A 288,358-nucleotide genomic window follows, 5' to 3' on the forward strand; every position below is an offset into this window, starting at 1 on the left:
TTTTGGAAGAATTTTGTCTGTCTCTAAAGCAGTGTGATCCTCAGTGTACGGTAGTTTTGGAAGTGTTAGCTAGTCCACGTTGTGCTGAGCACACTGATGCTTTGAAGTGTCAAAAGCTGCTTGAGATATTTTAGCAATATATAAGCCCATTTCCTTTGACAGAAGATTCAAGACAAGGCTGTGGGAGAGTGAAATTCTTCTGGAAGATTACACCCATTGCTATATTAAGTAGCGGAATATCTTCCAGTCACTCTAGCCTTTGAAAATTATGATCTAAAGTCTGAGTCAATGCGCTTGTATTCTTCCCCTGACTGGGTGGCTGAGCCTCAGGAAGTCTATCCATTGAAACAAACTGACTGTAGCTTTAGGAAAGGAAAGCTCTGGGCTTGAAAGATCCAAGAAGTGTGTCTATCCAAAATGGGAAAGGCAGGGGAACCTGGTACAGCATGGAGAACTCCATCCATTTTGATCATTTTCCTGCACACATTTGTTCTGTTCCCTGTAATAGCTTATTGTAATCTAAAATTAGTTTATTATGAATGTATTTTTTTCTATTCTGTTAATTTGAGACTTTTACAATTAGAATTCTTAAACCAACGTCATTTAATGTTCAAAAAGACAGAATTGCTGCTAATTAAAGATAACAGTAAATCAAACACATAAAACAATCACATGCTGTACTGAATATGATTACAACAGCCAACATATTGAATACTTGAGATATATCCTCTATTGCTGATGGGAAAATATGCTGTCTTCTCTGATATTGAAGTTCCCCCCCCTCCCCCCATTCAGGTAGCATTTATCCATTTTTTAAAATACTGTCATCCTGCAGATTAGTTGCAGGCAACAAGGCTATTCATAATTTGGCTCTAATTTCCCATTATGATACAGCACTTTGTCTTAGGCATTGCATTGCAAGCAATAGCAAAGATTTACTTTCTACCAGTAAATGATGCACAGGCACCAGACCCAAGTCCTTCTATTGACACTGTCTATTTAAACAGCTATGGATGGTCCATCAACCCCCTGTGCTAACAGAGAACAGCATACAGCTCTCATCATTATTTTTCTTCCCAGTTTTCTTCATCCTCCAATTTCAATTCCCTTACTGAAGGTTATAGCAGGCCACAATGGAGCAGAGCTGGTTAATAAGCAAGGCATAAAACAAATTAATTATTTAAGTTTGGAAACATGCTAACTCAATCAATTTGAGAGGAAGTTTTAGGTACTGAATTAACTGATTAGCATCCAAACTTGTGCATGTCTCTAAAGAGTCAGTTCACTAGTATTCAGCTCCCTGTCTCGATGATAGGCAGAGACACATATTATCTTGGCATCAAATTAAATGCCAATTTAAATCTGCTAGCTGAATTGAAGCTCCCTTTCAAGAAAATCTCAGGATATATGAATAGATGCTCAATAAGACAGAGCCTCAAAGTCTGTTGTTATAACAGTGATGACACTGATAGTGACTGGATTGAACTTGCTCCAGGGAATACACCATTAAGCTCGAAGCTCAAACTTAAGCTCACTTTACTCCATGTAAATTAAATAAGAATTTGTAGAGTCATGTAAGAAGTAGTCAAGAGGGTCTAATTTTGTCTCAAGGGTGACCCTCATTTGTGAGGTTGTGGATATACACTTGAACCAGCATAACATGAATAGTCACACTGAAGAGTGAAATTTTGGAGAGGCAGTGACATTCATATTTCAGACCATTGCTACTAGCACTGAAATAAAATAATAGAACAAGGATACAGCTCCTCTCTTGGAGGACTTAGGAATGTTTTAGGATACTTTGGGTGCCAGCACATGCTAATTAAGCTAGAATGACAAACATAGTCTTCAAGTGGTTCTCTTTGTAGATAGTGTTTACTTGTCCAGCTTGCTGTAGCAAAACTAATGCAGAAGCCAAAGCTGTGCTAAAGACATACAAGTGCTCCTGTGTAAGGAATATGTTTGTTCCCTTTTAGAAAGCAAAGCCACCTTTAGTCTCACTTATAATGGACTCTGGTCTTGTTCTGAAAGTATAGGAGCATGCAAAAGGAGTGTAACTTTCTCTTGCCAGTTTTGCTCACCTTCAGGGCTCCTTGAGCTGTCAGAAGAGGACAGAAACCTATTGTTTGTGAGAATCAGGCCCACTGTATTTAATAGCACAAAGGAATATTAGAAATCTCTTCAAGAATTAATAAATCAGGCAAAAAAATGCTAAGCATTAATTAGATTTGAAGTATATCACACATCTCCCAGTTCAGCGACCTTATAATTAAAAATGAATTTACAGATTTCAGTTTTCCCTGTATGAAAGAGTCATCCACTCTATTTTTATCTCCAATTGTTCTTGGCAATCTGCGCCAATCTGGGAATGCTCTGGATTTTGGTCCAAAACCCTCCAGTAAATGACCTCATTAAAAATATAGCAGTATAGCATAAATTGACAGAAAATGGTTGCAGCTTCCAAAAGGCTAAATCTCCCAATATACCCAAATACTTTGGCAACTGGGGCCAAATGTAGGTATAGGTGGAGGGTCTCTGCTACTTAAGGACATAGAAGTGTTATGATTTAAGCCCTATGGTTTTTTTCTTGATTTATTCTGGTTTATGCTGTCACTCGATTGCAGTGAAGGTTCTGCTAGGGCTGCTTTTCCAAAATGAATGTTTAAAATCCATAAGAATAACCTGGGACAGCTCTTTATTTTGTAGACATAGCCTTATTTTTGTAGCTACTTTTAATTATCATGATATTTGTTTCATGGATTCAGAAACATGTGCAGCACCATTTGTACGAGAGGTCCCAGGTCACTCTTGTTTGCAGAAAGCAACAAAAAAACCAGTGATGATTTCATTCACATTTCTCAGCATGTGTGACTCAGAACTACAAACATGGCTATAAATAACATGGAAAAATGTAGATTGTTACTAAAAGCTAAAGGCTAATTCTTCCTTAGGAAAAGATCACTAGTGTACCAGCATCCCTGTTCTGTAGCTCAGAGCATCAACATATTACATCTTCAGTGTAAACTGCTCAGAAATAGTGATCTTGGGACAGCATTTAGGAGTTAAGATTTCCTTTTGCATTTTGTATAAAGTCAAGCAAGAGCAGGAAAGATTCTTTTATTTTACTTCTATGACCTAATACACCTTCCTATATTTTTATATGTTTAAAGGAAATTATTTTATTTTAAAGGAACATAATAAAAGCTTATTTTGGAAAACGTGTGTTTACATCTTCAAACAGAAATGCCTACAATTCTGATTATGTGAAGTCATTAACTGAGTATTTTCCATTTTTTTCTGGAGTATTTATTCTGTGCTCTTGATAGTCCTTTTGGCACCATTTCCTTCAGCATTTCCCATTACAGCCAATTATTTTATTATGTCAGAGTAATACCCTGGAGTCCCTTTAAAACAGAGGTTTCCCTGGGCTTGGGAACTGTTCTTGCTGCAAGGAGCTGATGATTTCATTAAGCAAGATGGAATAAGGGCTCAGTCCTGAAATCCCAGTGCAGGCTTGCTGTCATGTGCCACGGCAATCCCGAGGAAAGCACCGGGGAGCCCAGCGGCTCAAGCAAGGGTGCCTTGCTGCCTGCCAGGGAGCGCACGGCTTCCTCCGTACTCCGTCTGGGTGCTCCAAGCTGCAGGCTGAAGGGGACAAGGATGCCAGCCCGTGTGCACATGGCTGCCTGCTTGCTCCAGCACCTCACATTGAAGGGACAGCCCAGAGGCTTCCATGCTTATTATCCAAGACCCAGTGCATGCTTTTGGGCAGTGCTGGGCTTGGCATGCAGAAGTGCTGATCCTCAGGTTGCGAGGTGAGGTGGGTTGACCTTGGCTGGCTGCCGGCCACCCATGAAGCCATTCTCTCCCTCCCCCTCCTCAGCAGGGCAGGGAGGGATGGATTAGTGCAAGGTGGGATGAATCCAGTGCAGCAGCAGGTTATCTTCTCTGTTGCATTTCTTTCATTTTCCCCTCAGACCTACCAGTCTACCTACTTCCCTTACTTGATTAAAATTAAATCAGTTAAAAAGTGATCTTAATGTTAGTTCAGCTGAAATCTGAGCTGGGGCCTCAGAGTGCTTCAGTGAAGTTCATTCACAATCATTTCTCTTTCTTTGTTTTGTTTTTTTTTAATGAGACTGTCCTGTAATGCACCCACCTTTCCTCCACACAGAGCAGTAATCCTTCTTCACTCAAGGCAAGAACTATCCCCAGGGGTCTTCTTTCTCCACGTGAGATCCCACACAGCATGGACATGCTTTGAAATGGGGAATTTAAGCATCAGCCCTCTTTCACAGTGCCTGTTGCTGATCAGGTATGGCAAGATGTGATCCTTGTAGGTGCCAGACAGAAAGAGACAGCATATACATTTGGTGTTCCTGAAACGAGAGAATATGAGTGCACCACTTAGGCTATCTGTCCTCTGATCATCTGTATGCCTTCTTAACCCCCCTCCCTTATCTCCCCCATTTTCCTATTCCACAAGTCAGCTGAATGAGCAGGGAGCTTTTGAGGCAGTAAAGGAAGGGAAGAAAGAGAAGACTTGGTGGCATTGGTGTTACCCCTTCAGCATCTGACTGCCAAAAATAATGGCCCACAGAGCCCACCCCACTCCCTTAAGATTTTTGGGGGAAAAAAACAGTCTCTCCACCTTGCTGAAGAGGAGTGTATCTTCATCTTCAGCATTGATGTGCAGACTTCCAATCCTGAGTAGGGAACCTTGGCTTACAGACTCATGGTAGTGTGTGAACATGCCAGGTGAAGGAGAAGAAAGGTTTGGATCAGGGCAAGGGAGGTGTATGCTATCCCTATCCAAGCACACTGACAGTTTTTAGGAAAAACCATGCCTTGGAAGTGTATTGACTTTTTCATGGAGCAATTCCCAGGGGAGGTAGAACCACAGCTGCTGTGCCGGGTGAGTGCCTGTCTGGATTGCATTTGCTCCGCCACCTGTTGCAAATGGGAAATTATATTGTCTATTGTAGAACCAATGGCAGATTTTAATAGCCAGTAAATAAGCAAGGGCATGGCTGCAGCTATGCTGGCTCTATTTTGACCAACTGTAGCTCCATGAAGAGAATGCCAGGGGAGAAGAAAGGACCTAAGCCCTGGTAAGAGACTTTTCAGAAAAATGGAAGAGAAAATTTGCTGTTTACCCATACAGATAAAGAATAAGGAAGTAAATAAATAAATAAACAAACACTCCACTTTCATTCTTTTCTGCCTGCAAAGAGAGATATCTGAACTCCAGTTTTCGTACAGAGGATTGCAGTTTATTTCTAGACACTGAAATTTATACAGAAACCAACAGGTTTTCCTGTCTAAATAAAGTATGGGAGAAAAAGCTGTAAGGCATACAGTAGCCTTAGAAATCTTATATGCATGTTACAGTGAAGATGTGAAAAAACCAGCTACTAATGCCTAACACGTTGCTGAATAATCCACTCTGTTACCATGATAGCTGCACTGGTACCTTGAAAGAAATCATGCTTGTGTGAATGTGGCATGATGAATGACAAAAATAACCTTGGATCCTCAAAGAGCTGGAGAAAGAACTAATCAATCATGTTCTGTTTCATGCTTTTAAAACAACTACTGTTGCTGATAACAGGTAAGTAAATAGAATTTATTCTCCCAGTGGAGGAAAGCTGAATTAGTTGCCTGATGATAAGCTTCCATACTGTGGCAAATTGACTGTTTGCAGATACTTCAAGCTCGAGGGTATGTGTATGGTCAGAGGGATTCTTTCTGATGAAGCAGTGCATTTGGTTTTAAAGGCTGTCCAGCTGATGATGCTCACCCAGCAGTGATTCACAGGCTGCATTTTGGTGCCTCCCTCCCTCCCAGACCTGGCTTGGCAGCACCAGTGCTTTCCATTCAGCCAGGCATTCCCTGCCTGGGAACCCATGATAAGGCTTCACAAACGTGGGAGTCAAACCCTCCCTGAGTAAGTCGAATGCTGTAGACACTGGAACAAACCTTCTGTAAGCTCCCATATGTGGAGTGAATCTGTTTGGCCCAGGGAAACAGGGCTTGGGTGCTCACACCCAGGTGACTGACTGAGTAACTGTGAGCGAGTGTGAGTGCGAGTGCGGACAGGGGGACTCTGCCTCTCGGCTCACGTACTTGCCACAGGCCAGACTTGACAGCAGGTCTAAAGTTATGCATTATTCAGGTCCTGAAAGTTTCATGAAAATAAACAGTAATACAGGTCAAAAGACCATCTTAGTGCTTCCTCTAAGGGGAAGGCTGCTGTGTAAGTTCACCCCTTACAATATCTATGGGCCAGATAAAATAAGTGATGCCTGATTTGCAGAGTAAAAAAATAAAGCAGAGATGAGGCAACTTGCAAATTCAGAAATCCCTGTAGGAACTGTCACTATGAGAATTTTATGAATGATTAGTTACTTGTCACTTCATTCCTCCCTTCTGCATCTCCTCGGATAGTTCCCCTGTTAACCTACTACAACTCAATAAATACATTTAATTACTGTGGAGCAAAATACAATGTCTGCTACAGAAACATGCTTTACCAGAGTGGCAAAAATTGTGAAGACTCACTGCCCTGTGTGTGGAATCAGGCAAAGGTCTTGTGCATGAAATATTACATGATCACTTAATTAAAGACTGCCTCACAGTGAGCACACGCATAGGGAGTGTACTGAGTCCCTGTTAATTCTGGATGCTTTTCTTAAATTCTGAGTGCTTTGTTCTGCAGCCTTTTCTTTTCTTTTCTTGTTTGTTTTTTTTTTTTTTTAATAGAAAGGCTCATTTGGAGTTGTTCTGGAGGGCTTAATGATTTCTTCAAAAAACAGGCATACATCATTTGAACTTTAGCAGCAGTATTGTTTATCCCCACAAGTACAGCATAAATCTTTGCTTCCTGATCATTTTTGCTACTGGAGCAGTGGGGGGTTGTGCTGGACTGTAAGCCAGCTGTTTGGAAATGAGGAAAGGTGAGATTCACACATTGTTATTGGATTTCTTATTGACTGACAGCAGAAGGGTGGAGAAGCTCCTCAGATCAGCCTGGCTTCTTGGAGGGCAGAACACCCAAGTGGCTACAGTCCACCTGTCTCCATGCTCTCTCTTTTCACTTCCCTTTGCTCTTACCCATATTATTTGGTCTTTTATCTCCATCCATCTCCACCACGCATCCCTGCATCCCACCATTTATCCCATATGCACTTATTCTGCCTCTCCAGTCCTACTCTAGCCCTCTTTTCCCATGAACAGGTCCTCCCTCAGCAACACCACCTTCTCAGATGCACCCCCTTTCAGGCTCCTTCCCACCTTCAATCTCAGGCGGGGGGGGTCCTGCCCCTTCAGCTGGTGGGAGCCCCCACACAAGTGTGATGGGCTCCCTCCTTCCAGGGCTTGCACTTGCACATAGCCACACCTGGCTGCGGAGTAAGCTGGCTGCAGGCAGCACTTCAGAAGAGAAGCTGCCTTCCCCAAAGCTCTAACAATGATGTCCAAACTGAAATAATTCATTTGCCATGTGGGCCAAAGGAACAGTTAATGGTGAGGCCAGTCCCCTGCCCAAAGGAAGAAAAGAAGAGAACGATTGTAATATTTCCTAAAATGTGCAGGACAGAAGATTCTTTCCTCATCCCATCCACCAAAGCTGTTCTGTTGCAAAAACACTGTAGGGAAGAGAAGTCAGCTGGCAGAAGATATTTTTTCACATGGGTCACTTCCCTGCCATTACTGTAAAAGGCAGCAAAACTGGCCATCAGATGGAGACTGTCAGTCTGTGTCATGGTGGGTGCTGCTCTCCATTCTGCCTGGTGTAGCAAACCTCTTATGGCAGGGGGACAAATGTCTTGGAGAGGTAATAACAGGAAGCATTTACTTTGGTCCTCCTGCAAGCTTTTTGCAAAGAAAATGTTTTCTACTCAAACATCCAGTGTACCTTCTAAGACTTTTAGATAACCTCCCTTCCCTCAAAACCTGTGGTAGGTGTTATGGCCATATTTGCAGACCAGTATTTGCAAAGGTAATGAGTTGTGGGGCTGTCTCACTAGAGGAGCTCTGAGCTTGGCTGAAAGCAAGCCTTTTGTGATTCCCATCTTCACAGAGCCGCATAATGGTAGAGAACTGTGATCCAGAAGCTAAGCTTTCATTAAAGCCAATATAAAACTCATATATAAATAGAATATGAACCAGGTCATTCTTGCCAATCAGAGTTTGCAGACAGTCTGAAATAATAGCTCTGAGCAATATATAAACTGTTCCCATTCTTCTCAATGTGGTGCTAACTAGGAAATCTAATTATCACAATTTAAATGTCAGCATCATTAAATATTTTGCTACTGAATACTCTAACAGAAACATCCAGCTAATGTGCTCTTATTATGTTCCCAAACCACCTCCCACATTTTTCACCGTGTGCCAGATGCACCACCTGTCCTCTGCCCAAAACCTCCAGATTCCTCCCTAAAATTCCTAGGCTACAAGGTAATTCAGCATTGTCAGTCCAACAGCCTAGGATACATCTTGAAAAAGAACAGTTTGGGAGAAGATAAATAAAATTTAGTGCTGAAATGAAGAGCACAAGGAATATTTTGCAGGCAGTAACACTCATTTAATTCAACGTAATACTGATTTTCATATTCATTTTTATATTCAGTTTGATACAGTAAGATGTTCATGATTTCATTTATCTGGATCTGCCATGGCATTTCAGACAGTTTCATTCCAGTTTGTTGAGGAGCTGGTAACAAAGATGTTAGCTAGAGAGGTAATGCAACACACAAGGGTAAATATTTGTCAGAAAAATAGTCACTGCTGGTTCCTCAGTACAAGCACTTTTCACTGTTTGTCACATATGCTGTGCCAGTGGCCATATTCCACCTTGAGCAAATGGCTGTTAAAAACTGGCAAATAAACTCTTGATTTATTTCACTAACCACCCAAAGGTTTTTTTTCAGTTGAAGCTAAGAAACTTTGCTTGAAATACTTGAATCAATTGGTTGTTTCAAATAAAAATTGAACTTTCAGACTTACTCATGATCAGCAGCAATAAACAACTACATCCTTTCAGTTACTGATATACAAATTGAAAATTGCATTGGATAATATCCCAGAAGGCAATCTGACATGGAGGACTGTAGTAAGCAAAGACTCGCAACATCTTTTTGTCCTTGATGACAGTTGTTGTCCATAGGCTAAAGCAAAGCAATGAAGAAAGCCTGTATAAGAAGTTGCATTTACTATGATTATGCAACTGAATGAGAGCATGAGAGATGGGCAGTTAGAGCGTAGACTAACAAGCAGAAGGCCTGAGGTCCATCAAAAGACTAGCAGAAGTTAACAGATAACTGGAAATGCCACCAGAAATGTTGTGGGTAGGGGGATAGGAAGAGTAGGAATATATGGTAAAGATATATGGCATGAACAGAGCTCATGGGGCTGGTAATGACCTAGACTGTGTGTGCTTGATGTGTGAACAAAACTAATGATTGCAAAATACACACTCTATGCATAGAAAAATTGAGAGATTAAGTATAAGAGACAGGTTTATGAAAAAGTGGCATTGTAAGGCTCTGAGCTGCTGAATAGTTGGATTCCCCTGCAAACCCTGTGGTTTGCAGTGCACAACACTGGGCTTTCTCTTGCTGCACTGCCTGAAGGGTCGTCCATGCATAGCAGCTCGTGTGCCAAAGCAAGTCTTGCGGCTGGGGCAGGCTGAGATGCCAAACAGCTCCTGAACATGCCTGTGGCCAGTGGGTGAATGATTCTGGCCATGCCACTAGTGAATCTCAGCCCCAAGCACCTCTGATGCTAAATAAATTGGTCAACAGGAGAGGCAGACCTAGAAGGAGTAGCCAAGGTTATTTGAGGAAGGGCACAGACATCTAACTTCAGATGCTGGCAGAGGAAGGTGCCCAAATTAAGAACTGCAACCTGAAGAATCTGTAAACAGGGCTTCCACCCCCATGGGGCCACCAGCAGCCACCATGGGGAGCATGCATTGCAAGCCATCACTTCTCTGAGTGCTTGTAGAGTCCATAAAATAACAAAATATTTTATAGAACTTATCTTTAAAAATCATGGGTTTAAGGTAAGACTAGGAGCTACAGTTACAGTCCTGAAGAGAAAGACTATATCTGAATTCTTGATGGCAAAACACATTTAATATGAATGTCACCAGCCATGTTGCAGAGATGGGGACAGTTGACGACACTTTCAGACTGATTCTCCAGTGTCTTTTGCATCAGTAGATGCATAAACATCTGCCCCAGGAACTACACAGATGGTGTAAACTGAACAACCAGGTGTCCCAACTATAGCTTTCTTTCCAGATGTTCAGGTGAGACCCATGTTACGAAAGATGTCTCCCTGATGATGGCATCTTGGACAGGAAGATAAAAGGGATTTTTTTATGTCAAGGCAGGACTACTTACCACAATCTGTTTCTCCTTTAGGCAATATCACTGCTGTCAAAATCAAGCTGAATGCTTTGTAGTTTCAAATCAGGAAACACCAGTTTCTTCTCAGAATCATCTCTAGGTGAGTTTAAAATTCAAACTCCAGTTCCCTTTAAAATGGATGCCACTACAGTCTGTGTAGTTTTGCCAAACTTTTCCAGCTTGCCAATTTGCTTGAAATAGGGAAAGCATAGTTTGGACAAGTACCCATTGTGTGCTCAAAATAGATCCTAGTTGTCCTTTTGGAACTAACCAATCAATGAGCATTTTAATACAGAGACTTTATTTCCCATCAGTGTCATCCCTCCATATAACTGGCGTACTGCACTTCAAAAATTCTCTCGTTAGGTGCTCCACAGAGGCCCTTAATTCACTCAGGCTTATCAGCTCAATACATCCTTTTCTGATCTTAGTGCCTCTTAACCAAAAAGTATAGAGTGGGCTACTGGTTGTTTTGGACTATGTCCAAGGGCTAATTGATAGCTCTTTGGATGCAGCTTTGCCATCACTTTTGGAATGATAAACCGGTCGAAAAAAAAAGGATTGATAGCCAGGCCACGGAGACCAAAGATCCTGAAGTTTGCAGGCTTAGTGAGGAACCATATGAGAACAATTCAGATGGAAGCAGCATTGGGTTTCTAATGGTATTTTTTTCTTGTTCTGTCTTCTCATCTCTTTCCAGTCAGCTAGTGCTCAGAGCAGAGAACGTGTGTGGTCTTACCACAGCCATCCAGGAGGAGAGGATTAGTGGTCTGCTCCATGACATGATTAAAGAAAACAGGCTTGTAAAATAAATACAAATTTACTGGGATATGAACATTGTCACTGGGAATCAAAACGAGCCTCAAATTTTAAAGTACTGTCTAAAAATCTACCCATCCATAAAGGAAAAAATTAGAAATATAACCAGATATTCTGTAAAGGGTCAAGTCTGTTTTGCATCAGTCTCTTAGGGCTCTCCAGGGAAGAAAAGTCTCTGGAGGTGAGGGGAGTCTTAGCTCTCGAAGCAAGTTTGACAGGGTCTGGAGCTGATCTGAGAGTCTCACAGGATGATGCTGGCTGGGAGTACAGTATTGCCAAGTAAGCAGTGCTTTATTGTGTGCCATGCTGCAAATACTTTTGCTGTTCTGATCTTACCAGACTGTGAACTATTCTCTTTTTTACTTCTGCGGGATCTCACAAAGGAGAATTATAAACAAACAAACAAAACCTTTCTCTTTGTTCCTGTGTCCTCTGACTCTTCACTGAAGTTCCCCTGTGAAGAGGGGGTCTGAACTGGAGCTGAATGGGTAAGCTGAGCTGAATAAATACATTTTGATGAGCTGGGATCTCAGAACTCCTCAGCAGTAGAAAGTGCACTGCTATAGATCCACTGAGGCATTTAAAAACTATGTCCAAGACTCTCAGTGCTGGTGATATTTGACCTATAATAAAAGTAATTTATTTGGCATCATCCCTTCCAGAAAGAAAACAAGCTAATGGCTTATTATTTGATAAGTGATTTCAATGGAAACATTTCTCATTCTTGAATAATGTTTTCATCCATAAAAAGAGTATCAAACCAATGGTAGAGGTCTTTGCTAAAGTGAAAAAAGGATTTGGAGACTCTTTGAAAAGTCCTTCACTTAGCTCGAATAGTTTGCATAAGCAATATGACGTTGTTTGCACTTTGAAAACCATTTTCATTAAAAATATGAGAAATTTTTAACAAAGAAAGTTTCTGTTACCTGGTATAGCATTTGTTCTAATACAGTATTTCTTCCTGCAAATGGTCTATTAATCAAAAAACAGAATGAATGTGCTTTTTCTTCCACCTGTGTACTCTGTTCAGCAACTTAAAAGGCGCTTTTTTTTTTTGCCCAATTTTCTTTCTTTCCATGTGAATAAACATATATATAAAATACATAATACAAATAACATACTTTAAAAAAATTTGCTTAGTTGTACAAATTAGAGGAATTATGATAGTTACTGCATTATTTATTTTGCAAGGAGCAAAAAATGCTGGCCGAAAAGTAGATGAGTCATATTTACCTCTCTTAGGTGCCAGCCTGGAAGCTGAAGCCACTCAGAGATAATTGTAGGCAGCTCTAGAGTTATCCCCAGGCCAAGAAGGCTCTGCAGTGCACTGCAAAGGGGCCATTTGCAAGAGTTCAATTGATTGAGGTAGGCTTTTGGAAAAAGAAAGGCAAATAATGGCTGGAAAGATGAGGGATTTCAATGGCTGTTTCTTAGACTTTGCAGCAAGTTTGATTCTCAAAAACCTTGTATTTGTGTTTACCAGCAGTACAAAAGTTCACTGGTGGAAATTTTTATGGAAACATCATTCTTAAATAAATATTGCAAAATATTCATAGAAAGCTATCTTGAAAAAAATAAACAGTAGCATTTGTAACAGCTAAGGAACAGAAATCTATCAAGTACCTCACAGTATTTGCCTAAACTGCTAGTAAAGAGAATTCAGATTAATTTCTTCATTTTATTAATTCATTTCAATTTCATAACAAATGCTATTTTGTTATCATTTTTACAAGGTGGAATTAATCTAGACTAGTGAGAATGGCCCTATTTCTATTTCTATTCAGAAAAAAAATATTAAGATAAGAACCAAACACAGGAGTCATCACCATACTGGTAAGTGTTACTTGGATGTGCTGTTTGCTTATTAACCAGAGAAGATAGAGTTTTCCATTTTGCTAGAAGCACGTGCAGTGTTTGGAAACATTCCTTACCTCTCTATATCCAAAATGCTGATGTGGGAACCTAGAAATGTTCCTTCCTATTACACCCATGTGGGAGATGGTCCTAAGTATGAAGTCTGCAGGATGCATTTGGTTGTGCCAAGCAGTTCCCGCAACTCTTCAATCCTAAAGGGTTACTGTCCAAAGAGAACTGGAGATGTCCAAACCCATGTCTCACAGCCTGGAGGTTTTAGAGTTTTCCACAGGATTAATTTTTGACTGGGACCTTGCTTGGGCCTGGGGTACAGTGAGTGAAATTGCATTTGAGTCTGACAGCATGATATCCACCTCTCTCAACTCTGAGCTTGGCCATCAGTATCCATATCAGCCACATCGGCCAGTCACAGACTAGAAAAAAATTTGAAATATACTTTAGGAGCAATTGCTAATGGTTTCCTGCCCATAAGCAAGATAAACCAGATTATATCTACACTCCCAAGGCACTATTTTCGTTCTGGAATGGTAATATTTTCTAGACCAAAATACAGTTAAACTGAGGAGTAGATAAAAATCCTAGTTTATCGTATTGGGTTTTGATAGCTTTTGCTATAGATATGTTTGTAGGACTGAGATTATAAATCTAGGATTTTAATTATAGAATTCTGAAGTTAAGAATATTGAGTTTATGCTGTCAAATCTCTAATTCTGAGTCGTTCCTCCCCTGTTAATACATGGAATGGTTTTGCCAATGAATGCTATTGATTTTTTTTTTCCATTTTGGAGTTCAGTCAAAAGTATTTTCATTTTTCAGAAGAAGCATTTCTGCAACAACAAAATTTGTTTGAGTTGAACTTTTACTGTTACTTCTACTGCAACACCTTTGTTACTTCATGGTAAAGTTATTCCATAGGATTTATTCTTTGTATAGTGATTTACTTTACAAAGGATAATGAACAAAGAATTATGCAATTCCTACAAACATCTGGTATCAATGTAGAATGTTTCAATGCAAAATAAATTAAAAGTTTCCACCTAAGATTTGGGAAAAGTTATCCTGCTTAGGATGGAACAATCCATAGTATCACAAATCCATCTTCGGTGTGAGGAAAAGTTCCTCAGCACCGCTGTGCTGATTGAACTGTCTCTCAGCCTTTATCTTTCATCACAGTAACCTTTGGTAGTCAATATCCATTAGCCCTTTTCCTTCTGTCTTATTATAAATCTGAATTAAAATCTCAAATCCTGCTCCAGTAACCTACTTTATTAGCTTTATTATAGGCATGAAATTTAGTCAATAATGTTCTAATTCAGGGGAGCACTTAATGGTTATGTTTAAAAGTAATTTTATTTTAGTTGTTTTACCAAGCAAGGTGCACGAGGACTAAAACCACATACCATGTTACCAAAAGAATGTAAAACATATTAAAAACAGTTTTGTAAATAACATAAAAATGTGAAAGTTTCTCTTATCAAGCTGAAAGGTCATGGCATAAATGCTAAATGATGAGTCTGACTGTAATATTAATTTTGAAGGCACAGTACGTCCTCTGAACTGGCACAGCCACAGGCTTATCAGAGAAATGGTGACACATAAAACACACAGTTGACCTTCTTCTCAAACTGCTGATCATACTTTTAACGCTTTATATTTTCCTGCACATGTGTCAGGTTCTGCTCTCTGCTGGGGCGGATCACGGGGGCGCCACTGAAATCAGTGCCGTACACCCCTTTACACTACTCACGACTCCGGCACATGGCATGTATGGCACAGTATGGGCAGGTGTGGTCGAAAGCAGCTGGGAAAGATTTTTAGCCCATAGATTTGTTTGTGAAAAACAGACTGATGAAATGAATTTTAACCACTGCAAGCAAGACAGCCTGCTAGAATACCTGTGTAAGTGTAGTGGGACAAAATGCCATAAATAACTCATAGAAAAAATTACAGCTTTCACTAAAATAATACATACATGGAAATGTAGATTCATTTTTATTCTTTAAGGACTTTACATATTCTTTAGTCTTTATACAAGTAACACTCTGAAGTCAGAAGACATATGACCCTTCCTGCACTGTTAATATCCCAGGATACAATCCTGCTGCTCTTCACATGCTCTTTTCAGTTGCCTTACTGAAGTGATGACCATAAGTGATGAGCATTCAGTTTCACTCATAAAAAGCACACTAATTACAGGGTAGGGGGTTGCTGTGTGGTTAGATTGTTTTTACACCTAGTCTCCACATTAATATTCATGCTGGAAATCATAAGTAAAGCTAATAGCTGTCTTCTGTTGGGCCAAGTTTCAAATGTGGACAAGCTGTATCCTTTACTTACAGATTCACTGTCTTTCCAGCAACATTTGAAAAATTATGGCCTCAGTTATGAAAAGCTTTTTTCCTCCACTCATATGATTAAGAAAGGTGCTACTTGTGTCAGAGGAACTGAACTTAGATATATCCATTTTGCTGCTTCTGCAGTTGTGTGTGTTTGATTTTAGTGTGTGGAGTTAATAAATTGTGTAGCGTTCGCTACATATCAAGGTGCCACGCTTAGATCACTGGTCGGCCCGGACCAGGGAAAGAGACAGATAACACACGCAGTGTGAGCACCAACTTCCACCTTTTATTGCGCAGTTAATTCCTTTTATACTAACAAGGGGAGGCGGGATTACAGGTACATTACAAGGCTGCGACTAACCCTCTGACTTTCCGTGACATCGCGAGATCTTCTGAACGCCGAACCCTATAAATTGTATAGAAGTAGCCAAATATATCAACATATTTGTAGTTATTGAGCTAATTGATGCTATTCTATTTCTTAATGTGTTACCTATTGTTTGCAGGATCTACTTCATCCTTCAGCTCATTTAAAGTCTTTTGTGTTTTAAGTAGGGCCCTCATGAATGTTAATAATCTCTTTCTATAATAAGAAAGAAGCCTATTTGAGGTCCTTTTTAATCATTAGTTTTGATCCCTTTATTTAAAATTGAAAATTAAATTAAAAAAAAGATTCCACATTGATACTCACCCGAGACAAACATTATCTCACTAAGGAATTATCATCTCCTCCTTTCAGACATTACTGTGAAGGGGCTGGACTAATTTTCTGGATTTTTTTAATGATACATGTACCACTTGCTTTTGTGAAAACTTTTGCAGCTGTCAGGAGGTTTAACCTTCCCTCTCTGGAATTTGAAATCTGTGGGCCAATCAGGGCGAACAGTATGGTCTGAAAACATGTGTAAGTCCGTTAGACAGCACTGCTTCAAGCATTTTTTATTTTTTATTTTTTAATATAGCATGCTCTACAGATTATTGATCTTACATATGTGCAATGGTCCTTTTGTAATCAATACATGATCCATGCTGTAAAATCACATACAGTAACCTAAAGGGTTGTAATAGTAACTGTCACAGTAACTGTAAATGTCATAGAGGAATGACATAGTCAAAATATAAAGGCTGTCAGGAAGCACCTTTACAAATTTTCTGATCCTCAGAATGTTTTCAGCTCACTTGTCATCTTTACTTTCTCTGCTATAAAAGCCTAAGCTTTAGAAAAAAATAGTAAAACGGCAGCTACATGAGCATGCTCTGCTAAATGTCTTCTTAGGTTTGTGGTAGCTCACAGGGGAATAAAACCAGCCTTACCTACAGCTGGACCTGGCTCTCCGTGTCCATCCTAGCCCACCTATGTCAGCAGACCAGCGCCTGTCTGGCCGGAGGCAGGAGTGGGCTGTCCTCTGAGGACCACCCACCTGGAGACGTGGCCAGGGACTGCGAGAGGGAGAGCACAGGGTGGGCAGAGTGGGGCAAGGCCCGTAAATCACGGCGCTTGCCTTGGCACCAGCTCTAATTCCCAGCCCATCTACCCAAACCGGGACAAAGGAGTCCCCAGGCAGCCTTGGCAGGGGGCATTTCCAGCAGCAGTGTGCACAAGCCCTCGCAACAGGGAGTTCGCCCTGCATGATGCAAGGCTAAAAGCAGGCCCTGTCCCCGCAGCCCAGCTCTTCCATGGGAAATCCACCCCGGGACAAGGAGCCAGAGGTCCCGCACTGTGGTTCTAGCTCCCAGTGCTGCACCAGGGCTAAAACACAGGTACGGTTGCTATAGCAAAGTGCAATTGTAAGCCCCCACTACTGCACATTGTCAAAAAAAAAAGAAAAAGAAAAAGAAAAAGAAAAAAAAAGAAAAAAAAGAAAAAGAAAAAGAAAAAGGAAAAAAAAGAAAAAGAAAAAGAAAAAGAAAAAGAAGCGAGGAGTCAAAAGCAAGGGGATCTGCAACTTCCAAATGCTGGTAAGATTGCAATCTGTAAGCTCATCCCAAGGTCAGGGGGATCTGAATCTGTCTCTCCTCCCCTCTTCCTATGTATCAAGGCTTACCTCCCACCTCCAAGGGCTACACACAATTCCCACCTCAGCTCTTGCCACGAGCTTCCCTCCACTTCCACCAATCGAGTGCATGAGAAGACGAAAATGGGGAAGCTGTCATGCTGTGCTTTGGGTATCTGAGTCCTTAGCCTTGGAACAAGGTAGTGAGAGGCAGGGACCGATAGGGGATATGCCACATAAATATTCCAAATAAATATTCATCTGTCTTTAACTATGAGGCACCTGTTCATTCAGAGGATTAAGGCATACATTTCTGTCCCCCTGTGTTGCCAGACTTCTTCTGTGAGCGTTGGCACAGAAATGCAGGCTAGAATTTTCACCTTCAAATTGGAGCTATTTCTGTTGTATCAGTGAAAAAGTCCAGATTACAAACAAACAGCTCAGACTACAGAACCACAATTTCCACTGTCAAATTAAAAAGGGTTCAGTCAGACATGACAAAAAGCATTTTCTGTGGGCTTCACGATCTTGTTCATAAGAGAGGATGGCTTTTCGACAAACTGAAAAGGGACACATTTAAAGCAAATGTAATAAAGCTTTGCTGCTCCGCTACTATGTAGCATCCTGAAGGGATTTATCATGTCACTGGAGTAGAGAGCACTGCTTCTCTTGAAGCGTTTCCACAGACAGCCCCAGGAAATCAAGCTGCGACACACATCTGGATAGCTCTGTACACAAATGGCATCGCATTTAGAGACGAGGAGTTGGCAACAACAAGCAGTAGTCCATGCACTATTACTCATTTCTGCAAATTCTCAATTTGACAAGAACCACAAGTAGACTGAACAGCTGAAGTCAGATAAGAGGGGTTTTTTGTCAGCACGTGTTTGGGGTTTTTTTCATGCCACAGACCATCCAGCATTAAAACCTTACCTGGAGAACCATCTAAAGGACAGTTGACTAATATTTTACCATTTTGAAAAAGCTGTCAAATCACGAACCTTCAAAAAGCACAGAAGGAAATGTGAAACACTAGTAGCATGGCATGATCCACTGTTTACACTAAAATAACAGGTGTGGAAGATTAATACATTCAGAGAAATCCGAACAGCTTAAAAAATTCATCAGGCTGGAAGTATTTAAGCAGCTGAAAGAGATATTCATACAAATTAGATGTTGCATTACTGTTTATCCCTAAAGGAAGAAAGGTTTCATAACTTTGTGGGAGAAGCTGTATAGCTCCAAGGCTGTAATACACATCTTTTTCAGACTGTTTTGCAAGAAGAGTTCTAATTGATAGCGGGATGGGACGCTAGCTGGCTTTCTGGGAGACTGATTTAAGCGCTGTAGGTTATATGATGTTGCAGTTAGATAAGGCTGCTCCTTGCAGGAAGCCAAAGTTCGCAGAGTTCTAGGGTCGCCTCAAGCCAAAATTGTTTTTATGAGTCAGGTAAAACCTGTTTGTTAAAATATAAATATTTTTTTCCACCAAAACACAGGAGGACTGTACAATTAGAAGCTGCCTTCTTGTTTGTGAGGTCTTTCTCCAGGCTTTTCAGGGCTGGAAAGAAAAAAAAAGTCATTTATTCTTGGCTACCTTTCTGGGGCCACACACACACTCTGTCTGTCCAGCTGCCTGCTTGCTTTGTGCTTCTTTCCACCCAGAAGCTAACACAGAGCTTGAACCAAATCAATGCCCTGTTTCCTGGTTTTGCAACCAATTTCCAGTGAAACCCCTGTAGCCACAGGGCCGAGCTTCCAAACCAGCCTTCCTATACTGTGTTGCATCTTGGGCGGTGGCTCGTCTTGTTTCAATTACCACTAAACAAATGAGGCTTTAATTTCTCTTTCATTTTGTTTGAAAGAAAGACGGTCAGCATGCCCTTCCAGTTCAGTGTGGTCTGTGATTGTCCAGACTTCACACTTGCAGGCAGCCACCAGTCCTGTCCAACAACACAATATGCCTCTTGCTTATGTAGGTCAACCGGACCAACGACAGATGTTTCTCTGGTTTTACTGCACTTTTGGCCTGGACTGATGAGCCATTATAGGGCAGAATGTCCAATCTGTGATACTGCCATCTCCTTCATCTGGACATAGGTTTCTGATTGGAAATTGTCTAATTTGTTTTAATTTGCAACATGGGAGTGTACCTGTTCCCTCCCAAACTTTGAACAGAAATATTTTGATTTCAAACTAAAGAATATACCTGCTTTGCATCACTAATTGGGAGATCCATGTGGATTTATTTATTTTTTCAGATTAATGCAGACATCAGTTTGATGGCAATGGATGAAAAAATGTTCTTTATTTTACAAGCATAATGCGGTTTTAATATGCTGGTATGCTGTTAATGATGCGTAACATATTTTCTTTCATCAAAGTCAGAAAATGGAATTTCACTGGACTATTTTGCTGTTTTCTCATTGAGAAGCAGGAAGAGTGCTGCTCTGTGGGGTATCTGAATTAGTCACAGAATCACAGAATGGCTGAGGTTGGAAGAGACCTACGGAGGTCATCTGGTCCAACCCCCCTGCTCAAGCAGGGCCACCTACAGGAGGTTGCCCAAGGCCATGTCCAGATGGCTTTTAAATATCTCCAAGGAGGGAGACTCCACAACCTCACTGGGCAACCTGTGCCAGTGTTTGATTGCCATCACTGTAAAAAGCAGGGGGGGTTGTGTTCAGATGGAATTTCTTGTGGTTTAATTTGTGCCCATTGCCTCTTGTCCTGGCACTGGGCACCACTGAAAAGAGGCTGGCTCCCTTGTCTTTGTTCCTTCCCATCAGGTATTGATACACATTGAGAAGATCCCCCTGAGCCTGCTCTTCTCCAGGCTGAACAGTCCTAGCTCTCCCAGCCTCTCCTCTTACCTCAGAACCTCAGGTCCCTTAATGATCTTCAGGGCTGGACTCTCTCCAGTAAGTCCGTATCTCTCCTGTACTGGGGAGCCCAGAACCGGAACCAGCGCTCCAACTGTGGCCTCTCCAGTGCTGAGCAGAGAGGAAGGGTCGCCACCCTTGACCTGCTGGCAACACTCTTCCTAATGCAGCCCAGGATACTATTGGCCACCTTTGCAAGGGTGGCCACAAGGGCACACTGCCGGCTGAGAGTCAGCTGCTTGTACAGCAGGACCTCCAGGTCTTTCTCTGAAGAGCTGATTTCCAGCTGATCAGTCCCCAGCCTGTACTGGTGCCTGGGGTTGTTCCTCTCCAGTTGCAGGACCTTGCGTTTCTCTGTATTGAACTACATAAGATTCTCATCTGCCCTTTTCTCCAGCCTGTTGAGGTCCCTCTGGATGGCAGCACAACCTTCTGGTGTATTCGCCACTCGTCCCGGTTTTGTCTCATCTGCAAACTTGCAGAGGGCGCGCTCTGCCCCATCAGCCAGATCATTAACGAAGATGTTACGCAGTGTTCGCCCCAACATTGAGCCCTTGGGTACATCTCTAGTGGCTTGCCCCCAACTGGACCTTGTGCCATTGATCACAACCCTCTGGACCTGATCATTCAGACAGTTTTCAGTCCACCTCACTGTCCACTTATCTGACCCATGTATCATCAGCTTATCTATGAGGGTCTTCTAGGAAACAATGTCAAATGCCTTACTGAAGTCAAGGTAAACAACATCCACTGCTCTCCTCATCCACCAAGCTAGTCACCTCATTGTTGAAGGCTGTCAGTCCACTTAAGAAGTCAGATAATGTATTTCTTGCTATTCTTTTTAGGGGTCAAGCTATGGAGCCTGCAAAACCAGCATTTCATATGATGAGATCCTAATTCACAGTAATTTATTTAAAGTCTTTTCTGTACAATTTGATAGATATGCCCTACAGATTGTTATTATCCTGAAATTCATTGAAATTATTCACTAAATAAGGAGACAATCAATAAATAAGTAAAGCTCAGGTGACATAGCAATGGCTCTGTCATTTGCAATTTTTTAACAAAAAATGACATTGTCTTATCAACAGGGAAAAATTGGTGTTGTGACATGGGGAAAGAATGATGCTAAAGTAAATTCCTTTCACTGAATGAAAATATGGTGTAGGATGAATTTAACATATTAGACAGCATGATATAGACATGTAATTACAGTCATAGCTAGCTATAAATGACCAGTTAGATCATCTGGTCAAGTTCCCTGCCAATGCTAAATTGAATTTTGCATGCATTTTGTATTGTTTTAGGCAGCCTGGGCACTTTCAGTAAATGTGATAAATGTATTTTTAAATAAAAGTAATTCTGCAGTGTCTCAGAAGTTGAGAGAGAGAAGTACCATATCAAACTACTCGGGTTTGATACTTCAGGTTAGTCTCATTTCAGCTTTACAAGAAAAAGCTGTCAAGCTTTAGAGGAGGCCTCAGTGCACAAAGAAATCAATGATAAAGTGCACATTGATTTCAATAAATCTGTTTCACTCCCCAAACCGTATATTTTCTGGGGCAGAGATGCTGCCTCTTTCTGTCTTTTTGTCTTTTAAACATCATGTGCACTGATGATAGTATAAAAATAAAGCTGTGGATAGCTCTAATCTCAGATAATAATGGCCTCCAATTCAAAAGCAGTCCTCAGGGACTGGCAAATTATAACAAACACTGCCCTGGCCCCTCTAACAAACCCCACTGATTTAAAATGACCAGGCATGGGTAAAGCTGCTTCTGTGGTGTATAGTTTCATTTACTGGAAATGGAGCATTTGAACAAGTGCTCTTGGATTTTGCTGTAAGCAGGTAAGTTGTTGGACCAGAAAACTTTTCAGAAACTGATTTGCACTGCGCAGGAGCGAGGATCCGCACCATGGTGGAAAGTCTGCAGGGTGTGCCTGAGGGCCAGAGGATGCCAGGAGCCAGCGTTGCCAGCTGGTGTGCCAGAGATGGCGGGGCCACAGAGAGCATTCAAAAAGGTCTTTCCACAGAGAAAATGCCGTCTGCATAGTATATTACTATGGTATTTATTACTCCTTTATGTGAACCCAAAATTAATGGTAAATCTGTGCCTCTGGCCTCATCCTCTGAGCATGGAGCTGGAGAGGGGCTGGACTCCTCCTTCAGAGTTTGAAGACCAGTGACCGCCAGACACTCCTCTCCCACCACTTGCTCTCCCGGCAGCGTGTTAATAAGCAGTGGCAGATGAAGCATTATTAATTAGGTTCATTAAAGTAAAAAAACCACCACTGCCACACAAATAATACGGAGGGCCCATAAAAGTTTGGATATATGAGGCCAGCCCACACTAGGAAGTACTGATATGTGTGGAAATAATGATGCTCTCTGGTGTAAATGGCTCTTTAGAGTGATGCTGTAAATACTTCCCCTCGTTCATCACCCCGTGCTCACAGGCTCTGCACTCTCCTGAGCCAGCCCCCTGGGGCTTCCACATTCACATCACGGTCAGAGACGAATGTCCTCTCTGTCGCAAGGTTTCAACTTTATATCACCTATTACCACAAGTTGTCATGCCGGGTTACCGTAAATCAGATTAACATTCTTCTAATGCAGCCTCTGCAAGGGATCCTTAGCAGGGGAATTTCAGAGAGGGGTGCTTAGGACGGTGATTTTAGTAATGAGAGACTCCTATACAACGTGCTAAAAGCATTAACCACAATATAAGCAAAAAAATGCCTCAGAGCTGTTACAGCCTATTAAGCAAATACGTAACGAATGTACGTAAGCCACCTCCTGAAACACGGCTTTGGAAATACGAGCAGAAAGTACCAGAGGAGGGTCAGTGTGATTTATTTCTGTTTTACCTGCCCTAGAACACTCTCATTTCCTGATGAACACAATGACTTGGCACAACTTGAAGCCCAGCAAGTCAGATTTCTCTCAGCAGACATCCTGATCACTCCGATGGATATTTTAGGAACTCGCCATTAGTTCCTTTAATTAATGCATCCCCGACAGGGACTGGCGCAGCCTTTTCCCACATCAGCGGAACAAAATATGCTTCAGCCATTTTGTCCAATGAAACGAGGCTGGGCGATTGCTTCCGAATTGCCTGAAGCCAGTTCCCTAAAGCCCCAGGTACCTGCTGCCATCCATTGCAGAGCACCAGCTTCCCCTGGGAGCCTTCCCGCCCCTAGCACTCATTTTATAGCACTTCTTCTACACACTTGGGTTCTTCCCAGAGCCCCCCTCGACCTTAGCAAAGGTAAGAAACCCCTTATACCATGGGGTGCACCATCAGTCCTTTCCGTGATAGCCAGTGGAAATCTGCGCGGCACAACTGAGGCCACTTTCCTGCTCACAGCTTCACTCCTCACCTTGCAGCGCTGCTCCAGCTGGGAAGCCTGGCCTCGTCGTCCCCAGCCGGAGCCGTGTCCCCGCTGTGATGCTGCTGGCTCTCGGCTGGTGGACCTCTGCCGATGCATTGGCCAGGGCTGAGTTCCAGCTCCCTCACCCCATCCTGTGCATCCTGCCATAGACCTGGGACTTTAGTTTCTGTGAACGCTTTGCCATATAGCAGAAAAACCAAGTCAGGCTATTTAACTAAATTTTTGCCTCTGGCTCCTTTGAGCCCATCACGTCTTGCATATCAATTTGAAAAGCAGTAAAAGTCAATAACTGTACATAGCTCCCCAGTTAAAAAAAAATAAAAAATGCAGGCAGCCAGGAAATCTGCTTGCCACACAACTCCCTTTGATAGCAGTATGTTCTTGCTGAGCCGACCTAAGCATAACTTATCGCAGAAAATTATCTTGCATGCTGAGCAAAAATTTCCTCGTTGGAACTGCAACCTTTGGCACTGGTGGCTGGCAGCCTGTGCCCCCCTCACAAGGAGATCTCCCCCCATGGGTATCCTTTGAACTCTTAAGACTACGCGTGGTAGATTTCAGCAATAATTTGTACCACGGGCAAACTTCAGGCAGAGGTGCCAGCGGGCGCTCCTGGCTGAGCGCCAAGGGACGCCGCAGCTCTTTCTACCGCAGCCTTGCGCCGTGGCATTTGGGAGGGATCCCGCCTGCCCCTGCCGCTCGGCTCGGGGAAGGGAGACAGCCTTCCCTGCCGCTGGACGGCAGGATTTGCTGGGCATTAAGCGCCGGCCCTGGGTAGCCGACAGGCTTTCTAAATGCGGCGATTCTGGCTGCCTCCCACAGGGGATAAGTCAGCCTCGTCGTGACCTACAGACCTCGGCAGGGTCAGGTATAATCTTGGCGTTAATGACTTAGGCATGACACCCAAAGCGGCTGGCCTAGGAACACTCTTCCCGCCGCCTGGCAGGATACCTCACAACCGCTTTGCCAGAGACAAGTCAGCCCTGAGCGGTTCTGGTTCTTCCTCCGTATGCTTCTCTCCAGGAAGTTTCTCACTTCCGCGGGAGTTTCCCCACCACCTCCGAATGTGGCTGAGGATTTCCCATCCTGGGATAGTTGTGTTCGCAGACCTGTGACCTCACTTCTCCAGAGGTTCAGGGTGGTTGCTCCCAAACCCGAAGGGGGATTCCCACCACCTGGAAACTGCCTTTTCACACTGCCACCAGCGCAGCTGTACTCTCCTTTCTGTCCCACACCTGCTATACGCTGTCCTTCTCTGTCTCTAGAGTGCACTGGTGCAAGGGCTGCTCGTAATTTAAAGAAGAAAAACAGGTAACTGCTCTGGGCTGTTGAGGGAAGGAGAGCGAAAGGATGGGGTGCTTGGGTTTTCTGGCGGGCAGCGTGTCTCAGGAAGCCCTGAGGCCGCTCACCTGGCCCCGTCCTTCAGCTGTTGCAAAGAAGTTTGTGGCTTCCCCGGGTCTCTCGCGGAGGGAGAGCTCACCCTGTGACACCCTGCCCGGCCACCGCCGCCTCCTCCGGGACTTAACGACCGTGTTCAACTCGTCCGGACCCGGCGGCAGCGCCTGCCTCGCAGCCGCTCAGCGCCGGCCGCGGCAGCGGGCTCCTCACGTGCCTAATGGCACGAAACGATGGCACAAAGTAACGTCACGGAACCGCTTTTATTATTTCCCCCCCTTCCCCGCCCCAGAAAGGGCAAAAAATGGGGTGGGGGGCAGGAGGAGCTGATGCCCCGCTCCGCTCCTCACCTGCTCCCGCCCCCCAGCTCGGCGGGCGGAGGGGGCTCGGCCCCCGCTGCCCACCCCGCGCCCCGGCCGCCCCCGCGGGCGCTCCGGGAGGGCGGAGGCGGGGCGGCGGCAGCGGCGCCGCCAATCGGGAGCCGGGGGGGGCGGGCCGAGCCGCGCGGTGCCGAGCCGAGCCGAGCCGAGCCGAGCCGTACCGGCTGCCGGAGTCTGCCGGGCGCTGCAGGTGGGAGCCCGGCTCCGCGGCAGCGCGTAACTTCGGCGGGCCGCGGCTGTCCGCGCCAGACTTCTCGGCGGAGAGCGGGAGGAGGCGCCTCCCGCAGCGGCGGCGGCGGCGGAGAACACCTCCCGGGGCAGGCTCAGGCTCAGGTGAGGAGCCGCCGGCCCCCGCTCCCCTCGCTTCCCCGCGCCGCCCTTACCACCGCCCGGCCCGGCCCGGCCCGGCCCGGCGCGGCGCAGCGCAGCACGCCCCGCCGGGTTCGCGATGCGCAGCGGGACCGCCGAGCTGTCCTTGGCTTGAGGTCAACGGGGAGGGCCGAGGGGCGTGCGCTGCCCCGGCCGCCCCCGCGGGGCGCCGTGCCGCTGCGCACCGCTCCGCGCCGCTGCGCGGGGGGGGGCCGCGGGTCTGCGGCGCCGGGTCGCCTCTTCGCCGTTTTCCCCCTCCCCCCGCCTTTTTGCTTTTGGCTGTTTGGGGTGTCCCGTCGTCCGTCCCGTCGTCGTGTACCCGCCCTCCCCTCCGACGTGGGTCGTTTCGGGGTGCCCTGGGGCACGGCTCGCCCCCTCCCCGGCGGCGGAGCGGACTCGCGGCCCGCGGGGCGGCGCGGGATGTGCGTGGCCGGGCGGTGCGGGGCGGGAGCGCCGCAGGCGGCAGCCTGTCCCTCAGCCACCCTTTCCGCCTCTCTCCCCTCCGCGGAGCGCGGCATCTCCCGCGGAGGATCCGCCCGGGGGGCTGGGGCGCAGCGGCGGCCGCAAAGTTAGGGGCTTTGCGCGGTGCGCGGCGGGGGCGGCTGCGGAAGGCGGGGGGGGACGGACGGACGGACGGGGCGAGCTGCGCCGCGCTGCGCCGCGCAGGCTGGAGCGCGGCCGGGGGAACATCTGCTGGTAAGCTCAGCCGGTGCTGAAGCCCGTTTTTGGGGTGGTTTAGTGTAGGCTTGGGGCCAGTCCTGATGAAGCCGCAAGGTTTTGCGGGCGGCCGGCGGGGTCGGTGCGTCTTTAGCGTTAACAGTGTTTAATAGCTGGTATTTATGAGGTGGCCTCATAAGAAAGGTACCCCCTTTTCTGTACATTTTCGGATGTTTAAAAAATACCAGAACTACTCAGCCGGCGGCATTTACATTTCTGTTGTAACAGCAGCTCATTAGAAATGTGATACCAGCAGGAAAATTAAAAGTAGTAGTAATAGAGCCCCGGGAGTGGTCGCAGATGGGGCTTTGGGATCCGTGGTCCCACGCTCCCCGCCAGCGGGAAGCGGTGTGGAGGGGGTGCCGGGGCTGCTTGGGAGCGTGTGGGAATATGGGAATGCTAGGGCTGGGAGTGCAGGGTGCAATGCAGAACTGGAAGCACCGAAATTCTGCATTTTGTGCACAGTTCAGTGCTGGGTGGCCATTTTTCTAATTTTTCATGACAGGCTGTTGGACCCCCAAAATGCTCATTCGGGACTTGAAAAAACACCATCCCCCCACCCCCCAACACCCCTTTCCTAGAGGCGTTTCAATGCCAAGTGCTTGCATTTTTGAATCCCAAATTGGTGATCCTTCATCAAGCTTTAAACCTCGTTAAGATGTAGCTAACCATTTGTGAGAAGGATTTTTTTTTTCCTCTGTCTAGAGTTCATATGCTTGTTCCCCTGTTCTTTCCAGGGAAGGATTTAGTCCCTGGTATGATGGCTGAAATGGTGGCACGCAATTCAGTGTGCTGCCAGATGCTTACCTTCTTTCAGAGTTTGGGATAGGCTCAGGCAGTATTAAAAGCTTGCTAAGAGGATGCTGTTATATGGTTTCCTCCATTTTCGGGCTATATTAGAAGCAGTCGGAAAACACTGGGTCATTATCCCTCACACTGTAACTACAAGACTTTCAAAGAAACATTCTTAGATGTGCTTTGTGTTGTTTTGTTTTGGTTTGTTTTTTTTTTTCCTTTTTAACCTCGGAAATTGTTAGCCCTGGTACCTAATAGGGAGCTACTTTGGCTTCCTTTTTTCTCATAACTTGGAGGCATCACTATTGATTCTGAATTGATCAGTTTTTAACGTCAAATTCTCATTATTACAAAAGCTCGTGTATTTCAACAAAACTTCCTGAAGAGATACCCGCTAATGTTTCTAGAACTACCCCCGACCTTTGCCAAGTGCCATAAACATTTGCAGTTAATGTAAATTTGTCAAGAAAATGGCCTTTTCTGTGGCTTTTTTTTTTTAATTGCGAGATAGCAGGAAAACAGATTATCGGTATCTCAGTACTACTCCTGTCCTGCCTGCAGCAGCATTTATCTCAGCATATGAAGTTTCTTTCAGAGGTAAATGCTATAGAAGTCCCTTGCTCAAATATTAGTTGCACATTACTGCCCAGAATGAGCTTAGGAAGGCACTTTACTATCTCGCGCAACCTTATCTGCCGTTCCGCAACTTCATAACAAACCCATTGGAACATGAAATGACCTTGGAAAGGCATCTTTCAATCTGACACGAGGCATGCTCTTACGGGAAACAGCACTGCTCCATGCAGAGCTGATGTTTTCAAATTGATGCTTCTAAACTGTTTGGGTTTTTTTTTGTTTGTTTGTTTTTAAAAAAGAGGGAAGGGAGATGGGTGGAATATTGAATTTGAAGGGAAAATATTTTTTTAAAAACAAACCCACTCAGCTGAAGTTGAAGCACCACTCAAATGAAGAAGAGGTGTATTAAGAATGTATATATGATAGTGATGCTTAAGTCATGGGTGAAAACAAGTCTTCAATTTTAATCAAAGGAAAACAGCATTTCCTCTGCCAGTTCTGATTTGCTCATTCATGAGATCTTCAAAAGCCCAAATTATTAGTGGGACTAATTGAAAGCTACTTGGGTGTGGTAAATGGAGAAAAGAAGTGATGAAGTCTGAAGGAAGCTTTACATTTAATTGTATTGTTCTTGACATCATAATGTGATGCATCTACGTCGAAAATATTCCACAACCCTGTCAGTCCCCAAAATGCTACTTTTCTGGAAAGGCTGCAAGAGCACTTGAAAATTAGCAGCAGTGGAGTCTTGCAGCTGTTGAGGGAATTAATGGAGGTGGTGCCTGGCCAGTAAGCTTAATGGGATTTTGACCCAGGTGCTGGACTTGACACTTCAAGTCTTGCAAAAGGGTGGTGGACACACTTTCATGCCCGTGGTGGTTTTACCTTTCAGGAAGATGGTGCCTGCTGTAGAGGCTCACAGCCTCCCACAGTGCTCCAGCCTCAGGAGCTTGTGGTACGAGTGCCACCTGCTGGGTGATGAGCACACTTTATATAAATTATATATAATTTTTATATATATGTATGTATTTGTGTGTGTATACGTACATATACTATGTTTATGTATATGTTTGTTTACATATGGGTCTATGGCTTTTTCATAGAGATGTTCTTGGGTGAAGCTACGAAACCTTGCTATGACCTGAAGTTTCTCACTTTCTGAGGACTTGCCACAGCTTGTGTTTTGTGAAACTCAAATAGCACTTGGGTTTTATATTGCAAGGACAGAGGCGAGATTTTGATACTGCTGATGTTTAATGCTGCCTTCACTTTACTGAAAGCAACTGGGAATTTTCAGTTGTATGGCTCATTGCTCGTGATGTGGTAAGCTTTCACAGTTGTCCCGATGGTCAGATAGCAAGCTGGGGAGGTACAGCTGTAGACCTGAAATGGAGACCTGACAAACCAAACTCAACTTTGTGTTATGTATCTCTTAAATGTTAAATCTCCATAGCACTGCTGATTTCATTGTTTCTCAGTTCAATTACCTTATTTCCATGAAGTTTTATGAGCATCCCATTTTGGTACAAAATAGCACTTCTTCATTTATATTAGCTGAAGATGCATAGAATTTGCAGGCTATTGCTGGATGGTCTTTTCCATTTTAAAGAACACTTTTTCATATTCACATTTTAATAATGTCGGTATAGAAGAGTAATATATAAAAGTTTGATTCTGTCATAGAACTTCCACTGGCAGGTGACATTGTAAATCCAAATCTGACATCATCCCCAGCAATGGCTTTCCAATTTCCATTAGTTTCCATCTCTCCTAGCGTGCTGGAGCATTGGCTGGGATGTTGTTTAAATACCAGTTTGATTCAGCTGGATCCAGAGTGAAATCAGTTGCAGCATCAAGGCTTGTAGTTGTTCTGTATTGTACTGACAGTATTAGGGAAAGATGCATAGCCCTGGTTTTTAGGTTTTTATTGGACAGCTAACCTCATTAAGGCTTTATTGTTTATTTATTTCGTGGTGCACTTGTGCCAGATGAGTCTTTTACCCTGCCTGTGGATTAGGAACGCATCCAAGCTGAACCATAAAAGTTTTGAGGAAACTTTCAAAAGCTTTCAGCTGGAAAACCTATATTGATGTACTTTTGTGATAAATGGATAAAATGCTTCACATGGTTTTGAAAGTGTATTCCACCACTTGAGATCTGTATGCTGGAGAGCGTGTAACAGTTGGGAATGAGTTGATGGGGAAAAATCAGGTAGTGTAATTGCAGAGTTCATCTTAAAGTGCGATTCTAGCAAAAAAAAAAAAAAAAAAAAGCACCTGGCATATCAAAAGGGATTACAATATAGGCTTTTGAGGAGGGAGACCCACAGTAATAATGCATAACTGAAGTCCACTGTCCCCTAAAACATTCATAGTTAATTTGATGCTTGAAAAATTGTGATTTCAGTGTCTGGTGAAGAAGCAATTGACCCTAAAATTGCTGCCTGAGGCTGAACCAACGTTTTCAGTTTCATAACCAGTGTCATGCAAAAATATCATATGAAGAGGAGCAAGGGGAATGCAAAACGTCTCTGTGGTCTTGCTCTAATGTATCTCTCCTCACCCTGACCCAAGCAACTGACATGTAGTGTAGGCAGTGGATGCTGCTGCAGAGCACAAGGCAATTTACATCCCATCCATTCATCCATCCCATCATGGCATATCGTGACTTCCCCCTCTCCCCCCCCCAACCCTTCTGAGCTGTTAATGGAAAGCTGCCCCTTTATAATGTGCCAAACTTCAACAACCACCTCTTGTTTTCACTCAGAAATGCATACGCAGTATTGTCAAGGGGGGTGCTGCACTACTATCCCTCTCTCCTGTCCCCTCCCCATCCTAAATAAACTAGTTAGGCAGCTCTCCTGCTCGAATTCTGCCAGTTTTGATTCATCCATACATCCTTCCTCCTCTTTTTGCACAGCACATTTCCTGGTGTTCCCACCTACTCAACATCTGCTTTCCTGTGACCTCTTGACCTCTCATCTCCTGATAAGTTCATTAATGTTCATCTTGTTCCATGCCACCATCAAAATCTCACTTTCCTTAATTTGAAGTCCTGCATTTAGTCAGGTCACTCAATGGCCATTACAGTCCTTGGGACTACCTTGGAGTCATGTCTGCTCCAGGAAAAATGTCCTTCCAGTAATCTCATCTTCCCTTGTAGAGGGAAAAGGCAGGTAGTATCTTGAGGGCAATCTGTCGCTGCAGTCACGCTGACAGTAATGGTGCATGGTCACATCTCTGGGGAAGGACTGTGGTTCGCAAGACTGACAAGAGAAATCAGAAATTAAGGCAAATCCTTTGCAATCTCTTTTCCCTTTCCTCTCCAATATTCTTCACGTGAAGGCGTTGGAAGAACTCCTTCTGTCAAAGCACTCCTACAAAAACAGCAACAGAAAAAGTTGCTTGCTAGCAAAGTGATAAATACATGAGCACTCATCATCCTTCTGCAGACTTTCGTGCTGTCTTATTAATGGGCCGTGGAGGCAGAGGAGGAGGTAACTCATCAGCCGTTATCCATAGGGGGGCTGCAAATTAGTCGTCTGTGCCAGTTATGTTTTCCTTTTTGACACCAACAGATAAATTTGCCTTCATATGGCATGGTTTCTACAAGGATCAAGAAGAAACCCTACCAGGGTCTGTGCAGGTGGTTCACTGCCTTCCTACCCTGCCTTGGGATTTCTGGAGGCCAAAATGCTGCCCTGGCCCCAGGCCCCTTCTCAGGGACCAGGCAGAAGATCATTGCGTTGTGAGGATATCTGTATTCCTGAGAACAGCTGGTTTGAAGAATTTGGATGGTCAAAACGTATGAAACGGGAAGATATCCCAATCTGTTGTGAGAGACTTTGCAATGACCGTTGGCTTCTTGGCATCTCGTCAGCCTTGGTGCTGTTTGCACCATGGTCAATCTGATGGATCATACAGCTGCCGGGAGAAGGTGGCCGCCGCCTCCTCTCCACTTCAGGCTTCAGCGCTCTCCTCCTTTGGTGTCTCTGCACTCGGGACCTTGCGCTCCTCCTGAGCTTGCAAACGCAATTGGCTTCTCTAGTCGAAAGAAAAGCATGCCTTTCACTGCCATAACATACACACCGTGCAGTTTGTTTAGGTTAACCCATAGCAATTGGCATTTTGTACAGATGCCTTTGAAGCATTCCTTCTCCAAAGGAATAATAGTAAAAGGCCCCAACCAAACAAAAAAGTAAAAAACCAAATGCTAAATCGGTCAAATGTTTTGGAGCCGTTGCCAGAAGAAAATAACATTGAGCCTGGGAAAGATGTAAAATTTATTCTTTGGCTTTTTATTAATAGGGGACAAGTGACACTTACTGGGTTTGGTCACCTGGGTGCTGTTTGAGGTCCAAATCCAAAAAAAACCTTTTATTTCAGCTTGGGTGTTCTTGACAATTTGCAGATGTGTGGCTGTTCATAGATACTTAGCTGTGGGGTAGGCTGCAAGCCCCCTTAATTGCAAAGAATAAATTATCAGTCCCCCATCCTTGACTGAGGATTCTGAAAATGAGCAGTTGCTGTGGCCTGTGGCAGTTTTGACTTCCTTCCTTGCCAAATGTTACATCTCCTCCTCAAGGATTTAGAAATGTCAGCAGTATGAGAAAATCATATACCTTTTCTGTATGTGATGTTGCCCACCTGTTACTGCCTGATGGGGGGAGGTACAGTGAAAGATTTGATTTTTTTTAAAATACATTTTTCCCCCTCACAAAATCTTCCTTATGAGGCCAGCCTTGACAGATAGTTATTAGACTGTAATTATTATTCTTTTATCAATACAATGTTGCTATTTTGTTTATTTTCTTTCTTCTTAAAGTAAGTTGAGGGTGTGGGTGTATGTTGAGTTACCTGAAACTATTCTGTAATGCAGACTTTACAGAAAAAAGTAGTGTCGTGTTGTTCATTGAATCTCAAGATTTTTTTTTTTCTTCTTTTTCCCTTCATTTTCCTGCTGATTGCCGTGACCATGCTGCAACCATGGACTTCACAAACTGGACAAACTGCTGCCTTCTGGAATACGGATGATTTTGGTGAGTCTGCAATATTAGTTTCACTTACTTATGCTTGCTTGGGAGAAATAGGAGGAGTGTTATTTGTTGGAAGTTGAGCTTGATGAAAGCTAAGTCTGCTTTTGGGATGTTGGTTTTGTGGAAGCAACAGGCAAAGCTTACTGAATTTCAACTCTTTTTTTGATGGAGTGGGTTTTTTTTTCCTTGTTCTGTATTATTGTTGGCGAAGGTGAATTAACATGCAGTGGATTAATTTGAAATAGTGTCATTTTATGAGATTGAGTGTTACTGCTTTTGTAATAATTTTTAAATTACTTTTCTGTAAGACACACTGTGAAGCAACAGCTTAGAACATTTTAATTTTTCTTTTCTGGCTTATTCAGTTGTTTCTGCAAATAGTTCAGACAGAAGATGATTAATTCATTGGATAGCTTTTCCGAAAAGCACTGTGCAGTTCTCCTTACTGTTCTTAATACCAGTGTTGCCTGTGATGTTGATGATGCGTTGATCGTGTGTTTGCATTAAACATTGTACCAGAATTTTCCATGAAAAGGATTTCCACCCCAAGTAGTCTCTGGTGAGATGATTATTATTATTATTATTTTTTAATTTAAAAAAGAGAGGCACAAAGCTCTCTCAGGGTCATACTCTTTACTCACATGCAGATGGCTGACCTGTAGAATGCCAGTCTGGGGGTACCCACTGTTGCTGCCTGAGGATGAGGCTCTGGCACTTTGGACTTTCAATTCAAGGTGACTGGACAGCTGTAGGGAAAACATATCAGCCTGTAGATCTGCTCCAGAAGCATGGCTGGAGGTGGCTGTATTCTCACAGTGTTGTCCGTAGGAATAAAGCTGCCTCTGAGCACTAACTGGAGGTGGTTGGCAGCTTAGCAGCCTTGGGATTTATCTCTGAGCTATTTAGACCTATCAGGAGTGACTCGTTACTACTAATAGGCTCAATTAAGGAAAACAACTTGCTTCACCTCTCACCTGTGTAGTGACAACCTCACTTAAGTACAGCCTTAAGTTTTGAGGGAGAAGGCAAATATGATTTGGGCACGGCATTGGCTACCTGTCCCGTCCCAGGGAGATGCGAGTGTCCCCGCTGTGGTGTAAGAGTAGTGTCGTGTAAGAGTGTCCCGGGTAAGGTGTAGGAGTGAGTGTGAGGCTGTGTGCTGGCTGCTCTCCGACAGATTGCAGCCGGGTTTAGCTGGTGCACACCCCTTCGGGGGGGGGGGGGGTGGCATCACCTCTCTCCCTCTCCTTCTTTTTCGGTCTCTTGAATGTGCACAGTCTGCAGCAGCTGCGTCTTGCACTGATGCAAAGAGCCTGAGACTGAAAGATAGGTCTTAAGAGTTTCTTCTCAGGCACAGCTTTGGAGAAATCTGAGCTAAAACCTGATATTTTGCTTTTGAGCATTTCCGAAGTATTGCTGCTTAATCCTTTTTATTGATCCACAGCTTATGCCGGAAAGCCCTTGTCTCAAGGCAATATTCAGAGTCCTGGAGGATAATGTCACTAATCACATTTCATATGACCTTTCAGGCGGGATGAACATATGTTGCACTGCTGCATTTTTCTCGTCTCTTAGTTCCAGTTATATATCGTTTATTCCTCAACAGCATGGCTTAGGAGTGCAGTTAAGAAGCCTTGTGCATGACTGGTACATGGTAGTTTGGTAACTGAGTGGCAGTATGGTCTGTAAGTGGGCTGCTGCTTCAGATTGCTGTGCTTTGATGTGCTAAGAAGCCTTGATCAGCCTGAGAGAGTAATAGGTCCTGTGCCCAGGAACAGAAGTAATGCATATTTACTGTGATGGACGCACTACTCAAAACTCTTTGAGTCTGAAAACTGGCAGAGTGCATTTTTCATGGCTTTGCTTCAGCATGTGTCTTGCTTTTTAAGCTTATTTTGTAATGTACACAAATAACTGGCTCTTGTGTTGCACCTATATAAAGAGATGCTGCTTTGATATCTGGAAATGCAGTAATATGAGCGCTGAAGAGCTGCCATCACCACGGCACATCAGGGGAAGTTTCATGTGATCACATGGATGAGCATTTCCACCCAAGTTTTATTCTTAGGTTTATTTTTCACTTTTGCTCTGATTTGGTTATATTTGAATTTTTGGCAAATGCAGTTAGCAAAGTTAAAATCTGAAACGGTAATCTAAACCAAAGAGCAAAGCATACTTTGCATAAACAGATAAATATCAGAGCTAAAGTGTAAGGAAAGATTTCCTTTCCTGTCACAAAAAGAGTAGAACTGATGTTGCCCTAGGCTCTTCCCAGCAGTGCATGGTGGAAGGCGAAGAGACAGTGGGCACCAGTTGAAACGGGAGGTTCACACTGGTTACAGGGAGAAGCTTTTTCACCCCGAGGCCAGCTGGCCAGGCAGGGGCACAGGTTGCCCAGGGAGTCTGTGCAGTCTCCATCCTTGGGGGTTTTCAACACCTGACTGGACAAAGCCCTGAGCAACCCGGTTGGATCTCACAGCTGACCCTGCTTGGAGCTGGAGCCTGAACCAGAGACCTCCCAAGGTCCCTTCTAGCCTGAATTAGCCTGTCATCCATTAAAAAACACTTGAATAGGGTCTTTATGCTTGGAAGAAGAGTAAAGCGGCAGGGTCATGGAGGGCGTTGTGATAACGGCAAGGCTGGCGGTGGCTGTTGTAACAGGAGGAGGAGGAATGCAGCATCTGGCCAGGCTCATTCTGGAGTGCCGTCTGGGGCCGCCTCTGAATGTTTGTTGCTTTTGGTTTTTAATTGCGCAAAGCAATTAAAACCTGCCACTTGCTGCTTCTGAAGAAACTGTATGCTATTTGTTTTACACCAACAGTAGCTGTATCGTTCGCTTCCAAAACTTTGGAAATAATCAGTTGACTTTTGTTTATATCAGTTGACAAACCTCACTTACTTTGTGGGAGCAGGCTTCAGGAGAACTAGATTCTTCATGTTTAAGGCTTCCAGTCTTTAGGGGATTTTTTGTTTAGTTGTTGTTTTTTTTTAAAAGATTGGGCTATGGCTATTCCCAGGCCTTCAAAAATTATGTGGGAGTGCAAATAGGAGGCAGATTAAAACCTATGGTTGATTGGACTGAACGGGAGTCAGCTCCCCAATGTGAGGTAGGTGCTTACGGGTGGTGATGTGAAGCCAAACAGAGCTCCTGTAAAGGTGGGGGAAGACAGAAGTGGTCAAGATACCGAGGCAACCTTGCAGGATGAAATAGGCGAGCCTATGAAGAGGAGTGTGGATGGGTCAGCGATGACCACAGTGGCTTTGGAGGAGCAAAGGACTGCTAATGGTTTAAACAACCCCCCGAATAATGCTTTGCATTTTCAGGAAGATGGCCTGCAACATAGGAGTTAGTCCAGCAAACACTTGAAAACAAACATAAAATGTACAAAAGGCGCTAATAGTAGGGTATGGCTTATGAACGCATGAGTGAATGAATGTGTTTAACCCGATCTCAGTTTTTCTATTGTATTTCTGGTTTTGTTGGCTTTTTGTTCCTCCCAGAAGGGAATTCATTTACAGATTGACTTTCCTTCTTTGTGTTTGGAGGCAATGCAGGTGAATATGGAAAGCAACAGTTAGTAACTCCAAGTGGGATTTCAAAGGCTTTCACTTATTTTTTTTCACTTTTTTTTTGTACCACTATCCCATCTGCTTCCACTCATGCAGCAAGTGAACTGTCATTTTTTCCTGTCGTGCGCCAGCTGTGATGGGGTGTGGTCAGTGGGTAAAGTCCCAGCGAGGTCACAATGTCTTGTCCCTTCCATGTTCAGAGGCTGAAAGCTATCACAATTATTGCTGTGAGAAACTAAAAGCTTTAGATTTTAGCCTTAACTTTACCTTGACTGTAACCACGCCGCTCCATGTACCTGCACAGTGACTGTCTTCAGAGTTACGTTCATGTAACTATTGTGACTTTATGTCCACTTTTCCTCCAGCCTCGAGTACTACGCTGAGTAATTTGCCTTCTATTTTAATTTTTTACACATATGCAAAGCTTTTGTATTTCTTCTTTTCCATTTTTTTTCCCCCATAGCTGTTCATTTTCAGTTGTTGCATGGATAATAGTGCTGATGAACAAGTATTTAGTCTGACACATAAAAGCATAGCTGTAAAGAAAATGAAGCAGAGAAAATTACAGTGGCAAAGGTTCCTAAATTATAGTTGTACAGGAAGATTGTGATAAGGAAGTAGTTAAACATTACTATTAAGTCAAACCTGCAACTGTGGCTGGTACTTCGATTGTCTCCTCCTTTTGCTGACACTTAATTTGTGTGGTTGTTGAGATACTCTTCCTGCTAATAAAGTCCCTGTTGTATTGAACCAAAAGCTTGTGGAAGTAGATGGGCGTGTTCTCCCAGACGGTTTTAGGTCAAGTGCCAAACAAATGCTAATTATTTTCAGATTTGCTTTTAAAAGAAATGTTAGGTGCTTGCTATACCCACTTTTTAAACAAAACAAAACAACCAAAAAACCAAAGCTAAGGCATAAAGCAATCTGCCCGTCTGAGAGCAGACGCATGTTCCATTCAAGTGTTTTGGAAAACATACATAATGTAATGTGACTAAACTAGGATATTCATAAACAGATGTATTAACGTTTGAGCTGACTGTATGCTTGCTACAGCTGGAAAGCCCGTTGCTTTTATGGCAGCAGCAAGTTTGTTTGCAAGCCCTGGGTCTGACAGACAGCCCAGGCAGATGTGAACATCAGCCCGTGCGTGTTCTTTGGTGGAGTCAAGTGGTCACTTGTCAGCATGATGATGATTACAAGCCACGATCTCCTAGCAGCAGATCTTGTGTTTGAAGACCTTTGTTTGGTTTCAAAACATCACAGCAGTAATCCACAAGATCCTGAAGACCAGCTTTCATCCACAGGGATGTGGGACCAAGAAAATGTGCTATGTAGATCTTCCACGGAAATAGGGAGCAAGTAGGATCTGTTAGGGAGAAGTTGCACCTTTCTTCATAGACACTGTATTTTTCCTTCTGGCAATTGCAGTTAGGATCCAAGTTGGTGGTTAGTAATAACTTCCTTCATCTCTCCTCCCAGGTGATTCAGAAAATGTCCTAAGGCAAGCTGGGTTACTGTGGTTAATTTTGTTTGAGCAGGATGGATCGCTGTTTGTAACTGCCTTTGCGCTTATCTTAACCTTGATGAAGCTATTACCATAGGTTTGTTAGGAAAAGAGTTAGGTGAAGGCAGTGGCCCGGACTGAGCAAAGGTTAAAGCAATCAGCTATAGCTCGGCTGTCAGCAGAATTGCATTGCTGGGAATCGCATCTGAGGCTTTGCACAACTTTATTGTCTGCTTGGCTTTTAGCTGTTCCTGCGAGCATGTCCTTCGGCAAGCTAAGGAAAGGCCAAGGGTTGTCTGCCTGCAATTTCTGCCTGCCCTTTGCATTGTGAAGGCAGTCCAGAGCGCAGTCAAAATACTGCAGAAGTGGCAGTTGTTTGTGGTGAAACCTGAGATAAATGGATTTATCTAGTAACTGTGAGGCTGCTCAAGTTGGATCTTGGAAATTGGCTCTCTTTTTCTTTCTCGCCAGAATAGTTGTACTGAGGTTTGGTGGTGTTGCATCCTATTTTTAACACCAACGTTCACTTATCTCTAGTTAAACATGTGGTATGTTTCATTTGAGAGATGGTGTTTTATCAAATGTCACAAATGAGCTCTCTTGTTAGAACTGATTCAAACTGATTGGAAAAGGATTCTTCCTCTTTAATATAAATTTATGTGTGCAAAATTCTCGTACAGTCAGAATCAGTAGTGTCAAAGAGATCAGACTCAGTCATAGTTCTCTCAACCCAGCATTACGTTTGTCATATAGTACTTTAAAAATCCATATGTGCCTAGTTTATTCAAGTATTGCGGGTCTTCTACACCAAGTTAATGTATCTGTAGAGGAATACAAGTTCTTTTGCGGTTGCCCAGTATTAAAGCCTGTCTCTTTACGCAGAGATATAATTGCTGGCCAGTATATGTTTTTGCAGTAATGACAGTCACCGCAGCTGTTTGAGTTCTGTCATGTTTATGCATGACCAGATATTGCAATAGGCTGGTTAAGAATTTGCTGTAAGGAGAGCTTTCATTTTTCAGTCTTGGGAAGTGGGCTCCATCTAGTGTTTAAGTTAAAGATTAGACTCCAGTTCCTTTTCTTGAATGCCCTTGCAGTGTGGGTAAAGGACATAGAGGAAAGATTCCGATAGGCATTGCTTTTGTTGATTATTATCTAGAATGAGATGTTTCTCGATACAGTCAGTATGCGAATGGCAACCTGAAACACTGTGTCTGTCTTGCATATGCACTTGAAGCTGGAATATTCCTTTTATGAAGTGGCACGTGGCTAAAAAGAAATTAAACCAGCATGGCAATAATGTGATCCTGGAATATTTTGTGGTTGGTTCCTATATATACTTTCACACTACTTAATGTGGCATGTTAGAAACCAGCATATTAGTCTTTAAAATCAGAATTGGAAAACTAATTGCAGAGCTCTTTTAAGAAGTAATGAATTTTGAAATGTGTACTGGATATTAATATCCAGTCAACAGATTAGTTTCCCAATATGTAATGCTTCTCTAAAGAAGCATGTGGGGTTCTGTCTTTTATTTTTACTGTTTTTTTTTTAATGTTTCAGTTTTTGTAATAATTAATCCTCTGGTAAAGACTAGTTAATTTTTTTTTTTTATTAAAAGTGCTATCATGTTTTGACCTAATTTAAACTGGAATAGAAAAGTATTTGATGGTTATTGCCTCATGTCTCAAGCGCCCTGATGATAAATGATGCTGTGAAACAGAGACAAGAAGCTTGAAGAAGGAAAAAAAAAATTTTTTTCACATGTTCAAGCTGGTGTTAATGCACCCAAGCAACTTCTATTTTTTGTTGAAACTAGATCAGACTGAGACAGTTGAAGTACTTAAGACTGAACACAGATTTGCCTTCTCCGCTGACCTTTTACACTCCAAACTGAAGCGGCAGGGACTTGGAAATGTTTAGTCAGGAGGACACAGCAGCAAATCTGCAGTGAGGAAAGCCTGGGCTATGTGAGGACTATATTTAATTATCAGTGCAGCGGGGTTTTGTCCAGTTGCGTTTCTTCCTCCCATTAAAGGGAGATTTGAGGCCACTTTAGCAAGCTTTTAGCCTGAGCTCTCTGGCACCTTGCAACCATGCTTGGAGACCAATGAGGAAAGAGGCAGGCGGGCGCTGTGCCCGGGCTGAGCGTGGCTGCGTGCTGGAGCCACCAACCCCTCCCTGCCTGCGCGGGGATGTCGCAGACCCTTGCTGCAACCCAGAGGCACGGCAGGGTTGTGTGACTTGCCCCCGCAGTCGCTTACCTTGAGGGCTGGGGGTCGGAGAGCCGCAGAGCCATCTGCCCCTTGCAAAGGTGTGGAGGAGATCCCCAACCCAAATCCCAAGACAGCTCTTGGTTTGTTTTCCACCAGTCGCCGGAGTGGTGTGGAGCAGGGGCTGGGTTCCAGTCCCATGTTGTTGGCAATGAGCCTGTTGTTGTTTCATCTGTAAAATATTTAGGGTCTGGGTTTTCCAGTTGACACTTGCGAGCTGAGCGCGGACAAAGTTAATGGGAACCATCTGGTGCTGGGAGGGCACAGGGAGACGGTTGCCTCGGCCGCGTGAAAAGAGGGGGCCGTTGCAGTAGGGTGCAGGGGCGCCCGCGTGTCTGCAGCGTGGGGTGAAAGGGTTGGGACCAGTGGCTGAAGAGGGCACCTGTGGAAGTGGGATGTTGGTGCTGAAACCCCCCTGGGCACGGGGCAGTGCTCCGAGCCCCAGGCACAGCATGGGAGCCTCCCGGCGTTGGGCTGTACTTTCACTTGGCTAAAGAAGGCAGCCAGCAGTTGTGTAGGGGTGCTTAAGTATGTATATGCACATAGGCTTTCTTGACAACTCATAATTTTTTTTTTTCTTTTGTAGTGTGGTTGGCAGCCTCTAATCTTCCAGTCCCATATAGGTGTAAACTTGGTCTTTTAACCCCACAGAGATAGTAGTTTTGAGGTGGACCTGCTGGGCCACCTGGACTTTTTTTGCTGTTAAGTACTGTATTCTGTAGGAAAAAAATCCCATTTCTTTACCTGTTGAATTTTTTTTTAAAATTAAAATAACACATTGTTAAATCCAGTTTACTTTTCCATGTTACTTAATTTTCCATTTCTCCTAGAGTGGACAATGAAAGCAAATGTAGGTTTGTGTCACTTGAGGCTTCTGGATCTTACAGTGATCCAGCAAATCACTAGATATCTTGTGTTGGTTTTTTTTTTTTTTTGTTACCTATTTAGAAGCAGTGGTTATGCTGCAATTTCTAAACAAAACTTGGAAATATTTCTGTTTCACTTAAATCCTGTAAAAAGCCTTTTTTCTCTTTAAACAAAATTAGATTTGGCCCAAATCTAAACTGCTGCTGTGCCTTTAAAACCTATTTGTATAATTATAGATCGAAAAGGCAGGGCAGTATATTTCTTTTTGGAGTGCCTGATAATACGGTGTCATCAACTCAAACACGGTACCCCACACAAACCGGTTTGCATAGTAACCAACACCGTACTTCTGGCTGAGGCTAAAATTGACCTCAAAGGCCTCAGAGGTGGCTTTTGTTGTCACCCACCAGGTAACGGGATGGGACGCTTCACTCACGTTCTGGCTTTGTATCTGTGAGAGGTGGGCTTCAAACGCGTGCTTGCCATGTCCAGCACCACTGGTGATCATGGTGGTGGTGTCTCACGGCCAAGGGAGAGGGTTTGGTTTGGCACTGGCAGGGGAGGGTCCCCGAAGAGTTCTCCCCGTCCCCCAGCGTGGCCCTGTGGCGGAGCTGCACCAGCACCTCCCTGTCGGGCTCGAGGTCGCTTGTGGCGAAGCTCGATGGAGGAGGGAGAAACCTCAGGAAGGCTCGACTTGGTCATGGTGCTGGACTGGAGGTGAGGGGGCGGCAGCACCAGGGCAGCTATTAAAACAGCAGGTGCTGCTGTGTCCACCGAGTCCCTTTGCTGAGCCTAGAAGAGCCTAAGCTGACAAGGCAAATGCCAAAAAGTCCTCCTGCACTGCAAAATGGCAAAGTTGGGGATAATCTAGAGATGCTTTGCTGTACTTGAGAGAGCTGTTGCAGAGTTTATGGCAGTAATTAAAAAGGAAAGCAAAGTCTTGAGAACATGAGGTTGGAAAGGTGGTTCTGACACATGAAAATCGGGTCTGGAGCTTTTTGATCACTTCTGTCACCCTGTGAGGGGAGGAAAGTGCTAAAATAGAGACAAGGAGTGGAAAAGAGCAGAAATGATTCATAGTTTCAAGTAGCGCAGGTCATGAAGATGTAATTAGTCCTGGCCTATTTAACCTGAAAGAAAAAGAAAGCTATAAATAAAGGGGGGGGGGGGGGGAAGAGGTAGGTAGACTATTAAGAAGACTTGACTATTTTGGACTCAGTATCTCCAAGTAAAATTAAGGTATAAAATCATTTTAGCCATCTGTGTGTTTTCTATGGTAGAGGTAGCAGATACACAATGCACTGTGGAAGTAAATAATAAGGGTAGGCAGTTGGCATCAGTTGATTGAAGGGCTAGGTAGTATATTTTGAGAGAAAGAGAATATGCTAATACATCAACTAACTAGATTAAGGGTGTTAAACTGACAAGATCCTTAATTTAGAACTGTATTTCTTGCCTGAGGAGGGCAGACCGTAGTATGGTGTGCTCCTGGCTGTTAATGTTCCTCTGTGTAGTGGACACAGCACCTGTGTCACAGTGGATGTATGTTCACCTCTCTCTAACTTTCTTCTCTTTTCCCCACACAAACATGAGCCAGGTGGTTTGGGAGCTAGACCTATTGGTTTTGGTTACCTGACTTGAAGTCCTTTCTCCTGCTGCCAGAGACTGATGTCTTTGGTAGTTAGGCATCTTTGAGCATAGTCGCACGACCTGTTGGGTCTGTGCCATGGTAGCATGTGACATCAGAAGTTTATGAACTGGAAACTTGCTGCTAAAAGGACATCCATTTAAACTAGAGGAAGCAAAATCAGGAAGGCAACATTACTGTCCTGAGATTGGGAGGGTTGCTTTCATGGCCTGGACTACTGCTTTTATCATTAAATTATCTTTTTAGTCAGGGAAGAGATGAATCTCCTAACATCCTTCCTTCATAATGTGCCCATAAGAAATAATAACATGGTCATATTTTAGCTCTTCTCGCAAGTTCAGAGTTGTGAAGTGATTTGCTTTTGGTTTCTTCTATGCTTATAGAGACATTAATGATTTCTGAAGGAAAGCTTGCTCTAATTTGTAGACATTAAATTAGTAATAATTTGGCTGCTGTTGCTGATGTAACTTCTTCGTCTGACCTTATTCACCTGGCATTAAAATCATATTACTGAATCTCAATTTAAAAATTGCAACAGCTAATAGGGAGAACCTTTGCTTTAAGTGTTTTGTTGGCTTGATCTAATCGGTATCCTTAATGTCCACTGTGGGACTGGATCCAGCTCTTCAGTGCTGACAAGTGCCTTTTAGCTTCATTTATTTATTATGGGGGAAACAATTTAAAAGCTTAGTTATTAAAGCCACTTTTAAAAAGAGAAATTAATGAAAATGCCCAGTCTGAAAACGCAAGTTATACAACTTAATATCTAATCTTAAATAGCATTATTAAAGCCAAATATCTACCACTAAAATCACTTGAGGTTCATTCTTGTTACAAAACCCAAGAAGAATGCCTTCTGACATAACACTTTAATGCAATGGCCAAAAAATACTGCTCTACCTATGGTGCACTTTGCAGGTTACATGTAATCCAGGTTTTATTAGCTTGCTTTGCCAGACTGGCTGCCCTTGCAGTAAGTGTCCCTCGTGCCTGGAGCCCGAGCATGTTTGCAGCTATTCTCCTTCCAAGAGTAGGTATAAGGTTAGTCTGAGTTATTTGTGATCTGATTGCTGTGTAAATAGCAATATAAAACTAGATTGGACTGGAGTATGCAATAGCATTTGTACTGTTTCGCTCTTAAATTTCTGCTTTGCTCTGAAGTTACAAAGGGGCAACACTTACCTGAAAGTTTTTGATTCTAGAAAAACTGGGGTATGATCTTAATTTGTCAATTAAAGCATACATGTTCTTACATAGCAAAAAAAGTTTTATAACTTTTTTTTTTAAATGCACAATACAATGTTGAATTCCTGAAGATTTGTTTTTCTTGATAATTGTGGTTAAGGGAAGAATTGGCAGCTGGTCAATGGTGAGGAAAAGAAAGTGGTGAATTAATGTTGTAAGAGGGGAAGGATTTCATTAATTCCAAAGATGATTTTACTTTCTGTTTGATTTGATTGCTTTCATGCTTTGATTTGCATTAGCATGCAAATATTTCTTCCTTGCTGTGCTCAGTGTTGAAAGAGATAAAATAAAGCAAATTACAAACAGAAGCGATGAAGACAAATCTTTTTCTTCCAAAGGAAAATGTAAATGTTACCAGTACTAGGAAAAAAAAAAGTATGCTTCTCAGAAAAGTGCAATGATCACAGAGTTTTGAATATTTAAAGATTAATTTTGTCATTACATCAAACTAGCTCAATCAGAGCAGGAAAAACGCAGTATTGATAAATGGTGATGCCTCTGAGTGAGATATTTGAGATGGTATTGCAACCAAAGTGTATTTATAGAGCTCCCAGGAACTGTTCAATACTAGCATTGTGCAGGAGTGGTATCTTTCTGCCTCCTGGTCTGGCTTATTTTACCTGCCTTATTTCAACGTGTTGTTTATTTTTGAATAGGAAATAAACCACCACTTCTGGGATTTTTGGAAATGAGGACTTTGACATCCGTTCTGAAATACACTGGTATTTCATTTTCTGGAAGGTCGGGGGAAGCATAGAGAAACTAAAACATCTGACAGTGATCTAAAAAAAAGACTTCTTGTGTGGGGGAATCGCTTCATTTTTTCCTGACCTGTATTAAGTCCCAATATCTACTATTTTATTGTTGAGAGAAGATAAATCTTTTTATTATTTTACAAAGGAAATGTTCCTTGTAAAATCTCTGAATGCACTACATCTCAGATCAGCCTGATCGATAACTTTTTACATACGTAGTAGTAGGAATTTGATGGCTTTACGTTTAAAATTTAGTGTTGCTGATGTTATAGTGGTACTACTCTGTGTATTTTTTTTAAAGTGGCTTGCTGCAACGTTTCCAGTTTAACAAAAAAAAAGGGGGGGGGGGAACGGACCTTTTGCTTGAAGCCTGATGGGAAGAAGGTGGATGAGAGAAGGGTGTGTGCATAAAGAGGGGTCACAGTCTGGAGGTAAAGCAGAAGGTGCAGAGGCCATCATGCAATTAAAAGTTAAATCGGGCAATATTCATGCACACAGTCCACATTTGCTTAAGACAGGGTATGTGAGTAGTCTCGTTAATGTGAAAAGGCCCCCTTAATGTGCTTGAAATAAAAAGGATTTATAATTGTTTGTTGGATTATGTGCCAAGCCCATCTTGCAAAAATATTGCTTCTAATAAATTCCTACTCCTTGGTGCAAAAAAGAGGAAAGAAAATCTTTGAGCTGCCTATTGTACCACCAGAAAAGGAAATAACAAGACAGAAATTGGGACCCCTTCTGTTGACAAATGCAGTCTCTTCCCTGAAGCACACCTGCGACTTCTCAGCGGGGTATTCTCCCCTTGAAGTCCTGCCGTGGCTTTGCCTCCCCTCGCCACGTTACGGATGCCCTTTTCCCACCCTGCCATGTACGGATGTCTCCTTTGGATCCCCCCCCCCAGCTTCCTTCTCTAAATGATGAGCTGCTCTTGACCTCCGCTTGCCGTACTGCTTGGCACCTCACGGCTGCGTCCAGCACTTGCTGTCCGCCCTCCGGTCGTGCTGCGGGGAGCCTGGGTGCCTCTCACGGTGCTCTTCTTGCCCTAGCAGGGCGCTCTCTGCCTGTCGCCTCATCCCCGTGCCCCTTGGCTCCCGTTTCGCCGCCGGCTTCGCCCCTCCGTGTCAGCTGCTCCCCCTGGGCAGCCGCGTGGGGTGCAGGACTGACGAGGCTGGCGGCTCTCTTTGCGAAGACACGCACGCGGCTGGATGGTTTCCCGTGTTTCCTATTCTTTCCTTGAATCCCTCTTTTTCGAATTTAATGCTACATTTGCATTTACCAGCTCTTTTTCGTTTTCCTCCTACTCTGATTTTTGTGGCTCTCCTGAAGCTGAAGCAGAGGACTGCAGACTCATTTACACTTTCTCACTGAGATCAAAATGGAAACACAAGGCCAAGGACCCCAGGAGCAGCACTAGAAAGCTTGTTTCTGTTCGGATACCTTACTAGAATGGCTCTTTTGAACTGATTTGAAATTTAAAACAAGGGTTTGAGAAACTTCCCTTGGAAAGCCTTGCAACTATTTATGGTTACAGGCTGAGAATTGACTTTATTCTAGAAGTGGAGCCATCTGGCTTGTTATTGCTATCTAGAGTGGTCACCAAAGACAGCTTTTGCTGTTTAACCTCTACAAAATGTTCCCTGCCCTTAATGAATGTCAGATGCCAACCTTAGATATGTAGACGGTGTCTCATGGGGAGAAGGAAATCATTGCAATGAGGTTAACATTTTAGCTACTGATTTGTACTTTCCAAATCTTCATATTTACTAGAAGAGATTTAAATTATTTAATTTTAACACAGTTAGATTTGTTCTTACGTCTAGGCATGAAAGAATCCTTAGGTTTCTGGCTCATCACATTTATTATGTAAATATCTCTTTCATTATATCAAATTTCTCTGAACTTTTGAATATGAATACACTGAAGTACAGTGGCTTAACTTTTTTCTTTTTTTTGCCTATGTAACATGTTAGATAAATGCATCTCTCATCCATGATGGGGATACTATGCTTTGCAGTAAGAGTTGTACTTTGGCCAGCAACATAAAGATATTGTCATGTATTGAATAAATGTATCACGACTACTGATGAAAACCTCCTCCCCTTCCACCTCCCCATGAAGTGCTGTTGCTTTATCCTGTACCAGTTGGCTTCTGGAAATGTTCTTTCTAAGCATGGTCAAACAGCAGCCCAGCGATAGCCTGGGTTTTATTTTCATCACCGAGAGTAATGATGCTAGCTTGCTGCAGAATGTGTCTGGCAGAAAGTGCAGTGACTTTTCAGGATAAATTAATCCTCTCCTTCTCCTATGGTATCATGTTTTTAGCTTAGAGCTCTGCTGGTCCAGCATAAGTGCATCCTTCCCTCGACTCTTCTTCTTGCCATCGCTGTCTCAGATTCATGGCCCAGCACCTTCCCTCCTTCTTGTTGTTCTGTCTCCACTTTCACTTGGAGGTTTCTTCCAGAAGGACAGCTCATAAAATACTGGGTAGCCCTCTTCCCTTCTATGTTTTATTATTTTTTTTCTCTATTAAAAAACCCAAGAAAATTCTTGCCTGCTGCCCTTCACTAGGTTTTCCTTTCCTCTGGCTCCTGTACAAAATATAGCCAGGAAGGGACTTTTAATAGCTGTCAGGTTTTCAGACCAGTACCTCAAATTCAGGGAATGGCTCTTGTGAGCTTTTTACTTTCCTTAAAGCTCTCTTTTGGGGTGACATCCAGAGAAAAGCAGTGGCTGCTGGTTACGGGCTTGCTGGGTATCCGTGGGCTTCTCTCGCCTTCCCTGCTGCGTCCCGGGAACTACCTCTGCCTCTGGTCCTACACCTCACTTGCAAGCCCTGCCTTGAAGCAGTGCTTGGGAGGGATGCAACTGCTGCTTCTTCATGCAGTGACATAGCCTCCTCCTGATAAAGAAAGTAATAAAACATTAACAGGCTCTTGCATAGGAGAGAATAGCATTTTGCAATTATTAATCAAATCCAAACATCCTTACTTCCAACAGCAGGAGGTTGGGCTTTCGGACCCAGGGCAGAGAGATCTTTCCTGCACAGCTTTTCTGCACAGTCTTTGCAGCTTCTTCCATATGCTTTCCCCGTCTGGGATGGTGTGCTTTGAGTCCAGTGATATTATTATTACTATTGTCATCATCATCATCATCATCTAGAGATTTGAGAGAAGGCTGTTCCTCTCCCTTTAGGGGTAGGTTGTACTTGGCACTGAGCTGAGGAACATCCTGTCTCTTTTTGTGGGTCTCCCAGAAGGTAAGAGCTCAGCAGAGCCTGGTGGTCAGAGCAGCAGCAGTTGATGGGAGAACACTGTAGGAGCACAAGACATTTAAGAAAACAATCCCAGTTTGCTGTTGATTTTCCCAGGATCCTGTCCCCAGAGATCCACAGGATCCTGGGTGATGTCTGGCCTCCTGCCCAGCAAAGCAAGCTCATCTCTCTTAATAACAACCATCTGGGAGGACCACTGGGAGGGATTCCTGCTAGCTAATTATCAGCCTTCAGCATCTTCTCAGCCTTTTTCTGAGCTGACTATAGGAGTCAAAAGCAGCTGTAGAAGCAATTTTTGAAAATATTATATGTGAGAAGTTACTTCTGCCAAGTAAGCTGCATTTTGTCTATTGAAGCCATTTTGTGTAATTTTTTTTGCTTTAACTTCATGCTGTGTGCTAGAATTAAGTAACTTGTACTGAGCTGGGTTGGAAGTTTCTGTGATAAGACTACATCTGTGTATACTGAATAACAAATCAAATTCAGTAGGAATAGTTCTTTATTAATTAACAAAAGATGCCTTTAGATTCATATGCTTGAAAGTGATTAATACACAATCCAAAAATAAGTCATTTTCTGGTTTGTCCATTTGTTCACTTACAAGCAGTTTCTGTAACTCCATGTTGAAATGAGTTTTCCTGCCTAGCCTATATTGTAGCAAAACATATTGTAACATATCAAGAGGAAATGTAAACAAATCATCAGTTCATAGAGTAAGATCCACTGTTGTTTAGTTTTTAAAGTGTTCCTCCCCCCCTCCCTTTTTTTAAAAAAAGTTTATATAAGGCAATGCATGGCAGAGAGATTAGACTCCCTTATTCCCTTCTGAATCCTACCCCCTGCCCCAAATTTATAAAAAACCTGCTGAGTCCACCAGACGCTTTGGCAATTACATTAGCAGAGGTATTGCTCAGGTTTCTGCATTGCATTTGGTGGACGTCACCTATGGTGGCTGCCAAGGAGAGGGTGAATGGGGTGGTTGGTAGTCAGTGGCCCTGGCTATCATTGCTAAGGGATGGAGGGAGGGAGGAATGCTTTAGAAATGCGAAGCGAGTCCCAGGCGCTGGTGGCTTTGCAGAGGAAGGAAGCTGCCTTTATTAAACTCTGCAAACACTGCAGCAAGTCGTCAAAGTCTCCGAAGCTCAGTAATTTGTTCTAAAATCTGTTTAACTCCTTACTGTGAATATTTGGTATAAATGGAGCTGTTTGGATGAAAACAAGGCAGCAATCTGTATGCATTTTGTTCTTGCTTTAGGCTCCCCAGGATTAGGGTTTTTGCTCTCTTTCCTCTCTTAGAAATAGTCACCCACCCCCTTTGCAAGTGTAAATTGCTCTCCTGTAATGAGATCAATGGACCATCACTGATTTACAGTAGTAGAGAATAATTTGGCTCATTACACATTTGATGAGATATGATCTGGGAGGCTATCTTTGCATGGACGGATAGTAAAATAAACATTAAGGACTAATAAAAAAAAAGTCATATCCTCCACCACTGTGCTCTGGCTGTGTATATAGGGATATGTCATTACATATGAGTGGAGCAAAAGTATCTGTGGGTCAGCTCCACGGGTCGCCCAGACGAAGGCTTTTCTCTTCTTCCTGTTTCTGTTGTGCTAAAGTCTGTTTTGTCAGTCAAGGTGGCGAGAGGCTCAGGTTTAATCTTGGGTTTAGCACATGTCCTGGCGAAGTGCAGCTGCTCTTTACACAGGCATAACTGGTTGGGTTTTTTTGTCTAATGGAAACACAAATCCTAATGAAGTCTCTTACAGCGGTACCAGGCTGGTGTTAAGGGAGGGGGTTTAGAACCATAATTGGCATTTAAAATAAAACCAATCACCTCAAAATTAGTTGTTCCTGCATTTTGGTTGAGTAAGTAATCAATCACCCTTTGACAGCCAGCTGGCTACAGGCAAGGCTTTTGCATTCCTGCAGTTTCAGTGCAGATCCTCAAAACCTCTACCACTGTGACAGCTCTGGTGACTGGCTTGTGCTGCCTGGCACTGTTGACCCTTTGAGAAAAAGTTAAATGTGCTTTCTTATTTTCTTTGGGGGAAAAAAAAAAATTATGTTGCAATGGTATTTTCTGCGATATTGATAAACTATACACATACCATCCCTGGTGGTGTGAATTCTGGAAAGGGAAGTGGGAGACTAAGGTAAAAAGTTGATTGCAAGATGTAAGGAGTGTACTTTAAAAGTAGTAACATAAATTATGTGGAGGTTGTCTGTTTTAAGAGTCAAATTATTTTTGTTTCTCAAGATTATATGTATCTCAAATTAGTAATGAATTAATATAGGAAAGTGAATTGTGCCAAAAGGCTGCTATTAAGACTTCTGTAGAAAAGTAAATATGAAAGAGCTCTGCTGATGGCTGTCCTTACTGCATGTTTTTTTCCAACTGCTTTTTAAAAATACTTTGTTTTCTTTTATACAAATATTTCCCCCCTTTTATGTAACACTATAATGAATTAGATGATGTTTTATATCTGGTTCATTCACGTCTTGCATGTAGACTTTTCTGGACTGACATATTGCTCTGTACAATACATGTGATGTTTTTTACCAGACACATTAAGAGGAATGGGCAGAAAATGTCTAAAGGATTACCTTGAGCTTATAAATTTCATCCTTATAGTGTGAAAATATGGAGTGCTTTGAGTTTTTCACTCCGTAGGTGCCTCTAGTGAGTAGGGTTGGGTTATCTCTGTTCTTAGTAATGGCAGAGCTTTTTTTTTTTTTTTTTTTTTTTTTTTTTTTAATAGAGAAGATCTAAATCATGCTTATAATGCTAGAAGGCAATGTATTTTACACACTTTGTGGGTTAGGAAGCACTCAGGAAAACAAAGATGGCTCTGGTGAAGTGGAATAATCCTCCAGCTTCCTACTCAAGGGGCTTGGGTTTAATTTCTAGGCTACAGTACTTCAAAATAACCCTTTTCCTACCCTCAATTAGTGCTGATAACCAGACTGGAGTGTTTCAGTGAGGCCTCCCTGCCATGAATCGGAGACGTATTCTCTGGTGGCAGTAACCGCCGATGAAATATCTGCAATGGCACGGCAGCCCTTCAGCGCCCGGGGCTGCACGCTACGGATGCTTCATTTTATTTATCCACCAGCTGCTTTGAAATGGGTCGTAACAGTGCTGGAGTCTGTGCCACGGAGCGGGCCGCTGGGCTGCAGGAGGGATAATGTATGAACCTGCATTGTTTCAAATCCAACAGCGATGTCTCCGTAAATCAGAAACATTAAGTTGTTCAAAATGTACTGTATTTTGCGTGATTACATGGCTTCATCTGATGTGTGTTGCAGAAGATGCCTCTTGTCCACTGACACCAAAGCCCCCTTCTGGTGTGTGGCCATGATGCTTGTGAGAAACACGTGTTTGCAAAAATGGAAGAGGTCCTTCTTGTGTGACTACCAACGTGGGTCAACTCCAGCCATGGGTTTCCCTAGGACTTCCTGAAGTAGATGGGAGCCTCATGGGCTGTCTGGCACTTGCAGAGGTTTTTCACTTACACCTTAAATTTCAGTCACTGGGCAGGACCTTGTTTTGCTGCACATTGTAGCAGTTTCAAACTAGAGTGGGAAATTAAGGGTTAAGGTTTTTTTTTTGGTTTGGTCGTGTCCCCCCCCAAGGGAGAGGCCATATTCCACTGGGAAGTGACAGCAAAGGTTTTCAGAACTTTTTTTGGTTTTCATGGCAGTTACAGCTGGACTACAATGCACAATCTTTTTTCTCGTTATTATTTTTTATTCTACCTAAATGCCGCCTCCTACTGCTGATAGTGATGGGGGGAGTAAATGCAGATCAGCCAGGACAAATAAGCCCTTGGGTGTTTTTTTGCTTTATTTTTTTTAATTTTTTTTTTTAGTATGCTTTACCTCAACTCAAATCTCATTCATTTGCTCTGCAAGTACACAAATAGAAAAGCTTGTTCCAAGTTCTACAGGAGGTTTGTAACTAGTGTGAGTCAGCATCCCAGTACAGCTCCTGTGTCCTTGACAGTGTGCTCAGATAGCACCCAAGCACAGCAGGGATAGCAGTCTGAAGGAGGAAGGATTTGGGACACTGAAGGGATTTTGTGTGGTACGTTCTCTGAGCAGCTCTCATGGGGCTGGAGCTTCAGTACCTTCTCTGCTGTCATGTATGACTGGGGGGGGAAAGAGCTCTTGGATAAGGTGCTCCCTAAGCATGGTGCTTTTGGAGGTTAAACCTATTAACTTGAATTATTCTCAGAAGTTACCCAACAGCTAATGCAAATCCCTTATCTTTGGTGTTAAGTGGTGTGATCTGAAATTTCACATGATAATTGTGTGGCTGTGTTTCTTCTTGTTCCCGAAAGCTTCCCAAGCCAATGCTGCACTCAGAGCACACTGTAATCCTCCAGTCTTGAAGTTCATCAGCCAATCTGGGCACCTACAGCTTAAAACTATCATGGGGCTGCTCTTTTCAAGTACAGCCGAAAACATAAAATTATCGTATATGAGAACATGCAGAATAATTTTGTGAAGTGAATAAGCAAGGTGTTAAACATTTTTAATAAGTTTCCTAGGTCCACGGTCTTTATGTTGCTTAAAGATGTTATTTTCAAAATCTTTTATGAGAATGTGTTTTTTTTATTTTACATGTCTTTAATTTCATGCTGTTTAAGATTTCACAAGTGAATATGCTCTGCTTCTGTGGAAGAAGGTTGTATCAGCTCCAGATGTGATTTCATTCTCTGCAGAGGTAAATTTAAACCTAGTGATTCCTTACAGGCTTTGAATCAGCCATTCTTCATTTCTTTTTTTTCCCCTTAATACCTAGCGGATGAATTACAAAAGTAATTCAAACTTTGCTTTCCAGTTCTTTTCCTCTTCTACTGGCAGCTGGCAATTCTTTGGCTGTGATGCATATCAAATTGCAACACACTGAGGCTCTTCAAAAACAGGCGTGCAAAGCTCTCGTGTTGTGATGTTCCTCAGGTTTTACACCTTTGGGTTGAGAATATGCTGGTTGAATATGAAGTCATTGAGGACTGTTGATCTGAGAAGCCTTAGAAAACTTCGATTTCATTATTTTAAAAAAATAAATTACCCCCCACCACCACCCCTAACTGATTGCTCAGAAAGTCATTACTCTCTTGCTGCTTTTTATGCCCTTTGCACAACCTTTCAGAATCATTTGCTTTAGAAAATTGAACGATGAAACAGTCTTGACAAAATCACATTCAAGGCTCAAATAACAAAGGGTGCGATTGTAATGTTCCTGCTGCTAATGAAATGTAATTTAACAAGTCAGTTCAATAATTTGCTTCTAAACCCCAGAGTAAAGTTTCATTCAGTGGCTGTCAAATTTAAGATACCCCAAGCCTTGCAGATGAAGCAAAGACCATGTTTATAGCCCATTTACACTGGGAGCCAGACTGTCAATGTGGAGCCCTGCCAGCTTGGGCCAGATGAGAATCTGGCTCCATACAGAGAGCATGAGATCTGTGTTTTTTGCAACTAATTTTTGACCCTGACATCCAATCCAGTAACCACAACTGTAGCTGAAGTGCTAACAAATAGCGATTTTGATTTTTTTTTTTGCACAGTAGAAACATGTGTCACGCACGGATAATGAGGTTCATGTGCTTGTTAAGGGAGGCTGGGCAGCCTTCCTCACATTGCTCTGGCAGATGGCTAGATATCATGTGTAATCACACCAAAAAACCCCTAGGACAGTAGCACATGGAGCTTTAATGCTTTGGGAAGGGCCAGAGGATGAGGAGGAAGCAAAGCTGGCCAAAGCAGGTACACAGGGACACGGGTCAAGTATTTTGTCTGACGACCAACAAAACTGCAATGCCCTTGGTGCGGGCAGGTGATTACATCCAGGCAGAGATCACCAGCAACTATTTTTGTGTGGGGCCACACACTAACCTTTCTGAGGGAGAAGTCAACCATGTCACTTACTGGTTCAATTAAATATTGTAGGAACTTGGATGGCAATTAGCATCCTAGCATCAATACTTTGCTGTAGTGGTGATGGATGAAGTGATTTACCTTCCATGAATTTTTTACTTGAGAAACAATTCTCTCTCCATTGTGGGCAGTGTCATTAAACAAGAATCTCTGAGGGATGAGTCAGCTAAATCTGTTCCTTTCTCCAGCTTCCTGCTTTTTCTTCATCTTTCATGTCCAATATTAATTTGATTCTTTCGGACACAGCCTTTTTAATTGATTAAGTAGACCCAAAAGGTTGGTGATCTGTTGCCACCATTTTTAACAATACGCTCCTTCAAAAAATCATCCATCAGCTTCATCCTCTTTTCAGAGGAGGGGGGAAAAGAAACCTATCAATTCCCCATCCTTCATCTCATTCCCGAAAGATCAATCATTCCTCCTTGTTGTACGTCTGGTTTAGTACTCCCTAGCTTGCATTCATTTTTGCGTGCCTTCACATGAGGGTAGTTAATGCTCCCAGGAGCAGCACTGGAAGAAATGTATCCTATTCCTTCTGTAGGAAGGTGGTTTGGGAAGCTTTTCTAATGAAGGCTTTGGGAGCAGAGTTTGCACTGCATTACTTGGGCCGCCTTTGAAAGCAGTGAATGCTTATCAGCCCCCTGACTGAGCAGCAGACGGCTCAATCCTAGGTTTGGACATGAGCTGTTAAGACCTGTGCCAGGATTCAGGTCTGGATGGGTGGACCTGCCAGGTGACTTTATGCTCCAAAGACTTTTTCCCTCTGTTATGTGTGAGTGATTCCTATGCACTGTTACAATGCCATGTGAAGAATTGAAATTTTGAGGAGTTAGGAAGGGAGAACCACAAAAAGCTGCATTAGTGGACTAGGAGGGAACCCTGTGAAGTTTAGCAAAGAAAAATGTGGAGTACTGCACCTAGGAGGGAATAAGCCTAAGCAACAGCACAGGCTGGGGGATGGCTACCTTAGTAACAGCTCTGCAGGAAAGGACCTACAAGTCCTTTTGGTGGGCAAGCTGAACGTAAGTCAGCAGTGTGCCTTTGCAGCAGTGAAGGTGAACCACAGGCAGAGATCACAGAATCATTTAGGTTAGAAAAGACCCTTAAGATCGAGTCCAACCGTAAACTTAACACTGCCAAGTCTACCACTAAACCATGTCTGTGGTGATTAAAAAGAGTGTGGATGGCATGTCAAGAGAAGTCCCCTCTACTTAGCAATGGACAGGCTGCACCTGGAGTCCTGTGCCCAGTATTGGGTCCCACTTCCATGGAAGAAAGACTTTTAATTTTGGAGTGAGAATTATCAAGATAGCAAGGGAGGCTGAAGGACAGAATGATGGACCAAGAGAGGAAGGAAGTGTGGCTTTATTTATCCTGGAGAAGAAAAAATTAAAGGGGGATCTTACAAATGACTTATAGGTGGATCAGACTCATCTTGAAAGTGCATGGCCGCAAGGGGAATTCCTGCTAGGTGTAAATAAACAAATTTCACAGTAAGAATGATCAAATATCAACACAGGTTGCCCAGAGAGTATGCAGGCTTTTCATCCTTGAAGGTACTTAAAAGTTGACAGAAAAAACGCTCAAGCAACCTGATCTAACTTTGAAGTTAGCCCTGCTTTCAGCAAGGAGATAGGACTTGGTGGCTTTCAGAGGCCACTTCCAGCCTGAATCATTCAACAATACAAATAAAATCCTATGCTTTGTAAACTTTTTTGATTTTTAGTAGGAATGACTGCTAGTCTGGTTTTTCTCATGGGAAGTGTTTTTCCACCCATAATTATTTCCAATTTGAAACACTTAGGCTAACCATTTCATCCAAAAGGAGTGTGTGCCTCACCTGGAGTGGAAGAGAAGGGATTTTTTTTTTCCCCAAGTCAAAATTATCTTAACCTTGTTTTCAGGAATGAAAGGATAATATGTTGTTTTATCTGTATGCAAATATTTTGACAGTCTTTTCTCAAAAACTCTATTATTCTCATGCTTTCAGGCAAAGCCTGTTAGCCTGCAGGGTGCATGGCTTCTTAGCAAGGCCATGCTGAGTGAAATACTGCATGAAAGCTTCATGTTCAATGAGGATTTGAACAAGTTGAAAAGATTAGGGCTGGATGGAAGGAAAGCCTTAGAGTGGAGAATATGACAAGGATCAGAACATGGGGGAAAAGAAGGGAGCAGAACAGTCAGAGGAAGGGACCGGAGAGTGGTATCTTTGCTTTGTCCTGGGTAGGACTCATTCAGTGGTGTGCTTGGAAGACAGCCAGCCTCCCATTTACTTGTTGCAGATGGGCTGTGATAAATGGGGCAAGGTAATGCAGGTGATAAAGTAGCAGACTGGATTTCACTGATCATTCAGTCCTATCTATTGCCACAGAGCTCTCTAGTGATGCTATGTCACTTTATCTGAATTTTCCCTCTTCTGAGGTTGAGCCGAGATTTGAGAATCACAGTGCAAAAATGATGAGCTGTAGCTGAAAAGTATTGGGATTGTGTTAGAAGATACCAAGTGCTGTAAGCATGCTTTCCTGGGTGGCACACATTGGGCATCCCAAATTGATGGATGCTTTTGACTTTAATGTATGTGGCTTGGTCTCCTGTGTAAAATGGTGGCAAGGGAGATGGTGATTATCAGTATTAATGGCTATTCTTGCAGTGCTCATTTATCAGTGTTAAGCACTACAGGAAAGCATGTGAGGAAATTGATAATTCTGTCTTCATAGCTCAATTCCTTAAATACTATTCACCCTTTACACTGGATAAGGCAGCAGTTCCTTCCTGGCAAAAAAAAAAAAAAAGGGGGGGGGGCGGCGGGGAGGGGTGGTTGTTGGAAATAGTGCATCAGTAGAAGGCAACTTCTGGTATTTTTTAAGTACTGACTTCTGTAATACTAATGTTAGTTTAATATATTCTGGTGGGTAATTTTACCTATAAAATTGTAGTCCTATTTCAGTTTTGTCAATTTTCTGTTGTAAAAATTGGCCCTGGTGACATGTTCCTCTGAAGTTTATCAATCTGTTTACATCCTCAATATTATCTGTGTAAAAGGAGAAGGCCACAGATATCTTTGCCCTGTCCAGTTCGCTCAAAGAAAAGGAAAAATGATCTTTCAGAGGCCTAGCGGGCCTTTCTGCTGCATGGGCTTCCACCATCCCTTTCACCCCACTGATGGCAAATATGTATTTCTTCTCCATTTTGGCTCCTGCTTATGATACTGTTAGAGCCTTTATTTTTAGAGTTGCTATCTTTTCTCCTGCTGCCATATCTGTCTGCAGAGTATTGCACTCCTGCCAAGTTATACTTGCTCTAGACACAACATAAACAAATTACATGTAAGAAATGTGAAGTTGCTTGGATTTACTGTGAAAAGTGGTTTTAGTCTCAAAATAATTTCACTTTAGCCCTATTGCTAATCTTAACCTGGCTGTCTAAAGCAGGGGTTATCTGTTGTTGATATGTACAGGTTATAGTGTGCGTTAGCTCTTATCACTGCCTGGAGTTCTGAGATGCTACAGGAGAAGAATTAATAATGTTACTTATGTGTATCAATAGACAAAGCTTTCTTGTTTTCGTACTGACAACTGAAAATGATCACTTAACTGTTAAATAAATTGGGGATGGGGAAAAAAAAAGATAGAAGAAAAATATTTATCTTTCTTTAAAAAAGATGGCCCCAATAGTAGATGGTACTAAGGACAGGAAAGATTTTATTCAGTGTCCTCTGAGGTCTGTCTTCATCCCAAGTCCATTAGTTCTCTGATTATTAAGACTATTGTGCAAACCACAAGGAAAATTTAGGCATATTTTGAGAAAGTAAAATACTTATGCTTAAGGACACATTACTTTGATGCTAAGAAAAGAAAAAAGAAAAAAAATGGCTAGTGTTAGTTCAGAAAAATGCCTGTTTTCAGTTAGCTCTGACAAGTAAGTACTTGGAGGCTGAACTTCAGTAACATGTGTTACTCGAACATTGCTTTGATGACTTTTTTTAACTTGCGGACAAGTCACAGAAACAGAACTGAATCGGTAATTTGGATGGGTCCTGGTATCTGATCCAGTGCTGGTGCAGAAGGTTGTAGCTGTACTTCACAGCTATTATGGTAACAGAGACCCATTGAAAGCCAATTTTTGTTAAGGCTGTTTTTGGAAGAGACGTATAGATGTTATGAAAACACATATACAGTTGAGTTTGAAAAAAACCTTTCATTGAGAGACACAAAAGTAGTTGAATATAATGCAAATGTTAATTTTATTCCTGCTTCTTTTCTGTGTCATGTTGGACTGCCCAGTATGGGGTGGGACTAAAATGGGTTTGACTCTCACCGAGATAGTGTTCTGCAGTTGGGAGATAAACGTGGTGCCACAGTCAATGATGAAGGGAAGGAATTTCATTAATTAATTGCAAAGCAAGGCACAGATGAGCCCTAGTCTAGAGGACCCTGGCTCTTGAAGAGGCATGGAGCTGCACAGTTCATGGGTGACATTCTTCTCTAGGACTCATTAGAATAAAACAAGCTCTAGAGAAGAGGTCCCAAACTGCTCTGATGCTGAGTGAGTGAGCCCAAGAAAATGTTATGTTACCCTTGACAATATGTGAAGCAGTGTCTTGCAGTGATTTAAAACAAAACAAAACAAAGGATTATGTGGCCTTTTGTGTGAATCTGTGAATAATGGCAGTGTTTTTGCTGGCCTGAATAACTTGCAGACTCATTTCTGAAGCTCCTGGCAGAGCAGCCCTGGGGCTGTAGGGGCTGTGCCCCGCTTTCCCATCCCCTTCGCTTAGGGGCTGGTGGCAGGTCTTACCCTGCCTGCACCCAGCCCACATCCCTGTGGGCAAGCCCGATGCCACCACCCTGCAGAAAGGACGCTCTGTGTGCCTTCCCTCTATGGCAGGGGACAAAAATTAAGCTTGGGAAAGAGGAATACTCCAGACTGTGCATTTTGCAAGTTCTCCTCTGCAAGAAAGTATTGGTGTGGTAGGATCGGTGAAAACTCAGGCTATTCTGCATCTTGCTGTATGCCTAGTTAGGATATAGTTGTGGAGCAGCCTATTTAAAAATATTCTTCATAGTTAGAGAAAAACGTGGGTATAAAAGAGGGACACCAGGGTTGTGTTATGGCCTGGTTGTGCTCTTGTAGCACCCATTTAAATTCCCATTTATATTTTCCTAATACACTCGTCGTCTTTTTGCCTCAGAGCTATTTTAATTGAATTTGCTTGTTCTGCTTGCCATTTAGCTGCGAGCTGCCCTGACTAAAGCCTGTTTCAATGCAATAACAAACCAAGCTGTTTCACTAAATTTCCGGCATTAAAAGCAGCTGACCTTCATGTGCTGCTGGGGAAAGGAGAGATCTAGTGGGTCTAATGCAGAGCGCCACACGCAAAATCAACTTGCGCACGTAACTTGGATGAGAAATTATTGTAATTGCTCTAACTATGCATATTAAACACAGTTGCTGTCTTTCCCACGTAAGTGTGTGTGTGTAATTTTCAAATATTGACTGCATTTGGAATTGAATTATCAAATGGGCTGTAATCATATGTTAGAATATGTTTGGGATGAGTATGTATTTTGTAATAGTTAGTTCATTACTAGGCATAACAGCCGTTTCTATTGAATGTGCTTCTTTCATTCATTAAAAAAAATAAATTTATTTTTTTCTTAAAATTTTTCAATGAATACAGCATTACTGCTATTGGGTAAAACACAAATAAAGGGTTGGAGTCAGAATTTAGTTTCCCATAATACACACATATACAACTGTACAGCTATTAAAATTATCTTTTTCTAGTTTGTAAAACGGAGCAGTCAGTCAATGCAGTGTTTCTTTTTGACACTGTTGGATTTCTATTTCTGTTGGATTTGTTGGGCCAACTGCTTGACTACCAGGAATATCAGACTGCACAGGGCAGGGACACCCTTGCATCATTAAACTGATGAGTTTTCCCATCCTTTTCAATGGTCCAGGACTTCACCCACTGAGCTGTTGAGATTAGACCTGTCTGTTGCAGGGAGGAGTATCATGTTAGCTTACGCAAAACTACTGTGGCAGATATTATAGATATAACTGATTTTTTTTCTTTTCTTTTTTTTTTTTTTCCCTATCTCTGCTGTACTCTCTGGGGCTCCCGATAGTCTGTTTCAGGCTCTTGTTGAGTGAGCGATAAGATTTTCAAACAGAGGTTTAGAAAGTCTCTGTTGCTTCTCAGTGGTTTGATTGGAAAAGAACGTGTCAAGATAAGGCCTTTCAGTAGCACCGATGAATAACCTATGTGCAAAAAGGCAGAGAAACTGCTTATTTTTGTGTTTTATAATGCTGCTTTAATTCTTAGTTTCATAAACAGCACAACTGTTCAGGCAGAGAAACGGTCTTGTGAAATCTGATATAATTGTTGGATGCTGCCTGAGAGCAGAATATGCATTAGGAAATGGGAATGGAGGAGGGAGGGCTGCTTCTGCGTGCCCCCTCCTTTCCTCTTGCCAATGCGCTCAGGTTCAATGCAGCTTTCAAGTCAGATTTTAAACCTGTTCACGTTTAACCAAACTGCTTGGTCTGGCTCTGGTCATGAAATACCTTCTATTGCTTGTAATAACTTGAGGATAGCACCTCCTAAAATCATTTAGTAGAAAACATAATAGACGTTAAAATAGGTTGGTGCATTCTCAGTGTAATGATGAACTCTTGGACAAAATGTCTTGATTATTTTTTTTCTCGTTCTCATGCACGTGATTAGTTTGAGTTTCTTTTACGCTAGAAAGTAAACGTTATCACAGTACAATGAAGACTACAAAAAGTAAAGAAAACTACAATTTATAGAGATATAAGAAGCCTGGACGAGAGCAGGTCCAAATAGTTCATACTGGTTGTCCACTGGGGAGTCCGAGTTGTGCAATGCTGGGTTGCTCTTATTAACTGAAAAATGTTTAAAAGTTTTTTTGTGAGTTGAGAAATGTTACACAACTTAGCATGATTCATACCACCTCTCCTTTCCATGTTTAATTTTCTTATTCTAGTAGCAGACTGTTACAACAGTCTGCTTCCCTTCCACAAGTTACCTTACTGCTCTTTGGAGCCATGAGGCTTAAGCAAAACCGGGAGATGTAAAGATGTGGGTGGGAGGAAGAAGGGGGAATTGAAAGTCTCAGAAAGACCTGGTAGTTTTTATTTCCCAAAATATATGTATATAAAGAGAACCTGGCATAGAAACAGGTATAGGAACATCAGAAATTTGGGAAAGAGAATAAACAATACAGTTCAAAATTGTATTACTGCTGTTTTGCAATGCTTTCAAAATGCTTTCTCTGATAAGAATTTCAGGCTGGTTTTAGTCTGCTCTGCTAGTAGGTATTTGCAGCTCATCTATTCTACAGAACCTAGGTTTCTTGGGTCATATTCATTATTGGTCCTTCATAATGAGCCAGGTTGACCACATCCCAAGGTTTAAAATACAGGCTTCCTGCAATGTCATCCTGGTATCATCAGGAGTCATGTTCAGGCATGTGTTTGCTCAGGTACCCAAGACGCGGGCTGTGTTCTTCATCTCTCCAGCCCTCTTGCTGTTGAGCATGGCAGTTGCAGAGATGAGTTCCCACCACAGGTCTCCAAGCTTGGTGGCCCAGAACACGGAGATGCTCCGTGGGCTTGTCCAAGCTCGACGTTGGTTGCGCAGTTGCGAGCAACTCTTGTTTCTCTCTCACCTTCCACTTCAAATGTGTCATCTCTGTGCATACAGTGTACTGTTGTTCCCCATATGTAAAACTCTCAAATATTTGGGATTGCCTAAGTATAGCTGTAACTACTTTCTGTGGGCTAAGGAAATTGTACCTGAAACATTCCTTATCCTTAACGTAGTAAGTTCACACTTGGTAAACAACTGCTCTAGATGTTTCAAATATTTCCTTATTTTTCATCACTTTCTTTTTCTTTTGTAAATAAGGAAAAACAAACTTTTTTTTTCTTTTTTTCTTTTTCTTTTCTTTCTGGAAATCTTAATTTTGTTTTCAGATAGTTTATGCAGCTAAACTTTTCATGATCTGGAGTATGGAGTCTCAAGACAAATTTTGAACAGAGTATCTTTCTTTGGTAGTGGTTTTCTTCCTTCAGCTAATGCCGTGCAGGCCAATGTATTTTGAAGTTTTCCTTTAACCAAGCAAAGTGATATAAACACATATTTCTTTTAGAGAGAGAGTTACTTCATCCATATTTTATATCAGAAATGTTTACACTGCAAATTAGTGAAATTTGAACAGGGTACCATGATTTCTTGCCCTATCACTTTGCATCCTAGCTTCTCCAAGTAGCCATCACTCTGCTTTTGATTTCAAGTCAGCCGTCAGCTTAACCTGACTTTTTCTACACCACCCTTACACAATGAAAGTGTTTTATAGGTTTCAGACACTAAAAAAGGTAACAAGAAGTGATTAAGAGCAGTTGCCATACTCCCAGTACAGAAGCTGAGGGTATTAAGGATCTAAAAGATAAGAAAATAAGATGTAACATGCTACATAATCTTACCATAATAGCTCAGTTTGCATGTATATAATGCATGATAACTGCTGTTTTATGGCAAGTTTTCTAGACCTTGTAATTGCCTGGTAAACGTTGCTCTGCTCTGCTAAGTTCATTGACTGATGAATTCTGTACAAACTTTAGACATGCCACATAATGTGATGTCTGGGAAGTTGCAAAGTGAAAATTTTTATTTGATTAGTCTAAATAAAATTGATAAATAACAGGGAACATAATTTTAGCTTTAAAGAGGCTTTGAAGAAGGTAAGTGAATAAAATAGCCACATTGTTGATGCAGCCTTTGCAAGAGGCCTTAAGATTCACATGCATTTCAAGAACCCAGTCAATTGCAGAAAACCAAAATTTTGCTTTGCTTTACTTTAAGTTAATCATTGGGGAGTTTAATTTCATAAGTCCTTACTTTAATCGTAATAGAGGACACATGTCAGAGTATTTGATTTCATGGGAGTTGCGGAGTATAGAAAATTTATGTCTCTCAAAGGGTAGACTTTTTGTCATGTTATTCTAAGAAATGTTCATTATAAAGTGGGTTTTAAAAAATTATTATAAATTGCTGCGTATTAAAAATGGGGGAAAAAAACACCCTGAAACCAAAGCCTGCTGATGAGGAATTTACTGATGACATGAAAACACTTTTTCTTTGAAGCTCATTTCAGAGTTCTACACAGAATTGATCTTGCTGTCTGAAGGGTTTTAGCACTCTTGCACCCTAAGAAATACGTTGCCACAGTTGTGGTAGAAATTTGAGGCTGAGTTCTCCAAGAATAAGCTACTGTATCTCCTGCCTTTTTGCTTGGGTGGAACATGAGAACAAGAGCTCAGGTTTCATCGTTCATCTGTATAATCACTTTCAGGTTCCTTCAAAGAGTGGCAGAATCCCCCCAAAAGTTAAATAAAGTAGGACTTTGTATGCTTAATGCAAAGCAGAGAGTGGGTGGCGCGGGGAAAGACATGGAGGCTCTAAACCACGAGACACCGTTACAGCAGCTTTGCTACGCATTCAGATCCACCCTGTGTAGTGGTAAGAGAAATAAAGAGTAGCGGTGGTGGTGTAGCCATGGTGGTCTAGAATAGTCTAGAGGCAAGCCTTGCCTGTCTAAGGGAAATGTTTTGCTTTGGTTTAAGCTCAGCCATTAAAAGTCCTGCTTGGCCATAGCGGGCAGGTACCCTGTTTGACTAATCAAAGCATATGTTGTGATAGACGATCAGCATGTGCAGTGCTGCCTGTCAGCATGCATATAGCTACTGCATATGCTCTCTCTTGCCTGACAAAAATATCTAAAGGGTTATTTGGAGTTCTGGGCTTGGTGGTTGTAAGGATGGAGTGTAGAGGACAAGGAGCAGTAATAAAACCTTAGGAACACAACCTTTCCCATACTTAATTTTCCTCTTTCCAACTTTTCTCCCCAAAATGTGAAAGGAACATAGGAAAGCAACTCACTGAAGTCATCTGAACCCTCTGAAGGCTGTTTTATGAGTTCATTTATCTGGCTTGCTTACGTTTCTCTTTGATTTCTTTCTTTCACTTAAAATAACTCTTAGACTATAGATTAGCTGCTGTACGAAAAGCAGTGAAATGGACCAAACCTCTAGAAAAGGATTCAATACTGAAGTCAGAATTGGAGGGTTTGGGGACATTTTATTCCAAACTAGTTGATTAAGAGAATTTTCTTGCAATTGCAAAGGAAACAACTGTGTGCTGCATATTGTGTAAATCCAATGCTTCATATCAATGCCATCATGATTTTCCTTTGAGAAGATGTCCGTGGCTTACATTATTTCTGCAGTTATGTGTCTTGTCAGGAGAAAACAATGTCTTAAAGTGAAAATACTCCTTTTACAGCCTTATTGAACTTGTCTGGCACCTCAAGCATCAATGAAATTCCAAATAGCATGAACTCTGGTTACCTTCATTAAGAACACTAATAGTTCATGGTATGTGTTAGTTGCAGTGGCAATTGCAAGTTTTTCTTAAGCAGCTTCATGGGTCAAGACACCAAAGCAACCAATGTGGTCAGTCACCATGGTCTTGTCAGAATCCTGCAGGCAAGTTGGGAAACTGAGGACCAGCTCTGTTTGTAAGCCCTCATGCTGTTAACCTGATTTTTTACCTTGCAACAGAGATTCCAGTCCTGCTTTTTCTGTCTGTTACTTTGTTTGGGGAGAAGAGCTAGCATTAAAATGTTGAAAAGTGTGAGTGTTTGGCTGGTCTGACTGATACATTAAAGAGGACCTTGGAAATAATTTGACTGATGCTTAAGCAAAATGAGTTTGAATGTGGGGGGAGAACGCGGCCTGGATCTCTTTGGTTCACAGGCTTTTTGTAAATACATTATTTTTATGTTTCGTTTGTAACCACTGAGATGTGCTTACCTTTAACTGTCACCAGTGGCACTGTGTTGGCCCCCAGATACACTGAATCAGCATTTGCTTGTTCCTTGATTTGGGTAAGGGATGGAAGGCAGTATGGATTTTTCAGCCTGAATCTTTGTTTAGATTTCCGTTTCAGCCTTAGGAACTCCAGCATGGAAATTGTTCCTTTTTTTTTTTTTTGGAGGTGATGACAGGAATCGCTGCATTTATTTTACTACAAAGAACAAATTGTACACCCAGGAATTTTCTGGGAAAGAGGCAGAGCACCTCTTCTAAATGCAGGGTCCTTACGTAAGCTTGTGCTTTCCTATCAGCTTTTTTTCTGAGTAACTTCTTTAAAGCAGGCGAGCTGGCCTGATGCTTAAGGCATCGGGGATGTTGCTTGGCAACTTTGGGCTGTGCGTGTGTCTCTCCAGGAGCAGCCGGACAGATGTTTGCATGCAGGTTTACTGGGAGCAACCCGGTGGCAACTGAGCAAACCCAGTCCTAAAATTACTGGTTTGGGGCATGTGTGCTAAATTAAACATTTGCACTGTGAGAGGCTGTTCATGATACTTGTTATTTGCGAAGTGTAAAAAGCTTTTCAAAAGCGTGAGAGGCTGAGATGCCTTTCTTGGATATTTTTCAGCGCCTAGGGGACAAATTATATCATTTGTCATTTGGTTGAGTGAAATTTGTTTAGTTTAAAGTAGTGAGTTGAAGATGAGGTTGGTTTGTTTTGGTTTGTTTGGGTCGCTCTTTTAAGTTAACAGTAACATTTTCATGCTATTAAGAGAATTGCTCTTCAGAGATACACACACAGATGCCTGCGTTGTTTTGGAGGTCTGTGTCCAGTTAGCAATTAGCTGCATTTCAGTTAGAAAGAAACCAGTGGAGTGTCACTCTCTGCTACTTTTCTATCCCAGGATACAATATGGTGCACACAGGGCACCTGCCTTTAAGGTGTGCTAGTATATTTGCCAAGGGAAAGACGCCAAGAGCCTGGATCGGTACCCCCTTATTTTTCTCTGTGAGTACTGACAGTGAGAGCAAGTTGCAGGGGGAGTAAGCTGTCGAAGCAGAGGGAAGGGACGGGTTTCTCCTCTTCTCACTACCTTCAACTCAGTTTTACTGGCAGTGTCCCATTAACTGAATGTGAGACTTAAACTGTAAACTGAATTAGAGTATCTTTTTAAAAGGTGATGCATTCTGAAAGTGTCTGAGCAGCTATAAACATAAGGTGGAAGAGCTCCTGGTTGTGTGCAGAGGCCGTCTGCTAGCCAGAGGTGGACTGATCCCTGTGAGCCCGTTCAGGCAGGGTCTGAAGGTTAGGGATATAATTTTGAGCAGTTGCTCACATAAATAAAGGCTGGTGGCCAACAGCACAGTCTGATGCCAGCACAGGCTGGCGCGGCTGCCAGAAGAGGCGGCGGTGTGACTCTGCCGTCATCCCCACTTCTCATGTCACACCACACCCCACGCTTTTGAGTCTCATATTGATGAGATCTCATGGGGAATCATGGTGAGGAATTGATCAGATTTATTGTCTCTCCTCCCTTTTTAGTTTTAACTCAGGTGGGTTTGCCTACTTCTTCCCATGACTTTAACAAATGCTTGTAGTGTCTTGATGAAGGGGGCAGGACAGAACTGTGAAGGAGCAGCCAGGAAAAGGGGAAAAAGATGGAGACTTTTCTCCTGTTGGTAATGCAGATATTTAACTGGCTGGGAGAGCGTGGCAGACTGCGGGACAGGGACCGGCTGCAGGAGCAAGGGCTGTGTCTGGCTGGCTGGGCTTGGAGCAGCCAGGCACAGTGTGGACACAGACCTGTCTGTGTCCTTGGTTTGTGAAGAGCAGCCACTTCTGCTGGCTGTTAAAACGTTGTGGAAAGAAGGAAGTAAGAGCAAGAGGAGGCAGCGTACTGGGAACAAGTGTGTGCGTTTCTGACTAGAGACAAGAGTATATTTGGGGGTTTTGCTTACTTACCGTTTTCTTCAGTAAGCATATTTGGTAGATCAAAACCACCAGCCTTTTCCCTTCCGTGAGTAAAGTTTACTTGTTGTCAAACATCGGAGCTTGGTTTTCTACTCTTCTGGCACTCTGAGAGAATAAAAATGGAGAGGGATAGTTTGACAGGAAAGGTAGCCTAAAAGGAACCTAAAATTCTTCTTTAGACATGCCAGGTCAGAAATGTTTTCATTCTAATGAGTCCTTGGAACTAAAGTAATCTTTCAACCATTAAAGAAAACAACCTGTGACATCTTAGCATGCATAACTGTAAGACAGTACGGATATAAGATAGATATGTTCACTCTTGAGCAGGAGTTCTTACCTTTTCTTAATAACACTTTAGTATTATGATAAGCATAAGCAGAGTTATTCATTAAGAACCTACTAGTGCTTCCCTTAATTGCTATTAACCTTCATTAAGATGAGAGGTGAACTGTGTTGGGTGCTATGCAAACACTCATTAAAGTGCCTTCCCTCCCTGGTAAATCTTGCAGTTTACCAAGGCAAATGATATAAAAGCAGTTGGGGGCTGTGCCTATTAACCTGGCCACTGAGAGTTGTTTTATTATAGGTGCCGTAAGGAAGAGGTATCTTAAAAAGAAATTTGTGGAAAGCAGTTGTGATTCAGGATGGCATTTCTATTTCTGATAGTACTTACTAAATATGAGTGTTGATTCTCCTTTGAGTCAGTGAGCCTTTAGCTTATGCTCAAGTTAAACTCCTGCTTAAATCCTTCTCTGAATTCGATGCTTCATGAAAAGAAGACATAGAAGAGCTAAAGATAGTTTTTTAACTAAAATGCAAGACTGGGTTTAATGGCATGCAAAAAAGGGGAAGGAAAGTATCTGCTTTCCTGGTTAACAACCCACAAGTAGGGCAAAACAGTGCGAATGAGGACAAAAAGCCAGAATTTCATGGATTGAAATAAATGGACTCAGCAGAAAGCAGCCCAGTAAAGGAGAATGGTCTATGTTGACCTCAGTAGAGGTGGTCGCCATCTAGAAAGCTCTCAGTCCTAGAATTGCCAATAGAAGATGAGAGTTGTCCTTGCCTCCCTCATTGTTAGGCTCTTTAGGAACCCTACTTAAAATAAATTTGTGTTAACTGCATATTGCATATTGTCTGTATTTCCCGTTTCTTTTAGTCAGTGTATATTAAATCAGAGTACAGTTAAACCATATTAATGATTATGCATACACAAAATAAATTAAAAATGAAAACCTTAACTGAGATAAAAAGCTTCAGTTTATTACTCTATCTGAAAACTAATTCTCGTCTGTTTTGGGCACAGCCTCAGGTACCTCCCAAAGCATCTTAGATAAAATTTGGTTACCTTTGATTTATAATAGGTGCTGGAGAACTGCAGCAGGAGGTAATCACTTGATAATCCAGTTAATGCTCTCAGTCAGAAAGTAGCCACAGATATGTAAGTGGCAAAGAGCAGTGCTGAATTAATAGCAGTAAATCTTCTATAGGCAGGATTTCAGTTGCAGAAGCACTGGGGCCAAATTTACTTATTGTTCCTTCAGTAGTCTTAAAATGGGGTGCATTTGGCACTGACTGGCAGAGTGAAACTTACTTCAAATGACAGACCAAATAAATCCCTGCACTGAGGTCAATAAACCAGTGTCAAGAATAAATCTGACCTGCTGTGTCACTGAGTTGCACTAAGGGATACATCACCTGAAGGTTTACTACTTATATATATTTGAAGGCAATGGTAATATTGGCCAATTAGAGGTCTGTGGGCATTATGTTTGCAGTGAGGGAAGACAGAAATAGAAGATTTGGTCTGATTTCTAAATCTTACCTTCATCTGCTGTCTCACAGTGATCACTCTTAATTATGAGAATTTTGTTTCATTGCCATGCAGAAAGCTAAGCTGCATGAGTCATGGGCAGAACAGTTTGCTTTTAATAAATGGAAGTGGATACGGTAATAATAATAATAAAAAAAAAAAAATCAGTTCGACTCCAAACCCATCTACCCGTCTAGACAGATAGTGCCAAGCTCCTGTCTGCTAAGAAATATCTTCTTAATAATGCTGTAATAATGCTACTGCTTTATAGTACTTGCCATTTTTCAAAGTGCTGTACCCAGCTAATTCATCGTTGGCTGAGCTTGAGATGGTCTTTTGCTGAGTTTGATAGCATTTTTGTGTCTTGCTTTTCTGTAACGCGCTATTTTGAATGCCATGTCCAATCAATTAGGGAATCACAAGAATGTTTTAGGCAGCAGTTCCCAGGACTGGGCAATAATCCTTGTCCCTGCTCTTCCAGGGTTGCCTATTCATTCTTTCCTGGCAGAGACCACATGCCTCCCAATTCCCCTCTCCTATAAAAAAAAACCACCTTGTCGTGGCCAAATATTCTGTGCAGGCCCATTTTCCTTATGGCTCCCCTCCTCTGACTGGTACCCCATGGGGAAGGGGGGTGCATGTGTTGGCACCCTTCCGTTCCCCACCTCTAATTTACCTGCTTCATGTCAGAGGTTGTCGTTCCCTTTATTACTCCCTGGCTTTTCGTGCCAGGAACAACTTCTTTCCTTCCTCCTTCCCTTTGCAGGACTTTCCCAAGCAAGTTGCATGTGGGAGAAACTGGAAAACCAGAAGTGATGGATGGCTAGAAAAGGGAATGGAGGGCAGAGCTTGCCGCCTATTTTATCCATTTCCCCAGCTTAGTGTTCATCTCCTGGGTGACTATTGCTCATAGAGTGGAGTCCTGACACCTCGATAGCTATGTGCCTTCCTCCCCAAAGGATGAGGTGCTGGCAGCAGCCTGGCTTCCTGATGCACATCTAGCTCCTTGCATGGGTAGGAAATGGAGGATCCTGGCTTGGAGAAAATGCAGGGAAGGTATATGGCACAAGGGGAAGGAAGCTGCTTTGGAGGAGAGGAAGATGAAGAGATACCTCTTGCAAGGGCAAAGGAGGAATAGAGGGTTGGGAGGCCCTTGGCTGAGAGGTATGGTGGTAGTGGAGGGAGGGGGAGAAGGGGCTGAGTGCGGATGGAGAATGGGGCACTCTGGATATGGGAGGAGGAGAGGGGATGACCTGGCACAGTGGGCTGGGGGAGGTTTTCTGCAGCCATCGAAATGGAGAGGCGGTGGTGGGTGGAGCAGCATGCAGGGAGCTTGTGTCTAGAGCAGCAGGATCTGAAGGGTTCAGGGCAACCATGAGTGTGTGGCATCCCGCTTCCCACGCAAGCTGGTGTTGTTTTGAAATGAGCAGAATGTAGGAGTTAAAAACTTCTCTGTGGCAGGCAGCAGGGGCTGTGCGTCTGGCTGCTGGTGGGGTTGTTTCAGATGCGTTGGGAGTTGAGATGAACAGAAACTCAAATGGGAGCCTTTAACTCATTTGCTCCTGACATCCAGGTCTGAATCATCACCTCCAGAAGGGTGAGAAAATAGCAAAAATAAAACCATTGTCCCATAGCAAGGCAGGAGATCAGTCTCTTCTAGTGCTGCCTGGACTTGTCATCCGAGCTTCCTTTTGTGTAATGGACATTGGGATGACTGTAGTGAAGTGCAGGGGGGTTATTTATGTTTCCCACCTGTGTGAGAAGGGTATGGATTTGGGCTTGCTAGAAATTACTGGAAGAACAGTTGTTTTTTAAATAATTAAAAACTGCTGATTCACGGAAATCTAAACTTCCATGGAGCTCCCATCTGACAGAAGTCAGGGCAAGCTGGCCAACTAACCCACTTTGAAATTAGAAAGGAACATTTGAAAATGGAAAAAAAAATACTCTGAGTGTTAAGAACTCTGAAACTTAGGCCCATATTGGTAGCCCAGGGGTACCAGCTACCTCATGTCTGTTGCAAAGATTTCCTGCTTGTAGGAACAGCCTGTTAATACCACTTGATGTTTTGAGGTTAAATCAGTGTGCTGAAAGCTGCCTAGATCCTCAGATGAAAGATGCTATTATATATGCAGTACATCCACAAAAGGGATCATGGAGTATATTGTAACTTTGGGGCAAATCTGCCTGCAGTACTGCTCAAGGACAACATGTGTTGCTGTGAATGTGTATCTCTGCTTAAAAGCAGCGTCAACACCTTGCTTTTTAACGGGCAGTACAAGAGCTGCAAAAGGTTGAGCTGGTACATCTTGCATTGTTTTTCAAATAATACTTCTTAAGTCTCCTAGCTTGCTTTTGAGACTCGATTTGGTTCAAACCAACTCAGTCCTTTTCTTTCTGTGCTCTTTTTCTTTTTTTTTCTTTTCTTTTTTTTTTTTTAAATCAAACCTTGTTGACTCTAATGTGTGCATTAGCTGTCAAATCCATTCCCTTGTGATTCATGATGGCTTCCAGAGCTCCTGGTGGAGAAGAGTATACAAGCCTTTTTATTTCAGCTGCATGACTAGAGGTATTCCCTCTCTTAGTTGATGGCATGCGTTTTCCTTTTGAAGTCCCTCTCCTTCTTATGCATGTTACGGTGTGACAGATCTGCTAAATGGCACTCCTGCATAGCAGGTAAAGGGGTTGTGTGTGTGTGTCTTGCTACAATTCTGTGTTAAATACAAAGCAGCACAGTTTTGCAGATTTGAGAAATGGTACGTCCACTGACTACTGTCAAAACCTCTTTCTTTCTTTTAAATCTCACAGAGATGCTGCTAATTAGAGGAGATTTTTATTTTCTCTCTTCTGACTCATATCAGAGGCCTGAATATAATTTGGATCACTTTGGGGAGCTCAAAATACACCATCTAAAGAGAGAATAAGCCTCATTTATCCACTGTGCTGCAACAGGATGGAAGGTGCAGCATGAGAGTGTGTTGGTCTGTGTCTCTCCCACAGCCAGCCAGCCATTGCTACCCTTCCCACGGCCAATTCCTCCCCTGGAAAAGAGCAAGTTCAGCTGCTTCTGGTCCCCCAGAGAAGCGAAGGAGCAGTGCCTCTGAGAGCCGTGGTGCGGCAGAGTCTCAAATCCAGTAGCTGCTCGTATGCGTGTAGTTAGTGGAAAGCTCAGTTGTGTGCTCTGAGAGGAGCTATGTATTTACCAAAATGGAATGGTGCAAGTAGGATTATCCCGTTCCAAATGGCTTCTGTATGTGCTGGGAACTTTTGATGCTTTCTGACATGTGGCATGCAGTGGTCTGTATTGTAGTGAAAACTCAAAAGTCATTTTCAGTTCTGTTTTACCCTTTCTGGACCAGGAGCTGATGTGTGGCAGGACTTATATTTTTTTCTGTTTTGGTGATGCTGTTGAGTGAAACAAGAGTCCAAATTTTAAGACCATGTGGTTTGTCACTGGAGATTAAAATTGAAAAGGCTGGTATCCCTCCAGCAAAACCCCCAAGTATAAATCAAAGCCAGACTTTGCCAGCACCCAGCTTGCTGCTTTTAAGTTCACAGGGAGTCTCTCCATCGCCGGGGTTTGGTTGCAACTGCAGCAGCTAAACTCATCTGTCTAAATAGAAGAATTCATTTAGCTGAGCCAAAACCCGGCTGGATCCCTCCGGACGCAGGTGGGGATCCCGGTGCCTGGGGGGGGGGGGGGGCCTCCCTGCTGTGTGCCTGGGGAGCAGGCGGCGGGGGGGGGAACTGGCTCCAGAAACCTGCCAGCATCCAGCTTTTGCCGTTCTCCGCGGCGTGGGCTTTTTTTTATTTCCCCTTCTTTTTTTCCCCCTCTTTTTTTTTTTTTTCCTTCCCTTTTTCCCTCCCTCTCTCCGGAGGAGCCTCCGCAGCCCTGATTTGCTGGGAAGCGGCGGAGGCTCGCTCTGGGCAGAGCCGGGCTGCGCTGCCGCTGCTGACGCGTGGCCGTGGCCGCCGCCGCCGCCGCCGCCGGGAGCAGTCCCGCGCCCCGGTACCGCCGCCGCCGCCGCTCCCCGCCGCAGGGCGCCCCCGCCGCCGCCAAGGTACCTTCCCGCCGCCGCTGGTGCGTGCAGCCTCTTCCCCGCCGGGGGAAGCGGAGGATATGCCCGGGGGGGGCGCGGGCAGATTGCACCCCCCCTCCCCCCCGTTTTTGGTGTTTTTTTTTTTTTAATATATACGTATTTATTTATATATATATATATATAAAAAAAATATATATATAAACATCATTCCTAGGAGCCATTTTTAAGTTAGCAGCCGCGGAGGGGGCCGGCGTGTGCGTGAGACCGGGATGCCTGGGGGCGCCGGGGGAGGCAGCGAGCGGTGCCCCCCGCAGAGCGGGGAGGGCTGGGGGGGGCTCCGCGGGGGGGCACTCGCTGCGGCCCGGCGGGGGGGACGGGGACGACACGGCTGCTCCCGCCGCAGCTGTGCCAGGGGGAGGCGGAGGGGGGTGTGGAATTTAATTTTTTTTTTTTTTTTTTTTTTTTTTAGGGCGATACGCATTTTCTGTGGGAAACTTATGTAGGCGGCAGAGGCACGGCGGGGGGGGGGGTGCCTGGCTTGGTAGGGCGCACCCCGAGCCCCCCCCCCCCCTCCCCCCGGGGGGCTGTCCCCACCGAGCGCCCGCTGCCCCGCTCACCTGGGGGGCACAGCGCCTGGGCGGTGCAGGGGGAGCCGGACAGCCTCCCCCCCCTCTCCCTCACCGCCCGGCCGGGGCTGCGCGCCTTGCGGTGGCGGGGGGGCTGTTCCCCCCCCCCCGGCCGTGGCTTCTGCAATGCGGTGGGTGTGGTTATGTACGGAGCAGATCGCAGCCCCGGCCCGCTGCAGTGGCAGCGCCTCGCCGGCCCCCGCCCCACGGCCCCGGCCGGCAGCGAGGGGCCCCGCGCCTGTCGGAGCCGTCGGGCCGGGGCTGCTCCGCCCCGCGCTGCCGGGGCCGCCCGGGGGAGGAATCGCGCGTGGGGCGCGCCCGCCTGCCCGCCCGCCTGCCTTGGCGCGGGCTCCCAGGTGCGCTGGAGCGGCGGCCCGGGCGCTGAGCACCCCTCCCCCCCCCCCCTTCCCCTCATCCCCCCCTGCGTGTCCCCGCGGAGCGCGGCGTGGAAGTTGCAGTACTTGGCCAGGTCTGTGGGGAGATGGGGAAGGCGAGGGCGCGGCCGGCAGGAAGGCTGTGCGGGTCCTGTCCTCCTGCATCCCGGCTGCGAGCCCTCTCACCCTTGGGTGACCACAGAGGGGCTGGGGGCGGGCGAGGGGAAATAGCGTTTTGTCTTTTTTAGGTTTTCTAGTTTTTCGTTGGGAGTTGAAACTTTTATCGTATATACAGAGAAGCTCGAAAACTCGCACTCCTCTGATCGTGGCAAGTAGCAAAGTATGGCCAACCTGGCCTTGCGGTTTCTTGATTTTTGTTGTTGTTTCTTACGGGGCTGCGCTTGAGGAGGAAGGCGTTCAGTAGAGGTGGTTATCACTCTGAATGCTGTTCTCTAGTGTGTGCTTGTGCTTGAGGCAGAGATGGAAAGTTATTTTCTCAACTCAAAGTGCATGTTGCTTGTAAGTCAAAAGGAAAATACTGACGACGTTTGAAGTCTTCTGTCAAAATGATTGCAAGTCAGAGGCCTGCCAAAAAAAAAGCTCTGGGTTAGGTGTGTCCCACGTGCATCTGTCTTTTTACAGTGTGGTGAGCTGAATGATGCCTTTTCATTTTGCTTTTAATATTGTCAGCATTTGTCTGTGCCTATAGAAAGCTGAAAGATTTGTGTAAAGAAAACAAGTATAACTAAATCTCGTACAAAATGAGAATATAAACAAAATACGTAAGTTTTTGGCCAGTAAATTTTGGTGAGATGCAATCGAGTGTGTACTTTTTCCTCTAAATCTATGGAGAACAGTCCTTTCATAGAGTATTAAAAGGTCAAGATCATTGTGCTGCATCACTGATGTTAAATTCGCAGGTCTTGCTGCACTTGTGTGTGTACATGCATAATATAGTATAGGCGAGTACTGCTGCGCTGGTCTCCTTGGGTTGGAAAGTTTCAGCTCTAACGTGAGGATGAGACCTGCATGGCAATAAGGGGAGGAGAGCCCAAGAGCACCGCATTAGAGTAAGAGCTGCTGGAAGTTTATTCCTTACGGCACCACTTGAGCTGGAAGGCTCCTTGAGCTGTTGGTGTGCTGCAGACCTGCTTGCTGCAGCAGAGAATGTAAAACACATCGGGAAGTGTTAAAAATACATTGATTTTTATTTAATCAGACCCGTACAGCCCTGGCCTCTCCCAGAACTAATTGCACACAGTCGCATCCCTCCATTAAGGGTGCAGCTGGTGGCCTTTTCTCACCAGTGGCTGCCCTGTATGACTGAGGAGCTGGTCGGATGCGTGTCAGGAGCTCATCGGATGAGAGCCTGCTTCTGCGGTGGGCAGGTTTTGCCTTTGGGAGGGCGAGGAGGAGGAGGAGGAGGGTGGGAGGGCAGCAGGGTGTGGCACCATCCCCAGCTTCCCCCCCCCCACGCCTCCACCTTGGTGGCTCCTCACAGGGCAGGGCTGTGTCTGCTGGTGAGCTGCATGCAGCAAAACTGGAGAGGTCTAATTTTAGTTGGGGTTTTATTCTCTTCTGAGAAGGAGCAAGTGAAGGTGAAGCTACAACTTACGTAATTTTTGCATTAAAGAGGGTGAGGTTGGTTTTGGGTTTTTTTAATTGTCTGTAGTGGAAACCTGCTGAATATTTACTCTTTAATGGAAAAGAATTACTGTTCACGGTTTTGGTTTTGGTTTTTTTTGAAGGCTGGGGGTTTTTTTATAGATAATATGGGCACTGGTGGTAGGTTTGACCCACGGTAGCGTGCTCACACCTATATTTGTTAGATTTGTTGTTTGGTGCAGTGGTTGTGAATTCCTTGGGGGCTATGCATGGTTATTTTTAAAAATATGTAAAATGTCACTTCTTTGTATTTCAGGCATGATCTTGAGTTAACAGAAAGTTCTTGAAATGTGTTATTCATGATGGGTGACATTCAGACTTGTTTCATGGAAATCTCATGTACCAGTAAATGACTGCTTGTTGTCTCAGAGAAAACATCAAACCATTTATAAGTGGTTATAAAAGAATACTTGTTTCTCATGAGATGAAGCATCAGCTTTATCTCTCCAGCTACAGTATTTTCAACATGAAAGTATTAATAACTGTGTGACTTTATCACATAGAAATACGTCCTGGGGTGAGAATCTGTGTAGATTCAGTACGCATTCAATGTGTGTTGGGCTTTGAAAACAAAGGGTCGATCTGTGCAGGGAGGGCTATTTCATGAGTCTGCAGGACTGCTTTTTCAGTGTGTATAGCATGACCCTGGGATATTGTGTTTTAGCATCTTCTTCATCACATTTTTAACTGGAAGTATGTTATCACTGCAGAGATTGAATTTTCAAAGTGTTTTGTTCAGACATAATATTTCTCTAATCAAGTGAAAATAAATGCATGCGTATAACTGAAAAATATGGTTGCTGTCAACTAAGCTGAAAATTAAGCTGAAAATGTGTTTATTCCAAAGGATCATGATGGATTGTTTTTATTTGGTACAGAAGTTATAGAGTATGTAAAAGAGTGTTACCCAGAACTAGACTTAAATAAGCATCGCTAAGCAGTTTGAATCAGTACCATAAAGGGAGCCTTTAAAAGAGATGAACTACTGAAAAGATGATGGATTAGCTAGGTTTTATGACGTTTCTCTTAATTTTTAATCTCCAGTATTAGTCATTTCTAATGGTTGGGGAATGGTCCAAGTCTAAATGTGTATATGGACACATAGCACTTCCTCTCACATTAGCTGGCTAGAAAAACCCAAAGAGAAATGCTTGTTTTCTTTGGAAGGATCTCTATCTCTTAAAATGAATGGCACAAGTAGTGGAGAAGAGGAGCATAACCGCTTATCTTGGCTTTGGTAAGAGAAATCCTATGGGCCCTTTGCTCCTGCCCCTGCCATTCTCAATCATTGTCACCATAAGCATCAGTGCAGAGGAAACTCAGGAGGATTGCCGAGGACTAAATATCTGTGGAAAAGCAGAAATGGGTCAGTATTTGGGACAACTGAGTTAATCTGAGACAATGTGCTGTATAGACAGCAAACTCAGTATCTCCTGCACCCTTCCTGAGTAATTGATATAATGCAATTTGAGTAATTGTCAGCTTTTTGTCTCTGGAGGAAAATGAAATCTTTGCATTTTACTTTGACTTTGACTATATCATCAGAGCAGGTTGTTCTTCAATAAAGTGGATAAAAGCAAAAAGGAAATTATAATAATCTTCTAAATCATTAATCTATTTGCATCCTATGGGATGTGGTATATGAAAGGGTAATACATAAATAAAAGTTTAGAAAGCACATAGAAGTAAAAAAAGGGGGGGGAAACCTCTTTTTACATAGACCCCTTCAATTTTTACCCTTTCCTTTATAGATCTTGGAAATACTTTGTATGCCACAGACAGAGAATCCCTTTCAGTGGCTTCACTACCTATCAAAACTGATCTGTTGGCAAGCTGAGAAACAAAAGAAGTACTGAAATCTGCATGAGGATCACCCACCAGATGTTTGATCCCACTGAGAAAAGTCTTTAGAGGGTTAAAGAAGAATGTGGAAACCGTGGGCTTGGAGCACGTGTGGGGGGTAAAGGGCTAGAATAAATGGAAAGCATATGTGAATATAAAGAAGTATTTTGGGAAGGGGGGGAGTGTAAGGAGAAGAAAGCAGGATACAGTTTTGGATACATGCTTACATGCATTTATTTGTATGAAATGTATGTTTACTGACAAATGTGACAGAAGGGAAAAGTCATGGCACTGCTCTAATAAGTTCGAAGTGGGAAAAGAAAGCTCCCACGCGGAATGGAGAATGGTTGATGTTTCTGATTTTGGGCTATGTTAAAATCTGAACTACCAAGGTGTACTGTGCATCTATTGCTTGGCTTTTGCTGCAGCCTTTTTCCTAGAACAGGGGCTGGGTTTTGATCCCAGATGGGCTGCAGGTAGCAAGCGGGGTGGGAGTAGCCGTCTGTGGCAGGCTCTTGGCTGAAGCCCTGTTGATGCACGATGGGATGTTCACGGGAGAGAGGAAGGGAAAGAGCCTGTCTCTGGCCTGTGTCAGACCACAGAAAGCTGCACGCTTGGGCCTGTGGTTTTGCTCTTCTCTTTGGCTGTGTCCTGGTCCCCCAGCCAGGCTCCTGCCTATCGCTCCCGCCGCACGCCCCCTTCCCCTGGCTGCAGTCACCGGCTGGGTGCGCCTTCCTTTGGGCTCCTTGGCAGGGTCCCTGCTGGGGCTGGAGCCTCTGGCACCGTCCATCCTTCCCATCGCCGGGGAAGGTGGCCAGGCACCTGCCCTGCTTCCCCTCCCTCCTCCCGATTTGGGATCATCCCTCCACATTCCTCATCCTCAGAGCTTCATCCCTTGCAGTGGCTCAGCCGCAGCACTCTCCACCTCCCCAGAGGAGTGGAGGAGGCGACTAAATCCTGGGAGGCAGCCGCACACCAGCGTGCACCAGCAGCCTTTCCCCGGTGGCAGGAGGTGATACTGCTCCTGGCAGCTGGGGAGCGTGACATTGCTGGTAACGATGGAGCAGGAGTTGTCCCTGGTGGTGGAGGTTACCTTGTTTACTCCTTATGAATTTGAGGGCAATTATGTGTAACACCTCCTGGTTTCCTAGGACATATTGGCTGAAAAAGAAATCTTGTTTAATAAACCAGAAAATGCAAACAGGCTGTGAAGAAAAAAAAAAAAGCTCTTCCAGACCTAGGAAACATATGTTTATGCTAACTGAGAGACCTGTTCTTGCACCCTGACTCATGTCGGGGAGTATCTTTATCTGCCAGTCTTCCCACGGAAATCAGTAAGCCTGTCTGTGAAGCAAGGCTCAATTCGGTTTAGATAGAGGTATCAAAATCTGACCCTACCAAATCATAGCTTAGATCAGGAAGCTGTCATCTCTCTAAGGACCCTGGAGATGATTACTTCACCAGGTCCACTGAACTCATCACCTTTTTTTTTTTTTTTTTTTTTTTTTTTTTCCAATTAAGTTACTGCTGTTGCAGAGCAGGGGTTGGGGTAGGCAGCACTCAGCCCCTCTGCTCTTCAGCACAGTGTGATTGCTGTGGGTGCCCCACAGCTGCGCTGGAGACAGTGTATGGATATATACATCCATACAGAGAGAAACATTGCCACTTCCCTATGGGAATTATTTGCAGCAAGAAACCTAGTACCTCTGGTTTGCTCCTAGTAGTGGTTCTTAACTTTGCATGTCAGTAAATACGAGGTCTGATAAAGGTAACAATGGTGGGTGAGGTACAAAAACATGCTGTCAGGAAAGCAGGGTCTTTTTGGTTTAGCCAGGTGGTCTTGGTAGCCCAGGCACTAGTTGCCCTTTGCATGGGGCATCTGGCACTGTCTGGGGAGGTAGTGGAGGGAGATGGGCAGCTGCCCTGTGGGAGGTCAGCATGTCGTCTTGTCTCGAAGCAGGAGTAAAACACAGGTCTCGCTCCCGCTTGCAGGGCTGGCACAAGGCAAAGTTGCCTCATGTAAGCAGGTTTCTTAATTGATCACTTAATTATGGCAGTATGTTGTTAGTTTAACTGTGTGGCTTGCTAGGCAAATGCCAGTGTAAAATCTTGAGAAAAACCCTGGAAGGAGAGGCCTAGCTGCAGGGTTGAAAGGTAAAGTGAGATGGCAGGTTTTTTACCTTGGAATTTGTCTTTTTCATCTCTTCTGTCTTTCTCTTTTAGATCATTCCAGAAGAGTGAAAGTTTTGCTTAATTGTATGTGCTTAAAGGGAAACAGTGTAATGTAGTTTCCACGTACTGGAGCATTATTCTTGTACAGCTGGAGCTGGCAGCCTTTCATTCCCTTACCACCTCCTTTTTCTCCTAAAAATAGCAGCACACTACAGTGGGATTACAGGAGAGGCAGAAGAATGTTTCCTGAGCAACAGTTTTTGCTGGATGGTGGTTGTGGTAGCATGAAGAGCAGATTTTGGGGGAGTCAGAGAGAGATATAAATAGGAACAGAACAAAATGGGACAGAGGCAAAACTGGGGTGGAGAGGACAAGGCTGGTAAGTGGGACGGACGGCGAGGTTTGCTGGGCTGTGTAATAGCCTGCCTGGGGAATTGGGAGAAACCTCAGCACTTGAATCATTTAGGAGTTGCCGAGACACAGCACTCAGCAGCACTGTATGGGTAGCAAACTCACAGTGTGGATAGGAGGCGTGGGCAAGATGACCTAATTTCTATCTCTGATTTCTATGATTTATTAAAGAGTTTTGCAGGCTTTCTCTTAGCAGGCTTAAAGCTGGAATTTAAGGCATGACAATTAGGAGGGTCCTTTAATACTGTGCCAGCACACTGTTGCGGTTTGATCACTTACTTGCAGGGGTAGCATGCTAAGTGCAGCAAATGGAAGTTGTGGACAGTTTAGATCTGGTATTGACACTGTTTTGCATTCTGTGTTCAGTCCTGCCCTCAATGCACTAGTTCTATGTGTAGATTATAGTAATATATTAATGGGCTATAGTGGATATCTTGGAAAAAGTAGAAATAAGAAAGATAACCACCACCCACAACTACTTCTCATGCCTCCCTATTTAATGACATGCTCAAGAACTAGAGGATAGTTGGTTTGTCTTAGTTTATTCCAATCTTGGGAATCCCTTTGTGCCTCTAATGGGTTAGAGAAGAAGAGCCAGCAGACAATGCTTCCGCCCCCACTGGTTGTCCAAGACAGGGCGAAAAGACAGCGCCCACTGCGTTCATCAATATATTTAAATATATTTATCTAGGCTTTCTGTCTGCATAAACCACGTACCTACTCGCATTTGCACATAACTAAATACGCCACACAATTAATTATTGTGATGGTGAAATTCTGATATAACTGAAGTTACTTGAAAAGCCTGCCTTTCTCTTCCAAGTGTTGGCTTTGAGGTTGTTATTTCTGATCTGTACCCATTGACCACAGCTCTTGCAAAGCCAAACCAAACCATCCAGAATTTCACATTTAAAGTTTGAATGTGTTTTATCCTCATTTGCTAGTGGTGTGACACAGATTCCTTGACTTGTTCTTTATTGTGCGAACCCAAAACTATTGTTCTTACATCATGTATAAACCATGAACATTGTACTTTGCAGCTTCTCTACTAACACGGTAATGCAGAGCAGTAAAGCCAGACCTTTTTTGCAGCCCGAGGGGACAGTGATAGAATTAAGAATGCAGAGCTGAAGAATAAAAAGAAGTTCCTTCTTTTTAAATTTTTACCAACTTCCCACTGCTGTCCTATAGGAACAGACATAAAATGTCTCTTGCCAGTATAGGGCAAGTAGCGTGGTTTTGGGGTTACTACAGAGTCAAGGTGGTTGTAGTTTCATCATTACACTGGCCGGAAGGATATCAGCAGCTTCTGTAACTGGCATGTCTGTATTAAAGTAAACTCTCTGCCTGGTTTTGGACTCCCTCCCTCTTCAGCTCCAATTTTGTTTTTACCTATCTGCCGTGCAGATGTGATCATTGTGTTTTCCCCATCCCTTGTTGTTCTGAATCACCTCAGCCCAGTAGCAGTTTGGTTATTGCACTTTATTTTGCTGTTTACCTGTGTCCTGCATTTTCCATCACCTGAACCACTGCTTTCTATCTCTTATCTGTGTTTCTTCTATCTAAAAGCAGAGTAGCTGGTATGAAAGAAAATGTCTCCTATGACCTTCTGATCCTGTGATGTTGCTTTGAAGAATGCAATCAGTGTAGTTATGCTTTCTTCTTCTAATCAATACAAGTGTTTAATATCTCCATAGATTAGTAAGAAATCTTGCTGTGCTTTTTTTTTAGTAAAAAAAATGCTGGCGTGCAATAGATGATGCAGCAACAAAGTAAAGATACAAATTGCCGTAAGAAGATACCTGTCATTCTCTATCTTCCAAGCAGTTATAAAGGGGCAAAATAGTTATATTTACTACATATTACATTACATAGTTTACTAAAAACACTTTGCTACTTTCTTTTAAGGCATGCCAGGGCTATCATTGTTCCTAACCCGCAGAACTGTGAGTCTCCTTCCTTGATAGTATCCTCTGTGCCTGGGATGTTGTTTTAAGAAGAAAAATCTCTGCGGGGTGGGACTTGGCAAACAAATCAAGGTCTTGGCCAAGGAAATGCATAGCCTGTTCATTTTCTAAACAGAACTAGTTAAGCTGAAGGCGAGTGTTTTGTATCTGGTTTCCACTGGCTGTATTTTGATTTTTGTAAAGTAGATGTGATAAGCAATTATTTCTGCTTACATGCTGTTGTTTAAAAAAATACTAGTTGTTAAATATTCCTTGGCTGCTGAGAATGAAAGAAACTGTCCAGAAATTCAGAAGGGATAGCACAAACATTAACAAGATTCTGAATAAGTGTTTACGTGATGAGCGGGATTATTTCCTGCTTAAAAGCATACTAGTTTGAGAAGTGGGGTGAGCAGAAGTCACTCTTTGAGTAGTGGCACATTTAAGCCCAACAGCTTGAGATTCTCAAGCAAGGAAACTTGCTTTCTGGTGGCATTTGGCTTTTGTTTTAAGACCTTACATAACCTACTGTACTTTAACCTAGTATTCTGAAATTGTAGTGTATGGAAACCCCATTTTAAGTTACTCTGTGGAAATTTTTAGAACTTTATTTCTTTCTGATCTCTGGTTAGACACATAATAAGGAAATTATTGATCAGTAATATTAGAGAGATACAAAACTGGTACCTAAGAGTAATATTTAACATCACTTAAGATGACAGCTCTGCAAAATGCATGATACCTTCCAGAATTGAGGTGGCAAGGCATCACAAGTGTACTCGGTTAGAAAAAGGCAGCAGCTTGAAAACTTGGCGGGAGCTTGGAGTATTTATTGCCTTCTGTAGGGAGATGAAGTAGTGACTGGCAATAGGTAAGGCTTGCATTCAGGCGTGAGTGAAAAGCTCCTCAAGCTCCTTGGTCCTCCCTGCCAGAGCTGCCAGTAACAGGGCGAACTGCTCTTTCCAGGCATAGATAAAGCCCTCAGTTTTGTTCCTCTGTCACCTTCTTTGCAAACCACAGCATTTCTTGTCCGTGGGGCTGCCCAAGGTCCTCCCCTGCTTTGGAAAACCAAAGCTGGGAGGTGGCAGTGGGGGCAAGGACGGAGGTCCCGGGCCCTCCTGGCTGCAGCGCCTGCAAGAAGTGCTTCACCCCGGGGTGCTGCAGGACTCTGCTTCCCCATCTCAGGGATGTTCTGTAGTAGCTCCTGGGGCTGGTAACTTGCTGGCTGCTCCGCTTGATCCTTTGTTGTAGGTGCCGTGAAGATTAATAATTCAATTTGTCAGGTGAAAATTTAAATTGCATCAGTCACACCTCTTGTAGAGCTATCCTGTGATTAAAAATGACAAACAGTTTTCAATGAAACACTGTTTTCGCATTCTCCTAACCTCTCAAAGCATATGTATTTGAAGCTTAAGTGTGTCATGTGCACTCTTCAAAAAATCACCTTTAAAATTATATGTTTATATAAGGAGGGAGGAATGTTTCACCTATGGTTTAGGTAGAACTGAAAGTGTATTAATATCCACTTAAAATGTTGACCTTTCTTGCCTTGCCGCTAGGAACAAGCCATAGCTGTCCAAGCTTTGAATTTTTGCACCTGTCTGGTACGATCTCTTTGCTGAGCAGCGATGCTTTTAGAGTTGACAAAACCCAAACGATTAATCTTCTGGTGGCTTACCAAATAGCCTTGCAGTAGCTGATAAATCCTGCACAGTTATTGAAGTACTTTGCAAAATTAAAACCTGAATGTTAAATTGTTAACCTCAACCAGTGGGATAAAATTGAAAACAAATGCGTTCCTTTCCTGAAGGTGCCCCCACTTTGTTCAAATAGCAGATAACTTTCAGCAAGGCCGCAGCCTTCATCCCCTGTGAAACCAGCCTGTGATTTCAGAAATGTGAAGGCTGGATCTAAGCCCTCAATTTATCTCTGCCACGTGAGGCAAAAGGCAAAGCCAAAGTATGCTGCAACTCCTAAACATGTTAAGAGGAGACACGGGGGTGGCTGACCCCGAAAATCCCCGCATCTTCATCAGCAGGTGACGCGATTGCTGTGGCCTGGTGGGCTGTCGGGATTGCCGGTGGACGCTCGCCAGTTGTGTTATGAATGGAGCCCGCTCGCTGTTTGTAACGACAGCGCTTTGGCAGTCGAGCAGAGGTTGCCCTAGTCCATAATAGATAATATTTGGAGATGCTGGCTCTGGGTTTGTGGTGCCCAGAGTTGCAGAGCTCTGGGATTGATGATGCCATGCGTGGTTACCCAGCCTTCAGGCTTGGGGTGGGGGAGCTTTGTGGACTCGGAGGCTCAGCAGATGTGCCAGGTATTTCAGGCTCACAAAAGAGTTTGTGGCTGTCTGGTGGGGTTTTCTTGTCCTGGATCTGAAGGGCTTGTGGATCATCGTTCTCCTGAAGCCCGCGGTGTGTGTGCACTGGGTGTTAATGCTGCCCCAGGGTCACATTATGTCACGTTACCAAAAAATACAGTGTTTGCTTCAGACATCTTCTCCCTTCCTTTTTCAACTGTGAAGCCAGTCATTTACTCATAAAATAGCAAGTCCCATTGAACACTGTAACAATAGCATCAGACAAAAATGTTGCCAACCATCTCTACTGTGCAAATAATAATTTACATGAATGTGAAAAACAGATTTTCAAGATTGAAGTGCTAACCCCTATTTACTGTTGCAATCTAAGATGTTTGGTTTTCCATTACGTTTATTCAGAAGGTCTTTCCAAATCTTAATTCTTTCATCTCAGAGCTGCTGTTTAAACTTCGGGCTTGGATTGAACAGCTTTGTAAGCGATGGTGGTTATACAGCTCTTTCCAGTGTTATTTTCCGCGTAGAATGTGGAAGCACTTGCAGCGTTTATCCATCAGTTTTCAAGCTCTTTGTACTTCACCCATTGGCACTATAAAACATGTTAGTTTAATTATTAAGATAATACTACTCACCCATTTAATTTCCCTAGTAAAAGATGAGACAATTTGTAAGTGAATAGAAGGTTTTTAGCCTAAAACCTGTAAGTGTAAGAGGCTTTGGTCCTAGCCTATGATCTTGGAAATTGGAAAAAGAGCTTTTTAGGGACTGCTTAGAAACAAATGATGGATATTGGTGCCATCCCCGAGTGTAGCAGCTGGAAAGTTTAATTATAGGCTGGAAAGTCAGTAAGGGATTAAGGAAAGTGTTAGCAGAAGGGGTGAATGTTAATGACAGCTGTTTGCTGTAGGCTTCAGGGAGGCAAAGTACATACAGAACATAAATAAAGTGAAGGGCCAAACATATGCTGGCTTTGAACATTCAAAAACTCCAGGTCACTTGTTCCTTGACATGTGAACGTGGTTTGTATGAAATCATTTTAACGGCTAGCGCACATGGAGAGGTGTGCGTAGAGGGGGGGAAAATTCCTGCCTTTGTTTCAGAGCCCTCAGCACAGGCGAGCTTGTGTTCGCTGTTGGAAAACGGCACCTGGGCCAGGGATAAATATAAAACCCAAGAGAAGCATGCGCCCACGTCTGCATTAGACGAGGGGCATTGGCCTGAGAGAAGGAGGTCTGTGCAATGAAACATTCTGGGCTGAGGACCTGACATCTACGTGCTTTGCACTGGCTTTACTCTGGTCCCAAACAGCATGCTGCCTGTGCCTGCTGAGACCTGCAGATTAAAACCAGTTAGAAAACCCATGCCATCGAGTGCAGGATTTGTAAGCACACTGTAGCTCGTGTTGCAAACCCGCACTGGCAGTCTTAGGGAAAATTCCAGATCATTTTGCCTTTTAGAAGTGTATAGGTTGGGAAATAGTTCTGCATCTGCTTAGGGTACCTATATATCTTGTTGTACAGATCAGGCACTGCTGCTGAGATCAGTAATGGTGCAAATTGCTAGGACGATTATAGCCAAAACAGTGTTAAGGCTGAATCAGTCTTTCATTTTTCTCAGGACTGAGTTTAGTTTTTTTCATTCAAGTACATTCGGTCTGGTCTGAAAATAGCTTCCCCCCCCCCCCCCCCCTCCTCCTATGGCACAGGTTTTTCACTGTATAAATATTTTTTGAATGAGGAGGAGTTGGAAGGGATGTGTGCCACACTTAAGCTTGCTAGGTGCATACATGACTTAATGAATCTCTTTCTAACACTACAGTAACCAGTGGTCATCCTCTGAGAAGTCAAAGAATGATAACATGAGCCATCTTTTGGAAAAAAGAAACAACCAAACAAACCAAACCAAAAAGCCCCAAACACCTGAAAGCAACCAAAGAAAAGACCAAACAGCAAAATCCAAACCAAAAATCCAGCCTTTTTGTTTTAAAGTGTTTAAAACAGACGTGCAGTAGTGAGTGGGTGGAGTTTCTGTTCTTATGTTGAAGGGTAGTAGCATATACGGAGAAGTTTGGATTGTCCCTGTTGGATGTGAGTTTTAAGATTGCCTTTTATTCAGCTGCAGTAATAGATGTGCTGTACCTTAGAGGCTGCTGTGGCCTGAGCATTAAGGGAATTGTCTTCCGCATAAAATCAAACTAATTTGAACATGTGGCATTATTTATAATAAATTTAATAGATTTATAGCTGTACGTGATCTTCCTTGACAGTTAAAAGCTTGTAGAGCACAAAAATGTGTCTAGTTTAATAAGCTACAAAACTGTCCCGTATGAGAATTCTGGGTGTTACAACATTGAGGTAGTTGCAAAAAGGTAATAATTCAGCCTTTCTACACATAATTCAGTATGACTGGCCAGAACGAATGTATGGCTGCAGCATATAGGGTAGTACAGCTGGCTGCTTGAAAAATAACTGTGTGATCTTCATATCAAAAATTGGTAGCTTTTGAGTGCTTGCCAATTTTGGTTACAACTGGAGCTGGTTGGCGGTCAAGTGGCTGGTTATCCCAGTGGTGGTATTTTCTGTCCTCGCTCGTGTGAGAGGGGGCTGCACCCAGAGGCTGTGGCACGCAGGGGCTGCGGGCTCCCTCTTTAGCCCAACTGCTTCCCGCTCACTGGGGAAGGACAACGGTATTTACACCTCTCTTTCTTGGAGGGCTTATGGTCCTTGGGAATCTCTCTGGCAATGGAAAGAAGGCGCTTCATGTGGTATTTAGAATGCTGGACAAGAATTCACAGCAGGCATTTCCTCTCCTCTGAAGTGTGAGCAGAGGGAGAGAAAAAGAAAAAACCCTAATAAAATACAGCTTGCTTTAGGGATGGTGAAACTGCATACTTGAACCTGTTTTACTTAAGGTTATGTCAGCGTAGGTCAAGCAATGCACTGAACTGCAGATGAAATAATAAGAAATAGAAAGAACCCTCATCTTCCTGAAGGCAGCACGCTTTTACGAGGCTGTGAAAGATTACAAATGGTGTGAAGCAGGGAAGAACCTCGAGTACGTGTGTTTTGGGAGTTGTGCCCTTTATTGTATGCTTCCATGTAAGTGTGCATGTGTGAGCAAGAGAAGAAATCCTTAACTTGCTCAGTCTGCAGGCTGCTGGGGCTTTTTGGGTTGTTTTGGTTTAGTTTTTTTCCCCAGTCGATTCTTTTTCCCCCCAGCTTGGAAAACCCGTTAGCTACAGCTGTAATTCTGAGGCTTAGATGCAGTTCTGGGCACAAAGAACCTTGCCATGTTTCTGGTCTTAGTTAGTACTAATGGCTTAGACAAAAAAAAAGTTTCAGAACCCCACCCTGAAATATTGCAAGCTGCTTTTCTTCTTAAGAACTCTTAAATATCCAAGTCCACACTTGCATCTACTTAAGCCAGCTTGAACTAGCTTCTCTGCAAGTTTTCAGTCATCTGAATGCCAGCCATTGTGTAGCAACTGCTTTGAATGAAATGGTATCTTATATCGGCCTGTCAGCCATTTCCTTGGCATCGTGTCCCCCTGGCACGTTTACTGTCGGTACCAGCGATAGGAAGAGTGGATGGTTCTCCTTAGTGGTGTAATGTAGGTTGAGTTTTGTTCCCTCCTAAGAAACCAATATCAAAACTGCTCTTAAAATACAGGTTAAAGGAATCAGCCTCAATCAGTCTGATTTTCCATTTTTCGTTGGTGAGGCATAGCATGTAGTTCATTTCATGAGTGTATTAAGATGCCCAGATTAACCTGAAATTGCAGTCTTTCCTCACCATTTAACTTTTGTTTCAGTAAGGGTTGAGGCAAACATTTGCCAGCATACTGAAAGGGACCTGACACTTCTGTGGCAAATAACTTTTCCCCAAAAGCACAGCTTGTGTTGAAACAATTTGGGTTCTGGCTTGCAGCCATGGGTGCACCTAAGCATATTACAAGAAGTGACAGGTAGACAGAAGTAATACATATTTTAATGTGCTTGACTCGGCTAGAGACCATAAAATGGGGTAGACTAGGCTTTCCTTTCCTAGCAGATGTGAGCTTGCTCCCAATTTATTAATAAGTTACGACACTGCCAGCAGTGCCACTCGGGTCACCTTAATGGTCCTGAGGCTCTTGAAAGCTGACAAATAGGTCAAGTTCTTGCATTTTTTTGGAACATGTTCTCAGCTCCTGTGAAACTGCTACAAAAAACGTGCTGAGGGGTCAGCCCAGCCAAATTGCTAATGCCCCTACACCGGCTGGCGTCTGAGGTGACTGTTTCTGGAGTGGGTATTTCAGCAGTGGATAGAAGCTGTAAGTGAAGCTAAAAATGTTTCCAGTTGGTAGTCCCTATTATTTTAATAAATAAGAGAGTATCATGGCTTGAATGTACTTTGGATACAGGGAGCCACAGTTGTTGTAATATAAATCATGTGCACTCTGTCACTGAAACTAGATCTCGTATGTTAATAAATACTTTACTTGTTTGAATGATACTCAGCACAAGAGAAGGAACTTTTTCAATATAAAATGAAAAAAAAATCAAATAATATTTACTTAGTAAATGTTTTTTTTCCCCTTACTTTTTATTGAATATAATGTAGTTAAGATAGTTTTCTTCCACATCGGAGATCTTTAGGCAGGAGTTTGGAGAAAAGAGTGTGGGATTATGAATGGTTCAAAGGTTAAAACTAAGTTGATAAGTGTCATAATATGGTGAAAATATTGAACTCTTTACTACCAGGAGGTATAAAGGGGAGTATTGTTTTCAGACATAAAGCCATCCTTGCAATCTATTCGGCACCAGTAAGTACAGTTGATCTTCAGCTGAAAGTAGGGTTTGGATGCTGTTGCTCAGGAAGAAGGTGGACTGATGGGAAAGAGAACAGAAGAGAGAGAAAAGAGCCCGAGAGGGGACTAAAAATAGGACTTGACAGAAGAGGCAGAGGAGAGAGTGGTCTGAGGGGTGAACGGCAGTCATCTACAAGCTACAGAGCCATGTTACGCATCTGCTGTCGTCAGGGTGAGGAGGAGTGTGCCTACATTTCAAGTAGGAAGAATTAGGTCAGACATTTGGGAAAATTTTCCTAAACAGTAAGGCTAGGGAATCAACGGAATAAATGGCCTGTGGAGAACATGGATACTTAAGCATTGTGCGATTTTAGTAGCAGGTGACATAAGTGTATACCAGGTAGAGTTTAGAGGAGGAGGGCTGGGCAGGGGACCATGAAGCACTGATGTGAGTATGCAAGACGCTTTGGAAACCATGAGCCCCCTAATTAAGATCCGGCACATATCCAACGTGTTTGTTTTGTTGGTGGTGCTTTTGGCATACTTGCATGGCTGTATCTCTCAAAAAAAGTTTGGTGGCTGCTGCTGTAGGGATAATTAATGCTGTTCTGGAGCTGGAGGAAGGATTAGTTGGTTTTTTGCTTCTTTGCAAACCTTTTAAAAAATGATTTCTTAAGGGTAAGGTTTCTGTGGCCCCAGCTGTGGTGGAACACATGCATAAAGCGAAGGCAATGGAGAGCAGAGTGGGTTGGACCCCAGCTGTAGGGTACCGCTTCCCCAGGGCATTCATGACATCCAGGGAGGGGGTGGATTACTTCATTCATTTTTTAGTTCAGATGTAATGGCCATGTGAATATTGGCATGGAGATTTCTGTCCCCGCAGAAAACAGACTGCAGAGTGAACAGAAGAGAGGAAATGCAACTCTGTCATTTACCTAGCATCAGCCATAGCTACTAGAAGAAGTTTTGGGGTGTGGAACCACAACTTATGATGAAGTAGGGAGTAATTTTCTGCATATTTATTAGCTCCTAAGAAGGCTGAATTGTGCACGAAGATACCGAAATTGTTTGGTAAGTTAAACTTTGAAATTATAAATGCCTTCTTGGGCAAATCTTTCTGGTAAGGAGTGAGACAGTTACCTTTTTTTCCCCCCACACTACCATATAGCATAGAATATAAATAAGTTGAATTTTACATGCTGTGATCTGAAGGGTACTGAAAGAAAAGGAGTGGCATAAAATAATCAGTAGATGAAACGCACAGCGGTCCTTTGTCACATGTACAATGTCAGGAGGAAGAATGGGAGAAGCCGCTGTTTATGGACCTGTTCCACTTATTTGGGCACTTTCCTGGTTAGCACATGAGACTAGTTTGAAACTCGGTGCACTGAACAGGGTCTGGTATCGAAGCATTTAACTTTATTTCTTAATTGTAGGATACTCCCCTAAATTAAGGTAGAACATTTGGATTATTTAGGAGCTACCAAATTAGTGGTTTGTAGCCTTAAAAACACACCATCAAACATCTACCAGAGCTATATATAAGAAAAAGTACATGGGGAAGGAAATAATTTCAGTTGTAAATTCATTCATTCATTCCCGAGTTAGCAGCATCTAGCTTAATTACTGTCACTTCTGCTTTCAAATGATCAACTCGATACAGAATAGATTTTTATTTTTTTAAAATGCTCAACTCCTGTTGAGTAACCTAGAATGATTTACGTGACTTACTTTCTTTTTTGAATCGCCAATGATTTAAAAGCTGCAAAGAGCTTTTCTTACTTTTTCTGCTGCAAGGGTGTGTCCATTCCCCCTCACTCTCATTTTTGTGATTAAGCTGTATCACTCCCACTTTCTACTTTTTTTAGCTTCCTCCCTTCCTCCCCCATTTTTTTCTGACCACTGTCTTGCAGGGGCACTTTAAGCGACCTGGCTGTCCCCATTGCCCCAACCCCTTCTGCCCTCTCTGAGCTGCTGTCACTTCTATGTGTCTTAAGTCAAAGATAGTCATACATGTTGAGGAGGAGTTGCCAAATACAGTGACATCCATCTGCAGAGACAGCATAATCCGATATAATACTGGGTCAGGAGTATATAATATAATTACTATATAGCCGTATGTATAGCATTTCAGGATTTGATAGGTGAAAACAGTTAAACCCTCATTAAAGTTAGCTCTTTTCTTTGTCAGGGTGTATTGTGTGCTGGTCTTCAAATCCTCATAGTTTGAGTAGTTGCACAGGTGGTGAAAGGTTTTGGCTTTATTGGGATGTTACATGAAGGTACGGAAAGTTTGCTCTTCATTCCTTGTAGGGTTCACCATACAAAGGACCCTCCAGACTTAATTACTGTGCATTGGGACAACAAGTGCACAAGCTTCCTGTGCTTTGAAAACACACAGCAAAAAATGGTCCTAAAATATGTAACCAAAGTGTAACTGAAGCTGGGAGAGAGTCCTGCTTACTCGGTGATTTTAAGTGAAATCGCTCTACTCTTGCAGACGCCTGAATGTAAGTGTTCTTGTTGTCCACGCGTTTCCACTGCAACCAGTTCGTTCCTAGAAGTCCCTGCTCCAACACCATCTGTAGGTCTTGGTTTGCATCCAGCACATTATTTAACAGCTGGTGGCTCTGAGGCGTCAGGGCCGACTGCTAGTGTGTGCACTTGAGTTTTGGAGGGGATGTGTTGAACTGCATTTTCAGCGCTGGCAGTTTCTCCCGGTTGATGGTCTGGCACGCTGTTGTCTGCGTAGGGCCGGGAGGATGGTTTTGGAGTGACAGTATAACCTGGAGCAGGGGTGTCTCGGGCTAGCTGCTGGTGCCAAATGAACGGTATTTTTGTAATATGTAGCAGGTAATTAAAGCGCTGGGGAGTGTGGGGATCCCAGAAGAGGTTAAGTATAAAAAGCTCGCTGTCTGATGCCACGGGTTTGGTTGTTTAGACTCGCAAGATTTTAATTTGTTTGAGGAACCGGTGGTTTCCTGATGCAGTGCTCTAAACTGGAAAGTCTATTACTTGATATTGCAGGGTGTGTTTTACGTTCAAAACTGACGTGAATGCCCAGGAGATTAAAATCTAAATACCAAGTGAATAATCCATTTCAGAAAAACAAAAGCTATTGCAACTAAACACGCTGTGATGCCTCATCATGTAGCCTTACTGCATCAGACCTATTTAATGCCTTCAAAAGTTGAAAAACGGGATGTGAAATTAGTCTGATATTTGGGGGGGGGGGGGGGGGGGGGGGAGAGGAAGATGAAGTAGGAGCACTTTTAGCCCCAGGCCTCAGCACGATCACTGTCCTCACACAGAGCCGCCTTTACTTAACTAGGACCCAGTATTGATTCAGGAGTGGTTCCTCTGTTTTTTTTGCTGCCTGTGACTTCTTCTTTCCTTTCGTGTCTGCCTGAGTTTGAAGTTTTCCCAATTATTTTAATCCAGTGTTCAAGAAAACCTGCAGCTCCCCAGTGATGGAGAGTGGGCACAGGTCTGGCATGCCGTGGTGGGAAGCCATTGCTCAAATGCCCCGTCTTGTATGACCGGTGTCGGATGGCTGCCTTCCAAGAACTGATGGATGACCCCCTTAAAAAATTTTTTTAAAAGGCTCAGTTCTGGGCAGGTTTATGGAAAACACTGTGGCCTGCTGAAGCTGAGCATGCTTCAGGGCAGCAGTACGTGTGGGCCCATGCCAGAGCTGGGAGCTGAGAGCAGAGTTCTCAGCCATAGTGCTAATGTATGTCTTGCTGGGACAGAGCAGCAGTGGAGGATGGAAACAGCAGTGGTTGGCTGGAAGAGGCGTTAGCCATCTGACTGCAAAACGTCTGTCTTCTCTGCCCCAAATGCTTCCCTTTTTCCCCTCTCTGAACCACACTGGATTGGAGAAAAGGCTACAAAAATGTAAAAAAGAATTGCCCCAAAACCGTAAAAATGGGGGGGAAGTATCTGTTCACAGTAAAAGTGGAAAAAAAAATTTGTAATATTACATTTCTTTTGCAAGTAATAGGCTGGGGCGGGTTTATTTCATCAGTGAGCAGTCCTTTGTGACTTTGTCAAGTACCACTGAGTAAAATAAAGCAAAGCCCAACTGGTTTATGTGCTAATTTGTAGTTTGTAAGATGTCTAGGAAATCAGAAAAGCCATGTTGATATTCATAGTTTATCTTTTTCTGTTTTACTTTGTAGGCTTTTACATCACCTGAGCTGGAAAGATAAACGTCTGGTGGGAGGGAGCAGGAAGCCCTTGGAGGAGACGGGCTTGATGCTATGATCTATACCTTGCCTGTCTGATTCCCTTGTTTCTGTGAGGTTAGGCAGGTCACCAGCTTGGGAGCACTGGAGCACAGTCTGTTTAGGTAGTGTATGAAACAGAAAATATTGTTCACAGGTGTTACAGTATTTTGGCCTGAGGGTAGTGTGATAATGTAGCACACCTGCCATGTGTCAGCAACTCATGCAACTTTTTTTTAAATTTTGAATTGATTCTATTTTCTGCTCAATAGAAGAGAATATGAACTTTAACGATCTGATGCCTGAAGCACACTCAGTTTCTGTAGCATTAAATACAACTTTTAAATAGTGCATGATGCACAGGGGGCCCCAGGTGAACATTTGGCTCCAGGGCGATTCAGAAAGGTCAAAACGTCATGTAAATGTAACCCAAGTAATCAAAGTCGTTTGTCTGCAGAAAATCAGGGTGTGCCATTGAGGGCTCTTTCTTGCCTTTTTAGTTGCTGAATGAAGTATTTATCAATCAGTTGTAATCACAGCACTACAAGTAGTTTTGCTGTGTTTTCTTTTGCCTAGATTTTTTTTCTTTAACTGAAATGAGGAAAGGGTGAAGTTGGGGATGTTTCTGTGCAATTCTTTCACGACAGCAATCTGTGGGATGCTGCTGTTGTCCCTATTACTGGTTCCTTCCTTTCCTTCTCCTCCTCCTCCTCACATCTGCCTCCCCCCTGTAATTCCCTGTTTATCAGCATACTTATTTATTGAGTTATTTGTGTATTATGCTCCCCCTTACCTTCCTGCAATCACAGTTTGTGCAGAGTAAAGCTTTTCGGTGAGTGGATGCTTTGCAGAAGTCTGTTAAAAGCAGCAGTTTCTTGTGTTTCTTGCAAGTCCTCCTTTTACCTTTTCAGACAGTTTTTTTTGTGGTGTTGGTGGTGAGTTTGGTGTTGGTGGTGAGTTTTGGTTTGGGGTTTTTTTTTGATGTTGTTTTTTAATGAATGAAATAGCCATCAGGCTTGTATTTAATTGCTGTGCACTTCTATAGTTAATACCTAGCACTCCCAGGAAGGTGTGTGTTTGCCAGCTTGTGTGTGTGGTCTCTTCCAAACGGGAGCTGTTGGCAGGAGCCTCAGCGTGAGCGGTGGGCAGTGGCCACGATCCTGCTTTTGGAGCTGGTGGATGAATCCTGGCATTGGGGGATGAGGGGGGCAGAGCCAGTCCCCCTCTGGGTGCAGGGAAGGGTGCAGCGGGAACTGCACCCTGTGCCTGGAGACCTGTACAGAGAGTTTGGTGGGAGAATGCAGTTCCCTTCTTCCTCCAGTAAATCCGTTGTCTGCCCATGGGGAAAACTGCTTGGATCAGCAGTGCAGGCAAAACCCAGCCAAAACAGGTTATGGTGGCCTGATTTTTCTTGTCCTGTTCAGAAATTAGGGTAGCCTTGGGGTGATCTAGGTGATATGACCTCCAAAAGGTGATCTGGCGTCTTCAGGGAACCTGGTCAGTCATACTCTTCATAAACCTTGTGTGCAGGAGGGGCAACAGAAAATGCAGTGATTCTGGGTTTTATTGCTGTGGGAAGCCACCCATCGAGAGAGCAAAACAGACCCAGGTAATTTCACTGAATCATAGAAATGAAAGGTAAACAGGAAGTAAAAATGTTATCCTATGCATCCAGATGCTCTGAAGCAGAAGCAAATATATGCATTTTATGAATTCAGAGTTGCCAACCCAAGTGGAAGGAGTAGCATCATCAAACTCAAAAATACAATTGTTTATGCTTTATAAAGTTGCAAACAGAGGATTTTGCTACTGCTGTTTATCTGTACAGAAGTCTCCAGTTACGACTCCACACAGCTATAGATAACCTCTTCTTGACTGTCATTATAGTTGATATACTGTCTACTCTAAATCCCACTTGATGCCAATCAAGTTCTCCACTGTTAGCAAATGCTTGATTACTTTCTGTCTCCGAGAAGCTTGTATGTATTGCGAGGCTCTTATCAGCTCCACTTTCTCTGTTCCCTTTTCCCAGGGTTAAAAAAGTCACCTCCTTAAACCTTTTTCCACTGGTCATGTTTTCTAAACCTATTCTTGTTCTTCCTACTCTCTTCTTGATGCCTCTTAATGCATATTTTTCAAAAAATATGAATCCCATACTGAAATACAATATGATGTATACTTATCCCTGGTGCTGCAGAAGGCAGAACAGCTCCAGCATCATGTCTCAGACTGGAATTCATCTTGCTTAACGCATGACTTCAGACCCTCATGCTGTTTCATTCCTGCTGCCTAACCCATAACTTCCCCATTACTTTTCACTTCTGAGGTCCCCACATTTGTTGCTGTTACACTTACAGGAACGTAGTCAGATTCAGTGTGTATATAGTTTTCTGTCAAACTGCTTTTCTTTAAGTCTGGTGAGGATGCCAGCAGTGTGCCCCAGTCTCCCAGGTGTGATGCTGAGCACGGTCAGACACTCTCCCTTCCTTCACTGATGCTCAAAGGGCTGTGATTCCTCGAATCGATAAATTCTCACAGCTTGTCATTGTGCTACTGATAACTGTTCGTAGGCTAGGGTTTGGGTATTTTAATCACTTGTACACCTTCCCCCCCCCCCCCCTTTTAATCATTTAAACTATTTCTGTGGTTCACTCATGAAAAAGTCATGTGGGGCTGTTTTAAAAGCCTTTCTAAAGATAGGCTCTGTTGTCTATACCACTTTCTTTTTATCAGCTGGGACAGATGTCCTGTCAGAGAGAGTGAGAGAGACATTACACTAGTTTGACATGACTTTTTGATACATTCATGTTGACTGTTTGGGTTTTTTTGTTTGAGTGTTTGTTGGGTTTTTTCCCTAATCTCATTATTTTTACAGGATTAGAATTCCTTCAGCAGTGTGCTCCAGTAACTTCTCTGGTATTAAAAGTACACTGGAATTTCTGGCTTTTCCATCCCCACTTTCCTTTGTAAGATTGGGTCCTGTGTTGGGTCTTTTAATTTCTTTTAGACCTCACCTGGCTTCTCTGGCATCTGCAACGCGGTGGCTAATGGTTTAGAGATGATTGCTGGTAGTTCCCCAAGTACTGTGGAGACATTTCCAGTGGTTCCTGCTGACTTGAAACCACCTGGCTTACTGATGTGTTTGCTCTGTTCTTCCCTTACTCCATGCAGCCTGCGCTTGCACATCCTGCGCGTCAGGTGAAAGATGCCCTGAGTATCTGGAACCAGCTAGCTGCTGTGAAATGAGGCACTGAATAATTCAGCCTTTCCTCTGTTCAGTAACAGGCCAGGTTTTCCTTCTAATGTATTTATAGACTCTCTTCCTATTGTTTGCCGCATCTCTTGCTGCTTGTAAGTCACTTTGCATCCTAGTCTTCATTTCTGCTTTTATGTTGATGTTGGTCTTTTATGTTCATCCCGGAGTCATGCGTCCCTGGTTCTGCTTTGGTGTACAATCCCACCCTTGCTAGGCGGAGGATAATCTCTCCAGAAACACTTGGCTGCGTTTTCTTTCAGTGGTGGTGCATGAGAGGTGCAGGTGTGCCTGGGGCGGGGGAGTTTTGGGTCCTAATTCAGGTCTGCCATTGCCTTTTTGTCCCCTCTGAAGGGTGTGTCTCTTGGTTTTAAGGTGTCTCCTCTGGATTACATGACTCCTTCCTCAGATGTTGCCTCTGTTTTTCCTCCTTTTATCTTAATCAAGAAACTTTAAAGAAATTTGTATCATACACCTTCCTAGAAGGCCAAACAAGTATTTTAACTCATGCTCTGTGTTGCAACACCTCCAACCAGCCTTTTTTTTATTATTGCTTATGAACACCTCCCTGAAGTCTCTCTCCTGCACCCGTGCCTGGGCCCATGGCTTGTGCCACCAGACCTGTTAAGGCTGCTAACCCAGAGCACGACTGTAGCCCATCCTGATCCTTAGCACCTTTCTCCATTGGTTTTCCTCTTGTCTCTCTTGTTACTATTGTTTTTTACTCTCTTCTTGTGTTTTTTCCATGTGCTGACTCTAAGGTGTTTTTGTTTGTTTCATGTATATGTTTAAGGTGCAATGCGAAACTCGCAGTACAGCCAGTGTGTTTGTGAGTTACAGTACAAAGGCTGCACTTGCTGGGCTGGCGCCTCACAGCCGTGTTAGACAGACGGGGTGCCCACCGATGCCCGAAGGAGGGGTGCTGCTTCCCCCTCCCCGTGATGGGGAGGTTCAGCCCTCCCAGCTGAGCCTCCCGGCCCCCCAAAACTACACTGGTGCTGGCACGAGAGAGGTGACAGCAGCCTGCGGTTGGGAGGGGGCATCCAGTTGCCCTTTTGGGGGTTGTTTCCCACCCATGTCCATTCAGGCCACGTTGCTGCAGTCACTTTGGCTTGTCGGTGTTCACCGGGGAAGCTGTAGCACCAGGGAGATGCCTCCTCTCTAATGCCTCTGGCTCCTGCCGGCACCGGAGGGTGGCGATGGGTGAAGAAAGAGCTGGTCTGAACTGCTGGCGAAGTGCAGCAGAAGTCCTGCCTCTGCCGGGGACCCTGCGCCAGGCTTTTGTGGCTTAGGTGCCTCCTGCGCGTGAGGGCAGAACTCACCCAGGCTAAAGGGGATCGACAAAAAATAGTTGTTTTCCTAATAAGGAACCCAACTGGAATGAAGTAAGCTGAGACTTGAAACAGTTTGATGAAAACAGTTTATATTTCAAGCTTAGAAGTCGGCATTCTGGCGTGTTTTCTTTTCTTGAAACATACTTTGACATTTCTGTTACTGCTCATAGCGGCAATATTGTTCTCCATATGCTCTTCTCATCAGCATCTCATCATTATTGGATAAATATGTCTCTCGTTAGGCGGAACATTATTTTTGAAGTATGGAATCATTATTTTGTTACATAACTTCCAAATGTGGACCTTTGCAATGATTTGTGACAATCTTAAGAAATTATTGTAATTAAAGGAGAACTCTCCACAAAGAGAATTAATTAGATCAAAGAAGCAGTTAAATGTAAACCATTAATCTCTGTGTTACAGGAAATAGTGGCTATGTATAGTTCATTTAATTACTTGGTTCAATTTTGTTGTGTCATTACATCACAACTTATTCGGACTTAATTTGCAATTTCTTCTGTAATGTGACTTCCATTTGCTTAATATAGCAGGTATTTTTACTAGCATGTATTTATATATAAATAAAGGTTTATCGATGACTGCTATGTTAATTAAACTGTGGACTCTGCTGTCAATTAGCTGTGAATTTTGTTGCTCAGAAGATGCAACCCAGAAGGTCTGTGCTCTGAGAATGGGAGGGGGGGAGTCAAATAACTTGTTGAATATATGAATATTTACAGTAGATTGTGACTGTCACTTGCTGGAGGGGACCAGGTGACATAGCCTGGGCTTTGCCTGCTCAGAGAATTATTAATAGAGGACAACATAATTTTGGTTCTCATATGGAGAAAAGGAAATTACATGCTTTAAGTCCATAGCAGGTAGTTGGCAATAGAAATGGTAATCTCCCAAGCTGCAATACGCCAGTAGCTGTAGGTAACAAGGACTAGGTGTGTTGGAAGGTTTTACAATGTAGGCTCTTTGCGCAAGTGGTTTGCAGGTTTTGCAGTCCATATGTAATGACGTCACTTTGTATAGTGTAAGAGTATGGAAAGATTTATTTTCTGTCATTTGATCTAATAATCATTTTAAAACATCATGTAGTTTTTTTGAAGTTGTGTTTTAAAACCTTGATAGTATATTAATTTTTATCTTCCCTTAATTGTTCTTCTCAGCTCTCTCAAACACATTTTAAACCTTTACAATGCTGAAAGTACATACATTTTTAATTTAATTTTTAAGTAGTGGCTTAAAATAAGCTAGTTGGTTTTTTTTCACCCCTGTAATCAGAAGACTCGATTTTTCTTCTGATTGAATTCTGTAGCCAAATTTACTTTAGCCTTAGAAATATCCATTATTAGCAGCATCTGTCTTAAGTTTGGACTCAGCTAATCTTTTGGAATCTTTGAATATTGGGTTGAAAGCCAAAACTTAGCTATCCAAGAGCACATCTGGCTTGCATAGTATTACCTCATTTGTATAAGGTAGTGCTCTTAGTTTCTTTTCATTAGTTTGTTTTTTGTTTGCTGGAAAGGGGAATTTGATATGAGGGTTGTGCTGGCAACAGAAAAAGTTTAAGGAACTTCAGCGATTTCTTTCTTCCTGTACTGAAATTCACATTAGAAGTCATGATTTTGGTACATAGCCAGGTATAGTAAATAAACTAATAAAATAAGAATAAGAAATTCTCAGCCAATTACATGTGTTTGACAAATGTGTAGACACTACTAGCTATTCTGTCAGGTTTGCTGCGTACAAACAAAGGTAGAGTAATATTTATGTTGTTAAATTTCTTAAGACTTATTTCTTCCAATAAGTGAAACTAACCTCTTTCTAGGAGGATTGTTGTGCCATTTATAAAAAATGAAATGCTTTCCAAGTTCATTTGGATACGTAGCTGTTTGCTGAGGAAGGCAGAACAACCTGGTGGTTTGCACTGAGAGAAATGTTGTTTTCTGTCTTGTGATTTAGGTATTTTCAACCTGTACTAGATGTAATGAGGTAAATCTTTAACAGTACAATCATCTGAGAAGTTTATAAGAAATTGGATTCAAAAAGTGTTTGCTTTGCTTCTATTTACATCTGCAAGATAACAGTGTGAAATCAATAGTATTTTGTTCTCAGTATTTGTTATTAAACGTATTAGTGTGTGTAGGGAAATAAAGAAGACATTTGGAAATGGGTAACCTTGGGTTAATTAAATCCATCTGCTGTCTGACTAATGACAGGAATATTGTATCCAGGGAATCACTTATGCTAAAAGATTTGATAACGCACAAAAAGTTTTCTAACAAAGCACTCTTAGAGCAAGCGAGGAGTCGTGTAACTGGAGAGAAGAACAGTCCCAGAGAGTAACTCACAGTATTGTAAGGCTCTGCTTCATGTGGGAATGTCCCAGGAGAAGCTAAGAACCATGTTTATTGTTCCTTGACATGCAAAATTATAACTGGCAAGAAAAGTAAAACTTGTTTTCATCTCATGCTGCATGAAGTTGTGTTTATGGGGCTAATTTAAATGCCTGTGTTTCTATGCTCACGAACAGCCAGGATATGAATGTTCATTAGGAAAGAAGCTATACAGGGTGCAAAAATGAGCTTCCAGAGGCGCAGTCATGGCAGCTGAAGGAAGACAGACTTTTGATTCATATCGACTGGCAATCTGATCTTACATAGATCAATGCCTCAAGATACTTGGGGTGACTGTTTCCAAACAGCATGTATGATAGTTGCTTTCCATTTTACACTGCTCTAACTCATGTCAAGAGGGGCAAAAAAAGACTTTGTACTACAGCTTACATACATTACACTTCGTATTGGTCACCTCTGCTGTTTGGTGGTTTTTGATCAATGATTTTTGTAGCTGTAAGTTTTTTGTACATCCTAATTCATAGTTTCTGGTAAAGAAAATCAAATACATAGTTTAATTTTATTGCATTAATTATTTGATTAATTTGCATTTCATATCTTCATACACTTGTGCAAAACATGGTTTGAAAGTGGGGGGAAAATTTGTGAAGTTTGTGGAGACCTGGGTGCTTTTAAAGCAAGGCAACCATAATAGCATCAGATGAAAAACAGTTTATTCCATGTTGATCTGACAGATGGGCAAAACAAAACTGAGAGATTAACATTGTTCTGCAATTTAATTTTTAAAGTGTACAAAAAAGAGTTGCTTAATAGAGTTGAAAATGACGTATGGGTTTGTTTGATCTACATCGCAGGAACTTGTTTAGGCTTCCTTTGTAGTGAGTCGGACGAAGTCCTGCTAGTATGTGATTTATCTCAGCTTAAAGCAGGCATCTAAAATAGGTCAGATGAATCGCTCTCTGAAACATCTGGTTTTCTCCTCCACGTTTAAAGTGACCATCTCAGATGTGGACATCTGAAGTTTGATAAGATGAATGCCTTTCCGACTGTCACATTTTAAAAGACATGAGTTAATTATTGCTTTTTGTAGATGCTAAAGACAATTTGTTAAACAATGCATTATAAAAGGTATTTTTGATATAACTGTGACAGTTTGAGTGTCGACATCTATGATGTATTCCTAAACAAGCATGTCACACGTTAGTACTTTGAAAACATGGCCTGAAGCATAAATATGCCATATAAGCTTTCTAGTTCTGCTTCTCTCTTGTGCTGTTTTGGCGTGCAGGAGGCGGGAATGTGCACCCCCAGCCTCACACACAGTGCAAAAACTGAGCACAGGCTGAATGCTGTGCATTTGCTTGCTGTACGGAGACGTGTATTCACTGGAGAACTTAGCCTTAAAAGTGCAGAATACATAAATGAGTTTGAAAATAGTAATTAGCCTCATTTAAAACATTTTCTGTCAAGCAATGTAGCTTATTAAACATTTAAGTAAAAAAAAAAAAAAAAAAAAAAAAAAAAAAAAAAAAAAAGCCCTGTACTTTTTTTGTGATCATTAATAAACCTGCTTCTACTAGTAAACATTGTAGTGTATGTTGAGTTGATAGTGACTTCCTAGCAGATGAATTAGCAGATGTATACTCTGTGGAACTGCTTATAATTTCATAGTAGCTATGGTTACCAGGTTAAAGAAATCATGGCCTGATGATGAACAGAAATAGATTGCAGCAGACTGGTTTGGGTTTGAGTTGCTTAAAAGCAAAATGCTCAAGAATAAGATCACAAAGACTAAGAACGTATGAGTAACAAACATGAGAGCATACTCTGCTGAACTGGCACAGAGTCTGCTTTTCAAATCCTTGTTTTGATACAAAATCACAGTATTTTTTTTAAAGCTGGGTTTTACTTCTATGTAGTTTGAGAATTCGGTGCCAACCACATACTTGTAACAAAATTATTTAATCGAAATAGTTAAGATTTTGAATGAATATTGCTAATATTTTCATTTTGATTTAGTACTGGACAAAGTTAAGTTAAAACATAGACTTTTCACATTCAAGGAAAGTCATATTCACTTTTTCTTAAAATCTAACACTTAGAATGACTTAATGGAAGTACTACTTTTCTTTTGGATGCTCTAGCACTTAGAAAGAAATGGCAGAAGTGTGGGTTGAATTCAAGCAGGAAGGACAGAACTGAGCTTAAGGACAGCTGTACATTTCCACTGATACTGGTGGGCCCAGTTCAGGTGTTTCTAGTGTATATGTTGCCTGGCAGCATCAAAAGTACTTGAGTCCATTTGCAGAAGGGAGTGCAGGTGTTGAGGAGTTCAAGCCCCGTGGATTTCAATGTAAAGAACAAAAGATGTAATGTTTTCAAAAGTTTCCACATGGTTTAGAAACCCAAACTGCAGTGAATTGTGTTGGATATAGGGCCCTCAATCACACAAGCTTTTCTCAAAGTGTTGTTCTCCTTTTATGAATTACGAACTATGTAGAACTGTATGTCTGAATTTAAGTTGAACATAAGTTCTGTAATGTCTGTATATTATAATGTAGAATAAGATTTTATGGCAACATGCTCTTCCTTAGAGTATGGATGCATTTAGACATGCTCTTTTGCACCAGGGAAGCTTTCCTAGGGACCCTCGTTTGGCCAGTGTAATAGCCACTTTAGTTTTAAAGGCTGACCATATTAAGACTAAAACCTTGCGCCTCATGTTTCTCCATTTTGTAAGCCTAGCTTACAAATTCACGGCTACAAGATCATACTCAGTACGCCTGCATGCCTTGTTTTACAGAATAACCAACCATGACTACAGAATCGGGGTCGGACTCTGAGTCCAAGGATAAAGAGCAGGATCAGCAGGAAGGCCCTGAGCAGCAAGGGGCGGCGGAGAGCCAGCCACAGGACCAGCAGCAGCAGCAGCTGAGCGAAGAGCATCAAAACGCGCTTGAGCAGTTCTCGGCTGTGGCAGCCCACAGCACACCGGTGAAAAAGGAGGAGGTAAGAGAGCCCATGCGCGCATGCTCGCTGCACACAACTAGCTACGTGCCCACTTATTGCTCCTGGGAAATAATGAGCCTGGTGTGTTAGGAGCAGAAATACATATTCTGATACACATGGAAGGCTGCTTGGTGCGATGCTGTAGATCTTGACTGGTTGGTCTTCTGCATTTAAAAAAATAATAGTTTTCAAGCAGAATGTTTTGAAATTAACGTCAGGTCTTTCTGCCTCCAGTGCTTCAATATAAGGGCAGTCTTATTAACTAAGCAGGAAACATCTTCAATATTGCATTTGCATTAAATAGCAAACAGTGCTAATTTTTAAGAAGCTGAAAATGTTTTCAGAGTTCATTTCTTCTTTGACACCTGCCAAAAACTGATTTTCTGCTTGCCTGTCTGATGTGTGAGCCATGAAGAATCTGTGGTCCCTTAAACTTCTTGTAGTTCTGAAATGACTGCATTATAATTAGTTTAACTATTCATGTAATAGGTTTCAGAAGAGCTATCACATGCTTTTCCATTTGGTTCATTGTTGCGCTTATTAAATTTGTGGAAGCTGCTTTCTTTTTCCTGTTAATAATTTCCAGTCAATAGGATTAACAGACATTGTTCTTCATGGTTAAGTGACACACAATTAATGAGGTACCTGCAAATCACAGCCCTTATCTCCGTAAGGTTATGACCCCCATCTGATCACATTCACCTTTGAAGAGTGGAATAAGTCAGTCTAAGTACTCCTCTCCTCCACCCTTTAAAAAATTCAGATTGTGTGGAGTCCTGTTATTTTACCTAGTTGGGAGTCAGTGCTGGTGAAGCAAGCAGATGTAAGGCATTACTTAAAGTCACCGCGAGTGCTTCTGTAGAAGCTGTTTGGGGCTAGTTGTGGTCTTGGGTTTTAAGCTTTTGTCCAGAGAGCTACAGCCCAAACTTGCTGTTGGTGGGGATAAAATGAGGGTGTAAGCGATTTCAGATACAAAGTATTTTTGTATCTCCCTCATTTAGGGGACCATTACCTAAATGCTTGGGACAACAAATATTTCTGGGACCAAATTAAAAGAGGTGTCTTATGTCTGACTTCTAATACCTCAAGAGATAGACATGGCAGGGCAGGATTTCTGGTGTTTATTGCTCCTGAAGATCAACCATTGGAAGAACTGCTTATTTTTTTTCGTTGCTGACTATTTTTACCATTGATAACCCTTGATCAGCCTCGCTCCATGCCCTCCAAAGACCTCTCTGCTTTTGCTTACACATCCACTGATGTTGGGACAATTTTGGTCTCTGAAATAGATAGGAAATTGCATGTAATTAGTTTGGGGAGAAGAGGCAGGGCTGCTTGTCCAAAAGAGAAAGGTACTGCACAAACTGGTCATTAAAGTGTAATTCTATCAGGCCTAGGCATAGGTATTACTAATTTTGTTCTTCCAGACTTCTTCAGTAATCTTTCTGCCCCAAGTTTCTTTTAATGTTAAAAAAACCAAATGAAAACAAACCCCAGAGTAACTACAAAAAACCCCAAAACCTTTAGGCACCAAACCTGTCCATCTGTGTTTACAGAGGCATAGTTTGGAGACCTGAGATGCTGTTGTGTGGTCTGTGATCCCTTCCTTTTCCAAAGAAGATCACCTGTGAGCCGGTATCCGTAGAAGCCTTAATAGAAGAACTGGGTTAGCGAAGGGATGTGCAAGACCTTCCCATTGAGATTACCAGATTGAATCTGAAAGTCCCTGTTGTAAGCTGATTGCTGAATCCAGCTGCAGTGATCTGCCCAGTATATTTCGTAGTGGCTTAAGTGTCTGTATCACAGGAAAGAACCACTTAAACGCAGCACTAAGAGACAGAGCTAATGGCAAGGGTGTCATTAAAAAAGCCCAAAACTGAAGGAGTAATGGGTATCATTCTCTCTCTTGCCATCTGTAATCGCAGTGAGGAAGTTGATGGTTTTTGCTATTGCTCGTATGAGAGAACCTTGGGAAGAGAGATTTAAGTTACCGATCCATGACGGTGACTTTTTGTTGTCATCCTATACACATAAAAAAGAACATTTTAACGAAGACAAAAAGGCTTTTTCATGTTGAGATTAGCAGTTACTACAGAAATTAGTCCTTTCTATCAGGTATAATAATGCAATCTTACTATCTTCCTGCCTTCCTATCTCATTGAAAATGAGCAAGAAGGCGTCACACAGGTTGGGCACTGACATTTCTGAGCAACTGTCATAAGTAGATGGGGTTCATATGTTGTGCAAGCTTGGTAATATTGCTTCACACTCCAGTGAGAAGCTGTGAAGTGTCAAAGGTCGTTACTGCTTAATCCTGTGACTCCAAAGGCTCGCTTCGAGAGGGGGGTCTACCTTCAGAAGGGCTTGAACATACTGTGTCATAGTAAGGTACAGTAATGTAGATAGACATCTTATGTTCAAAAACCACAAACCCTGAAGCAGCTTGTGGTGCACTCAAATTGAGTCCGTGACACTGAAAATACTGCAGAAATGCAGCACAGAGGTATCTTGGGGAAGAATTTAGGAGAAAATGCAACTATGCTTGCAGAGTTCAAAATAATTCACTGAGTACGTGGGTTTTTCACTGGCCTTTTTTTTTTTTTTTTTCCTCCCCTAGATACCAGGATGTCATGTTTCTTTAGGAAAAAGAGACTTAATACAGTCTGAAAGTACCTCAATGCCTGAACATGTCAGCATAGTTTGACGGATCTTCTCTAATAGTTCTTGGCATGTTTTGTTCTCTAGACAAACGAGAGAAAATCTTTTGTATTATTTTAACCTAGACACATTCCCCTGATCTTAATGTAGACAGGAACCTTAACAAAATAACCTCGATACCATTTAAAAAAAAATAATTATAAATAAGCACATTTCTGCTGTAGTCTCGAGTTACCAGGTGTCTTTGAAGGAAGATAATCACCAATCCGTAAGGATTCATAGAATGTTGTTGTAGGCTGAAGCTCCTTCTAAAATTTAAATGGCTGCTGGGTGCCCTTGTGGGCTTTTCTCTCAAGGAGCTTTCCTGTTTTCTTTAAAAAGATTAATTCCATGCCTCTGGGGTTTTTTTTGTTGGTTGCTTTTTCTTGGGGCAGCATGTTAACTTTCACATGGGAAATCTAATGAGCCACTGGCAATGAGAGTTTATTTCTTCCCCTTCTGCCACCTACACATGCGCATGTGCACTTTCCCTGGCAGATTTCTTTAACAAAACGCATGGAAATCATCAAAGAGTCCCTCTGCCCATCAGCAGCAACGCAGCTCTTCACAGAGGCCCTAGGAGGAGACATCTTCAGTCGTTTTTCTCTTGGTGCAGTAGGTTGAACCACTTGCCAGCTGGCCGCGGTTGTGGTAGAGGGGTAGCTGGCCTCAAGCCTTGCTGTGAGCCTGGGGGCGACTCTCCCCCTTCATCACAACTACAGTGAGCGTTAAGTGCTCAGCGAACGGCTAATCCACTGACATATGCTGTGCCTTCATCTCCTGCCAGCCTTCAAGGTATGTGAGGACCTTGAGATCCAGACACGGAGCTGGTGTCCAAGTGCCGGAAGGAGAAAGTCCTCCAGTGCTGGAGCTAGGTGGGGGAAGAGCCGGCTGGCGCTGGGCTGCTCCTGGGGAAGAACATCCACGACTCAGGGGATGAGGTGGATTTTGAAAGCAGCTTTTGTGTTGCTTTTTTGTCTAGCTAGCCCCACTTTCTTCTAGTCTCCCCACCCAGGGAAGCCCAGGAGACCTTAGCTGTGTCCTCTCTCTCAGGGAAAGGAGGAGCATGGGTCTTGCCTCACCTCTTTGCAGCTGCCTCTTTGCAGGTTGCTGGGGCTTTGGTAGGAGCTGACGCTGTTAGTAGCAGAGATGATTCCAAATTCCTCTTTTCCCCCATTCACCCAAAGGCAGAGGGCAAGCTTATGGCTTGTTTGTATGGAGTCTTTTGGGGAAAGGTCCCTGTTATTTAGTGGTATGTTGTTGTTGCTGGTTATAGGACACAAGGTTGTTCTAGTCTCAAAGCAGATTAAAGCCTTTGGATGAATTTGCTCCATTTTCATGAAGGTTTATTATATACAATGAATGGAAACAGACTTGGAGGATTAATTTACAATATATTTCCAGCAAAGCTTTTTGGTTATTACACTGAAATTGTTCAGAGCCAAAACAGGTTTGTTTTTTTTTTTAACTTGTAGTGAGATAACAGAAAGGTGTTATTTTTATCTTATTTTACATAAAATTTAGCTTAGCAATTACTGCAGTCCTGTTGAGGTTTTGTTTGGACACTATCAGGGGCATAACTGATGAGAAAGGTAATGACTGTGGCACAGTGCTGTTGCTAGGAAGGGTGAAATGCTGTAAAGCTGTTCTGCTTTAATCTAGTGCCATGGAGAGGACCAGGGGCTGGGCTGCATCACAGTAACTCTTCAAATGGTCTGACCCTCGGATAAACCCATGCAAAAGTAACCAAAGTTGTTTATTCTTGCCCCTTTTCCCTGCAGTATATTTGTCTTTCAAATAGCACCTGTTTCTTGCCAGCTTGAGGGACTTATTGGGCACCTGCAGAGAGCAAAATTCAGCCTCTCAAACTGTACTTACCATCTATTAGCCAGCCAGCTGCACATAAAAGTTGTTTGGCCCCTCAGTTCCATCCTGTTTGTTTAACCCTTTGCTCAGGCACTTGGGGAGCCTTTCACTCTCCCAGGCATGTCGGCATCCCCCTGCGAATTCATACTGTCACGGTGGATCTGTGCCCTTATTCAGGGGACTGTTTTCTCACTGACAGCAAAATTAATGCAAACCTGATGGTCTTTTCCTGTTCCATGTGACACCACGGAAGCATCATATGATTTAATAGGTACAGGGCTTAAAAGTAATATCAACAAACTGTAGGAATATCTGTTCATCACAATGTTTACCAATTACTCAGCATTTCCAACAGACCAAAAAAACAGGTCTAAGAAGTCCAAGAGGGATTTTGTACCTATGGAAAAAGTAGAAGCCTAAAGTATGTTCATGCATGCCCCTCCTCCACAGGTACTCTGTACCTTTTGAAGTGAGAAGAGAGGGCTGGGAGGAACATGGCCAATATGGGAAATCTTTTCAATAGGTAAGGAAGACTCTGTCCTGCATCAGGGGCTTTCTCATACAAGCCCCACACTAGGGTCACTTAAATGCTTGGGTGTAGGGTGCATAGTGTTTTGCATGGCGTGATTGGTTCATCTCCCTTCAAAAAGTATCTTTCTTTCTCTTTATAGCCCACAGACAAAGAACAGGAGTTTGCTGCTGCGAGTGCAAAACAGCTGGAATACCAGCAGCTAGAGGACGACAAGCTCTCTCAAAAATCATCATCTAGCAAACTTTCCAAGTCTCCTCTAAAGATCGTCAAGAAACCGAAAAATATGCAGTGTAAAGTGACACTCCTGGATGGATCAGAATATGCCTGTGAAGTAGAGGTAAATTGCTTTTTGTCTTGTTTTTTGCATCCTGTCTGGAGGAAAATGGTTGAAATTAGATTCGTAATTTAAGCAAAAGAATGAATGGCCTGATATTTCACCAATGCCAAGCATAGAGATGCTTCCATTGTTTTCTCTGGAGGTTAAAGGTGTTGCACAGATTTGAGCTGGATGAGGGATTGTGAGCAGTCCCTGGAACAGCCGGAGATTTTGGATTAATTTTATGTCAGCACATGCCACAATAGAATGCAGAAAATAAATTATGGGCAGCAAGGCCCATAAACAAAGAAGGATTTGATCCCATAGGGCTTCTCTTTTCCTTGGTACTCTGCTGAGTCGAGACTCGTATTGAGTCACTGTCCAAACAGTAATTCTGACCCTTGTGAGATTAGCGGGGCCATGAGAGACACCCAGAGGAGGCAGGGGAAATGTCAGGAGCAAGTAGCAGTGATAGTGGTGAGTTTTGTGAGCTTCTCCACGATGTCTGTGAATCATAGCTGGATCTGAATGTTACTGGCAGAAAGTTGCTGGTGGTTTTCTGTAAGAAAACTTGCCTTCCCTGCCAGGAGCCTACTTTTAGGAGGGACAATCTTTGCTGCACTGTCACTTAGGAACCGGTCTGTGCCTGTGGGCAGAGCCATGCTAAGAAGTTGCCTTGCCTTCAACTCTGGAAGGCCATGGAGAAGCAGGGCATGAGTGAATTCAGCATCTCAGAGTGGACCCGTTTCTCAATTCAGCCTTTCCAGCCATGTCACTGAGGTGGTCTTTGGGCAGTGGACCAGCCTGTCCTGAGCCTGCTTTAGGTCAGGAGGCCGCAAGCAGCGGCCAGGAGGGAAAGGATGTGTGTTGGAGGGCTCGGCAAAGCCAGTCCTCCCTCAGGCAACCACAGGATGCGGCGGCGAAGAAAAGCCACCTGGGGAGGACAGAAGAGTATAAAGGTAGAGGTGGGATAGTCTGCAGGCTTGAAAGAGGAACCCGCAAGAACATGAAGAAGGAGAGAGGGCGGAGGAAAGCAGTATCTGACTGGGAGCCAAATCCTGTTGTCTTCACAGTCAGATTGCACTCGGCCCTTGCATCCTCCAGCCACTCTTGTTTTAAGCCCTCTGGAGAGTGGCAGGTGAGGAGGACCTTTATGATGTTTATTTAACCACGGCTTTACAGTTTGGGCCAAATTTTTCTATGCTAACACAGGAGCTGTGATTTTATTACTCTTACAGCAACTTAGCAGTCATGCTGTCAAGTATCTTTTAGTTTCACTGGCCAAGCCTGTGTTGTTTCCTTCAGACTAGCAATAGCTATCTGGCCACATACTTTGTGACTATTAAATTGTCATTTCTTGACCTGCGGCCCCAGTTTTGTCTGTCAAGAATAGCGTGTAAACCATGAAGCTGGAAGAATGACTAATACTGGCTTTGATGGAAAGAGTCAAGCTCATTTCAGCTTTTGCCACTTGGCTGTAAAATGTGAGTCACTTTTTGCGATTCAGTCAAGGAAATTTTACCAAATAGGATTTCTATGGAAATCTTGTCTAGCAGACTGAACTTTATAAGAATATAAGATGGAGCAGAAGGGGTGACTTGTTATGTTAGATTTCCACTTATGCAAAAAAATGCTGTGAATAATACTTTTAGGAAGTTTCACTTTTTCACTAAACTTTGACTCTGTTGAAGTGTCAAATTGCTAGCATATAAAAACCATCATGTTTTATTGCTCATCAGATTTCTCCACTTTGCAAGTTCTGAATAGCTCTTGAAAAATGTCCAATATAAATTTTGTATGCATTTTTTCTACTTACACTGCTGAAATATTTTGAAGTTGTCTCGACTGTCATCAATAATCACTTTATCTGCTTCTAAGATGGTTAGACTTACTAGGCAGAATGTAATATTGATGAGAATAGAGCTTCTAAAAGGATGAATCCTCAAATGACAAAGCTATGACAATGAGCAGACAATAGGGTGCATTGAAACAGAAGTTAGTTGGGAGGCACAAATATTTCAGGGAACAGTTTAGAAGGCACAAATATTTCAGGGAACAAGTGCAGCTGGGGTGATGCATGCATTTACATACCTTAAATGGACAATCCAGACTTTGCATCCTTCCTAAGTGGTATTGTCAGCATACTGTGTGCATTGAGGATGCAACTGCAGGTACCTCTCTGGCACAGCCCACTCTGGCCCATGGGAACACTTGGTAGATCCCTAGGGGAGTCCACTTTCCAAGTGCATAAAGTTCAGCTACAGCAAAAGGATGCTGTGTCCAGTCAAGAGAAATTTTGTGACTTTCACTGTGCTTTTTCTCCCAGGGAGAAAAAGTATATACAAAGGGAGTTAGTAGGGCAGGGACACTGAGGGTCTGTCTCAGGAGACATCTCAGGAAACCATGTAGGAGGCTGAAGGTGAAGTTCTGCTATGGTAATTTTGCATAACTACAAAGTTCTGTGTCTGTTTCACAGAAGCTCAGTGCTGCAGCGTAAGAAATAATCTGTCACATTTCAGAAAAATGCTATCACATTTTAAGGATCACCCTCAAGTGAACTTACTGTATCCCTTTAAACTGGGGGGGGGAATATATATATATATATAAAAATAAAGTATACTGAAAGACCTAACAAATTATGGAGGTCAGTAAATTCCCCAAGATTAATTCCTGAAGAGAAGGGGGAGAGAGGAGGACAACACATGGCTATCAAATATTTAATATTTTCATTCCTTGTGTTTAACCCACCTGAATGCATCTTTCAGTGTGGATGGTAGCCCCGGGTAGGGATGTGACAGTTGGTGGATGTGAGTCAGAAATGTCATCCTATGTTGTTAGCTCCTGTCTTCCAGCTCTGTCTGTGTGTCATGCTTCTACCCACTGAAGGCTACAAAGCAGTGTGATCTAGAAGGACCATAAACTTAGAAACCTAATTCTGAGCTAGAATAATAGCTCTGTCAGTGAATGTTTTGGACATGGGCCAGATATTTATCCCTCTAGAATTGCATTCCCTAGTCTGGGAGCTGGGGATCATTATAGAATCCATCAGTTACTCTATAGAGTGCTTTGCAAATGACAAATGCTTTTATATATGTTAAATATTAATATAATTTAAAGGATCTTATTGCTCTCAAGTAGAGCACAACCTACAGCTTATCAATTATGTGTTCATCCAGTTAATGACCTGACAGCTGAAATTGCATGTAGTCACAGACTGAGATGCTTCTGAGGCAGGTTTGCTTAATCCATTATCCCCTTGGTGTCCTTTGTTTCAAAAGCCCCTCTTTCTTATTCCATATTTAATGTTGAATGTCTTCACTACCTGCTGCTTTATCTTTCAGTCTCTCTCACGTTCAGTACTTTGCATTTGCGACACCAGGAGTTTTTCATATTGTGTGAGATATATCTACACGGGAAAATGTGGTGAAGGTAACCTCAAAGCTGAGGTTAACAGTGGTTCATCTAATGTGGTATCCATTCAGTGAAAGAAGCTTAAGCAAATGCCAGGTAAAAGCTTTCTCCTGAGGCCCCACGGTGTTACTGCCTGTGTGGTGTATCCATCCTGACCCAGAAAGTCTTTCATGCAGTAAGACGTCACAAGCCAAAACCAGGTTAAGTAGGTAACCCAACCTGTTCATTCATCCTCCTCCAAAACCATAAACCAGAAGCATTACCATCTGTACCCCCACTGCCTCTCTCATCTGGGAGCCTACAGATGGTAGCGGCAGGCTTATCTAACAAGGGTGTTCCCTTTCAGAGGTGGGATGGCCACCTAATGGTGCTTTGTCTGTCCAGGGACAGCTGTTGGCTTTTGGAGCAGAAGTATTTGCTGAATGCTGACATTGTCCCTGGTACTTTGTCAAAGAAAAACAGCCTCAGGGTGGCTACGTGGTTCTCCCATGTCATGAAGAAGCTGGAGGTTTCTAATGGGTGCTCAGTCACAGGAGTCAACACAGCCTGCTCAGAGGGATACTGAGCAGTGATTTCCACCTAGATGTCCATCCCTGCTGGAAGTGGTTCTCCTTGTGCTCATCATTGCACTCTCCCAGCCAGCACTGGGATCAGAAATACTCTGTCAAAAGCTGCCAAGCCCACAGTTGGGGCGAAAACTGTACTGCAGAGAGGGTGCTGCAGACTTCTCTTTTAAGTGAGCTCTGACCTACGCTTTGCATTTCTTGGTTTGGAGAACCAAAGATAAAGCAAGATCCAAGAGTGCAAATTGATTTCAGATAACCTTAAAAAAAGACAGTGAACACACTAGTTCAGGTTTTTCCTAAGATACAAGAAAACGAGCAGAAGTAACTTATTTCTGGGTTCTTCCCACTTTAAGTAGGGGTTTTCAAGTGCTGTAGTACATTTATGCTATTTCTAGGATTTTATTTTCTTCCTCTTCCCTCTCTGCCCCATCTCAATTTTCTGTTATCAAGACTACTGCATTTTAATTAAAAGATGCAAGTGGAACCAGCTGTCATCTTCTCCCTTATATGCAGCCTAATTTGAAATGTCTTTCTAAAACAGGTTAGAATTTGCCTTCATCGTTTCTGCTCTAAACATATACATGCTATTAATTGCAAAGTGAGATCAGAAAACTATAACATTTCATTTTTCAAAGGCTTAGCTGTCTGAGCCCATTGGTAATTTATACTCTTTCTTGGTTCCTCCATGGCTCTGACTTTGTTATTGTGCCGGACACCAGTAAATGAAAACAAATGTTTCCATGGCAGCCTGTCTGTGGCATCTCTGCAGGCCTACATCAAACAGTGAGTTGCTGTAGGATTCACATAGGCTGCAGAGCACATGCTGACGTCTGGGAAAGCATTACTGGTATCCCCTCTTCTTGGTGGGTGGTGGTCAACTGAGGTAGGAGGGGACTGGTAAAAATACACTGATTTGGGACTTTTTTCCCCTCCACTTTTTCTCAGTCATGCTGCCGCTGGGACCTGGGCAGTAGTTGGGTGTCCCATGCTGTAGCTGCTGCTACACCTTTGTATTGAACCTCTGGTGACTTTCTCCCTGATGGAGAGCCCATTTCCTTAATGGGTTTCTCTGCGTCCTCAGGTGACTTCAGAATAGCATACTTGAGTTGCAATGGTGAGAAGTTTTAGTTCCAGATATGTAAAACCAATGTTTATAACATGGACAGAGGCAGACTGGAGTGAACAGGTCCCTTTCTGCCCTACACAAGTATGTGCTGAAACCCCTTTTTGGAGGCAAAATGGGCATGAAATAAATGGATTCTCAAACAGGATGGAGTATTGTATTTCACATGAATTTTTATTTTTCCTGTTAAAAAGTAGAGAGTACATGGATGCTTCTTTAAAAAATAAGTCATTAAAGGTGGTCTTAGGACAGGCTTTGAAGAATAGAGAACAAGCAGACTTATTTCTGCTCTGCCGCCACTGCCAGAAATGAAAGACAGCGGTGGCTGACTTCAGTGCTGCATGTGTTTCTTCTCCTGGCTTGCAAGACTACCTCTGGAAGAAAAACCCTTCTGTGCTTCTGTATGGCAGTGGGGGACCGCATGGCCCCGTTGTCCCCATCCTCATGCAGCATCCGAGCAAACCTTTGCCCTGGAGGCATCTCAATGTGGACCTGCACACTGCTTTTGCATGGGGAGTTTAATAACATTGAATTTCTCATCCATTTTGAGGTAGGCTTTAAGGTCAAGAAGGAAACCTCTGTAATAAGATGCACTCTGGTTTCTGAAGGATACAGTTTCAGTTACCCCCTGCACATTTTAATTGTTTAATGGATTCCACATAGTCTCTTGCAAATGGCTTTACATGTGAAACTGATTACTGAATGCAAGAGGGAGTTTTTTTAATAAATCTTTTCCTTTTGACCTACTCGTTGCTTACATTTCAGTTAATTTAATATGAAGAGCTTTGTTTTAGGTTTTTGTTCCTTCCCTGGGATGTGTTTCAGTAAATGTGACTGGGTTGAGATGCATCATCGTTGTTACACAGAATGTTTTCTGTCCCCAGACCCGCTAATTAGGGCTGACGTAGATTAGCCAGGGGATTCAGTTAAGGTCTATGTTACCTGACACATGTCAGTAGGAGTCTGAGTATTGCCTGAATATGTTCCAGCTGAATAGAGTTAATACAAAACTCTTCTGGCTTGCTTTTTCCAAATACTGTAGGCAGCTTTTTATGAGTTAAAATACTTGTCAATTCAAAAAACATAACGGTCTGGAAATCAATACCAATGTTGTCCAGCTCATAGTAATCAAGTGTAAGGCTGAGCAGAAAGAGGTTTTTTGCTTCAGTTTGGTAATTGAAAGAAAAATAAAAATGTTTGGGCTACCTTTTAGTGATGATGATGATGATGATTATTCCACTGAGGCTAAAGAAATCTAAATTAAAAAAAGTCACTTCAGATTGAGCCAAGCCTTTTGGAAATACAACAAGGCGGAGAGAGGATGCTGGTGTGGCACTTGTGGAGCTGGAGCATTTCCTCCTTGCCAGGAGAGGCTCACCTCCCCCAGCTTTCCTGCAGCTCCTCACAGCTGGGAATGTCTGGGCTGCATGGTATTCAGGGAAAAGGTCTCTTATAACCTTGGTAGGAAAACACACCTAAGCAATTAGACAGCTGAGGTCTCTTGTATTTCCTCCAGTTAATATGCAAGTATTTTACAGAGACTGAAGAAGAACCAAGAATGAAAACCAAGTCACTCCTTCGGATGTTGTACTGAGTAAACAGCACATTGGGCTTTAAATTCCACCTTTTGGCACGGGAGAGGGCTTGTTCACAATCAAAATGAATGCAAAAAGTTTAAAATAACAAACAAAAAAAATTTGTATGTGTCCTCTCCACATACATTTTTTGCATTTAGTTCTCTTATCTCTTGCCTTTTGTTAATAGTTTCTGAAAGTGATTTGGGCAGTGAATGATGGGTTTAGCAGACAAAAATCTTCCTTTTGATACTTCGGAGGTGCCAGCCATTTTTCATAATGGTGAAAATGATTGAGAGGGGTCAACCTACATTGACAAATACTTTCAGCTGCCCTGAAATTGCATTTTCTAGGGAACAAATGATTAGCTGAAGACTTCTTAGTGAAATGTTGCCTCTGGTTCCCTCCCCTGCTGTGCACCAGTGGGACACAAGCCAGGCAACAGGAGCTTGTTCTCCATCTGGTGAAGTTTTAAAAAATTGTTTGGTCACGCACGCTCAAACCCAGGTACTGCAAGGCTCATTGCTGCTTAACCAGTTTGCAAGCGCCCAGGAGGGGATGATCTTTTACTTTCCTTTTACCCCAGACAGATAGAGGTCCTTTGGCTCCAGGGGTCCTGTCCTTGTCACTGTCCTTGCTGATGGCCCCACCAGGGTCAGACTGCGTCAAGCCCTCCACGTTTATTTTCTCCAGGCTCGTCTTTCTGTGCTATGGTTTCTGTGCAGTTTGTTTATTTTTTTCACTCCAGCCTGGCAATGTAGGTCAGGGAGAGCTCTGTGGCTTTTAAACTCATATGGCAAGATTACTCTGTAAATCGGACTATGTCGACAGTAGAGCTTTTTCAACTGAAAATAAACAAAATGTTTATGGTTGATTTTTGCTGATATATGCCGATAACTATTTATGTTACAGGTAGCAGTTGGTTCCCCCTTTCTGTGTTGATGCTAGGCTTGTGCATCGTTAGCAGTTACACAGGAGAGATGAGTGTTTGCTGAGGTCATCCAAGTATAGGTAGAATAAGGAAAATATTTATAACCCGCACTGGAAAGCTTCAACTGCTGTATTGAATCCCAAGAGACCCACTTGAGTTACTGCAGAGTAACTCTTGCAGGAGGTGGTAGGGCAATCAGGAGGCATTAAGCCAATGGATCAACTGCACGTCTAGTTAAAATCCAAGCCCAAACAATCTGTGTTCTCAAGAAAGCTGAGCAAGGGGGCTACTTTCTCTGTTGAAAAGCCTCCAAAATCGTGGAATAAGGTTTATTATTTTAGGTTAGGATTTAGCAAATGTGTGAGACTAATCAGTGTGCTGAGAATTGGACTGCTGTTTGAGAAATAGTATCCACTATTTTTTTTTTCCTTTATCAGAGGGTAGTGCTTGTGAGCTGTTACCAGATCTCAGTTTTTACAGTATGAATTCTGTTGATGCACTTGGGATGCCAAAGCATTTGCTAATCATCACGTTTGACAGGTATTTCTGTAGCCGTTGTGCACATGCAGCCGTGGCTGTTACGCTTCCATGTATAAAGACATGATCCAGAGTATTTATTATTTATCGGGTGCCCCCTTTTGCTGCTTTGCATTGCCATGAACAAAGTGCCCGCTTTTTTCCTAAGCATGCATACTGTGTAACACGCGTGTCGGTACGCTTAGAGCTCACATGATGCAAGCGCTGGTGTGATCTCTGCTGCTGATGTAGAAGGCAAAAACCCTAATTTGGTTTGATGCCAGAATCGGGAATAGGTCACCAATCTTCTTACTGGGATTTAGCAGTCCTCTGGGTTTTTTTAGATTAGTGCTGGCTTTTTAGGATTGCAAGCTCAAACGGCATTAAAGAAGGTTGCCCCGATAAAAACTATGTCATGTTATACAATGTCATTGACGCTTGCTGCAGGTATGTAACTGTAGCATAGACAGTGTTACATACTTATCTAAATGCTTGTATTAAATACTTAGGAGATAGGTGTCAGAAAAGGTTATTTTCAGGAATGGTAATATATTTCAGTGTGCTATATTACCATAAATATTATCAATAAGCTGATACACTGTATTACTACCATGATAGGAGAAAAAAAAAATTATCAGTCGTCACTGTATGTCAAAACACCTTCTAGGCTACTAGAAGTTTTCTTACGTGGCATTCATTTCTATGTGCAGAGCAATTTGGGATAGAGTTCTAAATTAAAAAGCAGAGATAGGCAAAACACTGTTGCAGTTTTTATTTCAAAATGTTAGAATATATTAGTCATGTACTGGGATGTATATGCAGGTTCACACATAAAAAAGTTAATAAAGAAATAGAACATTTGGAGAGGTTGTATTGCCGTGCAGCTTTCAGGAAAAGCATTTCCTTATATGAAATATACTTACATTGAAAAAAGAAGTTGTTTTAACACAGCTTTCTGAAATTGCCTAGTTCTTAGTTCTCCCCGCATTTGACTAAATTGTTTTTTCAGTAGATTGTGTTTGGAATTGTGACCTGGGACATTTCCAAATGCAGTTTACCATTGAAGTATGTAAAAGATTAAATGGTACTTCCTTTTGAGAACCAAAAAATGAATGTGTTTTGCTTTGAACCTTTTCTTTTCATTGCCTGTAGGGTTTTTTTGCCACCTGAAAAGCTGGCAGAAAGGTCTTGTTCAGTATCTCCTACACATGCTGGTGAACTGCTTACAAAGTGTATGAGAGTATTATGTCCATCCAAGGGATACGTGCATCCTCATAGAAGTTCATTTGTAATACTCTGCATGTGCCAAACCCAAGATTTTTCCCTAAGAAACATAAAATAGTTGGATTAAAAAGACCAGATTAGTTAATTTCTTTTATCTTTAAACTTTTCTACGTTTGTCTGTGTGGGAGAGGGGAGTGGGGTATTCGTTGTTAGCTTTGTCACTCTGTATATCTTACTGCTGTCTTTGGTGTACAATGTTGTACTGGTAACTTCAGCAAAGTTTTTGTTGCATAACAGAAGCGACTTTCTTTAAAATGTTTTCTATAATGCCTAGAACACCACTCTCAACACACTGAACTTCCAGATGAACTAAATGTTGATGTTTCTGGAACTGCCAGTGCCATTTTCAGCAAGCACAGCAGGGGATATGTAGAGGCCTAAATTTCAGTGGTTGAGTCATGTTAGGCTTTTAAAAGCTCTCATCCTGCAAGTTATACTTGCTGATTTTCTGCCAATTAACACTCCGGGAAAGATTCTTCATCCTATTCTTCCTCCTGGATGCTCCCTACTTAGCTTCCTGCTGGGGACTTTAGTTGCGAAATGGTAGATTTGAAGAAATTCAGGGTTTCTCTTCTCTTCTGTCACCTTTCTCCTTCATCTTCTTTTCCCCATGCAGAAAAACTGTGGGGAAGTGTAAACAGCACAAGAGCAAATCCTTTGAAAATGCAAATTACAAATGTGTAGAAGTGAAATGAAGTTAAACTTCTTTGGAATGACTTCTTCCATTTATCTTCCTTGGGAAAAATAAACTTTATGCTATTTTTTTTTTTCATGTTCTAATCAAGATTTGTTCAGAAAACAGATTCTCCCTATCTGGAAATTTTCTGGCCTGACGTGCAGTGATTAGCTTCTAGAATTTCTCAGTTCAGCCCTTCATATCTTGACCAGCTCAAATTCTTTCAGAAAAAACACAGGAAATGTCATAGTATATAGATTTTTATTTCATTCATAGATAAAAAAGCGTTCCTTACCAGAATGACTGCGTGAGTTTAGGACCTCTGATTGACTCTCCATAGGTGAAGAGGTGCTGTGATGTGGTCACCAACTCCTCTGCATTTGGAACCACACTGAACATTACTTATAAATTTGTATATGTTTGTGTATGCACATATTATGTGCATTAAACTATGTACATATTTGCCTATGCGTATTAAATTATGATATTTATGTGACATTCAGATCCCTCCCCCGGAAATGAGGTTCTCAATACAAAAGTGATCTTGGAAGCTTGCATACACTTGATCATTTCAGCTTGTGAGTAATAACTATTTGCTCAAGTAATGTTTTTTTTCTAGGATTGGGCCAATTTTTGTCTAAGTTGGGTAATTCATGAGGGAAGAATGAGAAAGTGTGTTGTCAGGAGGCTGGAATTCAGCGACTCAGACTCAGCTGGGGGAATTTGTGGGAAGAGAGTGCTCACTGTGGCAAGTACAAAGTATTCCTGACAACCAGTTAATCATTTACACTTGTTAGTGTTGCAAGAATAATTGCAGAAGCTGCAAGATGGGGAGGGAGAAACTTCCCTTTGTGTATGCTAGCTCTTCGTTGCCATATACATTTTAACTTCTATGGGTGTTTCCCTTGCGTTTGCGTGGAGGAGACCACCATGTGGACCATGCAGTGCAGAGACCAAAGTGTTGACCAAAGTAACTTGAAAATGCAATTTAAATTGAAACAGTAAAGTGAGATAAAATCAGTGGTCTGGACACAATTGGAATCTTTTTCATCATGCACATGGCAAATGAAAAAATTAGCTAATACTTCCCCACCAGAAAGAATGGGGGGAAAGGAAGAGGTTAGTACAGCTGCGTGCCAAAATATGTTACAGCATGTAAGGCTAGAGCCAGCCCACACATTTATACAGTGCCATTGTTAAGATCCATTGGAAAGTGCAAATGCTAATTAGGAATGTGAACCAGATAACCTCAACATCAGTTAAAGTCCAATTATTCCTACCGGGATTTCATGTTACTAATCTGTTTGTCCTTCTTCCAGCGGTCATGCCCAACTAGAGTTATTACAGTAATTGTAGAGAGTTTTAACGCCAGGCTAGTGCTAGTGTGGCGTTGCTTGCTGGCAGCTTGACAGCTTTTCCGAGGAAAGTGGCAGTGTTGTGTTTGCATATTTATTTGTGCAGAAAGATATGTGCAAACTCTTTCCATTTAAAATCCAGGTCCACAGCTGTGATACTTGTTCATCTTGCTGTGCTCCTTGACTGAACAGAAAGGGAGGTGAAGTTTCAGTTCATTGGGGTGCCCTGACCTTGCAGTTACTGCGCAGTGGAGATGATGGTCATCGCTGGCAAAAAGGAATCCCGTTACAGCTGTTTGGCTGTGGGACTCTTTCCCTCTTTGGCTTTTCCCTTGCCTGTAAAATTTGATCTGAATGTGATTTCTTGTAATTGCTTTCGAACAGGGGGGGCCATACCTGCATGCTGCAGACAGCCCTTGCTCAGCGTTTTGCGTCCACATGAGACTGCAGCATCAGATGCAAAAATAGCACTGCTCCAAAATGCGACACTTTGGAGGCTGTAATAGCTTTCATTTCTAGCTGAGAGGGCTGTTTTCTGCTCTTCAGCTCCTCATCCTAGTTCCCTGTCAGTGAGAGGAAGGTAATCTGCTCATGAGTAAAAATAGAGTATGAGAGTATGCTAACACTCTACACTTTAATCAGGTACCCGACAATTAACCCCTTAGCACCTGAGGAGGTGCAGGGAGAGCCCAGTATGACAGCTGTGCTGGTTGGAAGGACTGGCGAGGCCCCTGATTTGAGCAGGATGATGGCCAGCACTGGGTCAGACCAGCTGTGGCATTGCCTGGCCAATGTCTTGAAACCCTCTGAGAACAGAGGCTCCTCGGCCTTGCGGCATTGCCCCTCCAGGGAGAAATCTGTCAGGCAAAGGGTTGGATTTGGTCTGGAAGAAGCTGGAGTGGTCACAGGTTCTCAGCCCAGACACCTCTGCTGGAATAAAGCTAGGAAAGATGGCTGGTCTGGTAGGTTGGAGGTGACCCAGCAAGTGAAGGTGTGTGGTTCAGGGTGAGAGTGCATCAGAAGAGAGGCTCAGCCAGCATCACCAAGGTGGGTGCCAAAATGCCCTGCAGGAAGGTTGCAAATGGTCTCATTTCAGGGGCAGGGCAGGACTGCCAAACGTGGAGCCACAGCAGCTTGAAGGAAACATTTCTGAAAGATGGTGCCTCCCGGCATGGGACAGCCAAGCCTACACTCTTGCACAGAAGCAAAATTTGTCTCTTGGAGGTGGCAGTTCTGGATCCTGATAAACTTTCCTCTGGCACAACTAGTTTCTGGTTTGGGAAGTACTGTCCAGCACATAACATTTGAAATCTTCCTGATCTCTTCCCTATATCTCACTAAATAGCAAAGAGGGTTCCTGGAGACTTCCTAGCATGTGCAGACAAGGAAGTTGTAGTCACGTCTTTACATTAAATTGCTTGTTGCTCATTTCCCATGTAATTTTCCTCGTTGCTTGTGACAGTACAGTAACATATGGGTTTGGTAGCTTGATTGCTGCAATACAGGCTTTATTATTATCTGAGGGTCCTGATGGACAACAAGGTGAACAAGAGTCAACGATGTCCCCTGGCAGCACAGAAGGCCAGTGCCCTCCTGGGTAGTGTTGCCAGCAGGTCAAGGGAGGTGATCCTTCCCCTCTACTCAGCTCCTGGATTGCTGGGTCCAGTTCTGGGCTCCCCAGTACAACGGAGACATGAACACACTGGAGAGAGTCCAGCAAAGGGCCACAAAGATAATGAAGGGCCTGGAGCATCTCTTTTATGACGAAAGCTGAGAGCTGGGACTGTTCAGCCTAGAGAAGAGAAGGCTCAGGGGGATCGTATGAATATGTATCCGTATCTGATGGGAGGAGTAAAGAAGACAGGGCTGGACTGTGCTCAGTGGTAGCCACTTGCCAGGACAAGAGGCAAGGGGTGCAAAGTGAAATATAGGAATTGCCATTTAAACAGAAGGAAAAAAAAACGTTTTTACTATGAGGGTGGTCAAACACTGGCACAGGTTGCCTAGGGAGGCTGTGGAGTCTCTATCCTTGGACATATTCAAAACCCAAGTGGATACAATCCTGAGCAACCTGCTCTAGGTGGCCCTGCTTGAGCCAGGGGGGTGGACTAGGCAATCTCCAGAGGTGCCCACGAGCCTCAGCCAATCTGTGATTATATTAATGTGCAATACATGTTTTGTGGCTGAAGTGATAATGTATCTATAACAAAGGCTTGTGTTTTTTCACTTTAATAATGTTCGTTTATCATAAGTAAGTTACAGCTTATGGGCTTAATCATAATAAAGGAAAACTTTCTCACTATTTTTCAGCATTAAGAAATACCAGCCATTGTATCCAAATGTTCAACAGTGAGAATAATTGACTTTATAATAATCTTGTTATCCAGGCAGAGCTAAGGTGGAAGTACTTAATTTTTTAGCTCCTCGCTCTCAGTGATGTACAATGTGCTATCTTGGTCTGGTGATCTTGTTAAGGGGATGGGGGTGTGATGAAGGGATATGGGCTGAAGAAGCTGGTGTGGAGAAGTTTGAGCATGGACTGTTTCTGGAAAAGCCAGTTAGGGGATGGAAGAGCCTTTTGTAGCCTTCGGTCTCCTGAGGAAGGAGAAGCTCAGCTCCAAAACCGAGGAGAAGCTGGCGAGGAGAGAGGCCACTTCCCCTCTCCCTTGTGTGTGGGAATTGCAGGCAGGCGCAGGCTTGCCAAGTTCGCTGCTGCTGGCTCCTTTCACTGGGAGCTTGACCAGGAGGCTGTTTATTCCCATTCCAGCTTCGAGCGAGAGCCCTGACCTTTATAGAGCTGCAGGGAGGAGGCTGTGAAAAGCGTGAAGTTTTTGCTCCTGGCCTTCTGTACTCATCAATCTATGTTTTGCATTCTTTCTATTGTCTTGATTTCGCAAAGCTTAAGCAAAATGTCTCTTTTTCCACATCTGCACATTTCATTTCATCCCATTCATGCCTGAAAAATAGCTAAGAATATTTCTGGAGGAGACTCTTGCCATATTTACCTTTCAGAAAAACTCTTCATTTACGGCGCCAGTATTTTATAGCATGAAGTCTGATTTTTTTTATTTTTTTTTTATTCACATTTTTTGGACTGCTGAGAATTGGTTGGCATTTTTGGCATTAACTTGTGATCTACAGTAGCTAGCAGACTGTCAGTCTTTCATCGTCTTAGACTTGTCACCCCATAATGGTGGAAAGCAAAGGTTTAGGATGGGTTTAGGAGCTGTATGAATTTGTAACTTGACCTTCTCTTCTCTTCCTCCCATTCTCTCCCTGCCAAAGCAATGATATCCATGCCTTGTCTGGCATGCTTATTTGGGAACACAGTAAAATAAAAGCAATTAACAAGAGTATGGGAGGTCTGTTCTGTTGTTTTACTTATTTATTCCAAACTAAACCTCTTAACTTCCCATGGATTATGCAGCTTCCCCTCACTGTGTTTCTGTGCAACGATGTTTTAGAAAGAGAGTGTGTGTGCTCATGCCGCATGGGTACGAAGCGGCAGTGCTGTGTATATGCAGGTGCACAAGGATTTCGTTTGGTCTTTGCATTAGGAGGGCAACAGGGATGGATCCATTGCTAGGCAGCCCCCACTCCCCAAATGATGGGAGCCCTCTAAATCCTGCTTCCACAGGTCAGCTCCAACCTGGGGAGAGGCACTCAGGGGCGGCAACAAGGCTGCAATGTGAGGCTCATCTGTCTGGATGCTGATGGGTGTTTCTGTGGACAGTGAGAAGGAAAGTGGTCCTGGTAAGGCTTCCCGTCAGCCATCACCAGTTCACACCTGCGTCTGGTGAAGAGAGGACCCTGACCAGGAAGGGCTGTCACTTATACGTGGTGTTTCTGATGTCATCTTGCAGCACCAACAGAGTTTTCCCGTATCCTGATGCAGCAGGAATTTTGTGGAAAGTGTCTGAGTACAATTTGGGGATCTTGGTACCAGAGGAGGAAGTACATTTTGTCATGGACAAGAAATGAGCCATGCAACTTATTCCAGGCTTGCCATACTTATTTTCACTTGCCCACGATGTGTAGCCAAACAAGAAATCCTGAGCATTGGGGTTTTATTGGTTTGTTGCTTTTTATTACAGCACAGCCCCACAGAACTGTTTCCTACTATTCCCTATTAAAACACCATACCTTGCAGCTGCTAGCTACTGTTTCTCAAAGCTGACACCTGTGTAGCTGCACAGATAGGCCGCATAAAACAGCTCCTGTGTTGGCATTGTGTGACTCTTAAAATTAAGAGGACATTGAAGTATTGTAATTCAAATACATGTAAATGATGCAGTGGCACAGACATAGTGTTTCCTAAAGCAGGTATCTTCTAGAGTTAACCTGCTTATTTCTCTCCATTCAGTATAACCACTTGGTTTGTTATCAGGCAGAAAAGCAAGAAATTTGACAAAACACAGCAGTGATTATAGCAGAAATGTGGCTATTTTGGCTTGAAGTCTCCAAGTTGATTCCTCTCTGCACACCAACAGTGAGATCTTTTTTATCCGCCTGATCCTTTCCATGGAGCATCAGGTATAAACCCGCTAACCTCTTATTATCGACTTCCAAGTTTGGGGTGTGAAGAATTAACTAAACATTTGTTTGACCTTATAAAGGAACTGGGGTATATTCATGCTTCCTACTACAGGGCAGAAAGCATGTGACAAGCAGAACAAGGCCCAAGTGCGGTTTGCTCAAATGATGCTGGAAGACACAGTAAATGAAGTTACAGCAGTACGCTTGCAATGCACTTCTGTGCCTGTTTTTTCTCAGCTGGAGAGCACTTGTTAGACTCTATCAGCCACACTCTTCAGTTTCCCCATAGATAAAAACATAGAGCATATTTCCCTGCTTCCTTCCTAATATACCATCGGAGCCCCAGTAGAAATACCAAATTTAACATAAATTAGGTTACGCTGCACAACTCCCTCTATCATCTCTTGTAATGTTTTCACAGGGTTTTAGGCAGCAACCCTCAGTTCTTTTTCTTATTCTTTTCTTTTGGCTTGCTTACCACTTCCAAAATAGTTTGATCCCAGTGTTGGGCTCCACAGGTTTGTTGGCATAGTTGTGCCAGCTGGTATTGTGAAATATCCACCCCTCCAGCCAAGGCTGCCAGGCTGGCAGCTCTGTCAGTGGAGGCACATAAATTCAGAGGCAGCATTCTCTCCTCTTTTGCGTCAGCCTCCTTCCTGCATTGTGTTTGAAGAAAGTAGTGTATTTCCAGTCTGCTTCAAGTCACGTGTATGCTACAGATAAAGAAAATGCAGCCCTGATGTCAACTAAAATATTTATGTATGCCTGTGTTTGAAATGAATTGGGCAGATTTTTTCCTTTAGCTGAGTTGCACTTAGGGAAGCAGATAACGATGAAACAGTGGCCCAAATAATTTTGGGTTGTTTATAATAATAATCAATGCATATCAAAATTGGCACATGTAGCTTATAAAGAGGACGTTTCTGTCTGCGTTTGGTTTTTCGGAGATTTTTTCTCAATGTCACATATAACGCTGAGAACTAGGGTGATATGAATTTTTACCGTCCAATACGAGAGATACTACAAAACTTCTGTTAAGGGCTCTGGCTGTTGACAGCGAGAGATCAACATGTTAGCAGTAAAGAAGGTTAGTGGGACACTGGAAAGCTGCTTTCTTACCCAGCTGCGTTCCCAGTGAGATACTAGGCTCTTTCAGTGATTTCAGTAGATGGTGTTACCACATTTCCCCATATATGAGACAAAAAAGGATCCTGGAATCAGTCCACATTGCTACCAAAATGAGAAGTATCCCCACATTTGATTTTTCCTTCAGTAGATTGCCCCCCAGTCACAGATCTGATAGTCCATGACCAGGAATATTTTGTACGGTTGTTGGTTGCTACTATTGCACACCAAGAACGCCCAGGTTTGCTGAGATACGACTGTGAAAGAAGAGTTCTTCTCATTGAAACTTGAAACGTGACACTTACTGACTTATTTTTAACTCCGCAAGAAGACCTGAACTTTTATGAAAAACAGATTTGCCCCGTTCAGCAGATTATTATGAAGCTCCAGGTCAATAGGTTTGAAAAATGGATGAGTTGAATTAAATCATTTTGGGGTTATTGATTTGAGGATTAACAGAAAAGGTGTTACTTTAACGCTTATATTACTTTATTTTGCAAATGTGATTTTTTTTTTTTTTTTCCTGTTCATTTCCCACAGAAACGCTCCAGAGGTCAAGTGCTATTCGACAAAGTGTGCGAGCATCTGAACCTTTTGGAAAAAGACTACTTTGGGCTAACATACAGAGACACAGAAAACCAAAAGGTAACCCACAAAACTGCAGCTGGCCTTTGGCAGGTGGACATTAGAGCTCCCCGAGACACCCCCTCAGGCAGTTGCAAACAGTCCAGAAGTTGTTTTTGTCTTCCTTGCCAAGTTCCATTAGATATAGCTTGAGCTATTGTTTGTTGTAACTCTACTTCTGAAGAGCGTCCCCTGTGTTTCCCTGGCTTCCCTCTGTGCTGGCTGTTTATAACATGAAAGAAGTTAATCATATAGCTGCTTCTCTTTCTAGTATGATTTATTTCATTACTGCTGTAGATGAAAGTCAGATTTACATTCATAGATACACTACTAAACATATAATACTAAAATATAGCTTAATAATACTGTGGTTGGGATACAGATAGGCAGGAGTTGATTGACTGTTCCTGCTAACTGCTAAGATAAAGTAAGGCTTTAAGACTTGACTTACTTTATCTTAGCATTATTGTTGATTTGGCTAAAGACATTAGTCTTCAGACGCAGTTGGTAGCAATAGTGAATCACATTCTGCTTGTCTGCATTTTAACTTTAGTATTAAATAAGCTGTGTATTAACAAGTGTCCAAGATGATCTAGTGTGCAGGTGATATAGATGTATTGTTTTGGACATGTTATGATAAAAGAGAGAGTATCAAAGGATAATTTAAAATATACTATGTGATTTTGTCATTTTAAGATAAATATTTTGAAAGAAACCAGTAACAAAACTTCTTAGCAATATGTGCAGTAGCCCAGCAGAGCTCACCAGGTGAAGGGTTTTTGTGCTTTGCATGGCCTGAAAGGTCTTCCTTGATGGAGCTGGAGCTATTACTACTTCTTTAGCTGTTTATTATATTATTGTGAGAATAACAGTTGTATTTTCTAGGCTTCCTTTTGTTTCAGTTATATATGATACAAAAGAAATCGGTCTTTTTGTCTTTCTTTCCCCTTTCTTCACAGAATTCTAAATATGAGGATTTTGTTTCTGATTCAGAAAATCACTTAAGCAGACACTTGTTCCATGCCAGTGCAAGATAACACTTTAGCATATGCTTAGTTTTGAGTTGTGGTAAAGTTAGGCTGATGTTTAAGTGCATTTCCAGATAGGTGTGCTTTCCTGTACTGGAAAGACAAGAATGTATACATTATTAACAGGTGATTTAAAAGCACTAAACATTTATAGATTGCCAGTTACTTTACAGAGCTAAACAGCTGAAAGAATGACTGCTTGCCACCACATTTATTGATCAATAACATGCATATTTTTAATGTCAAAGTACTTAGTAATTCACCTCCCTCCTCTGCCATATAACATCCAGCCAGACGATATATGTGCCCACATCACGTGTCATCTTTGAAAATAGAAACCCTGATGCATCTTTAATTTCTTGGTACATAGTGTGCTTTCGTGCTCAGCAATAGCTGGAGCTCTTTAGGCTCAATGTTTTGCACCACAGACGGGGTTTGGACAGCTGCGAACTGGTTGTTTTTGTTGCGGGGGGGGGGGGGGGGGGGGGGATTCTTGTGTTCTGCTTGTTTGATATTTCTTTAGTATTTTTTTTTCTCTGATACATTTGTTTTTCTTTCTTTGGAGAAAGTGGAACTTTCCTAGGGGAAGCGAACTTTTTGTTCAGGGCTCTGTGACACATTTTAAATATTAAGTTGATTCTGTTAGAGGACAAGGTAGTGGTGGCACTAAGAGACCCCAAGCTGCTGCACACCTCTTCCAGAGGAATTTGATCTGCTCCTTGGCATCCATGGAGTAGTAACACATCACCGTGATAACTCCCCACCTCCTTGGCAGGGGTTTTGTCTTGCATGGTCACCGGGCTCTGCGCAGCGTGGATGGGGGCAGCCCCCATGCTGTGGTTCTGCCGCTGGTTTCCGCCCGTGCTCCCTCTGCCCCGGGGAGTGCCCCATGCCCACGCCGGGTTGCAAATGGGGAAGTGCCCTATGCCATGCTGGCTTATCCTCTAGCAAGGCTTTTCAGCCCTTCCAGGATTAGAGCAAAAAACCAACCAACCAAATAAAAAACCTAAAACACTTCTTAACAAGTTTGTAGAAATTGAATCTTCCCAGAAGATACTCTGGAAAAAGATTTCTGTGCATTTATTTTACTAATTTCTATATTTTTTTATTTCAAACCATTTAGCCCCTCAGTGTCTGTGAAGGTTAATAAAAAACCTGCTTCTACCCAGGGCCACATCTTGGAAGTTAGTGTTATCCCTGCCTACTGCTGCTCCAGGGAGAAAGGGGTGGCAGACCTTCGCGTGTTCTAGCTTTGACTCATAGCACTGTTTTAAGAATAATGTTTATTGTGTTTTCTAATTCAAATTGAAAAAAGGAAACATTTTCTTTGCAGAATTGGTTGGACCCTGCCAAGGAAATCAAGAAGCAGATCCGAAGTAAGCTTGTTATCGCTTGTGTGTTTATTTCAGGGGGTCTGGAAAAGTTTCATTCTGGTGTACCTGGACCCCAAAAATCTGCACAAAAAAGTCTCTTCCTGTAAACTGCCATCCGTCTTTGCAAAGACACCGGACCCCTGTGGCACTGAGCGAGGATGCGAGAGGCAGAGGGGGCTCCCCGGCACGCAAACAGGGCGTCATGGGCACCAGGCGCCCATCGCTGCCCAGCCCCTCTGGTCCACTGGGCTTGTTCATAAACAGCTGGGGTAACTCACTGCTCTTGGGTCGACGGGCCTGTCCCACTGGGGTGGCCCCAGCACCAGGGGCTCAGCAGCCCCCTCTCCCCAGCCCTTCACCCCAGCCCCACTGCCTGCAGGGTGAGGGAAGAGGCAGGATGGGGCTATGGCCCCCTTCTCCATGCCTCCCCCCCCCCGGAGAGCATGCTCCCCCCAGGGTGACACAGCCTATTTCGCAATCTTCTTTCGCATCCTGTCTGAGTCTCTGGCAAAGGAATTACCTGCATGTTTTAGGTATTTTACCCCATAATGAGTGCAGGCAGTTACTGAGGCTCATAACACATGAACTTGCATTGCTGAAATCAACTTGACATTTGCAGAGATGCAAAAACCTGAAGTTTGACATTATGCAACATAACCTTAGGGACTAGGCCACATATATAAATTATTTCTTTGCCTTACTGATATTTATATTGTATCCAGGAATGCTGCTCATGCCTCATCCTGAAGTACTTCACTGATGCAAAGATAGCACTCTGTCTAAAATATCTTTCCTTCCTGCATTTCAAAAGCTTGAACTTTGCTCCTAAAATGACCATTCAATTCACAGAGAACCAGTCAATTTTCTGCTTCACATGAATATTTTAAAAAGCTCGGTTGTTAAATTTAGCCATCTGCTATATTAGAAATTCAAAAACCTCTGGAAGGAATACCTCGTCAAGACTGCCAGGCTTACAATTTGACCTGCTCTTTTTTTTCCTCCCTCACTTTTTAAAATTGATGAAATATTTGTGTGTGTGACTTCTTTGGGCAGGAAAGCCTTAGTAGTTTTTTTTGTTTCAACATTTTGTAAATGATCTCTTCTAGAAATATGCTAGAAATGCTTCTTCACAAGCAAATACATGGGGTAGTCCACATTTGTTGGGTCAGGCCCAGCAAATGAATCACTTCCCTCTCCAAGATTCAGAGGGTTAATTTACACTGGCTGGAAAATTTCCCCACTTACTATGGGCAATCACACCTTTCCACCAGTATTATTTTCATTAAAAGTAAGTGATCTGCAATAAAAAGTAATGAAAATCTGCCTTTTTTTAATCTCTTGAGAAGATGGATCTGGAACAGAAGGTGCTGTAGACCTCAATGAGTCAAGTTGGGCTGATGGTCAATACAAGTAAAGCAGCTTGGCTCCATACCACTGATTTGAAATGCATTTAGTATGTGCCTGAGCTATGAGATAGACAGTGAAAGGTTGTGACAGCGAGAGATTAACCGGGGTAGAAGAGTCTCGTCCTGGACTTCACGCAGGGGACAGTTCTATTTGCAGAAGATGACAGCAATAATTTGCTTGCTCTGTACAATTCACCCTAGAAGTTTGGAACAGGACAACGGTGGAAAAGTAGGGCTGTTACCCATGACACTTTCAAAGACACATATATATATATATATATATAAAAATATATATATGTAATCCTGCTAAATGCTAGTTGAGTTGTGCAACACTCAGATATCTGTGATTCCACTGCAGACCAGAGGGATTTCATCCCAGTGGTTCAGAAATGAGGCTGTCGCCATGTGTGCAGCCCTTGTTCTCACCCCATTAGTTATAACCCACTAACTTGCACAGTGGTTGGTGGAAGTGAGGAGTGAAGGCCCTTACACTGATATCTTAACTGTCCATGCTATATGATAGGCTATATCATGGGTTTGATATGTTTTGTGTGTGCCAGAGGAATAGATTTTCACTCCATGGCCCCTTCCCTCTGTCGTGGGGCCAGGTGTCACCCACAGGCCCCATTCCCACCTTGGGGCAGGTCCACTCCCTGGTGGGACCATGCCCCATCCTCGCTGCCAGCCCTGATCTTCCTTCCACCAGCTTTTATGGCCCAAGAGAGTGGAAAAGTTCCTAAAATTAAGGAGCCCAAAAGTCTCACCAAGAGCTGATGGTAAATGTCAAAAGTCTTCTCGCACATTGAGCCTGTTTTCTCAGGTGTGTGGATGAACAAAGTGGATGGGGCTTTGCATGGGATGAAATTTCCTTGTTGTCTCTAAATAAATGCTTCCGAACGCCCAATTAGGACAACCATACAGTATTTCCAGGCAAGCAGACCTGTCCAGCACATAAGCTATCTTACCAGAGAGTGCACCAGATACGCCTTCCAACCCCATACTCTTCAGGAGGTACCTAGACACAAGGTGTCCCTGAATTGAAGATCATGGGAAAACCCTGCCTGTCAGGTTTATAAGGAAGAGTCCTGGTTTTGCAGTGTTCATGAGTATTTCCTCATTACACTGCCAGTACGGACTTTTCAAGAGATATCTATTTGTTTCTAGTTAGATTTGTACGGCGACATCAATGTGTTTCAGAAAACAGAAGTGTCATTGCTTTGGCTTTGGTTTCTTGACTGCAGAAATACTGTAATTCATGGGGTAGAATTACATATAAGAGGTATATCCCACAACAGAGGTCTCAGTGAAAAGTCTTGTTACTGAAAAAATCACTCTGTTGCTTGTAAAAACACTGTGGTTTGGGGTTTTGTTACTGCTTTTTATTTGAGTTCAAGACATGCACTAGTATAACCTGTCCCTTTTTTCAGAACAGCATTTATATTTACATACTACGTTCAACTCTTTTTCACTCTCAGTATTTTTTCTTTACAACATTTAAAGCTAATGCTCCAAAAAAAATTTCACAAACTGTGGTGACGCAAACCAGTACCCATCCCATGGGTCACCTAAACTTACTGAAATAACTAAATAAGAGTTCTCCAGTGTTATGTGCTGTTTTTCAGTCATACTCTCAGTGTTTGTCCTTGCAGTTTTGTCTACACAATAATTTATGTCTGCTGGAGACAGAAGCTATGTGCTGAGACAGCACTCTGAGAGGATGCTGTGAGCTGGTTTGGGTAGCCCACTCCAGAGCCCATTCGTACTCTGGCTTGCGGTGTTTCTAGCGCCTCTGTATTTCGGGTTATTGGTTTTTAAAGCTTGTATAGGCTGTGTTTTCAGATGGTTAATTCCAGTAAACATTGTTTTCAGACTGAGGGGGGTTTTTTTAGTGTTAGTAATAAACTACTGCTCCCTTAGGGTCCTTGCTTCAGTGGAAATCTTACTAAATAAGAAAAGAGCTGCAAAATCTGATCTAATACTGTAATTGTGAGAGGGAAAAGTAGTTTCTTTGGAACGATGTATGGGAAAAAGATACTGTATCCTGTTCTTATGAATTGCTTGGCTGGGGTGTTTTTAAGTCTGCTGGTAACTGAACAGCATGAGCATCTCTGTTTGCACTTACAGTGTACTTTCAGTCAATCTGTGTTCTTTTCCAGGTGGTGCTTGGCAGTTTGCATTTAATGTGAAATTCTATCCTCCAGACCCTGCCCAGCTATCTGAAGATATTACCAGGTGTTTAAAACATTAAATACCTTTCTAGAAGGGGCTTAAAAGCTGTTTGTAGTAGCACTTACACTCTGATTATCCAAGAAAAGGAATGTTTTGTATTTCCATTGGCTTCTTTTCTCTTATGAGCTTATGGAAAACATGCAATGCTTTGGCAGAAAAGACACTGTGAACAGAGTCTGTCCTTAGAGCTAAGATGACTTTTGTATAATTTAACCCTAAACCCCAGCTTTTCTGATACACAAATTCCTGAGAGTTGATTTTAATTTTCACAAAGATGCCTAGTGCCCATTTTGCCAGTGGTAAGAATTTGTTATTGTAAGGGAAATCATAACTATGAAGGGGAAGAAGTGGGATGAGAATAAGCATCTGTGTAAATTTTGAATCTCATTTGACAAGGTAAGCAACTGATGTGCACAGTATAGAGAATATGGTGGTAATGAATGACTGCCCCCTGCTATCACTTAGGTCTGCAATCTGTACCTCTGCTCTCTGGTTTTGTATTCGGATTGCAACCACAACCGAAAAAAACCTCTAACCTCGTTGTCTCCTTGGTATAAGGCAGGACAACTTCTGAGCCCTGATGAGTTTTGTGCCATCAGCAAACTGTTCCCTAGCCTGTTGCAGCATTTTGCAACCTGTTGATATTTTTAACCTTCATTGCTTTGTAGACTGTTTGTTGCTTTTAAGGTAGCATGAAGCGTTTGGCTTAGATCAGAGGTCCCATGTGCTAGGCACTGTGCAGAAAGACAGTGTACAAAGAGTTCATGCTTCAGTAGAGGTCTTCCAAACGAAATTATTTTTTTCTCCTTAAATAAAAGAATTATCAGGTAGCTATATATCTTAGTGGTTTATGATGGAAACCTGGTATGTTTAATGGGTAATTCTCCATCTAGGTCACTAAACAAAGTAAAAACCTGTTTTATTAAGAGATCCTACGTTGCTACCCGTAAGTTAGGCAAGGTTTTTGGGTTGGGTTATTTTTCAAAATTATTACTATCCTTTTTAATGCCTGAAAAACTTTGGGCTTGGGAGTTGTCTGCAAATTAGTAGAAGAACTAAGGCCTCTTGCCGGTGCTTGAATGGTGCTCCTTTGGGAGCAGCAGTGGAGGACCACTTTCTGAGCCACCTTGGTGCTCTGTTGCAGGTACTACCTCTGCTTGCAGCTGAGAGATGACATTGTGTCGGGTCGGCTGCCCTGCTCGTTCGTCACGCTGGCCCTGCTAGGCTCCTACACCGTACAGTCAGAGCTTGGCGACTATGACCCCGACGAGTACGGCAGCGACTACATCAGCGAATTTCGCTTTGCACCAAATCACACTAAAGAGCTGGAGGATAAAGTGATAGAGCTGCACAAGAGCCACAGGTAGGCAGAGGGCATCAGTGGGGGCTGTAGCCTGCCTTCAGGTACCATCCTGGTGCATGAGGAAATGTTAAAATGTGCTGCGGTATATTTAATAAGAATATTTTTTGGACAAGACTCCTCTCTGTGTCTTCAGTTAGAGAAGAGCTTTGCAGCATGAAAGATAACAGGGTCTGCACTGGAGTTTTGGCTCTGGTAGGTACCCAGCAACCTAAGGGGTACGGCTGTAGTTCTGACAGGCTGAAAAAGTTTTCCAGCTGCTGGATTTTTATTTTGGATTCTCTTTCCTTAACACTGATGCTAGAATTGGTTGATTTCCTCAGGGGAATGACACCTGCAGAGGCTGAGATGCATTTCCTGGAGAATGCCAAAAAACTGTCAATGTATGGAGTAGATCTCCATCATGCCAAGGTAGGTACTCTAGTTATTTCACCAGTCATCTTTCTCCTGTGGCTTAGTACTTGAATCTGCATGGAGGCCATGATTTATTTTTTTCTTTTTGTTTTGAGACAGGCATTTTGTGGGATAAATCATGTGTCAGCATGGGATAAGCGTAAATATATTTCGTAACTCTAACATAACTTAGCCTGTAGATTCAAAGTTGTTGCACATCAGCCTTTCTTGTTGATTAAACAACCAAATCCTTTGGGAAAATATTGTATGGACAGAGTAATGAGGAAACATGGTAGAAGCTGTCCAGAGAGTGTTCAGTTGTCATTTCATTCAGCTACATTTTCCAATTTAATAAGGCCAACTATGGTGTCTAAACTAGATAAACAGATCATTTCTAACACTGTTGAGAACTTCCAAGCAATTATTTAGCTATGCTGGAAACCTAATCAGATAGTAATGGGGAGACAGTGGCTTGTCTCTCTTCTGAAGTATGGTTGTTGCAGTTGACTGGAAGGGCAGTAATTCTGCTGGAAACATTCTCCCATTTTGAAGTAGTTTCTCTAATCATCGGCAGGTTAAGTTATGAATAAAACATGGTCATTCTTATTGTGTCTTGGGAGAGCCACCTACCAGCTTTGTGTTGGTTGTCTGGTTTTTTATGGGTTTTTTCCAAGTAAATAATTACTATTTTTCTCTTCACTCTTCAAAGTAAGGCTAATGGATTTTAACATCTTTGAGGTTAGCAAGCATCCTTGGCAAGTGAGTGCTGAACAAAGAATCCTGAGCTGTGGAGAGAGCTGCATTTTCTGTAAAGGTCAAATTATTGTGAGCCTGTTTTTGTGCTGCAGCAGATCCTTTCAAGAACCGAGATAAATTTGCAGCTTGGATCTTGAAAGGGCCTGTAACCATGTCCCTGGGGGATTTTGTAGGAGCTGTGCATGTGTGTTCCAGAATTCAAGGCAATCTTTTGTGTTTTGTTAATTGCCTTTACTGCAAATGAAGAATCGGGGTATGGCTCAATGGGCAGCACTCCACCAGGAGGCATGCCGCTGCCTTCCCTGTGTCTTGCAGATAGGCACAAAATCTTGAGGCACATTTGGAGCAGAGAGAGAAACGGATTGGCAAATGTCACTCAGTAGCTTTTTTCCAACATCCTTTGTCCAACACAAAGAAATCTGCAAAACAGCAACAAAGTTCCTGTTCTAAATACATTACAGGCTTTGTTACTGAAAATTTTACATAGCATAGCATTAAGGCCCGAGTATTTTTTTCACAATATTGGAGAAAGGCTGTGAAATTTAAGGTAGGATATCCTGAGATAACCTTTTTTTTTTTTTAACTTCCCTAAAAAATATTACTATCCAGTTTTAATCTTCTGTTTTTCATATGGAAAGACGCAGAGCAAGAGAAGTTGGTAGGCAAGCTGATCTCTCTCTAAAGTGATGTTCTGAATTTGAAAAGCTGCTGTGGTAACCAAATTGGGTCTGTCCATGGATTAAGAAACCCAACAGTAATCTTGGAAACTGAGCTGAAGGTGTGAAAAGTAGACTCTGCGTGAGAAGTAATGTTTTGTTTTAATGAGGTCTGCCAATGAGATCAGATGGTATCAGGCAAGGGGACAAGTATCTCTGTGGATGCCTTTTTGAAGTCATGCCGTGGCAGATGTCTCTATGTCAATGTCAATTCATTAAGGCTGTGCCAGTATCTTAGGTATTCAACAGATGCTGGACTCACCAGCTGCTGTTAAAACTAGTTCTCAGTTATCCAACACAAGGCTACCATAAAAAATGTGTTCAAGTAGACAGATTTGTCCTCTGGGCTGTCACTGCTCTGGTAAAGCCCCCCCATTGGTATGCAGAGCTGCAGGGATGTGCAGCTCAGTGTCTCGCGCTTCGGACATTACAGCTAACAGTTTTCTGTTCTATGCAACCGCATCGCTCCTGAAAAAAGCCAAATTATTTTATTCAGGTTTCATTTTACACCAATAGTATCCCACTGAAAAGCAGTCTCTGACACCATCAAGTAACAGAAACCTGAATGGACTTAGATCTGCTGCAAAGGTGGGGATGAGGGAAGAAGGCATTTCTCAACAAGTTTTTGTATTTCAAGCTGTGCCATAGCCTTTCCATCATGACTGACCACGCATGCCTTTGTGTGCATCTTAAAATGTTATCTGATTTTCACTGTTTGCCTGAAAGATGGCTTGTTGGGAAAACCAGAGGAAGTCAATGAATTCATTTCATGATTATCACAGGGTAACATCTTCATAGCTTTTGTTGTCAGACTTTTGTAACTTTAAGTTATTTTAAAATAATTACCGAAGAACTCGGTGCTTTAAGGTGGATCCTTCTTTTCTCCAACAGTATTAGTGGTTAGCTAAATGAAAAAAACCAGAATTATACAGGCTAGTGGTGATAGCAAACAGTGAAGATTTCGTTTAGACTATTTGAAGGCTTCTAAAGGAAAGATAAATGTATACTTCTTACTTAAAAAACCACATAGTTATGGGTATATTCTGATAAGATTGTGATCAAATCTTTTGTCAAGCTAACATGTTTGAACTACAGCTTCCCTGTCAAATATGGGTTATAGCACAGGCACAGTCGCACACTTCTAAAAGAATCTTTCTGGTCCAAATGCCCAACTTTCTGCCTGCTGGTCATTTCAAAGTGAAAATACTGAGCATAGGCATGACAGTGTTAAAGAAACTAGCAAACCAACTAAAGCCAAGACAAGCAAACTACAGAAGAAAAATCTGTCTAAGGATTCACAAGACTTAGTCATGGAGATGAGTGATGCTGGGAGAAGTAAATTTGTGTGCTGTCCTACTTAACTTTCAATCTGGTATTTATGCTAATAACACTTTTTCATTATGCTAATCAAATTTTGCTATATGGCTAATGTCATTCTTCTAATAACATCTAAAATTTACCCCCTCCTTTTGGAGCCTTTCTAAAATACAAGGAAACATTCGCAGCTCTCAGTTTCTCTCACCCTGCCCAACCTTGCTATTACTTGCATGAATGCCATCAATGAGTAGGGTACCTTTCAGAAATCAGGTCACTACAGCTGTTGCATTAAAAAGACGTAGCTCAGATAGACACACAGTATACAAGGATCTGTAGTACTGTAGGATATGAGGAGAGAAATATTCAACAAGCATTGTTTGCTTTTTCAGGATTCTGAAGGAGTGGAAATCATGCTAGGAGTTTGTGCAAGTGGACTCTTAATATATCGAGACAGACTCAGAATAAATAGATTTGCCTGGCCGAAGGTTCTGAAGATTTCCTACAAGAGGAACAACTTCTACATCAAAATCCGGCCAGGGGAGGTAAGGGCATCCTGACACTCTTTAGTGAATGAACCTTTTCAAAAAACCCATGTACTCATTGATTTGTTGATTTGTCATGTCTTACAAACCTTTAACATTCCTTTCCATTAGTATTTTTTAATTTGCGCTGATTTTCTTAGGAAAGATTAGGTAAATACTTTATTTAAAATACAGGTAAAATCTTCTTTGGTGTTTTCTGTTTACATCCATGAACTAACATGAAGAATAAATATGGCCATCTGCATGTATAAAGCTCATCCGTATTACGAATACTTCGGGAATTTAAGTAACATATCGCTTATTCATGGAGTGCTTGTTATCCACTGTCATGTTGTATATTAAATTAGCATCTGTTCATCTTACCACCAAGAGATGTCGACAGGCCATACCAAATTCTATAAGCATATCAGACTAGTACATTTGGAGTCGGAGCAGAAATCCAGAGGCTGATAAAAACGGAGTCAAGCATCCGTCATTCAGCACTTCTGAATGCTACAGGCATTAGCCCTCCCAGGCCCACAGGAGCTTATCTTCTGGCTCTGGAGGAGGAGATGTGAAATCTCATACAGTGAGTGCCCTCTCGTGGCTCTGCCGGATGCACAGCAAATACCTACCTCATGGGCTGAGCATGCCCTAACCCAGGAATAAGACGATAAATCTTAGGAAAAATCCCAGAAGGAGTTCAGGATGGTCACAGGCAAAGGAGTGTCTCCATTTTAAGTGCTGGTACAATAATTGGTCTGTGATAGATGAAAAACCTATGTACGTTTTAGAGGGTGGAGCTGTATAGCAGGGCAGAAATCACCTGGACGAGGACTGGCATTTCTCCCGTAATGCAGTATGACAGTTGGGAGTCCTGAGCCAATGTCTCCAGTACTGACTTCGTAAGTGACCTGGGAAATCTGCTGGGGCCGCCACCAGCCCCAGGGCCTGAGCCTTTCTTAGAGTCCTAAACCAAAATCCACAAACCTGCATCTCCTCCTGCCTGTCGGCAGACACAGTTTTAGTAACCAAATTCCCAGTCTTGAGTTTGGTTTAAAAAAACCCAAACGTACAGCCACTGATGTTCCCAGTGCCTGCACGCCAGCTCCCCACCACTGAAGCCCTACTGAGCTCTGCTGGTCTTCATTTGTAGAGTCCTGTGAGCAGGTCATAGTTCCTTATGCAAAATAATCAATGCAGTCTCTTTCCAAATCACATTTGATGATAGTGTGATTCACCACACCATGTGTTGCTTTTATCATCTTTATTGTTTTGCTGTTTCCTGCCTTGTTTCTCTCTGTCAGCTCCCTGTAGGGATCCAGGCTTCCTTACAAGTGCCCTTCTGCCTACCTTACTCCAATCACAGCAACACTATTTCGCCTACTCAGCTATCTGCATGCGGCCATCAACATGTTACAGCGGTTGTAGCTGGCACAGCTTTTGCGTCTGGAATATATAAATCTGCAGCACAAGCTAGAAACATCCCTTAGTATCCCCAGCCGACTTTTTTCAATTACCTGTCTTCTTCATCCTCCCCAGGAGATAAATTAGCTAAAAACACTGTGATTTACTAACTGTAGTTCTTTCACTGTAAATCTCCTTAATCTAAGGCTGTGTGAGACCAGATCAGTCCCTGGGGACTATTGCTCCCCTCCAGGCTATTATCTGGCTTCCCACTGTTGTTTAAACTGGTGAAGTTAGAACAACAGGGTTAAAACACTTAAATGATGTTTTTCTCAGAAGTCTCCCAAGTCTTGACTGATCTCTTTGTTGCTATAGGGCATAAAACATCACTGTCACCATCAAAAACCTCTTGCTCATTATCTGGGTTTCCCCCCAAAAACGATCCTCAGAGGTTGCTGTTGATTATCACTCAGAGCTTCCTTCACAGGCAGTAGTCTGTAGAATATGTTTTTATGTGGTTATATACATAAGCATATACATTCACCCCTGCAATGAGATGATATAGGTGGAGGAAATGAAGATGAACCTGTGTATGCTATCTAAAAATAGATGCACAGCACCAAATACATATTTTTTCTTTTTTCCTACCTAGTTTGAGCAGTTTGAAAGCACTATTGGGTTTAAGTTGCCAAATCATCGTGCTGCAAAGCGCTTATGGAAAGTGTGTGTTGAGCACCATACATTTTTCAGGTATGTGGATTTCTTTTCCTAAAGTTGTGATATAAAACAGACCAGGAAAGACCAATTCTGTCAGCAGAGACAAAACCCTTCAAATCAAATTGTCTTTTTGATCACGAGGTATCTCTGAGCAGACAAGGGAAGGTTGTTGCTTCATCAAAATTTGAAATGTTTCACCTGTATTATTCATACTATTTCAGATAGATACGGAATGTTTAAAATCACCATATGGTCCCAAGCTTTATCTGTGCCATGATATTATCAGCCGCTATAATTAGAGACGAAGGACTCTGCTGCGCTTCTGCACACATGCCTATATAGGGAGAACAACTTATATGGAAAGTTACTGGGGGTTGTGGGTAAAAGTTTAAAAAAAAAGGACATTTTTATTTAACTACATATGAAAATACAGACAGTAGTCAGTGGTGTATTTTTTTGTTCACCCAGAATACCCAATCCATAGCTGTAATTTTTGTATTACTGAGGAATTTTGCAGCTATGTTTCTGACTTCTAAGAAGACCTGAGAAGAGTCTGGATAGTGGAATAAATGTTGTAATTAGTTTGTGCTGAGATAGTCAGCAAAGAGATACTTAACAATGGAAACCTAAAAGGGTGAGTTTTTCAATGGTGTGAAAGGGCATCCAGTGGTTAAAAGCCCCTCTCAAGGTGTTTGGGAGGACTGAAGAATGTCTTTCCTTTCTTAAAACTGTTGGTTCAGGCTGTCTGTATGTTCCTATGAAATGCCGTCTTAGCAGCAAAAGATCTAAAAAGAAATTGAGTGTGTATTTTTTGGGGTGTTTTCTGATTTTTAATGGAAAATCAATGTCTAAAGCATAAACTCCATAGCAGGAGAATGGCTTCTTCAGCAAACTCCCATAGCCAAAATACAGAGGGTGGGAAAGCTCTAACCTGAAAAATGTCTGCATCCCTGTGAATGACTACTGCCCGGCATTCACTGGAGATCTGTTCTGGCCCTGTCCTCAGCATAGCAGCACCATGTTAAATTTGAACTATAAGAAATATGTCTGTATTTCAGCCTAGATCAGGGTCCCTGATGCAAGTAACACCTTATTTTTGGTTTCAGTGATTAAAAAATAATAAATCAGATTTTCAAGCAGCAGGAAGGGACTGAGTGATTCTTGCCCGTTAGGAAGAACTCAGCAACTCAGATGCATTACCTAAGTGGTTTTGTTGTGCTGTATGAGGGGCATCCTTTGATTCCCTTTTAGTCACAGACCCGTGAGGCACAGGTTACGATGGAGAGTGATACCCAACAGTTGTCTTCTGTCCTCTGCAGAAATAGTGGACTGATTTTTGGAGGAGGGGGCATAACGGGTACACTGCTCGGTGTGTTTTAGGCTCTTGCTGCCAGAAGCACCTCCAAAGAAGTTCCTTACGCTGGGTTCCAAGTTTCGCTACAGCGGCCGGACGCAGGCCCAGACGAGAAGAGCCAGCGCCCTCATAGACCGTCCCGCACCTTACTTTGAGCGGTCTTCTAGTAAACGTTACACTATGTCTCGCAGCTTAGATGGGGGTAAGGTCCTCTCACTTGACTTTGTCAAAAGTTATCATCACGGTGGTCACTGCTTTAGATTAGGTATAAACCTCTTATCTCATGTCTTTGAGCATCGGCTGAGTGGAGGCTGTGAGTACCTGCATGTTCACTGCAGGGGTAGGGAAGGACACAGAGAAATACTGTGCTAAAAAATGTACTGCTGTGGTCCTTACAAAGTGTTTGCCTGGAGGAGGCCCTTGGGAGCCCACTCTTCATGGAGCCTCTCTCCTTGGCCTCACACCTGCAAAGCACTTCCCAGCTTTGGGGAAGGACAGGGCGCCTGGACCTGCCCACCTGCCCAAGTCAGGCTTCAACGCATTTTCAGGATTTGCATGAGTAACTGTTTGAGGTTTGGTTTAATTTGGCTTTTTTTCCTATGTAGGTTTTTCATTTAAGTGTATGTTACAATTCATAAATGAATTATTGCCTGTGATTGAGTAATAACACTTGCTTCCAATTACCTCGTGTCCTAGTCGAATGAGTGCTAACAGGCTATTTCCATACATTACTTTTGAAGTTGTGAGATGGAGAGTAACATATGCAGGTTAATAGTACGTCTTTCCTCCTCCTCTCTTTCTCCGCGGTTCATGGAGGTCACGGTTCTGCTGCTCCCTTCGGTTAAACCAGTGTGTGATTCAGTGTCAGCTACTTCATCAGCTGTTACTGTTGTCAGCTGTTGAGTAAAAAAAGAGGGTGTAGTTTATTCTTGTAGAAAAAAAGACTGAGACTAAATTCAGAATTGCTACAGTTTGAAAAAAAAAAAAAAAAAAAAGAGGTGAATTCTCCTGCAGAATATCACAAACAAACTGCAATGAGTATAGTTGATGGTGGGGAGGGGGAGAAGCTTTCATTTAAAAGTACTAGTGACAGGCCTTCTTTTCTTCCCCTAAAGGTGCTGCTTGTCATTAATTATTTTGGAATCTTCTAATTCTGATGTGCTTCTTGCTCGTTACCAAGCAACTGGTGACCTGATTGCTGTGCATGTGTCTCAAAGCAGAAATTACCCTTCTGCGTTATTTTGTTTGTAACATCTAAACAAGATGTCTCCCTCTAGTCCCTTTGCTTTCTCCTGCCTCCTAAGCTTATTCCCGAGAGACAAGAGATCTGAAATGCTTTTTCCCAGCATTTGTTGGACTCCGCAAGGTTTTTATTATGTTAATTTGCATAAGTGCAAATGGGGAAAAGAGGTTTTTTAATCAATGCTTATGATTTCTTCACTAATGTTGTTACTGTAATGCAACTGTGGCTGTAACGTTCTGCATCACAACTACACTGTGACCCTGGCCCTGTCGTTTGTTACAGGTGCAAGTAAATTCATAAATTCTAATAGTCCTTTTGACTTAGAAATTAGTTGCACAGTAGTCAAGAGCATATTAATGTTTTGATTACATTCTATCAATAAATTTACTATTTATTTCAAAATTGTTTATATATATATTTAAGTTTGCTGAATTATAGAATGTTTACATCTAAATTATTCTGGTTTGGTCCACTGAATTGAATACCATCACTTACCAGAATTTCTTAGGACAATGAGCTCACTTAACTGGCAGACTTTAGTACTCAGTAATACAAAGATCCCACTTCTTGATTCTCAGGTATTATTCTGTGTTTCATCAATATTGTCATTTCCTGTAATGCAGCACATTACTTACTGCATTGTTATATTCTGACAGATTTCCAAAAAAATCTCTTCCACCCCCGTGGCTGATGTCATAGCTGGTTCTCCTTATGTTTCCTGCCTGATAACTGTGGCAATGCATTGATTTTTTTCTGATGTTTTGCTACAGTAGCACTTTTAATGGCTTGCTAGCATTTAACAACTGTGTAATGCGCACATTAGCTACAGTAATGTGTGTATACACATCCATAATATACGTTTATGCATATAAAAGCTACACGTTTTCTTTGAAGTAAACAGTTTTATTTAGATGTATGCACATGCTTCTGGTTTTCTGAAACATGACATAGTTGTGTTTTCAGCAGTATCTCAAATGATTTACTAACCCAGCTTTTTAATTTTACGCAGCTTCTCAGCAAAAGCTATTTCAGACTTTCCCTCTTTAAATATTTGCTTTTAGCATCAGTGAATGAAAACCATGAAATGTACATGAAGGATTCTGTGTCTGCTGCAGAGGTTGGTACTGGCCAGTACGCCACAACAAAGGGCATCTCTCAGACCAACTTGATAACCACTGTGACTCCGGAGAAAAAGGCAGAAGAAGAGAAAGATGATGAAGAGGGCAAAAAGAAGAGAGCAGAGGAGGTCACCCCAATCTCGGCAATACGCCATGACACCAAGGTAGAGTTCTGAGGTTTTTGTATTAAACTGACCTGCCTGGAGAGCTCTTGGAGAAATGCAGAATTGGGAGGGAGGGAGGGAGGACATACCTAGTTCCGTGAAAGGAAACTAGAATGTACACAGTTGTATGTTTGTGTATATACATGTCTTGAATCAGTATTTTTATAGTCCTTTTGCATTTCATATGTTGATATAAAAGTTAGTTCCTGCCTCGGACTGTTTTTTGAAATCCATTTAGCAGTCTGCATAGTGTTTTTTACATAGCATTCAAGAGGTCTTTACAAAATACCCAAAAGTAGCCTGGCAGCAGTGCACGTTTTGCTCCTTTGCTCCTTCAGTCGTATTTTGACTTTAGTATGGGCATCGTGTTTTTTATTTTTTGACAAGGCAACAAAATAGTTCTGTGTTCTTGTATGTTACCTCTGTGCTTTAAACTATTGTATTTTTCCCATGTACTTCTCCTAATGCTGTTTCCTTGCTTGTATTTCAATAAGCATTTTTCTCTATTAACTTTGGGGCATTAATGTACTATTATAAGCTTTTCTTCCTGGCTTACAGAAGCATTTGCTTCCCTTGTTTGAAGTTTGCATTGAAGAAAACTGTTTTTATTGATGATTCTATGCTCAGTTGTTAAATTTGATTCATCCCTCGCCATCTCCAATCCCACCACCACACATATGGCTCTGCATTATATCTACTGAGTTATTAAGATGGGGTAAATCAAATGAGGACAGAGAAGATACTAAATTTCAGAGATTGACAGTGAAGAGAAATACGGTAGAATCAGAAAAGTTTGGGTATAAAATGTCCTCTGTTTCTATTACATTTGAGGAGAAGAAAACAGCATGTGAAATATTGAATCTAGGATATCATTCAAAAAGTGTACTATGGAATGTGCTTGCTAAACAAGTAAGATTTACCCTCTTCATTTATGAGGAAAAACCTTGATGTATACCTTTACACCCACAAAACTGTCATGCATGCCAATGTTAGAACCAGAACTTCTAGCCTTGTCATGTAAGGCCTCAATGAGCTACATAGCTAAAGCATCAAGTCTTAAAAAAGAGTTGCAATTAGGTACCAAAAATCAGAAACAAATTGAATTACTGAAAATTGCAGATAAGAAAAGATTTTCTTTTGAAAGTGTGTGCTGTAATTGTAGCATTAAAAAAAAAAATCTCTAAAATTTAACTGGGCTCTTCTAGAAACTCCATTAGTTTCTGCATGGAGAAACATTGATGAAAATCAAATATGCAGAAAATATCCAATAGAAACTGATTCTGTTCCAAGTGTTTATTAATTTAGGTCAATGGAGAGATCAGCTGCATTTCAAAGATCATCTGTTTCTTACATATGGCTAGAAATAATCAAAGATATTTGTAGGATAATATTTTGATGGTACATGCACAAATAAATGATTTCTACCCCCCACTCAAGAGGTGGGTTCTGTTTAAACCATCCGTTAATAGAGCTTCAGTTCTATAAGCCTATAGAGACCTCAGTCCTGCTTCCACTGGACCTGCTAATAGCTTTGTCTTTCATAATAAAGAGAATAGGGTCTCAAGAAACACAGGACAAATTTGAAATCAAATTCCTATTTGAGGGTATATAAATTTTCTAGGTAGCTCTTCAACTTTTCCACTAAGACATTTTTCCTTTGTTTTATCCATATGTATTTAAGTACCAGAAGTTATTCTAGATATTAACACTGCAAAGATGTCAGCAAGTGAGTAGTCTGTATTAGCAAAGAATAAATTTACTTTGGCTTTTTTGCCTTTACAATATAAAGAGAAGTTATGTGTATTTAACTCACATAAAATCCTGTGAGTCTATCAGCATTAAATTTTGACTTGAGCTTACTGCGTTAAGCCCATAAAGAAGACATTTGTAAGCGGTTTGAAGTTAGGCTGGTTTTGGTTGCTTAATTCGGGAATACAGATTGTCTGAACTGATAGATTGTTTTTTTAACTGCTCTGGTTAGAGAAGAGAGAGAAGCAAAACGTTAAGAGGAGGGGAAGGAGCTCTTCCATGTAAATATTGGACTTAAATCCCATTCCTATCGTTAATATACCTGGTAAAGATTAGGCTTAGTAGCTAGCATTGATGCAACCTGTCTCTAAAACTTGGATGCTGCTTGTTGGCTCAGATTTGGCACCAGCTTGTACAGGCAAATGCTCTTTTGGCTTTGAAGTCATTTTGCTCTTGGGAGCTGGGAGGGGCAGTGGGGTTGAAATGGCTTTTATAGCCCCTTGGGGAGGTGCATGGTGGATGGAGCAGCTTAGGCACTTAGGGTTTGGTCACGGAGCCAGTCTGCCACTTCAGCTTAGTGCGCCTCGTTGACTTTGGCCAAAACGTCCCTGATCCATCAGCATTGTGGCTGGGGTATTTTGGTGGCAATGGTGGTGGTTGTCCTTCTAAGGAGCAGTCGTGGCTGCCGTCAGCGAGCGTGTTAGGTGACAGTTACCCCTCCTGCTGAATCACCTCCCTCCTCCTACCAATTTTTTGTCCTTGAATGACCGTAAAGACTGGTTGAATGCCCTGCAAGCAGCATATCAAACCAAATCCTGCTTGTTGGGAGCCAATATTCTGTGCATTGTGGTAAAATTAGTAGCAAAAGCATTGGGTACATTTTTACCTCTTCGCTATGGGTCAAGAGTCACTTTTTGACTGTGCGGAGATGTGGCTGTGTGGGGCACAGACCCCTCTCTGGTCAGCCCCCCTTCAGACCCTCAGTGAGAGAGCATGGGGTCTGCCTCGCCAGCGCCCTCAGCTCCCTTCTTTCATTGCGCTGCCGAAGCGGTGGGGCGCAGCGTGGAGGGGCAGCAGGGCGCGTGGCCGGTGGGAGGGCAGCCCCCCGGCACTGCCCACTCCGGCTCACAGCGGGTAGAGGTGAGGGCAGGGCTGTGGGGATGCTGGTCGGAGGGCAGGCTGGGTGGTGATGGGAGCCGTGCTGAGGGGCTGGCTGCTGGAGTAGGTATCGAGCTAGTGCAGTTTCTTCCATTGGTAACAGCTGACGTATGGTTTTATGCCCCCCTAAACCAGAATGTGTTTTTTTTAGGTTAAGGACCTAGATTTTTTTTTTATTATTATTATTTTAAAAATGTTTAAGATTTGTAAAATTTTTTTACAATAGTAATGGAGGAATTTGGGCACATACAGTTTTAAGTCCTTGGGTTTTTAGTTATTACTGCTGAGGTTGTCCAAGATGGGAAACATCTGGCCCCCACTGGGTCTCCTGCTGACTGCAGGACTGCTATCACAAGCAGTGTTGGTATTAAAAATACATTCCCTGGTTTCTTTGTTGCTCTCCATGTACTTCATGTTTGAAAGCTCCTTATGATCTGAAGCCAGTCTTACAGTAAGTGGAAATTGGCAGCACCTGAAACTCCACATATGGCTGTGAAGGTTTTTATGTAAATCACTTGCTGCAGATGACTAGACAAATGCTGAATCAAGAAGTTGCCTTTTGTAAGCTGTAACCCTGACTCACTAATACCTGTGGTGTGTGGCATGAGAACATGCACCATTTAACTCGGTGGAAAGCTGTGGTGTTAAAATACTGTTTATAATTTTTTATATATATATATTATTTATCATCACGTAAGAAAATTAACTAATTACAGTTTTCTTTTTGTCCTTTTGCTTTTGCGCCTTGTTTGCTGCTCTTTCTCTGTCACCAGCCATCTTTGCTTGACACTGACTCCTACCACCCCTCGCCATCCTCACAGCCTGGCCCCCACGTATCTTCAGCAAAGCTTCGCAGGAGATGCAAGGAGAGCACTCGAACAAAGTCCTTAGGTTGTGAGGCGCCCAAAGAGAGCGCTCCAAAGCACGGCGAGTCCGAGCCAGACTCTGACAGAAAGGGGCGAGTTTGCTCCGCTGAGCAAGACGTGGCTTTCGGCTATAAGCAAAAAGCCGGCAAAGGCGGAACGCTGTTTTCCTTCTCCTTGCAACTTCCAGAGTCATTTCCTTCCCTCCTGGATGACGACGGCTACCTGTCGCTCCCTAACCTCTCTGAAACCAACCTCCTGCCTGCCAGCGTGCAGCACTTCCTTCCCATCCGCTCCCCCTCCCTGGTGCCTTGCTTCCTCTTCATTTTTTTCTTTCTGCTCTCTGCCTCTTTCTCAGTGCCATACGCCCTCACTCTCTCCTTTCCTCTGGCTATGTGCCTCTGCTACCTGGAGCCCAAGGCGGCCTCCTTGAGTGCCTCACTTGCCAATGACCTGAGTGACAGTTCAGAGGAAGAGGTGTGTACCTCGGCATCGAACACACTCTTTTTCGTGTTCAGTGCTTCAGTCCTAACCAGTGTTAGATTGCTGCAATAGTGGTCCTACTTTCAGAGCCTCATTTCTGTCTGTGCTGATATGTTAGAAGGGGTGGTTTTGGTTTTTTTTTGGTTTGGGAGTTGTATTTTTTTTTTCTTCTTTTTAATTTTTTTTCTCGTGTTGGGAGTGCAGCTTGGGGCCCAGGGTTAGGCACAACACTGTGTGGAAGTGGCTTGGTTTGAACTGTGTCAGCTGATGCAGAGTGACTTGCACTGAACAAATTGCCACTGATCAGCTCTGAAGTATTGTATCTGAATCCACCAAGACCTTTTCTTCCCCCTATCACTTTACACTAGGGTTAGAATAGCTATCTAAATAGTGGGTATTAAGTACAGTTTCCTGCATAATTACATATGCATGCATATATATGTGTATGCATATACATTATATTTATACAATTAGCTACCCAATAACAACGGGCACCCTCACCAACTTCAGCATGTTCAAAATTGAGGAGGACTCAGCTTTTTGCAAGAGGCTATCAGCCCGAGCCCAGAAAAGGCTTTCTGGTCCAGCAAAACCTGAATCTGGATTTTTCAGCCTTCAACCCATCTCTGCTGCAGATTAAATTGTTTTCTTGTGCTTAAATCCAATGTATCAGTGAGAGGTCAGATTGGGACAGCTGTTGCGCAGCTTTTGGGGGAGCATGCCACGTGAGCCATCTTGCCATTTGCAGTGGTCAATTAGTGCTGCCAAAACCAATGCCTCAAGCCACCAGGATTATCACAGGCAGATAAACCAACTGCAGTAGGAGTCCCCAGAGGTTCTGAGAACTGTGGATGTGGTAGTATATCCAGAAGAAGGAAAGGAAACTGCTTGTTTAAGTAACAGAGTAACTGGCATTCAGTTTTTGCTGGTGCCTAGTTATTTTTTGTTGATAGAATAAATTGATGAGTTCATTTTTGCCTTGTTTTTCTTTTTTCCCCTTCATCTTCAAATGCAGAAATACGGTTTTGCTTTGTATGTAAAAAGACCCCAGATCAGATAATCACAGACGAGTTGGCCGTTTGTAAAAAGCCATCTTGGCCACTTGTTAATGCCGTTGCAGGAATTGTCTTCAGTAAACCAGCTTGCACATCTAAACATTTGTGTAATCTGCTGCTGTTGGTTTTGTTAGACTTGGTGCAGGATTTCATTTCCTTTTTATGGAAAGCCAAAAGTCGCATCAATTTATCTTGTAAAAACATTGTCTTTAGATGCTTTTGGCTCTGTGATGCCTAACAACTAAATAATAATGTGCAATTTCTGATAAAAGGCATCCAAAATGTTGCTGTCTCATTTCGTGTCCTCATTTTGAGATAGCATTTAGGTCTCAATTTGCATTAGCTCTGCACTTGGATTAATCTAATAGCAATAACAGCATTAATACAGTGCCAGCTCCAGAGGCAATAATGAGGCAGTGTTTATGTAATACATTGGTCTGTTCCTCTTTCAGAAATGAGCACTTCTTTTCGTTAGTAAAGTTAGAAAGTATTGAGCATAAAACCATGTAAAATAGGCTTTTTAGTGTTGCTTTTTTATGAGGGTGATTACTCTGGCAGTGCTTCCTGGCAGACAACACAGACTTGTGCCTAATCCAGGGGGTATTTCTTGTTCAAAATATTGCATGAAAGTGAGTATGTTTTAAACTCGGGCATGTCTGCATTACATTGGCAAAACAAATCACAGCAATTAGGATCGCACGTTAGAGGAGGTGCAGCCGCAGCATCTCAGGAGGTAGCTGCCTTCCCTTCCTGCTCCATCCCTCGCCCGCCCAGGAGCCCCACCAGCAGCTGCACTGCAGCCCGCCGCAGGGTTGAGCCCGACCTTTCTTACTATCCGCTCCGGAGGAGACCTGCCTTGCTCAGCCTTAATTCACGTTCCCTGCTCTGCGATAACCCCAGATCTTTATTTCAAGTAACTCAATAATTCTGACTTCAACTCCATGGCTGTTGATTGGCTTATTAGCAGACACGTATGTTGCAATAAAGCAAGTTTTATGCCTTATTTAGGATTTCATTGCTGTTATGGTAAAAGAAATAGAAACCTTCCCCCCCCCTCCCCCCCCGCCCCAGTTCACAAAGGATTGCACACAGCAGTGCAGAAGGCTACAACCAGTATCCTGAACCAATCTCATACCTTGTTGAGTTCTGTTCTCCCTCAAGCAGTGCATCTGGAGGCAGTCCATGCAGTCGGAGACAGAATCACCCCTTAGATTTCATTAGCTTCTGTGTTTGTACCTTAGCAGCTAATATTTCTATTGACTTTTCTCTAATGTTCCCAGCTTCAGGTTCTTAAATGAACCCTACGTGCCAGACTCACGTGTAACAGTGCCTTGACACAAATCTTTTAATTCCTTTTAAATGCCTAGAGTCATTAATTACTCTTTTTTTTTTTTGTAAATAGGAGTGACAGTGCATAGATTAGTTTTTTTTTACATTGTCATACTTTTACAATTGCTTATAATGTTATAAAGATGTCAGACCCTTCACTAATAAAGAAAAAATTTTCTAACACTTTAGTGAAAGCAATTTGACCAGCTAGGTAGACTATATTGGCATTACAGTTTCATTTAAAAATAAAAGTGGTCTGTCTAGTGAGTGGTTATTTCTTGAAAAATTGCATGTAACTTGCATTCATGCACTTACACAATAGTACAAAATGCCTGCTTATTCTTCTGCCTGTCATACAAGCAATACAAATTATTCAAAGGAAGGAATGATAGAAAACAAAGCAATGAAAAAATATCAAAGAGGCAGTTTTATGAAACATTAGAGTTGTCAGAAAATGATAGAAGATAGGAAATTCAAAATAAGACTGATACTCCATCCACCAGTAGGTTGCTTTTTTCTCTTGTTTCATATTGATGTGATCTGAGGATGAGACGTATTGTCTTAGCTTTAAATTACCTGCCTGGCTTACTTTAGATTATCTAAGGCCCACAGAAAATCACTAATCAAAACCAGAGCTTTCAGTGATGTTAAAACAACTTGGATGTACCAATCTGGGGCAGTAGGGAGCACTTTCTGTACTTACTGGTTTTCCATAAGCTTGCGTAACACCAAAAATAGTCATCTGAACTCTCTTCTCAGCCTGTAGTAACCTACATTTGACTCTCTATTTATTAAATCTTGACACTTGCATTGTCTGCTAAAATGTTCTTTGCAGTGTCAAGCAAAGCAGGGATAGATCAGTCTGTGCAATGCTGTGCTTTGTTTCATTTTTATCACTCGTACCTAGTAAGTGTTTTTTGGGGTGGGGGGAGTTACTTTTATTTTTCTCCTGCTTTCATCCATATTCTTAAACGGAATGAGAAGTATTTTTGATTCTTTTAATGGCAGTTTTCTTTCTTTTTACTATTGGTAACAATATCAGCTGCTCTTTATTGGAACCGAGTGGGATCTAAGCCTTACCATTACTCCACAGACAGACAGTAGATGGGCTGGGGATATGGTTATTTGAACTCTTTGGTAATGCAGACAGCCTCATGGTGTATAAATGTGGAGACAAGAACAACTTCTGTACAAATGAGGGGCTGAAAGTCAGGTGACTGTTAAAGTAGCCTTTTTTTTTTTTTTTTTTTTTAATTATCTTTTCCCCCTCCAGATAAAAAGTCAACCACCACATTAATCTATATTGGCTAGAAAAAAAATCTGATGAATAATTTTCATTTAAAAAAACATTATGGGAGGAAAAGTTTGTTTAAAAAATATTAGCTTTTTTTTTTCCCCCCATTTTTTTTAAAGCCACCTGGCTTTCTTAAGAAAAAAATCCGCTATTCTAATAACACTTTTCCAGTAAAGTTTTGTTTGGCTTATAAATTTGTTCCAGTAAAGCCATATACTGTGTACAGTACGCCTCAAGTCTTCCTCTGAGTCTGTTCTGTTTACTAATATAGCATTTTATTTTGCTTCTTTGACTTGTGCGTGGTTTGAAAAGCAATGCAAATGCAGTTCACAGGGATGTTGAATTTAACAGTGCCCCATGTGAGCCGTATGTACTGATGAGCTGGGTTTATTCTTTATTCCTGCCTTCCTCTTGGGACCCGGTTACTTGTCTAACCAAATAGACTGACAGTGAGCAGACGGATACTGCAGCTGATGGTGAGACCACTGCCACTGAGGTTTGTACAGTCGCCGGCACCCAGCTATGGCAGGGGAGAGCGTTTTGCCTCATCCCTTCCCGACCCTGGGCACAAGGGCTGAACAGTCAGAATCCCTCTCTGCGTGTGTGTGCATGTGTGTGCATGCGAGTGTGAACGTCTTGCTCGGGGAGCTCGAGTTTTCAGTGCTCCCGATGGGTTCCTCTTATTTCTGTGCTCGGTTTGGAGACTGCAAGGCCTCTGTGCCGTGCAGATAGCGGGGCGGTGGCAGGGTCTCCCGCCCCAACGCCGCCCACCTGGACGGTCGTGCTGGCCAGATTGTGCCCTGGGTTTTTCTGTTTGCTTGTTTGCTCTTACAGCCTGCAGCTGGTGTGAGAGAGCAGGGGGGGGAAGACAGTAAAAAACAGTTTTCAAATTTTCTGGATAAAGTTATTTCCACATTATAAATACCTAAGGTTTTCCTTTAATGTAATTTCATGTCATCTTCACGTATTGCCACCAGTAGTCCAGGTATTGTCTTCAGAGGAGGAATGTAAAAAAACCCTGTATTTTCTTTGCACTGAGAAGCCTCATATCCACAACATGGTATACAGACTGTGCAGGCAAATTCAACCCTATGTGACTCCAGTGAAGTGCATATAACACTTTCATAATTAATATGGTTGCAGCTGCAAACGTGAGCTGAATTTGGTCTGACATCTGATAGAAGACAGAGTCTTACCGCAAACACTGCTATAGGTTTTCAGTAGGATCTCATTAATATTTCAAATCGTTAAAATTATCATCAAGGAAAAATTCTCTGTATGACACGTCGGACAATTTGGCCTTGGCTATAAATAGAATAGATTTGAACTAAGTTATAAAGTAATCAACAGATTTTCCCATGGGTCATTTGACTAATTAGGACTATATGAAAAATTAACAACAAAGTAGTGGCACAAGCATTAAAAGAATCCACATGGAGCAACAACATAAAGTCTGTTGAGATGAGTCAGGAGTACAAAATGCTTTGAAGTGCCTCTTGCATGCTATAGCTTCAGGCCTTGAGTCCTACAGAAAGTAAAACATAATCCTAAACCCGTGACATTTAAGATGTTCTGTTTATTACTCAAAAATGCATGATAATCTCCCTAGCTTCCATCTTTATTTTAGGGGAGAAGATTTTGTGAACCTCAATTTTCCTTATGGATACCTGATTTTCAGAACATGTGGTATACTTGCCATCTGAAAATTCAGCCCTCAGAAACAGGACTGCTTGGGCAGGGCAGTCCTTATCACATTGCTTTTGAAAATGTGAGCTGGAGCGAACACGCTGCGTGTGCCATTCCAGAGGACCACCATTGCAGATAGGTCCTGAAAGAATATATACAGGCTAAATATGAAATAAAATTATATAAATACAGAAAGGGACTGAGGTTGGGGAAATAGCACTTTAAGCAAATAAAACGTGCTTCATTCTGTAGGAAGTGTTGCGGGTTGTTTACCTGTGGTAAGTTTATGCAAAGCTTTGCCTGTGGCCCAGGGGATATATATTTAAACTCTGGGGTTATGGACTTCCAAAGAATTTGCTGTTGCCATTCGGTCCTAAACGAGCCGCTATCTTGGTGAGAAGGTCCAACAGCTGCTCCGTAAATAGAGATCTATGAACATAGAGTGCACCAATATTTATAAAAGGAAAATGCTTAATACGCCTTTGTTCACAAATAACAAATTTGAAAAGAGGAGGCTCGCTCCGAGTTAGAACTGTGCAGTCAGCCTCTATGTCTACTTCTCCTTAAGCCCTTAACATAGAGAACGTGATTTTAACCTAGTGTGTTACTCTCACCGATTTTTGTAAAGCCTTCGGTCATACAAGTGGGTAAGGTGTTGTTTTCCGATCTTTCTCATGCTGGCAGTCGGATCAAGAGGAGGACGGAGATCTAAAGGCACAGGTACAGAAACAAAAGGCACAGGTGTTGCTCAAGTATCAATGTTGGAGGTGTTCACCTCTTTCAGCATGTTACTGTCGGTTCTCTGTGAAGAAATGTGTAGAAACAGCATTTTGTATCCTTTCAATACTGTGTCCCTTACCTTTCCCTTTCTTTTTCACTTCTTTCAGAATAGTCTGATTAAGCGAATACAGGGTGAAAATGTGTATGTCAAACATAGTAATCTTATGTTAGAGGTTGGTATTGGTATATACCAGTGCATGTACGTACATGTGTGTTAGTTTTAGTGGTAAACTGTGAATCTGCACTACGATGCATGAACTGTGTATTCCCACCTGCTAATAAATCAAATAGGTTTTTTTTTTTCTCAGATTATGATGACTCCTCTAACTTGTACTATAAATATATATATGCGTGCGTGTATGTGTGTGTGCGTCCACGCGCATATGTATGTTTGTTTGAAGCCTCTTTATCAGGTGTAAATTACAGTGATACAGATAAGCTCTTTAAGAGTATTTTTATACTCACTTGTATGAGATATGCTATGCTGTTATCTTTCAAAATGCCACATTTTCACAGAGTGTTGTGTTAGTGCTGTGCTCCCCGGCTCCCTGAGATGTTACTTCCCTCTTTACTAACCAAGCTGTGTGTTTTGGCTCTAAAATTTGGTTGGCTTAGGATGTATTACAAACTGCTCTATTCTCTTAAAACTGTCCAGGACCTAGACAAAACCCAGGAAGATCTGATGAAACATCAGACCAATATAAGCGAGCTGAAACGCACCTTCTTGGAAACCTCCACAGAAACGGCTGTGTCTAATGAGTGGGAGAAGAGGCTTTCCACATCTCCCGTTCGGCTTGCAGCAAGGCAGGAGGAAGCTCCTATGATTGAACCACTAGTGCCTGAAGAGGTCAGCGTGAGCTGAAAGGCTTCACTATGTATTTGTCTATTCGTTTTTACTTATAATAGCTCTCAGTAGATTAGAGGCTGTAGTTAGAGGCCATCCCCACTTGCAGGTGCTCCCTTTTCTCAGGACTCAGGCTCTAGCAGCAAAGATGCAAGGAAGAGCAGATACCTTTTTGGTATATAGATATATCTATATAGATATATAGATATTTAGAATATGAAATTCACTGTAAGCCACATGGCAGAATTGGGTCTCTCTGAGGGTGTGAAACACAGGCTTCGTTACAGGTTCAGTGAGCTTGAGGAAGTCCAGCCATGCATGAAAGAAACCATGAAGGTGATGGAGAGAAAATTTAAATAATGGTGACTGGTTGGGAGCAGTGGTGTAGCAGGATGGTTGGGGGTATGGTACCAAGCTTGACAAGAAAATACAGAGCAAAGGGCAGAACTCTCTGTCTTTGACGACAGGGAAGAAATAATGATGATAATTAGACCTGCTTGGCCAGTTCCATAAGGGAACTGATAGTTGCTGCAGTCTGCTGGATACCATTTGAAGACCCAAGGCAGATTGCTTAGAGTATGCATTCTCATGTAGTGTGCGTGCGTGAAAAAATCTTGCTCACTGTGCAGTCTTGAAGTGTTTGCAAGAATCTTGCCGATCAAAAAGCTGCCTTTTATTTAGTTTGTGGGTAGATAATGAGATGTAGAGGTAACAGTGTAACATGCATGTTGCTGTAAAATACATAGATCTTCAAAGGAGCAGAGAGTCTTGGTTTAAATCCAGTGGAGCAAAAAGAAATATGCTTGTGTGGTCTGCATGAAGATTAATTTTTTTATTCTATTGTGGGCGGACATCTGGTTTCTGTCTCACAGGAATCATCTTTATGGTTACCGCTTGTTTTCAGCGTTACAGACCAGTAAATGATCATAAAATTTGCTTCTGTCCCCCCAGCACTGATGTAATGTTGTAAGAAACCCAGCAAAAATTGGCTGGAAAGTATAATTTGAAAGAGTCTTCTGCTTTCCCAGCTTAGAGGTTGGTGTTGCAGACCCACAGCTCTCTGGGGAAGGGAATCCCTGGAGGCATGCAGGCAGCACGTCAGCTTCTCCTCTTAGGGAAAGGGATGTTGCCAAGAAAAAGGCCCCTTCTCCTCTTCCCCCACATTATACCCATCTAACCAGTGGCTGATACAGGCATCAGATATGCATTACAGTGGCCATCAAGTTGGAATAAAATACCTGAAAAGCAGACTCGGTGCCCAAAGCTTACCTTCTGGAGAGAGTGCTGAGGAATCTTAATGTTGCTCCTACTGTCTTGTTTAGGAAACGTAATAGATCCTACAACCATGTCAGTTTGGTTGTAGTTGAAAATATGGGTTTTCTTTCTTAAAAGTAAAATTTTAAGTATAATGAATGGGATGCATTTAACATATTAAAGATATAAGGAACTGTTGAAAAGGAAGCAGCTGGCTAGCTGAGCCTGCATCAGAGGAGTGCAGGTGAAGGAAACTTATAACCCCACCCAGTTCATTTCATGTCTGTATTACTTTAGAAATTTAATAACAATTTTTAATCAAAATGCACAAGCAGTAGCAAAGCATTACAGTTATGTAGGCTTCACCCTGAGGAAACATATCTAAATTTAACCATTCATTTGGAAAGGAAAAGGGCAAGAGTTATCCTTATCTGGTATCTCTTCTCTTACTGGAAGAAAGAGACTTGCTCTAAAGCAATGTCCAGTCACTATATCTTATATGCATCTAAGTAAACTACAGCCGTCCCACAGAATCTCATCCAAATTAAGGTGTTTCTGTGGAAAAATATGAGTGGATTTGAGCTATCAGAGCCTAACTCTGAGGTGACTTCTGGCACTATGATACCCGTGCTGTAGATAACATCTGACCATCCTTTTTGGTCCCACTAAGTGGGATGGTTTCAGTTCACATGTCCTGCTGAGAGAGTAATTTTTCAGGAAGAAAATGAAGCCATACATAGGTCAAAATCAGCACCTTGATGTCTACTAAGAAAGGCGGAGGTAGTCAGGATAGAGAGCACGTAGAACTGCGTTATGTAGTAGCTTCTTCTAGTCAAATACGTTATGCGTTTAACTTAGCATATCCACTTCAAAAATTTATTCAGTGCTGTTACACGTAGCTCTTTAATACAATAAAACAAGAAGGAAAATATGCCTTTTCAAAATGTGTGCTTTGAGCATTTGGTACCTGTGTGTGTTCAGTCAGTTTGACTTTAAGCCTGTCTAGTCACCACTTGGTTTCTTACAATAATAGGGGAAATACTTTGTTCTTCTTCAGTTATGAAAAATACAGTTTTAAATATCTACCATAATCATGGCCAGATATCTGCAGAACATGAAAGCAATCATATTAACAAACTCCTTGACGTTTAGTCTGACCTGGATTGGATTAAACCAGCGCTTTAGAAATAAAGAAGTTATGCATCTCATTGCAGTCAGGGAGATGAGCCGTTTCTCCCTTTCTCTCTCTCGTTTCTAGTTTTGTATCTTTTTTTAACTGTCTACCTTTCTTCTTGAGTGCACGGAGTATACATATTTAAAACAGTACCCTTTTATCATGCCAGTCATAGTATTTCCATTGGCATGTCTAATGAGTACACTAGCAGTTGAAGTGGGTAGAAAGAGTTTGGCGAGAAACCTGCTTTGCTCTGCAGGGGCTTACTTGCTCCAGCCAAATGAAAAAGGTGGCCAGCCCGGAAGCTGGGCTCAGAAGACTTAGGAAATTGAGTCTTACCAACATTGAAAACTTTCACAGTCAGTCAAGTTGCAGAGTTACTCTTACGTTTCTCACAGTATTGCAAAGGCGCTGATGGGGGGGAAAAGTGAGGAGGATTTTGGTGTCACACTATAGCAATAATACAGCAATGGTTGGCTTCCTGTGTAGGAAAAGACTCCAAGACCTCTTATAGCTGTAAGGAGAAAGGGAGAGCTGAAATCTTTGCAGGGCACACCTGCCTGCTTCAGCAGGGAAGGCTGCAAACTCGGGAAAAGAGCCGAGTCCAGGGTGAAGGTGGAGGGGCCTGTTCTAGGCTATTGATGGAAGCCATGTAAGTTGGCACCAGACACAGTTAAATGAATTATATAAGATAAAATGAACACAGTGGATCCACACCCGGGTGTTATTCAATTTGGTGTTTTTTCATGCTATACAAATGGTACTCTCGTGTCTGCTTTGCATTCATCACAGAGAGACACTGATTTCACTTCTTATTGGAAACCTCTTTGCTGTAAAATTATTCTGTTTAATTCTGTTTCCTAATTTACCATGCAATTAATAATTTGTAGAGTAGAGAAATATGATGAGCTATTGTAAAGTATAGTGGACTTCATACCCTCCGTTTACTAAAACCATTTATTCCCCTGACATTAGACCAAAGAAGAAAGAGAAAAATCAGAAAAACTCATATTTTTGCAGAAGGGAGGTACTACATTCCTTGAATTGCAGGTAAAAACAAGTAATACTTTCTTGAAATGCAGTCAGGCTGGCAATGATTTATTATCTTTTTTACCTTTCCAAGCCCCCTTTTTGTTTTGGGGTTTTTTTGTTATTATTTTGTAAGTTCCAGAGTGAGTTGTAATCTGGGGGACAAATTCTGAGGAATCAATCCCTTCCAGAGCTTATGGCTTCCTAATACAGACTGATTCCTCTGCTAGTTAGAAATCTATTTGCACGGTGCTGTTTGTGGATGTTGTGCATGCATTTCCAGCATAAGCCTCACTGAGAATGTTATGGTGAATGGGGCACTTCTGTCATTAGAATGAATTTCCTTTATGCTGTCAAGTGAATTCAGATTATGCTGAGTGATGGTGAACTTTGTATTCTTATTGGTTTTTCTATTAGCCAAGTGTGATAGCGAAGAAGCTGCAGGAAGGAGAATCTGCTGGCACTTTGGTTACTTCTCATCAAATCATTATCCAGAAAAGTATCCCATCATCCCTAGAGGTTATTTTTAATTCATTCAATTTTAAACTACCACATTTGCTTAGTTAAATACAGGAGTTAACGGTCTTAAGGTCAAATAACTGGATGCTGATTGCATAGTCAAAGCAAATCACATAGCATATTTGCGTAAGGAGAAAAAAAGATGCTTCATTAAGTTCCGTTCAAAATCTTTAGTAGTGTGGTGTTTACTGTGTTGTACTGCTCAACTTAAACAATCCTGAAGGGTGTTGATGTTATTCTAAAGAAAACAAGGAAATTCAGTGCAGACTACAGCTACATACAAATGCATACTATTCTATAACATCATCAACGGTGTGTTTGTGACAACTGGGGAACAGTTGAATGGGCTTATTTGCCCTATTTTTGTAATTTTTTTTTTACTGTAGCATTATAAACCATTGCCATACATGGGTTTTTAACCTCAGGATGATTCCAATCATCATTCTAAATGATGCACTAAAATGCTATTCTGCTTCAAATTAATAGAGAAATATTGTGGCAAAAGTAATTTTTTGTGTCCCTATTATATGGGCCTCTAAGGGGAGGGAATATGCAAAGAAATCATACTTTGCCTAAGGTGATTCTGTTTATTTGTTTGATAACTGCTGTAAGAGGTACAATGGTAAAAGTTATTATATGCTTTCAGAAGAGGCAGCATTGATTTCTTAATCAAAGTCTTCATACTTTAGTGCTCCTGAAGTACAGATAAACCTTCAGATATTCTAATTTAGCTTTTATATCTCAAATATAGGGCACTGAGGATTGGGTTATTATAGACAAAATACCCTCTGAGGTAGTTGATGCTGAATCGAAAAAAAATCTGGCATACAAAGTAGTGACTGTGAGCAGTAAAACTGCCTTTCCACCTGAGATACTAAAATCCAGTACCGTTCTAATGCAGAGCTTTGAGGACTTGGAAAGTGAAATACAATCCAAAGAGGAGAATAAGCAGAAAATGTTCACCCTAGGAAAGTCCTATGATACCGTATCTGGGAAAATTGTAACCATGACAAGTAAAGCTAAAGAGGGTGAAAAAGCAGTACAGCCTTCAGTAGAAGCTTTGCAAAAAATGGAAAGGGAAGTGCAAGAAGCTATGAAAATCATTCCGGTAGTGGCCGAGTATGAAATCCTCGAGCCTGTCACTGATGAGAAAGCCAGGCGGGGATCCGACGTGCAGAGCACAAAAAGAAAGCTGTCCGACTCTCTGACACCCATAAAGGAAGCAAAATCTCATTTGCAAAGTCCTGAAGAGGAGAGTTTGAAAAAGACACTAAAGATGGACCAGGATTTGCAGTTACATGGTACACTGGGAAGCTTGCAGCTTGGCAAAGCAGAAAAACAACTTGGCAGTGAAGCTGTAAAAGCAGGGGCATTTGCCCGGAGAGATAAGAGCCTGTCTGAGTGGAGATATTCCAGAGAACAGCCATTTACCATTGCTACTGCTCACTATGTTACTGAGTCGTCTGCGTCAAAAGTAGTGGTAACAAGTGGCTTTGACTTCATGCCACGGTTTAAAGATTAAAGCATGACTTATTTTAGGCAACCCCCTCACACCACCCTACCTTTCGGTTCTCTTGCTGCCTGGCTTTATGTTGACAGCAGCCAACCCAGCTTATTTTTTTTCCCTCATACTTTAAATCCGTCCCACAGTCTGAAGCAGACTTTATATAAGGCTTTCAACCTTTCTGGTTTATTTAAAGATCCATGTTACTGAAATGTTACTGAAATTGCTGCTGTGGCTTGTTAATAAAAGGAAAAAAAAAAAGGTTTGCTTGAACCAGCAAAATGCCAACGCTAACAACTATGCTTTGTAACTATTGCTTACTACAGCCATTGTGAATTTGCTCTGATTTATTTTCCCATTCTTTTCCTGTTTCCAACCTCTCTGTGCCCCCGCAACCTTCTCTCCCTTTCCTCCGTCTCTGCCTCCAGTTTTGGCAATTAGTACGTCTGTGCATGTGGGTCTGCCTTTCTCCTGTGTGTGACTCTACATTTCTTTGTCTATTTAGACTAAACAGTCCACCAGTGAAAAAACCTTGGATGGTTCAGATATCTTCAGTTTAATAGAGTCCGCCAGAAAACCGACTGAGTTCATAGGAGGGGTTACTTCTACTTCACATAGCTGGGCTCAGGTGGCCGCTTGATTCCCTCCATCAACGTTATAACCGCACACCAATTACTTTTGCTTGTTTACTGTTTTTATGCATAACTCGGAACCTATATAACTAATGCATGTTTTTGTGTGCCTTTTCCTTTGTTACAATAGACCACAATAGAAACTTCACCAAAAAGAAAAGAAAAACAAAAAAAACCCAGGTTTTCTCTCATTTCACTTTGTTTTGGTCATTTTACAGGGTGCTGTATTTTGCCTTTATAAAACTCACACAAAAATATCAACAAGAAAAACACTGACATTTCTCTTCACTTTTAAAAATTGTGATTCTTGCTTTGTTTTTCATTTCTACTGTTCTGATAATGTCCCGGGAATGAAAATCCATGCAACGTGAGAGAAATAAATTGGCAAAATGTAATACCCATTTTTTTATTTATGTTCACAGTACATTAAGCTGAGGAGTTGTTGCAAGTAGTGTTGTCTGCTTCTGACGCTGAGAGGTTTTTTTCTCCTTCCCTGCAGAGAATAGACACGGTGACATCTCAGGAGATAACTTCCAGTGAAATGAAGCAAGCAGTTCAGCCACATCAGGATACAGTGAAGAAGGTTGTACAGGAGACCGTAGTTATCAAGGAGAGACATGGGATGGATGTGCATGCAAGCGGGGATGCTGCTAAAGTGGCCGGACTTGCGCTGGATGCCCAGGCTGAGGCAGTGTCGGCGGTGGCTGCTGGTGTGAAAGGGAAGGAGGGCTCTGCTGGGACTGAGGGGGCGAAGGAGGAAAAAAGGGAGGAGGCTGGGAAAGCCCTAACCAAACAGGAAGGAGCCGCTGCTGCTGCTTCCTGCGAGCAAGCGGAGGAGCACAGTACAACAGTCCACCTTTCAGAGTCTTTGGAAAGAAAACCTCATTTTGAGGTAACTCATTATTAAATCGGTCATGTCTGTGCTGAATTGTGAATGTAGGCGATAGTGGACTAAGTTAATTCCTGTCGTGGCAAGTAAAGTGTACCAAGCTTGTATCACTGCATTTTTACAGCAGGCAGTTTGTTTCTCCTCTTATTTCCTCCTTGTGTGGCACCTGCAAGGCTTGTTGCTGGTTTCCATCATGGGTAAAATGCCATGCATGTTTTACCTAAAAGCGCTTTTCATGCTACAGAGAAATACCTAATTTGGTGGCATTTTATGCAATGGATAACGAGATTTCAGCTGGCATTCTCTTGGGGAAAGTCCATCAAGATTGGCAAAGTTCATGTGTCCTCAAAGACATAAAATGTTGGTTGTTTTTTTTTTTCCATGCTTGGTACAATTGTAAATAAGTGTACTGTGTCTTAAACAACCCAGGTTCCTTATCTTAGCCCCATTAGGAAAATTTCAAGAACTGTTTTGCAGAGGGGATAAAAAACGCTTGTTCTTGCTCTTTTCTCTGAGAGCTGAATGGAAAGCTAAGCCTGAACAGGATTCGTTCTTTTAAGAAAATGTAGAATCACAGAATAGTTGAGGTTGAAAGAGACCTCTGGAGGTCATCTGCTCCAACCACCCCTGCTGAAGCAGGGTCACCCAGAGCCAGTTGCCCAAGACTGTGTCCAGACAGCTTTTGAATATCTCCAAGGATGGAGACTCCACAACCTCTCTGGGCAACCTCTGCCAGCGCTCAGTCACCCTCAAAATGAAAAGCTGTTTCCTGATGTTCAGAGGGAGCTTCCTGTGTTTCAGGTTGTGCCCATTGCCTCTTGTAGTGTTTAGATCTTTTTTGAAGTTTGTTTTCATAAAAGCCAGGATAGTGCTAAACGTTGCCACCGTTATATACATGTATGTGCCACTGTAATGAAGAGAATTTTCTTTTTTTTTTTTTGTTAAATGCAAAGCACTTTTTAATTGCTCCCCTACCTTTTCCTAAGAAAAAAAAATGTTCTGAGAAATCCATAAGCTTTGCTAAATATTCCAATTCCTTTTTTTTGTTCATGCAGTCACCAGTTGTGAAGACTGAGACTATCAGTTTCAGTAGTGTTTCTGCTGGTGGGGACAACCTTGAAATTTCAACAAAGGAAGTGCCAGTAGTCCATACAGAAACAAAAACCATTACATATGAGTCTTCTCAGGTGAGAAATTCTGCAAAAGCCAGGGTCTAATTTAACATGTCCTTAAGGAACCCATGTGTCTTCACCCATCTTTAAGTGTATGCCTTAGTGTAAACTGTTCTAAGTTGTTCAAGTATTAAATATTAGCATGATGAGGATGTACATAAGAATAGCTTATGTGAGGGTGATTCTCATGTCCTGGTCCTTTTGAGAACATTGATGAAACTACAGATTTTAAAGCCCAGCTTCTCATCTGTCCTTCCAGAAGTGAAGGGGACTCTCCAGATGCAGAGAGAAATACTGACTCATGATCAACCTCATAGCAGTTGTTTCCCTACCATTAGATACTCTATGAAGAACTGTAGAAATAGGGAAGTTCAGCCAGTCCAGTTCTTGCCTCCCTGTGCTCAGGAGCATGTTTTTGATGACTGGTTTTCTCTTTTGGTTCCCTAGGTGGATTGTGGTGCTGACTCAGAACCGGGTGTATTGATGAGTGCACAAACTATCACATCTGAAACCACCAGCACTACAACCACTACACATATCACCAAAGTGAGTCCTCAGAAAACTGGGAGCTTTTTTTTTCATGAGGGTGTATGTTTTCTTGACTTCAGCTCTATTATTTACTTTAAAACATGGACACATGCTTATACTCTCTGGACAAAATCCTGTCTGTTTTGGGTACCTGTCTTCATTCACCTGTCTCTGGCTATACGGGCTTCATTAATGCATCACCCAAGGACTTGACAAGAGTCCTGAGAGTCATAGACCCTTAGGGTAAGTCTCTACAAGCACAAAACCTTGCTGTGCAGAGACACTTGAGTTAGCTGCCTAACTCTCTGGAACTGGAAGCAGTGTAGCCATGTTGGCATCATCTGCTAGCCATGAAGGAATAATTTGCCTGAGCATGAGGCTCCGTTGACATGACTACACTGCCTTTGAGTCCTGAGCTATTATCCCTACACGCTGTTGAAAGCATATAGTAAATCTGTATCACGTAGTCATAACAGGACATTCAGTCAGCTCAGATGCCATGGTCGCGTTGCTGGGTGGTAGCCTAAGGAACTTGCCCACAGCCAGACTGAAAGCTTATGGCTGCACAGACAAATGATGTTGGGTCTTCCAAGTTCCAGGATAGCATCTACATAACAGTTCCTCCCTAAGCAGCAACTCTCTTAGTGCTGTAACAGCTCTCCTGCCAACATTCACTGAGGACAGGATTTCATCTTTCTGCAGTGAAATTCACCCTTCAGTAGGTGAGCTGTGCAAAGGCCATGCTACTCTGTATGTCCTTCTGAAGCCTGCATTTGGACTTAACTAGGTCTTGAATGAGCTGTCTGTATGTGCATTCTTTTCTTCATGGGATGAATTTACCATAAATACATGCCATTTTTGATATACAAACATCTCTCCTGACGTGTGCAGATTGACTAGAATCGTAAAATTATCTGTGTTGGAAGGACTTCTGCAGGTCATCTAGTCCATTCAGAGCAGGCCAACTCCAGAGCTGCTCCGGTTACAGTTCAGGGTTGTCCCCTCTGTGCATGCTGTTTGAGATAGTTCAGTCCAATCACCTCTGGGTTCTTGCACTGATCATTCTCTGGATGGGTAGCAGCACTCTTCAGAGTAAGTTAACTGCCATGCATTTGTCCCTCCCATCTAGACTGTGAAAGGAGGCATCTCAGAGACAAGAATTGAAAAACGAATAGTCATCACAGGAGATGCAGATATTGATCATGATCAGGTAAAATCTATAAACTGCTAAAGGCTACCCTGAAGACAGCCAAAGAGAACATTTCTAAACATTGCTTTAAAAGATACTATTCATACTGGCATGCCTTAAATTAAACTGGATTAGTAGTTAAATCAGTGATGGTATATTTCATATTTTAATCATTTTTCCTCATTTGTAAATTGTGTAATATCTCATGAATCTCTTCACCTTGCTACTGATCATGCATGTTCCACCTCCTTTTTGTTTTTGCCCTTCTGTGGTTTCCTTGGGATAGGCGCTGGCTCAGGCAATTAAAGAAGCCAAAGAGCAGCACCCTGACATGTCAGTGACCAAAGTAGTGGTACATAAAGAGACAGAAATCACACCAGAAGATGGGGAGGATTGACCACAGGTAAGAGGACTAGATGATTTTCCTAGGCATTTACTGGGCTGGCATGTTGCAAATGTTGTTTTCCTACCATAATTCACCTCTAACTCTTTGCTTTCTCTCACTGGCATTTGCAAGTTGCATTTATGCTGGATATCAGTTCTGGTATTTGAATGTAAACCACATTCAGCTGTAAAAATCTTTCTTCATTTAATGGTGCCAGCTGGAGAAAGAGAAACTACTCATTTGCTTTTGTTGGCTCTCTGGAAAGCCCTCATTGTCCATGCTTTGATGTGGTCTAATTTTCTAATTCTGAAGTAAAAAAACCTGTTGTCTGCTTTTATGTCATTTAAGAACAAAAATAATTTGTTCTTAAAGGTATGCATTTTGTTTAAAAATGCCAAGGGAAAAACCTACAGCTGCTTTTTAAATGTCCCATGCAGATATGTTACAAGTTAAGCTTTAATTCCTAACTTGCAAAAGATATCGTCCAACTTGCTTTTGATTTTTCTTTGAAACTGAGTGAATTAGTATGTCGGTATTTGGATGTCTTGGCTTTCTTGTATTTGAAAGAACATTTTATGTTTTAAAGCAGCATTGTTTATCAGGATGAGATGATAATGCAGCTTTTCTTGTGTCAAGCTTTTTTTTCAGTAAAGGCATGCTCTCCAGTTGTGGCTGGCTAAACAGACGTCTTAATATTACTATATTTATTCTGTGTGCAAAAACATGTCATGCATACTAACCTGCTATGCAAAAGCCATTAATGCCAGCACCATTGCACAAATTGCTTTGAATGCTGTATGCAGAAGGTGGGAAAAAAGCTGCTTGTCTGATTTGTTTAAATTGATAGCAGCATTTTATTCTTAAAACAATATATATTCCCTAGCACTTGGTGTAAGTTGTAAGTAACAGTATAATGCACAGCACCATTTGAAGCAGTTTTGCTCTCCTGCTTGTGGATATAGAGACCCTAAAGAAAACTGAATTTCAGTATCTGTTATTTATTTGGAAGATGAAAACAGTCACTGAAGAGTGAGTAGCTGTGATTCTTGTGGTATTTTGCTAATTGTTTCAGAGACAACGCAATGTGGCTTGCTTACAAGTCTATTGATGTCACTAATTCCTTCCATTGGCATCAGTGGACTTTGGATTTGGGCCAAGTTGCTTACACTGGGATGATGCCATTTTCAAATAGCTTTTGTTACATGAACAATTGACAAAATCTCTTTTGCAAGAGAGTAGTTGCTTCAAATAATTAACTCAGTTCTCTTTCTTGCAGGAATAACCTAGATTGCATACGAATCCAGACATGCACACCAGTAGGAATACGAGAGCCTATACGGAGTCTCAGTTCCAACCTGACTGACTTGTATCTGTCTATGGAAATTTCAGTACAGAAGAATTGCTCTTGACCGTTAATAAAGAAACTGGCAGAGATACCTTCCCATAGAAAGCAATCTGAATCAGCAGCAGTTAAACAATATTGCATGAAGCAACGATAAAATTACAGAAAAGCAGCATTTTTAATTTTCTTAAAATGTCTAAGTTTTCAGCTATACCTGCACGTTCATAAACAATATAAACAGTGATCTCATGTAACACATAAACAGTTCATGCCTTTCACAGTTTATGAAAGTCTAAACAAATTAAATTTTGTTAGGTGGCAAGCCGTTTGTTTACGGATATCATAAATGAAGATACCCCCAAAATGCTAGAAGCTGTATAGGTACTGTGTATAATGTTTTATCACACATTAGATGTGCCAATAACACGGTTTATTCAGTAAACAACTTGAATCTTATATTTGTTTCATCTGGTTTTATTACTGCCCGATAAATGATGACGAATCCTTACTCTTATCAAAATATTTAAATGCTTACAAAGTGTGCTTTGTATACCTGACTGAATACCTTATGAGGTAGTAATGATTTTAGTATATTAACTTTAACGATTTTTGTCAGCATTGTTCAGAGTCAGCTTCCAGTCACCCTTCACAGATCCTAACCTTGTAAATTATATGTAGTTATTTTGGAGGAAAAAAATCTGTATTTTACTTAGTTTGCAGCATTAGAAAATTATTAATCTGAAATAACCGTGATGGTTTTCTATTGATTTCCCTTTTGTTCTCAGAGGAAAAAAAGAAAAAAAAAATCTATTTGAGAATCTGGTCAGCATTTACTATCTAGTTCAGAGTCAAGCCTTAACCTGTACAGAACGTCCACTGAAAACTCATTAGTGTCCAGCTATAATACCCACTGAAGGGATAGCGTCCATTACACTGTCAGCTGCATCACAACACATGGTGAATGTATGTTTCTGCATAGTGAAATAAAAGTGGTAAATGCATCTAAAATCGTATTGTTCTGTGTCTAAAGCACCTAGTGTTTTTTAATATTCAAAACGTTAAGTTACATTTGTAAGACACCACAGGTTTTACTCATCTGCACAGTAGACACATTTTATCTTCAGCGGCTGACACTGCACTGTGCAGACAGTTGGAATTAGCAGAGCATCCAAAGGGATGACAGTGTTCACCTTTGGGCAGATGAGGTTTGCAAAGGAAAAGGAGTATTTGGTCCCTTCTGTTTTCTCTGGTTGTGTACCGTTTCACCGAAGCTACATGAAGGATTTTGTGGTTGCTTAGAAAGTAAAGGCCAGTAGCGCTTGATCCAGATCCACTCTCTTTTTGTACTTTTGCTCTGCAACATGGAAAAAATTCTCTTTAAAGTAGTACTTACCTGTTCCTTTTTGTTGCTCCTTTGCCACATCTTGACGACACTCCCCTGGTAGTTCAAGAGAAATTTGTAACAATTAATTCACCCTTCAATCGTATTTCCTCGCAGGATTGGAAAATGGGTACGAGCAGACCTTTCAGGACATAAAGGGCCAAATTTGCCCTTCATTGTTTACACAGGGCTCCCTCACATTGAAGTCAATGGATTTGGCTTCAGTGGAGAGCAGGATTGACCCTAGTGACTTGTTAATAAATGTTTATTTTCTTAATTTAGAAAGAAAAATAGTATATATAGAGAGAATAACCTGTAGATAATTATTAAAAGTAATATCCCAAGGCTTTTAAAGCTTTGCCCTTAGTCTCTAAAACATCTTCCTTCCACCAGCCATTCTTCATGCCTTTAATCCGGAGTGCTAACTATGTAACTCCCCCTACCGCCGCCATTGCTTACCTCTTGCCTAATGACCGACGCAAAGGTTAGAGTCTGTCTCCTCCTCCTAGCCCAAGAGCATCTGCGTTCCCAGCCCTCTGGGTGACAGTAGGCTCAGCTCTCTGGTGCTGCCCGCGGCAGCCGGCGGTGGAGGAGGTACTCGCCCTGCGTCTCAGCAGACGGCATGCCAGGTTCTCGCTACTGCATCAGGAGTTTGAAAATAGACTCTGAAGCCATATTGATCTTCCCTCAGGTGCCCCTCATGTTGTCAGCTAAGAAACAGCATTGTATTACCTCAGAGAGACGCAAGGCGATTGCACAGCCTTCTCTCCAGAGTTAGCATTATATTTTAGCATGGCTTGAGGAGATTGTACTTTGGTAATACTGCGCAGTATGTATGCTGTCTAAAGATACTGTATCGTAAGAAGTTAGTCTCCTTGGAAAGGATGCTCACAGCTGAGATACGGCCTAAGCGTGTGCAAACGATAAGGAGATGAGAGCGGGCAGGCAAGGACATCTCAGTGCTGCTGTTGGCAGTAGACCCTTGTTTGGGGGATGGTTCCTGGAAGTGATAGCTTTGGTTTTTGTTAGAAACTGTTTCTTGGGTTGTCTGCCTAATGCTGTGCCACATGAAATAAAGAACACCTGCCTGTTTCTACCAACCACCTTTTGTCTCCGTCTCTTCTCATTTACTGTTGGTCTTTCTCCAGCTTCTCGGCATAAAACAGCTTAGAAAACAAACCATCAGATATTCTGTTACTTGAAAGCTCCATTACCAGCCAGACACCAGTACAGCAGACAGCCTTGCTTGTTACAACTGGAGTCACAGCTTCAGCCCTGTGAGAGCCGGCTGCTCTGCACCATTGAGGTAAGGGACCAGGGTGGCTAGGCAGGGCTTTGCACACCAGGCAAGAGTGGGCATAGCAAGCAATCACAGCAATCGTGACCACTACAGATACAGAAGGAATGAATACATTGCCTTGGCATTTTTAAAGCTGTTTGGAATCACTTAACTTTTATCCCTCCAAGGTTTTTTACGGCTGTCTCATCACAAATGGCAAGTAATGGTGTTCTGTACTCAAACATATTAAAAAAAAAATTGATGGGCCTCTAAATCCAGATATTACATCAAAGCAGGGGTTTAACAGCTTAGCCGTATTTCTTCCCAGAGCAGGTTTAGGCAGCTGGTGAGATGATGTGGCTCACCTGTACAGCAATTTGAATCTGCTGAAATTATGGTTCCTTATAAATAGTACTTTGTGGCAAATAAATTGGACGTTGAGTCCAGGCTTCAGTTTGGCAAACACCCTGGCAAACCTTCATGCAGATTTCTTGCCTTAACCCAAAATAGTTCTGTTGCTTAAGATCACAAGGCCCATTTACAAGCTTCACCTTTGCATCTTCCCTCTTCACAGGTAATAAGGGTTAGGTAAAGAAACCTGTTCCCCTTTTTTATACAGGAGCAATAATGGTCCAGGTTCTGCAGGGCTAGGAATCAAACCTTAATTTTTAATCATTTTTCCTAGACTAGTCTATTAAAAGTTTGTGACGTGCCTAAGGCAATGCTGAGATAGTTGCATGATTAGGTTTTTTTAATGTTTGTTGAACACACCAGCAGCAGATACTATATACTCTTAACTGTATTGCCCAAACAGAATCCTATTCAGTCAACCACATGTTTGATCAAACTGGCTGGCATCATTTTTATATTGTTAGTTACCATACAGTCAGAGACCCTACACAAAAAACTATCATCTCGAACAAAGTTCAAACTAATACCAAAGGAAACCCCATTTTCATTTTACTTTAGCTATTACAAAGCATTAAGAAGAAAAGTGGTGGTTTTCAAGGTACGTATGTTCCAAACTACAGTTCACTGTTTTGAAAATTGATCTCGGGTCTTCTATATTGTTAACTCTAAAGAAAATCCTTAGCTGGGCAGTTTCCCATTCCCAAGTCTTAGCTCCGCTTTCTCCTGAGGTACATAAAAGAGTAACACTCGGCTAATGAGTGGAGATTAAAAACAATTGCTAGATTCTCTTCTTTCCCTTCCCCTCCATTACGTAAAGAAGCAGATACTTGTTTTCAAGTATTTTCTGTTGGTATTGAACCTACTTCAGTTGACTCTGCTGCTCTAATCTCTTGAGATGCCTTTGCAATTTCTTTTGCTTCTGAAACCCACTATCTCTAGTTATAGGCTTTCAGACTTGATGTTTTCTATGGCTGTGTGCTAATGAAATGACACCAAACAAACTCTCCATCAACTGGAGTAAGACCAAAGTCCTCTCAAACAGGATCTGGGTCTGGATGAACACGAAGAAATGCTTTCTATGACAATAGGAGCTGAACTGGACCTCCTGAAGTCCTGTATAGATCCCAAGGTATAGCAGTGGTTTGAGGTACTATAGATGGACCATAGTCCATGGATGTTTTGGTTTTTTTAAAGAAAGAGGAAATTAAGCACTTTTCTTAAATCTATAGATTCCAAAGGCTGTATCAGTCTTGCACTGCAAATGATGGTTTCCTGTGTCTTTTGTCATTAGTATTATGCCACATCAGCAAAGAGGTTGTCCATGGTTGCTCTGGGTTCCCTCAGAGCAACACAAAATATCAGCCTTCCTAATAAAAATTTGGTCATACACTTGAAAAGATTGTTACTGGTTACACATCTTTTAATTCTGTCTCAAATAAGGATTTAGGTTTAAACAAACAATGAGGCATATTGCTGTTAGTTTTTGTATAAAAATGTTTTCCACAAATTCCTGTATTCATTAACTGAAACCAGATTATTATCTTAGAAGTACTGTTACCCCTTGTTCATACTGTAAATTACTCAGGTTTATGCCATTTGGTTCCTCCACTACCCTTTTTTCTGTCTCCCATTCAACATCAGTCCTGCTTCTCAGCTAGAATTAATGGCTGCTGTAAAGACTGTTAGGAGCAGAATTTCAAAAATCTGTGTTTAAAGAAAAACTAATACACACAAATTATGCAAAAGTCTCAGTCAACTCTCTTCCTTCATCTCATGCTCCCAAATGCAGCTATAACCTCCATAAATCAATGACTTCACTCACTGTAAGTTGGATGAATGGCCTGTCTTTGAGAATGACTACAGTGACATAAAGGGGAAAAGAAAAAAAAAAAAAGGGAGAGTACTGGCACAATAAAAAAAGAATTATTTTTAAACACATTAGACTTTTATCTGTACAGTCTACCAGCTATGTTTTCTCCAATGCAGAACTTACTTAAGTAAGAACCTTTTCTTCTTGTTTCTTTTTGTCCAGAGTTTACTAGGAATTTTTTTCTCATTTTCTAGAAGCATCTTTGCTCTCTGCTTCTGTACCATGACTCTTAACTTCTGTGCACAAACAAAGCTCAGGCAATGATGTCAACTAATCTGAACTGCAAAACACAGATCCCAGAACATGTGGAGCTTTGGAGATGCCTGGATTACAACCCAGAGTGGCATGTTTCCACAGAAGTCCTGCCTTACAGTGCACATGTTGCTTTTAAGTACCAGGCATGTGTTCCTTGGTGCATAATCCTGGGTGACTGTAGTGTAAAAGATAACAAGATTAGACAAAGCACATTAAAGGGCTCAGGGAAGGGTGTATCATAAATCATACAACGGAGCAAAGAAAAAAACAAAAGCAATATATCTGAAAGTACAAAAGCAAACCATTAAGAAACCTTCAAAGCCTCTTCCAGTAGGAAGAGTCCAGCTAATAGGATGCTCACTCTTTCCTTAAATCGAGAGTGCTAGTAGCACAGATATCCTTCCTCAATGGATTTACGAGGTTGTTTCGCAGACATACTGGTTTTCTGGCCAAACTCAGTTGATGAATTTGACATATGAATGCTTCTAAAAGCATTTATATTCCTTTAGTCCAATCTCCAATCCATATACAACTTAGACAAATGTGAATCTTTTTATACAGTCACAGAAGTGTTGACAGTTTCACCAGTCATCCTTAGAGCTCCTAAATCCCAAACTACTGGATGAATAGAATCATAGAATCATAGAATCATTTAGGTTGGAAAAGACCTTCAAGAGCATCGAGTCCAACCATTAACCACGCCCACTAAACCATGTCCTGAAGTACCCCGTCCACTCGGTTTTTTAATATCTCCAGGGATGGTGATTCAACCACTTCCCTGGGCAGCCCATTCCAATGTTTGACAACCCTCTCAGTAAAAAAATTTTTCCTACTATCTAACCTAAATCTCCCTTGCCTCAACTTGAGGCCATTTCCTCTTGTCCTATCTCCAGCCACCTGACAGAAGAGACCAACACCCACCTCACTACAACCCCCTTTCAGGTAGTTGTAGAGAGCGATAAGGTCTCCCCTCAGCCTCCTCTTTTCTAGACTAAATACACACACACACATGTTCCCACAGAACATTGTTTGTTCTAACAGTAATTCTATGAAATCATCCTTGAATGTGCATTAAACAGTGGATTTTTTTTATTTTGTTTTTCCATTCAAAATGTCATCTGGTGATTGACACGTCACAAGATTATTTTTTTCCTGCAATCAGATGCAGTATGTCAGTACAAATACTTTTTGTCATACTGATCTATAGAAGTGAATATGTAACATGAGAACACTGCAACATGTGGCCTGCTGTCACAGAAATAAAAGACTGTCTTGAATATCTGCATGAGGTGGTTCTGTGACAAGGAAGCTTTTGCAAACTCTGGGAAGACAGCCTGTAACAGTGGCTTATCCCACCACTTTACAGTTATTTAAAATTCTCTTTGTCCCTTCTTGCTTTCTTTCATATTCTCCAGCTTAACCCAGCTGTGTTTGATCTATCAGGCTCCTCTCTTCTGCATCTTCTCTCCTTTCCAACTTTTCTCCAGGCTTTTGAGGAGAATGCATCTGCTCCTTCTCTTTCCATTCATTCTGCTGTTACATCCTATCCTACCTATGAACCTTCTTTAAAGTCTTGCTAATTCTCTCTGTCCTCCAGTCTTCCCCACTCATCCTTAACAACTTCAACTCCTACAATGATGATACATCCAACCCTTAAGTGCATATGTCTTTGCTTTAATATCTCTCTTCAAATTTCAGCCTTGATTCATTCTTATCTTATCACTGGTGTCTTTACCATGACTGTTTTTATCAAGCAGTACTCTCTTTGATATTTTTTTTTTAATAGCCACTTTCTCCCTCTTCAGACATCATCTGATCTCTTTCAACATCAGCCCATTCTCCCTCACATTGACACTTGGCCCTTTGATGTTTTCTAGTCCACTAGTTTTGATGGGTTGTAATCTGCTTTCAGAGCTTTCAAACCCCATCCCTAGTTTCTCTGCCTCTCTTTCTAACCCATCACTGAAAAGCATGCATGATGGAAATCCTGTAGATAGTTTTCCTTCAGTACAATAAACATTCTTTTCTCTAACAACGTTAAACAACACTCTTCTATTTAAATAAATCCCTCCATGCATGCTGCATGTTGCCCCTACTTCTTTCTGCATGGGCTCCTGCCCATACATTCCAAGGGGAGAGCATATTTAAAAAGCAGAATAACTTTTATCATGCTCTCAACTCCAGTCCTCTTCATCCTCATCTTCTACTTGCCCTTTTCACAGGCATAGAATTTTCTTGTCTGCTTCAACTGCTCACAGCCTGTGGTGGTTTAACCCCAGCTGGCAACTAAGCACCACACAGCCACTTGCTCACTGCCCCCATGGCGGAATAGGGATCAGAATCAGAAGAGTAAAAGTGCGTTGAGATAAAGTAAAAAGAAAGAAAAAGTAAAACTCATGCATTGAAATAAAGACAGTTTAATAGGTAAAGCAAAAGCCACACACCTAAGCAAAGCAAAACAAGGAATTCATTCACCACTTCCCATCAGCAGGCAGGTGTTCAGCCATCTCCAGGAAAGCAGGGCTCCATCACATGTGACGGTCACTTGGGAAGACAAACGCCACCACTCTGAACGTCCCCCACCCTTCCTTCTTCTTCTCCCAGCTTTATATGTTGAGCATGATGTCATATGGTCTGGAATATCCCTTTGGTCAGTGGGGGTCAGCTGTCCCAGCTGTGTCCCCTCCCAACTTCTTGTGCCCCCCCGGCCTACTCGCTGGTGGCGTGGTGGGAGAAGCAGAAAAGGCCTTGACTCTGTGTCAGCACTGCTCAACAGTAACAAAAACATCCCTGAATTACCAACTCTGTTTCCAGCACAAATCCAAAACACAGCCCCATACTAGCTACGATGAAGAAAATTAATTCTATCCCAGCAAAAAACAGCACTCCACATGATAGTTCTCTTATGAATAGCCACAAGATTTTTCTAACCCTCTGCTACCATTGTTTTTGTCTTAAAGAAGCACAAAATTAATGCTGTAGATACAGCACAAAGTCTGACATTATGGCAAAGTCTTTTTACTGAGACACAGTCATAAGAAGCAGCTTTCTTGGTCCTGAACTATTACCACCTACCCTATCTTTCAGTCACACCATCTTCCCAGGCTCACAAGTAAGTTCCATCATACATACTGAAGGAATTGATTCTCCCACCAGAACATATGAGCAATGCTGCTGCTGTTGGAGGAATTTTGTTAATGCAGCTGGTAGGTTTGGGGTTTTTTCCCATCACCAGTGGGTTTTTTGTTTTGGCCGAAGTAGGTTTCCTATAGCAAAAAACCTTGTTCCAAATCAGTAGACCAATGGGGTTTGGCCTGCCATAGCACCAGGTGGCTTTTCTGACACTGCAGGGTTAGTTGTCAATAGGAGATTAACCTACTTCACTGGAGAAATTCAAATCAGCTCTCCACAATGTACTTACATTTCTGGCCAAACAAGGACATATAATGATAAAATTTGGGTAGAGAGCCAACTGGTGCTACTGTTGTCTCAACATCCATTAGCTTTAATTGCTGGATGATTGATGTACTTGACAACACAGATGGAACATGCAGGGTGTCAGCCAAGGTTTCCGTCATCCGGCTATGGCAGAGCTTTTGCTTTGCCTGTCTCTCTTCTGCTGTCTCTTCCTCCTCCTCAAATCACTCAGATTTATACGTGAGTGCAGCATTAAATGCACTGAAGGAGAGCTTAGTGACATGACTGAATAAATAATGCTGATGCACCATTTCAGTACAAATGCACCGACACATATAATCAGTGAGTTCATACCTGACTTGTTCAGCCTGTGTCACAGCAGGCTGTTTCACATGGATAATATAATTTCACTGCATTCCTAGGGTTTATGTAAGGGTCATATGTACAACAATGGGAGAAGACAGCTCTGTTCCTCAGCCATTGCTCTGAGCAGATCTTATAGAAACCAGCTCCAGTTCAGAGGCTGTGCAACACTGGGCCCCAGCAAAGATGCCCTTTTGGTCATGGGGCTTCTTTATTGGCTGAAATAAAACTGGCTGTTTATTCCAGAACAGTTTAGGTGTCAACATAGCTATGATGTTACCTCTTGATTCTCATACACTCATAAATGCCACATTTCCTGGGGGTGTTTCCATTTTACCTTCACACAGGAGTCATAATGCAGTAATGTAATGTGAGTGACAGAACTGTTCCTGCTAAATAGTGCTGCAGCTGTAAATATGCAAAAATGGGTTAAAGATAAGCAATACTAACTTACTTTCAACAAGTGACACAGAAATACTGGCTGGCTGAGTCCACATTCATGGGGAAGATCATGATGAGGTGGTGTAAAGGGAGATTGGACGCACACCATGAGCTCTGAAGATTCCTACAGAAAAGTGGAGGTTTTTAGCCTGTTGCTAAAAGAGTGGTTGGAGCATCAGGAGGACTTAACTGAACACAGAGAGGACAGGATTCAGATAGGAAAGTGGGGTATGTGTCTACAGAGAGGACAGGTCACAGAGGACAAGAGTAGACTACTGGTCCTGAGCCTGGAGAAGACAACCAGAGATGCTGTGTTAGCTGTTGTGGGGGAAAACATGCTGGCCTGCAGAGTGGGAGAGAGCAGCTCTAGATAATGCCAACAAGATATTCCTGGATGTGAAATTGAGAGTTGGTGGGGACCAGAGCAGACATTTTTAGAATGAGAGGAACTAAAGATTGAGGAAATAAACCTGCTATGTGAGGGGAAATATCCCCTGGGATGCAGTCATGAGGATGTGTTGAGGCTGTGTGCTGGTTTTGGCTGGGGTAGCATTAATTTTCTTCATTGTAGCTAGTATGGGGCTGTGTTTTGGATTTGTGCTGGAAACAGAGTTGGTAATTCAGGGATGTTTTTGTTACTGCTGAGCAGTGCTGACACAGAGTCAAGGCCTTTTCTGCTTCTCCCACCACGCCACCAGCGAGTAGGCCGGGGGGGCACAAGAAGTTGGGAGGGGACACAGCTGGGACAGCTGACCCCCACTGACCAAAGGGATATTCCAGACCATATGACATCATGCTCAACATATAAAGCTGGGAGAAGAAGAAGGAAGGGTGGGGGACGTTCAGAGTGGTGGCGTTTGTCTTCCCAAGTGACCGTCACATGTGATGGAGCCCTGCTTTCCTGGAGATGGCTGAACACCTGCCTGCTGATGGGAAGTGGTGAATGAATTCCTTGTTTTGCTTTGCTTAGGTGTGTGGCTTTTGCTTTACCTATTAAACTGTCTTTATTTCAATGCATGAGTTTTACTTTTTCTTTCTTTTTACTTTATCTCAACGCACTTTTACTCTTCTGATTCTGATCCCTATTCTGCCATGGGGGCAGTGAGCAAGTGGCTGTGTGGTGCTTAGTTGCCAGCTGGGATTAAACCATGATACGTGGAAAACAGAAAACCTCCAGATATGTGCAAGTAAAACATGGCAGTAGTTTTGCAGTACAGGGTACTTCAAGGTTGTACAGAGCAATCAATAGCTAGGTGGGTTTTGTAAAATTCTTCTTTTTTTTTTTTTTAGGACAATGAGGTAGGGGGTACAGTGCTAATTCAGGATTGCTGTAGAGAGAACACAACCTATTTGTCTAATTGACCCTTGGTAAAATACTAAATCAGCCAAAACATTGTACTGCAGGAGAAATAAAATGTTCATATATGCAGTACAACTTATCTCTTCTGTTAGCATGTATCCTATAAAAATAGCTTGATGTGCTCTTAGTATCTGTTGCAGTCATAAATTCCTAGTGTTGTTATCTATCTCAAAAAAGAGTAAAAATAGTGATGGACTAATATCCATCCATCATCTGAAACAGGCATATTTCACCTTTACAGGCTATTACTTTAAAATCTTGGTGAATAGAGACAAGAATAGAAAAGGCCATCCCCATAATTTTGCTAACTTCCAAAGCATGTTTTCAGTGTATGGTACTAAACTATATCTCTAATCACGTCTTTAGATACTGACAACTGTCTTATTATTTAGTGATATTTTTAACATATACCGGGGAGATACTAGGGGAAAGACTGCCTATATCCAATGCCTGCACAGCTCCAGTTGCTATCTTAGTGAAGCTACTGCTGATGATGCAGTCATGAGCACAAATGTCAAGTGGTGACTAGATTCATGATGCACTGGTATGCTCATTTGCATTTGCCCCTACATAAACAGGCATGAAACTACAAATTTGTGTGAGGAAGCTCCAAGTATTTCTACACTAAACTAGTAATAACTCTGTACCTACATGAAATCATGCAAAGCAGCTATTGCTGAGACTCCAAAGTGATCTGATTCCAGCTGTACATCCTTGGCTAATGATGTCCATCTTAAAAACTTTACTTGGTCAAAGAAGACCTCTGTGTGCTCAGCTATGCTGGCAAGTATATTTGTTATATATCAATCAGTAAGGCAAACATTATTTGTCAAAATTGACGTGTACTGTGTTGGCACCAACAATTAACACCCCCCCTCCCGCCCCCATTTCCTTCCTGCCTCGAGCAATTTTTTGCTGCTGAGAGAGAAATAATGACCTTTTGAGACAGCAGTTATGTCTAAGACTTTCTAATATAGATGCTTCATCCTCTACATCTATTTCTCCCCCCAGGTGAGGAAAAATTAGACAAAGACAGCAGGATTTCTCTCTTGATTCTCTTGGGAACATACTGATGGATAGAAGTCATAATCCCATGCAGGCTTTGCTTCTGACAGGGCAAGCCTTTGTCCTCAGAAGATGTGGTATTTGAGAGCATGGGGTCTGTTGGTGTCTTTTCTGTCTGGTTTGCAGCGGTGTCCTCGCCAGCCTTCCCTGCTTAGTTACACTTTAACTAATCTAGAACTGAAGTGGGGAGAAACTGCCTCTCTTCATTCTCCTTCTGCTTTCTGTATTCCCCCCAGCTATTCTTCAGTGTTTCTCATTGTATGCATTATGGGCCCCTTGGCATTCATCACCCACCATCATCTTTCTTCTAACAAAGCTTTCAGTTTCATCTCTGTCTTTCCTGAGTCATGGACACACTTCATGCTGAGCTTTACTGCCATTTTCCTGGTAAAAGAAAACAGTGACACAAATCACAAGACCTGAAGATGTGACCTTACTAGTCTTCTGGATTCAACCTGCAAACACAATATCCCTACTACCTTGATGACAGAAATTTTCTTAGGCACCCATACCCATGCAAGGTGACAGTGAAACTTTCCTCTTGTCTACTTACTTGTCGGCTAATACCTGCAGCCTGTTCAGAGCCTACTATGATGGCAAGCAGGGCTGGGATCTTTCCATGTTATAAATACCCACATACTGGGTTTCAGTCCCTTTGGGGGATCTGACTGAGCACTAATCTTTGTCTGAGCTGAACAGAAGTGCATACAATAGCTACCAAAAGAGAAGCTCAAACCTAAATAATGTAACCTCCTCCTCCACAATTTTCTACTTTTTTTCAATGATAGGCACAACCCATTTACCAACAACTATTTCCTATGAATGCCTACTATCATTCATAGCTTTTCATCCCCTGCTGCTATGGCTGATGAGCAGAAGTTCACAAATGCGGGGTGTGTTGCTATTATCGCCAGCTAGAGCCAATCAGAAAACTAATGTCAGCCTGAATTCAACATATCCCATTGCAAATATTAACGTATAAATGATTAATCTCATGGCTGATGGAGAACAAGTTTCATATCTCCTTCAATATATTTAACAGGAACTTCTTTTAGACTAAGCTCGGTCATTTGGTGTACAGAAATGGCCAGCTCTCCCAAATTCACATATAGGTGACTTCAACAGTAAGAAGAATATCCCCAGCTCAAACACAGCAAAGGAGAAAAGAAGGTTAGTACCTTTCCCCAGAAAGTTGTAGCAACTCATGAAAAGCCTAAAACTATTAGGACCAATGAGAAAGGGCACTTCCTACTATTCAGCAGTGAGCGAGACATCAGCCTCACAAATGGTTACAAATACGTTATGTGTGTCTGAGTGTATTTTTGCTTCATTTGCAAAGAGATGCCCATCCAGTTCACAACAGTTATCTGCTGTCATTCAAGTGTAGATTCCTCCACATGCCCATGTTGTATGTTATGCTATTCAACAGCGTGGCTTGTCAGGATCTTGCTTTTTCAGATCCGAGGGGTACCAGAACGTTAAGAGCATCTCCTTTACTTGCCCTTCTCTTTACTGTTATACATCGTATTTTTAAATAAAATTATCAGCTAGTTATCAGATCAGACTTACCAAAACCTTATTCTAGGCCTAAAATACATTCGAGAGGCAACTACCAACTCTCAGGTCTTCCAGAAGACTGCATCTGAAGTAATTTCTACGTCTGGCTCTTGGTGACTCTCCCTGTCTTCATTGCTCTGCAGCACTCGGATGGCTGTTAGTAATACAACACAGTGCAGCACTGGTTAAAGCGCAGCAGTGAAGGTTAGATGGCAATTTTCTTGGTGAATTACCATTTTCATCTGATATGCAAAATGAGAATTTAGTTGATGGAATTTGCACTTTGAATGACAACAGTGTAACTGTCCTGCACAAGCTTAGTGGGTTCAGCTGCTAGGGTGGATTTGGTGTTTGTAACAGAAGTGGTAAAGTCTGGGGGCACAGCTCTAAAAAACCATGCTCCAGCCAGAGAAAGTTATCTGTGACTGGCAAGGGTAAATATATGAGATTAGAGTGTAGATATAATTGCCTTATAGGCCGTACAGTATGTTCTCCATGGTCTCATCATAGGTGTCCAGAAGCATCCTGTGACAAAGACATACCAGCTAGGTGGAAAACCTGTCATTTTGAGTTGATATTATTTTCTGTGTCTTTGTCCCACTGCAAGTACAAATTAATTAGGCCCAGCAAGGGGAGTTGGGAGGTACAGCTTCAAACATGCAGAGGGGAAATCTCGCTAGGGAGGTGTTGTCTCAAGACATGGAAATGTGTAATGTCGGTATTAAAGAATCCACATTCCTTTCTACAGTGCTAGCCAGGGAAAGAGCTACAACAGAGCTGGAAGAAAATGCAGCATCTGCCTATATCACACAGATAAACAGAAATATTCGTCTAAAAAGAGATTTAGTTTGGAAAAGAAAGTCTGTAGACCCTGAGGTCTGGAATTTGAACTAGCCCAAACAAACAGGTCTGAAGGATATAAGCCTAAAAGAAGGCTGTAGCATACAGGAGATGTATAGCAGATATACCAGGTTGTACTGAAAGCATAAAAAGTAATTTGGAACTGAAGTTTTATTATGTGTTTGTGCTGTAAGAACAAAACTTGTGAACAGAACTTGCAATACATGTTATTTGTGTTATTAATGAAAAACAGTTGGAGCCTGACTTGAAACCGAATGAGAAAAGAAGAAAGGAATTCTGTTGTGGCAAGTTTTGTTTGAGCAGCAAACAGAATTCTGCAAGGTCCTCACATTTCTAGATACAGTCTTTTGGGTATTTGGTAAACTTTATACAGAATGTATACATTCCACTGTTAGCAGGAACTACAATTACGTCTTTTAAAGCCTTCTTGCCTTTTAAAACCATAGTTCTCCAAATATTTCATGAAACTGTTAGTGTAGCCGCTTCTTTGAAGTATGATCTTGCCTTAGAATTTTACTTCAGAAGACCAATATTCCTTCAAAAGGGATTTTCCCACCTGTTATGTGGCAGTAACCCAAAGCAAATCACTACAACTACAATATCAGAGCAGCCTCATATGTACAGCACAGATTTCAAATGAAAACCAAGGTCTATGAAGACCAGAGATATTTGATGGCCTCAATTGGTGAAGTTGATTTTACCATGTGAAGGTAATTCATAAGGCAAGTATGCTTATGCTTTGAACTGTGTTAATATTTTTTTCTTCCATGGGAAAGAGTGCAAATAAATACACAATCTAGAACCTCCTAACCATGCCACTAGGTTCAAGCCAATGTATTGAACACAAGTTGTACATCTGGCATGATATCTGCTGACTTACTTTGTACTGAAACACAGTAAAAAGAGAGGAACTAATAACAAATTAGGTTCATCATCATTATAGTATTTACCATACTGTCTTGAAGCCCCAGTTATGGACGAGGACTCCATTCTGCAAGATACAAAACACATACAGAACAGGAATGTGGATTCTTCCACCAAACAGCCTACAGTCAAACAAGAGCTGACTGGATGAAGACACACGGGTGAATACAAGGGGATATTAGGGATAAAGGATCCCAGTGCACGTGGCTTATCTACTACCAAGAGTTTTGAAAGGGGAGTTTTTAAGCAGGGCTTGAGGAATACTTTATGCGTGTTTATAGAGAATTCTCAGAGCAACCCCCAAATAGTCCCACAATGGACTGTCTGGGAGAAAAACTAAGGTAAACCAAGAGAAATTAAGACATGGATTTTGATGGTTGAACTAGTGATGGGACATGATGATGAAGGCCAATGATGCAAGAAACTGAACTGTACTAAGGTGGAATGGAGCTAAAGCTCACAGAGAGTTTTATTCAGTGAAGACCCAAAATGGGTCATTATCCTTTTGGGGATTTTTGATCTAAGCTTGTAAGTTGAGCAGAGGTGAGGATGAGGAAATGGGCAGCTAAGGTGAGCCATCAGCAAGGAGGTTACTGAGGTCTGAGCATGAGGGGTCTTAAGAAGAGGAGAAACTCATTCAACAGAGAAAAGTAAGTCAAAATTAGAGACAGTGGCATACAGGGTCCAGGTACCCAGGACATAAGAGAAGAGTCAGGTAAGATCAAATGCTCTGAAAGTCAGAGGAGGTGAGAGTATTTGAAAATGAGAAGAATGGAAAGGGAAAGCTGTCACATCCTCACTCTGGTCTTTCTGCACTAGTGATCTTATGAGGGGGAAATGGCACCCAAGTCTTACTTGAGTTATTGCTTATGTGGAACTCCTGTGAGCAACATATTGTACGTTTCAGGAAAAACAAAGTAATTGGCTGAGCAGACTTCATGATTAAAGTGCTTCTGCAAAACAAGCAAGCAAAAAGTTTTAATAGCATGTTAGAGGACTGCAAAGGAATATTGCTGAATCAAAGCAGCCTGTGATGCCTAAGGCTTTTATGATATATTTAGCCTCTGAGTTGATCATACACAATCCTGTTGATCTTGTAACTATTACAGCAAACCATGCAAACATACATAATAATGTTAACAGTGTAGTAGGCTAATAGCCAGCGTACTGATCCAAAACTCTAACAGGTGTTCCTGACTTGCGTGGTGCATGAAATACTTAAATATTGTGAGCATAAAGTCAATGATTTAATATATAAAAAAGTAAAAAGTGGCATTAATTTGACAAGCTGTATGCTCTTAAGCTAATAAATTTACTTTTTTTTTTTTTTTTTTTAAAACACAACTGCACCTGAGCTTTTCAAGCTAGTGGGCTAATAAAGGCTGTCTCGGGTTCTCCTGAAACAAGATGACAATTATTTTAGCAAATGAGAATCTTGGAGAATGCACATTTATATTTGGTGATCTTAAAACAAACAAACAAAAAAATCCTGCTAAGTTTCTCTAAATTTGGCTTTGGAGAGAGTCACAACATGTCTAAGTGTGGATTGTGTGTAGTACATCACCTGACAAGCACTTGCCCTCCCAAATGCCAAAGGCTATGACAGAGTGTGAGGTACCACACCAGATAAAAATGAAATGATGATGGTTTCTAAAATGCTTTGTGGACATCATCTACCTAAATAGAGGGGTTTCTGGTACCGAAATGAATGACAGCTACAGAACCTATATCAATATAAAAGGTGATGTTTATAGCTGCTGTCATTTCACTCTTGCTTCTGCCAATTTTCAGCCTGTTTGAAAGAATTCTCTGAAATCAGGGCTTGTACTGTTAAGGTACCAATCATATGGCCTAAGCTGCTTCCAGTACATGCTAGGACTAGTCCCATAGGCACTGACGGGAGAAATTAACACCATGGTCTAACAGAAACAACAGCCACATTCCCTTATATGGATGTATTTGAAGCAAGAATTATCTTAGCACTTTGATTTGCTTAAATGTACCTGGAAACTTGCTTGTTTTCATTTTATCAGCTATGAAAGCATGTAATTGCATGCACAAAAGGCTGACACAAACAAATTTGATTTATTTCCACTACTAACCATATAACTTATTAATACAAGAGCAAATCTAGAAATTGTGGCAGTTAGAAAATATCTCTAACTAAAGAAGTGCATAAATTACCCTGACTATCATTTCAGTGACTGCTACCATTATGGACAGCACTGGCCAGCATGTGGAAAATTCTGTTTTGACTATAGTAAGCTCATAGAATGATAGTCAATATGCAATAGCAGTGTACCACTCACCCGCTTTATTTGCACATATCTCCACCTAACAGCTATGAACATCAGCAATGGCTAGTTGCATTTGATTTAGGGAGAGATGATACTTGAGATGGAAAAGCCTATGAAGGGACAGAACCTGTCTTAAAGCACTCTATAGACTATCCATTGACTTCACCTGCATGAGACCCACCATTCAAGGATGATCCAGACTGAAAGCATTACTTTCTGTAAATAGGACTACTTGACAGACAGTAGCCAGAGCTATTACACTGATACTGTGAAAATAGTTCTCCTCTATCCTCCCTGTGCCTTCCTCCTTCAACTTATGTTACATACAGATACTGGGAATGAGAAGGTGCTGTAATAATCATTCCTGAACTGTGTATGTATATTGTGTTATTTATGCAATGTCTTTGAGAAGCTGCTAGATCTTCTTCACAGTCTGATGATGGGTGACTTAGTTGTGAAGCTCCTCTAGGGTTTTCCAAAAAGAGATTCTTTTTTTAGTATGTGTTTCTCCTACATTTCTGAGACCATCTCTCTGCATTCATGTCAAAATAAATCAGGAAAGAAAACTGCAGAAGCTAGAAAGCAGAGAACGATGCTTAGCCATCCACCTTGAATTCCATGAATAATAAATTGAAACTGAATGGTAAATACAGATTAGTTTAGTTGCCAATGCATAAAATAATCAGACTGTAAGTTTGCAAATTCTGCTGCAGATGTACTGTAAGCTATTAATGTAACCCTACCTTATTTTGAAATTGTAGCACATATCAAACAAAAAGGCTTGTTGTATTACCATCACAGGCTGTAGTTATAACACTAACAGTTTTGGCTGAGATGTTGGTGGGCATTTAAGTCCGAAGTATGCATTAGGTAAAGCAGAATGAGGAAGGTTTGGGATGACCATAAGGCATGATTCTTATTAATCTCTTTGTACTTAGAGAGACTGAGCAATGTTCACTTGTTCCAAGTAATTTGGCAGTCACAGCTGCTGGAAATATTTGTATGTGTCCTGTGGAAAAGACTCTAACAGACTATGGTTATAAAACATAAATTGTTCAAACCAAGCAAATGTAACTTCTACTTATTTCCATGGGACTAATAATTCACATAAGCCTATAATTTATTGCAAGTTATGTTTCCTGTATTTCATGCAACTTGTACAGTACTGAAGCACATGACCTGATTGTGACTGCAAAGCCCACATTCATTCAACATTGTGTTTCAGTTTGAAAACACATACACATATACTTGGAACGCAAGCAGCTGAAAGAATATTGGTTAAGCAAGCTGGTAAGAAAAGTCTGTTTTGGCAGAAATTTTGACAATTCTGTGGCTGAACAACCAATGCTGTTCTCAGACAAAGTCCAACAGTACAACACCATCACACTAGGAGAAGTGGCACACCACATCCAATTATCATTCTAGCATGCAGCAGCAACATCCCATGGATCTTTTCCAATCTCCCCCTTTTATGCAAGCTCTTCAGGTTTGGAAGATCCATAGGTTTCCTGCCTCAGCTACAAGCACTCAGCAGTGCTATAACTTCTTGCTGCAGCAGACCAATTGCAAATTTAATTGTTTGCCATGCCTTTTGCGCTATACCTTTTTTATGCTGTAGTCATTGCATTTCTCATTTTGGTAACTGTGTTTACCAGCATACATAAAGACATATGTTATCCTCTGGGATCCTTGTGCATCAGCCAAATGCATCTGACCAGTTCTCTCAGAGGTCAAAGTCAGATTATTTTGCCATAGGTTAAACATTACCAGCTACAATGTATTGGGATATTTTCAAGCTTCTCCAATGGTAGGGAAGCCAACCTACAGCAACAGGGCACCCTGAAACCGTTGAAGAATGCTGTGTTTAAAGTCAACGGCAAAACACAGGCAGACCTGAGCTTTGGAAAGCCATAGTATCAGGGTTTTTTACATTGGACTTGACAAGAAAATAGCTGAAAAAAAGGAATTGGTGGTATATGCTCTGGATCTAGCTCTGGCAAGACCAGGTTAAAGGAAAAAAAATATCAACAAACAAAAAAAACCCAACAAAAAAACCCCAAACCCTAGTCACTTTGCTAGGAATATTCTACTCTGGTAAGTTCTTGAGTGAATTGACACAAATGATGCAGTTATATAAAGGCAAAATGAATAGGTCTCTACAAAGTGAGGAGAATTTAAACTATTGAATAATGTGATCCCTTGAAATCAATTGTGGACACCTGTCATACCTGTCATTATAGTCCATACTGACAGTGGAGGAAAGTATTTTGTTGACCACTACATATTATTTGCTCATAACTGCATTTTCTTGCAGTCCAGCAAATATTAAGTACTCTTTAACAAGCCTCTGGAAGATGCTGAGCTGCCAAGAAACAACTGAAGGGGGAGAAAAGGGGAGAGCTGCTTAAGTTGTGTTACCTTAAGTTAGTATTTTCTGCACATCATCACTTTGATATACTTATCTCTGCATCTCTTAACAATTCAGAAAACTGCAACAATGCAATTTGTTGAAGATTGCACAACAAAAGAAGTATTGATCATGGTTCAAATCTATTATCCCTATCAGACAGTCCTTTTGCTTCTGGATATGTTTTTGAACTAAAAGTCAGAACTATTAGTTTGGATGTATTCAGAAGATTATTCACATCATTGTTTATAGGGGGAATGGCTGGTATACACAAAGTAAGTGATTGCCAACTATTTTCCTGTAGCTATCCTACCTACAGTTTTCACTCAGTAAGACACTAAATTCTGATCTTATGTAAAGCTTTTTCAGGTGTTTCTGAGATGACAAAATCATAGCTATAGTATATATACTTAAGCATCAGTAAGGGTACCCACCAAATCCCATAACCAACAGTTAATCTCTCTTCATATTGAAATATCAAAATAAGGTCCAAAACTGATCACAGGAACTTTTTTTTCAATGTGGAAGGCAATGCAGTTGGTGCCAATGCCTCTTCTGGTAACCTTTATAACCTAAGCATCAAAATGAGTACAGTTTAAGGGAAGAAAGAGACAGAAACAAAGGTGAGCTAACCAAGGTCATGACCTCTTAGAGAAGAACCAAGGACAGAATGCAGCTTTCTGATTCCCAGACAAGTTCCCAATCCATCACCAGAGCAAATACTTTTCCTTTTGTGTTACTCTTTAATGCCTGTTAATAATTTACTATTTTAATTTCATGTAAGAAGCTAATGGTCTTACTCTTTTTCATTTCTCTTTAGAAAAGCAAAGAAATATAAACTTGTATTAAATATGTAACCCTACACTACTAAAAGTAAGCTCCAAAATTCTGACATGGTATTGATTTAAAAATAAAATTATTTGGGAATTCTTGGGGTCTGTAAACTTTAATAGAGGGATGGAGCGAAAACTACCAAGCAATTAATGCATTGTTTCTTTTGGGCAAGACAAGTAGCCATATGATACAGAGATGAAGCATATACTAATAATGAACATTGAAGGAGATCCAGACTAGTTCACAGGGGATTTCTTCAGTTTTAAAAGATAAATCTAAAAGGATTCGGCAAAGTCATTGTATTATTCCACAAACTTTGTTCACATCATTGAGTAACACAGAAGCAAGTAGCTTCAATACATTTAATAGAAGTAATCACTTATTTAGTTAAATACAGTTTTTGCAAAATCCAGTCTTGAGAAAGCAGACAAAGGCAGTAATAATACATATATTGATTCTAATAGAGGATTCTTATTTTTCCAAACTCTCATCAAGCTAAATGAGAGGTAGGTTTTTTTCATCTTATAAGAGATGAGAACTGATAATTTACACTAATAGCTTTGGATTTATCAGAATAAAACTCCACTACATCTGAAGAGAGCTAGGATATGCTCAATCCTATCCTTAACACAGCTTGACACTGTCTCCCATGGAAATCAATGGGAGCCATTCTAGGTACTTCAGTGGATGTTGGATGAGATCTCTGAACACTATGACATTTGGGAAGGGCCTAAAAAATAGAGGGGCACACTAGAAATGAACAAAATGTAGGTTTAGGATTTTGTTTCAAACTCTAATGTAGAACTTTTTAATGTAATGTTGAGACTGCTAAGAGACAAAGGCAAGCAACATTATAAATTAAAACCCTCTTTCCCCTCTCCCCTAAAAATATACTTAAACCGTTATTTTACTTTAAATTACTAAATCTATTTCCTAAATACTCTGTTATCTACAGAGCCATAGAAAGGGATATCTTTATAATGGGTTTAAAAGATAATTGCATAGCTCTATACACTTTTCTCAATCAAAATTTGATATTTTTTTCTAAATATGTAGTAATGTATTCAAAAATTCATGTTAGTTGATAAGCCAGTTTTATCTATACACTGGATTATAAATTATGGGTTCATATCTACTTCCCTTATGAGTGGCAATACTCCCACTGACTGTAAGGAGAATGGGTTCAAGCAAATTGCTGGGCAGCAAATTCTTCTAGTCCCAGTCCTTTTCCTAACAGGCATATGGTAGTCTCATGATGTTTTTCTGCATCTCAGGTAACAGATAAATATGAGAAAGAAAATCTTCCCTGCAAAAATACATTGTATTCTGCAACTGGGCTGTGACCAATGTCCCATATCTGCATTTATGAACAGAATATTGGTTCTTAATATGACAGGATCGTGCCCTCTCCATACCTGTGCTGCCTTTCAGAATAGGCAGGACAACTTTGATGGCCTAATGGGGTATCTTCTCCCCTTGAAGATCCAGCGTTCCCATACTTTCATTAACTTGACATTGATACAAAGTGCCTTTCATTCTGTCAGTCCTTCATAAAATTATTTATTCATTGCACCCCTCACTAAGGGCTGACCCACATAAAAGAAAAGAGGTAGGAGCTGTTTCTTTAGATAAAGCAATAGAAGAGTCTGATTTCTAAAAATTTAGGATCATAACTTTAGTAATGATCCATGTTGAGAGGAAAATCTGTGTGACTGAGCAGTTAAGAGTGCATCATAATGCAAATGCACTAGACTAACCTTAACTCTGCCTTCTTTACCCTTGGAGTGCTTAACTTCAAAGCATTATTTTTCTTTTAAAGTAGGCCTTTGGCAGTTGCAGTATTTCATAGACTGGCAAGCAAAAGGGAATGACTATAACCATCTAATTTGACCTCCTATATAAAACAGGACACAATGTCACTTGCTGCTTTTACTTTGAGCCAATTAACTAGTGTGTGACTAAGCATAACTTTCAAAGGCATTCATTTTTTCACTTGAGGATTTCAAGAGATGGAGAATCCATTAGTTTTCTTGCTGGTTTGTTCCAACAGTTAATCACTCCCTCTGTTTAAAAAATGTATGCTTCATTGCCTATCTGAATGGTTTCACAGTCTCAGCTTCCAGCTATGGGCAATTCAGGTCTTTTGTCTTCGGACTAAAGATCCCTTTATTCACTTGGTATTTTCTCTCCATTAAGTTAAGTAAGTGTCTTAGTCACTGTAATCGAATCATCCTAATGCATTCTTGTTAAGGAAGCTAAATAGCTTGTGCTTTTAAAGTCTCTCAATGTAAAACACTTCCTGCAGCCCTCCAAATAATTTTGAAGCTTTTTTCTGCTCCTTTTTTTTTTCCTTGCATCCTTTTCAGAACATGGGAACCAGAACTGTGTGCTGTATTTCAACAGCAAATGAGAGACTGATATCCACCACGAGTCCACCAACCAAAACCACGCACACCACCTCCCTATCTCAGCTTACCTATATATATATATATTTTCTTGGACAAAAATCATGCAGCCTCTTTGGGACAAGTACAGACCTATCACATCGATCACATTCATTTTATATTATGATATCTTTTACTTCCCCTTCTGCAAAACATTAAATACAGAAACCCAAATTCACCCAACAACAAGGCCTGCTGCCACCAATAGTAGAAGTACAAGCAGATGGTAAGAGGAACACTTTACCACAGGACCTGCCACTGCTCCAAGGCCAGGATCCATTGTGGAAACGCTGGTCCTTGATCCAAGGATGCTCAGACCAGCCTAAACTGGGGGAACCCCACTGGTACTGCTGCCTTTACCATACCTGTGCCAGTCCAACCTTAGATTTCACCCTCCTACTTCTGTACTATTATTTTCCTTCCATACCTTAGCTTTTCCTCTTTCATTTCTCTTCCTGTTTCTCCTCTGCTTGAGAAGCATTTGGGGTTGCCAGATAAGACTCCATCTTCTGCAGCATTCCTATAACCATGTGGACAAAAATATCAGAAAAAAAGTGATATCTTAAACAGCGTTATTGCTGGTACAAACCAGTTGCATCTCATGAGTTGCCTGAAGGCAATGTGTGAGGCTTGTTCTCCTGAAAGGGAAAGGTTGTAAGCAAGAGTAAACACCAGAAGAACTTCAATTTCTATTTCTGTGTTTGCTATTATTTTACATATGCCTGTCATTAGAAAGTAATTAGAAGGAAGCTAGTTTGAGTAACTGACATTACAGACCATTAGAATTAATTCTTTCTCCAGGACAGTTAATGCCAACTTTAATACAACCAAATAGACTGTCAGTTCAGGGAAGAGAAGTGGATACCAAAGTTATTCCTTCTTTTTCTGTACTTTTAATGATTGGTAATGAAGGTTGCATGTTTGTCCATGGGACTGAGAAAGTTGAAAAGCCAAATCTTAACTCCTTAATTTTGTATGACATCTGGATAACTCTTAGCTTTCCAGGCCCATTTATTCCCTCAAAATGAATCAAACACTTCTATTATCTAAATCTTTCCTATTCTTGAACAGGTTACAATCAATGATATTTAACAGTTTTGACAGAGCACTGAGGTTTTTTTGCCTCTAGCCTGAATCCAGCTCAGTTCAAATATTTTTCTGTGGTTATGGTTTTTTTGGTGATGTGTTTTCCAGTGATCTTTAATGACTTTGTTGTTAGATGAGATCAGTTCTGAATTCTACTTTCATCATCATAAAATAATTTCCATGCTTTCTACAGATATTCAGATTCAATAATGAGATCAAAAATGTAGGTGTTAACAGGCTAAAATCTTTCTGCTCTCCTTGGGGGAAAGTGCTGATGAAAGCTTGAAATGTGCAAACTAGAACAGTCAGCAAAATTACTCTCCATTCTAAAATCTGCACTTTTTAAAAATTGAAAGTTTATGGTTATTAGCAAATGTGCAGAAAAAACTATTACCTTTAAATAAAATGTCACGCATACAGCCGCACAACTTGTTCATTGTACGAAGTTCTCCACCTCTCTTTAAGCACATGAATGCCAAAATATGTTCAACTGCTTGGAAAAAGTTCCACAAATAAGCGTCTGCAACCAACTAGTGAGGAAAGTAGCTATATCACCTAGAAGCAGGCAAGCTGTCTGCTAGGGGAGGCTTGATTCCTCTCTACTGATGGCATTTTGTGAGAGGTTTATGAATGCAGGAATCCTGGTCATTCAGTCTCAGCTACAGAATTTCAAGCATTTTGTATAGTGTGGGCAAGGCTCCATTTCTTTCTGTTGTGGTACCCTGTGTAGCTGACTGATATGAAACTGTCAAATTAGACATTGCTTTTAGTTTATTTATAGAGCATTAAATAACAAAAATAGCAATTGAGAATTTAATGAGTTATTCCTCCTGTAAACAATAAAGATCTAATTTTCAGGAATAACAAAACATGAGGTTGACAAAGAATGAGGTTGGAGGGGGACTGAGGACTAGCTCTGAGACATCTGATTTTTCACTTATAGCCTATCCATAATTATGAGGAATGGTTTCCAATATTCAAAGATAAGATAAAGGCTTGGTTTTTTGATGAAATAAATACATCACAGTAAACAGTACTTCTTTACATTTGGCAAGCTTGACTCCCTTCAGAAAATGCAGAAAATGCCATGTCCAAAAATTCACATTTGAATAAAAATTAGTTTCGCATAGCCATGACGAGATCTGCGATAACTTGGTAACCACAACTCCACCTCAAAGAAGAGTTAAATTGTTCTGCTCTGCCCATTTTCACACCAGCAGATCATTCACCCAAAAAAATTCATCTGCCCTACTTACACAAACAAACTGGACATCACATAAATAATTCACAGAGTGGCAGTCTCTTCTATTAACCGCATAGTGCAAGCCTCTGCCTTGAACATGAAACATGGCTGAAACTGAAATCACCGTGCTAGTCTTATAGCAGCAGATGGTATATGTGCTCTGTAAATCAAAAATATACCTGTCCTGTGAAGGAGAAATCTGTTCCTTTTTGATAGATCAGGCATGAAGAAGCTGTTATACTCTTGTGGACCAGTTGTTTCTTACGAGTGTGTCCATAAGGTTAGCAAGTCTGAAGTACAAACAGGAATCAAGCACAGAAACAGCTTTTGCCCAGTGAATATTAACTAATTCACCAAAATATCTTCCATTCCTCTTATATATTACACACTTAAAAGTCAGGAAATATCCAGGTTAAGATTGAATGTGTAATTTTAGGCTTTTGTTCATTTGATACCATCTTTATCTAGGATGAAGGATTCAAATATACATAGCACTCTTTCTTTCCCCTCTGGGACCTCTGATGTCTGCTCAGTGTCCTCTTTCCATTGGGTGCTGTGGATGACAGTAGATGTTGCTGCTCCCTAAAGCTTCTACCTGCAGCACTTCTTAGCTTCAGCACTGGAGTACAGGATCACAACTGAATAAGGCAGGAAGGTAATGACAGAAGAGTAAGGAAACAGAGAGAACACTGCGGGAGAGGAAGAGGAAATGGAAGTTTCATGATACTCCTCTGGCACTTGGTATTGGAAAGTGGCATCCATCCTTCTTCACTCACTGTCCATATGGTGCCAATCAAATAACGATATCAGACAAAGTCAAGAATTGGGTCTAGAGTAAGGTAATTGACAGTGAAAAAGAAGAAAGAAAAGGAAAAATGAGGGGATGGTGGGTGTATAGGGAATAAATAGAGAAAATCAGTAAAGAAATGAAGTGCTGTCCTGGTTTAACCCCAGCCAGCAGCCAAGCACCACGCAGCTGCTCACCTACTCCCCCCACCCCCCCAGTGGGATGGGGGAGAAAATCGGGAAAAGAAGCAAAACTCATGGGTTGAGATAAGAATGGTTTATTAGAACAGAAAAGAAGAAACTAATAATGATAATGATAACACTAATAAAATGACAACAGCAATAATGAAAGGATTGGAATGTACAAATGATGCGCAGGGCAATTGCTCACCACCCGCCGACTGACACCCAACTAATCCCCAAGCAGCCATTCCCTGCCACACTTCCCAGTTCCTATACTAGATGGGACGTCCCATGGTATGGAATACACCATTGGCCAGTTTGGGTCAGGTGCCCTGGCTGTGTCCTGTGCCAACTTCTTGTGCCCCTCCAGCTTTCTCGCTGGCTGGGCATGAGAAGCTGAAAAATCCTTGACTTTAGTCTAAACACTACTTAGCAACAACTGAGAACATCAGTGTTATCAACATTCTTCTCATACTGAACTCAAAACATAGCACTGTACCAGCTACTAGGAAGACAATTAACTTTATCCCAGCTGAAACCAGGACAAGTCCATACCCCAAAACATGAAGAAATAAACCCCAGGAAAAGGGGGAGAACAGAGACTGAGACCATCCAACAGGGACAGTAATAAGGTGTGTAAAATTATGCAACAAGGTACAGCTAGATCTGACTATTTTGCTTAGAAACAAAAAGAATATGGACTGCCTTGTACATGCACAGAGCGTGAACTGCTGTGTTCACATGGCCACATCTCTTACCTACCACAACTTTTGACAAACATGTATCATCATGTATTACATGACTGCAGATAAACAAGTCGCAAGGTGTACTAGAATTAATTGGTAAAAAACCTATATAATTAAAATGCTCTTCTACTTAGAATACAATACTATTAAATAAGATTTGAGAGATTGAGGTCTCTGAAGAGGACTTGTGTCTCTTCTGGCACAGGTGCAAACTGTGAGTGCTGTTCAATCATTTGGATGGTGAGATGGCCTCTCACCATCTCTGTTAATACAGCTTAGCCAGGGGTTGGGCTGCCAACCTCCATCATCTATGCTCTGCTCCTCCTCATTTGTCTCTACTATTCCCTCTTTTATGGGGATACTTGAAAATACAGAAGTAAGTGATGCAAAAACATGACTAAGTTGCACGCAAATTTATGCTGGGAAATTTGCCAGGTTGCTATGGGAAACAAGCACTGCAAGGAGCATCTGCTCCCTGTCTGTCCTCCTCTGTCCTAGTGCATTCACTTATACTCTGGGGAGGCTTACATAGACCGTCCTTGCTGACACATGGGAATATGTTAACAGGCTCTGTGATTCCCTTTCACAAATATCTGACATTTCGTACACTTATTTTCTTTTGCCCACGCGGCCTGACAAGAAATCTGGCCCATGAAAAGTGAACATGGAAAATCTATGTCCTTTTATGACGACCGTTTCTGCAAGACCAAGACACAATTAGAATACATGAAAACTGGCCATAATATTGCAATGCTTGTATCATCACTTGCAACTCGTACAGACTTTATAAACCTAACCATGACACAGAAGAACCCACTGATACTTAATATACATTTTAAAACCAGTCTGTATTGGGTTTGTGTGGCTGGGTTTTTGGCAGCGGGGGAGGAGGCTGCAGGGGTGGCTCCTGTGAGAAGCTGCTCGAAGCTTCCCCGGCTCCAAGTCGGACCCGACTCTGGCCCAGGCCGAGCCCATCAGTGACAGTGGTAGCACCTCTGGGAGAACAGATTTAAGAAGGGGAACCTGCAGTGGGGGAGGGGAGTGGGATGTTAGAGAAACACCTATGCAGGCACCAAGGTCACTGAGGAAGGAGGGGGAGGAGGAGCGCCAGAGGCGGTGGATGCCCCTGCAGCCCGTGGTGGGACGGCAGGCTGTCCCCCCCCAGCCCATGGAAGGGAGCGGGGGAGCAGATGCCCACCTGCAGCCCAGGGAGAAGCCCACGCCGGAGCAGGGGGATGCCCCCCAAGATGGCCGTGACTCCATGGGAAAGCCTGCGCTGGAGCAGCCCGTGACTGAAGATCGGCCCGCGGAAAGGACTCATGCCAGGGAAGTTCGGGAAGAGCTGAAGCCCACAGAAGGGACCCACGCCAGGGAAGTTTGTGAGGAACTGTAGCCCGTGGAAAGGACTCACGTTGGAGAAGTTGGTGAAGGACTGTCTCCTATGGGAGGGACCCCCCGGTGGAGCAGGGGCCGAGTGCGGAGTCCTCCTCCCCCCGAGGAGGAAGGAGCGGCAGAGACCAGGTGTGGGGAGCTGACCCCAACCCCCATCCCCTGTTCCCCTGCGCCGCCGGGGGGAGGAGGTGGAGAGAACCGGGAGTGGGGGTGAGGGCTGGGAGGAAGGTGTTCTAAGGTTGGGGTTTACTTCTCATTATCCTACTTTGATTTGATTTGTAGTAAATTAAACTGATTTTGTTTCTTCCCCAAGTTGAGCCTGTCTTTTGCCCGTGACCATCAGTGGTGAGTGATCCCTCCCTGTCCTTACCTCAACCCACGAGCTTTTCATTATACTTTCTGCTCCCATCTCACAGGGTGGGGGGAGTGAGCGAGCAGCTTCATGGTGCTTAGTTGTTGCCGGCTGGGCTTAAACCATGACCCAGTTGCCACTTAGAACACATTAGGTGCAAACCGTCAGGCTTTCCTGCATGCCATCTCCGACGCCTCACACATAGTTGCAGAAAGTGGCACCTGTCATTCTTTGCTCCCGTTTTACACAATTTTCTAAACAAACAAGCACACCCTACAAAGGGTTCTTTTTCCCTACGTGTCCCTGCAATTCAAACAGTCTGGAAACAGCTTATTGGTTCAACAGCTCCACAGTATCTACAGTCTGGCTCATCAGATAGGAAAACAGCAAAACTACTTCAAAGCCTGAATGCTAATCTGTGTTAGCTGGGTACAGAGTAATTCGATAGGAAGCGTGTTTCAGTCAGATACATGATCAGGACATTTTTTTCCTCTTGGTTACACTTTTTCTGCAGAAGGGTATTTTCCAGTAAATTGAAAAAATACTTGCTTTTGGCAACTGACATAACTACATATACTACCCCACAGACATGCTAGTGGAGATACGTTTTCTTATTCTTATGGTCCACCTTTAGTAATACATATTTTCAATCCCAGGTCTTTTCAGAGGAAATTTTTGTGACCTTTACCTTTTGTTTTTTATTTCCAAAATGTAGTGCAACATGTCCAGATTCAGACCTGTTATCACCCTTGTTTTACATACGCAGCTATTCTACCTGTTCTTTCCACACACCAGTACTTGAAATGACTTGTAGGCTCCTCTGTTACATTTCAACATAAGGTATTCATGAGGTATGTAGGGTACATGTTCATAGGTGTAGTTCAGACAAGCAGGTTTCTCATGTGACACTGCTTTCTATTTCTTGATCACTTCAATTACTCAGCAAAAGTAGTCACAGAGAAATGCATAATTGTCTCACATGCAATAGTTTAAATAAGCCACTTATTAGCAGCTGTTTGAACTGCACCTGCAATTTTATTATTACCTGGTACTGCTAAATTTTAACAGCCTTTAGTCCTACCACTTGATTTACATGCTTTATAATATTATCTATAGTATTTACAGTTCAGCAGTGTTCTAGCACTTCCACACAGAAATGAGGCAGTCTTTCTCTCAGTTTGCAAGCTCACCAAACAGCACAGCCAAATTCAGACCACATGGCAAATACCTAGGACATTATATGTAATGAAAAATGACACAGTGTACTGGGTTTGCATGGTGAGGTTTTGGTAGTGGGGGAGGGGCTGCAGGGCTGGCTCCAATGAGAAGCTGCTGGAAGCTTCCCCCCATGTCCGACAGAGCCAATGCCAGCCAGCTCCAAGACGGACCTACTGCTGGCCAAGGCTGAGTCCACCAGTGACAGTGGTAGCGCCTCTGGGATAATGTATTTGAGAAGGGAAAAAAAAGCCTGCGCAATTGCATCCGGAGATTGGAGTGAGAACATGTGAGAGAAACAACCCTGCAGACACAAAGGTCAGTGAAGAAGGGGGGGGAAGAGATGGTCCAGGCACCGGAGCAGAAATTCCCCTGCAGCCCGTGGTGAAGACCATGGTGAGGCAGGCTGTCCCCCTGCAGCCCATGGAGGTCCACGGTGGAACAGATATCCACCTGCAGCCTGTGGAGGACCCCATGCCGAAGCAGGTGGGTGCCCGAAGGAGGCTGTCACCCTGTGGGAAGCCCATGCTGGAGCAGGCTCCTGGCAGGACCTGTGGAGAGAGAAGCCCACGATGGAGCAGGTTTTCTGGCAGGACTTGTGACCCTGTGGGGGACCCACACTGGAGTAGTCTGTGCCTGAAGGACTCCAGCCTGTGGGAGGGACCCCACACCGGAGCAAGGGAAGAGTGTGAGGAGTCCTGCCCCTGAGGAGGAAGGAGTGGCGGAGACAACGTGTGGTGAACTGACCACTACCCCCATTCCCCATCCCCCTGTGCTGCTGGAGGGGAGGAGGAAGAGAAAATCAGGAGTGAACTTGGGCCCAGGAAGAAGGGAAGGGCGGGAGAAGGCGTTTTAAGATTTAGTTTTTATTTCTCATTACTCTGATTTCATTGGAAATAAATTGAATTAATTTCCCTGGGTTGCATCTGTTTTGCCCATGACCATGACTGGTGAGTGATCCCTCCCCGTCCTTATCTCAACCCACGAGCCTTTTGTTGTATTGTCTCTTCCCTGTCCAGCTGAGGAGGGGAGCGATAGAGCAGCTTTGGTGGGCACCTGGCATCCAGCCAGGATCAACCCACCACACACAGTTAAGACAGTAACAGTGGTTTACTTTTCACCCTCCACAATTCATAGTTATCTATGAATTCCTTTATTTTAGTATCTCACTGAGATCTACTAACGATGCAATTTGAAACATGCAGTACACATTCCGAAGTAGCCTGTGACACAGGAAAGCAGAGAGAAAAAATGGATAGCTGTACCTTTCCTATGGTAGCATCCTTTTCTCCACCAGGAGTTTAATTCTGATTACTTGCATTAGAGCAGAACCTGGCCCTAGATATTAAGCACATCTGTACTGTGCCAGGTGCTGTATGGATAGAGAAAAACCAGAGAGCATAACAAAATGAAGTGGCATAATTTGGTGGTCAACATGGTAAACTCAGCAGTTACATGTTTCTCAAGACTAATAAGGGTATTACAGGAGCGTCTGAGGCACTGTCAAAGAAAGAAACAGCACGTAATGAAATGCTAAAAGGGAAGCTCCTTCCACAGTGGAGGAAATTCTGGTACAGGATTCAGAAATACTTGAAGATTTAGAGAGAGTTAGTTCTGCCTTCTGAATGCAAATCACCGATGTTATGACAAAAACAGGCCTGGCAGTTTTGACCGCCCAGGAAAAATAGGGACTTCATTCCAGTATATCTAAAAGTGGGTAGAAAAAAAAAAGAAAATATTTTAATTAATAATTAAAAAAAAAAAAAAAGACAGTGATCCAGCTGGAGAGCAATTCACTACATATATTATTGCATTACACAAACACATCACTGAGATGACTCAGGAAGGGGCAGGAGTTATCAACCTGATGAAAAAAGTCACTATGTTGCTCCCAGAGGATGATTCCACTGTTGCAGTAACTTGTCTATACTGCTGTAATTTTCAACACAAGTAGTGATTATATTGAAACTTTTTTTTCCTAGCAGAACTACTGCATTTTACACTAACAGAAACAATTTAAAGTATTATTTATCCACAAATTATTTCAGTGAATGCTGTGCCATCAGGCTAGCATCTCACGAACCGTTTTTGAAAAGAAAAATCGGAGGTGGAAGACGAGTAGCGCAAGAGTAGCTTTTCTTCCTTTCTAGTGATCGCGTTACTTCTCTGTTCAGTTCAAACCCCCAGATGTTTGAACCACGGAGAGTTACGTGACCGCCTACAGCGGATGTTGGTAGGCAGCCGTGCTTCCCTCTCCCTGTGACACGCAGAGGACACAACAGACGTGGAGGGGCAGAAAGGCACCCCCAGCCTTCAACCACAAACCCGTGCCAGAGCACCGCAGCTACCCCACAGCGAAAACGTCCGCGCGTACACCCGGGCCTCCGAGAGCAAACCGACACTCGCCAGACAACCGCTTTTTAAAAATCCCGCCTAAATTAACGCCCCGGGCCCGCCCCCCACCTCGCTGAGCCCCACCGCTCCTCTCGCACAGCCACGACACCGGCGCTGCGGGCGCGGGCCCCGAGCGCAACACCCCGCCGCCGGGCGCGAGCGTCCCTTCCCGCCCGCCGGGGCGTGTCCGGCGCGGGGCCCCGCCCCTCCGGGCGCCGCTCAACGGCCACGGCGCCGGCCGCCTCACGCCCTTCCCTCACCGCTCCTTCTCCCTTCTCCCGCCCGGCATCCGGCGCTGCGCCGGGTCCGCGCTGGGGCGGCCGCCGTGCGCCGCCAGGCGGGGAAGGGGAGGCGCGGGAGGAGGCCGCCGGGCTCGCCCATGGGGGCGCAGGCGCGGCGGGGCGGGTGCCCGCGGCGCGGCGGGAGCGACTCCCCGGCGCCCCTTCGGCGAGGGCCGCCCCCGGGCGCCGCGGCGCGCGCCACCGCTCCCCTCCCCGCCCGGCAGCAGCCGCCGCCGCGCGGGCCCCCCGAAAAGGGAGATGGACCCGGCGCGCTCCCCCCGCTCTCCACCCCCCCCCCCCGCCTCCTCCTCCTCCACGCTCCCCGGCACAGGCGCGCCCTGCTCGTACCGCGCATGCACGTACCCCCGCCCCCGGCGCGCGCGCGCGCACTGAGTGCTCGTGCAGGAGGCGGCGGTGACGGCCGGAGAGACGCGCGCAGACCCCCCCCCCAGCCCCCCTCCCCAAATTCCCCCCCTCCTCCCTCCCTCCCTCCCCCCCCCCCTCCCCGGCCCCCTCCCGCGCGGCGGCAGCGGCGGCAGCGGCAGCCCCCCGCGCTCCCCGGGAAGTACGGTTCCGCGCGCGCGCGCGGGTGGCAGGTAAGCGCGAGCCCTCTCCCTATCCCCCCCTCCCCCCCCTCCGCCCAACGGCAGGGGTGCCGTTGCGCTGCGCGCGCGCGCCCTCCCTCGCGCGCCCCCCTCCCGCCTCCTACTCCTCCCCCCTCCCCCGCTCAGTGCCGCCGCCTCCAGCAGCCTCGGCTGTTGACGGCCGCAGCCGTTAAAGCCCAGGCAGCTGGCGCTGGGTGAGATGGAGGCGCCGCGGGCGCGCCCGCCGCCGCCGCCAACAGCTCGGAGCCGTCGCGCGCCTGCCTCCCGCGCGCGCGGCGGGCGGGCCGGGGGGAGGGCGAGGAGAACACGTCCAGCGACGGATGCGCACGTTGGGGCGCGCGGGCCCCGCGCGGCGGCGGCCGCAACAAAGGGGCGCGCGGCCGCGGCCTGGCGGCGGCGGGAGCCTGGCGTCGCCTCGACCGCCGCCACCGGTGGGGCGGGCGCCGCGCGAGAAGCGTTGGGGCGAGGGGGAGGGGGGCGCCCTCCCGGCGCAGCCCCGTGAGGCGGCGCGGGGCGGCGGGGGGAGCGCCGGGCTCGCTCCGGAGAGGGGCCGCCTGCTGCTCGCGGGCGCCCCCGACGACGGGCCGGGAGCGCGGGCGGCGCCTCCTTGCCGCAGGGCCGCGCCGGCAGCCGCGGGCCCCCGGCGGCGGCGCGGGTTCCCGCGGCGGCGGCGGCGAGCGGGCCGCGGCGGCCCGGCAGGGCCGGGCCCCGCCGGGAACCCGCCCGCGCCGCGTCCTCGCCGGCGGGTGCATGGAGCGGGCGTGCGCCCGGCTGGCTCTGCGGTCACGGGCACGGCAGTTGGCGCCGCGGCAGTGCTCACGCCTTCGCAGCCGTGCGCGCCAGCGCGGCGAGGCACCCAGCGTGGCTCGGGCGGCGGCGGCGGCGGCGGCAGGAGCTGCACGAACAGTTACAACCCCAGACATACTCCCCCCCCCCGTGCCTGTGGTGGTAAAGGCAGTGTAAAATGCGTGCGGGGGGGCTCTGTGTATAATTAGAATTACCCCGCGGAAGCGGTGACCCGGTGGCAGTGGGAGTTTCCCCCGCCTTTAGTCCGTGCTGGAGGTACTCTGGTCAAGTGCCTACCGTGTCTCACTCGCAGAGCAGTACCTTTGTTTCTGTCACCAACTGCTGCGCACCCCTGCGTACTCAGCGACACTGTCTTCAGCCAGTTACTTCTCCTATAATTGGTTCTCGCTTAGTAAGTCCCAACAGAATGGCAGCAAAATTGCATATTGTTTAACAAAACAGGGTGGGATTGCTGCTAGATCATTAGCAGTAACGTTTTGTTGTTTGCTTAAAAAGAAAGCAGCGTTTTTCCCAGCTTGCGAAGAACTCTAAATGGATCCTGTTGAAATAGGTTTGTCCTGTCCTCTTTGGTGCTGGACTGTTATATTTTCCTGGGACGGTAGACCCCGACAGCCCAGAAAAATACACAGCATTTCTTGGTTTCGTTTTCTTTTTGTGTATTTCAAATATTTATGCACTTCCTATCTGGCTATCTCAACATCTGATTATTAGGGACCAAGAAAAGAATTTTGGTTTTCCTCAAGTTTCTTTTGTAGCCAGTGGTACTGTATGCTGAGATGCCAGACCTGCAAAGGTGTTTGGAGGGAGTCAAGCATTCCCGTACCATTTTAAACACCCAGCACCAAGAGGGGAAGTCGCCTACCTGTTGTCTGCTTCCGTTTCGTATATGGTCCAGGATAAATTAGGATTTAGGAAAGGAGTTCCTAGTAGCTCTGTGCCAGGCAATGGAGGATTTGTTCTGAACCAAATATTAAATTTCCCTCCTCTTCGCTGCATTTCCTGCTTCTGTCACAATTAGATGCCTGTGGGAGATTGGGATTTAATAGTTTAAATTACGTGTTTTGCATTTTCTTTCTGCTGTTCAAGTATCTTTGTTGTTGGCGATTTGGTATCCATGGTGTTTTTCCCTGGTCCTGGATGTGCATCCATCCACAGCCCGGTCTGCTGTCCTTTGGAATGCTTGGTCTGCTTGCCAGACCCGCCACTAGGCTTGCCCACCACACTAATTCAGCAGAAGACTAATCACCTTTTTGATGAGTTGCTTGCTGGGTTAACACTGTTGATTCCTGTAGACGTTTTTCAGACTTTTAGATGTAGTGCAAACTACAGGAAAGTGGAGTCAGGGAAGTGAAGTAGCCAGAGGAAAGTGAACACATGGTTTACGACAACAGTGCTATCAGATCAATTTATACAGTCATCTATCTGTAGAACCAGTCAAAATAACTGGGTATTTTAACAGTGCATTTTGTATAATTTTAAATAATTGAAAATGCTGTGTTTAAACACACAAATTTAAAACAATTTCTGGAATTGATTTTATCATTTCTTAAAATGTTATTATCTTCCTGTCTTTCAGGCTGAAGGTGGCCCATTGTAAGGGCTAATCATCTGTCAAATACTTAATCATCATTTTTTCAGAAAATTTCCTGCATTGTTCATGGTAAGGCTTATATGTGATATTTCACATTTGGTTTGTTATGCTGACAAATTTAGAGTATTTCTTATACATTTTTTAGTATTAATATTTCTTTTAGCTATAAGAATGACTTCTACTGCAGTTGGATCATACATTTATTGGGAATTGCAACTTCACAGAGAAAGTTTTCATTTTGGGTAACTGAATAAATATTTGAATAATTTAATATATTGGTATGAAAAATTATCCTTTTTAAATCACTATGTGTTCTGTAAAGCATATAACCTAGGGAAAGACCTTTATGTATTCACAATTTTTAAAGAATTTTAAGAGTAATGCTTTTACCAGCTGAAAGGCTTTTTCTGGTCATATTAAGCAGAAAAAAATATTTGGCAATTCTTTTAGTGTGTAAATGACATCAGCTGTTGCGATTTTATGACTGAGACAATTTATAAAAATTACAAAATTTTCCCATGTCATTTTACAGGAGTTTTTCATCAGTATGTCTGAAACCATTAAATATAATGATGACGATCACAAAACTGTGTTCCTGAAAACATTAAATGAACAACGTTTGGAAGGAGAATTTTGTGACATAGCTATCGTGGTTGAAGATGTTAAATTCAGAGCACATAGGTGTGTGCTTGCTGCCTGCAGTACCTACTTCAAAAAGCTTTTCAAAAAACTGGAAGTTGATAGTTCATCAGTAATAGAAATAGATTTTCTTCGTTCTGATATTTTTGAGGAAGTTCTCAATTACATGTATACTGCAAAGATTTCTGTTAAGAAGGAGGATGTAAATTTGATGATGTCTTCAGGCCAGATTCTTGGTATTCGATTTCTGGATAAACTCTGCTCTCAAAAACGTGATGTATCTAGTCCTGAAGAAAACACACAGTCCAAGAGCAAGTACTGTCTAAAAATAAACCGTCCTATGGGGGAACCTAATGATACCCAAGATGATGAGGTGGAAGAAATTGGAGATCATGATGACAGTCCATCAGATGTGACGGTGGAAGGAACTCCCCCAAGTCAGGAAGATGGAAAATCACCTACCACTACCCTGAGAGTGCAAGAGGCGATTCTGAAAGAGTTGGGAAGCGAAGAAGTTCGAAAAGTAAACTGCTATGGCCAAGAAGTAGAGCCTATGGAAACAACTGAATCAAAAGACTTAGGATCTCAGACCCCTCAGGCTTTGACATTTAATGATGGCATAAGTGAAGTGAAAGATGAACAGACACCAGGCTGGACCACAGCAGCTGGGGATATGAAGTTTGAGTATTTGCTTTATGGTCACAGGGAACACATTGTATGTCAGGCTTGTGGTAAGACCTTTTCTGATGAAGCGCGATTGAGGAAACATGAAAAGCTACACACTGCTGATAGACCATTTGTTTGTGAAATGTGTACAAAGGGCTTTACCACGCAAGCTCATTTGAAAGAGCACCTGAAAATACACACAGGTTACAAGCCTTACAGTTGCGAGGTATGTGGAAAGTCTTTTATTCGTGCACCAGATCTAAAAAAGCACGAAAGGGTTCACAGTAATGAGAGGCCATTTGCATGCCATATGTGTGATAAAGCTTTCAAGCACAAGTCCCACCTCAAAGACCATGAAAGACGACATCGAGGAGAGAAACCTTTTGTCTGCAGTTCCTGCACTAAAGCATTTGCTAAAGCATCTGATCTAAAAAGGCATGAGAACAATATGCACAGTGAAAGAAAACAAGTTACTACAGCCAATTCCATCCAAAGTGAAACAGAACAGTTACAGGCAGCAGCTATGGCTGCTGAAGCAGAGCAGCAATTAGAAACTATAGCTTGTAGTTAAAAGCAGGAACTTTATCAGAAGTAATATAAGAAATTAAATTGAACAAAATCTATTGTTGGTATATGTTTAGACTGAGAATTATCTTTTCAAGAAAACATATTTTTAGAGGAATTGAATGCTACATAGGAACACATAGCATTGCTTGGTTAGGTATTTTAAAATATTTCAGAGATGGGTATTCTTTGAATATGAAATAGTTTTGTTGTCATTAGCAGTATAATGCACTAATACCTGATTTAATTTGAGAATATGATCAAGTTCTCTATAAAACAGGAATCATCACCAGCTGATGTTTTGTTTCATCCAGTATGGAATACTGCATACAATATCGACATCGAAATCAGTGAGTTTTGTTTGAAAACGCTGAGATCTCAGAAAATAACAGACGTGGAAAGGAAATACTTGGTTTTCATAATTGTGAAGGTGTTATACCTACAGTTCTTGAGAAACAGATGTTGATTCCTTAAGCTTTGTAATTCCTCCTTTTTTCACCTAATGTAGGTGCTAGAGGTTGGTACAACAGAGTGTAAGGGGGGACCGTGATCAAAATGAAATTGCTTCTTATTCCATTCCCTCAGATATCCTTTTATTTTAATCAAGGTGGCAAGTTTAATGAAATACTTGCTTTCCTGAAAAAACTGCATTATTCACAGTGGTCCCGGCTGCCAAAGCAGAAGGGTCGTGGCATTCACCAGTCCCTTCTGTGGGAAAAAGAGTCTGCCTCGTTTGTTTCTGTGTTCACTCTTATGCAGGCCCCTGAAGACGGGACAGAGCCACACAGGAAAAAGGGTGCAGCATGGAGAAGGAGACGTGTTCCTTACTCTGACCCAGTAGAAATTAAAGCTAATACAGACTGAGGCTGTAGGTTTTATTCTGCAGCTTTCAGTTCACCTAACCTAGCACAGGTACTGGCAGTGCAGGAGTATTAGCTGTGCTGGTGAGTGACCGGGTGTCACTGCCAGACCTCTGGAGTTGCAGAGCACAGCCACAGGCCATCGCATAACTGCCCACAGTGGTCAGACTGGGTTTTGTGTCCTAGCTGGTCATATCAGCTAATAGGTCCCGTTCAAGTTTAAAAACTTCCGCCTTCTGACATACCACCTCTCAGCAAGAGGGAGACTTCAGTGACTGACTTCAGTCATAATTGAACCAGAATCAGTGTTCACTAATAGTCTGTTACTTAGAGTTGCCCGTTCTTTTTTTCAGATGAGCTGGGGTAGATGCTGCTAATTTAACTGTTAACTCACAGAGTCAACAAAGTGGTCTTTGGATTGCAGTCTGCTACGTGTAGTCAACACGAGAAGACTCAGTAACAGTGGTAATGTAATTCAAAGGGATATCAAGCCTTTATTTTAAATTTGTAAATACTACAACTGTTGTCAAAACTTCATTTGAAGTTGGAACGGGGAAAAAAATGCGCTCTTGGGCACATGGTTGGATAATGTTGGTCACTTGCGATACCTAGAGCATATGAAAGTGTTAGACCAGTTTCTGGTAAGTTACTGTGTAGTAGATCACATCTTGCTTTTCTAAATAGAAATTGAAAGTAGTGTTTTCGGAACTGTTATATGGAACTTTAATTATTGTTTTTTTGTTTGGTTGGGTTTTTTTACAGCTTCATTTTGTTCATGTACTCATCAGGTTAAGCAGTTACCTTAAAATGCCAATAATTGTTTGAAAGCTGGTCTGTAAATAAAACATGAACGTAATATTTTAGAAAATGTAAACTTTGGACCTTTACCAATATATTTTTTTAAAATGTTGCTTCATTTTACATTCAGTAATATTAGTTTGTAAACAAACTATACATTTTGTATCTGTGCAACATCAGAGGATGTGTTGTCATTGCATTTTATTGGTTCTCTTGAGGAACATGATAAATGACCATTGTTAAAATGTTTTACTGTATATGATCATAGATATAAAGATAGTAGGTCCAAAATGAGATCTACTTTTTTTTTCTAAATATATTAGTCTTGCTACGTTTTCTTATCTAAAATTGTGTTCACTTTTTCTTAGATGATAAAATTGGGTTTAAGACTGTACAAAACAGATCTGTTGTGATGAGTTCAAAAGTGTAAAAGATGATGAAAGTAAATTTTCTCTAGGTCTCCTGTGAAGAGTGCAGAAAGTAATGAGCTTAAATTACAGCAGTGAACATTTACATTAGACATTAGAAAAAACTTAAAGGGTTGAATAATGACTTACTAGAACAGAATGCCTGGGGAGACACTGCAATTTCCGGTAGTGGTGATATTCAAGAACGGTTTAGACAAACATCTGTTAGGAATGGTTTAAATATAGTTAATTCTGCCTTGAAGCTGAGGGATAAGCTAAATAACCTCTCAAGAAGAGCCTCACTGTTTTTTTTTGGAAAGTAATAAATAAAAATGGAGCTCACTGAGACTTGAATGGGAAGACAGAGCTCAAGGCTTACAGTTAAAGAAAATTGCCCTCTGACATTTGAGCACCAGCAATCAGGCTGTGAATTTGAAATTGTTAACAAAAAGCAGGCTTGCATTAAAAGAACACCACCGAAAGTGTGATAATATTGTGTTTTACATCAGAGTAAATTCTGCTGTTAAAGCTTACAGCTCTTAAGAGTTATACAACGTTACAGCTGTAAGGTTTGCATGATGTTTGTAGCTTTTTAAAACTGGGATGGATTGATATTATACGCACTCTAATACAAAAGTGTGCAGAGGCAGGAACAAATATTGCTGCACGTTCCTTGGACAGGCATAAACACCTTACATGAGACTTGGTCTTAACAGTCTGTCATGGAAACAAATTCAGTGAAATCAATGGAATTGCTCTCATGTCAAAGGTTCTGAAAGGGGCCTTGGCCTCTTGCTGGTTTTTAGCTGCTTAAGAGTCAGAAGGTTGCTGTATGTTCCCGAGACCAACAATGACAATATTGATCAAGAAGGCAAAGGCTCAGTTATTTTTGTGAAGTTGAGAATTTTATTGGCAGTTTCTACTACTGCTGTCTGGTTTAAGGCTATGAACTTACCTTATTTTTTCTTTTCTTGAAAGCCAATAGGTAATTTTTTCTTCCCAATTGTTTTTATTCAAGACAGGGATGAAGGCCTAGAATATTTAAGGTTAAAATTTTGGGAAAGGTTTCGGAAAGGAAGTGTGGAGGTAACCTTAGGTGTACGTTATTGTTAATGTGTTCTAGATTAATCCTTTTCATTGTGTACATTTTGAAGGGATGTTAGCTTATATGTTTTGGGGGTCTGTCTGTGAAGTTCAGGTAAATCTGCATCTTAAGACGCTACTGCTCCCAGCTCTCTCCTGTCCTGTGCCAGCAGATGCCATGTACAGAAGCAGATGTACATCAGCTCCAGGCCACAGAGGTTTTCAAGCATGATAAACCGTAAGCTATGAGCTGTGTTGATTGAGGAATGGGCAAATTTTTATTTTTACTGTTAAAAGGATGGCGACTTCTTTCAGAGCATATGAGAGAGTGGATGAGATTCTGTCCAATTAATGGGAATTTTGCTGTTGATTTTATTGGGGCCAGACTAGCCTAATATTCCTAACAGGTTTTCCAACAGTGGGCAAATTAGCTAATTGGGGTGTGTGCAGGAATGACAGAATGCTATAGAAACATAGATGGCTAAAATAACATTAGATATGAATTAATTGTTTTTCTCAGAATTAAGTAGCAAAAATTAGCCCTAAACATACACTTCTTCATCTATGGTTTGTGAAATTGGAATCAGTTATGTCTTGGTTACTCTTTTTTGCTTATACTGAACATCTGTCCATGTTGCAATGTTAGATGACCAAGTGGCTTCAGTTGAACTCTCCATCTGTTGGAATTAAGTATACGAATAGGTGTTTGCATGACCAGGGCTTACATGTATATAATGCAGCAACATGCTAATTGATGTGAAATGAGGTTCTTCTGGTGACCCAGATGGGTGTAGGTGGTCAACACCAGTTGAGACACTAAACCAAAGTCTTAGTTGCAAAAAGATCTAAAGACTAAGGAAGTATAACCATTTAGTTAAAAGGCTTTGTGCTTTATAAGACTAATAACTTAGAGTGAAAAGAAATATTTGAAATAAGAACTTTGCTATTCTGTGATCTTAACTGTGTGTTCCTAAAAATAGTGTGGGTTTTTTGTAAAGAGGAAAAGGAACAAAGAGAACACATTTTGAACTCTGGTGTCTGGTTAATTTCTGATCCAGATTGTGTTAGCCATGGGTATGCTGCTGGTTATTTGGCACAACTCAGTTTGGAAACTGTAAAAGTTCAGAAAAGAATACCTTCCAGCCCTTCTCCATTCCACACTGGCTCTTCTACCTACCCTTCTTAGGAATATTTAAACAAATGTTAGAAAATGAAACAATTCACAGTGGAGTACTTGTGTTTTCATTTTTCTGCTTTAATCTTTTAAGAAGGCTTAGACCTGGAGATCAGTTTTAAAGATGGTTGTGTGAAAGAAAATGCCTCATGCTGACTTCAGTAGCAAAAGTTTGAGGAGTTCAGTTTCTGTTTGTTCATGTAAGCTACAGAATACAAAATACTTCTCAAAGTCTTGCCATTTAGGTACCCAAACTGGGGCTCTTTTGAAGATTGGGCCCCAATTTTCTAATCTAGACATTGTCTTCATGATTCCACTGAGTAAGGATATTTAAATTACTAGAGTTGGGTGAGATATAGAATAAAATATCAGATGATATCAGAAAGTCTACCCTAAGCTTAGAATATATTTTTAGGGACAGATTATCTATTATTAAGTCTTTTATCAATTTAGACACTTCTCTGTCTTACAGAAGAGACAAAGCATTTCCGAAACAAAGTACATCTACCGCTAACAACATAGGACTTTTCTGAACGTAAACATTTACAGATTGGTACAGAATAGGATAATTCTAGCTAGAAGGTAAAGACAGATCTAAAAAATTCTCATCTTTTTCAAACAGTTAGTCTGTAGATCACAGTAATATGCCCCATCAGCCAGAAACGTGCATGTTTCATTAAAAATTCCATTATAGGAGTTGGTCTGTCATTTGTCTCCATATAGATCTAAAACAATTATAATAACATTCTTACTCTTTTCAGAACAGATGGAGGATTAAATGTAATACAAGAAATCTGAAATAATAGAAGAGCTAAAAATAGTGATTTATACAATATTGATATGTTTTTCAATGTATTTCTCTCCATTGTTCTTTTATATTTTTTTATTTGCAGGCCCTAATCCTTTAGATATTTATGGAACTCTGAAATGTTATGTACTTCAGTGGTTCTAATATGAATAGCACTAGAGCTCTTTAAAATAGAAATAGACTTTTGAAGTCTTACTGCTTTTTTAATAATCTGTAGCTAAGAATCTAATTTTTTATAGATAAACTTGAAAAATGTATAGACCATATGAATAAATTTGTACCACGTCTGACCTGTTTGGTATATGTATATCAAAAAGCATGGCCAAAGCAAAATTTCTGGGTACTTGTATCCCAGATTCCTTCCAAGGTATATACATTTTTTTTTTAAAGTCTGTAGTTCTTGAAAGAACACAAGTTTGTAAAACAAGTGGTACTAACAAGAAATTGAAATTCTTACTGAATGGAAATTCCAAATGTATGTTCTTTTTAATAATACTGAGCCATTTTGAGTAAGTATATAAGGCAGTAACTACATATTACATATTATGCATATAAGTAGATTTCAAGCTGTATCTTAATGCAGAAGTAAAAGAAATTAATGGATATAATGCATCGATTATAGATCATCTTTATGGAATCATAAAATCCTAAGAGTTATTAAAATGATCAACTTTTCCCACCAAAGCGTTAAAGCACTCTTCTGTTTTAGAAAAACATACTTTCTGATGCAAACCCATTCTGTTAAAAACAATAACCAAAAAACCCCAAACCCTACAGTGTTTACATTTGCAGTTTTCTGACCTCCTCCCAATGGCCTACTTATACATTTAAGTAATCTGCATACACAAGCAACTTAAATGCAGGGAAGATCAATCTTTAGAATATTTTAACAGACAAAGATACTCTTAAGTTTTCATTCTTCACTAATAAAGGTCCATTTTTTCAGGGTCAAGGGTACCAAAAGCAGTGCTTACGGGAACAAACCACTGTAGTGCCATTGCAGATGGTTCAGACAAGAGGATGTAGTATGGCAGAACTCTACTCTGAGAACAAATACTCCTCTCTACTCTAGAAATTGGAAATGGTGCTGATACGAGAGGCTGTGTAACTTCAGGCAGGAGTTCCTCTTCAAGGAAAGTTACCAGTTAACTGTGGATGATTTATGTCTGGTTTGTACTCATCATCAGCATAACTGGGGTTTACAGAGTAGAGTTTTCAGGACTCTGTCTTTAAAGATACTAGTTGTTCTATTTTGCATACTGTCAAAGCTTGTGTACAGGTTTCTATTGTGTTTAAGGTTGCATGGGCAAAGTTAGGGAGAAGAGTTGGAGTTGAAGCAAGAATGTACTGTCAAAAATGTTCTAAACATTGCATTTATTAAACTTTAATACAAATTAAATGCAAATTTGTATTTAATGTATTTAGGTTACACTATATTTAAGAACATGTTTTCATTGCTTACGTCAGTAGCCTCAGATGATAATTTGTTGATTTGTTTTCATTACCTTAACCTCCAGCATTTAGAATCAGTGTATAGATTTATTTTTCCTGGGTATGAAAGCCACACAGTATCCGTTCATGTAGCTCTATTATGCCAGAAATATCTAATTATACTGGCTGTCTGTATCTAAGCAGCATTTAACACTTTTTTCTTCACACTCAGGGATCCATCTTCTGTGTATCCCAAATAAACGCATTATCATTCCCCCATTTTCTGCCACAAAATAACAGAAGTTTTCATGAGATCTGCTTAGGACACAAAGGGATGTTTTCTTAGCAGTAGGATTTGATCTGATGACTTTGCAAAGATGTAAAACAAATACAAAGTGGCTTCTTCTGTATGGAAAGATAGTTTACAATGGAATGTTTCTCTATGTTTATTTCAAAACTTAAGCATTGTTTTTTATTTGTTTCTGTTCTGCTATAAAGCTTGATTTTGAGAAAAGACTATGCTTCTAAAGAGGTAACAAAGTCGACTTTGTATAGTAAAGCTTAATTCTGCTGAAAGAGTGAGTCTTGTTCCCTCTCCCCTCCTTTACTGCTCACAAAGCTGTCTGGTGAACTTCTGTGTCAATGCAAGGTAAGTGATGAAGGTATTCAGGCAGGAGCGGGGATGAGGGTAAACAGGGAAGAGGAGGGAGCAGGACCTTCTCATTTCAGCTGTAGCGAAATGAGTGACAGCTCGCTCTTAGATAGTCATCCCCTTAAAGTTTGTCTTGTCTGGACAAATCTCATTCCTAAGTTATGTTCTTTTATTCTTGTTGAATTCTTTCTTTTTGAAGGCTTTTCAGGGTGGAGAGGTTCAAGAGAAGCTGAAAAGAATTTAATCTATTTCTCCAGGTAGAATTCACTGTCCATAAAACTATGGTAGAGCTAATATTCTGATTACTTGCTAGTATGCTGGATGGTATGTGCTATTTTGTTAACAAACTAATGGCTGTCGGCTTTGATCCAAAGATGATCTATTCTCAGTGTTCTCAGAGCACAGGAACAGCACTCTAACTCAAATCTATTTGTCTATCCTAGGTGATAACAAAAAGAGAGAAATAATTCACCAAGGCAGTAGGTTTTATGTCCGAGGCGCAGCTAAATCATGTGATATTTCCCTATTTGCACATTAAGGGAAAAGCTACACAAGATCAAGGGATCAGATCCATGGTGATTTAAGACAACCAAAGTTGTGGTTGCTGCAATTTATTGTCATTCTTTTGCCTGCAGTAGCATTCATGCAATGTCTCATTGAACCACTTCATAGACAGCTGAAGCACCTGAAAACTAATAACCGTTTTGAGGCGTTTTTTTCTTAACCTTCTCAGGAGCCCTACAATTGCCTCAGTGCTAGGGTCAGTGGAAGAACAGCCTCAGTTTAGATTGGCTATTGTGGAGCTGCCTTCTAAGACAGCAGCTTTCTGTTTCACCTGCCATAATAAAACTGCAAATTGTTGCTAAAAGGGGTAATGCCATTCTCTCCTTTTCTCTCTTGCTGTTACCTTTTGCACGCACCTGTTTCCTCCATCTTGTTTGCCTCAGATTTAATGCCTTTTATGGCTTTAGGATAAGCCAATTGAGTGAGTTTCTGTAACAAAGCAATTCAGTGGTTTGGTGAGTTAGTTTTAAGTTGACCTACCTTGTCGAACCAATTCATTACATTCGAGCCAAGGTAAGTGGCAAGAGCACATAGCTAGAGTTAGGAGAATGAATGGAGCAGGGCTTGCCCAACTTTGGCATCCCATTAAATACAAGGTGATGAAACACAGCACTTGTTGCAAAGTGTTTGTGAGAAGAAGCCAGGCAACAGAACCTGACAGACATAACTCCTTTGCAATAACTACTGGTGGTAGACTTGCAGGAGAACAGAATTTGGGGTTTGGAGTTGGGGGAGAAGGGAGTGTTTTCTTTCATTTTTTATTATTTAAATTAATCTGACCCTATTTGCCTCTCATCCAACAATCCTATGAAGCCTTGAATTGTGACAAATTGCTCAGGTTAAGCAGAAAAGAATCGTTATAAAAGACAATAGGTATTTAATTCGCAGAAGGACAAAACTGTAACCCCAGAAGGTTATTATGCTTTTGCAACATAGGTTAATGTTTACATGTATTAGAAGTAGATAATATTCACTCCATACTTATTTAGGTTTATTTTAGATCACTTACTGTGTAAAAATCATCAAATAATCTTTTAAGTTATTGCAAATAATATAAATCCAAAGTATAGGGATAGATTCTGTATTTCATTAGGTGATGTCAGCTAGACTGATTTCATGTTAAGAATTTTTTTTTGCTGTCTTTACTAGTATAGGCTTCTGTGCTAAACTTGAAGTTTTTAGACTGATTGATTTTGATTTCTTTCCAAGTATAAATATGAATCCATTTGAAGGCCTGAATGTAAAAATTTTAGGCATTTTTACATTCCCATTTGGTACTTCAGTTTAAGGAGTTTTAAATTTAGTTCTTTGGTTGTGTAGCTGAGGCTGCGGAAGGCATTCTTCGCTGAGAGTTGCCTTCTTTCGGTGAAAAGTTCTTCCCTGGAAATGAGTTCTGTTCTCTGATATTTCTCATAGTTTTCTGTGCTTTACGTTTAACAAGACTTTTTTGCCCCATCTGAAGTAACAACTTTTGAATATTTTCTTTTTACAAAATGCTTTATTTGATATTACAGCTATTACTGATTTTTTTTTTATTTTACCCAGTAATATTTTAATAGTTCATCCAGATTTTCCAGTAAAATTTATAACAATCATGGCTGCTGTATTCTTGCTCTTAAAGTGTAAAATAGAGCTTAAACCAGGATTTTGAGATATAAACTTTGTAATGCTGATGTAAGGTTTCAATCTTTAACTTTCCAGCACTGTACTTGAAACCTTATACCACTAAAAAGCAGTTAGATCTCATTGAATGCTTCTATTCGGGAGACTTGATTTTTTTAAAAAAATAAATATATTCTAACTTTGTTTCTGGAATTCTTGATCTTAAATCAAATAAGGGAAAAGAGTTCAACTGTCTACTTGGGAAGAAGGAAGGAGTGGCTATACCCCTTTGTGTTTCAGATGAGTTAGAGGTCTGAAGATAACTGGGCTTGTTTACTGGAGTAAGAGTTATGTACAGCTATACACACAATAACAATTAAAACGTACAGTTTTTAAAAGTGCATGACAGACAAGTTTGCTTATGCTAGAGTTTTGCCATTCAGTCTCCAAAAAAACTGAAATACATCAGAAATTTGTGCTCAAAAATGTCATGACTGCCATCATGAATAGTTGTATGTTAGAAATGTTTTAAAGTTAACAATTACCCAGTTTAAGAGCGTTAGTAAATGTTTTTGATATGAAACATATGTTTCATTTTCTACTTCAGTAATTAACTTTTCTTTTATCCAGTTGTATGACTTTCTTGTAGATCCCCCATTGTTCCAAGGATGGATTAAATGCAGTCAGAGGGGAGCCCTGATTTGATAGATGTGATAAATTCTGCTAGAGTAGGGATGTCCTATTATAGAGACTTTTCAATTGGACATGGATAATGCACTGCAAATCTCACTAGCCTAATTTAAAGTTTTGATACTCTACTGTTTGAAACCCTTTCTTTGGTAATAAAGTTGATGTTTTCAAACATAATTTAAAATACATATTTTTATCTTATTTGGCCAAATTGTGTAATTTTTAGCCATGCATGATGAAATCCTCATCCTTTTGACTCTATAGGACGAGTCAGGAAACCACATTGTGTATTTACTCTTTGTATTATATATTGGTGTAATTCAGTATAGTTTGCCATTCTCAGTTCTTGAACAATCTTAAGCTGTTTAGTAGGACATTAAAATGATGATTTTGATATTTACATTTTACATATCTTTGTTCTTTTCTTTGAGCATTAAATTAAGCATGTAGTTTAATATTTAGGTTCTTTACATTTAGCAAAATGTTATATCTGAATTTATTGAGGACTTTAATGAAATAGTATTTTCTTTCAAGTTTGGAAATTTCTTCATTTATTTTAAAGCTGACTTTTCTTCTCCTTAGGTCACTGGCTAGCAGTTTTGCCATGGGTCATAAATGCTTCTTTGCTTCTCTCCTTTTAAGTTTCTTCAAAGACTTCAGCGTATGCCTAATTTTATGACTTGTGTCAAGTTACACACACCAATAAGCTGTGGTATGATCAGGGTCTTAAAACACTTGTTATAGAAAAGAGGACACATGCAAAAATACTCATTTTTAGTCTAACAAATGTGTCATGCTGGTAGAACTGAAAAGGTTTGAAGATGAGAATTTTACTTGTGGCAGACTCCCACCCTATCCTATGAGTCTTTAGCATGGTGTAGCATGGTATGGCCTTGTCCATGTCATAAGTCAGTGGTTGTATGTGAGGTCCTTTAAAATCTCTTCCTATGTTTCACAGTGTCTCTGCCAGAGTCATTAGCCAAGGACTTGACTGGACTGAATTCCTTGCTGTATGAAGGAATTCCTGTGTGACCTAAAGGCTCTGAATTTTGGACTGTGACTCATTCATCTGTCTCAGTGAAGGGACTGGCTGTCTACAGAGGTGTGGCAGGTGGGAGCAGCAATTATTTTGGCTGTACTGATTTTTGCACAGTTATATATGTAGTAATGTTTTCAGTGAATCATTCAGTCTTGTATTTAGACCTCCTAAATTTATCCAGGTCTGTTTCTTTTTGGTTGAGTTTTGCTTTGGGTTCAGCTTCTCTGTAATTTTGATTCCCGTCTATAACATGAAGATACCAATTTACTTCTTGTGGAACTGTTGGAAGATAATCAACGGATGCAAGGCATTCAGATATTGTGAGGATGGCGATGTAAGAGCTAGAGAGATTCCCTAGATGGGAGTGGGGCTTTGGAGATCTCTTTACATGCTGTGAGAAGTCCTGTGGTGGACTCATCTTTGTGATATTTAAAAAACAGAACAAAAAAACCCCGAAAACTGTACAGCTGTTACTCCTAGACTCTACCTAAAATTTATCCACGTTTGTAAATCTCAGCCCTGGACTACTATGCAATTTATCAGATTGATTAAGAAAAATGAATAGAATAGTATTGAAACTCTAGTGGCCACATTTATCTCTAATCTAATGGTACTCACTTTTTCCTGTCTCTGGAAAAGTTGCATGTTCTTGCTGCTGGCTTTCAAGGTCTCATGTCTTTGGCTGCTGAAAATCTGTGCATTGCTGTTCTTCTGGAGTACTCATGGAAAGGTAACTGGCTTTACATTTACTTCTTTTTTCAGGAGAATGGTACTTCTATGAGTTTGGATTTTTCTCTTTTCCCTTCTGTGTTTATTCCCTACATCTGTCTCTTAGAGGTATATTAATCACAGAGGCATTAATTGTTCTAGTCTAAATCTAGGATACTGAATATTATGATCCCTGCTATACAGAGTCATTTGACACTTCAAATATTTATTTAAATAATTTTAGATATTTCTTGCTCACACACAGTCACAATTATTTCCTCTAAACAGTTTCCTTGCAGTTTCAGATGTAATGTATTGCACCTTGGCTAGTAAAGATTTTTATTGTTAAGCTTAACCATAAGATAGTCAGTGACTGTAATTGCTTTTTTGAAGACCATTATGATAGTGCCCAGTTTAGCAAAAGACATCAACTAGTTCAAGCAGTTTAGTGATCATATTAACCTTCCCTCCTAAAGAGCTAGGTTTGATTATTAATGTTGACATGTGTGAGGAAATAAAAAAAATGGCTTAGAGCTAGTTTATTCTCAAAGTTGGAGAGAAAGCTTTTTGTAAAATATAAAATTAGCATTTGATAGAGACATAACAAAATATTCCTGATTATGTCTTTTTATCTTTGTATTATTTTATTATAAAATGTTTTCATTTATATTTAGGTGATTACTTCCAAATGGTTCTTCCAGAAACACTTCGATGACTACCTGTAAAATGTTAGCTGTACATTCTTGTTAACAAAACTTTGAAACATTTAACATCTTCAGGTAAAAACAGCGTCTTCCTTGAAACATGTTTACTAAGCTTCTGAACCTATGTGACCAAATAATTGTTTTCAGCTCCTTTAGAATAAAGGGTTTACTTCAGATGTAAAACCTTGGCATTACAGACAGCAGCGGATGATTGAAAGTGACATCAGTCAACTTGATTTCTATAACTGTCTAAAAATGTTAAAGTTAACTGTTAAAAATGTTAAAGTTCTTAACAGAGTATCCTCTACGTAAGTCAAGACTTAAAAAAAAAAAAAATCTCTGAAGTTACATACTCAAGAATTTTTAAGTCTTCTGATGTTATACAGAAACTAGTAATTCCTCACTCGAGCAGTAAGAAATTAAATGATACACAAGGCAGGGACTGTGTAATTACTGATAAAAATATGTAAGTCTGTTTTTGTAAGTGCTTTCATATTTTCTATTATTTCATACAAGTTGATGGTACATCTTTAAATGAACAAGGCTATGTATTGTATTTTAATGATATAACCTCATTTTTACCTCTGTGCTTTGTTCTCAAGGGCTTTTTTTGAATAGCTGGGCATAACTGATGTTGTTTTCCACTGATCGGAAATTGAATAATTATTAGTGCACTGTTTGTTTTGGTTGTTGTACTGCATTAACTGCATGGGTTTTTGAGGTGACAATTCACTACAGAACTCTGTCCTGTGCAGTTATTTCAGTGATTTTTTTGTGCATTTGAACTTGTGGCCAAATCTGAAATTCAAAGATTAATTAAATGAAAAAAAAAGAAGCCCAAGATGATTTTTTAATAACTTTTTTTTTCCTCTGTCAGAAAACATTGCTTGCTAGTAGCTTTTAATTTGAGCAAGAAAACTGAAGATTCTAAAATAAAATGTGCCTGTTGTGGGTAATCTATTAAATACAGATAGCAGTTAAAGAAAGATGTGTGTAGAACATTATAGTTAATGACCTGTATTCTTTCACCAAAGTGGTGTAGGTTCTGTTACCAAGTCAAAGATACCCACCTAGAATTTTACAGGTTACTTACAGACCTTCAAACCACTGAATCATATTTACTCTTTTGAAAATCTTTTAACAAGCTGCTCTACCGTCTCAAAACCCACTCCCTTAGAAACATATATCTAATTTCTTTTGAGGATATATGTAGTTGTATGTATATCCAATAGATTTTTTTTTTTTAAGAAAATTGGATTAACATCTCTTTTTCAAAATATGTATAAGTCCTGATTTTCTAAAGATTATAGGGTATCCTTGATCTATCTCTTAAGAATGCTGAATATTGCTGACTGTAATCTTTTCTGCATTTTATGTGGGATACTTTTACTAGAAATTATTCTAATTCAGTTTGTAGGTATCCTGTTAGTTCTCAGAAGTAGGGTGGATGAGAACAACGATAAATGAAAAAAGGAAAAAAAAAGATTTTTGAAGTAACATTCTTAGAGGGAATACCATTTCTGAGCAGTCAGAGGTATAATGTTTAGGTAAGTTAATTCAATTGCCATCTGAGAGAACTGAAATTGAATGTCTGAAATATAAGACAGGAGACAAACCAATGGCAATAAAGAAGCTGAAATTGCTACGGGGAAGATCTTGTGATAAGAGGAATATTCAGAAATCAGATGGTAGAAGTGTTATGTGAGGATGAATCTGGAAGGCCTTCCCAAGGAGGAGTTATCTTATATAGTGTTCCAAAAAAAAAGAAAGAACTGTCACCAGATGACTAGTTTGACTTTGATAGTGATGCCATTCTTGAGTTCTTACTGAAGTATACAGGCAGAATTATTTAAGCAGATCAGTGCTTTTCTGTATCTGTACTTTAAGAATAAGGCCTTATCTGGAGACTTAAAATATTCCAGATTTGATTGGAGAATTCTGTGTGTATAAAGTGCTTGACTATGAAAAGAATGAAATAGGCTTGTAGGAATATTGGTAGATTATGAACATGTGATTGGAAAATGTATTGCGTATTGCAAGAATTTACATGCAAACTTTCATGTTTTGGTGGGGTTTTTTTTGTCTACTTTCTCTAACTTGCACTGATTAATCAATATTTTTCAAAATACCTCTTGCAGGTGTAGGCTTAAAAAGGGCAGTTAGTTTCTTTAAAGTGTGTCCCATCTGGCTGTTGTGCTTCTCACTTCTGTTGTAGAAGTTCAGAGCCCACAGGAACTCTGAGCATGGGTTTTAGAAATAAAAGCAAATTAAATGTGAAATATAAAAGTTGGTGCAAAATTTTAAGTTTTGTCTTCTCTCTGTGCTTACCCTCCTCTATTTTATTACTTACTAATTTATTTACATTTTGGCCCTGATGTCGTCTTTTATATGGTGAAACATGTTCCCTCTTAAGTCAAAGTGCTTCTGTTCCGTAGAGCTGGGTTAACAGGCCTGTGAAATCAGAGTATAAATTCCTCAGCATTTGAGCCTTTGAAAACCGAAATACTGTGACAAAGTCCAGAGTCGCTGGAGCCTATTAGCAGGGCTGTTAGCTTGTACGCTGCTATTAGCAGCGTACCCCGAAATGTCAGGCAGCGGGGCTGTTGCCGAGAGGTAATTAAGAGCAATTAGCCGGTCTCCCTGCTGGGCAGATCGCTATTACCTTTCTCCTCTTTGCCCCCCCCAGCGCTGCCGCTGCAGGGCAACGAGTTGTGGCAGTGAGATGCCCTGAGAGCGTGTCCGTGTCCGTGTCGGTGTCCGTGCGAGCGGCGGAGGCGCGGGGCCGCGCTGCGCCCCGGCCCCCTCCCCGCCCCGCCGCATTGTGGAGGGAGGGACCGCGGCCGCAGCCGCCTCCGCCGCCGTGCGGGGCCGGGAGCTGTCCGAGGTGCCGAGCCGTGCGGGGCCAGGAGCTGTCCGAGGTGCCGAGCCGTGCGGGGCCGAGCAGTACCATGGTGTTCGCTCCAGGTAAGGGCAGGCGCTTCCCGCGCCCAGCCGGGGGAGCCCAGCGGGAAGGCCCCGACCGTGCCGGAGAGCTGCTCCGGGGGGCTGCGGGGGAGGGGGTAACGGCTGAATCAGAGCTGCCGCCCAGCAGGGACAGGCGGTTTCAAAGAAGACGGTTTATCTTAGGATGGGTTTAGCTGCAGAGCCGGAGGTTAGGAGGGTCACCCCTGTGGTGCCCACCACGGACAGGAGCCTCCTATACGAGTGTGCAGGGGAGTGTGCTTGTCAGACTGCGCAAAAGGGTCAGGAAGGGGGACGTGGCCTTGCAGCGACTGGAGAGCGAGTCCCCACCCCGGCACCCACACTGGTGGCTGCCAATGAGACACTCTCTGAAACTCATGGAGATGTTTTACAAATTTCCACCCCCCCTTGCCCCCCCCTCGCCCCAAGTATTTGAATGGAAGAGAACAGAAAGTTTGTTCAGTCCAGTTTTTACTGGAACAAAATTGGGGACTTCAGCAGGAGCTCATGTCTAATGCAACACCTCACTCTATAAAGATGCAGAATCTCTGCTGTGTAGTCTATATGTGCTACACCAGAGAAGAAGGGAAGCTATAGAGCATCTGCATTGTACTTTGTACATTCTGCTGGGAAATAGGCAGTTTGTTGTTCAGAAAGGGATGAGAGGCCCAGTAGCTCCAGGATATAAGCATAAGTCATGCATAATATCTTCTGTAGTGAAATGACTTGAAATTAACTTCTTTAAAGATGTATAATTGTCAGCAAAAATAGAAAAGGGAAAGTAAAGGCTGCAACGTGACAATGACTGACTGTTAATGCCTTTGTTTTGCAAAGCTAACAGAAGTTTTGTCTTCCTTTGAAATTCTATATCCAGTCTGTGAAGGGATAAGAATCCAAAAGCTTTATACCTTCATTAAAAAAATTATCTTGGGTTTGACTTCACTAACTCAACAACTCAGCAAAGTCTAATTTTTTGAGAAATTAATATCCTTTTTCAACAATCAGAAGTTCATTTTGTCTCTAACTGCCCAGTTGCTGTCTAATTTCATACTTTCCCATACATCATGTTCTGAAATTGGGACCAAGTTATTTCTCTTAATAGAACCACCCACTGTTTTTTGTAGTACACCTTTCAGTATTAGTGGCTCTTTTCTGAACTCCTTTTATCTGACAGTCTGTTACCATTAACTATACTCATTTTTGAAATGCACCACGGGACTGGAATACTGCAGGAAGGGTTTACCTCTAAAATAATGAAAACATGCTCATCTTCCTCAAAGGCTGACAATGAACAAGCCCCAAATCTCATTAGTAACTACATGAATTGTTCTTTTCACAACTCTAATCCATACAGAAAAAAAAATAAATTTGTCTTGTATAGTCATTTTTCTTCAGTCTGCTTTTATTCAAAGAAAAGCCCATGGTTTCCTTGTAAATGTTGTCATAATATGCATTGGGTATGTGGGAATTTGTAAAAGAGATGATAAAGCAATCAGAGGGGCTTGACAATCTCTTGTATTCAGAAAGAGCAAGCCTGAGTAGATTGCATTATTTTATTGCTTTTCTTCACTGTAAATCAGCCCTGCCCTGGCATTGTCTCTTCTCCGGATACTTTAAAAAAAAAATAAAATCAGGGTTTTGTACATCTTTAACACTTTCATAATACTTCAGGCTATATGATACAGGAATTCTATAAGTTTCCTAAGAATTTGAGTTTCATTTCTTGAGTCAACTTTCTGATTTTATATTGCTGTGATGAATGACCTTATTTTCTGTTTCCTTTATTTGTTGGGTGTGGGGGGATGGGAGGAAGAAAAAGGTTTGTCTAACTATAAATGGTTAGGCTCAGAATGATAAACATCCTTCCAGGAGAGAGGTGGAAAAAAGAAAAGAAAAGAACAACAAAAAGGAAACTCTCTTCCAGGAAAAATAATGGAACTTGTTTATCTGAAGGCAAAGATAAGATTTTGCATGTGAATAAGATGATGCTCTCTTCCTTAAGGTAGTGGATACATTATTGCAAAGCATGAATTATCATGCTATGTTTATAAACTGTTAAGTAGAAGAAGCTTACCAAGTTTAAACATACTTTTTGAAAGGTGAAGCCAGCTGACTGTTGACTGAATAGATATTTTCTTATTAAGCTTCAGCACTTTCCCCTAAATCTTAGAACAAGCTACTATATAAAAAAAAAACCCAAACCCAACATGTCACACAAAAAAACCTACAAAACAAACAAACACCACCCCCACCACCCCCCTCCCCCAAAAGAGGCCTGGATATTAGTGAGCTAGATAGTGGCCTTATTGTAACAATTTTGTTCTATTTCATGTTCAAAATTGGACTTTCTGGCTTATTCTAGGTAGTAGGTTGCTATTTACAGGTATGCAAAAAGCTACTATTCATATGTGATCTTTCTTCATACCCAGTTTTAACTAACTCTGAGTCTGTTCTGGAAAAAGGAACTGAGAAAAGTACCTTGTTCCTTACTTGGTTTAATCTGACTGGGACTTCATTGTACTTTATCGTGCTGGTTGACTGATGATAGGTTGTTGTGTAGGAAATGCCATGCAAACTCTATGAGATGTCTGGGAGTTTATTTTACCTGGAGGATTCCCACATGACGTGCTACCCTTACAATAGGGGATGATCCATGTAATGGAAATGCGGACAAAGTACATATTGCAAAATTTAGCTTCTTTACCCTGAATTGAACTGCTTTAGGCAGCCTGAGAAATAGACAGAAAAGTGTTACTGATTGTCACATGTAAGGATGGAGATATGCATGGGACTACAGTAAAGAAGCATGAAATGTCAAGGTTTTGGATTAGGTCAAAAAGCAAAGAGAAGTCATCATTGTTGGGTTGGCACATTTTCTTAGGAGACTTCAGAAGATAGTGCATTCCAGAATTTTAAAAATACCACTACCAAATTAGCTTATAAAAGATTGATAACTATAAATAATTCCACAGATTAAATATCTGTCCTTGTAAGGTAAGTAATGAAGAGTTATTAAAACATTTATTTGTTCTAAAGCATCAACAAAAACTATAGAATGCAGCAAGCTTTCTTCTGTTACCACATCATCAGTTCACAAAGGAGTAATTACTTCCAATATCAAGCTATCTGGTCAATAACAATCTTATTTTTGTTTTTAAATGAACCTGTAACATTTAACAATAATTTAAAATGTCTCTAATCAATATCGTGCTGCTACTTTGCAAATTGCTTTCAGTTACTTTTCCCAAAAATGACCTTGGAGCATATTCCATGCTTATTTTCAACCCTAAAACTTTTTCAAGTGGAAAGGTAAAATAAAATTTAAAGTAATACTGTTTACTTCTGATTTGCCTCAACAAGCAGGATACAGAGGTGGTTTTCATGCTCCAAGGATATTTTTCTGATGCTATTTTGTACGTGAGTCACTCAAACACTCATGTCTTAGACTTTTGCCCTTATGTGTGTGTACTGATACAGCAGAAAGATGGCCTGCATTTTTAAAACTAGCTTGGGAATAAAGTTAGAAAGCTGTTAAGGATATCTGAGCTCTACCTAATGGTTTTTCTAAGCAACTGTCGCTAAAGTATCATTTCAGTGATTATGTTAGTATATTTTGAGAATTTTACTCTATAAGGTAAGACCGTAAAAATTACCAAATTACAGAGTCTCATCATTGCAGGCCATCATTGATTCACCCAGTCAGTACTGTACAGAGCTGTGTTTGCTTGAATAGGAATTTGTATTTTTGGCTAAATACCTTTTAGAAAGGCATCAGTTTTGATCTGAATACATCAAGAAAGATTGCAACATCTACATTGGCAGCTTGTTTCAGTGTCTGAACATTTCCATCCTTTAAGCTTGTATCTACTTTGATTTGTGTGATTTCATCTTTCAGGTGCATCTTGTTGTTTTTCAGTGTAATTTGAAGAATTCCTTCTTACTTGACATTTTCTCCAGAACTAGAAACACACAGGCTTTACTCGTGACCCTGCAATCCCAAAAGAAGGAGGAGGAGGTAGAACTCATTTTTGTATCAATATTTGTATGTAAAAAAAAAAAAAGTTTAAAGATACGTTAGAGAAGTCAGAATATTCACTGCTCAGCACCTTTTTCTTACAATAGCAATAGCTTTTCAACTAGCTTTTCAGCAGTACAGCTGTTCTTAAAATTTTTAAGCTAGAAGTGTAGCAGACTTGCATAATGACACTGAATATCAGAAGTGCATCCTGTACCAAACATTTTAGGAATCTCATTAAACTGCAATTGAAGACATAGCAGCTGCACACTGAAACAGATGTGCTTACTTGTCTGAATAGTCTTGATCTCATCTAGTGGAAAAGCTGGAAAAGCAACAACCTGTTGTGCTGCAGGATGTGAAAACATGAAATTTCTTGTTAGCCTTTTTCTTTTTTCGATACAGTTACAGGTGCTGTGGAGGACCCTGTCCGTAATGCACAGACCAAGACGCTATAGAGGCACCTGTTAATGAATGGAGAAATTACTACCAATAACTTTACTTTTCTGAAGATAATCTGTTGTGGGATATCTCCAGTGTTTGTGCTCAGTGTGGTACTCCGAAACTCTCAGTTATGAAGTGCCTTTCACCCATGAGAACAACTGTAGTAAGGCAGGGCACAGTCCTTGTCCCTGTTAATTGCTGTGCTACATTCTGCTAATGCTCCAAGTTCTGCGCTACCAACACCTGCCCCTGCTAATGCAATAGTAATATTGTAATAGTATATACATGTAGGATTCTTTCTCATGAGCTTAATGTTGACAAAGACCATGTTATGGACATAATTTGGAGGCTACAGGCAAGGCTACTTTGCAGACCTCATGCAGTCTGATATAATGGTTTTCTTGTCCAGAATTTGTGATGGCTGGTATGAGTATGAAGGCCAGTTGCCCCTCAAAAGTATCTGACAATGTACTTGCAGCTAAGAGCTCTCAACAATACCTCAAAGTGTTTGCTGCCTGGAGGCAAGGAAATTTCTTGGGTTTTTTTTGCTGAGGAAAAATTATTTCTTGTGCTGACCTCTCCCCAATAACACATTGATCTTTCCCCTGCTGTGAAATTCCACTAGCAGATCTCACTAGTGAGGTGAAAGAAAAAGTTAGTTCATAGATATTCAGAAATGTGATGAAAAGAGCAAGCTTAAAACGTAGTCAACAGTCCTAGAGGCAATATTTCTTTAAAGTATGATTCAACATAGTGTTAAAAACTGTCACAGAATTTACTTTTTCAAATTATTATTAACAGAACTGAAGGCTTAAATAAGTAAGGCTGGCACCTTTCACTTGCATATCACTGGGCTGAATCCTATCAGGATTATAAGGTTATAATATTATATTATATATTAACATTATTATAAGGTTAGCAGTGAAAAGAATCCTGTCTTCTCAGTGGCTGTGTAGTGGCCTATATTGAAGGAGTTGTTCATAGTTGGGGGATGGTGGTAATAAGTCATACAGTCATTATTAACATCCTTACTGGCACTGTGTATGGGATCCATGTATTGAGCAGGAAGGTCAAACAGTGAATGTACAAAAGGAATGAGTTACACTGACCTCTAAGATATGTCCCTCCAAATCATTATTCTTCTAGATGAATTGCTCTGTTGTACTTGTTATAGACATAAATAATAGGATTTCAACCTTGCAAGCTTTATCATGGTAATGGAAATTAAATGCACTTACTGTAAAATACAGTGAATAGGTAGATTTATTCCTATACCTTCAATGTTGTCTCTTAAGGATTTTATTAAGGACACAATCTGTCATACTAAGTTTACAAATACTAAGTTAAGCAAAAATTCTTTGCAAATAATGTATTAATAATTTCTTTATAGGCTTTCTGAAATTATCTGCTTACTGGTTACCCATTTGTAATGTGTTCTTTCTCTAATAATTTGCAAGCTCCTATGGAACAAGATTTATTATTTTTTAAGGGATTGCAATTGGGGCAGAATCTTTACTGATGTTAGCAGAAATGAAAAGCTGACCTGAATAGCCATAAAATGCTTCAGGTTCCTTCAGAATGCCTTGCCAGGGAAGTCAAGGCAGGTGAGTTCTGTGCTGCTGTCATCTGACCTTGCAAATGCCTGTAGTCATGTTATCAGAAGATGCTGTTTTCCTTCTTCAAGAGAGTCTGAAATTTTCTGCCTGAAGAGGTAAATTGAGCCATATTCTACTCAGATATTTCTCTAATGGTAAGGCAAATATAATCTCCTGTGAATTACTTATATTTGCTTCACTTTGTAGTATGCATATTTGATATAATGACACTGTATTTTCTTACTTTGATCAGTGAATCCGTTCACCATTTGTCAATATGGAGGGGGTGTATATCCATTACTACTTCTGTTAAATACTTGCAGATTGACATTACATTTTGTCTTGAAGTAAGTTTTCTTAGAGCAGAAAATATTTCTCTGGGAAGTTAGAGAATTAGCTTCAAGAGGGGAAAACAGCATGTCATGGCATCCTGTTGCAAACAGGAATTCCATCAAGATTACAGCTATGAAAAAACCCTGGTTTTTTACTCTTTCAAGGTGCACTTTAAATTTATATAATCTCTGATTCTCTTTCTTTTGTGAGCTTGTGTATATACATACATACATATATATATAAAATCTCAGCCTCAATTACTAATAGCCTTATATACAGCTTTCAAACTCTGCTTACATTCTAAAATAAGCAGGAAGGTTCTTCTATGCTGTTTTGTGTGTATGCAAATTTAGGTTGGGTTGTTTGGTTTGGTTTGGGGTTTGGTTTTTTTTAGAGATAAGGAAGGGCTAGACAATTTCTGAAATGAGACTCTGAATAATCTGGTATAAATTGAAACACATCTAAAATGTAGCAGAATATTTTCACTGACTTGCTGGCTTTTGACAGGTTATATAACATCTTCCCTATTTTTTTCACTTTAAAAAAAAATAAATCAGGTTCAGTTATAGCAAATTTTAATTAACTTGTACATAGTTCTTCAATACCAAAAACCACAAAGCATTGCAGAAATATAAACACAACAGCTAGCAAAATAAACCTTTAGTAGTGGAATATGCCTCCATTGAAAACTTTCCATTCACTTATGCTATACAGTGGTGGATACAAAAAGTATTCTAACACCTAGCAAAGCTAGGTATTTCGGTGGGGATTTGTGCAAGTCCACCAGTGACCTTTTTGGTACAGATTCAGAAGGCCTAAATGTTATTTAGCTTTCTGTGCTTAATGTTTTCTGTTTGACTAGGAATCTCTGAGCACCTAAACTGTAGAAAATAGAAGGCAGAGGGAATTAGATGACATATGGGTCACCTGTATCTGTGCCATTGGACCTCTCCCTCTATGGGAGAAGCATAGCATTTGATGCAGAGAGATTTCTTATTTCAGTATTTGAAGTGTGTTCCCTAAAAGAAATAGCAAAATTGTACAGGTGAAGAGAATTTAAATTGTTCATTAACTTTGGAGCAGCTGGTCCCAGATGCTCTTCAGGAAGTATCTTATTTTTAATACACTGAATTCTAGCCTAGGAGTTAAAAGCCCTCATAAATTACTGTTAGTTTACAGTATTAGACCCAGAAATTTTCCTGCTGGGACCAAAATCTGAGTATCACATTTACAGGTTTGGGTGTTGCAGAATTTTCAGTGACTACTACTTCAAACTACATCCAGTCTTCAAAGCTGAAAAGACATAGTCCTTAAGGAATGAATTTATTGCTATATGTGAAAATACCTAGAAAATATATAGAATGAAATGTATAATCTGTTTTTAGTTAATCTTATTAAAGTATGGCAAGAAATCTTACTAAAACATGTTGAGAAGATGCTTAAGAACAGATAATGTACCTGTAGATCACAACAACCTCTTAATCTAAAAAAGTTTGGACGCTTCATTTTGGCTGGCATATTTCAAATAGTATGAAATAACTCACTGAAGTCTTCAAAAAGATAACTTTTATCTAGCACACAAACCAAAGACTTCCAGATACTCTTTTGTCTTAAGAAAGAGCAAAACTCAGTGGGAAAAAAATTTTCAAAAACTCAGTTCAGATATAGCTAACGTCTGGATAAAAAAAAGATACAATAAAGTATTACTGTGGTGATATTATTATGTCCTTTGAGACAGTTTATCTGCATTTCTGCTCTTTTCCTTCACCCTTCCATTCCTCCTGGATTTGTCTTCAGAGCAGGGTTGTTCCAGCTTCATTCTTAAAACTTGTTTTGAAGAGCAAAGTAGTCCTGATACAGGACTCCTCTTCTGTGCTGGTTGCACAGCAGGAGTTAAGGAGTGAGGTTAGGGCAGAAAATATACCTGAACTGAGCCATGACTTTTCTAGTGAAAGTGAGTGTTAAAATCCCCTGCATACCTCAGGTTAGGGAATAGGAAAAATACAACAATCCTACATGAAAGTACTTTTAGCATTTCTGATATGTTCAGTGTCCTCCCTTCTTCCTCAAGGAATCAGGGTAACTGAGTATTGCCCTCAGATACTTGACAGCTATCAGTGAGGACTTCACAAGGCTCCATTTTGGAGTATGAAAAACAGTACTGGACAGAATTAACTCTAATACATTTCTTATTTAATTTTTTTAAGATTAAATTTACACCTTCATTGTAGGACCTTTTCATGAGGTCTCTGAACTGGCATCATTACTGACATTAAGACAAATCGGGTCTCTAATGCTGTAAATAGCTTAATGACACTCATGCATAACGTTGGATTTGTGCACTTGTTGGAAAGCCTGCAGCCCTGGCTGACTGCCGTGTTCATTCATTCTAGATGTAATTAACATGACTTGTCATCATTTCCTGATTATGGATGCTGTGCAGCCTCATATTTTATATCTTTTCTTCAAATTAGGCTTCTAATGCTGAAATTGTAGCACCAACCTATAAAGCAAATCAAAGAGGGAGATTTTTTAACCATTTGAATTCACAGGTTACAAAAGTATTCGCCAGAAGAGGCTCACCTGTAACTTCCATTCTTTGGCTGTCAGGATGGAGAGATGTGTCACTGCCTAATGCCAATGGGAGGTTAAAAAACTGAACTTTGTTTCTTGTAGTAGAAGAATATCAATATTGATGCAAAGAATGTTACTGTTAATTACTACAACATATACATGTATGTTATGTCATTACAAACTTGCCAGGTTCTTTAATTTTTTGAAAGGTCTGCAGTTTATAAACACAATTTAGGTAATATCCTGCAACTTTTTTCCATAAATACAGCTCCCATGCATCCATACTGTACCTTGTGATGAAGTCTTATCGTTGCAGTCTTGCTTACTTATACTTCCATTCCATTTAAAAATCTTGTTAGTACTGTCAGTTGGATTATAAAAATTACAGTAGTAATTTTCAATAGAATTGAAATAGATTTACCAGAGAGCAGTATTTTCATTGGATTATTATTAATTCTTATTAATAAAGGAAAAAATTAATTCTAATGGTGCAGAAAATAGTACAACGGTTAACTATTGCAATCCAAAGCAATATGTTGATAAACAAATAGTAAGTTTGGTTAAAGGATATACCTGCATAATCTTATGTAAAAATGAAGAAAGAATATTTGCTTCTTGGCTCTTTCAGCTTCAGAAATTTCGCATACATTAAAATTGTAGCTAACAGGGGAATACATTTTGGCTAATAGTGAGTTCCAAATTGCTCAGAAGTTTGCTTAGAAGAATGTGATTTTTATTGTTAGTTTTAGATGTTGTTAAGCTCAAAGCTGTTTACACAAACAAAAACTTCTTTTTTTCCAGAAGTGCAACTTTAGTGGTATTCATTTGCTGGAATTAAACTTCATTTATTATTTCTGTGAAGCAGAACATGAACTTTTGACCTCTGATGCATGGCCCTTGGGATTCATGGAACCTGTCATATAAGCTAAGCTGTTCTCTTCAAATGCAGTGGTTGTATTGTGCCTTGAGACAGAATGAGACCTAACCTGCAGGAAGACATGATGAGCTGCATAAATGTCACATGCTTTGAGGAAAGGTGAATTAAAATTAAAGGCATTATTTTTCTCCTGGGAAAAGCAGTAACCTCATATAGGTGATGAAGCAAAAGGGATAACTGAGGGACAGTAGAAGTTTCCTGAGGTTGGATGTACGTTCATGATGGTGCATGCTCATGCATGACTAATGTCTTCTCAAAAAGTATGGGATAAATTATTTCTAGTCCATGTTCTCCAAGAGCCCAAAGTTCCTTCCTACCACAGTTTATTCACCATTTAGACCCAGCTCTCTTTTCACGTGAGAAATGTTGCTTCTGTTTCCTTCTAAATCACTGATTCTGCACCCACTGAAAGGTGTCTCCTTCTCCAACAGTTCATTGCCAGCATTAGTGGATCTGGGATGGACATACATCTTTGCAAGAGCAAGGTCATGCCTGTGGTATTTTAGCTTCATGATAGTATTCCCAACAATCCTATGAAAAGATACGGTAGAGAACTTAACTGCTGATTCAAACAAATGACCTGTTGTTGAGTGTTACTTCGTAGGAGTGTTTATAAGGCATATTAAATTTATCTTGTAGCAAGCTGAAAGGGAAAAGGCATGAGGGATATGAACAGAAAGTGCAGGAGACTACTTTGATTGCAGGCTGGAAAGGAAGTGAAGTGTGTAAATGAGAAAAGCTCCATGTGCAACCAGAGCAAAGTTCTTCAAGATTTAATCTGTGCTAAATGCTCTTTCTCTGTAGCTATCATTTTCCATGTATACTTACTTTTCTAGGCATATTCCATAGTCCCGAAACATCACAGAGAATGTAAAGTGTCCCACACAAGATGTTCTTGGGCTTAAACTAATATTAGTTCTAATAATTGAAATGAACACTTGGAATCTACTTCAAATGCTTTTATTCTTTTTCCAAACTACTAGCCTATTTTCCTTCATGGGGAACATCTTCAAGTGAGCCAAAGGAACTTTGAGGTACTGATGTACGGCACTAGTTTTAGATCAAAGTGGAATATGTGACTGACTCCTGCAGTCAGTCCAAGATTTTGAAGTTTTTTAAATCTCTCAGAGTATACTTTACATTGCAGAACCAGGCTGGAGTTTGCAAATTACTTTTCATCTGCTATGTTAGTTGGCATAAAACTTACCAAGTGAAAGATAAGGTAATTAAAAGATGCTAAAGAGAATTTGTTATGTCTTAATGATAAAATTGCTGCCTTGGATTTAACATCACTTAACCTGGATTTTTCAATTCTCTATTTACAGAATTAGGGTGCTGGGTTCCTGTAAAAGTCAGGTAAGCAGGAGAGAATAAGTAGAAAAGATATTCTGACATCAAGACAAAAAAGTAGTCATTAGACAAGGATAACTAGTAGGCAGAATGCTGTTTCTGCTATCCTGCAAGTTTTTCCCAGCAATTACTTCAAGTGACCTTTTGTCATGGAATTTTAATTAAACTAGTTATTCTTCAAATCTTAAAAAAAATCATAGATACAATTAATTTTTATCTTATCACCCTAGTAACTCTTATTTTGATTAGCTAAACACCAAATACTTAGACAACAAGAGCGATGTCTCTGTTTTACCAAATTGAAAAGATGCAGTTCTTAAAATGCCTGATTAATTCTATAGGCACTCAAATTTCTGCCTTTGTTTATATCCATAGCAGTCTGTATTTCAGCAAGGTGGAGCAGTTTGATAGATAATGTTCCAGCTCAGCCCCTTTGGTATCCTTGCATGAGTCATCTCTGCTTTCCTTAGTCAATCTCTGTCTTGATCAGACTAGGTCCAGCATATCAATAAATGAGCTTCTCAGAAAACAGCTTTGTGCTAACTGCTTTCCTTGAAATGAGTAATTGGAAGAAGAGAATGTAGTGGGGATACTTTTCCAGAGATTGCTGCTTACTCCTTCAGAAAGTGGAAAAGTTGGGTTTTATGGCAGCCTCACCAGCTAGAATCACAAGAAGGCAGAAGGCTCGAGGTTGGAAGGGACCTCTGAAGGTCATCTTGTCCAACTCCTGCTCAGGCAGGGTCACCTAGAACCATTTGCCCAGGATCATGTCCAGATGGGGCAGCTGTGATGGACACCACACACCCAGGGGAGCTGGACGCTCACGTCTGACTGCTTGACATGTCTGGATCCTGGCTGGCAGTCCAGCTACTATGTGTAACTGTCCCAGCACAGGCTCAGACCTCCACATAGTGTCAGATATCCCCCTCAAAAAGGGCTATTGTTTTCACTCTTGCTTCTAATTTAGATGGTCAGCATAAGCTGCCAACGTTCTTGTTGTTCACATCACCCCAGGCCAACAGCTTTGACTCCGTCTGTTTCCAAAGCCAGTTAGCTGTTGTTACCTGGGTTACTATCACCCTGTGTTACACAAATGTAAAATTCTTAAGAGTTTGAGCTGCCTTATTTCCTTTCTGTGCATACCTAAACCATCAGGCAGGGCAGAAGTAGTCCAGAGGTTTGGGGTTCTCTGTTCTTGGTTTGTTTTCCCAGCAAATAGAATAATCACCTAATGAGTTAGAGCTGGACAGACATAATCTAGGTCTCACTTATCTGAGTGGTGTTTTCAGGCAGGCTTTGCTCCAAGATAAACAACTCAAAAACTCGGGTAGAAATTCACTGGAAAACTGTCCTTTTTTCAGCTGGGTGTTACTGTGGATGACATTCCCAATATAAAAATATTTAAAGTACAGATTTTGTAGATTAAGTGGCAAGAACCACATAAATAATAAAGCATTCCTAAGGAAAGAAAACTGAGTAATTTTCAACAACAATGTGCTTGATGTCAGTATGGTTTTAACAATAAATTCTGGGTTTTTTTATGGCTATAGGGGTTGGCAAATTTTTCACATTTCATGTAACCTCAGAGTCCAGTCCAGCATACTCATTTGTATTTACAATTTCATGTTTATCCATGCTTTTGTTAATATATTATTTTCTGAATATTAGCTGAGTTGGCTGATCTTTCTCAGCACAGCAAGAAGACTAATTCATTGTGTAATACAAAGTGAGTTCATATTTGAGTAATAAAGAAATATCTGTATTTTACTGTTAATTAACATTGAATTTTATCAAAAACCCTGACTGTTTCAAGTGCTGAGGTGTGGAGCAAACTGAATCAGGGAAGTCGACTGTGCCAAGAATTCAAGTGATTCCATTCAGTCAGCTTTTCCAGCTTAAAGCATGTTTTCTAAGTTTTCATGGTTTTAACCTCTTCATTGTAGACAAACTTTGTCATCTCAGTACAGTTGCAGGTTTTTAAAAAAAATTATTCAATTTCAGTAGAATTAAGCCACATTTATTATTTTACTTTTAGCCAGAACATGTATAATATGAACATGATAAAAGTAAGTATGTTTTCTGAAGTAATTTCAAATAAACATGGGAAATAATGAATTATTTCTTTCTCATAGAGTAAGCTTTGATCGTTTTGCTGTTGGTTGTTTTGGGCTCACAGATCATGGAATCATAGAACCACAGAATGGTTTGGGTTGGAAGGGACCTTTAAAGATCATCTAGTCCAACCCTCCTGCCGTAAGCACGGACATCTTTCACTACACCAAGTTGCTCAAAACCCCATCCAGCCTGACCTTGAACACTTCCAATGATGGGGCATCCACTTCTCTGGGCAACCTGCTCCAGTGTCTCACCACCCTCATCATAAAAAAAATTTCTTCCTTATGTCCAATCTAAATGTACCCTCTTTCAGTTTAAAACTGTTGCGCCTTGTCCTGTTGCTACAGGCCCTGGTAAAAAGTCTATCTCCATCTTTTTTATAAGCCCCTTTTATATATTGAAAGGCTGCAGTAAGGTCTCCCTGGAGCCTTCTCTTCTCTGGGCTGAACAACCCCAACTCTCTCAACCTGTCCTTATAGGAGAGGTGTTCCATCCCTCTGGTCATTTTTGTGGCCCTCCTCTGGACTGGCTCCAACAGGCCCATGTCTTCACTGTGCTGAGGACCCCAGAGCTGGAGGCAGCACTCCAGGTGGGGTCTCGCCAGAGCAGAGTAGAGGGGAGAATCACCTCACTTGACCTGCTGGTCACACTTCTTTTGATGCAGCCCAGGATACTGTTGGTTTTCTGGGCTGCAAGCGCACATTGCCAGCTCATACCCAATTTTTCATCTACCAGTATCCCCAAGTCCTTCTTCACAAAGCTGCTGTCAGTACATTCACCACCCAGTCTGCATTGACATTGGGGATTGCTTTGACCCAGGTGCAGGACCTTGTCCCTTCCCTCAAGTGTATCAGATCTTAGTAGTGTCTTGCTTAAGGTAAACAAGTGATTCTATTTTTTGTCTCTATCTTAAATTTCCTTGCAAAAAATTCTTAAAGAACTTTGGGAATTTCTCACAATTCTACATGCGGATGTCCATAAAAGCATCTGACCTTTAATTCAGTGTTTTATTTCTCTCGGGACATAATTCTTAATACATGGCTTTAAAACAGATAGCAAAATAGAAATCCTGTTTAATGAAATACTTGAGCACAGCAGCCAATTGAGAAAGAACTATGACTGTCTTAAAAATCTTTCAAATCAAATCTAGTGATGTAAATAAGCCCCTAGCCTAAGCATTTCAATTAGCAACCAAGACTACATTTTCCTAAATGCCAATACATCACCTTACACCACCTTAATTCAGAAATTTTTTTTTATATCAAGATCAACTTTGAACATTACACAGCATGCTTTATAGTCCTGCCAAATTGTCATTTGTGTTAGGAGTTACTTCCAAAGAGAAACCTCTTAAACTATTCTTCATTACAAAATGTCAGTATTCACACTACATTACTTTGTTTGTCTCCAGATTTTAGCACTTTGGCAAAACAAGGAAGTGTGACATAAGAAATACATATTTGTCAGGTTGCTATAGAGGATGTTGGGATTCAGGTTTTTTTTTGTATTTTACCTATAGCAAGCTGAGCATTTTGTAATGCTTTTGCAAATCTTTTTGCAAATGTAGCTAAGGATTAATAAACTGACATTTAACAAAATTTTGTACCTTGAAGTCAAATCGGAATTCGAAGGTTGAGGGCTTTTAATCTGAAGTAAAAGTAAATAGAAATGTTAATGAAACAGTTTTTTCTCTGTATGGTGGTGAGGGAGAACATGTCAGGCTTGCAAAATGAAGTCCAGTTCCCCATCCAGAAGTGCAACTGAAGTCAAAAAGGATGCGATTCACAACTGGATGGAAAACACTCCTTCCCTGTCTTGCTGCAAAATGCAGCTGTGCTTGTTTCAGCTGTGAAGCCGCAGCTGTCCAAAGTCTCCCCCTTCATTCAGTCCTGTAGCGCTAAGCACACAGAGGCACTTTCCACCCTACTTCATCAACTTCTGTATTAGCAGGTTTCTTATGCAATAAGCTGTTCCCAAGCACTCTGTGGGGGGGGGGGGGTTCCTCCTTTTTTTCTATCCTTCAGGTGTTCACAGAATAGCCACAAATGCTTAGTTCCCTTTCTTTGTCATTTGGTTCTGGCAGGTGAGAAGCCAGGGACGGAGCAAGATGAAGTTAAGCTGCAGAATGCCAGCAAGCAGATTGTGCAGACTGCTATCCTCCGAGCAGTGCAGCAAGTTTCGCAGGAGAGCCAGCAAAAGGAGAAACGAACAAACAGCAGTACAAGCCTCCAACTAGAAAGAGGAAAATTAATGAAGAAGCATGAAAAGAAGTAAAGGAGTGGATTGGTTTTTTTTTCAATCCTCCAGTCTGCAGTGTTTTCAGCCTTCTCTTTAGTATCAGCTGTATAGCTAGTGCAATGTCACTGTTGTAAAGCAAACCAAAGTATAATCACACCTAGACATAGGGTAAAGCTGCAATAGTCCTCAGCTGAGAAATATTAAGTGCATTAGATGACTAACTCCATATTTATGCAGTGCCTCTTAACAGAAACAATAACCATAGCTATAAAAGTAGTTTCAAGCACAAGCTCTTATGGTATGGACTTATTCTCAAAAGCTTGCTGCCAGTGCACTTTCATGTAAGTTCTGCGTGCAATGTTTATGTCAGTTCAGCTGGATGGACTCTTCTTTAAGTTACGGGGTTCACTGAAGCTGTCTTCACTGAAGAAATAGTTTACTATAAAGTGTAGCAGAATGCTTTCAGGCTGCCTTGAAGCACGTGTTTGTACTTTGCTTTGATTAAACATGGACTATGTGAAGTAGCAGTATAAAGTGGATTTGGTAAGTTCTGTGAACCAATTTCTTTTTTCATCTTGGGGAAAAAAAAAAAAAAAAGCAATCCAGTAAGACTGCAGTGACTGTGATCTATGACTCTGATCATAGACCTATGATCTATGTCTTTTTTTAAAGAAGTTAAAAGAAGTACTGAAGTTTTAGTCTACTTATTTGAAATACTTCTATACTTCTGCATAAAAATCACTTGTGCCTCAACTATTCTTTTTAATTTTCTTAATATTGAAAGAAGAGAAACTGATGTGCTGATATAGAGTTTGCCAGCTCTTCCTTCAGTTTTGCAACTTTGCTGGGCCTTGATTTACAGAAAGTGAAGACTTGAGTGGCTTTTAAAAAAGGTTTTGAATTTATTAATATCCTGAAGGATGGAAATATACTGTGTCTGAATTCTGTCATCATAGATATTTCTCACCTGCTGGGTATGAAGTGATTTTAGATATTTGCAATTGTTACATAGATTCACCTCAAATAGCACTGCTTTAAGCTGGTAATACAGAACTTATCTTTTAACTGCTCTATAAAGCTGAAAAAATCCATGATGTTTCTGAAAATACAAATTAAATAAATGTAGCTTTCACTTTTATGCTCCCTTACTGTAATGATGATTGCACTATTACACATCTGAAATGAATAACAGTATATTTAATTCTAGAAATGGCTTGTAGCTCTGCTTCAACTGAATTCTTGTAGTAATATACCTAGAGATATAGAGAAGCAGATGCACAGGATCTGCAAAGAAGGAGACAAACTTTTGTCATTGCTTTTCTACTCAGTTAGATGATTCTTAAAGAGACTTTATTTTAAGTAATTGGCTATTACTTTCTGTGTCCTACTGCTTGTGTTAAACAATTTCAGGATTCTTTCTCATGGCCAGAGGCTTAGTCATGAATAGCCATGTACTGTAATATTAAGCCTTTGAAATCTGCTTGGTTCAATTTTTTTTTTTAATTTAACAGCACTGACTCATACCAGATAATGATTTAGCTCAATCTTCTTTCACTTAAAAATGCAAGGAAGAATTCAACATGATTAAAGTTGTTCTAAATCCTCTAATAATGAAAATTGACTTGGATTTCAAGTACACAGTTGCTTCACTTCTATAGACACTGGGTGAATTTTTCTAGCCAAGCAAATTTTGAAAGGTAGAAGTAGTTGGGTTTTGAGGCACATGTGTGTTTGTCATAATAGCAATTTTTTTACCATTAGCTTTTTCATCAGTTGATCTTTGGTTGGGAGGTAGTTCTTTTCTAAGCACTTTTTGTAACTGTGCTTTCTGAGAGCCTTAGAAAACTGATCATGAGTAAAGGTTCAATTCTGAGGCTGGTGGTTAGGCAAGTCTAGTGGATGAGAGAGAGCAAGCCTGTTGAAGAGACTCTGGTGCAAAATGGTGTTTGCCACAGACCTACAGTGCTGTGGGAAGGAGAGCTATAGAAGAGCAAAATCCCCATTTCTTTGGGATTATTCTGGGTTTTTTTAATGCTTTTTGCCCCCAGAAATTAGCAATATGTCTCTTTTTTTTTTTTATGTTCATGGTGATTATTTTAGTAATGTAGTTTGGAAACTTGTTTGCATGTCCAATTTTTTTTAAGTCATCGTGTTAGAAACAGAGGAATTTCAAAAGCCAGTGAATCCAGGTTTTTGCCACTGCTTCATATGAGCCTATTCCCCTCCTCCTCCCACTATGCTCTTCTACAATATCCCTTTACTGTCCTAGCCCTTTTAGACACACTATTATTCAACCATTAAATCATGCCCATCATTTTCAGTGCTGTCAGAAGTCTAGTATCTTGGAAAGATAAAAATGGTAGGAAGCCTAGCAGAGCCTTGAGGAAGTTTTCTATGGTCTCCTATTGAGGAAAAACAAATACTGTAGCTTAAATAGTGTAGTTTTCCCTGAGAGGCAAATAATGCATCTCCTATCTGTAGTATATATACTTAAATTAAGGCATGCATTTAGTATCTCCTATTGACAAAGGATGTTCTGCACACCACTTGCATCCAGGATGTGTAGTTGAGATCTGTACCGCATGTGAGAGAACTGCACAAAAGAAAACTTTACCCTTGGCTTGTTATATGCTTACTACATGGTGAAAGCAGGTATTTTTGGTATTTTCACTGACAGATTATATTTTCTGGAGAAAATATGGACTGCAGAAATTATTACAGGTGTGATGCAGGTCTGGTTACAAATAAAAAAAAAACTCTTAAAGAAATTCTTAATACCTTACATGTCTCTGGTTTCTCTCGTCAAAGAAGGGAAGCAATTCTCAGATTCACTAGACAATCTTATGAAATAAGCAATGTGCTCATGAGGCTTGTAGTAATGAATGCATTATTCAGCACAATAATTCATATCTTAAAAATACAAGACAATCAAAATGGTATCTATATGTATTTAAAACAAACTCACCACCTTTTAGCACTTATCAGTGGTAAGTAGAAGGATGCACAACCATGTGAAAGTGCATTTATCACAACCCCTTTCATGAAGAAGAATCAGGTGTCTGTGACTATCCTGCACTGTGCTTGCTATGTTTTCATTCAGGTTGATTATCACAATTTTGCTACCATAGTTGTGCTATTCTTTGTAAGGTAATCAAGCAGCAACACCTAAATGGAAATTCATGTAGTCACAGCAGGATGTTGTAAGAGATTACTAAATACCACTATTCATAAAGTTTTTGGTTCTGTGCGGTTACATTGGAAATCTCTGCTTCAAAATAAAAAAAACAACCTGTGACTTGGAAACAGCTATCTTATTTTTTCTGAAATGATAAAATTAAAAGCATTCTGTGATAATATTATAGTTAAGAGTTGGAAATCCTTGAATATTTATTCAATAGCAAATAATGCACCTAAAAGTCTTACAGTGTCTACTCACGTTGTGTCTGATTTTTTTTGGTGACTTTTTACAATGGTAAGTATATAAAAATAGCTATGTAACTATTCTCAATATGACTACCATGAAATATGCTGCAGTTGTTCTTTAAATGTGTGCTAATGTCAAATACAGGGGTTAATGTGTCATTACTGAAGGCTTTTCTAAAAAGTTTGATCTAAATTAGGAGAAAAGATAAGAAGTAGTAAAATAAATTCTTGAAAGGATGTGGGATTCACTCTAAGTCTCTTGGTTACCCACTCAGGTCTGAGAAGAAATTAAATTAATGAAAACCTGAATATTGGCACAGCCTACTTTCTCTTAACGAGTTCCTGTAACACAGAGATAAACTTGTTAAAAGAATTTGTGGGAGTGAGGGGGAAAACCTGAGATGTTGGTTATGTCTTCCTCACCTGACACTCAGTAGGGAGTGAGCAGCAATACAGATGGAGCCTGGTTTCTAATGGATGGGTTTTCTTGTCATTGGCTTTTGCTGCCTCATGATAAGCTTTGGCCGAACCTTTTTCCCTATTTTGGGCTTTCCAGAACAAAGGGGTTCTTCTGAGGCCCAATGGGCTTTTAATTTGTGCTGTATCCTGCTGTATTGGGTTTGTGTGCCAAGGTTTTCGTAGCGGGGGTTACAGGGGTGGCTTCGGTAAGAAGCTGCTAGAAGCTTCCCCTGTGTCTGACAGAGCAAATGGCAGCTGGCTCTAAGATGGACCTGCTGCTGGCCAAGGCTGGGACCATCAGTGATAGTGGTAGCGCCTCTGATAACATATTTAAGAAGGAAAAAAAGTTGCAGCGGGCACAGAAACAGCAGCCAGAGAGACGAGTAAGAACATGTAAGAGAAACAACCCTGCAGACCCCCAGGTCAGTGAAGAAGGAGGGGGAGGAGGTGCTCCAGGCTCCAGAGCAGAGATTCCCCTGCAGCCCGTGATGAAGACCATGGTGAGGCAGGCTGTCCCCCTGCAGCCCATGGAGGTCCACAGTGGAGCAGATATCCACCTGCAGCCCATGGAGGACCCCACGCTGGAGCAGGTAGATGCCCAAAGGAGGCTGTGACCCTGCAGGAAGCCTGTGCTGGAGCAGGCTCCTGGCAGGACCTGTGGTCCCATAGAGAGAGGAGCCCACGCTGGAGCAGGTTTTCCGGCAGGACTTGTGACCCTGCGGGGGACCCACACTGGAGCAGTCTGTGCCTGAAGGACTGCAGCCTGTGGAAGGGACCCACCCTGGAGCAGTTCATGAAGAGCTGCAGCCCTTGGGAAGGACCCACGTTGGAGAAGTTTGTGGAGAACTGTCTCCCATGGGAGGGACCCCACACTGGAGCAGGGGAAGAGTGTGAGGAGTCCTGCTCCTGAGGAGGATGAAGCAGCAGAGATAACGTGTGATGAACTGACTATAAAACCCATCCCCATCCCCCTGCGCCGCTGCGGGGGGCTAGGTAGAGAATCTGGGAGTGAAGTTGTGCCTGGGAAGAAGGGAGGGGTAGAGGGAAAGTGTTTTGAGATTTGGGTTTATTTCTTGTTACCCTACATTGGTTGATTGGTAATAAATTGAGTTAATTTTCCCCAAGTTGAGTCTGTTTTGCCCATGATGGTAATTGGTGAGTGATCTCTCCTGTCCTTATCATGACCCATGAGCCCTTTGTTATATTTTCTGTCCCCTGTCCAGTTGAGAAAGGGGGGGGGAGTGATGGAATGGCTTTGGTGGGCACCTGGTGTCCAGCAAGGGTCAACCCACCACACCTGCCTTTCAAAGGGGGCAGAAGTAAGGTGTCTTTTCTCTACTTCTGGAGCTTCATCCATAAAACTTGGTGGATGTGCATGGGTTTTTGTTTTTAAAGACCACTGTATCTTCCCTGGATTTAGTCAACATGACCAATAATTTATTTAATCCTTAAGACCAAATGGATAAGCATGCATGCTAGCTGTATTTGAGTGCTCTGGGGAACACCAAGAAATAGATACATATTTTAAATGCATTTGCTTCTAAGCTGTTCTTGTCTGCCAGGCAGATTTTCTTTGTTTAATTAACATAAGCAGCTTTTCTTTTTTAATAACTTTTCCTCCAGTGACTTGCTACTTGGATTTGCTATATGAGCTTGCTAGTTTTAACACTAAAACAACAATAGCTCATGTTTAGTTTTGGTTCGATTAGGACACCTGTGGAATTACATATTCCATTGTGGTGTGGCTTTTGTCTTTTCTTTCACTAAAGGTGAGTAGCAACAATAAATAATGTTCTAAAGAAAAGGAAGTGTGGGGGTTTTTTTGTCCTTGTTGTGGTGTTGTGCGTGTTTTGGGGTTTTTTTGGTTTGTTTGTTTTTTCTCCTTCAGTTGCCTATAGCAGGAGACCACACGGGACAGATCATCATGAATCATTCACATGCGTTGTGACAGTAGCTTGGTGTAAAACTTGTACAGAAAGAGAGAAAATTAACTCTCATGCAAGCTGGAAACTGATCCCACCTAAGATGATTCTAAAACATTAGAGTAAGACACTCCTGCTAACTTTAAGGAAAATGTTCCATGTGTGCTTTCAGAGCTGAAACCCATTTAGAAACACCAGCTAGTGAAGACTGTAATTCCTTGCTTTGTGATGAGGTGGAAAATGAGCACTACAGTATTGTTCTGAAGACTTAAATACTACCTCCTTGTGTCTATGGAAGACTTTGAATTGTGTCCTTTGGCAGGGTGACCCATTTGCTCCTGCCCTACAGAGTGAATAGCTGCTATTATTTGCACACGTGCATTCATGTGTGCACATGCATACCAGAAGGTTAAGCCCCTGTCTCCAGTTGCTATACTAGATGCACTTGCCACATATTTGCTTAGTAAACATACCTCCTACTAACGTTGTTTCCCCTGATTTCTTTCACATGAGACAGCTCATTCTGAAAATCCTCAGCTACAAGATGAACTACGAAAGCCATCTGCTTCCAGAACAGGGAGAGTGGACATAATAAATTTTCTTTGCCTCACTGATGGGATATTCACCCTTTCCCACAGCTTACCGTATGTGTTTATTTCCAAGGAGGACAACTGTGTTAGCCAGTGTTGTCTTGCCCTCTCTTGCTGAGGGATTACCCATAAAGCAGTGATCTTTAATATTTCCTTCCAAGGCAAAAACTCTTCCTGGGACACAGTTTGCCCTGACTTGTGACAGTTTACTAGGTCCAGCTGACTTCAGATTTTGCATAGACTGCACCCCTGGTTTGTTTTTTTACCCAATATAGTAGAAGACTAGACTTTCAGATTTGAGTATCTACAGTGGTGAGGATCTAATAATTTGCTTGGTACTCCACCAGTTGAAGAAGTTTATATCTGTGCAGTCCAGCAACAAGTAAAACATGTTGTCAGATCTTGTAATTCCTCCCATCATACTTCCCAGAGTTATAGATACTTTTATACGGTCACTTTGTTTTACTGAGCATTAGACTTCCCAAATCTATAGGCAGGAACAGGAAGACTTGTCCTCTTCTGTTTAGATCACTGAAACCTGCAGGGAGCAGCAGAAGCTGCACTGTTTTGGGAAAACGGCCCTCTCAGTGCTGAGCTGCTTTTGTGGCTCTTCTGTTGACCTCATATGTTTCTTTATTTTCCTGTATTCACTTCCAGACAGCAGTCAAATAAAGAGATCCACAAAACAGAGATATCTGACATACCAGAGGTGCAAGGATCCAGTATGTCCTTGCATCATCCTCAAGTTTAAAGAACTCGGCCCCATGCCATGCTTCCCTCTGGTAACTGGGTGAAAGAACACAAGGCTGCAAATTTCTCTATTTCCTTGGCACTTGAGATGCAGAGATGCCACCAAGTCAAGAGCTGTTTCAGCTCAGGAGGTACACAAACTCTTCCTTGTTTGCTAAAGCTGACTTCAAAGATCAGCGCCTGACTTGGGCGACAACTTGCTCACCACTGTGCTCAGAGGAGCTGGATGGATGAGAAAGAAGCATGTCTCAAGCCAGGCTCCAAGGAATAAAACTTTGCAGAAGGCACTGGGCTTCTACCTGACCAGGAATATTCCTCCACCAGGTGGAGTGGTTAAACAAGTCCTTCCTTGTGTGAGGTTGTGTTGGTGTTCTGTTTGGTTTTATTTAATTAAAAAAAAAAAAAAAAGAAGGAAAGAAGCCCTTGGGTGCTCCATGTTCACTGCCAGGCAGGAAAGCAAACACAGTACTCCAGCAAACAAGTTTGGAATTCAAGACTGCTGTTCAGAGTACCTGACCTCCGAAAAAACCATTTTCTTCAAGCCCAAATTGGCACATCTGCTTCTGTAATTTGACTTGTACCTTCAGCCTTTTCTCCTCTTCCTTATAATGCAAGGAAACACTGAAGTTTGCAAGATAAACTTAACCTCCACTGTTTGGTTGGGGTTTTTTTTGCTTGCTTGCTGTTTTTTTTACTCCAATTAACCTGTACTGTTATCTCTCAGGGTCACCTTTTTTTCTTGCTCTGAAAAAAATGCTTGAGAAAAAAAATTTGGATCAGTCCTGTACTCCCTGTTCTAATCTCCGTGTTCCAGCATATCTGACACAACATGTTTTTCCTTGATTTAGGTAAAACCCCCTGTCATTATTGCATCTTTCATTCTTTAAACAGTTTTCCCTGTACCTGCATTGTGTGTAGAAGCAGAACTGTAGAAACTACTGCCATGTTATGATTCTGAAGCTGCAAAAAATTCTGTATATCATATATACACTAATTCCTTACTTCCTTGAAAAATCCCTTACTCTTAGATTTTATAACTCCATCTGCCCTGATAAGAACTAGGTTAACATCTATTTTGCCTGCTGCAGGCTAGAAGGCTTCCCCCCCCCCCCCCTTCCAAATATCTACATCTTAGGCTATTGGCTTGATTATTTGGTAAGTTAAACATCCAACTAGGTGGCACAGTGAGAGACTGAGAATTAGGATCCTACCTAAGGTAAGGGGACTGCATACACAGCTGGTGACATATAACTCCAGGATCTGCATGACCTGAGATTTGGAGGTACAATAATAAACAGCCCTTAACAGATTATGCTGTTTGGATACTAGCAGCTTTCAGTGTGCAGATGGTGATGCTGTCAGGAAATGTCAGCCTTTGGTCTCTAAACGTCTGTCACATTTCATTAGGGCGCACAGATGACTGTGTTCCCTCCATCACTGAGGCTCAACAGCAGATAACAAACGAGTTCTGCTGGTAATCGCCCTGTTCCTTATTATTTCGTGATCCATTCGTTTCACCCAAGCACCCATATCTACAGGAGCAAAAAATGCTTCCATGTAGGAATTTTCACGTTGTTGGTAACAATAAATGTGTCATCACTCAGGGAGATGCCAAATGTTCTGGAGAAGGGCAAAGAAACTCAATTTCCTTCCAGTAGGCGTCTCGAGAGGAACAATGCATCAGCCTAAGGATTCAGTGTATGTTTGCAGACACCTATAGGAGACAGACAATTCCTCTTTGTTTTGCGACTGTCCCTTTGGGTATTAGATTGTACCATGCCTCTCCGGCTGTCATTTTGCCTCCACCTTGGACTGAAACTCCAACAGTGCAGATGCAAGGAGAACAGGTGGTATAAAGGGACATGAACAAGACATGGTTTTGCCCTAGCAGTACAAGAGCATAGCTAAAAACCCTACTCCCTCCCCAGCCTTCCTGGCACGCAGTAGTGGAGCAACAGCTGAAGTGACATGGTCTGGGGACCCTAGCCTCTTCTGTTACATCACCTTCCTGATCAAATATAGGAGGACCCCACCAGACCACCAACACAGAAAGGAACAGGAAAAAAGGCCAGAAGTGGACACTGAAGACCCTTGAAAACATCACTTCAAACTCTGAGATGATGCTAGAGCTACAGAGCTGGTCTGAGGATGAAATTTTCCTACAGATTTTTCCCATAGATCTTTATGCCTTATAACATAAATCACTTACGGTATGTTTTTGCAGAGAACATTCTTTTGGGTGAAATGAAGCAGCAGTTTCTTTTGGGGAAATAAATTACCAGCAGAAGCTTGCCCAACCCAGAGCAGATCCTCACTGCTCAGTCTTTCTTGCCCGTTTTACGTGTGCTTTATAGATTAAAAAAACCCCACCGAACAACACGGTAATTTTGGGGTGAACGCTTTCTGATAAATGAAACCTAGTGCCTGTGTGTGATAGCAGAAAGCCTGTGATATAATGTGGCATGAAGCCCACAGCTGAACATATATGTCAGACTGTCAGCACTGTTTTCATAGTCCAGTACAACTCCACACCAAAAGTCTTGCATGCTACTCCTGGTTGTTTCTGCTTTGCTGATTAGGCTTTTCAATGTGTATGTGGGAGAGAGAGACAGGTTGATACCACACTATGTCTTTTTAAAAAGTCTTTCTTCTGCTGTTAATAGAAAACCATTAACTTACCTGGAAACAAAGAAAACTTGTTTTGGCTGCAGCTGAAAGAAATCAAGGGATGAGGGAGCAGCTGCACTTTTGTGTTCACATTTGGTACATTGATAGGTTCAGAAACCATTAGTAAGTTCAGAAAACAAAGATTTCCAAAGGTGTTTTCTGGACCGTGTTAGAGCAGGAGTAGCTAATAAATATTCAGTAGGCTTTACTTTCAACAGACACCTTTCCTGTGTGCTTATAAATGAACTTCTTATGATCTTACTCTCTATCATCCACAGTGGTCCTAAAATCTTGTGTGAGTAGCTTCTGGTTTTACATATATCTTCAACTACACCTCCTAGAGACAAATCAGTGGTAGGGAGTTGTCATTTTCTAGCAAATGGGGTAAGGGATTCTTGCAAGTCATCTGTTTTCACAGACTAGCTCTACCTGTCCCTCTGCAAAAAGGCAGCCTGCCAAGTTAGTGATTATGCATCGCTTTATACCCATCACAGCATATCAAGAAAAAAAGCTGCAGGCCCCCAGCTGAGCTTTAGAAATTGTATGTGCTTATGTTTTAATTTTGTTAAAGGCATGTGATGTTTCTGCAAGAACAGCACCTGGAGAAGCACTGGGTCTAGCTCATTCCTGTTTTGAAATCTGCAGTATATTTTTAAAATTATTATTATTTTGGAAGAGTTATGTAAATAAATCAATACTTTGAATGAGGTGTAGAAATTTTTTCCTAGTTGCTGAGTAAATCTTAGTCATGTTTGCCTTTATTTCTGAACCTGGTTGCAGTTAATGAGTCCGAGCTTCTAAAAGTTCCTGGCAGGATTCTCACCATCTTGAAAGGACCCTGGATTTCACCCAATTAGACTTCTAACACTGGCTTCAAAGCTGCTGCTGCTGCTGCTGCTTACACGTTATACAAACCATATGTTGCCGTATCTTGGCAACAAACTATATTCAACAATGCGCAATGAGCTCAGGTGAACCTGAGTTACCCATTTATGTGAACGTCTGAGGTAAGTGGTGGAGTTTTCTTTGCCTGAATCCCTAAGAAAGCAAGGCTTATGCGCTCACATTAGCTGTCTGTGTTTGTGCCTCCTGACAGCTTTTTTATCTGTTGGCCCATGCAACAAAACCTGACAGAAGGGTCTCAGGATGTGACATCCCTTCCCACATGAAGATGGAGCGTCCTGGGAAAAATAGTGGGGAAGGCTTGATTTTGAGGGATGCTTTAAGGAAAATACATTTCCCCTGAGCATGTTTGAGCTACACACTCTTTTAGTCTCAGATATATATAACTCAGTTACTCTAGGGTTCATGTTATTATTTATAATAGGTCTTACTTTATTTTAAGACATTTCAGTACAGATGAGTTTTTGGAGTTCTGGGTGGGTTTTTTTAAGGTTTTAAATTCCTTACATAAATTACAGGAGGACTCTTTATTTGAGACCTAGACAGCAATATTTGACAGAATTATGCTATCTAAGCCAATTTACAAAAGAAAAATACTCTCTTCATAGGTGCATTCTGCAAAGGACTGGAAATAATAAAATTAACACATTTTTACAAAAGGAAGAGAACAAAGAGTTCCTAAAACATGGGAATTCATTCACTTCACACAATATTCTTCATATAAACATGGTATACTCAACTTTTATCAAGTTTCATACCTTCAGTAATGCTTAAAACTTTGTAAGACACACACACACACACAAAAAAATCAGAAAAAGTTGCCGGAATCAAACTGTGAATATAGGTACTTTAGTACTAAGATACACGAACAAATGAAATTTCCTTCCTTTTCTTCTCCTTTGCCATTATGTTTTTTAGCTAAAAGCTACATTTATGACCAAAGAACTTGTCATTTATCCTTTGTTGCAGCTTACTCTTCAAAGAACACATTACATCATAAGCTGCAGCAAATACAAGGTCTGATTGCTCTTAACATTCAAACCATATCATAAGAAACTCCTCAAATTGTAAAAGAAATCTTAGTATTATATATTTATTCACTGGACATTTCTCTCAGTTCTTTTAATGTACAAAATACAAGTTCCAGCTATGCAGTCTTCAGCTGACGCACAGATAGAAATTCCCAGAACATGAAAAACATGTTAAAACCCTTTCAATTGCAAATACAAATTAGCCACTTGGTGAAGATATGCCTCAGCATTTCTGAACATTCAAGTGACATATACTTAGCAGTCTTAAACACTTGAAAAATGACTGAAAATTCAAATGATGACAGCATATTATTTTCTCGCTATAATGCTTTCCTGCATTACTAGCCACCAGTGTGGCATTTGCCGAAGTTGTATCACTGTAGTCAGTCTCTACATTTGTAAATATTCCCAATTCCCCTTCACTGCATTCTGAAAATATTCAGATGATGGAGAATTCTTCTATCCTGCTAATGAGCAGTAACTCTTAGGAATATTTGAATAACTCCTGGGAGTATTTGATATTTCCATGAATTGTGGCATCAGAGAAAAAACATGTCTTTCCTAAAGAAGTCTTTGATTCCTTTCTACAAAGGGATGCCAGCAATACAAGAAGTTTTATTTTACCAGGATATATAGCTCTGGTTTTGTGTGGATGCTAGAAAACAAGGTTATTTCATTAGTGGTTGCAGTCAAGCAGTCTAAATAAGGTCAATATCTCAGAGGTTTTTTTTTCAAAAGTTTTGCATTTAGTTTTCCTTGTAAACATTGCTTTACCCTCACAAGCAACACCTTTCCCTTTCTATTTCCATCACAGAGCCCTGCAGCTTCCTCAGCCATGCAGGCAGCACCACACTGTGCCGCACTGCAGAAACCCCCGGAGCTGGCTCATGCAACTCTGCATGGCTGGTAGCTCTGCATGGCAACTTCAGGGAGCTCTGGTGATGGTGTCCCCCTAGAAACAGCTAGAATTCTCCAGAGGGTTGTTAGTTCTTCACTGAATGTTTGCAATAAAACATACTGAACTCAGTGTGTGGCAAAGACTTGTTGTTTTCAAAGCCAACTTTTGAGGCTTTTACTTCTTTGTGTATTTTTTCTACCAGGATCGTAACTGCTAAAACAGTGTCTGGGAAATATAACGCAACAGGCAACTTCTTATGGGATTCTGTTAATGGTTTTTGTTTGAGTATTTTTAATTCAGTCAAAACAAACTGAGAATTTTGAACTCTCTCACAGGTTTTCTTAGAGGATTTGATTTTCAGGCTTGCTTTCTACACTGCATGTAAGGTTCAGTCAACAGTTACCTCAAATACAATAAAAGGCTTTTGCAAGACAAAGAGGAAGACCAATTCTTTCTAAGAGAAAAAGCAATGGATGGATTAAAACTGTGGGGGGTGGGGGCAGTTTTAACAGTAGAGAAACTGGAGGTTTTCCAAGTTAGGGTGGAAGAGGCTGCTGGGAGGGATTGTGGAGTCTCCCTTCCCTGAGAACAGGTGAAAGAAAAGCCTGTCAAAAACAACTAGCTGTAACTGCTCCTGTCCTAAGATCATGAATGGGTTAGAAGCCTTCCCAGCAATCTTTCAGACACTTTTTTTTTTTAATGACTCTGTGATTGTTTAGTGTTGTTATCTACATCATACCGTGAGGATGACCGAGTGCTTGCACAGGTTGCCCAGGGAGGTTGTGGAATCTCCCTTCTTGGAGGTACTCAGAAGCCATCTGGACAAGGTCCTGGGCAACTGACTCCAGGAGTCCCTGCTTGAGCAGGGGGGGTTGGAGCAGATGAGCTCCAGAGGTCCCTTCCAGCCTCAACCATTCTGTGATCCTGTGAAATTTGATTGATTCAGTCTCTCCTCATTCTTATGAGATGCAAACAAAATTTAAAGAAATAAGGGACTGTCCTTGGAATAAGGGACACATCACAACAGGCAGAAGATTGTTAAAGAGACCATTGTGATAACCTCACTCCACAAGAGGCCTCAGCGTGAGCCCAGCTCCTACTGCATACTACAAGTTTCCTTGGGCTGCAGGATAAAAGTTTTAATGGATTTAAGGGGGAACAGGTATGGAGAAGAAATCCATGGAGGGTTACTAAATACAAAAATACTTAGAGACCTATGGAAATCGGAGCTGAAAATGGTTAGAGACTGGGAGAATATTCAAAAGCTCGGCTTTGCTTGCTTGGTTTCTACTCTTCCCTTGGTGTTTGCATGAAGGCAGAACCTCAAGGTGTGTGTGGGGGGGGTCCTCACCACAGCCTCTCCCCCCGTGCATGAGCCAGGGGAAGACCAGTCACCTCCTCCCCCTGCCCAGGGAAAGCAAAGCCCAGCTCATGGCCCAGGGAGGACCTTGGCTGCCACAACAGAGGTCTGCACCAGAGAGTCAGATCTGTCATTGCTGGTGGTAGCAGGTAAGCATACGTGCAGCTCCTGTGACTGCCCTAACTGTATATAAAGCATCTATCAGCAAGGAATCAATCAGACATAGCTGGTGATCCTCCACTCTGCAATTTAGATTATAAGTCACTGTTTAAGTCTTTTTTAAGCAGATGATGTGACAGGTCAGTTATTGCAGTTGTTAATGTTTAGAGCTCTATTTCAAAATCAGGTTGTCTGCCGCCACAGGTCTGTATTGTTCCCCTTTGCTGATGTCAAGCAGAACCCTTTTAAATCAATCAATTATAAGAAGAGTATTTTCCTGTGCCCTTTACTAAGGAAATGTATTTTAACTCAATGCAAATGGGATAAAACTATTAAAAAAAGATTTCCTGTTCCAGCCAAGGCTCTTGGGTTCCATTCAGTCTTACACTACACTATTTTATGCTGAAGTATGGGCTTTGTTTCAGGAAATTAATATATTCACAATCACAGAGTCCAGAGGTAGAACTGAACAAGGAATAGCGCAGAACTCATTTTGGTGTGTGCCCTCTAAACTCCTTCCTTTGCTAAAGTTGTGTCTGTAGTCTGTCAGTGCAGCGTGACTGGCAGCTGCCACGCAAAACATGGCACTGCATGGTGTGCTTGGAAATGACTGATGGAGCCCTATCATGTGATGCTCAGTGTTTATCCATAGTGAAATAGGGTACTCCCAGTGAGACTCCCATCCTAGGGTGATGAGTGGTCCACGGGGAGTGCAGAGGTGAGAAGATGAGAGCAGAAGGGCAGGGCTCAGCCAAAACTTGAGTCACAGCCCACACCTACCCCTCCCACATCGCTAACTCCAAAACAGGGAATGAAAACAGTCCTGTAGATGTGCATCACCAATGGCCCAAAGAGGGGATAAGAGAATGACTGAGCCAGAGCCAGGGCAGCCTTTCCCTCAGTGTCCAGTACTCTGTCTCTGAAAAGGAATAGACACAAATGAGAGGGGTGCTACAGAGGGCTGGTGTTGAAAAGCTGCTATTACAAGGCCAGAAATAAAGTTTCTGAACTTAAATTCTGGCTAAGTAGGAAGAAATTAATGTTATTCTGTGCATTTTTTGTCAAAATGCAGAAAACATGTTATTGAAATGCACAATTTATGTTGAATGTGTTTAATAAAACCTGTGACTCAGCTTTCTGGAGGGAAAGTATACAATTCGTTGATATTCCCTGCAGGGAAAAAAACCCCAAAACCCAGCAGTTACAAGACAGAACGGAAGCTCTGTGCAGTGGGGTTATCTTTCTTAACATTGTTTTTTCCTGGCAGCTGTGAGCCATGCGTGAAGTCTTAGTAAGTATTTGCTTAGCATGACTAATAAAAGATGGTAGAGGATGGGAATCTTTTCATAGAGTAAAAATATTTTTTTGATCTTACCACAAGCTAGCACCAGAAGTAAAAACTCTGAGATTATTGGAGTTACACAGTTAGTAAAGACATTTCTGAGATATTAGTTCGTGAAGGTGTAAAAATAAAAACATATTCAATTTTTTAACTGAGAAGTTACTAGAAAAAAAGAACAAAATTCACTCTTAATGAGCGGGCAGAAAATAATCAAGAACTGAAGCTAAGAAAGGTCCAGCAATGACAGATGCATTTACATGAATCATACAATGTGTTTAATTTCACAATAAGATGGGCTCTGATGTAAAATATATAGTTTGTGTTAATGAAACTCATTTTAACACTAACGTGGAAGTAAGTTATCTGTGTGATAATACAACCTGTTTGTTCTGCTGGTTATAATTTTCTCTGTATTGGTCCCTCCCCCACCATGGGGTGATTTATCTCAATTTCACCGTCATCCTCTTAATGAAGTTAGCCAAGATCCTCCAGTATTAAATTACAGAGAGCACACAGGCCAATGATTTGGAGCTCTAAGCTCTTTAAACTCGCAGTTCCTTCTTGGGGCAAATCTCTTTATTAAAGATTTATTTCATCTGCCCTTTGAAACTAGTGAATTACCATCAATTTGAAAGTTTTGCTAAGGTTATTCCCTGGCAAAAGAGGGGAAGTGGAATCAATCTCTCCTGCTGCAGAGGTGTTTCTTGATATCTGTATCAGGCAACCTTTAAAGAAATTGGATTGTAGTCAGGTTTCCGACACAGCCATATTATTTTTTTTTTTCAACATGACTGCAGTCTGGTTTATTTTAGAGCTGTTTAAAATGGGATAATTAGTGCACCAATTAAATGGATTGTGAAAGGCTGCTGCTGCCTGCTGCAGAGCATGCTGCACCCCAGTCTGCCCCAGAAGGAGTTGGGGGTGCAAGATGGACATTCCCATGAAGCAAGGAAAGGCAGTGCCTGGCTTGGTTGGCATGCTTAGTTGGAGCAGCTCTAACCAAGGTCCTGCTCTTCAGCTGCTTTGGGGATCCCTGAAGTTCTCTGCTCAAGCCTTGGTCACCCTCACAGCCTTGGCATTTTCTGAACACTTTCCCAGGATGAAAGCAGCACTACAAGCAAAGGTACAAGATCACTGCTGCTACCCCACACGCTTTCTTGATCCGACAACTTACTTGTCACAGGTGGCTCCTGTCATTTTCAGCAGCCCTCCGTTCAGTATTTTTCAGCCCAAATATGAAAATTTAACTATTTTCTCAACATTTAAATTATTTTTGAGGCTCTATGAGGCAATAGTTGGGGTTTTGAAAGTGGTCCAGCTTCTCTAAGCACAACACCCTTGTTAACAGGTCCTTAATTAGATGCCCAAGGTTAAACTGTGTTATGAACCCTTTTCCCTGAGCTTTGAACAAGTGAAGTTTTAGTTTTCCCCTGCTCGCCCTCTCTGTGTGTGTTTTTACAGCATAATCTGAGCCCTTGCAAGCTCTGAACATTTTAGATGAGTAAAACTGCCTGGGTATCCTCAAACACTTACACAGCAATCTAGAGCTTCCCGCCTTTTGGCAGCAGGATAAGGCAGCCTCTGCACAAGCAGCGCTGCCCTGAGGGTCTCTTCAGCCTGCGAGAGGTGAACAAGCCGCCCCTCCGAATCAGCAATGCAGATGAGCTTCCTCTATTTTTCTCCTTGAATGAGCATAGTATTCTGGGCACTGCAAAGAAAATGGCACTCAACCAAGTTTTTTATTTCTTTATTGCACTTCAGCTAACTCAGAGCAAGTGGCATTTTAGAGCTTCCTCCAAAAACAGAATCCCTATATTTGACACAGGATAACTGACCATAAGCAACTGTGCTTATGAGACAATCCATCTCCCCATTTGGTACTCCTTAGGCAGGAGTCAGAAGTAAATGAATATCTTTTATTTCTGAAATACTCTCTATTTGATACTTTTATCTACTTTTTCCTACCTGGTACCCAAGTAGGGAAAGGTAGTAGGGTAGCCAGCAGTTTCATGCGTGCAGACCTAGTGCAGGGGGGACCCAGGGACTGTGGGTGGCATGGGCAAGCAGCAAAGGGGCACCGTGGCAGACGAAACCATGCCAGCACCAGCTTTGCTGGCTGGTTGGGAAGGTTTTGTGATTCAGATCAGATGGAGATTCTACACATAGGGTTTGGAGCAGAGAAGTTGCCTCTCTCATGAACATTGTGAGCAGGAGTTTTCTGCTCCTCTTCCTGTGGTTGTGCACACCAGTCAGGAGAGCGTACTGAGTTTAGGAGAAAGGAAGCATTTCGGGTTCTCTGTCTTTCCTCTTGGCTGGTGTAGGCATCACTTCAGTACATCCTGACTCTTCTGAATTACAGCACCCTTCTGCCAACACATTGACCAGAGCAGAGGTTGTCCAGCCTCTGACCTGCAGCCTGTGTCTGTCTTCAAACCGAAAAACTTACTCCTAGCCTCCTGCAGAAGCAGGTAAGGTGTGGGATTTGGGATCCTGCTGCAATACACTTTTAACAGCTGCCAATGGCTTGAGCCTGGGTTTCCTGGAGTCCCTGCAGCCCTTCCTTCCCCAGGTATCTTTCTTCTGAAAATCTTTCACTTGGCTCATCAGGGAAAGGAAGGTTGATGGAGCAGTAGGGTAGGATGGCAAAAGCACAGTATCACAGTCAGACCCATGCATGTGGCCATACCTACACCTGAGGAACTCCCAACAGAGGTAGGAAAAGGGACAGGAAGTCCTGTGGGAAAAGGATCTGTGCAATCAGGTGTGAATTCCTTCATTTCACTACTCTCCCAGCAGCTTGCCTAAGAAAGCAAAACTTTGTGGTTAAACAGAGTTCTCCTCCTTGCAACAGTACTAATAAGCACATTTTTTGAGGTCTCAGAAGAATGTTAAAGCAAATTACATCATTTCCTTCTCTTCAAAAAGGGAAGCAAAATGCAAGTGTGGACTCCTCAAAGACGAATTAATGTGATTTTAGAAGGACATGCCAATAGGTTCGAATGAGAGGCCCCAATTTCATAGTTAGGTATTACAGAGAAACAGTGTGGGACTACTGGGTTTCCACTTAATCATCATTTAGTTTAGGTTCTCCTCAGTTTACATGAGAATTTGTTTTAAAATTTGACTGTCTAGCAAGGAGAGGAAGATCTCCTGAGATTCTTTGAGTACCTTTCCTGCCTTCTTTTCTGAAGCCATTTCTTTTTTTATCTGAGCACTTCAGCCACCCTCCCAGATGAAGGTGTTTGTAACAGCAATTGTCTCTGATTCCTGCGAATATTCAAGTGGGCCAGAAAGGATAGGAGAGATATAGCTGTCTCCTGCCTCTCTGACAGCTGCAGTCCAGCCTCCCATGTATCTCCATCCCATCTTTGCCAGCCTGCTCCAACAGCCCCAGAGTGTTGCCCATGTCCTTGGTTATGTTTCTGGCACCCATAATTGTCTCTTATGGAAACCTTAGCTCAGGCTGCAAAGCTGGAAGAGAGGTGGTAAAAGGCTTTTTAACAGAAACCAGCAACAGGTAGCAATCCTGATCACAGTGTGTGAGACTGTGTGTGGCCTGCAGCCCTGCAGGAATATGTCCCACTTTTGTCCTTCATCTAATGTTGTCCTCTTAGATCAGAAACTAGTCGGATCCTTGCTAGCATAGAAAGCCAATGGGGAAAACCGCAGATTTTTAGTGGTTTGGTGCACCTTTTCATCATTGTTAAAATAGAAGAACTGCTGCATCACTTGACAGACAGAGAAGCTGTTTGTAAGTTCGCTCAGCGAAGAAGATGCTTGCAGTTATTTTAGGGGAACTGCTCTGGAGGTGAAATAATGAATTTGACATTTAGGGATACTGATGACAATTATTGTCCTCAGTTACTGAGACTGAGAAGCCACTTGCTTTTTTTTATGGAGGACTAATAGCTTAATATTCATTTCAAGTCAGAGATAAGTATGCTGCTGGAAGTTAGATCAATAGCGCCCATCTGTCCTGGTTTCGGCTGGGATAGAGTTAATTTTCTTTCTAGTAGCTGGTACAGTGTTATGTTTTGAGTTCAGTATGCGAAGAATGTTGATAACACTGATGTTTTCAGTTGTTGCTAAGTAGTATTTAGACTAAGTCAAGGACTTTTCAGCTCCTCATGCCCAGCCAGCAAGAAGGCTGGAGGGGCACAAGAAGTTGGGAGGGGACACAGCCAGGGCAGCTGATCCAAACTGGCCAACGGGGTATTCCATACCATGTGACATCATGCCCAGTATATAAACTGGAGGGAGTTGGCCGGAGGGGATGGATTGCTGCTCAGGAACTAACTGGGCATTGTTTGGCGAGTGGTGAGCAATTGCATCATGCATCATTTGTTTTGTATATTCCAATTCTTTTATTATTGTAATTTTATTATTGTTATTATTATAATTATTAGTTTCTTCCTTTCTGTTCTATTAAACTGTTTGAGTTTTGATTTTTTGGTTTGAGGTTGTTTTTTTCCTTTTTCCCGATTCTCTCCCCCATCCCACTGAGTGGGGGGGACTAAGTGGCTGTGTGGTGCTTAGTTGCTGGCTGGGGTTAAACCACGACACCATCACAATTTATAATGAGAAACTGTTGATCATACATGCCACTCCCTGACGCCTAACTGAGGATTTATAGCACAGAAAATACACGAGGATATTAAAGTCTTGCACAGTGACCTGGGGAGGGGGCAGACAGAGAATACTTACTCAAATGTTAATTAAGAATTTTCCACATCAACACACCTTTTCCACCTCTTGCCATTATATATTGAAATATTATAGGATACTTCAAATCATTATTTTCCTTTTGCCTATTTATCACAGTTCTGAGTATTTATTTTTAATGTCTTCTGTAGATAAAAGATCATAAATGTTCTAGCTCAAAATGTTTTCCAAACAGAATATTAAAATATTTAGATTATTTTGACACCATTGGGCTAACTCTTCTGAGTGATCCTCTATTCTAATCCTGATCTATGACTCACATTGAGGATGAGGGAGAGAGAGGGGTTTTTTCCTTCTTCTTCTTGGAAACCCAAGAAGCTGGATTGGTAAAAGCGTGTCGGAAGAGGGGAGAGGCCCTTTGGTCATAAGGATGAAGGAGACTGCCCTGTGGTTAGTGAGAATTATGTGCCCAAGTGAGTGTTAAATATCATGACAGGAAAGAATTGCCCTCAGGCACAAAGTTGGCAGGAGAGTAGTCAATAAACAGGTCTATGTACCTGCACTATTTCTAGCAGAATCTGAGTCCCTCCAGAAATGGCAAGAGAGACATTTGAGCAGTTGTTTCATCTATGTAGCACATTTTGAAGAGCTGGAACCTGCATTTCTGTGACTTTCACAGGGTGCCAATGAAGTCACTACATTACCCTGAAAAGTACAATAGCATCCCCCAAAACATAGGCCAGCAGAAGGACTTCTCAGAAGTTATCTAAGGGCAATAAGTTGGAGGGAAAAATTCTGGAGCAATGAGGTACTGTAAAACCAGAAATTAAAAGTTGTTCTTAAAGTGCAATGCTAATGGGAGCTGGCTTCAGAACTGGAGTCCTATGGTTGATGTATTTAAAGTAGTATTTTCCTTGAATGACAGCATCTGGACAAATCTGTCTTTTAAGTGGATTCTCCAGTGTCTGGTAATGTACGAGCTCCCACAGCAGGCTCTCCCTGAGCTGGGGCACATGGTGTATGCAGCCATCTGTTTTCACAGACTTTGTGAGAGCTTAATTTGTCTGAGATCACTAGACCTTTGTCCAACCTGTATGAAAGCAGACAAGAGACTCAGCAGACTTCATCTTCCCATTTCTGATGATCTGAAGGCTCTCTAGCCATGTATTTAGAAAAGCCTTAATTTGAACATTTCTTTTAATGCAATTGCCTAATGTTTTCTGGTAATAGAATTTTTTTATCTCACTTATGGCTCTGCTAGTAATGCCATTTATCAATGGGCATTGTGAAGGCCTGTATTTTGTCTAGCTTGTGACATTTTAATGTAGTCAGCGAGTCACAAAATTTTGGCCAGCCATCCTCTGATAATCAGGGCCTTAGAGAGATGGCAAATCAAACACTGAGAATCAGTTGTCATTTTTAAAATCTTGGTTTATGCTCATATTAAAATGCTCATTAAAATAAAAAAAAAAGGGGGGGGGGAATGGTGAAGCCTGTTAGGTAGGAAAAATACCTGTGAATAAGAGTGGCAGGATTCAGACTGCAGTAGTTGCTATCAGGTACAACCCACATGTAGACTTGTTTTTGGGCTGTACAGCATAGTCTAAACATGGACAAGGCTCCAGGTGAGGTTTTTCTGGAGATGATGATTGCCTACAGCATCTACATGTCTTTTTCTAGGTGCTTGAATATCCAGACCAGTGTCTACTATACACTTCCAATTTTAAAACACTAGGCTCTATTGCACGGTAGGGACAGAGAAGACTTCTTGTTCCAGCTGAGTTGCTGAAACACAAAAATACATGATGGTTTCCAAGTTTTGATTTTCTCAGGCATCTCTTACCCTCACACAGTATGGGGTAAATATTACTCATGAAAAAAAACCATTAGGGTACAGTTAAATATTAGGAACTGTCTGTGCTCTACTGCTTTCAGGTCAAAACAGCAAGAGCACAGTTTTATTCCTTGGCTTCAAGAATGAAGGACAGTGACTGCTGAAACTACACATGCTTAAGGTGGGGAATCCTACATCACAGATCCATGAGAAGATTCAGGTTAAAAATTGTGAAAAGTTATGCAAAGCCCTTCCGAACAGTCAAGGCAGAGCACCTAGATAGCGTAGTGTTCAGCAGCATAATACCATGGCTGTATATTTGATGTCCCAGACCCTGCAGGCTTGGGATGGCACAACATGGGGTAGAGTTCATAGTGCATTTGGGTATTGCTCAGCACGGGGGAAATAATGTGTGCTACCAAGGCTTCCATATGTTTGTTAGCAAGATATCAGCAAGTTACCTTTGCATGAAGGTTGCAGGCTGCTGTTTCAGGTCAAGTCATTCTGCAATGCCATCTCAAGGTGGTGATTTCCTTCTGAGTAGGGAGCTGCAAGAGACAGGGTGAGGGATTATGTTGTGCTCCCCTGCTGTGCTCCTGCTCACACTGCACTCAGTTCATTGACCAGACAGTCACAAGCCTTTAACATGATTGTCCAGGGAAAAAACCCCACAATGGTTTGGCTGATAGCAGAGAGACACTTTTCTTTAACTGAAAAACTCAAAACCCACCCTCAGGTGACTCTCTGATGACTACTATCACCGAATTCTGTAGACTGAAAGTAATTTATGTTCTTTTTGCCCCAGTAGACTATTAACCTTATTCATATAACTGGTCATCACAAAATGCTGGGAATCCTTAAGGATTATCTTGGAATGTTCAGGTGTACAACAACTTTTTACTTTGAATCAATGTCATGGGGGATCACAGAGGAGAGAACAAAAGGAAAAGGGTAGGGTTATTTTTACAGCCAGAAGTACAGTAGGATTTTCATTTAAATTAGCTGAAGAAATAGATGAGATGTTTATAGAGGTGGAGGAATAACAGGTAATAAGGAACAGAGACAAAAGAGCTATTCAGGCCTAATGTTCAGAGAAATAGTTATACCTGTAATACTGTGTAATTATTAAAAATGCTTTGCCCCATAATGCTGCCAGCAGGACTTAGCATTATCTGCTCCCCAACTTTTGTGATAAGATATTGAAAGCTGCTTGTATTTGTCTTACAGTATGATGTGACTGAAAATGATCCAGTAAAAATGAATGTCATTAACCCTTTGAGAACTAATGTGGCATCAAGCACTGGCAGCTTCATCCAGAGACCAGAGACAGGCTTTGGAGGATTGTGACAGAGAAATTCCAGTGAAATCTTGACCTTCCCATTACCTGAGCAGAATTGCAAATGAAATCTGTGACTTGTGTGATTATAGTAATTAAACTGGTATTTTTTTCATATAACAACGCAATGGGAAATCCTTCAGCTTTCCTTTGTTTTCCCAGAGGGAAGTTGCTGTGCCCATGGAAAAGGAGAAAAGAGCATCTCTCCAAGTAACTTTGGTCAAATCTGACAGTGGATAAATTTGCAAGCAGTGACATGTGACGTGAAGTTTTCACCCAGTATTTAATTAGAAACCAAATTTATGGTCTAGCTGTTACACAGAAATAACATCCTAATTAATTTAAAAGCTTAATTGAAAGTCACTTCAAAGGATTCCAGTCTTTTTTTCTCCAAATATTTTAAGAGACTGTGTGTGGCTAAAAATGCATAATATCTTTTTTCATAATCCCATGGGTCCCAAACCTGATCATAGTTTTACTACTAAATCAACAGGGACAGAAATGCATCTCTGGGATAAAAATTCCCCTTATTCCCCTTACAGTTTTGTGGGTTACTGACTATATAAATAGCAAGGCCATTCCACTACGTGTTTAAAAGAAAGAATAAATCTTTGCTGATGTCTCTGTAGCAAGCTAGTGAGTGCATTTAACTTTCATTAAGGAGAAGTATACTGTGTAAGCAAGGCTGACACTGGTTATTTACTGCTTAATAAATGTAAAACTGGGCCAGTTCACTTTATTTTGAAACTCCTGGTGTTTGGAGCTTTCTGCTTTGCTTTACCCTTCCCTGGTGTGGTGTCAGGGTGCAGTCCCCCCAGAGAGTCTCTTTGGGCGGGGTACAGACACATCAGCTGTGCTCTGCAGGTTATTTTCGGGCAGCCCAGCTGAGTAAGATCATTGCTGTGTCTGTAAGAGAGATGTTGAAAGGACTGTTTTCAACACCATTTCTGGGAAACAGCTCTCCAAGACTTGCTTAGCTGTAGATTTTTTGGACTGAGTCTGGGAAAGGACAGTGTTGAATGATGCAAGTCCCACAAGCTTTAGCAGGCACTGAGAATAAGCAACACCTCCCAGAAGCAGCAGAATAAAGCAACGGGAAGGGGACAGCCAGTTAGGAGAATAGAAGCTATTTCACAAAATAGCAGAATAGTTGAAGTTGGAAGGGATCCTCTGGAAGTCGTCTGGTATTTGTATGAACAAGAGGTTGCAGGATGATGTTCCTGCTATGGCTGCTCTAGCATGGAAATCCTCACAACCTTCTGCTGAAGAGTGATTTCCCAGAGTGACCCTGAGAAGCATTTCAGAAATCTTTCTCTTAAGGGGAAGGGCTGGGGCCAAGTGGCTTTAAGTAATTGTGTTTCATAAATCTGTTGAAAAAACATCCCTAACTTGCACAGGAAACAAATTGACAGAGAATCTATCAAAATATGTCAACTCTTGGATACATTTTAATTCCTGATTGTTTGGGGGTTTTGTTTGTTTGTTTGTTTTTGTTTGTTTGGTTTTTTTGTTTTTTTTTTTTTCTTTCTCTTGAAGTGCCTTTCAAGGTGTAGAAAGCCCAGATGAAACGCAGAGTGCTGAAGCCTGCTGAGCTCTGTGCTGCCAGGTCTGCTGATATGTTTGCTATCACCCAGCTTCATGCCCCAGCTTCTGTGGGCACTGCTTCAAAACAGATGTATCCCACCCTACTGTTTCCTAATCTGGTGGATTTTTCCCTCATTCAGAAACAGCTCTTTTATAGCCACTTTGGAGACTGCACTAGAAAAGCGAGAAACACTTGCTCAGGGAGTAAGTGTTATTTTGCACACTTCATTTGCGTGGGTGTGCTGAGATAAAAGTCACATAAAGCTCCACAGATCAATGAATTCCCACTGCTTAAAAAACACTGAGTAACAAACTGGGTTTTGACCTTCTGAACGTGAACCTTTTGTGTCATATACCCCACCTCTACTTCTGGAAGAAAAACCCGACGTCACATGAAAACCTGTCCATGCGGCATAAACCCGCACCCAGCCCCCAGACAAGTATTTCTCTGCAGAAGCGATGCACTGCATCCCTCCGGTGATAAATACAAGAGACCCAGCCCAAGGGGAGAGGTGAGAAGATAAACAGCCTAATAAAGTACTCATACTGGATAATTCATCGGCTTAAAAACGCAGGGCGACGTATGTATTTAACAAATTGCATTTCTATTAATTCTATGAAGGGAAATGAATAATAGGTCTTGCTGGGTCTCCCCAAGGGTGCGGGGGCGGTGCCGGGGCGGTGCCGGGGCGGTGCCGGGGCGGCCGGCGGTGCGATGGCGCCACCTGGCGGCGCGCAGCCGCCATCGCAGCCGCTCTGGCTCCGCGCCCCTCCGCGGCCGCGGCAGCCCCGCGCCCTCCTGCGGGGGAAGCCCCGCTCCTCCGCGCAGGCCGGCGGCTGGTGCCCGTGCCCGCGATGGAGCGAACAGCGGCGGCAGGCGTCTGCTGAGCGGGGTTTGATCGTTCGGGCCGAGCACGGCGCTGTCAGCAGCGGCTGTAGAACAAGGGGGCAAAGCACGAGGGGAACGGAAGACAGCCCAACAGCTCGGGCGCTGTTGATGAAATTATAACTGTTTATTTACAGTGGTGAAATGACAGCTTAACAAAAACATAAAACTCATTAACAAAACATTCTTTGGGTTCAAGCTTTGCTGTTATTCTGTTTCTTTGAAGATTTGACGTTCACTTTTCTAAATACTCAATTCCCCCGCTGCTATCCTTACTAGTGCTCTTACTGTTTTGGTGTAAGCAGACTAGCCACCCGGGGATAAAAGGTTGTTTGCTTTGTATAGCTGTCTTTTTGGTCGGTTTGTTTTTTTGTTGTTGTTGTTTGTTTTTTTTAAACTATGAAATTAGTTTCTGTCCAGAAGTCAGAGGTGCAGCAGTGGGGACACCCTCCAGAGCTGATGATGCTCCAGAGCTGCTGACCTCTGGGTACCCCTTTGTTTTGGGAAGATACTTGAACAAAGTGACTCAACAGCCCTGTGGATGCTCACTGCAGCATTTGCATTTTTCAAAAGAGCAAATGCAGTTTATGGCACATTCTTGATATTCCCTGATAAGTTTATCGCCTTTGTCCCCTGGGAATTTATACTTAATATATGCTCAGGGCAGAGCCAAGACCATAAAAAAATTATTCTCTCAGTTTTTCTTCTTCTAAATTTGTAAAAGCATTTTACTTTCCAGTCTGTTGAGTTTTATTTCCCATAGCAGCCTATTGTGGGTCATTTTTTTTCAGACCATGCAAACTATAGCTCCAGGGGCTTCCCCTCCATGCAGACACCCCTTTACTCACCTACTGTTGTCCTCCTGCCAGAGACGGCTCAGGGGAGCAGTCCTGGCTGGTCCCAGCCTCTGGAGTTGAGGACCACCCAGCCCACATAGTGACCTTTGCTGATGTTCACCTCCTCTCAGAATGGTGAATTTTGAGACGGAGGTGTATTATGCAGAGCAAGGAAGATGCCAAATAGATCATTCACCCTTCCCAAGACTACAGAAGGCCTCCCAAGCCACTGCAGATGCCAGCAGGGAAAATTGCAAACTGTCAAGGTTTCTGCCTCACCCTATGCTGGAGCTGGTTATTGTAATTGTTGGGGGTGCTGTGAAGTGCTTGAAAGAGGGGATGGGGCGTGAGGGATGATCAGGAGGCAAGTATGAGCATATTACCTTGTGGAAAGAAGAAAAAGTGGAGGGCACTTTTGAGCAGTCATCTGTCTACAAGCACCAAGAAAAACAAGCCAGGTGTGTGCCTGCCAAGCTCATTTCCATCACCTCCAGGTGAGAGATGGAAGAGCAGCAGAGGAAAGAAAAAGGCAGTCATTTCCAGATGAAGTCTGAGGTGAGGCAGGATTGCAGCTGGGGCATGGGCATGACCCCCAGCAACACGGAGTAGGGGCTAAAGAAGGAGGGGATGTCATGTCAGGCAATGTTCATAGTGAAGGCCTGCTTTTGGCTGAAGTCAGTGCCGCTGTGGGCAGTTAAGGGTCTCCTGTTCACAGAAACTACATTGTCCTCAGAAAGCTGCCTGCTCTGTAAAATCAACTCATGGTCACTCCCAGGGACCCCAGGTCCACCAGGGAAGTGCTCAACATTGTCATATTTTCACAGCCCTGCTGTGACTTTCCCCAGGACCCTGAAGGCCTCAAACCAGCTGATTTCCATTTACAGTTTGGGACAGAAGTGCAGTAGCAATGTTCACCTGGAGCCCACAGGACATGGTCACTTCATGCTGTGTCCACCCACCTTCCTTTCCCAGGCACTGAGTGATACCTGACACAAACCTTTCCCTGAGCTTGGGGATGCCGTGGTACAGAAAGTCTCGTCCCTGAGTGCCCTCTAATGTCCCTACTGACCCCTATCACTATCTCGGAGGCCATCCCCAGCTAATCTCTCCTAACACCTTTTCTAATCTAATCTAAATAGCTGCTGGCAAACTGACTAATTCTGTTTGTTAATTCTCCAGCTTCTCGGCTCCCACTGGCTGCTAACACAAAGCTGTCCCCCTTCTACCGGTGAAAGAGCCTTACTGTCAGGGCAGAAGTCACATCCCCAGCCATGGTGAGAATTCATGATCTTCCAGATAACAGAGGTGGTATTTACAGGCATAGCATGGAAGAAGTCCATCAGCATAGTACTTTGACAAATGATAGATGTTCTGCTGTTGAGATAAAACCTGTATACATGTTAAAGAAGACCATATGCATCCAAGTCCAGATTTCTAGCATGTTTAAACATGCAATGTCCCTGCAAACCTTGAGAGATTGGGTAGGGAAAAAGACTCTAGCCACCGAAGTCCAACCTAGGAGACTAAATCAGGGAAATGAAGCTCAACATGAATGTCATGTTTTTCTTCACCCACCCCCCCCCCCCATTTATACGTGTTTCAGTATTTCTTCTGTGGTTGTTTCCGATACCATTAATATTCCTGAGTTGAGTCAGAGTAGAGCAGTTCAGCTCTGAAGCAGAGAGACCACCAGAGTGAGCACAGCACCTCCTGCTGTATGTAGAAGTGATGAAATCTGGTTTTCTGCTTTTTTTTTTCCCTATGTGGTTTCTTTCATGGACTTTTCAGTAAGCACATTAACAAGATTTCTCTTCTGTCAGCCTTCTTGCTCTATGTTTCAGAGCATTGGCCATGCACCTCTACTCATTGCCTCATTGAAGCTGTCCAACAGCATTCCAAGGCTGTGGAAGAAGGGGTGCAGCAGGTACACACATGGTTTGATAGCTCAGATCTAGTTTCATTTAAGAAAGAAGCTATTCTTTTTATTATTGGCCTTCATTAAATTTATAAAAAGATGTAAGGGTAACAATTCATATTCTAACTGGGAGAATTTTTCTGTTCACATTACTTTTAAAAAAATATTATGTTTTACCAATGGATTATTGGGGTAAAAATACTAGAATGTTAAATGTGTTTGATTCAGTGTGAAAACTTTTTGTGAAACCTTTTATATTTATATATGTGTTCATATTCCACATTCTAGAAAACAATGTTATTATTGTTTTGGTGCAAAATTTTTTAGGTATGGTTGAGAAGTGAGTCCTTTTTTCCACCCCAAAACCCCCAAAGAACACAACTTTTCATTACTGAAACTGCATGTCTGGTATAGGCTTTAAGTCAGTTCAATGTAAAACTACTTTGGATCCGTGAGTGGTGAAAATAGCAACAGCAACAACAAATTTCAGATATTCCCTTTGCATGACTGGTTAAATTACTTGCAAAAAGTCTAATTAAGAGACAGTGTCTTCCCTCTCAATCCTGCTCCTGTTTTAGGTCCTTTAATTGCCTGTGAAGAACTATCTACACTGAGCAGCTGCGATGTGGAAGGGAGAAATCAGAAATGACACAAATTCAGTACTCACAGCTACTGAGGTAAACAGGAGGCCAAGTCACCATGAGACGCTAATGAGTTCAATTATCAATAGAAACACAACCGGCTTACAATGCTCTTTTTTGCACTTTGCAGGGCAGTGGGATTGTATAACCCAGCTCAGTCATGGAGGGAAAAACCTTCCCCCCCTCCCAGCCCGACGCATCTAACACTCCCTGCGAGACTGCATTCGTTGTCAATTAGGAGGACACTTGACAAAGCAAACCCTTCCGGCAATGATCTGTTTTCCATTTACCATGCTACAATGGTTCTTAACAAAACTTACCCAAATAAATTAACAATAATTTTAGGCTGCTGTGGAAAACTTGTTGAATCATAATTAACATGTTAATATGGATTGCCCGAGTGATTCCATGTAACAAATAATTCCATCCTTTGAAATATATGGGTGGGGTCTTTCTTAGTGGTGAAAAACTATACCTCTTTCTCCACTCCAAGATAAAAATGCATATTAAAGGGGGAAAAAACCCACTGGTTAGAAGCTTTCACCTTGGATAGGGCTATTAAAAATATGCTATAAAGTAATTCAGAGGAGAGTGGGGAGCATGTGTAAAGGGGGGCAGCGAAGCTCTCTCCTTGGCCCTGAGCTTTTTGCAGCCTTCCTGAGATCCACGGGAGCAGTGAGCGACCTCAGCATCACTGAGAGTGAGATTTTTCTCTGCAGCTATGGAACGAGAATGTGCTTGATGAGAGGTCAGTAAATCAGAGCAGGGCCCTGGGAGCCAGCCTGCAGCGTGAGGCACGCAGCCCTGTCACCGACGATGCACCCACATCTGCGTAGCCCCCGAGAAGAGCAACTGCATATTGGGCCCAAAACGAGTGCATGGGGTAAAGGGCAGTCTGAATGCTATGCACATTTTTCTAACCATCTGCAGACTGGTGTGGTCCTGCAGTAATCCAGTTTTGAATGAAGCTCTTTAAGCTCACCAAAACTGGCATCAATTCTCTTCCCAAGAACTTATCTTCCTTTGCACTTACAACCTGTCTTGGAAGGACTACAGCCACAGTCCCAAGGGCAAACTGGTTTGCCGCCTGTTTCAAGGACCAGTCGGGTTTGGTAGATGTTCACACAAACATTTGAACTTCCCAGTTGTCATTTTGAACTGTCAGCTTAAACCTCTGTGAGTCCATCTAAACACTAGCATTAACTTTGTAAATTTAAAAGAGCTAATCTTCCATGAGGGTAAACGCCTTAAAACATGTGTTATGAAATCTGTCAATGAGGAGAAAAGAGATGCTATAAATATTTGATAGAAGATGTGTAAGAACATTTACTTATATTTCTGCATGCACTTCCAGTTAATTTCAGAAGCATCCTGAACTTTTGGGGACTGGATTAGCTCTCTGGCAGCACTCTTCATGAAAACCATTCCCCAGGAGCCATTTCCAGACATTTCTGGATCAGAAAATGCACGTCAGTGAACAAATATGCAGATACTATGATACATTCAGCCCAGAGTGAATAATATTCCACAGCATGAAACCACTAAGGCTTGAGAAGATTATGGATCACAGGAAAAGGGCATTTCTATAAATAATTAGATTAGAACTAACAAATGTGAAACTCTTATTGAAAAATGTGGCTATTTATGAGATGTGATCTGTGGTTGCTGCTAAAAGAAATGTTCAGAGATAGATTTCAAAAGTAATGTGCATGTTTCAACCTCCTTCGGCCACGAGAAAAAAGCCTAGGTTGTGGGTTAGAGCAGAAGCCACTCTTAATTATGTAAATAGACATCATAGAGACACAGTATCAAATGGGTTTTATGCAGAGAACCCCGAGACAAAAATAGCCAGGGAAACTGTAATTTATCAGGCGGTGTCCAGTGCCATCTCTTATACTTGCTAATGGCCAGACTGGGCCGGAATACATGTATCATGGACCACTGCACAGCAGCCCTGCCAGCCCTTTGGCTCCCTACTGTAGCACCCAGATGAAACCTGGGCTGGGCAGGGATGCCTCTGCATCTGGGGAGAGCAGTGTCACAGAGGGACCCAGGGCATTTCCCAGCCCCAGGACTGAGTACCTTCCTTGGCTTCATCCCGGTGGGCCACCAGGATGTGGCATCCCTGTCTTCCCGCATGGCACGTGGGCTAGCAGGGCACTCTGGTCTGGGCTAAGCACACCAGCTGTATAGCACAGGCATGGTTGAGCTGGCTCCAGACTCAGAACATCAGGACCACACAAAGGGGTGAATTGTAAGGACAAGCCCATCCATGTTAAGAGAGCATGCCCATAAATCCAGTAGGCTGAGGATACCTCTTTGGTCAGTGTTTGTGTGATACTCAGGGCTAGGTACTTAGCTGGTTTCAATCAGCACAACTGCTCTGGCATTTGTGGAGTCATGCAGATTTACAGCGGCTGAAGATACAGCCCATTATTGGCAAGTAACTGCATCCTGAGGTTGTAAAATCAGCCGGAGGAAAGTCTGAGAGGTTTGTGTGACAATTAGAGCTTCCTTAGGAGAGTGCTGGCCACGTGAAGCCTCATTTCCCTCTCACATAATGTACATTACATTGCACATAGACCCATAGCCCTGCCCAGGCTGTCACTGCTGCCACCTCATGCACATTTTCCTCCCAGGTCTGACTCTGATTTTTCCTCTCATGCTTCCACTATTGCTTTTTCCAGTTGTGGTCACAGTTCCACGCAGTACTGCCCAACCCACTTTCCATCACAAACTCTCCCCACCACTTTGCGAGAGACCATCTGAGTTCCAAAAGCAGCATGCAGAGGTATCCCTTGGGTACCAGCTAAAGTCACAGGCGCAGGCACACCACACAGGTATGACCCCTGGGGACTTAGGCAACCTGAAGACTGCATACTACTTTACAGCTTGATGGTACCCAGCCTGAGAGATTTTTAGCTCCACCTTCCCTGTAAACTAAATGGCTAGGCATGCTGCAGTCACATCTTTGTTACACAACCTCTTTTTTATCAGAGCAGCAAATCTCACCAAATTGCTTTCTGCTCCTAGGCTAGGAAGTAAGAGAATCACATTTCAGAGCTCAGGCCTCACATTTGTTTTCCCCCCAGTGTTTTCAGCATTGCAATCTAGCTATTACTGCATTTAACTGTGCTATCCATCTCTCCATGCACGTACATTCACCCCTTTTGCACCACTGCCATCATTTAACCCCACCCAGCAACTAAGCACCATGCAGCTGCTCACACGCTGTCTCTGCCTCTCCTTCCTCCTCAGGGGCAGGACTCCTCACTCCTCCCCTGCTCCAGCATGGGGTCCTTCCCACAGGAGACAGTCCTCCATGAACTTCTCCAACGTGAGTCCTTCCCACAGGCTGCAGTCCTTCAGGTGCAGACTGCTCCAGTGTGGGTCCCCCCACAGGGTCACAAGTCCTGCCAGGAGCCTGCTCCAGCACAGGCTTCCTGCAGGGTCACAGGCTCCTTCGGGAACCCACCTGCTCCAGAGTGGGGTCCTCCATGGGCTGCAGATGAATATCTGCTCCACCGTGGACCTCCCTGGGCTGCAGGGGGACAGCCTGCCTCACCATGGTCTTCACCACGGGCTGCAGGGGAATCTCTGCTCCGGTGCCTGGAGCATCTCCTCCCCCTCCTTCTTCACTGACCTTGGTGTCTGCAGGGTAGTTTCTCTCACATGTTCTCTTTCCTCTCTCCTGGCTGCTGTTCTGCAGCAGGTTTGTTTTTTGTTTTCTCTTCCTAAATCTATTCTCCCAGAGGTGCTACCACTATCGCTGATTGGCTCGGCCTTGGCCGGTGGCAGGTCCATCTTGGAGCCAGCTGGCATCAGCTCTGTCAGACATAGGGGAAGCTTCTAGCAGCTTCTGACAGAAGACACCCCAGTAGCCTCCCACTACCAAAACCTTGCCACACAAACCCAATACATTCCACCCCTCACCTCTGTGCATCACGTATTTAACGATTATCATTAAAATCCACATTCATCACACAATCTTCACAGTTTTCACAAACTTCACTCACATCAAGAAAAAAGAATTCAGCACACCAAAATCAAAATAACGTCATCACAACACCAACAAAAAGTGGACAATTTACACACAATCCATCCCTCATCCCTTAACCACAATTACAACAGCATAAATGCCCCACAGTCTCCGCTCTTCAATCTCTAGCTGTGTTCAGTCCATGTTTTGCCCATTATGTCTCCCAATTACTATCCTTATCTCAAATTCCTCATGCCCCATGTTGGGTGCCTCTGCCCAATACAACCACCAAGTAATGCCTAGTATAGTCATGTGCTCCACCAGCTTATCAACCAGAAAAGCAAAGAAGAAAAAGATAAGGAGCATCACAAGGATGTTCTATGTGTTTATGCTAATTAAGCATAGCTTAATCACTTGACATTATTGTTTCAACATTTCTATAATAAGTCTACACCAAATTATTCAGGGTATTATTCAGAGCATCTGTGGTTGTGGGGGCTGTTCTGCTCTGTGGGATTGGGTGGCTTTTTGCAAGGCAATTCTACCTTCCTGTGACCTGGGTTGACTCCCCTCTTCTCTTGGTTACTTCCCTTACTCTCCTGCCCTTAATTAGGCTTTCTCCCTTCTTTAGATGCTGCTTTTCTAAGTAAGTCCTGGATGAAAGGTTTAAAAAGAAAAGAAAAAACGAATTTGATACCTGAGTAGCTCTGCTTGTTTAGCTTCTGTCCTACTTTTTTTACCCTCTTCCTCTGTTGGTCTCATGCATTCAGAGCCTACCAGCTCCTGAAGGATAAGGACTGAGTTGTTTGTGTGTTGCCAGAAGAGTGGCTTTCTATTAGATGCTTGTCCTCAGGCACAGTTCTAACATGTGCAAATGATGATGATGTTATTTTATGTATTTTGTGACTTATCACTGTTGTCCCTTCTGCAACTAATAAGTACTTGACCTGTGGTTCATTAAGTAACATATAAAGCTGTTCCCTCATTATGTTTGTTAAACAATGGAAATATGGAATAATCTGAATCATTCCAAACCCTAGACTGAAGAAATTATGCTCGTATCAAACTTAAGCAAGGATTAAATCCTCAGATTCAATTATTATGAATTAATCAAATCAAGAAAAAATCATAGAAGGAAGTTGTCATCTAAATGATTGCTACTTGTTCTGGAAATGCATAATTAGGGTCTCCAGTTAAGTGATTTATCATGTCCTGTACCATAAGGCTTCAAAAGCACAGTGGAAATCCTCACAGGAAAAAATGATACATACTAGAGAGCAGAGTTTTTTATTTTAATGTTCCTGTGTTACTGGTGATTATAGAAACAAATGTTAAAATTCCAGAGAGTGCAATGTTTTCCGGTAAAACATCTATTTGAGATATGACTTGTTATATATTCAAGAGAATGATTAAAAAGAAACAGAAGGGTTGTGTTGTGGTTTTGCATTGTGGTTGGTTTTTTGTTGCTTTGTTATTTGTTTTTTTTAAAATGCTGAAAAGAACCCGGACAGCATCAAACTAAGAAGTGAGACTTTCTCTGAGTTTTTCCTCTTTGCACCTTATCAAACACTGAATACTTTCTCTTTGGAAAGTAAAACTCAAAACCAGCAGCTGTGAAGCATTTAGTTTTTAGGGAGCTATAGTGCTTTGTCACCTGTTTGGCTTTTATGGTGTCTGTGTTATGACTTGGAGGTAATACTGGCAAGGCAGTGTCTGGCAAAAACTGTTGGATGTGTGTTTAGGATGAGAGTTCTTCATATTGTAAATTGTGAAGGTCCATGCATCTTTTTCATAAAGCACCCATTGACTTTGGGTAGGACTTGCTACCGAACATCTTGATATACTTTAGTGCAAACCTTCCCTTGTCTTATTACTACAAGCAATTCCTGGTAATGATATCTCTGCTCCTGAACAAATAAGATCATATGTTCTTGCTGCCTGTTTCTTGAAGTTCTGATCCACTTTAATCATAATCTCTGCACCAGAAATAAGAGTCACTGACATTAAACAGAAGCAGAGGAAGCCCTAGAAGTGAAACACTTGCTTCCCTGTGTAATGAAATGTTATAACAAGCTGGGAGAGGAAAAATTTGCAGTGGCAAAGAAAAAGAATGGTTCCAACCAAAATAGCATTTGCTCTTTATTGTTTTTCAGTGTCTTCTCCCCTGAAATCAGGAGCAAGGCAGGTTTCAAAAAATGAATGGCACAATATGGCTTTTGAAGCTCTTGGTGGCAGTGAAGTGTCACAAATATTTCAGTGCAGAAATTGTGATTGGATTCTGCACACCAAGTTGAGAGTGGAGTCTGAGGATGTGTAACTTGAATCGCCTTGTGCTGGCCAGAGGTTCCATCTGTTATTCTTATGCATTATTTACACCTACTGCCTTTAAATGTCACACTGGGGATTTGTCTGTGGATTGTCTGTTGAGTTTATGTTCAGATAAAGGGTTCAATAAGTAAGGTAACTGAAAGCAAAGTATATATTACACCGAAATCCCTTTGGCTTCTCTGTATGCAGTTGCAGCAACTCACCTCTCTGTAAACCTTTCTGGATTAATGTTCAAGCTGTTGAAATGTACCTGATAATTCACAGCCTGACCCTTTGAGGGGAGAAACACTATCTTTTTCCCCCCTTCCTACTAGAGATGTGACTGACTAAATCTGTTTTGTAAAGAAAAGTTAATGCCATGTAATTCAGAGTACAGGCATGCCGTGACCAACTTTGTGCTGCTTAAGAAAATGCCAAGGTGTTCGCCTAAGTGTGTCTCCAACAGCCTAGTGAGGGGAAGGAGGAAAGTTGTGAGGACTTTGCCTGCAAGCTGGCCAGCAAGTGGTTACCTACCCTGCATTGCTGGCTGCAGGTTGGTGAATATTTACACTCCCGTCTTCCTTGTCCTGATAGCTGCTGACAGCAATTAAAGGTAGGGAACTGCTTGGTGTCTGGTGTAACACTGACTGCAATTGTTTGCAGAAACTGGAGTGGAAAGAAGTGGATGTTTCACCTGTGGGGAACAGAGATTTTATGAAGATAGATGAATTCAAAAGAGAACATGTTTACAGAAAGCTAGTAAAATGCTGTTTTCAAGAAGGATAGCATTTTGACCTGATCACAATAAACGTTTCCAATTTGTCTTTATTAGAGAAGGAGGCTTCCTCCTCTCTGGTTTCCTAATGCTGCTGAACAAGTTCAGTTGGTTGTGATTTGTGCTTTGCATTTATCACCTGGCAGACTTTGCTCGTAATGTAACTATTACTTAAATTACCCTGACCTAAACCAGACAGTTTGTTGCTTCTATCAGATAGTATTGTGGGACTTTTTTATTTCTAATGGGTTTGAGTCACTTTAGGTGCTTCTGTACTTGTTTTATGTTACTGGTAACTTGGGAGCTACAGGTGGTGTGGTCCACAGCCTGTGGCAGTGCAGCTGGCATTCCTTCTGCACATGTTACAGTACTGCTGAACACACCTTGCTGACCTTTTCAGCCCTCTTAGGGGTTGGCATGGGGCAATAAATAATTATGGGGTCAGTCATGATTCTTTACTTATGTGAAAAAGCAAACTATTTTGTGGATGTTGCCACAGTAGTCAATGGGACTATGTGATCTAAATGTTGTACTGGTGAGGGTTGTAGACCTGGATCTCAATGCCTTTGTGAGTGTGCCTAAGGTGTCTGTTATGGACTCATCTGGGGCTTGTTCATGTGTTACCCTATCAGCAGTTCACTTCCTGAAGTGAAGCTGAACACAGCTTGGACCTGCAGGCTCTTTCTTGCATTCAGGTACATTAGTACTTCTACTTGCATCAGATCAGGACAGTTGTAAGCTTGCAAGTTACAGAATAGGCAGGAGTGAGGGGGCTTAAATCCAGGTAGCTTTCCACTGGCAAGACCACAGTTAATCTTCAGTTTTCTTTTTCTCACTTACCTTTCCCCTTGCTTTTGGCACCTCCTGCCCAGAAGGAAAGCAGCACTTTGTGTTTCCATGTTCAGGTGAATGCTTTCTTCACTAAATATTTCAGAGAAGATTTAAAAGCAGGGTTTGCACTCTTGGGACAGCTGAAGTGCCTGTTTCTCACACACATCTGCTGGGCAGCAAAGCACAGCCAAATCCTGCCCAGCAAGATAGGTGTCATGGGGCAGTGTAGCAGAAACTCATATGATCACCAGGGTTGCTGGCTTAATTGGGCCTCTGGTAGACTGAGCTGCTCAGCTGAAAACACCTCGTGCTTTTCCTGGAAAAGCCTTATTGAAAGAAAAGCTGTGTGGCAATCAAGGTCCGGTCATCCTGTATTCCTTTTGTCCTCAGCAGAATACACAGCCTGATCTGCCCTGTCACATACTCCTCACGGGAAACCTATTGCAGGAGGAAATACGTAAGGCAGTTGTCAGAGGGCTGGCGCAAGTGCAGGGGTGACAAAGATGCAAAAATCAACCCCCGCATACCCACCAAGGGGTGCAGAAAGCCAAGGGCTTTTTGCAGGAGCTGGGCAGCCCTGCCCGTGCGGAGCAAGCCATGCCAGCGGCAGGCAGCGGGCAGCACAGGGACAGGCAGGCTCTGCCAATGTGCAGCTCTTGCAGGAGTGGGAGCCGCTGCCTGGCTGGCAGGCAAGATGCTGTCCTTGTAGTCAGTATAGTGCCGTTAACAATAGAAACAACTTCTTTTGCCTCTGAATGGTAGCAAACTGTGAGAAGAGGAGAGAGCTCTGCTGGTGGTGCCCTGGGCAGCCAGCAGGGTCACTGCCCACCCCAGAGGCGGCAGTGGGGCAGCGCTCATCGGTGACCCCAGAGCTAATACCGCGGGGAGCTGAGCCCAGAAAGTGAGTGTTGTCAAATGTGGGGTGCTTTGGGTATAGCTTTGATATAACAGGGGAAGGATCCAGTCCCTGGTGACTCCCCTCCACAACTAACGAGTGCAAAGGAAAGGGTTTGGCACTGCAGGGCTTTAGAGAACAAGGCTTTCTGCAAAGCAACATTGTGCCTTCAAACAAAGAATTGAAGTGATTTTAAAAAGACAGCTTGGTGCATAAAGGTATTAAATGCTACATTTAATTCTGAAAATGATGTGATTTGGCTGAGTATTTGTTGTTTCTCTGGTCTCATTGGGACTGGATTTCTTCCTGAGAGGTAGAAACAGAACTAGTGGAGCTGAGGCATGCTGGTAGATACTTGGGTGTTTTTTGTAATAGGCACCTGGTGTATTGACAACATTTCAATGATGTTCTGCTGGGGGCTTTTTTGAGTGATTATATTAGTAGTGAATCACATTAACAGATATTGCCAAGCATGCCAGTATTACGGCTTGTCTTAAGGTAACTGTTGGACCTGTATGCGGGGACTAGAAATAGCCTGGCACGGCAAAAGGAATATTTGAGCCAAACAACTATGTTCTACCAATCAAGGAGAATAGCATTTCTCATCTGCCTCTCCTCTTCTAAATAACTGGTTCCCTTTTAATTATTGCTCCATTCTGTTCCAATTGTGAACTGTGACAACGAAGCTAATGAAAGTTGAAAAGGGAGCTATAGAATAAAGTACAGTTTTGAACACCTGTAATAAAGTAGAATTAAATAGTGAGACCAGAAAGCGATACCCCTGCTCACAATGAGTAGCATCTTCTTTCTCTGTTAGCCTCATTAGAGAGAAAGGGACTACAGAGACTCAAGTTCTATTTAATGTGAATGAATCTGTCAACACCCTGGTCTGGGATTAAAAGCAGAATTAAGTTTTAATGGACCATAAACACTTTAAGCGTTTTCCATTTGTTTAAATTTCTTCCTTTCCTGAAGAAAAGGAGATAAATGCTTAATGCAAATGTGGGGCTGGGTAACACACTGTGTGAGTGAGAGGAAGATGATTTAGGTGAGCCAATGAATTTTCAAATAGAAGGAGCAGAGACGGATGACAAGAGAAGTTAAACAAATAGCATGTAATTAATTCTCAGAATTTTACCTAATGCTCTGTGACATGGCTGTCACTAATATTGTCAGAAACTATAAGTGAAATGGGATTGAAAAAATTTCCAGGCAGCAGTAATCGCAGTGTGTTGGAAGAATGTTTTTCTAAGATGGATGTCCCTGATTATATACAGCTCAAGTATCCATGAAAGAGGAGCTTAAAAAGCTTAAGTTGTTCTGTATTGACTTCATCTTAGACTGCTGCTCTCACTCCAGCTGGCAATATATAACCCATATGACATACAAAAATATATTTACTTCTATGTGACTGCCCTCCAGGGCACTGTCTGTAATTATAAAAAAAAGGCCATGGGTGCATCTCATTATGCAGTTTTACTGATTCATTTATATTTATGTCATTGTTTTTTTCCCTATTTGAAAGGATTTGTTTTCTCTGCTAATACACCTGAGACTGATGTAGGCAATTGTGATCTCTGGTAGGAGAATAAATCCTACTTTCTGGTTCACAACTGCAGCAGGAGAAAACCACAGGGATATTCACTTTCTATTTTAAAGGACCTCCCCAGCAGGATACATACTAGGAATTAATACTGAATAAGAATTAATGTTGTGTTAACTTCCTCTTTGTTCTGCTATATCATTTGGTTTTAGCTCCAGTAAAGTCTTTGTTTGCTGAGGCAATGTTAAGTGGAATTACACTCAGACACTGCACTTGCAGTGAGGGCTACTTAGCACTTTTCATTCAAAGATACTGTTGTCAATTAGTTACCATTTTGCTAGTTCTTAATTATTCAAGTTAAGATCTTCCTTCCCAGATGTCCTACTCTCACAATGACTTTGGTTATTTTGAGAAATGGCAGAACCATGTTAGCTGAAGACAAAGCTAGGGGAAAAACATGTGGGGTGGGTTTTTTGTTTGTGTGTGTTGTGGTTTTGGGGGGTCTGTTTTGTTGTTTGTTTGGTTTTTTTAATGGAGGGACTCAATTTCTTTAAGATGATTCTGTGCTTCTGGCTTGTTGCAGGGATTGGAAAACTGGCAGGAGGTGGCCTTTGAAAGAGTCAAGCGTTTGGCTTTTGCCTGGCTTTGTTAAACATCTGAGGAAAAAAATCAGTTTATATATCCTAGGATATGTGTTCATTTATGAACATGTTCTGAATTCTCAGAATATTCTGTCTGCAGGCAGCAATAGTCACTGTCCCTCCCCTTCCAGTTCATACATTCTCACCCATCCTATATGTGACTGCATGCATTTTTAGGGTGCAGGGAGAACCCTGTGGTTGAGGAGCTTTTGTGATAGTGTCTACAGAGCAGTGATTGGTTTGTTGTTTGCATCCCCCCCATATTTAGCTAATGCTCGGCTAGGATGAAGTTGCTAAAGTCCAGCAGGTTGCAGAAGGTGTGTGAGCAGTATGGAGCAGAGCTGAAGTAGAGTAAGCAGTGAAAAATAGCAGACAGCAGAAAGAAAGAGGATCAGGGGTTGGTAGAGGGCAAGAAAGGAAGGAGGGGAGAAAACTAAGTCTTGAGTTTTTTCACACAGGAATGGTTAAGGAACTTGAGAGGGAATAGATTGGTGATGCACCTTTCCCATCTTAGCTTTAAGCAGTGAGTAGATGGGGCAAGGAGCAGGGAGTGTGGAGGAGAAGAGGGAACTGTACAGGGACTAGTGGCTGTGCATCCAGAGAAAGGCAAAGGCACTGAAGGTGGTGCTGCAAATCCAACAGCAAGCAGATATTTAGAAGGCCTTGCCCATGGAAACAATGCACATCAAGATCCAGCCAGAAATGGAGTTCAGATCTTCTCTTCACAGGTTATTCCAGCTGGACTCTCACCAAGGATTAACTAGTCCCTGTAACTGCAAACACAATTGGACACCTTCATATTAGACCTGGAGACTGTCTTTGCTAACCTTTCAAGCAAATAACATGCTATTATCAACCCCAGCTGGTGACGTTGTGTCTCTAGCTGGCTCAGTTGACTGTGTCCTGTTACTGGTTTACAGGAAAAATATTTGTGTAGAGAAGATATGGCTTCTTTGGCATAAGCCTGAAGAACAGTAATGTTAAGCTCTGGGCCCAGACCTGAACGCTGAAAGTCTTAGGTATTTGTCTGATAAATCAAGAATATCCAACCTCTAACCATGCAATATAATGGACTGTTTAATACATGTGTTTTAGAAAGTGGTGTAAGAATTTGGTATAGAAGTAAATATGAACTGCTATTAGCCTAGGTGTTAATTACTCTGTTTTGTTTATAGAAGCCAATAAGTAGAACACAAATTATGGGATCTGAATTTGAAGTGAGACATAAAATTTCCAGAGAAAGTTTTTTGTGGATGCTTCATCAGCTGATGCTAATTATAAGATGGAGAAAACCTAAGAAACATGTGTTTTGCAAGTGATGTTGACTGATTTCATGTGCTAAATGGGAATATGTACCAGCAGACAACTTGGATTTATGATTAGAAAATATCTTGGCCGCATCCAGACCTACTGATGGCACAAGCATTTGAATCTAGAGATTTATGAGAGAAGGCAGCATTTTCTGGACACAACTTACATGGTACGACCCAGAGTGAGTTACTGTGATTTAGTCTAGTGGAAAATATATGATCAAGTGGGTTTTGTTTCTCTTCTTCTCCTTGCTGACTCAGATCACAACAGAAGAATTTGTATTACAAATCCTAATTACTCTTTCTTACATTCTGGCTTGAATGACTTGTACAAGAGGTCTCCAATTCATTTGCTTTAATCCTTGTTCATGGAAGGTTGTCAGAAATTCTCACAAACTATTGCAAAACAGAAGTCCATCCAACCGATATCGGTATCTGATAGAGACTGTGTAGTTAGAGGTGAAGAATTCTGGCTGATATGTTACTTTCAGGACTTTCAGCATCTCCCTTTAACAGATAAATATTCAGTAAACTGCAAATGTTAGCAGGCATATCTGACCGGGAGATTGTTCATCAGCCAGAGAAGAAAGAGCGTAGCAAATGAGCACTTGTATGATAAGGGTGTCACCTCTCTCTGTTTTTCCCTGCAAAGTGGCAGGGAGACATGGCTGTCACAGCTATCGGCAGCAACTCTCTGATGGTCTGACAAAGACAGTTTCTAATTTTCAAGGTCAACAGCAGGGTTTGAAATTCTCTGTTTGGTCTAATCTTTGACCTCATACTTCCAATTTACCAAGTTCAAAATAAGCTGCAGAGTTGTAATGGGGGTTACTCTGAAGAGACTGCACAGTGGTGCCAAAGGTTCAGTAACTGCAGGGAGGGGGAAAAAACAGAATTAAAGCTCCTGACCAGGTCAAGACCACTTAGGGAACCAGGCTGTGGCCGTTCAAAAACCACTAAAGGAATAATGAAAGGACCCGATCCATAGCCAGCAAGTGGGGCAATTCTCAGTAGGAGCCCTTTGAGGATGGAAGAAAGATGCACCAAATGAAACTATCCTGTGATGAGACACTAAGATCACATTACCGGTTACAGCAGTAAAAAAGATTAAACTGAAACTTTATCTAGATTCTGGGCCAGTTTCTAAGGTGATAAAAAGCAACTGAGCAAATAGCTAAATTGGAAGCCAAAGAGAACTTTCAACTTAACTTGCACCAAATCTTCAATAACCATAATCATTAAACAGAAATCCCTCCTGTTTTAGGAAGGTGGGAAACTTTGTATTGCATGAAGACTAAAGACAGGCAAGAACTGTTTGATACTCTGTGCATTTTTCAGGGACAGATCAATCCTGAGAGTTGCAAAATGGCTGGAAATGTTTCTTGGGGAAGCTACAGAAGTGCACAACTTATAGCTGCTGTGAGTTAGAAGGAAGATCTATCCAAATTGCTGGTGGTTATTCTTAGTTCTTGTATTCTTGGTAAAAACTGATTTGCAACTGTCTCCTAAAAACTGAAATTATGCTGCAGGAGCATAGTGGTGACTAAAACCTCCCCATATTCCCTATGCCACTGAGGGACATGCAGGGGCCAATTAAAAGCAGGGGTGGAGGTAAGCACCATATAAGCTGGTGGGCCCTAATCTGCTGAAGCTGCCCCACTCTGCTGTGTGGCTGGCAGCAAAGCATGACTTGATGTTGCAGCAGAGCACATTATCAACATCTGCCAGGTGGCTTGATGGTTTTTTCCTTCTTCTTCCCTCCCCTTAAGTAAGAGCTTAAGTGAAATTTTATTTTGCGGGCAACCATGGTGCTTGTTGCTATTGAAGGGAAGACAATTGGTGGTTTGCTTCTGTGGGGCTGGGATGTAAGTACATGGGCTTGGGAACAAATTGACTAAAGCAGAGCAAGCTCTGTGATTTTTTTTTTTAAGTGTGTGGAGATGACCAAGCTTGATAAATGCAACCTTTAAAAAAAAAAAAAAAAAGTTTTGAGCAAGAGCATGTTGTAGTTGTACTGTGAAGAGTTGGCCATTCCTTGAAGGGTGGCAGCTCAGGTTTACCAATGCCTGGCTAAGGGACTTTGAATGGGAGAGCAGAGGCTTCCCAGAGTAGGGGGTGTGCCTAGCATGGCAAACAGTGTCCCTCTTCCCCACCCCATGTATTTAGTCGTCCTTGCTGGGGAGTCCCTCATGGGCCTCTTGCCAAGGACAATGTCCCAAGAGCTCTGGCATGAGGCTGCTGAGGCTGAAACAGTGCCACAAGCTGGCTTGTACTGGACTTCATCTTGCTGTGGGAAGACTGGCCAGTGCTCCAGCAGCAACAGTATGGCCCAGAGGAGCTACAAAAATTGAGGCAGGTGTAAGCCTGAATGTTAAGGCAATAAGATGTCCCAGTGTCAAAGATGGTTAAATGGTAAGTATCCCTATAACACTTCTTAGAACTGGTGTGAGATAACTAGCTTCTGTTTTAAAGAGCTCTCTATTACCATTGACGAAGAAGTGTTTTGCTGTATCTAGTCAGCCCTTGCTGAAATGAAAGGTGAGTGTTAGTTGTGTTACTTGATAGCCACACAAACTTCTCAAACTCTGCCCTTGCTTGGGGATGTGCTAGAGGATAGAGATTGAAAAGAAAATGGAGCCTTGGGGTGACTGCTGTCTGCATCTATGATGAATGCAAAATCTGGACCTGACAATGGCTCTTCTCCAAAGCAGTAAGAGAAAAACCCCACAACTCTAATAAGATAAAAATATCTTTAGGTCCTCAGTAGCTCCAGGAGAACAGTTGCTCCACAGCATGTTAAACTTTCACATACTCATTTTCCCAAGAGTCTTGAATAGATTTTTCCTGTTTTGAAGAACAGTGTGAGGCAGGTAAATTGTCGTGGGTTTTTCTAAAGTTATGTAAATGTATGCTATGGAAAGACTTGTATGAAACATGTTATTTATATATTTGGGAGACTGTTTGATAAGACACTATTGTCATTTGTTCTGTGATTCTAGACACTCTCAAAAGGCCTTAATGTCATATGTTAAACACAAATAGAGATGCAGCAGAACAGGGGAATGATTCATAAGAATAGCACTGTGCTTTCCTTCTGCTGCTCTGCTCATGATTTGTGGGAAAGCTATAGTGAAAAGCAGACCTGCAGCTTATAAAGGCTTTTCAGGTCTTAAATTACAAAAACCTGTAAATCGGCTCACCTAACTGCTTCTGAGCTTTAAGCTATCTAGTTTCCCTCAGATGACCTAATCTGTGCCCAGTGGTACTTTCATTATCGCAGTACAGTTTGGTCCCTGGAAAGCCAACTTGCAAGCAGATAGAAAGTATGACTGTTCCCAGTGTTCAGGACTCTCAAAATGGCAGGAAAGATGGTGAGATGGCATATGCAGATTATGTGAGAAGGAGAATTATGCTGGAGCCTGCCAAAAAACCCCAAACCAACATCTGCTTCACCTAGAGGCTAAATTGCCCAATCCAGCCTTCAGCCAGCTGGTTGTCTTGGTGGACAATGGTGCCACATGAAAGCTCTGGAGTATGTTCACCGAGTGACACAAAGTGGGTGAGTCTCTTCTGCTCCCTGCATGTGGGTGCCTGAACCAAGGTTGATCTATCTGCAGGGTTACGGAGGCTGCGAGCTCCTGTCTGACAGCATGATCTGGAGCTCAGGAGAAGGGAAAGGTTCTTTTTCCTGCCACCTCACAGGTGTCTGAAATTGTCCCCTGCATGTTTAGTGGCAGAGAGAGTATATAGAGATATCTGTATGTTCACAGATTCTATAGTCAGAAGAGACTATTCTGGTCATCTGCTTTGGGTTTTTTTTGCATATTATGGACTTCAGGTTTTTCCCTCATGTTGGATTGAGTGATCTCTTAGATATTTAATCTTTAAAGACTCCTGTCTCTGCTGAGTCTACCACCTACCAGATAAGCTCTTTCAATGTCCAATTATCCTCACAGATAGGAAAAGTCATCTTATTTCAAAGTAGAATTTGCAGAGCTGTTTCTTCTGGGTTTTGTTTTCATGGTTTCCTCTTCTTTCAGCTGATTTTTTTTTTCTATACATTTTTGCTACTAGATTAAAATGGCATGAAAAAATCTGAAATGTGTAGGTATACTTAAAACCTTTGTCTTTAATTTTCCAAGCTAAGTGTTGCATATTAGAATAGCTTATTTCTGAAAAAGTTAAAAAGCTGGAAGGAAGACAATACTTAAGAAGTCTTAACTAGTAAGTCTGCTCTCACTGATTGAATCTCGAACTTCTAGATTAACAAATCTTCACTGTTTTCTTACAGCCACCTTTCTGTTGTTTTTAGTTGCTTCTCGCACATGTCTATCCACAATGTCTTTATCAGTTCTTGAGTAGGTCTTCTAACTCCCTGTCTTTCACAGTCTGTGTTGTATTTTGACTCAAATGTATTTCAACAGTCTCTTCTTGGAATGAACTGTTTAGCTGCAAGCCCTTTAAATGTGACACGAACATTTGCCCTCAGAGGGTGCAGAAGAACAGCCGTACTGCGTCAGACCAGAGGTTTATCTAGCCCAACAGCCTCTTTCCAGGAGTGTCCAAAACAGATGCTTTTGGGAAGATGATTAAAAAAACCAAAAACTTATCTCCTTGGCTATTAGCCAAGTCCCCAGTGCAAGTCAGCATAGATGCCAAAGCAAACAGACCTTTAGGCAAATAGAATTTGGAAGTAATTTTTGCTGCTAGGTCTGGCATGAGGTTATTTCATGGGTGGGCACATCCAGAACCACACAATACTATGTAGTCTGAACTAAACCTGCATGGTGATCAGCTTAGGTCTTGTGAATCCACAATGTGCGAATTCAACAAGCTCAGTAACAAAATGCATGAAAAAGTTTTGGGTTTTTTTCTCGTATAGATAAAATGAAGCTAAGCTAAGCCCATAAACAAATTCTCTTTTCACTTTAAAGGAGAAAAATGCAAGGGAAAAATAGCATAGTTAGTAATGGCAAAAGGGAAGAGAAGAACAGGGAGGCAAAAGTGGTTTTTTTTAGAACTTCTGAACACTTGCATGTTTTGTTGACTTTGATTTCTGAATGGAGGAAGATGATGATGCAAGCAGGCAAAACAATATTTCCTGGCTACTGATTGTATGTATAATTGTAGCTGCAGATTTTTTTAGAAGTTTCAGCCATTTTGTTTTGAGCTTACTGGTATTAAATACAAATGACTACTCCAGCACATATCTCTGGGCAATCCCTTTTCTACATTTAGGATAACCAAGTTTCTCTCTCAGTAAGATGAAATGGACTTGCCACTCTACTGTATGGAGAAGGTGAAAAAGGGATATGATTTTGTGGGAGAAAAACCCCCACACTTTTTTGTAAGCCTCCTGCCACCACTGAAGAGCTGTGCATATAAACTTATTCATGCTAGTATCCAAGGGCAATTGGGTTTCAAATGGGCCTAACACACATGCAGGTGGCAGGACTATTGAAAGAAGTGCAAAGTGAGAGCTGGGAAAGTGGTGGTGGTGGTGGGAATAAAATGCAAATTGTCTGCACTGTCTAAAATATGTACCAGAGAACTCTGAGTGGATCCAGCCAGAAACACAGAATGAATGATGACTAAACACAAATGATTTGCAGCACCCCAAATATAGTCTGGAGTCATCAGACTTCTTAAATCACTTCTGTATTGTTGCTGATTAGGTAGGTCTGAGCTACAAAACCAGACTCTGTTCTTTCCAGCCAAAGCTGGACTTGAGGGTATTTTGCTTTCCTCTGTTCTAGAGACAGAGGGCAAAAGAGTCATGTAGCTGAGAGCCAGATGCCAACACTAGCAGGGGTCTGAAATGAGAATGGGAACAGCTTTTGCTGAGCAGAAGCCATAATGCCATACTGCAGCAGAACATAGTTTAGTGCTTCAGCAAACCCATATTTATGGAAAGCATCATCACACAGCTATGGTAACATGTCTGAAGGTTGCCTTTCACCCCCTTGTAAATATTTTTCAAACAAGACAGAGGGGTGGGAGATGGGAGAAAGCTCAGATGATGTTTAAATTTCTGCAGCAGTGGAATTTCAGTACCTGCTGCAGAGCATCTAGTATTTACCTCTTAAACTGAAATACCAAAACTCGTTCTTCTGAAGCTTTTGCCAGTTTTCACGCCCCCCTGCCACCCCCACAGCCTCACCACTACCGTCAGCATTTGCTATGCCATTTCGCTTCATTGCTCACTTGCTAAATATAAGTCTGAGATTTTTCTTTCTTCTGAAAGCTCTGCTGTGCCATAAACACTGAATTCTGACACCCCCCCCCCCCCCCCCCCAATTCACTGAAAGCTATGGGTTGCTTACAAAGAGGCAAAAGTCCATCTTGGGTGAAATGTTGGCTCCTGTGGCCAAGAAAGCTCTTCAGACTGCCTATGCACGGTGTCATCCAGCAGTGGTGACCCCCCCAAGTCCAACAGAGCCTTCCTTTCAGGTGCTGAGGCATGCTTGTACTCCAGGCTTGGGTATTCTTGTTGTTCACTAACAGCCTAATTTGCTTTTGAGGCAGACCCAAAGTCCACTTAATCTCTCAGCTTTGATGGAGGCAGAGGTAGCTTTATGTACATGTTTATGTAGCCAACACTACAGCAGTGAGAGGTGGTTGCTGTTTCTGCCCACCTCTTGTCTGGTAAGTGGGAGACCTGGACCTAAGCCCCTTCTGTTCCTAGATCCACAGCTCTGACCTTCAAAGAGGTGTCCTAGTTACCAGGCTAGAGGCCTGCTTGTGTACCCAGAAGGAAGATGAGCTACCAGTTTGAGCAGACCTTAACTGAATGAGCAGTGGGACTACTACATGGAGGTGGAGGTGCTTTGCTGGGAGGAGGAGGAACTGGAGTCCTGTTGCCTTTCAGGGTTGGTTCATGCTTTATGGACATATACAAAAAAGACTGCATTGAGAGCAGGGACTGCAGGCAAAGTGGATTGTAGGATGGATAGTTGAGGCTGGAAGGGACCTCAGGAGGTCTCTGGTCCAGGCTTCTGCTCCAAACAGGGTCAGCTGTGTGATCAGATCAGGTTGCTCTGGGTTTTCTGGTCTTGAAAACCTCCAGACAAAGCCTGCACAGCCTCCCTGGTCAATGCAATTCAGTGCATGGCTGTCCTCAGGATGAAAAAATTTCTCCTTGCGTCCAGCCTGTGCCTCTCACTTCTCCTTATGCCTAATGTCTTCACACTGTGGACTACTGTGATGAACATGGCTCTGTTTATTGGGTAACCTCATAGTTACTGAGGGACTGCTATTAGATACCCCTGGAGCTGTGTTGTCTTCTGGCTGAACCAGCCTTGGTCTCTCAAACTCTCTTCACAGAGCAAGTGCTCTAGCCCTGACCATCCTGGTGCCCCTCTGCTGATCTCATTCCAGTTGACTGATGACTTTCCTTTACTGGGAGGGCCCAAAACTTTGCACAATATTCTAAACAAAATCTAACAAGTGCTTAGCAAAGAGAGATAATCCCTTCTCTTGATCCGCTAACTGCGCTTCTTGTGATAGAGCCCAGGATTGCTATGTAACCTTCTGTGCTGTCAGGGCATGCTGCTGGCTCACGTTCAGCTTGCTGTCCTTCATGACCTCTGGGGCCTTTCAGAAGATGTGCTCCACAGGCAGTGACTTGCCAAAGGACTCTGAAGTACTTCAGAAGCCCTTATGTCTTCATTGCCTGTATGGAGAATTTATTTACCTTAGGTATTCTGAAGGAAGCTTTATAAATCTGACCATGTTTTCCCTACTGGTCTTTGTTTAAGACCATTACTGGGTCACCTGAAGATGTTAATTAGGTGAAGTATATGCTGCCTGGATAGTTACATTAACTACACAACTCCCTGTTAGCTTTTTCAGAAGTACCTGAAGACTTAATGGGAAAGAAAAGAGTTATCTCTAGTTCTATTCCTATTATCTCATCAATGTAATCTGTGCAAGTATTCCAGAATAAACAGATGCAAGGGAATACAGCAGACCACGCATGTGTGCACACAAAAATTTGCTTGGTTACCACTGCTCCTGATAGTAGTAGCTGCAGATGTGGTGTCAGGCTGTTTATGCACAGGAATGGACATAATCACATAACCTTCTGCTTTCACCCCAGTCCACAGTTCATACCCAACAATAACTGGGTGGGGCAGCACCACTACTCTTGTATCTGAATGCAACTCATGTTCTCTTTCTTTTGTTCTCCATTACCTTTCAATGTAAGCTCCTTTCCTTTTCTTATTTCTCTACCCCTTTCTTAGCTGTTCCTAGATGTGCCTTTTTCTTAGGATGAGCTGCTTCTCTGAGATAAATATACCATACTCTCATACTGCAGAGAGACAGATTGTCTTCTCAATCTCTACTTGCAATTCTGAAATGCTGAGATTGGAGGTTATTGCCAAATTGTCAGGACAGATCAGCAGTGAGGGTGTATCCAAAGGTCACTATTGGAAACTCGGGATTTTTCAGGACAGTGGGTTCAGTATAGTCTGCAAAATAGCTGTTTGCTGGCTTGTTTGCTATCAAATGCAAAGGCCTGATTCTGTAGTTCTAAGAATGACCTTACTGGCCTCAGTGGGACTGTTGCGTGACAGGGATTGCAGGATCAGTTTCTCCAGGATGTTTGATAAATGATGCATGTCCATGGGGAAATTGGCTTGTTTAGCCATTCATGAATATATGCATTTTGAAAAAGCAAAATTTTGCTTACAGTTTCCAAAGTAAAAGAGCATATTTCCTGGCTACTTCTAAAAATATAACTCTCTCTTAATGTCAAGATGCCAATCTGAAACAACTCATATAATAACATCTAATTTACAGTGAGGAATCATTATCTTTTAGCTGCACCACAGCTAACTGCAAATAATGAAGTAAAGCTGTATGGCACTTAAAAAGAGGGAAATGTTCACATTAATACAAAAATTAAATAGTCAAGACCATATTCACAGTTAGTGGTCTGTCTGATGTTCTCCCTCTGCCTCCTCCCCCACCTTTAATTTCAAGGATGAAGCAGTATGGGCTACAGCATTAAGGAAAATATAGGTTTCTCTTCTTTCTCAGCTCAGCTTCAAAGAGCAGGAGACAAGTCTGCATCATTTCTTTTGTATCACACTGCCAGGACAGGAGGTAACTGCATTCTGTAGCCACCAAAAGATGTGCAAAACACCGAAAGGGTGGACTAACTTACTGCCCTTAATATATACATAACTCTTTAAAAAAACTGCTGGAAAGTTGAGTGTCTTCCTCTTGCAAGCTTCTGAAAACAAGGTAAAAAGTGGTAAAATCTGAATTTCAGTTACTCACAGTGTCAGTGGTACTCGGCTAATGCAGAGTGGTTTGGCCTCCAGGTGCAGAGAAGCTATCCAGCTTGCCAGCTTTTTTCTCCAGGTGGAGGAAACGCCAGTGCCTAAGCCAAGGGTTCAGGACCAACCAAGTGAGCGCTACTGCAGCTGTGTGCTGGGTGGGACAGAGCTGGAGGCAGCTGGTCTGGCTGCCTCCAAAGCGTGGGTGCAGACCACCTGCCTTTCCCTGCTACTTCCAGAATCTGGCCTGAGCGCTGCCCTTGCCTTAGGGTACAGGCTGCTTCTGCCTGTGAAAGCAGCCAGTTGCACTAGTAGAAGTATATTCTACAAGGCTGAAGACAGGAGTCAAAGAGTACCGAAGACACATTCCAAGTGTAATTAACTATGTCCTTCAAAAGAAAGTTTCATATTGCCGTTCTCTTATATCTCAAAGGAATTTACATATGGGAAAAGCTAAATCTGGTTTCAGCTTCTAGGTCAGTTCAGCTTCAGGTCAAGTTCTTGAAGGTTAGAAGTAGTAAAACAGAAGTTTGCTTAAGTATCTGAGATTCTGAGTGTTTACAGCAAGACTGTATGCTATGTTCAGGCAGGTGTGCTGAAAGTCTCCGGGTAGCTTGGGGGTTGTAGGCTCTGATGTAGTTTCATCTTTCTTGAATCTGAGAGATCAGATGCCTTACTAGACAGTCATCTACTAGATAGTCTAAAAAGAAAACTTTAATTTGAAAGACTAACCAAGAACAAGACTTTCTTGTTCAGCCTAGGACACTGGAGCACAGAACTGAAGGAAATTTCTGGGGCAGAGTATTCAAACATCTGCATGTAAAAATTGACCACAAAAAGTTGCCTAGTCCAAAGGATCTACAAAACTCTTCAGGTGCTTCACCATGGGTGCCTTATACTCAAGTCTATTTGCTGCAAAGCCTAATCTGTCACAGGAACAAAGCAGGAGAGGGATCAAGGTAGTGCCAAAGTCCTACTGCCTTAAGTGCAGACCATTAGTGGTGTGCGGGGAAACGTACTTCAAGAGTTTGAGCTAGCAAGATGTGCCTCAGGCTATCCTGAAGCCATGAGCACTGTCAAAATATACTATTTTCCAGTTAGACCTTGGCTTTGTCAGTGTCTAGGCCTTCAGAAGGACAAAGATCCCTGCTCTGTTTGAGAAGCCTAACATACCTCAAGGGAATAAATATACCTTTCTGGTCCCCAAAGGTGAGTGGTCCAGCCACACTCACACAACACGAACACACAAAGGGGTCAGGTCTCCCTCCTTCTCTAGGATATCAGGAATGAAAGACAGTCTTGTTATTGAGGGGGAAGACAAATTGCCTTGGACATAAATTTCTTAATGTTCTTTGGAAGTTTTAGTCCCTTTGCTTATTGAATTTCTCCCAAGTCATGAACAGAGATGCTAGGGTTTATTAACATAGGTTATGAAAGATACTGCACTAATTACCTAGTTCCATGTTATGTTAGGAGACATGGGATTAATAAACATGGCTTATTATTAAAAAATAAAAAATTGTTAAGGAAGTAAGATAGGCACTGTAATATGCTTGCTTATCAAGCCCTTGGTCTTTTAACCGCACCAGTATTTCTGGATGCATAAGCTGTTTCTGTGAAGTAAGTGTTTTCTGTGCACTGCTTGAGCTGAACGACAGAAGATACCATTGTCAGATATTTATCTTCCTCAAAGTTTAAACAAAAAACAACCAAACAAACCCCCAAACAAATCCAGCTATTTAGGTGCATATACAACTAGTTATATTAATCTTGCATAAGTAGTTTTTCATAGCATGGCATCCCAAGGTGGCAAGATAAGTTGTCTCCTAAATAAGTTGGACTGGACTGTATTCTCCCTACTGTACAGAGGGACACTGAGTTCTTAAACTTCTTTCCAGACAGGCTTTGGTCAGAGTGCTTGGTAACTCCTGGGTAATTTGGGTTGATGGGTTTGGGTAGTTTTTGGTGGTGGTTGTGCTTTTGTGTTTGGTTTGGTTTTTGTTTGCTGTTTTTTTTTTTTTTTTTAATTCTTTGGTGGGTGTGGGGGGTGTTAATCTTCAAGTAACTAAAAATCTTGAGTTTTACAAAGGACTCACAACAGAAATAATGAGACAGTCTAAACAAGGCACCTGCTTTGAGTTAATTGTCTGATGTATAATGAAGTGTTAACATTTTTTAAACTGATTCCTGGATTTATTTTAAAGATGGATGTGTTAGATTCTCTCATTATGTACACCTGTGATATGTGCTCCTCTGGTAGATGAGGGACATATATTTGGACAGTTTTCTGCCATTAATTTCTAGTTAGATACTTTTCAACAATGTGAATCAGCATTGCTACTGTTCAGCAGCCCTGTGATTGCTCTGTCCACCCTAATTAATGAACAGCTTCCTTATAAGTAGATTAATAGAGGAAGTCCCATTACCTAAAGTTATTTCAGTCACTGTGTTATAGTGCACCTCATTAGAGAATTGTAAAATGAAGGAGCATTTCAATTAGCTATTACACAGTATCTGATTCTTTTTGTTTTCTCAGCTATTGTTTCAAATGGGTTTTTGAGAAGGCCCTGACCTCTCCCCAG

General features: G+C 41.9%; 3 protein-coding genes across 26 annotated transcripts; all 3 read left to right on the forward strand.

Moving 5' to 3' along the window:
• The first annotated feature begins 25,546 nt into the window (after window positions 1-25,546).
• EPB41L3 (erythrocyte membrane protein band 4.1 like 3) lies at window positions 25,547-166,671 on the forward strand. Of its 22 annotated transcripts, XM_075023057.1 has the most exons (27): window positions 72,474-72,811; window positions 102,918-103,123; window positions 108,358-108,555; window positions 126,172-126,276; window positions 128,617-128,659; window positions 132,219-132,294; window positions 133,436-133,654; window positions 133,975-134,062; window positions 137,223-137,375; window positions 139,414-139,511; window positions 140,859-141,034; window positions 143,137-143,357; window positions 147,038-147,604; window positions 151,731-151,784; window positions 153,659-153,694; window positions 153,862-153,927; window positions 154,410-154,601; window positions 158,002-158,076; window positions 158,473-158,574; window positions 159,326-160,054; window positions 160,584-160,706; window positions 161,210-161,602; window positions 162,655-162,786; window positions 163,219-163,317; window positions 164,429-164,509; window positions 164,775-164,891; window positions 166,150-166,671. In XM_075023057.1, the coding sequence occupies exons 2-26, from the start codon at window positions 102,929-102,931 to the stop codon at window positions 164,883-164,885; spliced, it is 4,332 nt and encodes a 1,443-aa protein (XP_074879158.1). In that variant the 5' UTR covers window positions 72,474-72,811; window positions 102,918-102,928; the 3' UTR covers window positions 164,886-164,891; window positions 166,150-166,671. The 22 variants fall into 22 exon arrangements, with proteins under 22 accessions (XP_074879147.1, XP_074879139.1, XP_074879140.1 ...); XM_075023046.1 differs by lacking the exons at window positions 72,474-72,811; window positions 147,038-147,604; window positions 151,731-151,784 and adding an exon at window positions 25,547-25,825 and having other exon boundaries at window positions 102,939-103,123; XM_075023038.1 differs by lacking the exons at window positions 72,474-72,811; window positions 147,038-147,604; window positions 151,731-151,784 and adding an exon at window positions 32,766-33,154.
• Window positions 166,672-199,572: 32,901 nt separating this feature from the next.
• On the forward strand, window positions 199,573-205,906 carry ZBTB14 (zinc finger and BTB domain containing 14). Of its 3 annotated transcripts, XR_012649755.1 has the most exons (4): window positions 199,573-199,655; window positions 202,048-202,131; window positions 202,595-204,281; window positions 205,145-205,906. XR_012649755.1 is itself a non-coding variant. In XM_075023060.1 (3 exons), the coding sequence occupies exons 2-3, from the start codon at window positions 202,129-202,131 to the stop codon at window positions 203,936-203,938; spliced, it is 1,347 nt and encodes a 448-aa protein (XP_074879161.1). In that variant the 5' UTR covers window positions 199,573-199,655; window positions 202,048-202,128; the 3' UTR covers window positions 203,939-205,906. The 3 variants fall into 3 exon arrangements, 2 of the variants coding, with proteins under 2 accessions (XP_074879161.1, XP_074879162.1); XM_075023060.1 differs by having other exon boundaries at window positions 202,595-205,906; XM_075023061.1 differs by lacking the exon at window positions 199,573-199,655 and adding an exon at window positions 200,350-200,862 and having other exon boundaries at window positions 202,595-205,906.
• Window positions 205,907-205,997: 91 nt separating this feature from the next.
• Window positions 205,998-235,215, forward strand: AKAIN1 (A-kinase anchor inhibitor 1). Its single transcript, XM_075023062.1, has 3 exons — window positions 205,998-215,111; window positions 215,679-215,769; window positions 234,859-235,215. Exons 2-3 carry the CDS (start codon window positions 215,712-215,714, stop codon window positions 235,047-235,049), a joined length of 249 nt encoding a protein of 82 aa, XP_074879163.1. The 5' UTR covers window positions 205,998-215,111; window positions 215,679-215,711; the 3' UTR covers window positions 235,050-235,215.
• The last annotated feature ends 53,143 nt before the right edge of the window (window positions 235,216-288,358 follow it).

Source organism: Buteo buteo, chromosome 3 (assembly GCF_964188355.1).
Source record: "Buteo buteo chromosome 3, bButBut1.hap1.1, whole genome shotgun sequence".
Lineage (NCBI taxonomy): Eukaryota > Metazoa > Chordata > Aves > Accipitriformes > Accipitridae > Buteo > Buteo buteo.

Bases quoted from the DNA above. Each gene is read 5' to 3' on its own strand.
- EPB41L3 (XM_075023057.1), top strand. From the start codon at position 102,929: ATGACTACAGAATCGGGGTCGGACTCTGAGTCCAAGGATAAAGAGCAG. The intron at 108,556-126,171 runs GTAAATTGCTTT...CATTTCCCACAG, and splicing joins AATATGCCTGTGAAGTAGAG to AAACGCTCCAGAGGTCAAGT. The intron at 133,655-133,974 runs GTAGGCAGAGGG...TGATTTCCTCAG, and splicing joins GAGCTGCACAAGAGCCACAG to GGGAATGACACCTGCAGAGG.
- AKAIN1 (XM_075023062.1), top strand. From the start codon at position 215,712: ATGTCTTTGGCTGCTGAAAATCTGTGCATTGCTGTTCTTCTGGAGTAC. The intron at 215,770-234,858 runs GTAACTGGCTTT...TGGTTCTGGCAG, and splicing joins TCTGGAGTACTCATGGAAAG to GTGAGAAGCCAGGGACGGAG.